This window comes from Bombus pascuorum, chromosome 11 (assembly GCF_905332965.1).
Source record: "Bombus pascuorum chromosome 11, iyBomPasc1.1, whole genome shotgun sequence".
NCBI classification, from domain to species: domain Eukaryota; kingdom Metazoa; phylum Arthropoda; class Insecta; order Hymenoptera; family Apidae; genus Bombus; species Bombus pascuorum.
Genome location: NC_083498.1, coordinates 8,976,917 through 9,221,896, shown reverse-complemented (window position 1 = coordinate 9,221,896; position 244,980 = coordinate 8,976,917). Strand labels below are relative to the sequence as shown.

At 37.9% G+C, this 244,980-nt stretch overlaps 10 protein-coding genes and 1 long non-coding RNA gene across 45 annotated transcripts; 5 read left to right on the top strand and 6 right to left on the bottom strand.

Moving 5' to 3' along the window:
- The first annotated feature begins 5,947 nt into the window (after positions 1-5,947).
- Positions 5,948-19,477, top strand: LOC132912262 (ABC transporter G family member 20). The gene is made up of 13 exons (XM_060969578.1): positions 5,948-6,144; positions 6,283-6,490; positions 13,775-13,985; positions 15,510-15,780; positions 16,344-16,766; positions 17,019-17,105; positions 17,188-17,300; positions 17,423-17,811; positions 17,963-18,078; positions 18,154-18,224; positions 18,326-18,414; positions 18,489-18,665; positions 18,736-19,477. Exons 3-13 carry the CDS (start codon positions 13,777-13,779, stop codon positions 19,035-19,037), a joined length of 2,247 nt encoding a protein of 748 aa, XP_060825561.1. The 5' UTR covers positions 5,948-6,144; positions 6,283-6,490; positions 13,775-13,776; the 3' UTR covers positions 19,038-19,477.
- Positions 19,478-21,051, bottom strand: LOC132912308 (DNA excision repair protein ERCC-1). The gene is made up of 6 exons (XM_060969700.1): positions 20,903-21,051; positions 20,693-20,788; positions 20,506-20,615; positions 20,223-20,417; positions 19,964-20,149; positions 19,478-19,899 (listed from the first exon to the last, which is right to left on the bottom strand). The coding sequence occupies exons 2-6, from the start codon at positions 20,760-20,762 to the stop codon at positions 19,696-19,698; spliced, it is 765 nt and encodes a 254-aa protein (XP_060825683.1). The 5' UTR covers positions 20,763-20,788; positions 20,903-21,051; the 3' UTR covers positions 19,478-19,695.
- A 23-nt stretch (positions 21,052-21,074) lies between these two features.
- On the top strand, positions 21,075-25,056 carry LOC132912290 (STAM-binding protein). Of its 3 annotated transcripts, none has more exons than XM_060969655.1 (9): positions 21,075-21,169; positions 21,370-21,564; positions 21,681-21,779; positions 21,864-22,085; positions 22,534-22,719; positions 22,801-23,098; positions 23,193-23,305; positions 23,383-23,485; positions 23,586-25,056. In XM_060969655.1, the coding sequence occupies exons 2-9, from the start codon at positions 21,419-21,421 to the stop codon at positions 23,649-23,651; spliced, it is 1,233 nt and encodes a 410-aa protein (XP_060825638.1). In that variant the 5' UTR covers positions 21,075-21,169; positions 21,370-21,418; the 3' UTR covers positions 23,652-25,056. The 3 variants fall into 3 exon arrangements, with proteins under 3 accessions (XP_060825638.1, XP_060825637.1, XP_060825636.1); XM_060969654.1 differs by lacking the exon at positions 21,075-21,169 and adding an exon at positions 21,199-21,311; XM_060969653.1 differs by lacking the exon at positions 21,075-21,169 and having other exon boundaries at positions 21,248-21,564.
- A 1,579-nt stretch (positions 25,057-26,635) lies between these two features.
- Positions 26,636-33,733, top strand: LOC132912296 (dentin sialophosphoprotein-like). Of its 10 annotated transcripts, XM_060969671.1 has the most exons (11): positions 27,611-27,867; positions 27,936-28,086; positions 29,135-29,192; positions 29,262-29,472; positions 31,068-31,247; positions 31,531-31,677; positions 31,858-32,271; positions 32,351-32,557; positions 32,707-32,920; positions 33,005-33,077; positions 33,150-33,733. In XM_060969671.1, the coding sequence occupies exons 5-11, from the start codon at positions 31,202-31,204 to the stop codon at positions 33,153-33,155; spliced, it is 1,107 nt and encodes a 368-aa protein (XP_060825654.1). In that variant the 5' UTR covers positions 27,611-27,867; positions 27,936-28,086; positions 29,135-29,192; positions 29,262-29,472; positions 31,068-31,201; the 3' UTR covers positions 33,156-33,733. The 10 variants fall into 10 exon arrangements, with proteins under 10 accessions (XP_060825662.1, XP_060825654.1, XP_060825653.1 ...); XM_060969670.1 differs by lacking the exon at positions 27,936-28,086; XM_060969672.1 differs by lacking the exons at positions 27,611-27,867; positions 27,936-28,086 and adding an exon at positions 28,093-28,497.
- Positions 33,734-33,959: 226 nt separating this feature from the next.
- LOC132912328 (CDGSH iron-sulfur domain-containing protein 2 homolog) lies at positions 33,960-35,312 on the bottom strand. The gene is made up of 4 exons (XM_060969738.1): positions 35,154-35,312; positions 34,887-34,981; positions 34,476-34,592; positions 33,960-34,232 (listed from the first exon to the last, which is right to left on the bottom strand). The coding sequence occupies exons 1-4, from the start codon at positions 35,248-35,250 to the stop codon at positions 34,143-34,145; spliced, it is 399 nt and encodes a 132-aa protein (XP_060825721.1). The 5' UTR covers positions 35,251-35,312; the 3' UTR covers positions 33,960-34,142.
- Positions 35,313-36,062: 750 nt separating this feature from the next.
- On the top strand, positions 36,063-118,640 carry LOC132912255 (PH and SEC7 domain-containing protein). Of its 10 annotated transcripts, none has more exons than XM_060969545.1 (14): positions 36,063-36,749; positions 87,686-87,752; positions 96,247-96,300; positions 106,873-107,242; positions 107,724-108,927; positions 109,464-109,699; positions 110,313-110,506; positions 110,585-110,777; positions 110,852-111,042; positions 111,281-111,497; positions 111,582-111,726; positions 112,069-112,212; positions 112,748-112,923; positions 116,916-118,640. In XM_060969545.1, exons 1-14 carry the CDS (start codon positions 36,615-36,617, stop codon positions 116,935-116,937), a joined length of 3,348 nt encoding a protein of 1,115 aa, XP_060825528.1. In that variant the 5' UTR covers positions 36,063-36,614; the 3' UTR covers positions 116,938-118,640. The 10 variants fall into 10 exon arrangements, with proteins under 10 accessions (XP_060825528.1, XP_060825529.1, XP_060825524.1 ...); XM_060969546.1 differs by lacking the exon at positions 116,916-118,640 and adding an exon at positions 113,019-116,120; XM_060969551.1 differs by lacking the exon at positions 116,916-118,640 and having other exon boundaries at positions 36,064-36,749; positions 107,724-107,828; positions 108,414-108,927; positions 112,748-116,120.
- On the bottom strand, positions 38,109-40,074 carry LOC132912343 (uncharacterized). The gene is made up of 2 exons (XR_009659183.1): positions 38,941-40,074; positions 38,109-38,455 (listed from the first exon to the last, which is right to left on the bottom strand). It is a non-coding gene; the product is annotated as an uncharacterized LOC132912343 (long non-coding RNA).
- LOC132912323 (probable tubulin polyglutamylase TTLL9) lies at positions 61,343-62,498 on the bottom strand. The gene has a single exon (XM_060969733.1). The coding sequence runs from the start codon at positions 61,804-61,806 to the stop codon at positions 61,360-61,362; it is 447 nt and encodes a 148-aa protein (XP_060825716.1). The 5' UTR covers positions 61,807-62,498; the 3' UTR covers positions 61,343-61,359.
- Positions 118,201-146,656, bottom strand: LOC132912253 (histone-lysine N-methyltransferase 2C-like). 13 transcript variants are annotated; one of them, XM_060969530.1, is made up of 36 exons: positions 146,519-146,656; positions 144,872-145,050; positions 144,557-144,764; positions 144,265-144,438; positions 143,966-144,190; positions 143,632-143,875; positions 143,417-143,534; positions 142,358-143,283; positions 140,532-142,272; positions 140,292-140,453; positions 140,080-140,209; positions 139,784-139,998; positions 139,555-139,679; positions 138,622-138,864; positions 136,580-136,715; positions 136,393-136,496; positions 135,641-136,319; positions 135,379-135,558; positions 135,071-135,283; positions 134,710-134,994; positions 134,071-134,616; positions 133,793-133,968; positions 133,098-133,250; positions 132,207-132,351; positions 131,982-132,143; positions 131,706-131,893; positions 125,157-131,610; positions 124,468-124,908; positions 123,276-123,552; positions 122,928-123,187; positions 122,636-122,853; positions 121,820-122,197; positions 121,381-121,731; positions 120,330-121,295; positions 119,974-120,156; positions 118,201-119,887 (listed from the first exon to the last, which is right to left on the bottom strand). In XM_060969530.1, the coding sequence occupies exons 2-36, from the start codon at positions 145,023-145,025 to the stop codon at positions 119,795-119,797; spliced, it is 17,253 nt and encodes a 5,750-aa protein (XP_060825513.1). In that variant the 5' UTR covers positions 145,026-145,050; positions 146,519-146,656; the 3' UTR covers positions 118,201-119,794. The 13 variants fall into 13 exon arrangements, with proteins under 13 accessions (XP_060825513.1, XP_060825514.1, XP_060825506.1 ...); XM_060969531.1 differs by having other exon boundaries at positions 131,982-132,071; XM_060969523.1 differs by having other exon boundaries at positions 131,982-132,351; positions 138,106-138,864; positions 146,166-146,656.
- Positions 146,657-147,022: 366 nt separating this feature from the next.
- Positions 147,023-150,053, bottom strand: LOC132912091 (sperm-associated antigen 1). The gene is given in 10 exon segments (XM_060969199.1): positions 147,023-147,281; positions 147,365-147,535; positions 147,597-147,661; positions 147,750-148,412; positions 148,478-148,581; positions 148,657-148,784; positions 148,853-149,017; positions 149,115-149,310; positions 149,395-149,665; positions 149,818-150,053. Coding segments are annotated over 10 exon segments (1,998 nt in total). The 5' UTR covers positions 149,973-150,053; the 3' UTR covers positions 147,023-147,201.
- Positions 150,054-150,910: 857 nt separating this feature from the next.
- Positions 150,911-237,810, top strand: LOC132912090 (ras-related and estrogen-regulated growth inhibitor-like). Of its 3 annotated transcripts, XM_060969196.1 has the most exons (6): positions 150,914-151,263; positions 152,469-153,637; positions 168,635-168,691; positions 185,206-185,282; positions 217,704-217,885; positions 235,423-237,810. In XM_060969196.1, the coding sequence occupies exons 2-6, from the start codon at positions 153,577-153,579 to the stop codon at positions 235,679-235,681; spliced, it is 636 nt and encodes a 211-aa protein (XP_060825179.1). In that variant the 5' UTR covers positions 150,914-151,263; positions 152,469-153,576; the 3' UTR covers positions 235,682-237,810. The 3 variants fall into 3 exon arrangements, with proteins under 3 accessions (XP_060825181.1, XP_060825179.1, XP_060825180.1); XM_060969198.1 differs by lacking the exon at positions 168,635-168,691 and having other exon boundaries at positions 150,911-151,263; XM_060969197.1 differs by having other exon boundaries at positions 150,914-153,637.
- Positions 237,811-244,980: the final 7,170 nt, after the last annotated feature.

Sequence of the window (244,980 nt, the reverse complement as noted above, 5' to 3'; positions counted from 1 at the left end):
AATCTAACAAGGATTACGTAAGAATCGTCGAGTTCTTTTCGACGCAAACAAACAGATTTCACGAAATTGCCATTTTCCTGCACGCTGAGGAGTCTTCTTGCAGGTCAATCGTGCACGTCTGTCCATTGAACTAAAATTACTCAGACTAAAAACCAAATCTGTTCAGCTCTTGCGATCGGCAGCGTTACAAATCGTAGATTTTGTCGTGCAATTGCCTACACGTGCCGGCGTGATCGCGCGAGTATCACCGAGTTTTGCAATTTCGCGCATCGAGCGAGGCTCATTAAGACGTTAAGAAACTAAGTCGAGTGTTACACGAATGTTTCGATGCAATCGACGTGGAACATAAGTAAATTGCACGTGTCGCAATCAGATTTCCGAGTCTCCTGCCGAAGGACAGCGAGCCGAGCACCCTGAATGACGGTCTATTTATTCCACCAAAAAGACTACGTCTGATGGTCATAAATCATATTCTAACCGCAGCTGCCACGCGAATATGGAAATAGGCGTCTGTTTGGCCCATTGAACGAAGTCAAACTGCTAGTGAAAAGATTTGATCGGTCGTAGTTAGGTCGTTACACGGTAGGATAAATCGTAAAAGAAAGAACAAGAAGAAAGTAGCGCGATTTGCCAAGTCTGTCGGAATGTTCTTATTTTTCGTTCTTTCATGGCGATTGATATCGTTCGGAACGTCGATTTCAAACTTCTCGATCGATCCGATGTTACTGTAACGCGTAAAATCGCAATTACAGAGACGAGTTTACGCGAAACCTACGACCACGAGGAGAGTCCGCGATAGACAGATACATTTGGTTGTAACATTAAAAATAAAGGAACAAATGTTCAATTACACTTGCAGTGGAGGATGACATTGAATGATAATTCCGAAGAATATTAACATTGAATCGGCGATTAAAAAGCGATAAAAGCTGAATGAATAAAACTCGGACAATGTGAAAACATTCTCTGAGACCCATGAACAGCGCGGAACGCACCGTAAGACGAAGGAAAGGTCGTACGATCAATAATTCATTTCCATTGGCGATTTCGTATAACAAACAACGATTATCTACACCCGAGGTGCGACCGATTCAATCCGTTCGTGAGAAACGATTTCGAGGAAGTAAAACGGGTCGACGTGGAAAAATTGCCCGTTCTTTTGCTCCTTCAGGTTTTACGAGCCTACCGTTCCTGACAGTAGAAGGGGGCTAACGCTTGTTAAATTCAACTCGTGTTTCTCGCTTTATCGTCGACCAAGAGACACCAAAAGGTGTCGTGCATTCTCGAAATATATCGTTCAATTGAAAAAGATGTAAAGAAAATAAACGATGAATAGTGGATATTGTTAAATGCAGGTATTAGGTAGCATGGAAATTTGCAAGAGAGAAGATATTTATTACTTTTACGTTTCTACGATACTCGGTTAATAATATCCACTATTTTTATATTTCTGCGCGTTATTAATAGTTATTAACGTTATTGATAGTGATTTGCAAAGCGCCGATTTCAAGAACATTGAAATACGTCGTCAAGATCAACGTTCGGGGCAACTTCTTCCTTACGCGTACGTATAACTGTCGCTCCGCTTTAATTTTCCAGATGTATTAGCAAAAATATATCCCGTACAGGTGTTTTTCTACTATATCGTACTTTGTCTCTGACAAGAGACACACACAAAGTTCTAGTATCGTTTAGCTGCGTATTAGGCAGCATTTCTACCCAGCCTAATCAAAATTAATCGATTGACTTATCTTTTACTAAATTGGTGTTGATTCAAGCTGGATTAAATTGCGGCCGAAACAACGAAACCAGATTTATGATAACATAGCACAATTATTGAGCATCGAATATATTTATAGTGTGTTATCGTTATTAAACGATGTCACAGCTGTGTGATATGCATTGTAGGATATCTCGAACCAATAACATACTCGTTGGAACTAACAATATGCCATACATTACTACTAGTTTCAAGATCGATGTAACTGCTTATTTTCGGTTAAAAATTCTCGCCGGTGGTTTATTTTCCGAGAAATTACTTTTTGTGCAACTGTTGAAACTTTACAATAATTACTGAGATTATATAGAGTATTTTGGCAATAAAACACTTTTTTTTAGAAAATGAAGAGATACGTACCATACGTGGTATATAGTATGGAATATATTTTTGCTAATATTTTGGAAACCAAGGACGAGCGTCGGTTATTTGTACAGGGAGCAGTTGTACAGCATGTTGTCCATGAATGTATCTCGACGTCTGAAGAACCGATGAGGTCATCCGCTTTGTAAATAATTAGCATAGTGTTGACTTTGTTGCACTTCGATAAATAGCAAATATTAAAAAGGCATGGGTATAAAAATACTACCTTTTTCTTTTGCTAAATCGATACATTGGTCGAACAACGGTACTGTAACTACGTAGAATGATTGAGATGCGTAGCGCAAATAGAAAGGAATCTCATAACTTAAGTTCCGAGTCCGCGAACGTGAATATCGAATTTCGAAGGTATTCGAACAAAACATTGGAACTTGCGCTCATGAATCTTGTTTTCGTCGAGGTAATGTCACCTTGGTATTTCTTGAGAATAACTATGATTGCGTATATCGTTACTGCCTAGCAGACACCAAAGTAACCTTCAGTCGAGTTCAAACTGACACCGAGCACCTAGCATCTTCTTTTGCTCATGAATAATAATATGGAAATGTCGTAAATGATTGCAGAGAACAGAAAATAGGTTTTATTTTATATGAATGTCAACTTTTAACGAATGGGAAACATCTATGATTATAATTAATTTCTCTAAGTTGTTCGAAACTTATAATACCAATTTCCGTCTCCCTGCGACGAACGATAGGATTTTCAAAGTTTTAAGAAAACCTGAAGCTAAAAGGAGAAATCGAAGATTAAAGAAATTCTTTGGTGATAAAAAAAGGTCGACTGATTCGACCTGCTGTAACATTAATTTTTCCAAAAGTGTCTAACGTAACAGTTTTTACACCGATAGAAAGGAAGGAATTTAAAACGTGGTTCTTAATGGCTTTCACTTTGTTTCTGCAAGTATGTTGAATGTTGATATTAACGAGCGTTGAGTTAAGAGGCACAATTTGTACCTGCTACGAAACATATATGTATATAATTAGAAATGATTGTGTTATCATAGAGTAATTAAGCTTATTCGGTGCAGGCAAATAAAAATCTGACACGATATGTAAATACCTTGGAGAATTGCAGCGAATATTAGCATTCTCACGCTGTGACTCACGTTCCCTGATTCATCCAATTCACTGTAACGTGTAACATGGTAGGAAAATCTAAAAGATTTCAAAAGAAACTTTCGAAACAAGTTTAGTGCTATATTTAGTAGCTGTGTGTTTCTATTAGCGAAAAGAAATCAAATTTTTAGTGAGAATTCGTGCCGTTTATTACGTATAAAGCTTAAATCTTTAAAACTAAGTTTCGAGACTTCGACCAAACACGTGTAAATGTAACGTGTGAATATATCTAACGCTTAGATTATGAATAAATTATTAAATGTTAAAAAAAAGAAAAAAAAACGATATGTAGACTATGAAACGAATCTCCATCCAGATTTTCATATTCATAAAAATTGATATTTACATTACTAACCGCGGTTTAGCAATACTCGTAGAATAAGTAGAATGAGACTACAAAATTCCTACTGAACGTTTAAATTCAAACGACTTGATCGTAGAAACTTAAAAAAACCGATGTCAAATTAAATTAAATAATGTCTTGGCACTGGTGAAATGAATTCAGGTTGCTCGAATTCGTGTAATCCGACTAACCCAAACGAGTTTTAAGAAACAGAAAAGAAACAGAAAGCTGCAAGTTTGCTAATAATTGGTAAATAGTTGGTAAATCGTTGGCCTGATTTCTATTCCAATTTCACTCAGCTTGTCCCAAACGCTCGGAGTTTCCTTCGCAATGAAATTTCATTTTCGCGAATTCGTGTTCGAACAAGGACACACGAAAATCTCGTTGAACTTCGCGGTGATTTGAACGCCTGTATAGAACAGCTCGATGCACGTGCAGTTACTATTTACACAATCGACGTTCTGACACACACATACACACACTTCGTCGAAAGTAAATAATTCGCGAATTATGTATCGTGGCAATCTTTCGCGATTATGCAAGTTATCGTTACTTTGTTATGGTACGTGTGCGGAAAATGTATGAACCACTTCGATTTCACCGAGTTTTCCAAGGTTCGGTACGAGAATTTTGCAAACCTCGTTATACCGTTACTGGAACATAAATATTATTCTACTTTGCATCCTATTACAAAGGATGTATGTGTATGAATATAAAAGTTGTGATCTTTAGATTGAGATATTCCAGGATTCTAGTATTGCAATCAGTACGTAGATCGTAGGTAATTAAGAGATAAGTTTAAACTGTAATCTTCTGTTTCTTAGTTTGAAATGGAAACATTTTAGCAATTTTTCTTTCGGAAAAATAGCCCCTGGAAAAATTTGCCCTATAAAGAACATTAGAGATCGAACAGAGAATAACATAATAAACTTACATTGCTACGATAGCATCGATAAGGTGATTTATCGAATCCCTTATCTCAACCGGCAACATGAAATACCAGTCTCTTACAATTGAACGCAAACCTACAGAACACCTTCAAACACTTCGAAAAAGCGATACAACTTCAACTGGTTCAGGAAGACCAATCCGGCAATATCTGTGTTAAGACAGTTAAAACCTCTTGAGGGAAGTTCAACGATGAATGCCTAGCAGCACGAAGAACACACCTGAATCTTAATATTCGAGTCGTGAGCGCAGAAATTCGGAGTCTCGGAATCCTGAACCATCAGCTTCAAATACTGAACACTGAACTCCGAAGTGCACTGAACTCTCATTGTTGGATATCAAGCTTTGACTCCTGCACTTTGCACTTTCAGCTTGGAATTCGCTAGACTTTGAACTCCAAGGTCTAGGATTAATTCTAAGGCTACTCCTGCGCTCCTGGAATTTTAATATCTGAAATCTGCTACCTCGACTCTAAACTCTGAATCCCGCATTTCGAAATCGAAATCACGATAGCCTGAAGACTGTAGCCTGAAGCCACATAAAAAGAAAAATAGGGATAAAAACAATACTCTACGAGGAAAACTTAAACGGACTGACTGCAGACACCAGGTGGAGGTACAACATGGCCCTCCCCCAAAAAGACACTAAAGACAAACACAGAAGAAACACAAAAAAATATTGGTGGATTCCAAACCCATAAGAAAATATAAGTGAAAACTACCAATTCGACAAAAAAAAAACCATTCCTACCACCGTGTAACCTAGATGTAAGTACTGTAAATATGTAAATACTATAATCATTGTAAATAATATAATTTAACACCCCCCTCCCCTTCCCACTCATCCCCCCCCAAAATCCCACAACGCATAAAAGTAATACACCGAAGAGTCCTGTTTTGCGGCCAAGTTTCAGGACAAAATACAACACACACAAGAATACACAAAAATCACGCACCAATGCGACTTAAACCCAAAAAAACAAAAAAATAAACGCAAAAACCGAAAACCCACGACACATATTAGACCATGGCTACGTCGTACCGACGCGTATCGGTACTTTTGCCTAATCCACCCTACAACCGAAATTCATTGTTTATTGTGAATAACATACACATGTAATACTCATCTTCTTGGACAATAAACGTTATAAAAAAAAAAAAAAAAAACTGTAGCCTGAAGATTAAACCTCGTTGAGGTCGCGAAAAAAATGTAGCTGTGGGTAAAAACACGGCCATGCAAAAACGGTGGTTCGTTTCTAAAAAAATTCTTCAACCCGCGAATACGTGGTTGGACGCGTGCATTTATAATAATCCGGGACCCGCGATTGCCCCCACTGCAAACTGGTCTGGCCGCTGCCGTGGCGGTGAACACCGCTCCGACGTGTTGCACAAGCATTTGATTCTCTGCTCTGTAGCCAACCGAGTTAGTCCTCAGTGGCACTGCAGCCAGGCCACTCTTCCATCGCGTTACCTGTTTCCTGGTTGCCATTTCTCGACCGGCAACCGCTAGCGCGACTCAAAACTCCTCCGACCAATTTGCAAGGAATTTTCGAGCAAGAAGTGACAGTAAGGAAAATCGTGGTTCGTTCGAGAGTCTTTCTTATTTTGTATGAAGAAACGCTAGGTGAAGGGGAAACCAAGCTTCCGGGAGCATCGTTGGCTCTGGGGGAAACAGCAGAATGTTCTAACGAGAAAAACAATCTATCTGCCTTGTTCCAGCTGATATCTATTTTAATATTGAAAGTGATTGAAAGATATCGTCGCAAGTCAGTGGTGACATTTGCTGGATACGGAAATTTTCGAACACGATGGAGTTGCCAATGAACGATCGAACCGTGCGATGCAATTGAGTCGAGATATCGGTACGGTGCTCGTTGTTCGCTGTTGAGGAAGCCGCTATTCGTCGTTGCCGGAGTACGCGTCGCAGGTTAGTGGTTGCCTGTGAGGCGAACGTATGAAAAGGAAGAACAGGGAAAGGTGATTTGGTCACAGATTACAGGTGCTGGATCATTCGAGCTAGAACAAATATTGTATGGTTATAAATTGTCGATATCATTTGGAATAGTATCGATGATGATATCAACTATTGAAAGTCAAGTTCGTGTGAAAGTCTTATTTTAAATTTTATTCAAAGCGTGACAAGCAACGGAAGGAAGTCTTTTAACAAGCACACGTTTGCGTTTGCTAGGATTGTATAATACGAGAATGTAAAGTGGGGAAATTATATTAAGTTTCGCTTGTGAAATTTCATGCAAAGATTATTTGATTCGTATAAAGAATATTAATTCCATGTACTCCGCGTTGATGTTGCTTCAACGATTAACGAGCTGTTAATTGCGATCATTTGTTTATTAGCTGTTAATTAAACGATAATCCCATTGTTCATATCGAATATCATATTTTTTTTATGCAAACCAGAAGCTGACGAAAACTTGAAGCCTTTAGCTTTTCTTTTCTTCTTTTAGTTTATAATTTGTTATTCAAACTTTTCGAAGCGTATGCCGAAATTCATGTTTTTGTTTATAGATTGCAACAAACATTACACAATTACATCATTCCATGATTGCACAATAAATGATTAACGAAAGCATACGTATATTACCAAAATTAACAGTAACAATGTAATTGAAACTGTTGAAACATAATTATGCTAGAATTATGGTTACTCTAACACAAAAGATGAAATGACGATAACAGATTAAAGCTCATTAAGAAGAAAAATTGTCTAGCCCAGAGAAAAGCAATTTAAAGAAAGTAAAATGAAATACAAAGTCCTTGAAGCATAATCAGAACAGAATCATACAATTAATTAACGTAATTCTATTGCGTCCAAATAAAAAAATATCTGTATATCGTAACACGTGGACTTGAGAGTAATGGAAAGATTTTCGAGTAAACTAATCCAGTCACATCAACTTTGAAAACGTCCTTCTTAAAATTTCGAATACATTACGAACAAAAGAGAATATGAGGAATATGAACACGCAGGATGATATCATTGTTGACACATGTCATGTATAGTAAGAATGACAATTACCATAATGTTGACATTATGTTAATATTACATGTTAGTACAAACCTAATTGCTAATGTGGCGCTAAAAACCTAAATGATAATGAAACCTGAAAATTTCTAAAGAAAATATTAAGTTTCGAATGTTATAATCGATTCGAATTCCTGCAAATTTGATACTATAAAACATCAGCAAAATTGTAACCTTCGACAGAGCTAAAAAAAACAAAGAGTTCTGTACAATATGACGAAATCATAAGAAAACATAACATTTCATAACTGTTTTTAATACACGTTTGGTTTCACGACAATTTAGATTGCAATCAGTTTCGGTTTAATTAAGCCTCGTAATTTAAATTGCATCAGAGGCGTACATAGATTAGCGTTAATTTAACACTAGAAATTACGAACAAACATGATCGTAAATTGAACATTTAAAAGAGATTAGAGTAGAAATGAAAAAAATATAGTACGTCTCTCCAAGTATTTTTTATTCCGGTTAATCTGTTCAGCAAATAAATTATTATCGAATAGTACAATACGTTTCAAAACACGCGTACAATTTTAGAGATAAATCCAATATACAAAAATAGAAAACAGTAGACTCTACAGATATGTTGTGAAATTTCTAAAATATTTATTTCATTTGTATATTTCACTGATGTTGAATTCTATCGTCTCTTCTGTTGTCTTTCTGAATTCAATAATTAGGCTTCCGATAGGATTTCGATAATCATTCTCATATAATCAGAGAATCTGTTTGGACATTTTATTGCATACAATGCAAAGTAGTAAAATCCTTTTTAATTTATCTTACGAGTTTTAATAAATTGAAATTCTCTTAACAATTACTTCGTCACTAGTCGAAATGACCATTTTCATTATTTCAAATTAGCATTTTAATGCTAGTTATCTGTAATTGTACGTTATTAAACTCGCGTATTTAACTTCATCGTAATTTTTGCGTTGGTCGATCGAGTTCTTGGAAAACTTATGATCGTTTACGCACGCACGTTCTGCGTGAAGGTCGTTTTCACTGTCGAATGACATTTAATTATGCGAATAAACCATTTTTTTCTAGAAATAGACCAGAAAAATCATAATTCCATTGACCGTATTCCATTCGTTCTTTTAATCATATTAGACAAACACATATTATACGAAGTATAATGTAGTAGCAAATACATGCTAAACGAAAAAGTAAAGAATTGTTAGTTTTTCCTAATAATTATTTATTCGTAATTTGACAATTACCTCTTGCTAAGAAACCTGCAATTTATTCTACTAACAGTAACGTAAATTCTATCGCAGGACTAGAATAAAAAAGCCAAAGAATGGAATTTTTTCATTTTTCTCAAATTTTCCACATATTCGTGGCATTAAAATCTGCTAAAATATTTCACTGTCTTCCACAATATTTCTTCAGATATCTCTGTTTCTCTACCGACAATATATTGAGAAAGATGCGCTTAACTAAAGTTACGTCTAAACACTTTCCATTTCTTCGGACCTTCGCGTGGACAGCTCTTCTTCAATGAACTTGCACGTCTAGTATGAACTCGAGGATATTTACCGATCTGCTTCACGCTTCTCTTTTTCCACGTCCGATTGTTTACATGTTTGCAACGTGTCCTTGTTAGTTTTCCACGAAATATGAAAAGTTACTTCCTTAAGCTTTTGTTGAATGATTAATCGTCAATATCGTCTTATATTTCACGATTTTCTAACTCTCTTTACACGAAGAAAGGTTCTCAACCGTGAACGAATCGAAGAAGGATAAAATTCTAATTATAAATACTATTGCGCAACGCATTATTGCATAAGTTACAAAAACTGTAGCTCGCATGTAAAGGTATTTCTAAAGCTATGCATATGGAATATTTCGCCAAAAGAGAAATGCACGATTTCACAAAAAAGAAAGACACGTGTCGAACGTTAATCGATCCGATCTATCTACTTCGCAGGTTTATACTTTTAAAAATTCTAACTAAGTATCAACACAATTTATAAATTAACGAAATGAGATTCGCAGAAACCATTATACTACGTGTTTATCACGATATTACGTAGAAATACTTTTACACGGCAACGATCGGCTAGCTTCGACGACTCGACGGATCACAGAAATTGAATATAAAGTAATCGATTGATTTCTCAGATAATGAATCGAATTTAGAATGTCCTTTGGATGAGATCGCTGTTATATTATGTTTCTCGCATTCGTCGCCAACATATTAAAGAGGAACTAACGTATTATAAGAGAAGAAATAATATATCGTAGGACAAAAAGAAAGACACTCGGCTCGTTCCTTTACTGGAAGAATGAACATTTGAAAATTTTCAAATTCTTGGCATAAGGAAGACTATAAGTTAATCAAATACGATAGAAGATACGATATAGTTTGATAAAAGTAGTAGCCCTTTTGCGTAGACGAAGACTCTCACGAATGATTTTATACGTAATCTTCCATTTCGTGCAACTGTTGTTTCATAATATATCGTAGGACAAAAAGAAAGACACTCGGTCGTTCCTTTACTGGAAGAGTAAACATTTGAAAATTTTCAAATTCTTGGCATAAGGAAGACTATAAGTTAATCAAATACGATAGAAGATACGATATAGTTTGATAAAAGTAGTAGCCCTTTTGCGTAGACAAAGACTCTCGCGAGTGATTTTATACGTAATCTTCCATTTCGTGCAACTGTTGTTTCATAATATATCGTAGGACAAAAAGAAAGACACTCGGCTCGTTCCTTTACTGGAAGAGTAAACATTTGAAAATTTTCAAATTCTTGGCATAAGGAAGACTATAAGTTAATCAAATACGATAGAAGATACGATATAGTTTGATAAAAGTAGTAGCCCTTTTGCGTAGACGAAGACTCTCGCGAGTGATTTTATACGTAATCTTCCATTTCGTGCAACTGTTGTTTCATCGACGAAATATCATACGTTTAAATCGAACAAAATTGCGTCATGTTTGTTAATACCAGGTAACTTTATCGAGGTCGGTCTAAATAAATTTCACGGTGGTCGAGTTTCTTCATCGTAGCTTCTTGTAATTTCTGGCCAAGCGTATCCGGCAAATCTTCCAGGCGAAAATACGATGATCAGGCAAAATTGGCCGATTTTGCAAACCGTGTTACGCTGTGCTGTCAGACAGGAGTTTGGTTGCACAGAAAAGAAGAAGAAAGCGAACCAAGCGTCGCTCTTAAGTAGGGTCAAGATGCAAATAAGTTAATAGACAGGTTAATAGGGGAATCGTACGAAAGAACCTGCGTAGAAAAGTCGTGACGATAGCCGAGGCAATGGAGAATCCTCCGTACACAATCGACGCGGTCTTTCGTTTCGTGATTCGTGAGTGATGTAACGCGTGTAACAAACTCGCTCTCGCTTAACTCCGGCTGGTCCAGCCAACCGAAGAAAGTTCAATCCGACTTTCGTTCCCGCGCGTTTTCTTCGATTTTGTCGACGGCCGCGTCTCAACGTCCTCGAGCGTGCGCCCGATCCGATACACGTATCTCTTTCTTTCGTTCTCTTCACGCATTTTACCGTCTTTCTTCTTCCTTTTCGACGATCATCGCGTTGTGCAATTTCGGCTCCGAGAACTGGCCGTTGTCCAGTCGGACGGATCTTTTCAGGGACGCGACACGATTTTAGAGCGATCGAAGCCGAGCTAAGAGGACAGACGTTGAACGCGAGCCGTACGCTGTTTAAGAAAAGTTTAAAAAACTGCATCGTTTTCGAAGCATAAATTTCTACCTTCATAGTTTGTTAATTTCCTGCGGATTTTAGTTTCGAATAATTTGGTAAAATAAAATTTGCCTGTACGAGGCTACATTTTTGAAAACACGCGTTTGGGTAACTTCGCTGCGTATACCGATGACTCAGTAGAATATTTACATACTTGCTAAAAGAATTTTTTCGCAGTATATTGCGCGTGATATTATATCTTGATTTTTTATTAGTCCTGTCACATAAATTCTTTTGTCGAATTCCTGTACGAGATATCATCTTCTGTTTACTTACACGATACTTCCGTCTACACTTTTATGATAATGGAATTTATACAAGCCGATACAAAACTTATTACTTATATAGAAACTTTACGTAGAAACTTTCAGAATTCGTAGAGTTCCATTTCTTCGCGACGATCACGTTGAGATTTGGTTAAGAGGACAGTTGAAGGCACCAACGACCGTCCGCGTAGGTGCAGCAAATGACATCCGAATTCTTCATGGAGTTTATCAAAAATTTACTGTTCAGAACGATTGGCAGACAATGTTACTTCGCAAACATCGCATCTTACATTCTTTATAACAAAGGAAAAAAGTAAAAATGATTTATGTAAAAAAAAATTGTTTGGATTAAAATAGAAATTAAATCATGTTATTTCTCGTGGAATTCTTTAAAATGGTCAATACATAATGGTACACCGCAAATATGACATTTAAAGACCGTTTCTCTTCGAGTACCTTTAGATAAGCATGCAACGCATCGCTTTAGTTTACATTATAAAATCAGAATATTTTTTAAATTTGAATTTGTTACATTTAATTAAGATTGACAGTACTTACTCACAGTGGCGGTTAAAAAGATTTTCACAACAAAAGTAAGAAAATAATAAACTGATATGGGCGAGATGCTGACAAACGGGTCAAACGTGATCTCTCACCTCTGAGGAATATTTAGCGACTGAAATAAAAAGCAGTCGCAGCGCGTGTAATAATCCGCGCTTGGTGATAGAAGAAAGTCGTCCGATTGCGTAATAATCTGCACTTGGTGAGAAAAGACAGTTGCAGCATACGGATTAATCCCAGCTTGGATGCAAATCGGTTAACGATCTCCACAATAAGCGAAGATGTTTTTCAGTTGTCGACTCCGTTGAACGACTTACGTATCGATTTAAAAACTCTGACGATCGTATACGAAGTTGTCGATTTTTAATATGTGAAATTATTTTTTAGGAAAAATGGGTTGGAATAAAATAAATCGAACAATTTTGAAGATGGAAGATAGAGATACATCTACGATATCTTTTTAGCGATATAGCTGTTATTATCGTACTATATTTATCGTGTAATATCCTTCGTATTGTGCGATATTGTCGCTATAGTCATCTGTCCATCTGACTGAAATCAACGCTGTAGATATTGACAATAAGTGGCATGATTTTACTACATTTTAATATCGATGAATTTGTTACGTTAACTTGAAAAATTATACATTTTTCTCTGGTAATTCCCACGTTACTTGAGTCACGCGATATTGTTAAAATCTTGCCTGATGATTCACAGGTAGAAAAAGAGAATACTAATTTTCGTTACGTATCTTTTAATCCATTGTGAAAATTTTGTTACGTTTCTAACGCTCCTAACTGCGACGCTAATCATTCGAATAGATTTTGTTTAGAGGCGTTTGGAACGTTGTAGCGTTGAACAGGTTGCTCTCTACAAACATGGCAGTGCACGTGATACAAAAACAGGTGAAGCTAGATGTAACTGTAATTAATCACTTTTACCTGTTGTTGCCTCTTACTCGGCTGTTATCTCAACTAGGAAACAGCTAAAACCTTCTCAAACTTGTCGAAATAATTCTATTAATCACGCGAAATAATTTAGTCGTAGTATACTTGCTGTTTAACATCGATCCTCGTCATTTTCTAGCATAACCATAGTGTGAGACACGTATTGCTGAAAAAAGTATTAGGAAAAACGCTGAAAATGAATAACAAATTAAAAGTGCAAGTGTACACGCGAATATTTCTTTCCTTGTTTGTTAACGCCATGTACTTAAAACAGTATGCATCATTGAAATTAAATTCGCAAATAGCTGGAATCAGGCGTGTTTTTAGATAAAAGGAATATCAATTTTGCAACGAAGAATCTTCATTCCATATAATCTGTACCAACACCGTTACGAATAAATTGCATCAGTATTTTGCGCGTGCTTTAAAAATTCTCTGATAATACTATTTTCAATTGTAGTCGATTGCTCTTAGAAATAAGAGTGGTTGGAAATTTTTGGCCAATAGCATGCAGTGTCGAATCATTTTCATAGTGACTGCAGCAAAATACGATAGATTTTAAGAGTTCCTTCTAGTCAGCCAACGATCAGAACGTAAACGTGTGGTGCGTGAAATGGTTCATCGATTATGAATCACTTTCACGGAAATACTAACTATTTCCTCTGTCGTAGAAATGGAGGACGCCAACAGTCCGTCAGGTACACTGCCCGCTTCCTTGGAACTGAAAACTCGAAGACCTCCGCTTCAAACGCAATCCTCTACTCTGGATACGAAAAAGAGGCAAGCGGTGTACGTGAGAAGAGCGTACAAAAAGTATGGCTCCAAGAGTAACCCGAATGTTATTTTGGATGGGCTGAATATGACCGTGCCGAAAGGCACGATGTAAGTTTCGTAATTAACTCTTTCTTCTACGACGAACGTTGCCACAGCTATAATTCATATGCAAATCTACTATTTCTCTTCTTATTTTATTTACGTCTTTTTTCTCTTCCACGAGTTAGCGGAACAGGGTTAACGATCTCGTGAATTGATCGACAGAAACAGTACCATTTTTATCGAACGAAAGACGATTTCACCTTATATTTCATTTTCCCGTATATAAAATTCAACGCTAAGTGAATTAACTCTACGCCACTCGAGTATTAATTCTCGCTGTGCCAGACATAACTGCGCATATGGTAAAATATCAGAATATAAAGGTGTGTCTAGCGCTGTGGGCCATTCGACAATATTAGACAAATCAGTGACGTTGAATTTCCTTGTTCTTTATCTTCGCGATGACTGAATGAAAACATCGAATTAGTTGGTTTAGTCGGTCGAGGCGTGATGAGGTAATTCACAATTGAGACAATATAGGAGAGGCTCGAGTCTCGTCTCTTTATATATTTGCTGAACTTTTTCACGAAACTTTAGCGATTGCTTTGTTGGAAACTTGGAAGAGGAAATAGTAGATCGGCAAAGGTGTGCTAATATTTGATCATGAAATATCGTTGTTAAGAAATGTACGAGGTAAGATCTTGTAATAAGTGATTTCTTTTCTTGCCCAGTCTGTTCGTCTACGTGTATTCGCTACTGCTCTTTGATCGTTATTGTCCGAGACGTACAATTTAATTGAGTTATTTTTTACTACAGATCAAATTAGTATTTAAAACACTCTTCACAAGCAATGTTTACGTATAACAAAATTACAGCCAGATATTTTCTTGTCTTCCTGAATAATGAGGCTGTTATTTATGCAGATGACAAGGTTGTTATCGTGTGACCATTAAAACAGTGGCATTAAGACATTAAGATATCGTGGATATATCTTACATAGAAAAATGATCGTCAATTGCTGAAGTCACAAGGAAGTTGACTTTTCCACGTCACAATAATTGTAACCTACTTCGTTTTTTATATGACACTGCCATTATACCTGATGTCACGATATAAAAATCATGTAGCTGATCTTGTAATAGCATTCCTAAATTGAAAACAATGAAAATAGTTTTAGACAATAAAATGGCAATTATCATATAAACTACGTATAATACAGAGATATATTATTTATTCAATAACACGGTAGAAATTGGCAAATATATTATGTCTGATAAAAAAATTTGGACAAGCTCATTAAATGGGTGTTCGCTAAACCACGGATTTTTATGAGAAACTTCAAGATACAGGATGCACGAGATATGAAAAAATATATGAAATATATGGTTAATAAATAATAAATGGTAAAATTAGTGAATCTCCACAAATATTTATAGTCTGCCTATTTATCAGCATTGAAACATTTCAAAATATTTATTACATAATTAATATACAATCACAGGCTACGATAAATCGCTTATTACATAAAAAGACGATTAATATTCAATTAGTAGCGATAAAATGACTAACAACAATTATATTCATTTTCAGATACGGTCTGCTCGGTGCAAGCGGTTGCGGAAAGACCACATTGCTCTCTTGCATCGTGGGTCGAAGGCGTCTGAATTCCGGTGAGATCTGGGTACTCGGTGGTCGACCAGGCTCCAAAGGATCGGGTGTTCCTGGTCCACGAGTGGGTTATATGCCGCAAGAAATCGCATTGTACGGCGAATTCTCTATAAAGGAAACGTTCATATACTTTGGTTGGTGCGCTGGTATGACCACGGAGCAAGTACAGGAGAAGCTACAGTTTCTTATAAAGGCATGATTCGATCGTTTCAATCGAAATAATATTAATTCCGCGCAATGACGTGGACATTTAAGACGAGTAAAAAAAGAGAGGAAGAAAAAAGCCGGATGATTATAAGACAAATATGACGTTGCTCTGTTTTTGCCCAAACAAGACGATTAATCGAGTCGCTGTAACACGCTTGTTTACGTAATAAGCACAACTATTTAACCGTTTAATGCAAATAAATGATTAGTGCATATATTATTTCCATATATTCCGTATCTTATTAGTTAAACTTTTGAAAAAATTTGGCATTCGAAAACGAAGCTTATTTTGATACGTACGATTGGATTTATATATTTACAATTATGATTTATGGTTCCCGTATTATTCTAAAATATTCAAAAGTCTGGTACGACAAACTCACAAAAAGTTTAACCCACCGCTTTATAATTGTCAATATTATTTTTAACAAATGCCTCCTTCTAGAAATTAAAGAACTAAGAGAATCGTATTTTCGTTCAAAATTAAGACACGTCGCAAATAACTTTTCGGACACGAGAAAAAATATTTTACGCGAGTCGTTTGAACAGTTTTTGCAGCTGCCAACAGCAAATCGTTTCGTGAAGAATTTGTCGGGTGGTCAGCAGAGACGAGTCTCCTTCGCCGCGGCCCTTCTTGCTGATCCAGAGTTGATGATCCTGGACGAACCCACAGTGGGCGTAGATCCTGTTTTACGACAGAATATTTGGGACCATCTTGTCGATTTGACAAAGAACAGCAATAAAACCATTATAATCACCACTCATTATATAGAAGAAACCAGACAGGCTGGTATCATTGGTTTGATGAGGAGTGGTAGACTATTGGCTGAAGAATCACCCACGAGACTAATGGAGATGCACAACGTGGACACCCTGGAGGAGGTATTTTTAAAGCTGAGCAGAAGGCAAAATATGGGTCTTCGAAGGAGAAGCAGCATCCTCAGCAGTGTCACTGGTGTTCCTCCTGAAGGTGTACGTTTTTATGTTTGTTTATTAACTCCATCAATCTTATTATCAATTCTTTATGAATTCTGGTTTGTACCTTTTCCTAGCTTCGTTTCGTAAGCTTCGTTTCGAGTAATGCATTATCTGTTTGTATTAAATTTAAAAAAATGAATTTCTCGTAAATTATTAATGAGTTTTTTTAAGTGAATGTTCCGGCAGTTTCTTTTTTTATATACTTTCTAGAATTGATATTTTGTATACGTTTGTGTTCTCTTTTAGAACGTAGATGACGAAATGAGCGGTGAATTTGGCGACAACGTCAGTGTTTCTAGTCGAAGGAAAAGCATCGTCATCGATCATTTCAATGTACGTTCTAAATTCTTGTCTCGGTGATTAAGTATTATATGTCGTTTCTTATTTAACATTAAATAACATTATTGCAATACAGGTGTCAGATTTGCCACCAGAAGATGAGTGTCACGGAAAGTCTAAGGTGGTCAATCCGATGCACATGAAGGCTCTTATATGGAAGAACTTCCTGTGGATGTGGCGAAATGTAGGGTAAGCATTTCTTCTCGAAATTTAGAAAATTACAAAGTTTGAGAGAAAAAGAGGAAATTGCTAATTAAGAAACAGAAACAATGAAATAAAATTTCAATATATTTTATATTTGTTCTTTTCAGCATGATTATGTTTATCATCGGTCTGCCAGTCGTTCAAATCCTTCTGTTCTGTCTCTCCATCGGTAAAGATCCGGAAGGCCTGAAACTGGCAATAGTGAATCACGAATTAAACAGCAGCAACGTGGCACATTGTATGCCATCAGAAGGCTGTAATTGGACTTTGTTAAGTTGCCGATTTTTAGAACAATTAGATAAAAGACAGGTGGACACTGTACTATATGATACTGAAGACGCTGCTAGAGATGCTGTTAAAAGTGGCTATGCCTGGGGTGCCATAATGTTTCCCTCGAATTACACGGATTCCTTGGAAGCGAGAATAAAGTATGGAAAAGATGCCAACGACTGGGATATAGATTACTCCAACATGGAAATCATCATGGATATGTCTAGTGAGTTTACCATCAGAATTTTCAAATAACTTCTAGAATTCTATCTCATCAGTTTTTTTTAAATCTATGACTCTAAAAGATGTAATCAAATAAGCGGTTACTTATGAAGTTTCATAAAAGAAAGAGAATTTATTTTTTCTTTTTCTCTTAGATCAGCAAATTGGGTATCTCCTTCAAAAAAAGATTTATAATTCGTTTCAAGCATTTGCCCAGGAAGCGACAATTGCTTGCAATTACAGCGAAAAACTATCAACTATACCGATTGATGTAAGTTGATAATTTAAAAAAGAAATGGCAAGAAATAGTAAGAATTTATAACAACATACGTTTCTCGATTTGCAGTTTAGAAAACCAATATATGGTCCCATGGATCCAAATTTCACCGACTTTGCAGCACCAGGTGTTATTTTAACGTGAGTGTTTATGATTAAATATTTTCTGTTTGATTAATATCATCTTGAAAACTTTATATTTCCTTAACTTTATTTATTCAATCAAAATTTTCATCTTACAGAATAATCTTCTTCTTGTCAGTTGCATTGACTTCTGGCTCCATGTTGTTAGAAAGAAACGAAGGTCTTCTCGAAAGAAGTTTAGTTTCTGGTAAATAGAATGCTATCAAGTATATACATAACAATAACCTGGGTAAAAATTATAGATGATTTTTCTATCGACAGGTCTCACTGGAACGGAAATTCTTTTCTCACAAGTTATAACTCAGTTCACGATAATGGCAGGCCAAACGATAATGGTTCTAATAGTTTCGTTCGCGATATTTAATATCACGTGTGAAGGTAATGTCGGTTTGATCGGCCTACTGACTGTCCTCACTGGATTGTGTGGAATGTGTTTCGGTATGAATCATTTTAATAATCGTAATAACTATTATTACTATTCATTTATTCAATTAAACTTAATCTTTAGGATTCGTTATTGCATGTTGCTCTGAAAACGAAAGAACCGCGACTTACCTTGCGATGGGTGCTTTTCTACCCATTGTGATGTTATGTGGAATAATCTGGCCTATCGAAGGAATGCATAAACTATTAAAAATTATTAGTTATACGATGCCTCTAACAATGAGCACAGAATCAATGAGAGCCATACTAGCTAGGGGATGGTCAATGTCGCGCTCTACGGTTCACAATGGTTTCATCGCTACGCTTTGTTGGATATGCGTGTTTATGACTCTATCGATATTATTGCTCAAATTCAAGAAAGGATAAGGATTTCTAATTAAGTTATAGATCGAACATTATACTGGATATTGTATGAGTGAATATATCTTACAGTGCAAGATTTACTCTATAAAATATACAGCATTTAATAATTCGTTGGATGATACGAGAAGAATATAAATAAAAGATACATTGAGGATACATACTTTTTGTTGCTCAACACGGTTACATTATATTTATTACATACATATATATAATTCATATGTACTTCAATACTACTACAAAATTGTGATTGTATTGTTTGTACGATGTAATTGTAAGTAGACGTAAAGAAAGCGTGAAATTGTAGTTGTATAGTCTTTTTGTAATATCAGAATCACTGATATATAGAATAACTAACGACCTCTTTTTCTGTAAGTAATAGTAGTACATTTTCTTAATATCGTAGCAAAACAACAACGCGAATTGTAGTTTTTATTTTTATATCATTGTATATCAAAAAATGTATTCGATGATATACAAATGTACATACGATCGTATTAGAAAAATGTTACATGGAAGGTAAACAACGTACAATAAAAAAGTACATAATAAAAGTCAATAAATATCATTTTATAAAAGAATATAAAAGATTTTATTCCGAATAATATTACAAAACATCGGGGTTACACTTATTTACACGTATAAAGTCATGTCCTGTTTATTCTTATTTTACAGACTTTGAAGGACGTAAAAATTGTTCATGCAACGTTTTATGGATTCTTTCTGCTTTTTGTATCCCAATACCAGGACAAAGAGCAAGTATATTTGATGGTGCTTGTACCAGATCACTTAATGTACCAAAGGTTGATAAAAGAGTTGTGGCATCTGTTTTATTGACTGATCGAATTGTTGTCAAAGCATTCATTAACTGAAAAAATACATATATACAGAAAAAATTTTTAATTCCCAAATTAATTATATTATGCATATACCTTTTGATATGGTGCTGTATCACTTCGTTCCATTATTGCATCAGGTGGCTTATTTTCATAAATCTTGTATGTTTCAATAATTTTGCCTGCATCTTCTGCATTCCAAGCCAACATTAGCGTTAAATCTGCCAGAATGCAAATTCTTGTTAAATGTTTCAAAGCATGATGAGGCTCTGCCACATCTACCTGTAATATTTTACCACTACATTTAAAATATAATCATATTCTATTAGATATAATAACAATAATTAAAATGAACCTGTACTAAAAGCACTCTTAGATTATACATGTTTCCTAAGGCCTTCAAGCGTTCATGAATATAGTCAGGATTAAGTTGATGATAACGTATCGATAAGAAAAGAGCACAAGTAGTTTTTCCCATAACATAATCTGGTACAATTTCAGAAAATTCCCAAGGAACATTAGTTATAAATTTCAATAATGGATTTCCTTTCTAAAATTAGATTATATATGTACAAAAATAAGCAATACATTATATTATATAATATTATAAAATACTAAAAAATCTTGTATTATCATACTTGTTTTAAACTGACTAACAGTGTATTAAATTTTGAGGCACTCGTAACTTTAGAAGGACCAGGTAATGGTTCACTGAAAAATTCTGATTTCTTTAATTCGCTAAATGCACCTGTGTACAAAATATTAATATTTTTTATGTAAATATATCAGATTTATATTAAAATAATAGTATACATAGTTACTCACTTTGGAAAGAATCAACCTTAGCTTGTTTAGGTGGAGAAATTTCATCATTGTTTTTATCTTCCTCTTCCATTATATGTATCTATTTATTTACTTCCACTTCAAAAAACAATATTATTCATGAATTAAAAATCCTCTAAAAATATGCTATAATATAATAATTGTATATATATTATAATAAACATGCTTGAAGATACACATACAGGTTATTACCCTAGTAAACAATATGATGATAAAACAACAATAATGGATTGTTTATTGACAATAAACTTTCATTTTATGCAACAACGATATTGATAATCAAATAACATATAGCAATAGATTGATATTATTATTATAGATTATCACTGAAGTAGTTAAACGGCATTCATGCTATAAATGTGTCATGCATATCTACGGTTTAGAAGTTTTCCATTAAAAATCTTTATCTATGTATTAAATTAACAATTGCTACACCATTAACTACCAAAACAAATAATAGTAATTTTTATTTTTCCATTGGTAACACTGGCAATTGATAACATTTGATGACTGATGACATATTAGTTTGACGTATTTTTCTAATCAACTCAATCGCTATTTTGATTATATATTCTTGTTAATGTATTAGAATTAAAATGGGGTAAATGTTTATGTATATTTTAGAACTACGAGGATCCACTGATAGTAAATCTTTTCAGATGTAATAAAGAATTAATATATTGACTAAACGTAACCTAAAATTTTTAAATGAGCAAGGAAACGTCAGAGATCAAAAGTGTCAGTGCCAAACATCCTTGGAAGAATGTTGGCATATCAGATCCACGAGCACGGTTGAAGAATCTTTCGGATTATGCTTCCACAGTAGAAATGGACCGCAACATTCCACCTCAAAGGTATCAGACCCTATTATAATTATTTTTCATATATCATTGTTGCAACCTGTTGAAAAATACATTTTTAAGTTCAATTAAATAATTCTGACACTATTAATCTGTTGAATCCTTTTCAGATATTATCGTTCTGGTGTAGAGATGATTAGGATGGCAGATATGTGCATGAAAGATAATAATCTTGAATATGCATATATTTTATACGTCAAATTCATAACGTAAGCTATGTGATTTTAAATACAATACACAGCTTATGATAATTTAAGGCATTCAATTTATTTTTTAAAAATGTATTATTACAGAATTTTTGTTGAAAAAATAAGAAATCATCCACAATTTGACACAGTATCATTAAAAGATAAGGAGCATAATCAACAAACATTACGTAAAGTACTCCCTAAGGCTGAAGAATTAAAGAAACAATTATTAGAACAATATCAAACAGAATTAAATAAGTATCTGGAAGATGTAAAAGAAAGAGAAAAAATTGAAAAGGAAAGACTGAAACAAGAAGAATTAGAAAAGTACTTTATACTATTTTATAAATTATACAGGGTGAGTCATCTAAGGCTAGAATCAGAAATATTGACCCTTCTCAAACCACGACAAAAATGATGGAGAAGAGATGAATCTGAGAATCAAAAGACATTCTGATATTTCAATATGAAATCTGTTGGTAAGCAAGCACATTGTGAGATTTTTTTTGTAATTTATATGAATTACTTCACAAGCATTCATCTACAGATAGTAGAGAAAAATACCAGATCTAAACTAATGGATTCTTGTGTAAATAATCAAATACTTTTTATAAGGTATGATGACTATATCAAATGCATCAAAAAATATATGATTCATTTTTTAATATAATTAACCGCTTCAAAAATATTTTAACTCCTAGCCTTAGGTGACTCGGCCTATATATTTATATTTATAGATATGTATAATGATTATGTACGTATAATATTTGTCTAGGTTGAGAGAAGAGGAAGAAAGAAAGAACAAATTAGCTGCACTAGCAGCTGTTAAAGCAGCAGAAGCTGCTATGGTTGCAAGTGTAACATCTCCTGAAGATGCCAAGCTTAAAAAAATTTCCAGTATACCATCAAGACCATTAGTAAGTCCATCTAGTGATATAACTGCACAAACATCTAAAGAGAAGTAAGTATAATGTAAAAAGGAATTGAATTTTTATAGTAATTTACAAATAATATTAAATTACATAATTGTATTTTTTAATAGACCCACTATAGATCGCTCAACAAAACCTTCTTTGCTTTGTGACAGTTTTACTTTAAGAGACATAGTACTGCCAACTAAATTAATGCAAAACTTCCTCATGTTGGCATTCTCTAACACCATGAATAATAAAGAAACTTGTGGTATATTAGCAGGCAAATTAGAAAGAAATAAATTAATTGTTACTCATTTATTAATTCCTGAACAAACTGGATCCCCAGATTCCTGTGTAACATATAATGAAGAAGATATATTTGATTATCAGGATCAACATAATTTGATTACTCTTGGTTGGATACATGTATGTAATATTTGAATTTAAAGTAAAATTATCATTGAAAACAACATCTGAACTGGGTGAATTTGCAAATAGAAGAAATAATTGTATTTCACAGACACATCCTACACAGACTGCCTTTCTATCTAGTGTTGATCTTCATACACATTGTGCATATCAACTTATGATGGCTGAAGCCATTGCCATTGTTTGTGCTCCTAAATACGATGAGTAAGTAAAAGAAGAAATATCCGGATGTATAAAAAAAGGAGGTTTTTTAAACTCAAAAATATATTTTTTTACTTTAGAACAGGATTTTTCATTCTAACTCCAGAATATGGTTTAGAATTTATTGCCAATTGCAGAGAAACTGGATTTCATCCGCATCCAACAGATCCTCCACTATACACGGTAATTATTCTAAATGACTGTAATGCAGATTATCATACTGTAATGCAGATTATCATATCATGCAGATCTGTTACACACGTTCAAAAGAATATTTTTTCAGAAAGCAAAACACTGTAAGTTGGATGTAACTGCAGTGATAGAAGTAGTGGACCTAAGAAGAAAATGACATCTTTTAGATGTGTATACACATTTTTGCATATGTATATACTTTAATGTGTACTATTGTATAACAAGTTATGTATTTAACTATCAAATACGTTATACTAAGTGAAAAAAATGAAAAATTGCAGACAGTTTAGCTTAAAGAACATAAGAATTTAGCAGTTGCAAGGCTTTCAATATTTTTATGACAAAGCATTTAATATATTAAAAATCTTTAATATATTTGAAGTAAAATCGTGCATTTAAAATCGGTAGAATAAAATAACGCAATATTTAATTGGTAAATTATAGTAGATTACACGAAGAACTTTATATAATTTAAGAATTTTTAATAATTAACGATTAGAAATTATTTTGACTGAAAATAAGCATTATCGTTAACAGATAGTATTAACAGTTTCATTTTACGAGTATCAAAGAATTTTTAACCTCGTGTAATGAAAATAAGACAAATTTGTTTACGTATAATTTATTTAAAAATAGAATATTTAAGATAGTATGATACAAATGTGCTTCTATTACTCTTTCATAATATTTATATTTATTTACTCAGGTAATACATTGTGTGCCGGAAAATAAATGTATAACAAAAATTTTTATAAACATTAGCAGTGCGCGAAATGTGTGTATAAGTTTACGTGCCTTTCATGGAAAAATAATGGTGTTCATAACCTCATGTTAACCACATGAAGTATGTAACGTTCAATTGTAGATATTGCACGATATCATCGAATAACATTATTTATGATTGGATCATTCAATGAAATCGTATCGTTACGTAAAATCGTAATCGAAAGATCAATAAATTGCATTGACACACTGTGCTAGTCATAACCTAATATATCGAGCTTGTTATGAAATATGTTGGTACACTAAATCGATATATGAACCTTGTGCGATGCTTCACTTTATGTACTCTATAATACAGTACTGTATTTAAAAATTGTATAGTACCAATAGATGCTGTGTTAATTGATATCGGTATAAAATATTTGTACTAGTAGGTACCTGAGATAACTTTTGTGTACTTAAAGGTTTAATTACATGCTTACGTATTGTTTATGAGACTATATATTTCCCTGTCTCATAAACGTGCAATATTTTGTACATACATGTCTCCATCTACTTACTAACAATTTTTTTTAACGACCTGATAATATAACTATCAACTTTTATTATACCGAAAAATATTTTAATTGCCAAATCGTGATTGAACGCGTGCTGCACAGTGAGGGACGTAAATCCTAATTAGCATAAAAGATAATTTAGAACATTAGTCTACGTTCGTACCAAAAAAATTGATGAAGGCTAAATCCGAATGTTATACTTATAAAGTAGTTGAATGTTAGTAAAAAACTGTATATTGCGCAAGACAAGAAATAAATTATAAATTAATATAATAAATCTAATTTTCCGTTGTTTATGATGGTCAGCTTTTGTCTACGAAACGAAAGATTTTCACAAAGAGGACTCGTTTATCTTCTTTGTGATTTTTATGCTCATTGTTCGAGAACATTCATTGTATGCGATTATTTGTCGTCGAGAGAGCATAAAGAAATTATTTACCAGGAAAGAAAGAAAAAAAGGAAGAAGGAGCAGAAGAAAATTATTCACGGCCAGGATACGGAATTCTAAAGAGAACCTATTGTAGGTATACGCGAGTACCTCGTGAGAATGTTTCTCGCCATTCACCTCTCCTCGCGTATATCGAATTACTCGCGTTGAAGGGTTTCGCGCTTTGCGGGGTTTTATCGACGGCAGCAGGGTCAATCTATTTTTACGTGGAAGCTTATGTGTTCTTCGTTTTACCGTTTACAGACTGAGTATAAATCACGTTACGCGTAAGCATTTTCTTTATGCACGCTTCTTTACCCATGGAAATTTCACTTCTCACAGACAACTCCTTAACCATTATTTTCCGTTTACTGACGTATTAACACATCCTGCGCAAGAAATTCATCAACTGTTGCTATTTACAATCTCGATAATTGAATAAGAATTAGTTTATTAGTGAGTATGATTACATCAATATACGAACCAATGGCATGCGACTGTCGCTCTAAACTTTTTGCTTGACCTCGAATTTTATTATCAGTGTTGTAGGAATGAATCCGATATTAATTATGCAAAAATATCAAACATATGTATATATGATTAAAAAAAAAAATGATTTAAAAAACATAAAATAACATATATATGTATGTCTTAACCATTCACTATACCGCAACTACCTGTCGAAGTTTAACGTTTACCACAATACTGGAATGACTATGTTCAGCTAAAAGCGTTTACTTTTATCTTGAATTCTTAATTTTATCCGTCACATATAGTGGGATTAAAAAGGTATCATAGTTCGATACAAGGAATCCTGTTCACGGAATCTTCAACGTTTGCAAATTATATGATTAATTTTAATACGTTTGTGTTTTAGATTCTTCAAATAAAATTATAATACTATAACATTTAATAATATGAAACCACAAAACGATTATCGTCTCTTAAATATTTCTTCTTACTGCTATTCATAAAACAATCATACAATTTACTTATTTACTTCTCGAACACCCTATATATAACGCTGTGGAACTTCCAAGGTAGCAGCTATTTCACAGAACAATGCGGTTGTTTACTATAGATAATTTTTCAACTACACAAAACAGTGTGGAATTGGACTTTAAATTTTGATGATCCTCCTAGAGATAATTCAATATATACCTAACTACTTGAAATTACGTTGAATAGATCTGCAAAATTAAGTTGGGAAAATATTGAATCCAGTAGAAGGAGAATTAATCAGCGTGTGGATAAACAAGGAGAGAACATAAGCAGGTACGTATATAACGGCCTCGTGCCTTTCAAGTTTATTCGATGACGTATAAAATCCTACAGGGTAAAACGTCTGTGACGTACTCATGTATACGCGCTGTGTACGATTTCCTCTACTTAAGCTTGTTGTTACCGGTTTTTACAGTAGAATATCGATCAGATGCACATCGAGCAGCAAGAATTTCAGTATACGTCAATGTATTCTGGGAATATTGCCAGGTAACGTATTGTAACGTGGCTAAAGATCAACCTACCATTATCTTAATAACCAGTATTCATTCAACATTCAGATATTATGTAATGATAATTCTTGTTAATTTAACGTCGCCAGAAATTCGTAACCTCTCGAACGATATATGGAAATATTGCTTTATTTCCAACTTTGGCTGCTTGTTGAACTTAAGTAAGGGACTATGTAGGTCGCTATAACGAAGTCTGTATAACTGTAAGGTGTCTTTAGAATTCTTGAAATTCTTCCCTGGCTACGTGAACTCACTGGTGAATATACTACGTTTGAAGCAAAATTCTGTAATAGTATAATAGAGGCAGATCGAATCACGAAATATAAAACTATTTCGCAAGATGGGGATTGATGTTACTAAATATACCTGATTCTACAGGGTAGTCAAATTGCGTTTAACCGATAGAATTTGATAACTTGCGGTCGTATATAGATTTTGTACGCATTTGCATCATCGATTTCATTAGACAAGTGTTTCGCTCAACTTCAAACAAAATAGTCCGTGTGCGTTGACACTCATATATTTCTCTTATGTTCAAGCTACTTGTTTTAATCCGATTAACGTGCAGAACCGAATACAACTCAAGACGATTTACTCAAAAATGGACTAAAAAAAGAATCGTGAAAGATATCACTATTCTCAATACGAAATTCGTTCTCGAAGATCTCGGCCCGAAAATTTCCTTTGGTAATTTAAAGCGATTACCTTATCTTCTAAGACACTACTATACATTTATACAATTAATGACTTGATTAAATCAACTGATAAGCAGCTGCTAACAAATTACGTTGATGAGTGTTTGTTTCTTCTTGGCTTCGTCTTACACATGCGGCGCGTTATTGTAGATTGTAGCCCTCTCTTTCGCCGTATGTCACTATTATACATATACCTCTCCAGTCGCGTAGAACGTGCAGTATGCTGTTGCTCTTAAGGGAAGGAACAACTCACGGTGCGTGGTTTAACTTGATTCGAGTGGACATTTCAATTTGAAATTGTCTATGCGTCAGACGATATAGAAGTAGAATAGCAACGCGTGGCTCGATCGATGAAACAAGATGATGGAATAATCGAAAGTTCGTATACTACGCGTCTATCCATTAAACATTCGTGTTCTATTATTAAAAACAAGATATAGCTCGAGTACGACTAAAGGTGATTATAGCAAAGATATTTCGATCGTGACCTAGCATAATGAAATTTCATTTGTATTTCATTAATAGTGTAAATATAGTAACTAGTGTAATAGTGTAACTCCTAGTGACGAGTTACTCGACAAACGTCGTTTGTTCTTCGAGTTCGTGAAAGTTTCTGTAACATTATTGGAATACAAATTTTATTTAAATGTGACCATACTCTTCACGTAATAACGAGGTAACGATTGCGTCATTATCGGTAATCAACACGTCAATCGAGCGGTTTCCACTTTTTCGAAAAAAAAACCAACTCGTGTTACGGAAATGCACTCGTGATCGAGATTTTAGAAGTAGCGCGTAAAACGCAGTTGAGAATTGAAAAGTGAACGGCGAGTGAAACAATTTGTGTACACACGAACATTTTCCCCCATCTTACGAGGAACAACGATTAATTGTAATGCAATTACACGCGGAACGTTGTAATTGCGTGGTATATCGGCCGAACCATAAGTTCGTGTGTGACGACAATTTTTCGAGTTTTACTGGCTGCCACTGTTTCCTGGTCTCTCTTCTAAATATATAGCGATTCTTCACCAAACGATTGCAAATAGAGAAAAAGTGGAACATTCTACTTTCACGTTCGACAAAGGTATGCACTTTTAGACCGTGTATTATACACCGAGAAATAGGTTAATTCGTCTATTGATTTTTTTTTATCGACCAGGATCTCGCGCGGATGCTTTCTCTATGATTTATCTTTATTGAAAACGGTGGAATGACTACGACAGTCGTCTCGTTGAAACGTGGCGTATTAAAATGCGCGTTTAGAAGTTCCGTTCTGTGGGTTTATTCACTTAACACATACAGATAAAAAGTGACACGTTCATTAATTAGGCATCGTAATTATCGATATCGTCGTCAAAAAATTCCGTATATAATTATGATAATTTCTTGTCTTCTTTACAATTTCCTATATCGTCTGTGTGAAACGTCCTATATTCTAATTACATTTAAGCAAAAAGTTGGTCGAAGATCAAACAAATAATAAATATTTTCATTCCTCCGAAATTACTTTTCCAAATACTGTTTATCTTTTCTTAATGAATTCCTAATAATTTAAAAAAGATAAATATAACGTTTTCTTGCATATGATTTTGCGGCAACGGTAATAAACATACACACATATATATTATAATCATACGAGTCTCTTCCTAATCGACTAACAAATACTATTTCAAAAGAGGACATAACTAATGAAATATTAATTGTATATTTTCATCTTTCAGAATAGTCAGATACCTGCAAATCATTAGAACAATATTTTCTACTTCCTTTTTGAAGTATGTAAGGCGTATAACAGCACATGAATGTTAGCGACGTCAGAAGAAGAGATTTATGTAACTTTTTTCACAGGCGAATTCGTGAGAATCCGGCACACGGTCATTCTTGGATTTCCATAGCGATTGTGCCCGAAATTAGGAACGATTTCTGTGAAAAAAGTGCCTCTTCACTCTTACCATAATAATATGTACACACCATAAAAGAAAATTCAAAGTGATAAATTCTTGTGTTTTGAATGTTTTCCAACTTCCATGTTTGAATGGCATCGCAAGGATATTTTTATGTACGTAAACAAGTTCTTTATAACAGTTTCTTCTCGCCTTAATATGACAAGTATAAAAAGTAGATCGTACAATACGGAATAATATATGAAAGTAAACTTAACCGGGATTCGTCGACACGCTCACAGCGATGTAAATGATCTGGTGTCGTTTCATAACATTCTAATTCGATTTTCTGAGAATTTGGTTATCTGAGAAATGAAGTACACGAAGATATTCGACTTCTATACGAAACACTTTGAAATTTCATTAACACTGTTATGAGATTCGATTATCATGGTAACATTAGCAAAGCATGAAACAAACCTGAGAATATATACAAAAATTACACAATATTTAGTGCTAGTGTATATTTCGCAGAGATCACAAAAGTATTTAAACAGTCAATTATCCATCATATTAATGAACCTTGATGTTCAATGTAAAACGCAGGGTAATATATATTTAAACAACTTTTACGTTTTAGTTCTAGACTTGAGATCTAATAGGCGATGAATATTGTAAGCTGTAGAGACTATATATTATGTAGCAAATATAGATATAAATACTAATTGATACTTCAATGTATGTATACTTGTGGACAGCATGACGTTTTTAAAACGAAGTTCAAGGAGAAAAAACAATTTAGTTCAAACAGGTTAAATCGCTCAATTGATATAGTAGTTATCTGACAAACGGAAGCTGATACAGTCGAACTCATCTCTATTATATACATACATCTTATTATTCGAATCTTTCCATTTATTCTTTTCAAAAGTGCAATTTCCGTAAATACATGTTTGTCTCTTTCGTATTACTTTGAATTGCGAAATTATACGCAATCAGAGACCATTCAAATTTATAAATGATATTGATTTATAAATATGTAATTAGAATTTCATAGAAAACTGGGTAATAATTTAAATTTCACTCAATTGAGAAAATCATCTTTAGATTCGAAATGTGGTGCAAGAAAATACCATTGATAGACTTTTATTTCGATAAACACTTATACACATTTCTATTATCAGTGGGAACTATCGCGATTCACGAAGCCAAAGACAAATAGAATAACGAATATAAGAATATAAGATAAATATATTATTTTTTATTACACATTAAGAAGTTTTAAGTAAATTTTAGTATTATTATTTGATTATTTTAATAAGGCTTAAAGCCTAATACAGTCTCTGTTATTAACGTACATATTTCATTTAATTATAGTAAAATGTACCAAAATATAATACGATATGTAATACATTATGGAATAACATAACATAATATAATATAGCATAAGCACATTATTATCGAACAGGAAAAAATATCCTGTTATGCGTGTTAGAAATACACATATTTCAAGTGCTTTTGTGCATTCTGTATTTGTTTGTAATGCATTCAATAAAACAATATAAAAGATAATTATTTACCTATCTTCTTAATATAATATATATAAATAAATACCTTTGATCAACACATTAGTGCTATATATAATTGTACTAAAATGGTGATATAATAACAAAAAATGTATTTGTATGCCTAGTTTATCTAAGATAACAGATAAAACGTATAATAGGTAGAGGTGGAGAAAATTGATAATTGCGATCAATCTTGATTTCAGGTTCGATCCCACAACGCGGATTAACGCTCGGGGAACGATAAGCTGTGCCAGAGACGACGAAGTGCGTGCAAAAGTGCAACTTTAGAAGTCTTCGAATTCAAGGCGTAAACACAAATAGACAGAACGGGAAAAAGATGCTTCAATTGCGGGTGATCGTTGTTCTGCTGGTTTCGATGTGCGGTAAGATAAAAGTATAGCGATATTTCTATGTCGAGTGAAATTTTTGTAAATTTTCTTAAACCTGATACTTCAGAATTTCAAACAACCAGGCTAACTATAGATTTGTCAAAATATACAAATTCTCCCTTTACTTCTCAATATATTTTTGAAATTTTACGAAATAGAGGCAGTTCCACGTAAAGTGTTTGCCACTTTATTTACAAGCTGTTAATGTTTTTCGCATTCGTATTATTTGCATCGATAGCGTTAAAAATTGTTGTTTTATAAATAGTTTCGTTGTTAGTTGGCAGAGTCTCTCTACTGAATGCGAGCAGAGAAGAACATCCGAGCAAAGTGGACATCAGAAACCTGAAGGAACCGACCGATATTTCGAGTAATAGCAATAGCAAAGCGACCACCTTATCGATAAAGGCGGCAGAAGATAATACGAGTGGGTAGAATGAATTTTCTTAACGATTGAATTCTTTGTGTTTGCATCATCTCGGTTGAACGCTTAAAATGCATGCGGTCAATATTCTGTCTGCATAATTTAAGCTTAATGATAGCACAAATTATTACCGTGAGAATGTACCGAATGTACAGAATGTCATGTTTTTTTATTTTTTTTTAGGTATAAAAACTGCGAACAAGACCAATGATTCTACACTAATTAATACAGCTAATGCGGATGTAAATATGACGGTAGAAAAAACAATCGACGAGAAGGTGGAAGATAATGAGAAGCTAAATAATAGCAAGCAAAATAATGAGAAGCTAAATAATGACAAGCAGAATAGTGAAAAACTGAATAATGAAGAGCAAAATAGTGAGAAGTTAAATAAAGAACAGGTAAATAACGGAACGCAAAGTAACGAAAAGCAAAATAGTGAAAAACAAAATAGTGAAAAGCAAAATAGTGAAAAACAAAATAGTGAAAAGCAAAATGATAGGAAAGAAAACTATACTTCTACGAAAGAAGCAGAGGATATGCTTCACTATAGTCAGTACCCACGGGATGACGATGGTGATTCGTTAAATGCTACAGGTATATCTTACATAAAATTTGAATGAAAAGAGGAAGTTATATAAAAATGGACTACATTACATCCATATTCCTTTTAAAGAATCTACGGTAAATAACACGACTATTGCGGATAATAAGACTGAATCCACTACACAGTCTCAGGTACCAAAAGTTATTCCTCATGAGAAAGAAAAAGATGACGCGAAAGATGGGGAAATCACTGAAAATATTACGCAGACTACAACTGAAGTACATCACGGTATCGTATCTTCTGACACAAATCACACTATCAATACCAATAATTTCGGTACTAAAATGTATTTTAATATAATTTCTTATACAAATTCAAATTCTATAAAAATAACTCAGTCACGCATTATTACATACTTGAAAGCTTATTGCATGTTTTAAACTCGATGAGTTTTACATAGTATAATAAATGTCATTATATCGTAGATGTTTCGAATTCGACGGATTCAAAAGATACTACTAATACTACTGAAGCATCGTTTAAAGTAAATGAGGTTAAGAGTATAAGTTCTGAAGCTGCGACTTCTACTAATAACAAACATATGTCTCCGGGAATCATAGCACTAGTTACTGCGATCAGTTTTGCTGTAGTAATTGCATTGGTATACATTGGCATGATCGTTTGGAGGCGGTACATCGAGTAAGTATTAAATTTACTATAGTTTTTTTTTTATTTATGTATATGAAGTAATAAACTAATTTATTCGATATTCTTGTATTTTAGATATAGATATGGACACCGGGAGTTACTTGTTAATGAACTAGAATTTGATACTAATGATTTGCGTCATTTTGAGGTGAGCGTATAACTGATTATATTCAAATTAGTATTTAATTAAATCATAATAATTTAATTTTACACATTACAGCTGTGATTTCAACGAAAGTAGTAATTTGCAGGGAAGAAAAACCGAATGATTCACAGCTAAGGCTGATATTATGTAAATATTGAAGATTCATTGATCTGTGATACTAAGGACATGCATTGTGCCTGACAGTCAAGACACCAAATATATTTGGATAATATTATACAGTTCTTGGGATGTAATTGTTTTATATACATTATGTATACAATCCACTTTTTTCAACACGTTGATTGTTTTTTCCTTCTCCTGTAGAAATTAGAAATAGCGTTACTGTGCTATATTCTTGTATATTTTTCTGGTGATAATGCGATGCGCAGATCGTTGAATAAATGACGTAGCATTTTAAGTATCAACTAAATGTTTTACAAACAGTTGAGGGTGCTAGAATATCTGTCAGTTTTCTTTGATATTACTGTAACGATATTCTTTCTTGTTTTGTAGTATTTGGAACCATTGAAAAATGTATACTATAAACAAAATTTTTGTAATGTAGTATTATCTTCGTTTTCCACCTGTTTTTGTAATATGTACGACGAATATGTAAATAATTTTAGTTAAATAAATAAATCGGTGGAATATTTTTTTTACCAATGTATTTTTATTTTTGAAAAAAAGGGTTCAGTTAACACCTTTTCAGGTAATTGCAATAAATCTTCGTAAAAATTATGCACATAAAAAGATAGGACCATTTATAATCTTACATACTCTAATTTACATAGTTAGTGACAAAACGAATTTTGATAACAACACATTTATTTATAAATTCGACAAATCACAATCCCAAAAAATAGTTACAAATGACAATACGTATAATATTTTACATTCTGTACTTGGTGTTGGTTTTTTATTCATTTAAATATTTATCTACACTAATTATTTGTGACATGTTTATATGATTCTATATTATTCGTTACAGGAATCTTTTTGTTTTTGTTTATAATCAGCTTTGTAAAGAACAAGTACATACAGCAATTTTTATGTGCCAATAAGTTTACATTAATCTTTGTTTCTTGTAATTACAAGAGGACCCACATTATCATTCGTTTCCTGATTATGACGCCCATGAGCACCATCACAATATGGCCACTAGAATAGAAAGATTTTTAATGTAAATATCAACATTATTCATATTTGTATGTATTTGTCAATATTAATATCTTTTATGTATATGGTTAGCATACAAACAAATGATATAATTGTATAATATATGTTTATGTGACTCACAAAGTTATTCATAGATACTCTTAATGTATGTCACTTATGAATAGGATCCAGAATCTGAACAGCAAAATGAGAGCAACGAGGTAAATAAAAATACAGAAAACTTACATTCTTAGATCTCCAACAACGGCAAAATGCAGCTTTCTCAGTGATATCTTCTATATCAACCGTGTCTACCACTTTATTTACATCCTTCTTTATATTAGGATTCACAAACCCACATGGCTGTAATTATAATTAATACAAATTACAGATGAGTAGATTGTATAACATGCTAATTAATTGGTACAGTGAGACCTTTAATACATATATTTTATAAACACAAATTTATGAATTCAAATAAAAAATAGTATATAGTACTGATTTTTAGACAGGTTTAGATTAAAGGTATACAATTATAAATATGAAGTAATATCGTTATATAATCAAGAAAGGAAAGGCGAAATATAACGTGACATACTATCTTAATGCCCTTGATGTATTGAAAGATAAATACAATACATTACATAGATTACTTACTGGTACTCTAGCCTTTGGACAGAATGCTTTATATGACATATAACCGATACCCGCTAATAAAGCTGTTGGTGGGACTAAGGAAATCCAATCACGTACTAAATGAAAAAAAAAATTTCATAAATTCATACTATTCGTAGAACTATTGGATAGAATGTGGCACAGTAGTGATTTGCAATGTCACGTTCAAAAACTTTATTTCTGAAAGGTACTTAACATGATTCTGCTAGATCACTAAATATATAGTAAATATGTTATTTAATTTCTTACTTCCAAGTCGAAACCATCCTCCTATAGTATCCGGAATAGGCAATCCAGCTAAATAATTTGGAAGAGATTCTTTGACGAGATGTGCTAGTGGCATCATGATTGCTATCACTACTACGCTAATCAAGCTGCGATTTCAAACGCGAACTAGCTGCGCTGCATATTCGATTATTCTCCCATACCACAAAGTGAAATATATAAGTTAAGACTAACTTTATATATATTTATAACATATAATTTTAAACATGAGAATCAATAGATATATTTTACTCTTCGAACATTTTATACTTGTTATAAATCCGTTACAATGTTAAATAAAATATTACTGCTCATACATTATTTGAATTTGACAATTGAAAACATTTTGGTTTTTAAGTCTTCTAATAAATTATTGCTTGTGTGTATTGTTTAAAAATTTGAAGCCCTATTTCGAGTTGTTATATTAATGGTATCGTTCTAGTTAAGTAAAATAATTTTATTTGATAATCATGACTGAGTAATAGTTTTATTGGATAGGAACGTTCTAATAATAGTTTACTAAATATAATTAACAATTTTTTAAATATATCAATTTTTTTAGTAAAATGACTACACCTATTTCATTTGAATTGCGACATATATGTATATGTATGTGCAGCACACAATGCTCAATACTCTAAATCGCAAATTGTAATATCGTAACGTGCGCAATTTTTCAAACTCCTGAAAATCGTACGATTTATTAAAACTACAATAAAAGATACAAACATATATATTTTCTATGTATAATTTTTAAAGTTGGATATAATATACATATGTAATGTAATTTGCAATTGCATTGTTGCCGGCAGATTTTGACTAACGTAGTGTGAAAGGTGAAGGACCGGTGGGGACTGCAAGATGCCTTGTAGGTGGCGCCATCCAGTCGCGAGGCGTTCGCCGGGCAGGGTGGAGGTGGCTGCGTCGTCCGCAAGGATACGTGGTCGGTTGCCGCGACGCCGCCGCGGTTCGCGCAGGCACAGGTACGAAGTGCGCGCGTTTTCGAGGCGGGTATCAGTGAAAAGCGCAGGAGTGGCGTTTCTACGTGTCCGTTCCAATATCGCTGGCTGCGGTCCATCGTCAACGGTGCATATCGGGTAGTAGGAGGCTCGTGTCATCGGTGACGGAAAGAGAGGAAAGAACCAAGGAGAAGGAAGAGGGAAGGAAAGAGATAGAGAGCGCGGCGCGGTTCTATCGCGCGGTGCAGTGCGAAAAGTGTTCGCGAAGGGGGCCCTTGCTTCCTGGTCCGTGTGTGGGTGTTCGTGCGTGTGCCAAGAGAGCGAGAGCACGTAAGAAACGTTAAACGTAGAGTGACACACGGTGGTTGACAAAGGGAGAGAGGAGAAAGACGAGATAAACACGGGTCGTCGGATAATCCTTGTGTACGGTGTGCGGGTTTCGTGAAGGTGCGTCAAATGACAGTGAGGTGATCAATGTGCTCGAAACATGGCTGAGGAGCTGGTGGTCACCCTGAACCGCGGCGACTCGTCCGGATTCGGGTTCTCGCTCCTCGGTACCGCGGGTTTGCCGCACGTCATCTACGACATCGTTGAGAATTCGCCGGCAGCTAAGAGCGGCAAGGTAAGTACTACTTACTGGCTTCGATCGTATTTTCATATATATCTAACATATTCCTGTGGTATTGCCTGTATTGGTTTGGTACCACATAGTCAAAGAGAGTGAGTGAGAGAGAGATAGAGAGTGTTCGAGGACAGTCAAAGGTGCACGTTACGAGAAAGAGCAACCCCAGTTTCTATACGCGTATAGTGTATATGCATCTAACGCTGTGTATACGTTAAACGCATTCGTCCGAGAATCCTACGAACGCGAAGGGCCTCAAAATAACGCCCGGTGTATATCGACCCGTGTTATTATCGCGAGCACCCTCTGTCGCCCTGTCTGTTTCTTGACCTCTGATTACTTTTTATTCTCACGCTTTTGCGAGTCGTGCTTCCTAGTGCTTCTTCCACTGGTATGTATACAGTAGTGCTTCTTTAACTGGTCACGAACCGGGAGCTTATCCGGTCAGTTATCGAGGAAGGTATATTCTTAGGAAATTTCAACTATCTGTGTTTCCCAATAAGTACTAATGTGATATGGATAGCTGACACATTTGTTTATTTTACATATGCACACTAGTGACGCGTTAATTCACTTGTTCCTTGAAACTTATTTTATGGAGTGTCTCTGACGTCACGTATTTATATAATATAAAATAAACAAATGTTTCAGATATGCATATCTCGATTGTATTCAGAAGAAACGAAGACACTGTAGACTACCTGGAAATATATTTTTTTGAGGAGGTACTTTCCCAAATAAGGTACTGCAAAGTATGGTCAGTTTATGAGGTACCGCTGTAATACCAGAAGTGTCTAGAATAATTTAAAAAGATAGTTGAAAAAATTTATGAGGATGGCAATTGTCAGTTATCGAAGCAAAATCCTGACCAGTTAACAGGGCAATATTGTACACCCGTTTTAACGTCGACGGTACGGGGATGCTGATTGGCTGGGTGGGATCGGTTTAACGGCCACATTCCAGCCTGTCGGTCGGTCCCTCTGTCCGTGTGCTCTCTCTCCTTTCCTTTTTCCCTCTCTCTATATCTGTCTCTCTCTTTCTTTTTCTCTTTCCTGTTTCCTGGGGAACGTATCCCTTCCCGACGATCATACGGATCGGAAAATTTGAATCAAAAGAGACGAGGACCCTTTGTGCGTCCCAACGTTCCTTACGTTTACGTCAGGTCAGTCGCATTTTCTCCATTCCTCGTATCCTCGTTGAAATGTTTTCAACGCAGCCATGTTTATATAGGAGCTAGGAACTATTTTGCTTTATACTAACAGTAGGCCAATTTATGACATTTTGATTTATTATCGATTATGTTGACTTGAGATAACTTCTTTTTAAAAGTTTGAATAAATTTTCAAATACAAACTACAATAATTTTTCATACTTTCATAGTCGAAAGAAGTGTATTTATTTTTTGTAAATTACAAGTACAAGTACAATTGCATAATAAAATAATATATGCTAGATTAATTTTTACGAAGCAAGATATTGTACGCAATGGATCGACTATAGGTCACCGTTCGTTCCATAGTTCACGCAAGCGCGTTGTTACGCGACCGCCAATTTTTTCCATGGTACCTCGTAATTTTGCAAATTGAACTCACTCGCTCTTTCTCTCTCCTTTTCTACTTCCACTTCCCCCGGTGTTTCCCAGTTCTAGCGCAGAATAGATCGATTGCTTTGACGGAACTGGTTTCCGATATCGGCGATACTGGCCACTGTGAAAGATACGAATTTCGTGTAGCAGATGCAAAATAGATTAACCCTCGTCACGTGGACCAGTTTAGATCGAGTTCGTAAAAATCGTAATCCGAGGTGGCGCAAACGAGCTGTTGGAAACCTAACCGTTATTAAGAATGGCGTCTTTTTTCAATTATCCAATAGATTAATATAAAACATTTTTAACGGTTGAATCGTGGAAACGAAGTTTTGCGAGAGTCGCAAAAAATAGGAATTCGTAATAGATATGATTCAATAAGCATTTGCGCAATTGCTATGAATGCAGCACACAATGGTCCTTTATCAAATCTTTTACAACGTAGGTAGTCGATATGTAACATATATGTATGGTATATGAGTCATGAAGAGGCTGATAAGAAGGCTGATTTTTATACATTTATCAGAAATTTGGAAGTGGAAAAATGCACGTAATGGAGAATGATATGTAGAAATATATATGAAACGTCCAAAACAGAGTATTTACCGTAATATCTCGTAGATGAAACAAATTTCTGTTTAAATTCCATTTCTTCAGTTACGCACGTAAAGATATAAAGTACATAGTAAAATATGTATAAAGTATTTAATAGTACGTTCAATAGTCGTTTGCTTAGATATGTTTATAGGTTAGTTTCGTATGGTCATATATATTTCTACGTGTGTTTGAAACGTGCCACATCCAAGCAATCAAAGCGAGTGTCTCAAAAAACTGTGGGATGCGCATGCGCGTGACTTTTTGTATTCTGCATAACTGTCATTCGCGAGAAGAATGCGTGTAACAAAGGAGCGGCCAGTCATTACGCGTGATTGGAATGTGTCATTGTATGCACTGCCCCTTTTTCCCTTCTTTCTCCACTTTTGTTTTTCGAATTCTTAAGGTCCCATTAAACAGAGTGGTGTAATTGGAAATGTATACTAACGTGTTTCCGTATTTGTATGATTACTTTCGTTCTGTGGGGAGATACATAATCTCCAAACATCTCATTCTAACCTACATGCTGTATGATCACTGATATTGGAAATCTTTGTTAGTGGTGTTGAACTATGGTAGTTTGCTTTAAAATTAATGCATAATTGAAGGTAGGTTCCACTTGTTTTCTTTAAATTGACTCAATACTAAAAGAAATCAAAATCTAGTAACAAAATCTAGTAACAAATTGGAAAATTGTACTGTTTCCACATATACTATTGCTCGTAGCCCTTTACAGAGGAATAATATCTTTATGTATTTAAAATGATAGTATATTTTCAATATCGAAAATTTATTTTTCCACTACGTTTTTGAAGATATAATTAAACTAAGTGAGAAAATTATAAAGCTATAGGACTCGTTGATAGAATAGACATTTTCATAGACGTAAACTATTAGCAGCACAAAGTACAGATTACTCGATACGATTTATCGATACAAGACCACTGCGAGATAAAAACTCGATTTATGTTCGTCGTTTTGCAGAATTATCCCTTAACACCCCTTTGTATCGGCATTTTCACAGCGAAGCGTTCGAGATACGCTATCGAGACTGGATTTATTCCGTTGATGGAGGTTAGCGAGAGTGCAAAGACGAAACCCGGCGAACTGGATTATTTCTTTTTAATTAATATGGCAGTGCCGTGGGCCTCGAAAGCAGGTTAGACCACTATATATCGGTAGCCACTCTAGATTCATTGTTCGACCGGTACAAAGAGCTCGTAATACATTTTGCATTGTTGCGCGCTCGGATTTTTCAAATTGTTTTTTTCTTTACCGCGAGGGTGCTGGAATCGGTATCGAAACGAAGTAGAACAGCCGCCGTTTAACGAGTCATTGGGAAATTTCACGCGTAATAAACGCCTTTTGCGTCGGTTATTTTGACTCGTAATTATTCGACGAACATAGGGCTGTATTAAATTTGCTATTTACAAAATATATAAATAGTAAAATAATGAAATCTTAAACGTTAGAACGGTATTGAAGTATCAAATATTTAAAGATTCTTGCATATCGATTATAGAGGGAGTAAATATCTAGCATTAAATAAGTAAGTAAATACGTAGTGAGTAATAAAATAATTAAAGAAACTATATATATACAGTAAAGATTTTAAAATATTGAATATTTAAAAAAATACTTAGGGAATGGTTCTATATGTAAAGAAATAATTGTGATGTAAAATTATAATCATGATTTATAATTGTAAGTATAGATATGAAGAAAAATGTATTAAGATGTAATAATTATTAAGATTTCCTGATTCAATAATACATCTTAATCGATTAATTCTGCCGAAGTTGTAGTTGTGTAACGATTAACTAATATCTTATTGTAGTAAGCTACGAAGGATATGTGAAGCACAAATTGCAGTAATACCTTCCTAAAAGCTCCCATTTAACAAAAAGAGAATATTCACTATGGACTACATAGTAATTCCGTTCAACAGCGTAATTGTTCAAGTATTCGTAACTCTTATCAACCTGTACAAAAACCACATGTATTCACGAAACGCATTAACAAACTTCACGTTATCACAAGCCATTTCCAGGTATCTGTACCGGCATAATTCTTCCCACTGTTTTCGATCCTCGCCCCTGATCAACATTTCCTTTGTTCTGGCTGCGAAATTAATTTCGGCCGATCCGTTCTCGGTAATTAAACAGTGTATAAAAATGTGTGCACAAGATAAGAGACACGCAATGGTATTCTGGAACATTGTTGCAAAGAAACAGATGCGAACCAGCGAGCATGATTACGTGCTTTCATTCGTTTATTCGTGGAACAGTTTCTTTTTCTCTTCGTAGCGATAATTTCTTGATTAGCGAACCTAACCCTTTTAGTAGGGAAACCTTTAGGCGGCGTTGCTTGTGCAGCTATTATACCTGCGGTACGATACATCTCAGCGATAAAGCTGGTATAATATTTTACGAGGACTAGAGAAACACGATAAGTCATATTTTCAGTTTTTCACGGAGCAGGCCTTTTTTGAGATAAAAAGAACAATATTTTACGAGGACGCGCGTTAAGTTATATCTTTCGTTTTTCATAGACGTTATATTTCACAATGTGTTTTTATTTAGTTTTACCGTCAAATATACATCTTTACCATTCTCGTTAAAGGATGATCAAATTTCGAAAGGATTAAACTTGATATTAATCTGGATATACTCCCTCTATCTTTTTAAGTATTTTTCACGTTTTTAGTCGAGCAGATTGACAAAGATTAGAGAAAACGAGAGCTTGCACGTTAACTTTGATTCGTTTCGCGTATGGTCCACTGGTATTTGTACAAATAACAAAATTTCCGTCATTGATATTTGTCGTTTGGATGCAAGACATCGATTATTTATACATTTTTATCCGAATTCCATCTATTGGGTAGAAATTTAAATTAATTTCAAATTAGACGAACTCCAACCGACCGAATGAATTTATCCGAACATGAATTCCTCCCACGTGAATGAAAAACTACAATTAACGGAGTGAATCCATACAAACGTTATATGAACTGTTTACCTTCCGTGAAATTCAGATAAACGAACGTCCGCTTTACACCTACACGGATCTTTCGTGCAGTCGGAAAGGTTGATACGTATAATTTGCTGTCCGAACATTATGCAACGGCGTTGCGTGATGACACGACAGAAGAAGTTGAAGTTTCTTGACGGAGGCGCACGCGAGCTCAACAATTAGCCCGACGCGCGTACACGTCGTCGAATTTCTCGAATTTATCGATCGATCGTCTTGATAGCTGCAAGACGAATGATCCTCTCTCGCTTTCCGTAATTACTGCTCTTGAGACTGATACGATGCCTCTGTAATCTTGTAGATCGGAATAACGATCGATGTTCGGCCAGGCAACTTTTGAATACGTATTGTAGCGTGTGTATGTGGTAATGTGCGGACCACGTTCGATTCTTAGCGGTTAAATGGGAGATGAAATTGTGCTTGGTATAATCTTCGCGTAACTATTAATTCGCAGTTGCGAAATATTTCGGAGTTTATCACGTAAGTATTTTAGAAGTTCGTTTACAGCGAAACAGGTGACGATTAAAGTTACTTAAATCTTTAAATATTTGAAAATCAATTCAGTTCGATATCTGTATGCATAAATCTTGAGATACCCAATTCGATTGTCTTGGAAACATTGAAATTTTTAAATATCGAAAATTCAATTGTCTCGAAATATTGAAATCTGTAAATATTCGATGCACGATTCACCCAGAATAACAAGAGCTTTAAATAATTGAAGCTTGATTTTCTAGATGTTGCAGGATTCAAAGCTATTTTTAATTATCTTAAAAATATCCAATTCCCCAAAGCTCCGATATTGTTCGATCAAAGATACATCTAAAATCACTTGTTAGAAAATCTTGTCTCTTCGTATCGTCTTGTAGCAATAACATTATCGCCAATAACATTATTGATATTATTGCATGATTCGGTAATACGTTGATTTATGGGAAGGAATATGTCGGGTCATGGGTCGAATTCAAACCCTTTCTATTAGATACAGATGTTGCGCCAGACAGCCGGCAAAATCGAATCTGAGACGGCGCGCTATTTATCCGCAGCTTCTGCAATATCGGATCGACGTTACGATCGATACTATCTCACAGCGCGCACCTATCTGACGTATTAATTTCCGCAAAATTTCCACCTGGTAATTCGATCTAAATCGATCACGATCGAAAGTGGAACGTTGCGTGCACCTAGTCGTGTCAAGGTACTACCTTTACGACACCTTGTTTCTATACAGGCCACGATACAGTCAGGTCATAAAAATTCGTCACTAATCAAAGCACATCAAGGAGGAGATTACCAGATTCGCAACAAGATACAGAACAAGAATAGAAACACACCCGAACCAGCTGGCAGCTGAAACGTGCAACACAACAAACATCGCAAGAATACTAAAAAGGAAACACCCAATAAACCTCATAAAAGATATAACTTAGAAAAAACGAAGCTGGCACCCCGCTGGGGGTAGCCGTCCACATGCTATATTATTTTTTATTTATATTTTTTTTTTCTTCACCAACAAGATATAACACTTTACCAAATGTCCGCAAGGACAAATTGTAAAATAACCAAAATAAAATAAAAAAAGAAAAAAAAAATAAACTAATCAAAGCACTATATTTCGTGGAAGAGATATAGTCAGGTTACATGATTACGTAATTGTAGTAGTGAAATAGAAATTCACATTCCTTTCGAAGGTAAACGATCCGTATTTAAGAGTCAACGATGTACGAAATTATTATTCTATGCAATAATATTATTATATATTATACTTGCATTAAATATTTATACAATATTGTACACGTGAGTCGTTCAGAAGCCTCGCTGCTTAATTTTGGAAGTAGAAAAATACAAATAAAACGGGCCAGTCGATTTTGAATATTTGTGGACTTAGATATTTTGGAACAATTAAATCGAATACTTAATATTGAAATATTTTTTAACAATTCAATTCTTACGGTTCTTTTTTTCCTTCTTCAGAAATTCTCATGAAATTCTTATGGAAGTACATAAATCACTCGCTTTTATGAATGAATTAATCGAGAAAATTATAAAATAACGTGTATGAGATTCGATCTCATTATCCTATAACGTTGAACTGAAATTAAGTCCATCATAACGAGATATCGAAGCATCCTGAACGATCGAAAAGCTTTAAACCGATAGCAATACGTACAGTCACGATAATTCGTTCCACGTTTAATATGTTTCGGTGATGAATTGATTATTCCTCGATTAATTCGTATCATGTTAATGGACGTCGATCGATTTTCCATGTTATCCGTTCCAGTACGATTCTTCATCCTTGACATTTGAATACATCGATCCTCTCCTGCGCCAGTGTCATCGTCATTGCTCTAAATCCATTTACTCCAAACGAGATACCAGCGTGCAATCGTGCACTGTGCGATTAATTATGAAACTTAACGAGGAGCCCCGTTATCGCGGAATTAAGAAATCATGGATTTCATTAGTATGCGAGCGCCGTTGGGAGACGCGACTCGAATGGGAAAAGTGGTATTTCCTTTGGGTGAAAACTGCTAATTAACAAACGAAGTTTCACGCTTCATTGATAGTACGATTTATGGATACTATTGATGATATCGCGTTTATATTATATATGTTATATGTATTATAAAATTGCGATACATGAATGTTACTCTTCTATAGGGAAATTATAGAAACTCATGCTATATAGGAAATTTTTGTTTATACGTGGAAAATATCGTGGTATGGAAATGTTAATGCCTTTCGATGCTAGACGTTAGTTGGACAATTTTTCAGATACCGACCAAAATTTCGTTTTCAAGGAATTGATTTGCAACGAAAATTTGCTCACAATTGATCCTGAAATATTCTGCCAATTTTGAACGATCATTTTAACCTTCTCGAAAGATAAAAATACTTGTTCGCTAAATTAAGAAAAGAACATTTAAGAATAGAATATTTTGAACCGAGAATAGAATACGAGCTTCTTACTTACGACTTGTGATTATTGTGGCGCATTAAGATCTTCCACGTGGCTTGTTACTGTACAGGTGAATATAGTGCGGATAACGTTTGGTTTCACGTCATTTCAAAATATACATCGAGCTCGTGTTCTATCGAGTCGATGAAGACGAAGCTAGGAATTTTCGATGCTAGAAGAACTGGTGTTTTACTCGATAAATCTGCCATTCGTCGTCGACGAAAGCTACTTGACTCGATGAAACGTTTTAAAAGTCATTTATTGGAAAAATTTGTATATTCTGGTGTTGACTCGTTTCTCGAGATTTCAGTGAGATGTAAAGGAATCAAGAGTTCGATAGGATTATCTTTTTAAAACATTTGATAATATTTTTTAATGTTGTGTAATTTTATATTACATTTTCCTTGGTCGCCTTTACGCTTGTTTATATAATCTCATTGGTGGATATAGAGTATGGGAGACATATTTTTAGTAGGCTAATTGTTCTCGTTGCTAGTTGAGATTGATTTGTTAAAACAGGGTCTTATCTAACGGTAGTCAGTAACGATAATCAGAGCAATCAGAGTAGTGGAATAGTTCACTTTGGTTAACAACGTATGTTAACCCTCTGCACCTTCAGCTTCGGCATAGATCAACTCGTGAATCACTACTTAAGAATTAATAATTAACAATAATTATATTACTCTGAAAGTATATCGTAATATAGGAGTTAAGTCGTAGGATTTGATCAAAAAACACAAATTATAGCGGTATTCGTTTGATGTTGCGATTACCTTGGAAAACTCTAGCCAGCTCACGATAAATTTTTCATTGAAAATGCACTCTTAGACACAAGCAGGTGTATCTTTGACAGAAGCAATTTTCAAAATTTCAATTTTTAAAATTGACATCTAGAGAAACTTTATTTCTGTGTGTCAAAATAATCAGGACCACAGTGTAACTATACGAGAACTCTTTTCACATCGTAACATCCATTTTCCACTTATTCATAAGCAATATTGAAAAGAGTATTCGCATAGTATCCACTCGCAGCTAAAAACAAACAAAAGAGAAAAAGCGGGGAACGGAAAGAATAAAAGAATCGGCTAGCTTTTACTATCCGAATAATTGAAATTCCAAAGAATAACTTCATATTTCATATACGCGTGGCAATATTCACAGGAACCCAGAAACACACTTTCACGAGAGAAATGGATTCTGGATTGTTTCCTGCGTTAGGAAAAAATGCGATTCCAGCGAGTGTTTCCAAGGGCGTTTCTCGCGCGCTCGCTCTCGATCGCGCGTGCATGCACGCGCGAGAATGCTAGGATTCGCCCGGTGCGTTTTAATTGGTTCTCGTAAGTTGCGTTTCACTGGCACGAATAGTCTACGTGCCACGCGCTCGTTTCTTCTTTTCTCCTCCCCGTCTCGTTAGCTTTTCCCTCTTCGTGACCAAGTTCTCTCCACCGCCACCGTTTCCCGATTCCGTGCTTCCTCTCTCGTGTGTCCGCTTTACGAAAAAAAAACAGGTCAACGACCCGACGCCGCACCAGTATTGTTGCCTCGCGACGCCGCGAAACGGACCGCCAACAAGAACGATTTCGAAATTGTTGCCGCTGCGACGATAACCGTACGATGATTTTAAGGGATGATTTCGGAAGATACGGGTTGGAAACTCTAATATATATAATCTACGTCAGAGTTGGTAATATTTTCATTCAGTTAGAACTGAAAGATGCTCGGAGTGGAATGTGAGCGTTCTAGAAGCTAAACCGATTGACTTTACTTCTTACAAGTATCTTAATTGCGTTATCTATATGCGTGAGTGATAACCAAGTCTCGAGAAACAAATAGATTATACGTTAGATATATAGGTATTTCTATCAGTTCATTTGTATAAGAAGATAGCATAGATGGAATATAAATAGTATTATTATTGAATTTATATCGTTGTATGATTTACTGGAAAGCCCAACTCTTTATGTAGTAAGAATAACAGACTTAACGGTGAACCGAGAGACAGCAAAGTATTATGGCCCATTTTGCGTGCAGTTACTTGCTTAACGATCTAGGGGTGAGTTCAAACCAGTTCACACAGTATTTTAAAGTCAAGACGTCAGAAAGTAATGGCGTGTTTATAAGCAATGAGCAATCAATCGCTATCTCGTACGGTAGTGATAAAATTAATTAACCACAGAAATTTGCTAGATCAATTGTTCGGAACGTGTACTTAATCATGACTTTTATGTTATTTCTGAGATAACATTATTCAATATCGTCATTAAGTAGACAGTAATGTAACAACTGTCATATTATTTTCTATAATAATACGATTTAAACAGTTTCATAATAGTATTACCACTCGAGTCAAGTTTCTAACCTATACGACAAGAAAGAAGCTCGTATCTCAAAATTTAAAATGTCTCTAGCACCTGCTTCCGTTCTATATAGTAAAACTTCTCCCCTATACTCTAATTCTGTCTACGTTTCGTTTGAAAAATAGATAAATTCGAAGTAGCGTCTCTGCCATTTCAATAAATTATCTTTGGAAAGAAACATCTCGTAGGAAGCAGTAAAGGGAACTGTCGGAAGCTATCGTCGCGGATTGTACGATCTCGATGCGCGTTGCGTTGCCTTCGACCTGCGCTTGCACCGTCTCTAAACTGTTTTTTTGCCCCGGAGGCACGACACGAATCTCGAGAAGCGGCTAGAGCGGGAGAAAGGGGAAATAGGAATTTATGCGACAGACAGAGAGGATACAAAACATAGAACGTTCTGTTTCTTACGGTCGTCTTTCCATTCCACCGTGGCCCGCTTGGCACGAGACCGAAGTGAATAGCGAGCACACGACATCTGAAAAACGCAACAGGATGCAACGCTGTGCATTGTGAGTATTTGTGAGATGTGACGAACGGCACAAGGAGCCGATATACACTTCTTTTTTCTACTTTTTTCTCTCTCGAGGTGAAGTATCACTGGCGTAAATATCGTCTTATCTGGGCCGCACGCCGGCGGCAAAACAAAAGCCATTCGAGATATCGCGAACGAGATTCGATAGCGCGCCACCGTACACGGAATTATCGCCGCGTCGCTTTTCAACGATACTAGCGCCACCATGATCTCCCTTTTCGCCGCGAAAACCGTTAATCCCGAGGTCCTTAACCTGTTCTCTAGAAACTGCTCTTTTTAGGGGGAACGTTTGTAATCTAGGGGAATATATCGTGCCGGGAGTTAATTGTGCGCCGAATGCGGTTCGACGGGACTATTCTTCCTCTCGAGATTAGTGTTTCGCGGGTTGCCGAAAAATTTATGGCCCCGAGATTAAGGATCGTGAAGGCGTTTCTTGATACGTATGTGCAGTTTAATCGAGGCGAGGAAATTGGAACGTGGATTTGTGATTTCCGCGTTCGAGCAAAGGTTTGAGCAGTATTTGTAACTTGTTTGTTATCTTCTGCTATTTAGAGTGCGAACGAAGGGTGAGGGAAAAGCAGGAAATGTCTATTTTTAGCACTTTCGTATTATTGTATAATGTATTTCGCTGGCAAGGATGGAAACTAGGAAATTATCGAACCATAAAAGGAGTGTTACAAAGTGAAAATATATAGATACGTGAGAAAGATACCGTTAAAGATGTGTTCTTGTTAAAAATAGTGATTTTTATCCTCTACTGGAATAATATAAGATACATGCCTATTCTTCCTATTGTATTACTATGTCTGATCGGTATATGTTTGCATTACGGTTCAGCGGTAATAATAAAGCTTCATGCATAGTAAATGAGTCAAGAGTAAAGCGTCTGAATGTTAATAAACTGGTTGTATATTCTTTGTTTTGATAATAATAGAAATGAACATTTCCTGTTTTATTCTAGTATTGTATAATATTCAAGTTGACAAGGAATTAATAGTATGTATAAAGAATTATTTATTTCGTTCTATTAGTATTATTAATGGCATTCGTGGAACGTTACCATATGTTTTATCGAAGGATAATAAATTTTATTACCATGTTCATAAAATTGCATAAAGATTAGCGACTTTAATGCAAATGCAGGATTTCGATAGGTCAAATCGATCGCTATCTGGCGCGGGAAGTGGATCCAGATTTACGAGCAAATAACCTCCGTTTCGCAATTATCGTAATTATCGGAAAAACATTTTCGAACGATGTTATCCACTTTTATGCACATGGATGAGGATAAAGTATGCCGCCTCTTCCTTATTAAGCCTTAACTGCTGAAATAGGGCCTCGATACACTTTTTGCTCCCCTAGCATCATCTCTCACGTTATTTATGCTCATTTAAATTCGTAATTAAGTCAGAAACTCTCAATGAATTGAAATAAAGGCAATTTACGTTTCATAATACGTATTTAATACTGAAATAAAAATTACTTTTATTTTTCAATTATTGTGGGTAAAATTTTGAATATATTAAATGTAGTTAAGTGGATTAATTAGTAATTTATTGAACACGTTAAAAATTATAAACGCGTAACATAATACCTTATGTTATATATTAAATTGTAGATCATGGTCTTGAGAACACGAATAAATACATTATTTATCCGGCTAGCTGTAAGTGTTAATTTTGTCGAGGGCTTATATTTCCTTGGGACAACACCATGAACGAGCTCGTCGCGGAAATGGGCGCGGCGATCCTACAGGTATCTACATAAATTATACAAGTTCAGGGCCGTATTTTTCGCTAAGTATTTAGGGTACTGTAGTTAGGTTTTTTAGGGGAGAAGATAGGGAAGTTGGATAGCAAAGTGCAGTTTCATATTAAACGATCCCTAATGTACGGTAAATGTACTTTCCTCCAAATAAATTTTCTTAAATATCCCTATATATAAAAGATGACGTTACTTTTTTTTAAAAATAGAATCATACAATCTTTAACGCAAATCGTTGAAATAATTATGCTATTTACGAGATTACTATACGTGGAACAAGAGCATACAAATTTTGATATAATACAGATTTCATTCATGAAATTCTCAATTTTATCGTTTCAAACATATACTTCAGTGTCTTGATCGTTCTCATATTATCCATAAAGGAAAATATAAATAAGATATTGAATGATAACAATTACGTAGTAAAGGGAATGATGTAATAAATTTAGAAATGATGATAGGTCTAGGAAGATTGAGATACGCCACTGATATCATCTGAATGATCGTGTGTTTGCTGACACGAATGAACAAATACGTATTACACAAACGATATATCTAATAAGTATGTTTGCAATGTTTCATGGTATGTGTGTAGTATACAATGACGGAGAATATTGCTTCAAGGATAATAGCTTTGTCTTAAGAGGATCTTGTTCTTCTCGAATAAACATGAAGAAAACGTGACGAATTGACTTTTGATTCTAACAATCACAATTAAACGATGAATATTTAATAATTATACATCATAATTTACGATATAAGAGGGAATTAAATCATAACGAGAACGATAGAATTTGATATTAAATGAATACCTATAATGGTATTTAAAATGTGTGACGACGAATAGTAGATTTGTATGACAGAAATTAACGTTTATTATTTCATATGAAATTTAACTGAAAATAACTCGTACGCGAAATACGGGAATTTCATAAACAGATATCAGAATTTATGTCGGACAATGTGAACGTATTATGTTCATTCATTTATTCATAATAAATTGGGCAAATCCTTGGACGTAACTAAGGTGGAATATCATACGAATTGTTTGATATAAATACAATTATAGCCGAATATATTCTCGTCGTGGGATAATAAGATATTGACGATAATGAAATTAGATTTAGTATAATTGCTGTTTTATATCCGAAGGTAGCTTAATTTTAACTAATTAACGAGTAACGTAAACAGAAAATGTCCCGTTTCTTTAATGTTTTCCGAGAGATAGTAAAGCCAGTGATCATTTTTATTGCACACAAATTTCTCCTATCGATTGTCAAGTCAAATTCATCATTACTTGTTTGTTGGAAAATTTCTCACCAACTATTTTAAAAATATCTTCACGAAGATGATTCGCTGGCAACCGGATAGAGAATTCTCGAACACAGTGACAAAGGCGCGTATTTCCGAAGAAATAGGGAAAAAGCGACGGAGTCTGAAGCACATAGAGAGAGCATAACAGGCAGGAAAAAGGACGATAAGCCGATCGTTTTCCGGGCGGCGCCAACTGATTCTGAAAAATCGTTCTAGTCGACGCTCACGCTCGGATACTCCTCGAACTCGGTTTCGAAACGAAAGAAGAGGCTTTCCCTGGCAATAGAGGAAAAACGATTGACCTGGCATGCACATAAATTCGAATTTCCAAAGCTTCTTTTCGCGTTATCTCGATGACTGCTCTACGAGGTTGAATCGATTCCAATTTGGGTCGGGATATAACGCCGTTTGCCTACTTCGCGACAAGCTCGTTTGCTCCGGAAAAATCATTTCGCGGAGAGAATCAAGGAAAAAGAAAGAATATTTCTGTTTATACGCCGGTGTGTCGTCTCCAGCGTGAATATTGTTAAAGCAGTGGTGGAATTGTTGACCGAGCATTATTCTGTCCGAGATTCCTGTTCGTTCCGATGCATCTTTCGTTCTGCAGATTATTTTGCGGAATTTAATAAATAGCACGAGTTTATGAATATCGCAATTAAAGTTGTTGATCGGAATTAATTTTTAATTAGGAAAGGTTAGAGGTTCGAGGTTGGTCGAACGATTAAAAACTCATTCTACGCATAAATTTGTTTAATATTACACATGTGTTTTTTTAATTAACTAAATGTTACTTGAAACGGAAATTTTACCTGTTTAACGTTCGTCGATTAAAAACCAGGATTTTCCAGTTCCAAGCATCCCTATTTCGTCGGCTTTAAAACCGTAATACCGAAATAGACATTTGGATTTAGACAGAACGTGTCCCAAGCGTTTTTCAGACCTACTTTCTTCCGACCAGAGGGTTCACAGAATAATCTCGCTTTCAGGTAGCAAGTTGCCCGTCAAGAAAAATGTCCTCTTGCTACCTTATTTTACCTGCTTTTCGAATCTCTCTACGAAAATTTCTGGAAAGTCACACGCGCGTCCGAAACATTTTTCAAATCTATCATCCGTTTGAAAAGTTGGGAGAAACGGAGAAGTTGTCGATTTATCTGCTTTTCGAGAGGAATTCAGAGCCACCGTTGAATTATTCTATGCACTTCGAGACAAACCGTAAAAGGATTTTAGAAAAGCCCCGCGGTTGCAAGCTCTTCACTTTGATGCAACGGGGCTGTCGCTTTATTTTCTTATCCAAAGTAGAGCATCGATTCCGGCCATCGAAGCCGATTTATACTTATATCCGCAGAAGGGCTGGCAAGATGAAGGGTGCTTTGTCACCTGGTGCTGAGGGACATACGACGATAAACGTCTCCTTGGCGTCGTCTAACGTCTTAAAAACCTCGAGCCTTCTCGATACTTATCTGGTAGAATCGACTGTTCCGCAGAGCGTAGCTAATTCCTAATTCCCTTTGGTTGCCTCTGTCCGATGCTTTGCTCGTGGTTTCCTCGAATTGGAGAACTCTTCTTTGTCTCTTTGCTGCCGGAATTGGATTTTTACCAAGCGCAAGAATATTACAGAAAGAGAAGCTGCGAAGAAAGGATATTAAATTTGGATCACGGTGAACGATTGCTTGGATGAAAATTTGATCCACTGAAAATATGAAAAGCGTCGGTTTTTATACCGTCGAAGAAGCTATAGAAATTATTTAGAGAGCATCGGTTGATTGAAATTCACGTGCGAAGATTACTCGTGAATCATTCTTAGATCATCCTTCCCTTATAGAATATGAAATATGGAATACAATCAAGTGGCCTGTATATAATTCAAACTGTGCCAAATACGACCCGACTGAAGCTGTCAACGTGATCCAATTACGCTGCAGTGAAACCTCAACGCTTCAATCATTTCTCTCGATTATGAAACTACCTCGAGTCCGACCAAAATTTGTCAACGATACGATCTATACCATCTCCAACACTCCACTATCGTCAACTCTACCAATCACGTCCGATCATCTGCGAACAATGCGAGACACCCAGCACTCCGACAAAACCTAGCTTCTCCGATCCGCTGGCAAACACTCGACGAAACGCGTTAACTCAGCCGATGACAAATGGTCCGCTCGATTTGCAGCTCGGTCGGTCGAACGTGATAATGAGAAAAGGTATTAATTAAGGATCGCCGGTTGGCGTGCTGCTCTTTATCGAAGCAAGGGGCATCGTTAACGTTCCGCTGCGGTTTAACGAACGACGTTGAAGAGCTGGCTGACTGGAGCAGGCGAGCTCGGATACAGAGACAGAAAAAAGAGAGTAAGAGAAGAAGCTGAAGCGTTATGTTGCGTTAACGTAACGCTGTCGGGAAATGGGTTAAGGACGTTAAGGCCAACCCTCGTCGCCAACCGGTGCAAAGAGTGGGAGCAGATGGAAGAGGGTATACCCTGTGGCGATGCTCTAGCAAAGAGGACTCGGCGGACCGAGCTTTACTCTCCAATTTATCCGTGGTTAGGCTGTTTTTGCGAACCGAAAATTCGCAATCGGCTCACGTTCCTGGTATCGAGAGGATCGTGGCTGCACTTGCTTCGGTGGTCGCTGATAGGAACGAAATTTTGGAGAGAGACGAGATGGTGAAACCAAGAACGAAATCTTATCTTTTATCTCCCTTTTGGTAATTTACGCGTGCGGAGGATGAAGGTGTTTGAAAGAAAGCTTGCCAGATGCGGACGTTGGACACTTTTTACGTCGGATTTACTTGCTTAATGCGTAGATAGATTTGCATACTTTGCCTTATACGTTTAATTATCCGACTAATGCCGGTGACGCAGCTGGCACGTTTTTGCGACGTAAGAGTTTAGAAAAACGAACAAACTGGAGACACGTGTTATGATCAATTAGATGTGCGTGCTAAAACATGCATTATTATTCAAGGTAATTCTCGTAGAAAAGAAACGCAACTGCTGAAGGAGGGTAGTTTCTTATTTTAGATAACTTGTAACAAATTCTAGAGAATATCGACAACTGTTGCAAAGGCTCATTTGCCTTCTCAAGCGAAAGATGCTATTCTTGAAAGCTGCAGAGCTTCTAATGTAATTCTTTTCGTGAAATTTTAAGTACAAATCGGAATAACAGAATAATTGAACATTACACGACACTGTAGAATCTCACATCTGCGAAACGAATGACAATTTCGCTAAATGCTTGCGGAATACGAAACGTGGAATCTTAATCTCGTATGCAGTTGCTCAATTATTTCGAACAGTTGAACATGAATGATACATGAATTCATATTACCAAGAACACCTGTGTCTCTCGATGCAGGATTGCTTAACAAACGTGCCAAACGAAAATTTCACTTGAACGATCCGTTGCAGAAACATTTTTCTTCGATCGAATTCGAACGTTTTATTCAAGAAATTATTACAGTATACCTCGTACATTCATATACATACATAAGAATGGTTACTGGACACGTCGAGTTAACAACCTCATTAAAAAATGCCAAGTGACCTACCTGTTATACCGATCTCGAGTGAAAGTACTTGTACCAATTGCCTCGGTATCAATTACGTCAATCGTTTTAACGTAGCTGCAGTTTCATTTCAGGCGCACGTATCTTTCTTATCGTGGAACGTTGTACGAGGAAAATTACCCGATCGACTTTTTTCTTTTTAATTAAAAATGAGATACATTTGAGAATATTAGCGAGCAAGCAACTGCCGTAGTTGCGTAGCGAAATGTAGTTAATTTAATTAATTCAGCTGCGCTGTTTGCGCGATAAAAGTTTCCGCAATTGTCCAATTTTCAAATGGATTTTATAAATTTTATCGTATCGGGTGTAATCTTCCAGCGACCGATTGTTCAATTCTGTAAAGTCGACTTCGAAATCAGCTTAAACGGAGAACTAAGATCGCACGGCAAAATTCCCCTTTCTTTAATTAGAATTCAGAACGTTAAAATGGAAAAAGTACAAAAATAACGAACATTCGACGGATGGGAAATAATTCTCACGGCTGTGTACGAAATTTCGTTAAACAGCTTGAAAGAGATATTGGAAATTACTCGAGTACCGTCTATAAATTGTATTCCCAGAAAGAGCACGTTTCACTTTTCACCGGTTCAACTCTAATTGTAACTTGGCTGATCTAATCTTTTTTCTGCATCTTTTGATAAAACTTTTACAGTTTTGCAATTAGATAAGCGAATCCATTAAACGGTGGATCGTTTAAGTGGGTCTGAAATTACTGCAGAAGTGTAATACGCGCGCATTGCTGAATTTAGAAAAGAGATAAGAAGAAATGGTTAAAGGTGGTAGTAAATGGTCGCATTACATAAAACTGCTGATACACAAATGGCTGGCTGATCGGACACCTGGCAGCGCGAAGGTTAAATATAAAATTAGCTGTATCTGGTTCGCATTTTCAACGTAAACATAGCCACACTTGTCTCGGTAAATTATAGTTAGGTGGAAATCAACGCGACGGCTGTAATGTAGATTATTTATCGCTGTGGGTAAACACAGAATCGGCGCGAAATGACCATGTCGATCTCGCGTAAAAGTCAGCTTGTTAGGGGTATGCAAGGACACGTAGCTATACTGGGATATGTATACAGAGTGTCGAAAAAGTAACGGGGGCTTGTCCTTGCTTTGTAATATTAAGTCATATTCGTGACAGAGTTTGTTGATCCATCTACAAATAAAAAGACGAGTTTCAGAAGATCTCAATTCGCAGATCGGACGATTCATATTTGAGGAATTTCATTCGTGACGAAGCTTAAATTTAACTTTATCTTTGAGAGGGTTTCTGCGATAAGGAGACAATACCGCTCTCCAGTGATTTAAGCGAAAGAAACAGAAAGCAAAAGATAAATACTTCTTCGAAAAGTGATACAAAGTCATCGTCAGTTGATAATTGTAGCAATAAACTTTTTATACTTTCGGTTATCTTGGTCGATCCGAACCGAACATTTTCCAACGTGGAAGCTTCGAACGAATGGAATCCGCGACGTCCGACAGATCAATGGGAAAACGTTTAATTCTCGTGTCGAAAAATGGCTTCCTTTAAAAATAACGTCACTCGTTGTCCTCGGTAGCGTGTGAAAATGAATCCTCGCGGATGGATGGATCGAACGCGTTCATCCGCGTTTCCAATAACGTAGAGCTGACGTCGCAGCGACTCTAAGAATTTCCGATACTTCGATCCTCCCTGATCTTGTTGTCGATGTATATCGGACGAGGATTTCCTGTTCGAAGGATTCGACAAAACGCGTGGTTAAAGTGCAGAGGAGAAATTGCATTCGCCATGGGATGCTCCGTTTTACGTGCTTCTCTTTTTTTGCTACCGGATGTTTACGACGTTCGTATATTTTTGCCTTGATTTTCTCACGCGTTGTTATCTCTGTTTTTGAATAGGTATATTTTATCTTTATTTCGACTGCACCTTTTTACAAACGGAGTCGAGGAAATTGTGGGAAAAAGTTCATAGAACAAAATGGTAAATTTAATAAATCGCGTTAGAAGCTTTAATTGTAGTTCTTTTTTCAAATGTAAGTTACGTTTGATGCGTGCAAAGCGATAGTTGCAGTTGAACTTACAGGAATTTGTTCTTCTTGCATTTATAAAGCAAATAAAAATTTCGCAATAACTCGACTATTTAGCCAGGAAATATACTCTTTAATTGTACCAGAAAATGAATTTATATCTTCGCCATAAACTTATTCTTTTTTTTAGAAATATATTTTCCATATATTTTAAATCTTGTTCGTCGCGTTTATACCGATAACTCATTACCCATTTACAAGGTCTTTTATCATTTGCAAATCAGAAACGACTAAAATTCCAAACAGAGTGAATGTTCGTGAAAATATTTTCGTCAATGAAAGCAAACTTAGCCCAATGGCTTGGGAACGAATGTCGGCACAAAATGCAGGCGAAAATGAAGTAGAAGGGACGTAGGAAAAACACGGGGTAAATTTGGAGCCGGAGAGGAAACGACAATCGCGAAGTAACATTTTAACGAGTTTACTCGCTCTTACTTGAGAGAGAATCAGGATAATACGAGTGCACTCGCGAGGTTACACGACTCTTTCGCTAAATTTAGTCCGTGGCTGAAAGAGAGGAGAAAACGACGATGGGAAAAGGTCTGTCGCGTAAAAGCCGGAGCACGCCGCCACCTCTTTCGGCATTCTTTCGCTCGCCTCTTTCAATGCGAATTTTGCCGAATCTTGCAAACGTCAACCCATTGAAATCTATCGAGAAATTTCGCCAAAAAACCTTTAATCTTAAATCTCACTAATTACGATTCTCCTAAAGATTTGCAGAGAAAGATAGCATTTCGATACTTTTTCTTGTAATATGAATTTTCATACGTTGTTATTAAGAGATAAGAAAATAGTGGATTTTTAAAACATTTATTCATTCACTGGAAGTAATTTCTATGGTTGAAAAGTTCACGGATTAATATGTAAAATAACAGTAATAATACTTTAATTAACATGGATATTTGTATTTGTTTGCTGATTATAATGCATATTTATTCTATTTACTAATCGAGTAATCAATTTTTTAACGTCGTAATACTTTCATTGCAAACGAGTGGAATATTCTAATTGTCTGCAATTTATATACAACTGGAAAATACATGGTTAAAACAAACACATTTTACGAGGTGCGTCAATTTGTCGCAACGTAGCCGGGGTTCATTTACTCTGGCGCTCTGCTCCGAAAATATTACGTCGGGCAAGTTTTAAATCAATAAAGTAGTGCGGATAAAATAACAGAATTGTACGAGCGAGCAGAATGTTGCATCGGATGACCTCATTCATCCGTGCTTTCATCCCACTGATATTAATTCGTACATTTTGCTTATAATTTTCTAAAATTTCGTCCTATAATAGTAGTATAATGTAACTATAATGTGAATAATATAATAAAAGAATAATATGAATTAGTAAAATAGTGTGGTCTAATAATCAAGCAGTTGATACGATTTAAATATCAAAAAAATCTTTATTTATCTTTTTTCCTTGCTTATATGGAGAAAGACAATGAAATAAATGTTTAATGACCGATACTATCAGAATGGAAAATTCAATGGTAAGTGCTCGCGACTGTAAAGGAATTTTACGCCAGGTAACATCTTTAATTAAGAAAAATGTTTCTTCTATCAAGTCAAGGTAGTATGTGCATCACAGATGCATGATTAATTCTGGTCATAAATGCCAGCTAATTCTTGAGTTACACAGAGCTTAGTAATATCTAATTCTCGCATAGTCAACAAAGTAGTGAATTGTATAATTCTTATCTCCTTGGAGTCTTAACTATGTGCGTACACTGCAAGAACGTATTGTTGTCTGAAAGGATTCTTTCATTTGCATAATGAATTTCTATAAAGTATTTGTAATTCTAGTAGATATTTGATAGGTTACACGAACAAAGTATCAAAGTTCACTTTAAATTTTCCAGTCTTTAAATAAACCCTTTCAAACCCTTAAATTTCCTAAATTTCTTAAATTCGCAAATTTTTAAATATGCAAATTTCATATATCCGGACTTTCAAGTTCCAAAACTTTTTAATTCTCAAGCTTCTAAGTTTAAAAGCTTGTTTTAAACCTAAGTGTTTTAACTCTTTTAAGTTTCCGGCTTTTTACGTCTGTAGGTTTTTAGATATGCAAATAAAATAATAAAACTTCCAAGCTCTTAATTATCCAGATTGCAAATTATTGAATTATCCAACTTTCGAGCCTTCAAACTCTTCAATTCTGAAACCTTAACATATCTTATTCGCTGGAACGTTCGAATTCCCAGAATTTCTAAATTTTGCTTCGCATTATTCGTTCAGTAACGTTAAATCTACGTGACATTCGTGCATTTCACTGTTTCGTTCCTAATAACATAAAATTCCGATTAAATGCGTGTGTTCCGCGCGAATATCAACGCGTAAAACGTGTGGCAAATCGTCGACCCGTGCGTCACGTGACTCGAACGATAATCAAAAAGGCAATAAGTCACCGTCCGATATACGAGTTCCGAATGACGCAACCGAAGATGCAACATTTTCGGCTGAATCCCATGTACAATAGTCAGTCATCGAGCACGATCATATCCGTCATATCTACGGCATATCGAGATTTCGTTTTTTATTCTCCGATACAATTTCATCGTAGCTACGTTGGCAACAGCGACCACCGGGTATGTGGCTGGCTGAAACTAACGAGCGCGAATATGCCCGCCGCATAAGTGTATACATATTCATGGAAACTTTGTACACGCGTGCACCGGCATGTACACGCTCGCGTGTAAGCCATGATCCAAACGTCTGCAATTCGTTCCACTTCCGTGAACCCAATTTTTCCGATGTGTGACGTAAAAGTTTCGTGAAAATCGAGACGTCAGCTAGATGGTTTTTACGAGTGGATAAAAGTGTAAGCTTGGCGATCTTGTGACGTAAGATGGGAAATTCTGGTAATTTTTATTTCTGTTTCTGACTAGACAACATGTCTTGTTACTTTAGAATACGATGAAAAATTTGAATAAAACAGTAGCTTCGTTTTTCGATCGCTGTAGCTTCTATTACAGCGCAACGTGGATTTTGATAAAGTTTGATAACGTTTATATCTTTATTTGATACAAAATTACATACTTTCTTGTGTTGGTGAACGGCAGAGTAGCTTGATTCGATAATAAAGCAAGAACGAAATATTAATATGCTATACGAATGTAAGGAATAACAATATTCTGGTATTAAGATACGAGTCTCGTGAGTGACTATGGGATGTGCTTGTTACGTAATTGATCGATACATAATCGAAATTTTTAAAGCGCTAGTCACATCTGACGTACATAGTTATGAGTGTACAAGTGGAAGATTAGGGTAGCGATATGTAGCATCACGAGTGGTGGCCTTTTCTCTTCATGGGAAAAGAAGTTAGCAAGAGATTAATCAACCCTTTGATTATTATTGACGTCTGTAGGCGCTTGATAATAACACTTATCGTGTATTATGAATCACACTGCTCGTTATGCTTACCATGTATTAAGAAAATATTTAGTGGCAAGTATCGTGTACTCACGTTATTGCCTTTACGAATGTATTGTATAAAAGAGTAAAAGAAAAAAAAAGAATTTATCAATTCGTCAGAAGATGAAGCGCACAGTAAAGCTGCATGCTGCATGTTCGCAATATTAGAACATATAATTTCATACTTGACTGGAGAGTCGCCAAAGGGACTCGCGTAAATTTTTCCGATTTAAGATTTGAAAATTCCAAAATCCTAAAAATTTTGTAAAATCTTTTTTAGAAGCTAAATACGTAAAATTTCGAATTTGCTGAAAATACCAGTCTAATCTAGGATTTCTCGAAAGATTCAAAAGCATCGAAGATGAAATTTAGAATGTTGCTCCGAATACCAAGAAGCTCGAACGTTTAAATCCGAAGAAGTAATTACGGACGAAGCAAGCCAAATGTAGCACAGACTTTTATTACGCGCGAACGCTATTAATAGGTATTAAAATGTGTTATTAACAGGAGCACGAATAGTCGTAATACGTCGGTACTTCAAATGAGATTCGCAGCACTGTGCTAAAACTCTTCTCAGGGTGGAAGAAGTAACTCGAATGAAAGTATTGACCTCGATAAACTTGCACAAGGTGCAGTTATGAATTGCGTGAATTACCGCTGTCATTTGCTATTAAGCTAACAAAGCAGCGAAGTTTCTGTCTGTATCGTAGCTGACAATGCTAAACAAGAATTATTGCTGCTTGCTGCTCCTCTACGAATCTTCGCCAGAACATTCATTTACGAATATATATATATATATTTTTTTTCAAATATGAATATCCTGGAGAAATTTACATTGAAATCGGTATTAATTTGCACTGCTCTACTTGCTACAATGTAAACCGTCGTTAAAGCATGAAGTTTATCTTTAAAACATAACTTCCTACGGAGCGTTTCGCTGAATTTTAACAAATTGCGAATACAAACGTCTCGTGTCATAAAACGGTGAAAATGAAAGATGAAGATGAGCGTAGCCTAAATACATTTCTTTCCTAGAAAATGATATACACATGCAGAAGAACACATCTAGAGGAACAATGACGCAGATGTTCTTTCACGATAGCAGCGATTCATCCGATATTTTAATGTTTGCAAGTAATGTAATTTATATTTAAAAATCCATTATCGGAGACAAAATTGAACATTCGAAACGACTATTAAAAGCGTCTACTCTTTTACTCAAAATTCGCAACAAAATTTAGGACTTTAACAGACTTCGTTACAACCAAAATGTTTAAACCCTAAATTTTGTTTCTATTGTTCCGCTGGAAAACTCGCGGAAGTATAAGCTACGTATAACATTTCAATATCTTCGATACTGTGTTATAAGAAAAAGTAGATATTGAGAAGAGACGTTGAAAATCTCCAATTCGTTCATCATCGACGCACCCCGACACGATCGCTCTGCACCTTGTTCCTCTTCTCTTCCAAACACTGTCTGAGTTGGCGCAGCTGTTCGACTCTATCATTCCGTGCTCCAAGGAAAATATTCAGTTTCTTAAGATCGGTGGGTGGCTCGCCGCAAACAGATGGATTGGGACAGTAAGTCCACACCGGACCATCGTTCCACAGTAGATCGAAACCACCGATTCTGGTCTCTCTGCCGGTGAAACGGCCCTCGAAGTCGAGCACGTTGAGCGTGTCGTCGAGGAGATCGAACTTGAGCCGATAATCCTCGCTGTCCGTGCCGGTCAGCGCTGGCGAGGCGTTCACCTCGAGCAACCACGGCGTCAGATCCTCGTCGAGAAGTATATCGTAACCGTACAGCTCGAACGAGTTCTTTCCCTGCATGATCACCGACTGCACCGCCAGCAAGCTGGCCATTATCACGCCTGTGGGATCGATAAATGGTTTTATGGGGAGAGGCTAATAAATCGAGGAGCGAAACGCTGTTTTCGGGCATTGTAGGCGAGATATTGGTATTGGGCCAGCTTTCGTGTTTTTTTTTTTTCTTTTTTTTTTTTATATTACTCTGCTTGGGGAGCTGGAGGTTGGGGAATATCGATGAGCGGAAGATTGGACGAGGGCGGAGAGATTCGTTTTGAGCGGTTTTCTTTATGGCGTTTTTAGTTGGACTTGCACTTCTCATAGCATTTGATATATCGTTATAGGAATAATAATGCTTTTATCAGTAATGCGAAGTTTGAAGCTACGAGGAAGGAAGGGGAGCAGAAGGGCAGAGTTTGGCCAGAAACTGCTAATGGACTCGTCAGTAAGCCAATCTTTCTTTTTGCGTGGAGCAAGTCTTTACGAACATTGCGCGCCACTCTGTAAGCCACTCTAGGGGGAGGGTTCGGCGTAGCGTTGAATTTATACTAGCTAAAACTTTCACGCTAGTCTACCTCGATTCAATAGGAAGAGTTCCGCAGACTCCAAGGCTATTGGACTCCATTACGGTGCTGCCCCGTTAGTAAACTTAGACATTGGGATAATAGAAAGGAAAAACCGGATATTGCACGTCCATAGGAAAAATGTATGGTAGGACAAGTGCTCGTAAAAGTCATCCTCCTTTAAATTCCTCCGGTAATACCGTTTCTAATAATTTAATAATCGGTGTGGATGTTCGAACTAACCGGCAATTCGTTGGAACAGAGCTTCCACCGCAGCCGCCCCGTGTCTCGCGGTCAAATACTCTCTAACCTTCATCAACGCCCATTTGCACCCTCTTTTCAATTCCCCCTTCTTATCGTCATCATCGTGTATCTTCAGCTGTATCGCCATATTAGTGAGATGCACCCTGCTGTCGTCTATGTTCTCCAGATCGAACAGCTCGCCCGACAGCCGTGCGAAACCCTCTCTAGCCAGCCAAACTTTCAGAGGACAAAATGAGGTTACCAGGGTGTAGATACGTAGATCGAATTTTCTGCCTGAAATCATCGGGACGTTTACAAATACACGGAGGGATGATCGTCTAACTCTCTGGCTGGTATCCACAGCCGTCTTAAGACCATCGAAGAAAGTGCTTTTCAACGGTTCGACATTCAAGCCTCCTCCTTTCGGCGACGCTAGCGAACAAAGGTTCACGGAAAGGTTTCAGCCGCTGGCTGTCTCCGCCACCCCCTTTTCGAATGTACCGAGGTGTTCTCCCCGACAAGAGCCATTCTTCGCTGGCGATAAGCGGCTGAATGCCGAGGAGTATCGTTCTGGAGAACCAACCTGCCAGGAGGTAAGGATTCTCCACGTATTTCTGCACGATGAAAGTCTCCACCGGTGGTATTTCCATTTGCTGGCCGAATTCTTTGCTACGCCACTCCGATAGGTCCTTCAGCTTCCTGAACAGGAAGATACCTGTTAATTTAAACGTGACGGCTCTATAGATTTGTTTCATTCGCTATATCGGTCGTGAATTTACCTGCTGCGCTGATTATGAATAGACTGCGAATGTTTATGAAAACTTATATTATTATAAATATAACTAAAGGAATTGAGATTTTGTTTCATCTATTAAATGTCGCAATAGGTATTCTATTTTGGATATTGTGCATATTCTTACGTACCAGGCGCGTTTTGTACATCTTTGGAAGCTTAGATCTCCCAAAAATGCTCCCAGATATCCACCGTTTAATTGTGAATTTATCCGTAACTATTTCGTTCGGAATGTCCAATAATGTGAGAGTGGTATTTGCTGGATATTTGGTTAGGAACAATTTGTTATTGGATAGGTCGAAATCGTGATCGTGAATTTATCTGTGATTCTTTTATTCTTGATGTCGATTCGTTCCGTTGCAATTTGCTGGATTATTGGGACTTTTAGTTAGAAACGTTGCATAGGGTGGATTTTCTAGAGTTTATGTTGGCAATGTTTCTTTTTAATCTCTTGAAGCTTAAGTTTGAATCGACTGCTTTTAATAAACCATAGGAATATTTATAATAGTCTACAATTTCAATTTTGAGCAAGTTGACGTCACGCGAATACTATTGGATAATAGAGCATAATAAGCATAGGTATCTGTGATACTAAACGTACAAGAAGTATCTCTTTAATTTCTAAAGTCGTCCAGTTGCGTAAGTATAAAATAAAAATCCGCAGTCTATTCATAGCAACATACCTTTGCCCTGCGATCTTCCTGCAGGTTTCACGATCCACGTGGAACCAGGTTGCTTGTGATACTCCTCCGCGAATAGCCTATAATCGTTTGGTAGTTCGAACGTCAGCGGCATACCATCGCAAAGTTCAGCTTCGTCTATCTTATTCGACTTGAGTAACAATTTCTTGTATCGTTTCAAGTTTCTGTATAAGTAATTCTTCCGTGTCAATTCGTAATGATTCCGGAAGTGTGGGATCTTTTGATAAGAAGCGAGCTTCAGGTCCAAAGCCTGGCGAACGTCGATGATCTCGCACCACCAAAGGTGCCAGTTCTGATCGTTGGGCTCTATTACCTTGAAAAGATTAAAGGATTCGCGTGGGAGGCTCACTCGTCGACGTATTAGTGTCAGGAAGTACAATTTATTCGTGGATATGATTACGCGAATTGTGTCGAATAATAAACTGCTTCCTGCTTCTGGGAGCTGTAACGCGAATACTTTTTTCGTATTTTGTCCTCTTGCGTAACTTCGATTTCGTTAATCGCAAATGTTACGCTTTGTTCTGTAATTAGCCGAACATATTCACGCGTGATTTATCCGCATCGCGTGAATTAGGAATTTAATCGGTCGATTATTTTGACCTCGTTACATCGCTAATTTGGTTTGTAAATTCGTATTCGGTTAGATTGTTCATTTGGTTGATAAAGTTTGGATTTATCGATGACGGAATATAGCGAATATTTACACTTACCATTTATTTCAACATTATCGCGATTGAACTGTCTCCATTCGTAACTTTGTTGAAGAAAAAAAGGAAACGTAATTACGTAAAATCTCTCTTCATTTGCATATTTAAGAATTAATAATACTACGACGAAAAAACTAAGTTAAAAAGATACGTGTACATAACGTAGAAGATTAAAACTCTTTTGGTAAGTTTCGATATAGCCGCGTTGCTTTTTAGTTGGAAAATTTCTAAAAGAAACTCCGCAAACTTTGCAGAATTATAAATAATTTAATGGAAAAATTGATATTTATATATTTTCGTTCCAGTTTGTCATCTTAAGCTGTCCCTTGCTAAAAAGAAACTTTTAATTACTTTTCACCAACATTTCAACTACTAAAAGCAAACTTATCAGACCTTTTAAAAGAAACAAGCTCCGAGTTTACTCGCTAGGGACTCCCAACAATTCCAACCCCATAATACGTTTAAATCACAGTTAAATCCGTTTTCCCATACCACAAGTTTCGCGTTGGCAATCTACGAAGGGTGACACGCGATCATTCTGTCGAACAATGAGGATTTTCGCATAATCGTCGCTCTTCAATGTTTTGTCGTTTCGTTTCCTTTTTTCTAAAGTCGTTTCATTTAATCGGCGAAAAGCCCTTAAGGGGATATACGCGGTCGTGATTCGTTCCCACCCTCGGCTCGTTAAGGTCGTTACGCCAACACAGGACATTCCATTACCTGCGTCCATCCTCTGGCCAGCATCACCCTAACCTGCGTCGAAGGGAAGTCGCAGCGGAACCTGATGACCTTGTCGTCCTCGTTCTGCCTCCTTCTCGCGGTCGAATTCCTTTTTTCTCGCGGTGATGCGTTCTCTTCGATCTCGTGGCTTGGTCTTGCGTTCTTGGACATTTCGTGGTCGTGGAACGATTGGTCAAGGAATTTTGCTTGCCAGATAGAAATATACAATTATACAAATATATATTTATATTATTATTTATATCGCATGGCAGATTGCGCGCGCGGTTAGTTGGATTTGAGATTTTATAATTCCGACGGAAATCGTTTTAGTTATATTGGTTAGGGTGAATGGACCTAACCCGTTGCGTAATTTCATTGGAACAAGTTCAGGCCATTGAGTAATACGAAGACGAATGAGATGCAAATACTTTGGACCAGTGGTTTGTTGGGTAGCTTGTAGAATCTATGGCTTTGGATTTAGTGGAATTAACGTCGTTTATAATCTTTGAATTGCCTTGTCCAAATCTGTGAAGAGGAAAAATTGCGATATAGAATTGAAACGAGAAATTATATTTATTAATTCCATACTGTTCTCAACTTTGGTAAAATGTTTAGTAGTAGAAGAACGCTATAAAGAAACACGTGTATACGAAATACGTGTTCCGGAAAATTAAGGATGCGCGTTCTGAATATATAATTGTACGTATGCCTCGATACGAATGCCTGAATTAATATATTCATATTTTAATTCCTACACATTATATTACAATTTTAATAAATTTTATATACTCGTCTGTCCTCTGCGAAATTAATATTTGCAATAAATATCTCGTAACTCCTGTATATCCTTTCAGATTTATTTTAAATCATACAACAAGTATCGTTACGCTTTTGACGAAATATGAAAATGTTTTTCTCTCAGTACCAAGCGTTCAAATATTTTCCTGCATAGAGACACTGCGCATAGTTAGTAACAGGTTGAAATGAACCTGCGACTGCGAACCGCGCGCATTAAATCACCCCTCTGTGGGGAATTAAAATTACCCCTGTATAAACAGCGGAAAATGTAAGTTATCGCTTTTTTCCCCTGCGATCTCTTTATGGTAAGAGGCTATGACATAATGTGATATAATCGCGGTGCTTTGGAAATGAATCCGGAAATTGGCCGCTTGTGACACCCACGGCAGCCTCTACGAGAATAGAAAAGAAGCTTACGACCGTTTCATGCGGTTTCATCCTCGCTTTGTCGTCTCACTTTATCGTTGTGCTATAATGTTGCTGGCGATATTAGCACGAAGAGAGGAAGGAGGCTAGATAAATGGTGTCCGAAATTTTGTGAGCCGTTTTCCGGTGTACCTAACGAGAACACGCTTCGGTCCCAAGCAAATAACAGCCTACGTGCCCCGAATGGGGATGCAGATGGGTGATTGATGATGTATACTCGATGAGGCCAGTGCTTCCCTCGCTTTCCTACCAGCGCAACGTTTCCGGACTAGGTTCAATCAGGGCTGCTGTTCGAGCCATTAACTATCCTGTACTTTCCACGGAATTGTGCAAAATAGGAAAATTGCAAGATACGATTGTGATATATGAAAATGAATTTTGTTATAAGTATTTGTATGTATATTTTAGGGCCTATGGGATTGAAAGTTTATGTGCGTTACGATTTTATCAGGAGGTCATTTTATGGTTTAACGTTCCCCATAATTTGCGTTGGATATTATATGCGATATTAACTGCGCATTTTTATGCATTTATGGAAAATTGTACGACATAATATACAGATAATAGGCGAGAATATAGAAAATATTCAATTATATTTGTAAAAATACGAAATTGCATAAATATTGAGAGTTTAATCATAGATAATTCTTTAGCTTTAATCCGGGTATTATAATATATAAAATTGAAAATTGCGTTTAGAAATTATGGAAAAATATGGCAGAATCGATAATTCGATAATACGATTCTTCTCGAATTTCATATCGCGTCTTCGCTTGGATTTAATATTTCGTTAAAATATTTACTTTCCTCCTTAGGTATCAAACGCGCTAATCTGCTTGAAAGTTGGATATATGTACATACTGTAGCGTGAATATTTTAAGCACGGCGCAATGCTTTCACGATAAACTCGAAACCACGTACGCTTCTTTCCAAGTAGTAAAATATTTAACCTATCATTTTTCCATTCCATATCATATCTCCTCCTTTTTCTTTCTTTTTCTCTAAGATTTTCAATCGCAAAAGAAAATTCGATATGACGGCAAAAAATTCGCATCGAAATACTATACGCGTTTCTTAAATATTTTATCAAGATTTTTAATCGTCAGTTACGTATATCGATATTAAATGACGAACAAATTATTCCACTCTACGATGAGAAAAATTACTTGTTAATCTTCCGCCAAGAAATTAACCCCTTGGTACTCTTAGGTAAAACGATATTCCTTTTTATTTTTAATATGTCAGGATATTCTTCAAAGGAATTTAACGCGGGCCTGAGTCCTTGGAACCTCGTTAATTACCGCTCTTCCATAAGATTCATATTCTGCAATTCGTTTCAAAAAATTCTATGACAATATCTCCATTAAAAAGATCAAGTTCGTGTTTAAATGTCCACTACCTTTGCGCCTATAAAAGATCTGTGCAACATATGCAAATTTCCATAGTAAAAAATTTTCTCACGTCTACGCTCGCACACAAAACACATTCAATCCCTTTCAGATAACTCGTGCGCACCGCAGACGCAGGAATGTTAAACATGAGAACCATACATCCCCAAATTTATCCATTTCTTTAGCCCGTAGCTCTTCCAAACGCATCCTATGTATATTCGCATAAAGAACTAGTTTCTAGCTCGTGAATAAATGCGTCTCGTGTATCCGACATTAGCAATCGCTTGTTCAACCGTCAGTGAGGAAAGAAAGAAAAGGATGGTCAGTTGTACGGTGTTTCCTGGTGGCACGGCTGCTGAAGTTTTGTCGTATCGTTCGTAACGGTAGTGCACGTGCGACGAGCCGGATGCACGTTACCGCAGCTTGCATACACGATGCACAGAAACGGTAATCGACATATTGCCTAGGTACATCGTGGTATTTTTCAGTTGTTTCAGACGTCGAGACGCTCTTCTCGCGCCTGCCGCCTCGAGACACGGTCATCGAGCCGCTTCAGTAACTCGTATTGAAGTGAATTTTTATGTAAATACTATTGCATAATTTATAACGAAGTTTGAAAATATTCTGTAGCTGGAAATATCCTATATTCGTGGCTTACAAGAATATTCATGGGCTCTTTAAATACGCGCTAGTATTTGTAAGTCATTTTGTATATATAAGACACTTATACTGTATTATACTTGTTATAGTATTACGTTAGTTTACTTGGTATTATCTTCAGCAATTATATATTATTTTTACTAGAAATTAATCGAAAAACTCGGAAGTTGCGTGACGATGTTTGATTTACTGTGTTGCTCGCTGAGTTGCTTATATCAACATCGAGTGCTAATAAAAAATAGAAATAAAAAAGAGATAGAAAAATACAATTGCACCGATAGTGGTAACTAGTATTATTTTCTTGCTAAAAATTCTCAGCGTCCTTCATCTCCGGTATTTTCCTCTCATACCATTTGTTACGTCCGGTGACTCTTTATGTAAGCCAGGTCCATCCCTCGGTCGAGGCGACCACTAGTTGTACAATTAGAATTAGTCGGACCTGAATAATCCTCAGGAAGATTTTACCGTCAAGGGCGTTAAATAGTATAAAATACCTTCAAGTTAAGATGTTCCTTACGGTTATTGCTCCACCAGGTAAAAAGTGGGGAAACGTAGGTTTTCCCAGTTTTCCAGGGATTTCTATCCCCAAGCGACCAGTGCTGGGGCGACCATCATCCAGCAAGAGTTTTCCTCTTTTTTTCCTGACGACAGCATCGTCACCGAACTTCACTGATTCATCAACTACAGATCTGTCATTGGGTTTACATCTTTGACTCAGCACTGGCAACATCTCTGCTCTAGTTATTGCAATAAAGTGTAAATTATAACCTGTTATCTCAACGTTAGAATAAATTCAACCACCTCTATTATTCCAAACGAAGCTGGCACCCCGCTGGGGGTAGCCGCCCACATGCTATATTTATTTTTTATTTTTATTTTTTTTTTTTCTTCACCAACAAGATATAACACTTTACCAAATGTCCATAAGGACAAATTGTAAAATAACCAAAATAAAATAAAAAAAAAAAAAAAAAAAAAAGGAGATCGATCATTTCGTGGTGTCGATTGTATAATCGTAACAGGAATTTACTGACGCCCTTCCTCCGCGAACGGTCGAACACCATTCTCTCTCTCTCTCTCTCTCTCTTCTTTTAATAAATACTTATCATTGTACCAAGAAACATCTGCGACGATAAAAATGAACAAAAGTCTACTATTCTCAGAAAACGAACATGCAATATCGAATACAATCTTGTAGCACTCAGATTTTTATAGTAGACGCGTCTCTCGCGAGATCAAAGCAACGATCTTCCAAAAGATCAAACAAACGAACGAGAATCCCACGAATGCCAGGATCAAACTCTCCACTCCTTGAATCAAATTTGACCAAACTAATTGCCGCTGCAGGAACAGTGTTACAAAACTCTCGATCCGCCGTGGAAATCCAATTTGCCATGGGAAATGCGAATGACGCCAAGCGAAAAGCAATGGGAACGTGCGTTTCAGTTCGACGAGCGGCACGACCACACGCGATAATTGATACCGATTGCAGCCACGTGACACATTTGTCGGAGGGTTTGGCCGAGCGCACGCGAAGCGATCGACGCGTGATCCATGATCCATCGCCATCGAACGCACCCTCGAACGCGTCGCAACGGACGATCGTCACGCTACGTAAAGCCACGTGGCTGGAAAATAATAGCTATTTATACGACGCTGTTATCGGCCGGCGTATGCTTCCGCTTGACGCCTGCCGCGTTGATGACGCCTCTCGTTTATGATCGTTTGCCTTTCTTCCGTTTTGGATCTCGATGTTTGCCGGCGTCTCTGTTTTATTCCGCCATAAGTTGCGCGATGCACTTTTTTCGATATCTTCCATTGCAAGGCAGTTGGCGTAATCGTGGCGATTTACGAACGTGCGTGACGAGTAATTTATCGTGCGTTAACAAGGAGAAAGGCTTAGAGAAAAAAAAGTCTTGGGTCGTGTGTTTCTCTGTATCTTCCTTGCGTGTTTTTCAATCGTGCCTTTCCATTTTAACAAAGTTAGAAGCCTCGTAGATTTGAGAATAGTAATTACAACGGAATATGAAGCGTTGTACAGTTCCATGAAGTTTGAATTAATTTCTAGTATCTGAAAGAAATATTTATAAAAGAATTCCTAACAATTTGTTCAAACAATGTTAAGTACTAAGAGACACGAACACTATGACGACTGTGGCTAGTTTCCAGTGCTACTTTCTCTTTCATTAATTAACGAAATACGTTGTTTGAAAGTAAAGGGCTAAGCGTGGTAAATAATTAAAGAAGTATATGATTATATAAATAAACACTTATGTAAATCGCGTGTTAATAGTTAACGTCGCGTCATCGACCGTCATAGCGTTAGTAGTCAACGCATTCTTGCGGCAATTGGATGATTGTGTCATTTAATCCTACAAACTTTCAGGATTACTGTTCAGTTCATAATATTCGTAATAATTTGGAATTTCTCGAATGTGTTGGAAATTCAGGAAAACTTTAGCATAAGATAGAAACGATAAATCAAGCTGAATGACATGCGTGTGTCACGGTCTCGTAATACGACGGAAAACGTTGAAAACTTTCTGCGCAACATAATAAAATATGTCTTCGTTTTCCTGGTCGAGCGAGAGGCAAGTACATCTGACGGAGGTGACAAACGAAGACATGTCTTTTCACGGTAATGCAAGACGTTGCTTCATTTGCGGTTGTTCTATTTGCATCTGCGGTTCAGCGGTGGAAACGGATAACGCCGTGTGCATGTAATTGTCTCATTTGTGGTTTCAGGTCAAAGCACAATTTGTCCTCGCGGAAACTCAGGTTTTCTACGGTTCTCAGATTTTACACAGGAAGACGCGTGCAATACGAACAAACAATATTATTCTCGGAATCAACGTTTGCGGTAGCTTGTCCCATAGTATGTCTGTTTTACCTCAGACCAAAATTGGATTGTTGGAATTCAATTCGTTTTCACGAAACCATGACAGTTGTGAGAGCGAACATTGTTACGCGAGTTTTATCTATTTACAATACAACGTATATAAAATTCGTGATGAAAAAAGAGGAAAAGAAAAAAAAGAAGAGAAAAGGAAACTCGGATCAAAATCCAAATTATTCGTTACTTTACTCGAAACTCTGTTTTATCCTAATCTACTTGTAAAGTAAAAATACCAAACTCAAAAACGGTTCATTTCCAACTAATATAAGAAAGGAAAATAAAATTTCCCTGTATCTGATTTATGCGTCTTTCAATTTTCAATTTTAGTTCGAAACTGCAAAGTTTATTTTTAGATTCGCAGACAATTACTCTTAACTTCAGCAAGATCCTCTTCGATCAAAACTCGCGAAACGATCGCCCTATCCGTAATTGCTTGCCGAAAAACTGAAGAGCCGTAACACTCTGAACAATTGGCTCAGGGGAAAATAATTGGCGTGACGGGAGTTGCGTGTAGGCAAAACGAATCACGAATTCCAGTCGTCGTCCTGACTGCTACTCCTTGTCGGCTGACAATGAGTCACACAGAGCTACCATGTTGATTCGTCATCTACGAAACGAAATAGGCTTCTACGAGTCGTGAGCGGTATGCACGCGAAATTAATTCCAGCCCTGCCCCCGGTGCGCCTGGCCGACGTCGAATTTACATTTATTTCTTGCCACACAGGCCATCCAGTCTGGCCCGGGCCGAATTTCCATATTTCCAGCGCCGACGTCTCCATATCGATCCGATAGTCTCCGGTATAAACGTATCCGACGAAGCGAGCGAAATGCTCGGCTAGACGACGACGACGAAGAACGCTTTGAGCGGCGAAACGACCAGCACAGGAAGCCCTCTTGCCTTCGTAAAAATGAATCTCAGCCGCGAATCGTAATAAAGGGGGAGGAAGGAGGCAAACAGTTCGTTATGCTGCTTTCTTGCCCTTTCTTTCAGCCTGCCTTTTCCTTCTTCTTCTTTTTACTCGTAGTCTTTGTTCGTTGCTGCTTCGTCTTTCGGCCTCTTTCTTTGAGTTAAAGACCGGAGGAAGATGGCGATGACGATGGTAAAGATGGATATTAAGTGGAGCTTTGAGACAGTGTGCCGGCTGTTTTCTCGTTATCAGCCTAGAGAGATTCTAAATGTTTGGCTTCCTCTCTGAAGTTCATCTCTCGATTGTTTTCCTTAGATTATTTACGAGGTGGATTGGAGCAGACGGAGAGTCCTTTATCGCTTGGGTTTAGAGCGTAATTGTAGAGTAAAGAGACATCGAGTAGCTTTATTAATTTACTCGTTTAGGCTGCTGTAACTTATTCGTATTCCACTGTCAACGCCAAAGGAAAACATTTCCGATCAGTGACATTCTTCTATTATAGAATTTTGCTGCATCTTTTAAGACAGATACTTTTCGATCCTTCGACGAGAAAAGATGAAGTCGAATGTCGCGAAGATTGGAACGCACAGGGTGACCTATTTCGAGCTATAAATGGATTTTACGATCGGAAGCTGCGTCGAATCGCACAAAATCGAACGCGCCAAGTGGTACGAGGGTCTCGTTAGAATTTCGCGAAAGAAATCTACTGACGGTGTTGTCGATATTTCTGCCGGGTCGCTTGTAATTTTTTCGTCCATCCTTTTATCCATTTCTTCCTATTATTATTATTATTTTGAACCCGTTGGGCACATCTTTAATCTCGACAAGACTCGTCAACACGAACGTACTTTCACGCATTCTTCAGAAGCTGCAAATTCTTTTCCATTAACGATAAATCGAAGAATTTGTGTAACGATATTACGTTTGTTTTGGCACACCGGTTATTGATTTATCGAAAGGGTTAATAGGTTAAGGTTACGTATAAATATAGCCTTGATAATCTTGATCTGTTTACTTTGCTAATGCCTTCTCGGCGATATTTAAATTCCTTTTTATTGTTTTCGATATAAATCCTGGGATTAGTCTATTTTTACATCGGAATCGGACACCTTGCGCGTATATATCGTTTGTTGATGCCAAGCTCGAGGCAAGATTTAGGACGTACTATTTGGATAGAAATTTCAGGGTCCTCGGCGAAAATGAAAGTGAACATCTGTACGAAGCCTTGAGAGCGTACCCGCGACGTTTTATTGCGTCACGTTTTATTTCGGTTTCCATCGGTCGTTCTACGGCCATAAACGCCTTTCAGAAACCTGTCGAAACTCAGATTTATTCCTAGATCGTATTTCTTTCCCCCCTTTTTTCTTTTTTTTTTTTTTTTTTTTTTTGTTTTTACGAGTAATATATTTTTCAGACGCAAGAATTTGTACACAGAACGAAACAAATGTGAGTTTAGGACGGACTCGTCGTTGATATTTTTGCAGGCTAGTTTTTTGGCAAAATTTCGAACATCTATCGGTGCGTGTAATATATGTATGTAAATGCAGTCGTGTCCAAAATTTAAAGATGTGAATGACATCGGATTTCGTATTCGAGAAATAACTGGCGCCTCGTTGTTTCTCACGTCTAACTAATAACAGTTGCGCGTTTCGTATTTGTTACAGTATTATGAAATAATTAGAACTCGAAACGATCGTTCAGATCTGTAACTTTAGATATCATGCAGTCTGTTTAGGAAATTTTTCCCAGCAATCCCAATTACGCTTTGGGATCTTGAGTTTCTCACGTTTATCGGTATAAAAAGATTCGTAATTTCAAGGTAGTCCCCGATCGCGTGTTTCTTCTCCTTTCTTCAACTACGTATCTCACTTCTCCTTCTGAGAAAGGAAATAGCGTGCATTTTATCCCTACGAAACGAGGGAAAATTATTATTATATAACGCATTGTTGCGCTGCAGTGTTGCGCTCGTACTCGACCTCGATTTTTCTTCTCTCTCGAAGGCGAAATAAAACGGAAGAGAAAGAATTTCTCATTTCTTAAACGAAATTAACCGATAAGAAGGGAAAGTAGAGAACCTAATGATTTCAGAGGAAAGGCGAATCTTGGAAACGTTTGTTACCGTGTCTCGATTCATTTCGATCGATCGCAGTCAAATTTTGAGAAATTTATTCGCTAGCAGGATTGGAAGTATGCGAGGTACGCAAAGTAGCTCAATGTTACCATTCCATTGGATCCTCTCGGTCAGAATCGAGATCGTCATTTAAATTCAGTGCGTCGTGGCCGATGCATTCCCGGGGCCTACTCTCCGGAGAGGATGATGGATGACCTTGAACAGCCAGTGGGAGATCGTGGTACGGTTATTCAATAGTCGGAAATGGTTCGTCAATGGCGGTTAACCTAACGGCTCTTATTACGCAAAACAGTCGACGTTTACGGTTGCTGTGTTACGCACGAAAATGTGCTGCTCCTTTCAGCAACTATTTATATACCGGCGACCGACATCGCGTATATATGTGCACGCTTATGTGAACAGCGTTACGACAGTCAATTACGTTTCATTGTAACGACATTATAGATACGTTTGCCCGCCTAATGAAATTTCAACGGGTCCATTGTATTTTCTCGATGGCGATGACGATGGCTCTCGGTTCATTCGTTTTTCAACGCCACGTACAGTATTCGAATCGCGTATACGCTGGCTCACAAAGGCATTCGAACGCTTACCATAGTTAGGGGAACTTTTACCTACACGTCGTATGTGTTTTTACGAAAAATTTTGAGGTTTCATAAGTTCCACAATAAAACACGACTGTCACGTTCGCATTGGTCGAATTTGAAACCGCACTGCAAAGAAGCATGTAGAAGTTACACGATATTTTTATCGCGAACGTATACGTATTTGATAAAGAAGATTAGTACGCTATGCTACGAATAAAAGTAGTATGTTAAGCATACGATAAGTGCTGGTTATGGTGTCGCCGAATATCGAGGTTTGTTAATGTAAAGGATAATTGATCGTTCATATATTTCTATGAAACAAGTGTAGCCAGTACATAATGTGATAACTATATGCAATAATTCAGAAAAATGTTCGCACACTCTATAAGACGATTATGTTTATTTAAACGTAATGAGTCATGATTATATCGGCCAAATTTGAAACCACTCTGAGAATGTATGTAACAGTGCACGAGATACTTTTATTGCAAACATATATGTATTTGATAAAAGAAATTGGTATGCTGTGCTATGAATAAAATTAGTATCTTAAGCATACAATAAGCGTACGATATCTAGGTTTATTAATATAAAGGATAATTGATTGTTTATATACTTTTGCGAAACATATGCAGCCAATACATAATATAACTATATTCGACAATTCAGAAAAATTATAGTACATTCTGTAAGAGGACTATCTTTATTTAAATGAAACGTCATATGTATTTGATAAAAGAAATTGGTATGCTGTGCTATGAATAAAATTAGTATCTTAAGCATACAATAAGCGTACGATATCTAGGTTTATTAATATAAAGGATAATTGATTGTTTATATACTTTTGCGAAACATATGCAGCCAATACATAATATAACTATATTCGACAATTCAGAAAAATTATAGTACATTCTGTAAGAGGACTATCTTTATTTAAATGAAACGTCATATTTGTTTATCGACATATGAAAGAACAGTAATTGATGAGCGCTATTCTACGGAAACGTTGGTACAGACGAGAAAAACGTTCGTCACGCAAACAATAAATTATTCATATTTTGTCGAAATCTTTGCGATAGCCAGCAATCATGCAATTCAAATTCAGATTTTGGCTGTACATAAGTTGCCATCATTCGTCCAATACCATGTACGTATACATCGTACGTAAATTATAAACATCAGATGGCAAAAAAGGTGAACATTTACAACGTGCTGTAATTAGCAAACATATCGAACAATATTTAATATGGATATGTCGAAGCAATTGATTTTTGTTCCCGATCGACGCGAAATATTTTGCCATCGAGTTGAATCTCTTCGATAACGCGCCATAGGGACGTCGATTCGTTTTTGCTCGAGACGATGGCAAAAAGCGATTTTAATTAAAGCTGATTGCCAGACGCCAATTAACGCCGCTATTGCACCCCCTCGCTCAAAGACACTAATGTCCTGTACATATCACTTTTCCACGCTGGTCGTTGGAAAATCCGGTTTTCATCGAGCGATTGGACATCGATACGCGCCGCGCCAAATTTCTCTGCGGCGTTTTATCGGACGGGCAAAAGAATGAAAAAAGGGAAAAGGAGGAGGAGAAACTGCTGAAAAAATGTCGGTACACGGTGTACACGGTGGCACGATCGAACGCGTGAAAGCTTCTCGTTAACGGAAGTAGAGAAGAAGACTCGTCGACGCGATTGGCTCTAGCTTCGGTTCTCCAGTTTCCAGGGATTCGAAATACGGAAATCGATGGTATATGGGGTCGTGGAGTAGAGAATACTCGAGTTCTGTGGTAGAATATTGGATGATTAATGGTGTTTTTAAATAGCGCTGGTGGGTTTGGCTTTCGAATTATTAATTGGATCTATTTTCTTCGCGATTGAAGAATTGGTTGGAGCAATTTGGTCATTTTAAAGATTTAGGTCAAAACTTGAATTGTACTCGGTGTATGAGTACAAATTACAATGATACGAATGTGACCGAAAGCCTGATTTATAAATGGGATTGTAATCGATCGACGATATGGTTTCTTCAGGGAAGATATTGGAGAATGTTCGAGGAAGAAGTACGAAGGTTCTTTTAGGTGAAAATAGAGCGAGACGTATCGATGTTTTTCTTACATAAGACACGCAAATGAGTAGTTATCATGTGATGTAGGACTCGATGTAGGACGTTGTTTCGATCAGTTTTAACTCGATTATATTTTTCTCACGTTAAAACGTATCTTGCGTTTGGACAAAATACGATAAAGTCTTGACTCGTTTCGTTTTTCTGAGACCTTCTTGAAACATATCGCAAATTCCTTTTGCTTGCCACAATGGCAAGATTGAAATATATAAAATTCGAGGCTCGTAGCAGGGTTAATAAGAGCCAACATTAAATTTCGTCAAAAGCTTCTGCTTTTTTCTTTATATTTTTGCTAGCCACCAAACCAAAAATCTGAGATCTACTATTTCAGGAATTCTGATGGCGCTAAAGTTAAAGAGACTCGATTCCTCAAACTCCTCACGCTCTCAACATCCATCGATGCAACCTCCGTCAAACGCATGCAGCGACTACTCTTTCTCTCTCTCTCCCTCTTTGTCTTTCTTTACTAGACCTATTCTCTCTACAATTAAATTCCTACTAATTCTTCGTCGTACCTTTACCATTGCTAAATCAACTCCAATTCTTTGGGAACTATCCAACGGTCGCTTGAAATGTCATTTCACCCAAATGTCGCAACCTGAAGGTGTCGTATCGACATTGGTTCACATTGTTGGTCGATCATCGTCGTACGCAGTTCTTTAGCATCGTGGTGCGTTATTCTGTGGCTAGTTGGACGCTGTCCCGAGGAAAGTCAATGTCACGGCAGACAAAAATACTGTTCGGCTGGCATCGGCTGACGCCGCGCCGTTTGAATTCTGATCCGTGACCGAGATTCTCGATCAGTCGGCGTTTCGCGGAGCCACGTAGTTGTGGTGTTGTTGTTATTGTTGTTCCTGCCTCGGGTGCGTCGCATAGCGAGGGACGTGCCTTCCGCCAAATGCCCTGTTTTACGTACTGCCTGTGGTGTTGCTGCCGTCCCCTAGATCGATACTTGTCGAGGCGTGGGGACAGGTTCGATTACGTCGAGTATATACCTCTGTATCAGGTGAACACGCTTTGTCAAGTGGCATCTGTCGTGTGATAAACGTCGGTAATTAGCTAGTCACCAGTCGGACGATTTTCTTTTATCCTTCTTTTTCTCGACCCCCTTTAGATATCTCCTTTAATCTTTTGAGTACTCTGAACGCTTTTAGCCAGTGTTGTTCTAAGTTACGAATGCATATATATCGTGTATATTCTTGGTGCGAAAGTGGCACGAAAGAGTCGATAAATGTGTGGCCAAACGAGTTTCCTTAGCTTTTTTCCCTTAATATTCTGCTTATGAAAGAGAATTCATATTTCTTCTTCCACGGTTTGTTGAAGTTTGAAAAAAATTCGGATGTCGTATAGCATCGTGAGATAAACTATCCTTTCTTTAGACCGTGGAAAATATTCCTTTTATTTTTAATATACATAGTTCTGTAAAGTGTCTCTATCGTTCTACAATCGTACCATGTCAAGACGATATATACGAGTTTGTTGATAATGATGCGTTTATGTAACTTTTATATAATATTTCACACAGGTAGATATCGTCGTGATCTTTAATGGGTCAGAATTATCCTGTACGCCATGCAAAATATTATAGTAGCCACAACAAATACAACTCTTTTTTTTTTTTTTTTATTTTTTTAAAAGGAACGTCGATGTCCACGGTATTTAATACTCAGAGGGTTAATTTTCTTTTACTTTACGCTTGTTTGGAAGAGTAAGCACGTACCACGAAGTCGATGAGGGGATTGGATACCTTTGTTCTTTCTTGTAATTGTCAGCATGATTCGCCTTCATTGTGCATTGTCTCGTTTGGTTTTAATAGCTTGAAGAGGCGTGGCGATGAATTTACAATTGTTGCGTGCAGTTTGATCGAGTATTATTTTGTGCAATGTTTAACTTATTCGCGCAGAATGGGAAATTGTTATAACCAATGAACTTTTTAGGAGCAAAAGCTGGGCCATTACGAGCGTGTCTGACTTTCATCTGGCCGCTGTCCAATTAGTTAAACGCGCGTAAGAATATTGGACTTTAATGTACTTACGTGCTGACAAGATGTTTATACACCGTGTATCGTTCATCAAAAACTTCAGATACATGTATCTTTACAGTTTTTCAATAATTTTTATAGTTTCTGAAATGATTACATTAATGAAAGACAAACGAACTTACCACTCAACCCAATATCAATTACTCAAGACCTGTGACAAACTATCACTGATAATATTAGTTGATATGTACAAAACGACCCAGATATATCCTTTTATTACTATCCAGAACAATCCCTCCCCCCAAAAAAAGAAAAAAAATCGCACGATCAATGCCAATCAAAATTTTATCTGGAATTTTATATGCAAAATTTATAAAATACCAAAAGTGGTAGAGAAGATACGCGTAATATGCAAAAGTGAACAAAATATCCAAAGTACAGCGCTCGTTATAATATTTGATAGGAGAAACAAAATTCTGTTTAGGTTTCATCATTTTCGGTTATAACCACAAAAATTCGCATAAATATGCACGGTTTGATTATAATATTTGGCGAATGAAACGAATCGTTGCCTAAACTCTGTCTCTTTAATCACGTTCGTAAAAACTTGAATTTGCATAAAGAAGCAGCTCCGATATTTAAAACGTATTTATCGAAAGAGACTCTACATGGAAGAACGCAAACATCTCTTACTACGAATATCAGTATCGACTATTAAACCGAGCCCATCCGCACTCTATTTACGTGTTACGAAACCTCTTGGTTGCGAGCTTTTGGAAGAGACGTGTTCCATACGAACTCGTAAATTCGGTGAAGCGCAGAATTACAGGGACTGCGTGTAATCGCACAGCTGCCCACACAGAAATCGGGGCATCAAACTGGGATGGAGCCGGTCGGTCGAGGGCGAACTTCTCCCACGAAATTGTTTCGCAACACCGGCGGTTCGCTCGACTTGAGAACTTTCACGGGACGTGGCTGAACTTTCTACGCCTTCTGCCGACGATGTTATCGGATCTGAAGATTTATCAGAACGAACGGCCGCTCGAGCGTCACTTAATGAGGTCGAGATGAATTAAGCTGATGATGCGGGCTTTTTCGGAAACAATGGAGCGGTAACGCGAGTACTTTAAGTAATAAGCCTTTCTGTTAGACTTGGAGAAAGTCCGAAGATGCGAACCTAGCCCCAAATTGTATTGTCGGAGGATCCCGTTCGATTACGTTTTTTTAGCTACTTCGTTAACTGTCGAAACTTTTGGTAAATGAATTATATGTATAACAGCTGATACGAAAAGGAAGATTGCGAGGGTTGATAGAAACGAAGGGACGAAGAGAAAGTCGTTGATATTTTATATTTTCTAGGAATATCTACAAAGTTCACGCATCGATATCCCGAAGTGAAAAAGCAGTCTCGCAACTTCTAGATTCGAGTTGTAATTTGAATGGATTTTGTAATCGCAGGTAATCGATCAAGACTGTACTGTAATTTAGAACGCGGCAGAAATGTAGAATATAGGTATGTCTATAAAATATAAATACGCTATATACAGTATAAAACAACGAATAAATTATTGACACGAATTATCGACAAGGCAAACAGTGCACGCAAATACGAAATATAGATGGTAAGTTACACGTGCGTTTAAAGTACGAAAAAAAACTACTAATAAAAATTGTAAAGAAAATTAACAACGTAAAATATGCAATTACTGCGGATATTTATGCGTTTATACGAAACGTAACGTACAAAAATCTATCGCATCACTCAGGAACAGTACTCGGCTGGCATTTAAGAAAATCAAACGAATCTTCGTAGGAACCTCAGTTTCTTTTATTGCGTTCGCCAAACGTACGAATTTGCATAAAGCTCCGCAGCCAAGTAATAATAGAAATTGTAGGAAAGTCACTAAATGTCACGAGAGGGGTAAAACTACACGTGGTGGAAGACGTGTGTATAATAGGGCATATGTATATATATATATAGGTTCTGACGCTGTTACAACGCGATTTCGCACATCGATCAGTGGCGTCAGGACACGAAGGTCGAGCAGGCCGACAAGCCTTCGTTCGTAAATCAATTTCGAGGGTGCACTCGTGTGCGCGTCGATGCATTCCGTAATAGATTTCGACTAAACAGGTCAGAGAGATCCGGCTGTCCTGAAATTTCGGTGTAAACATGCCTGTCCCGTTCACGGCGCACAAAGCGTCTCAGGAAGATGCAACATCCATTTATGAATGCGGACCTAGTAATTGGACGATGCTCCTCCATGGAGAGATTGAGGGTTGTCGATCTTGCTGTTCAAAGCGACTGTCATCCACCGAACGCAAGAGTTCATTTAGTAAACCAGCTTCTCAAATCGTGTACAGAATGCATAATGGAAGAGTAAGAGGGAAAAAGTGAAGGAATGTCGCGAAGTAGACAGCTTCGTCGAGAGAGTTCAGTTTCAATATGTTGATCCGTTAGAGGAGGAACAACGTTCCACGTATTTAACTGTTTTATGGTTTACAAAACGAAGTTGTCGAAGGAAAAGTAAGAACGATTAATAAAGTATTAATTATTTTTATCTGTGTCTTGTTCCTGTACTGGCTGGACATTCCCTGTTTCGAACCATTACACTAAATTTTTGAGCAAGATATTTTGCGTATTATAATTATTGATTCGCGATAGTTGTGCAGTCCCAGTTCTTGGAAATAAAATGTGCTTTGAGACGGGAAATCACGAAAAACGATCGTTCCTCGTTTTTTACCCTCCACCTATCGATTCCTGCTTCTTTTAAATTTTATATCTCGCTTCCTTGTATTTTGGATGTTTAATACTAACTTTTGGGAATCGAACGATATTTCGCAATGGAGTGGATCGAAGTAATCGCGTCGTGAATTTTAATCTTCAATATGGAATCGTAAGAATTATTTGATCGTACAGATGGTAATTCAAATCCATATTGAGCGTGTTAATTTTTAATTGTGGAGGATATAGGACATTAGAATTTGTGAAGTTTAGCGTACACTGTATTAGTCAAATTGCTATATAATTTTTTAATAAACCCAAGTTTCCCTTATATTTGTATTTATCAGTATTAAAAAGATCTTTTTTGCATTATTTATTTTATTCTTTAATACTCGATAGAAGGAAATGATATTTTTCCTTCTATGCACGATATGTATGAGATTGCTTTCTTTTCGATCGTGTAGCATTTGCTATGCATCAGTCTGTGCAACACGTATGAAAAAGATTCGAGTGAAACCTCTGGCGCACATCGAAAATGGAGAAGGCATCGTTCCAGCCAAGACTTTTCTCATTACGGATGTTGAATATATAATCTTTCATCCTATATGCACCATAGTCAGTCCATACCTCGCTATTATTCAGACAGATCAGCTTACTCTTTATTCTTTCATTACTTATTATTCACTGTTCGTTCTACATAATGCAGTTTTCCATTTGTTATGAAAAACACACGAGCAACATTTATCTTTGTTCCACACGATAACGATTTATGGTAATCGCGTATGTAACAATTAGAAATTTCAAAATTCGTTCGCGTATCGCAAAACGTATGTAAATAAAATTACATGAATTTATAATCATAGTTGACTTAAAATAAAGAAGCTCTGTTAAGGCTGTGCGGAAAGTTTTGGGATATCGATATTTTTCAACTTTTTACTTCTATTTCTCACTAAAATTATAGTGTGGAGAATAGAATTATTTTATATTTCTCTTCTATAACATATCGAACATAAATATTTTGTATAAAATTATTTCTATTATTCCTGGATTTTCAGTATAAATATCTCGTACAAAACTACAAAGTATCTTTCTGAAATTAAATAATTTTATCTAAGCTTCGAATTGCTTGACCCAAGTCCAACGACGCCAGTACTAAATCAAACGAGCGTTGAATTAAAAATTGCGCAATCTCTCGGTGAAATTTATCGTATAGTTTATTACCATAGAGTTTAAAATTGTAGCCCGATACTTGATCCGATATGTTTATTCATTACGGATAGTTATGACACCTTTGAAATAGTAATATCAGTATCCATACGTATGATAATAATCCGTGATTAGGACACACGTAACCCGTTCGTTCGTTGTAAGCGGTAAATATACTGTGAACGTTGAAATACGATGAACGTCACTGGGCAATTGCAATTAAATTACCAAGGAAATTAGCCTGCACTGTGGATAATGCATTCGTGAACATAGATAGTCGCGTTGCACGGACAAACTGACCCACTCTCAGCGTGTACAGGGTGTTCCTGCGTTAAATATCGAATTAGGAATTAGTTAGACTTTCGTAACTAGATTAATTCTCTTTATACTTGGACATTAGATTAGGTTTCGGGCATTTTACACAAACTTTGGTATTTGCTTCTTGCGGCTTGTTTCTCCGTTCAAGTATATGTAGCAAATATTTGTTAAATATTTTTGCTTGAAAGAAAGAAAAAGAATATTTTTAACGATCCTGTTCTCCTCGTTTCTTCCTCGCATGTTTGCATCTCTTCGATATCTTCATTTTTCGAACGCTTTACTCATAAAAAGCGTGGAATACCGGAAAGGTAGTAAAATTACATGGGATACTAAAACGAGATATTTCAAACTATGCATATTTTAATAATATCTATTCGAATATAATATCCATTTTGTTTTATACGGAGACCAACAGGATTAAGACCTAAAGAGCCCACTTTCAGTTCGTTCTATTATAAAAAAAACAAATCCATCAGATTCAAATCTAAATTGCAGTGTACTCGTCTTCGGAAGACGAATTATCACGCGTAAAATATAAAAAATCCATTTGCGATCTATCTTCTCATCAAACAATTTCCGTACATAATTTTACACCTGTTAAGTTCAATTTTCACTTCCAATTTGTACATTTAATTTAATTTTCACTTTCGAAATGAAGATCCCAACGTTTAATTAAAACTTAACAGCTCTATTTTCAGCCTCACTTACTATTAAAAAAAAAAAAAAAAAGAAAAAAATTCTCGTTTAAATGGAAATTACAATTTCCCACTTTGCAAGAAGAATCGCCACGTAGAGGAAGAAATATTCCCGAGCTTCCTGGCTGCGCGGAAATTTTTCACGCCGTCGAACAGCAATAAAGCGGAACGACGTGGTCCGCGCTGAACACACGGTATATTCGAAAGATTTACATTTTCCGTCCAGCGGCGGACAATGTTTCACGGGGGGAGGTATGATGGGGCTAAGCGGCCGTGCATCGAAACAATAGCGCGAGACGGTCGCATTTGCGCGGGATGCACACGTATCGCTGCTGCAGTTTCTCGTTATTGTTAGCGCAAGGCACGATACATAAGTGCATGCGACGTTCAAGTTACGTGAAAGCTCTGTCTGGCCTCGTGTTTCCAGTCAGACGGTGCACCTTCCGCGATACAGCCACGAGATTGCATGTTTCGTTGTCTTTCTTGCCTGTGATCGACGCGGCTCGCCTGTTAAACGTCAGTCATTTACCACCACACCTTGTAATTTCTCCTTTGGATCGTTTCTCCTTCTGGGTTAATCTACTTGTTCGTTAAGTGGAAGTTGCTGCAGCGGCGATGCACGAAATTCGACGAAATTAAAACTCGCTGGATTTCTTTACCGTCGCTATGATGACTGACTCGAGAGACTCTGTCGAATAATTGAATCTGTTATTGATCGTTACGGGCATTCGCGACGGATTAGCGAGGTTTTTGGTTGACTAATCGAAAATTAGAGTTGGCAGATTTAAAGCGATCGAAAGTCAATGGCGGAATTTTTTAGTATCGTAACAAATGAATTTGTTTTTGACGAACGATTTAATGTATCTCTTGACGGAGGGTTGCGCGCGGTTAAGGAGGTTTTCATTACAACTAATTGTATACCAGGGTTGAGAGATTTAAAGGAAGTAAAAATATTTTGAGAATAATTTCACTTGGACGAATAATTTAATGTATAGCTTGACGGAGATTCGTAAGGGATTGGGTAAATTTTGCTGATAAAATGACCAGTTATCTGGACATTTAGAGTTACGTAATTTGCTTTTGTTTGGCTTCATAGGACTTATCTAAGAGGTTGTAAAAAGCGGTGAAGAATTATTACTGGCAATTTAGCTTCACAGTCTCTATTTAGAGTCGATTGGATATCGTGAAATTTGTAAGAGGGAAGGGGCATTTCATCGAGTGGAGAGTTTGTATGGATTTTATAGTTTTCCAGTATTTTGAATTATTGGACATTAAAGCGAATTATATCGAGACGTTTGTTCGCTAGAAGCGATCAATTCGACTTTTATTTCATTTTCAGTTAATAGACCTCGCAAACAATTTTCCCTTCGTCTATTTTGTAAAACATACCTTCCCCACTTTCGTTGTATACATCTCATCCTAACATAAATACATTTTAATCGATTAAAAAAAAATTTAATCATATTCGCGGATAAATCGAAGAAAAATTTATGGATTATGATGTTAATCCACGATGTGTTACAATGAAGTTAGTAAAGCGTGGCGTGGCAACTTGGATCTCTTTGTACGCTTCAGCTGCTCCTTTATTTGTCCAAGAAGAAGGATTTGCCCGTGTTAACAGAGCTTCTACCTGGTAGCGTCTTATCTGTCTTCGCGCTCATGACGGGTAGCTTCTTGTAAACAATTTCGTTTCCTGTTCCTCGTGCACCGTGGAACGCTATTTCCCCGGAGGCAAGCCGCAGGAAATCGAAGAGACAGCGACGGAAGAAATAGGGGACAATTTTTCAGAGAAGTTCAGAGCCGCGAAGTAACGCCGTGGAACTATACGGAAAGTCGTATATACAGACGTTCGAGGGTTGAAATACGTTCCTTCGCTTTCCTCGTACCTCTCACTCCCTCTTTCTATTCAATAACTTGCAAAATGACTTATTACGTTTGAGCGTATGGGATGTCATTTCCATCGAGTTCCAATTTGCCGAACAAATACCAACCAATTTGTCCATATTCTACTGAACTATGGAGAAAAGCAATAATTGAGAACAAGTATCAAACGGTGTTCTTTGTATCTTTGAATATTTAGCCGAATTTATATTGTTCACGTTGGAGTTTCACTGCTGATTAAAAGGACGTTTTTCGCGATGAAACGTGCACGGTGAAACAATGGAAATGCGGCTTTACTCGCTGCTCGACCAAACTACCGGCCGTGTTTGAACCTGCCTTTATCTTCGACCGCTGTTTGTACTTTAAATATTCCAAGACTTGTTGGTTGATTCATCGTCCGTATCAATACGTTTTGCATAATTTTGTACGAAGTAAGTTAGGAAACAATATCTGCTGGATTCGTCGGGCAGATATTGCGAGTTACCAGCGTAAGTTATGTAAAATACGTTCGTTTCCTCGGTCGTTCCATTCAACCGATGATGTGAAAATTGCATAGCGTTACGTAAGCGTGGGAATAGTATAGCGAGATGGATTTTAGCAGCGATGGGAATACTACGGCTCTTTGATTTACTTGTTCCGCCGGATTGCCACGATTGTTGTATAACCAGCGAAATATCGTAGGAAGCTTTATTTCGTTACCAAGTTAATCACATTGACCTCTATTCCCATACTTTCTCGATCAATGATAAGTCATTATAAATTCTAATATCGATAGCGAGCAATTAAAATCCTATTGTGTTTCAATATTATAGTGGGCTTACGTTTGTTTGGACGATGTTGTGTTATTTTTTCAAGAATTCCTCCCATCAAACCACTTTTACGTGCCTTCTACTTGCTATTTTTATTATATATATTTAATACTAAAATCACGTAAGAAGAGGAACTTTGGTAATATAAAACTAACGAAGAATATATTATTAAACTCCTCCTCTATGAAGCATGAAAAATGTGACTTGCTACGCGTCAGTTTTCTGTGATCTTCGCATAATCTTATTACACTAAAAATAATCTAACGATCGTTGCAGTTAAGATGGAAATAATTCGAGTAACATCTACATCAAAGGAACAACGCTTTACTATAACCGTTTTATTTTAATTATCAACGCGTACCAAATTCACCCCTGTTACTATCAAAAATTCAAAAACGATAAAGGCACGTAAGATGGTTTCATCACAGAATGTGTAAAGAGAGGACGAATGGAATATGTAATAATAGAGAGGCACATTTGCATAATGACGGTTCGCTATTCACCCCGTTGGTCGGTTGGCCAGGGGACTGCAGCGAATTGTGTCGTCGAATTGCCAAAAGCCGGTGGAGCAAGTAGACGCCCTCCTAACGGTGCATGGCAATTCGTCGTACCTGACCAATTGATCCTTCTGCAGAATGCGTTTTCATAGAAACGGTGTCTGTTGCTTTTGCAGGTCGAGGCCGGTGACGTCATACTCAGGGTGAACGAAGTCGATGTCAACCGATTCAGTACTAAAGAAGGTAAGAAGACCGACCTGCTTTAGCTCCTCTCTCTCTCTCTCTCTCTCTCTCTCTATCTCTCTTTCTCTCGCGCTCGCGATATAATGCACATTCGCCCAAGTGCACTCGTTCTCTCTTCTCTCCCTTTTCCTCCCCTCTTTCATGGTTCCTCCTCTTTTAGCCCTGTTTGAAAGGTACAACCTTTTTGTCCGCGATATAACGTATCGAATGCTCGCAGGATTTGTATTCTCGCGTTCTGTGGTCGAGATTTGGCAATCGACGAAGATTAATGTTGCGTTTAACGACCAGAACTATCGTCGAATAAAGGGCAGCAGGACTGCGTTTTCAGTGACTCGTATCGATAGTCAAATTGAAGCGAGATATATGTTTCATCAGCTACGATATTCGTATTGTGTTAAAAAGACGAGCAACGTCGCTTAATTATACATTTTGAGCAAATATATTGTGCTATGCATACCCCATGGTGTTCGAATATCGACGCGAGTCATTGGTACATGAACTTCATTTATCTATCCCAAATTATAGTCGATGCCGGAGACAATGTCGCAGACAATGCAAGGTAGGAAAGAATCTTTCGTTCATACATTTTCTAAAAATCATTGGGATCTTGGAATATGCACCGCTATAAGTTTGTAAAACTTTTATGTGGAAGATTTTGATCGCTCTGGTAGTTGGATTGGCAAGAATCGAGAAACTTGATCTACACAGTGATGATTCTTTGGCGAAATTAATAAGTAGTTTATCCATCTCATCCATAAATTCGCAAGGAACTCGATTACTCGCTCAAACTGAACCAATCATTTATCCGAGTTCTCGTCGAAATAAAATCTGTCGGTAGAGAAAACGAAAACTTGGAAGATCGACGTGATCAACTTTCTCGTAATTGCGATACAATTCTCGAACGTCCAGAGAGTTACGATGGAAAATAAAAAAGAAAAAGGGAAAAAGCGAGAAAGAACGTAGATCGATCGAGTGAAAGTCGGCTCGCGCTTTATCCCACGATTGTTCTTGCAGGGAAGGTCAATGAAACTCGCGCTCGGGCGTGAAAAAATCGCGGACGTTCGGCTTTTCGACCGTAAAACAACAGGAAAACGCAATTGTTCCAACCTGAAGATTCACGATTCGACGTTTCGCCGCGCGTTTCACGCGGAGATGGCAATAATTCGCGAGGGACGACCGTTTTATCGGCATCTATTGGGAATATGTACCGACCGGCTGGATTTTCCATAAAACACCTGAGAATGCCTGGGAAATTTATATCGTGATTTCCGGCGGAAGTCGCCTGACGCAAGATTTCACGGTATCTGCTCGAGTGTAAAGAAATCGAAAGTTCAGCGATAACAAGAGCAAACAGGCGATCTCGCACGAACAATCGTTTAATTGTTAAATTACTTTTTTGTACTGAAAACAATGAGAATACTTCTACGAAGATTAGAATTCCCATAATACCTATATATTGTCGTTGCAATGCAACAAAGACATAACTAGAAATTTGGAAATTTTTTAGATAAACGTGTTGCTAGTCTCAGACACGTCTAATCTTTCCTCTATAAAAGTTACATAATTTTTAAAATGGTCACTAAATGGCAGTTTATTGAAATATTCGTTGTTGGTTGTTGCATTTCGTAGGAAGTTAGTTTTTAGTTGCAGTTAGTCGCAGACGTACTTAAAAGTAAGTAGAGAATGCAAACAGTGTTGTTTATCCCAACATCATAAAACATTCCCTTCGTTATTTAATTACAAGTTTAGTCGTTAAATGAAATTGATCTTTTTGGTCTCCTGAGAAATCACCTTTTTCCAGCTGCGCCATTGATACACTGGGACGGTGATACATTGTACGTAATTAAAACGATCACATCTGACAATCTATTATTTGGAAAATAAAGCAAACCGGAGTTTTGTCATTTAGTCCGTATAATACAATTTCATCTGAAAGATAAAAGGCACGGGGAACTTCGGATATTTCAACGTATCTTGCAAAAAGGAAAAATTACAGTTGGAATGTTTTAACTAAGTACAACAGTATATTATTTAACACACGTACGATTCTTTATCAATTAATAAAATCAATACGGTTATTCATTATTCCACATAAGAATCTTATATTCAGATATTCAAGCAAACCACGGAAACTATAATAATTATGAATGGTTTCCAAATGCAGTAAAAATTCACTATGTGTACGTATATGTTGAATATTTCCAGTCCATACAGGATATAAATATTATCTTGGAGGAACACTTGCAAAGCTTGCAGCAGAAATCGAATTGAAGTCATCATTTTCCATGAATATTTACCATTTATGTACATTGAACGTCTTCCAAGAATAATATCAGTGGCACATGCAAGGAGATCACGATTAAACGAGAAGACTCTGCGAGATATTCTATATTTAAATTATATTCAAGAATTCGATGAAATATCACGATGTTCGTTTCGTTCTGTTTGCGTTTTGTCCCGTCAATATGGTTTCGATCTATTCGTCCGATTTGCGCGGTATCAAATAAAATTCATACGGAGTCTAACACGCGATGGCTATAGAAATAGAACTGGATAACACGAAGGAGAATCGTATACGTAAGTTTACCTCATTCAGATTAGAAATAAATGAGACACTGTTTTTGCTTGACCCTAGCTTAACCTTTCGATCTGTCAAGTGCCCCATTCGTCACGCAGAAATTATTTATTCATAGAAAGAATCGAGATGCGAGTAATAATCATCGACGAGACGCGATAGAAGTTACAAGGAACAGAATTAAATAAAATTTTATTCGTTTATACTTGGCAGTTTTATCGATAGATCTTGAGACGGTTGGATATCCTATGGATTACGTTTTGGTTAATTTTGTTCAATATTTGTAACATTGTTTTAAAAAATGGTTAAAGCAATATGGTATAGAAGTTGCACATTTTTGTTGGCGATTTACCACTGTTGTATATTTTATGATTCGTATCTCTTCATAGTCTCTATCTCATGCATTTTTGACGCGTCATTTATCCTCTGCTCTAGCTTGGCTATCTTGTTTCTCTTTCCCCATAATTTAAATTTCTAATTGAATAATACATATGCATGAGGGGAATGTCTTGAAAACTATAAATTTCTAAGATTCTCAAAGAAATATCACGAGCATTAGACGAAAATTTGTGTCTAATGGAGCACCGAGAACCATAGTGATTTAAGTCAGTCCACTACTCACTTTTACAAAATAACGTCCTATGTTTACGACTATATAAAATTCATTACGTTTTTTAAAATCGATAAAGACGTGTCGCAGCAGATATTATTAGATTACGAATTTTCATGCAAATTCCCGACCACAAAAAGAAGATAGGACTTAGATAAATATTTGATTTACCTTCTAATAACGAGGATTTATTTCGAGTACTTTGTATATTTCCTTACGTGTATCCTGGCTATTTCTACAAATTCCAATTTCCTGAAAATGCATAATGAACAAAACTAAATAATACGTTTAAAAGTTGAAATACATAACTAAGTATAAATTCTCAGATTCTCAGATGTATACAGCGCTACCATTTTCAATTCACTAATTCTAGACATTCGTAAAAATAATAACAATAATAATAAACGAAGGAAGAGAAAACTAGGGAAAAAGCAAGAAAACAAAACGTTGGGGCAATCGGTTCGCGATGTCCAATGACGAGGAGAAAGCAAAGTTAAACGAGATTCGAGAAAGAAATTTCATTCAGGCGACCCTTCCACCATGAGACGGCGAACAGTCAAACGAAATTACAAACGAACTGGACTCGAACTCACGAGTAATTCGAAGCAAAAATCGAGTTAAGATGGTCGTTGGATTACGTTAGACCAGAGGAACGAAAGAAGGCTGAAGTTTTCTTTAGAAGCAACGAAGTTTATCAAAGTTTCTATTCTTTACAGACGTCCATCTCTCGACGAATTTCTCGCGCTTGTTAGGACCGCGTTGGTAATTTCGTACACGGGGGTGAAACGTCGACCATGCAGGTCATTAGCGAGAATTTTACGATGACACGACGCTAAATTTGCGCCGTGCACGCGAAATGGGACACTTGATTGACTGTATTACCGGTTGCTCGCGAATGCTGTCCGCTGCATCAAACCAAACGATCCTTGCTCAATTTTATATCGACGATACAGTTACCCTTTTGGCCGTCTACTATCCATTTTGCAATTCTGTCAGAATTTTCTTTCTTTCTGTTAAACGTCGATGATCGAATATAACGTCAGTCTAGTTGGTGGATTTTTTAATCCGAAAATTGTAGCTTGTTAATTGGAAGAGATCGATCAATTCGTCGTTCTGAACGTCAATGTGTCTGGGTCATAATTATTTCTTAGTTCACGAGTTTTCTATACTTTTACATGTCGACTATAAAATTCGTTCTATAAAATTGAATTTCATAATTCATTGTCTAATCTCATAATTGTAAACGTTTCTCCTTAGGAGACGGTTCAAGGGATGTAGGAAATGATTCTGTTCTTTGCATCTATTAATTTATTAATATACTACATTTTTAACTTAAGAGACACGTCTGAAATTAACGTAAAACACATGTTTTCTTTTAAACTGAAGTTGTAAATCATCGAAATGGTGGATTTCTTTAAGTTCCTAATATTAATAAAATAATATTCCAAATAAGGCGTGAATATAAAATTGCGAGAAGCAAGCTCAACAATTCTTCCTCCCATACCATGAATGAACATTAAAATAGACCACTTGGTTACTAAAATAAAATAGATAGAAATATTGGGTTGTTTACTACAATAAAAATAGATACTAGCTTCTTTGTTAAAATAGAAATAGAGGTCAAGTTGACGAATAGTTACCCTCTGACCGATTTCGATGGCCCTGAAATGTGATGTGAAGATCGTCATTCTGGGCAACATTTTCCTAAACATGTAACGGGTGGTCGGTTTTAGTTTTTTTACGAGTCATACACCAAAGTACGTTTGGTATTGCACGTGTGTATTCCGTGTGAATCTGTCGATGAGTTAGCTCCTTATAAATTCTAACGGGATATTTTTAATATCTTCATAGTGACGTAATAATAATAAATAATTCCAGTCACAGAATTACAAGTGGAAAAGAATTGGCGAGGTTGAGCTATCTAAATGATGTCAGCCGGTGTGGCCAATACCGATAATCATAATGGTGCGACTAAATCAACGCAGTTATAATTTGGACACGCACGTGAATATCCGAGCAAAAACTATAATATACAAATATTAACCTCTAATGCACAATTTTTTGTACGCTACTTTTGCGTATAATTGAAAAATTAAAACCAAGCACCCTATATACGTATAGGAAGAAGTTTTTCGAAATGGTGAGCTCGACAATATATTTCAAGGGAGGTAATTGTTCGACACCTTCGCCGAAATAAATACTTTAAACAAATGATTGGCTATTAGCGGCTATTTATATTATAAAATTTCTATTGTCATTTATATATATATATTATTTATAATTTAAATTATAAAATACAAGACTGAAAGGATGAATACAATTCGCAATACAAAGAATCGGAGCAAAGTCCACAAAGTAAGGAAGCGAAAGAATGAATCGAACGTAGCGGCGAGGAAATTAAAATTCCGGAAGTGGCACGAACCAGCTGCAATGCCCGTTTCGCGGAGGCTGGCACAAGAAACAACAGCGATATCGTGTAACCGAGCGTAAAGCGGCCCAAGCATCGCAATATCGGCCAGCCTCGTGTTTCCTCTGGTTCCCCGTTTAATTTGACAAGCTGACATCGCAGACAAACACGAAGCGATATTTCAGTTCCGTGAACCGTGAACTCACGTTTGTTCGATTCGGCTCGGCGCGTTTGCGTTTCGCGGATATAATTGGTAAACTTGGCCGGGCTGTTGTTCGGAAATGGAAGACGCTGGAGGTGCCTCTTCCTATGGGACGCCCGCTTCACGGGGTTGAAGGACGGTGAAAGTTTATCGAAAGCCTTTGCAACCGGGTAAATTTGTTCTTCGAGGGTTTCGGAGGCCTTTTTCCGAGTTCTTTTCAAACATCGACAAGATTTAGACGTCTTTGAAGCTCTTTCTTGCTCCATTGTTTTCCTTCTGTTTGTAGAAATTGCAGTTTTCGTGGAAAACGTTTTGATCCGAAGATTAAGATCTGATCTTTCTTCCTCTTAGATTCGAAAGCCTCTTAACACTCGTCTTTCCTTTCTTTTTCTTTAAAGCCCTTCCCCCTTTTTGTTTCTCCGGTGTTCTACAAATATTTGCAAACTTTGATTCATTTGCACGATCGGAAACATAGAAACAGATAATATTTGTGTCGTAGCGAGAGATACACAGTTTATGTGTATATTATAGGAAACATTTTGAAATCTCGTTAGCAATTAGATAGGAGTATCGTGACTATATCGGTGCAATTTGAAAGGGATGTGAAAATGTATATAAAAGTTTCATAGTACTTATTGTTACCATGATTGCGTAGCAAAGGTCAGTAAAATATTTGAATTAGTACATTTAATACGATTAATACATACGTTGTATACTATTACTGTAGTATAATAATTATGTATATACTAATACGCCACAATATGTAGCGAGACCATCTCTATCACTAATTCTATGTTTAAGACAACTGTTCAAACTGTATACTAATCTTTATCAATGTCGTGTAACTTCCTGTCTGTACATATTTCTAGATTGCTTTCAAATTTTACTACTGCAATCGCTGCAGTCTCGTTGCAGAGTCAACGGAATTTCAAAAAATTTGGTACAATGCGTGTAATATGTTGATAAAAAAATTCTGTAGCAAGGATTCCAATATTTTGGCAAGTCACTGTAAACCATTTCACTCAACGGTACACAGAATGTTTTCTACTTCCATAGACAGTTTGAAGGTAAAAGAAAGAGCCAAAGCTACAGAATTTCTTTTAGCAGATGTTTCCTAGCATTTCCACAATCTCCAGTAGTTGGGATATTTCAGGTAGGTAGAGGTTTTACACAAATTCAAGGTTTAATTAAACCGACCTGTCTGGGCATACCGTCTTGTCCGTCCGAAGCGTATATTCTTGTCATCTCTTTCGTCTGAACCCATCCTCGTGCTATCCCGTTAACGCGTCATGCTAAATTTTCCATTTTGCTGGCGTTAAAACCGAGTTCCATGCGGAACGGTTTAACCATCGTGCAAAATTGCGACCCAGAGCCATCCTTTTCGTCAGGAGAAGGTCGTTTCTCTCGTTAATCTCAAGCAGGAAGGCAGCCAGCCTCTCCGAAAACAGCATAACGGACAACGTTCTCGTAAATTCCGTTTGCAAACAACTCGGTTTAACCGTAGTTTTTATCCCTCTTTCTCTTTTACCGTCGAGGACAAATACAAGTAGACAGGACGTAGAAGTAGATACCAATCAAGTTTAACGGTTGATTTCAATTATTTACTGTACTATTTACTATAATAATATAATTATTTACTATATATAATCCGTGCACCGTACGGACGTATAATAAATAAAGTGGAGATACAGTAGCGGACAAGATTTTGCAAAACAATGGATAAATATAATATATACTGCAGAATAGGGAAACTTTGCACATTCTTCCGTCCGCTACTGAATATAACACTAGTGTCTACAATACTAGTTCGATTAACCCCTTTGTTCATGATTCATGATTCACGATACGCTTTGGACGAGATATCTTTCCACGCAATGTGGTTCATGCGATGCTTCGAAGGAAACATCGCGCGATCCCGTCTTTCAACGTTTACGACTGAAAGTTGCTCATCGGTCGTTGTAACGTACATATCCTTTTACCATGCTTTGAATTATTTCATGCGATATTTTCTTCATTCAACATTCCTAACCCCTTTCACATTCACAAACGCAGTGTCTCGCAAACTGATTTTTATGCGAATCGTTGGACGAGATATCTCGTATGTCTTTCCATTATCTTGCATCGCATGAACGACATTGCGTTGCAAGATATCTCTCCCAAAGCGCGTCATGAATCATCAACAACACTGTCTGGCAAGATATGTACATATTTCGTATTCTAATGCGAGGTGGTTAATCGAACTGGTGCTACCGTTATATCCAGTAGCGGATAAAAGAAAATTCTAAGCTTGCCAAACAATTTACTCGTGCGTACGCACGTATCAGCAAATTCCTTATTAAATATGTTTCATCGTATCGTTAACAGTCAGCTATTATGCAGGATAAATAATATTTATTTGTTTCTCTTTTCAAATTTAATCTGTGTTTGTCAAATTTTGTCCGCTACTGTACTTCAATTTCGTCTATTGTGTATCCTCTCGTAGTATATAAATTACTTCGTAAATGATTGAACTCAATATTTACATCCTTACGTAAACAAGTCGTATTTCCGCTATGTCGTGTTTATTCCTATTTTCACTAACTATGTCTATTCCATTTATTTCTCTCCGCGACTGTATTCCTTCTGTTCTACGTTTCCCATCCTTTTACTCTTTGGCCAACGTCTTTCCTGACTGGTGTGTTTCGTCGTTTTCTGTTTCAGTGCTGAAATGTCTGCGGCTCTCGTCGGATCCCGTCACCCTGAAACTGCGAAGGGGTAAGTCAAGTGCGTCTACGAATTCTTTTATTTGCGCGAACAACGGTGTCGAGTTGGCTGTAAGTTCGGTTATTGAGTTGCGACGAGGTATAGCAAACGAGTTTCAGCTTGGGTGGTTTTCGAAATTCTGATCGGCCAATATCGAAACGTTGGCCATGGTTATTGGCTTAAGTGGTTATTAGTTCGTGAGGATCATCGATGATTCAGGTGGTTAATCGAGAGGCTTGATCAACGCATTAATCGAATTTTTCCGATTATCAGCCGCGTTAGAGATTGTATCGTGGTTTACCCATTGATTCGTGTTATTTTCTTAAACCTGTGACAGATATTATTTACACGGATTTACTAATTGGATTTATTGACTTGGATTGTAACGTTAAATTAATTCCGAATTAATTTTGATGTTGGAATTATTGGCAAAATTCTGATTTAAATGGAACACAAACTGTAATGAAATTTACATTTGAATTTCAGTACCGATTCAAATTGGGATTGAATATTTTATACCGTAATATGGAAGAATTTCTGGAATTTAATGCCTTTTAAGATTACATCGATCTTCAATCAATTTATGAAACCACTTGACACATATGCTATTAAGTGAAACTAATGGTGATTCATTTGGAGTATCGAAATTTTGTTCGTGAGAAATGTCTTGAACTGTACAATAATAACGCTTTCTTACATTATCTGTTGTTTCGCGAATCTTTACGAATCACTCTGTCGAAAACTATAGAGTTTAAAATACAATAATTGCGTTATTCAAATGTTTTACTCGATGCGACAGGCATCAGCAACAATGTAGTAATTTTAAACAAACGATAGTTGCTAAAACTAGAGAAGAATGATTAATGGTAATGATAATCAAGAGGAATTATGCATGGAAGGCAGACATAGCTCAGCTCGACGTTGAACGTAGCAAGATTAGTCTGTCTTTGAAGCTCATTGTCACCGTTCTAGACATAGTCTGAAATAAGATTTTCCTCGTTATAATACCGGCACGTGATTAATCCTCTCTGCAGATGTACGAGTTCCCAGTTGTGAATATCAAATATTCTTTAGCTGCTGAATAGCAAATTATTTTGACGTTAAGTTCGTTATTTTATAGATGAGATTGCGAGTTTTGAAGTAGCGCTTTAACGAAAAAAGGATGTCAATGGGACGAATATTTTTATTCTAGGATTTATACAATGATAAGGATTCTTTCAGAGATTGCCATAGAATAATAAGATAGCGATAACTCGTTGTTAAAGCTTATTCGCGTTATCGTTAAAAATCTCAGGTTGAAATCATTTTATTGTTATATTTATAGCACTGTATAAGGGTGAGACTTTAATATCGGGGCTTAGGAAACTAATTATTTTAGTTTGGAAAATTATTGCTTTGAGATAAAACTCGTATGATTTTACGATTAACGAACACTTTTATACTAGTAGATCTTTTCTTATTAATTACGGAATTTCTTAAAAACCTTCTATCTTATCGTTTAATGTTTCAGTCGCAAAATATACATCGTTAATCACGTATCATAATAGTTCCCCAACATGAACAAATTCAGTATTTCTCGCATTTTAATTTCTCGAAGTACTTCATTTTCGACCACACTACCCTAACGACTATTTTACACGTTCTTCATGTTGATGTTAAGGGGTCCTGATCTGTAAAAAAGGAAGATATACAATTCTGTCTAAAGAGATCGTACTACTACATGCCGCATAGAATTCGAACCATTCGATACAATTTCCCACTATTCTTCATTGGTTCTCTGGATTTTCTTGCAACCTAACGAAGCTCGAAAAGAAGAATAAGATTTCTTCAAGAGGCTACGAAGATTTCTATAAAATCTGCAACAACAAATATTTCTCAAGAATAATATCAGACCTACAGTTCCATAGAAATTGGATTAATAAAGTTGTTCCAACGAGAAGAAAACTTATAACGTATTTTATTAGCGATTCTCAGATTCACCGATCTCCGATCGTTGGTACATGATTACGTTCGCCATTCGCAAGATCCGCTTTCGTCGGTGAAAGTATAGAGGAGTAGGGAGAAACCGAAAGAAATATCGGGTGGACCGCGTTCTCGACGGTGCACGCGTTCCATCGATAAGCGTAATCGGCGGTGTGTGTGGGCGGCGAACTTCTTGGCCGGTTTTCCGATCGTCTGGAATCCAAAGCGCGTATTCCTGCAACGCGCACGAGCCAACTCGCGCATTCCTCTCGGGTGGATCCTCGCGGTCGAAAGTACGCCCGGAATGCGAAGGAAGTTCACGTGTTTCGGCTGCTGGCAAGTTCCGCTTTCTCGTCCATGTATGACTGGAATTTTCTAGTTAAACGTACTTTTCGCAACATTCGAATCAACCCTTTGTAATTGGATAGTCTCTTTGATTGGCGAGGGAAACAAATTGAAGATAACAGGTGAGAAACGTGATATATTGCAGCTTCGTTTATCCGTCGAGATGCGACGAAACTAAATTGTAGACTAGGAAACATATTCGCAAACTCATCTGCTGTGTGAATGGTGAAAATATATAGAGTCAGTGAATAAGGCATTGGCATAGGCTTTAAAACGGAATAACTGTTTTAAAAACGGGTGCAAAGGATTTGAGATTGTTGGAGAAGCTAGAAAAATTGCTTCGTTAAATAACGTGTATAGGAAATTTTGGGAAAATTAAAATTGGTAAAAACGAAGAGAAAGATTTCTCTTACATTAAGTGAACCAATCCCTTTAGTTTCTCAATAAAGCTGGAGCCGTTCGGTCGAATCTTAAAAAAAGTTATGTTGCTTCAAATATAACTACGAATAATATACTTTTGTGACTGACTGTAAGTAAGATATAGGTATAGTACTCAGCTATATATATTTCTCACGTCGTATTCATATTGAACTGAAGTTGAAAATGCATCGATTACTATGGAGAAAGTGCCTTTCGTAAACGTTACTCCACTTCCTTAATAAACGTGATTCATAAATCAAAGTAATATTCGACGATTAAACTGCGTCTGGAATTACACGCGCTACTGCATTTTCCTTTAACGGAAACCGTTATCCAAATAAAAATATTATAAATACACGTATGATGCACATTGTACGTAGACAACCTTTCACAATTTTCATTTTCTCCAGTTTCTTTTAATCGGCATATCCGATTTATAAATTAAATTGATATTTATCAACGAAATTACTTTTGAAAGTACACGTTGTAATATATTTTTCAGTGGAAATCGTTATCAGAATTGAAATACTACAGGCACATGCGATGCATTTTCTCTTTCTTCATCACGAAGCTATCCTTAGTAATTTACCATTTTATCCTACTTCCTTTAATCAACGTGTTTCATAAATTAAATTAAATTAATATCGTCGACGTTACATTGGAAATTAACACCTTTAACACCTTTTTAAAATGAAAATTATAATCGAGACACGTGTGTATGTATATTAATCTTATTTTCGCAATTTTACTTCCTTCTCAGTAATCAACGAAATTGGTATATTCGATCAATGTTTAGAAAGAAAGCGGCACTCGAAATTATACTTTACATGTCTTTCTGAACAAATTATACGAACCCAACATTTTCTCGACTTTCTAAATCAAAGCAGACGTTTACTGTTTCCACGTTGTTTGCCTTAGCATTGTTCAATTTACTTATTATTAGACAAAATAAACTACGAATTAATAATATTAATAATATCGATACGTCAATAGACAAAGTAGAATACGATCATACGTTATTACACGGATAAATCGTGTAAGATAAATACGGGAAAGTTAAATATATTAAAAATGTGCAAAAGATTTGAAATAAAGTTCGACTATCTAGAAACCTAGGCGACGAAAGGAATTTCTATTTACTGATATTCGTCACTTACAAATCTGAATTTTTCCAAACACGTGCAATCCACTGATTGTTGCACGTAGAAAGCCAATTGACCTGGGACATTATCAATGTGTTAAAATCCGGTAAATACACGGACATGCGATACAGGCGGACAGTTGGCCACGTTGCGTGAGTAGAATCATTGTGTAAACTTGCCAGGGGACCAGATACGATGTTACCTCACAGAACCCTCGTGTTTAGCCGATTTACACCGGATTATCGTTATCAGTGCATGCGCACCTTGAATTCATTCGATGTTAGAGGTAGGTTCTAGCCGCTCTGCTGTCCCGACTAATGAAGTCCGCGTTGAACAACCTGATGGCCCTGTTGAATCATTGCTCCCTTCATTCAGTGTACGATAGGAATAGCCCCTTTGATAAGCTAATCCAGATACGGTAAGGAACGATGGAATGGAATGGATCAGAATCGTAGAATCTCAGCGAGATGAATTTATCTCGCATTGAATTGTAGATTCAGATTGAACGCAGTTGTACTTCTAGGAATTTCTATGGTTAAGAGATTTAGCTTGTAATCCTTTATGCAGTTCTTAGTTTAAACGTGTAGCAATCTCGTTGGAGATGGGATCCATTGGATTAGGTTAATGTTTTCCATTGTTAGCGGTAATTTCGTCGTACCATTGTTCATTATTTCTAGCGCCAGAATTTATTAAGTCTTTTATTTTCATTTATACGTAATGAATACAATCATTGATTTAGATTAATGTATAAGTCTAATTGAAACGAAAATATTCGTCGCTAAAAGGTACGACTGTTGACTTTTGGAATTATCGTGCCACCTTCATCAGAGATATCGCTATTTTAATAATAATTTCTGTTTCGGCATTCTTGCTATGACTTTTTGAAATTAAACAGTGTAATTTTAATAAAATTCCATTTATTACGATCACGTATGACTTAATCACGGTCGAGAAACAACAAATAATTTCCGTCACAGTTAATAGCATAATACCGTTTTTAATGATTTCACCGGCATAATTAACCAGCCTTTGCACCTTTACGCACGCGATAACCCATTTTAACATCGACTGTGTTTCTCTGCTCATTACGAATGTTATTAAGTAATTTTTCCGATTACTGTAATTCCACGGCCGACTGACTGATAATTTTCAACGAGAGCAGTTTTCTATTGATCGACTAATTTACAGCCTACGATTACGCGCGTTATCTATCTCCATTATACGTGCGTCTCTTACGGAACAAACGGTAACGATCGTTTCTACCTTTTCTCTCGTTAATTTTTACTTCCGGCTAAATTAGCTGATATGAGTTCGTTCGCATTTAATGTTGCTTTTAAATCGATATGCAGCTTTCCCCGACACGCTGCGCTGCCGCGAATGGCTTTCGTATACAAGTGAGAAAAGCCAATTAACCGACGTTCGGCCAGTGAACGCTGCCAAAGGGAAGCCGATTAACAAACAGCCAATAATATGTTAACTACGCCAGCCAGTGATATTGCCAGTATTGCACATCCATTTTTCAAAGATCCGATTGCTTCTGGCTGTTGCTTCGAATTAAGTCTAGTTTTGTGTACGATCATCCGTATGATATTGTACATCAGATCGAGTAATAAGTTCATTCGCACAGCATCGCGGAACTTTATCTACTTATTGATATAATATATCATATTTGTCATATTATGCTTGTAGTCACCGTTTGTGAATGTATCATGTGTGTTATACGAAACATTTTGAATTGAGATAAATCTAAACAATCGGATTATCTATTTAGAGAATGTTTCACGTGTCTCATATATTTTAGGCTTTTATCTGGTGTCTGCAACAAATTGCAACGTGTTTTAGCGATATAGTTTGAAACGAAAATGACGAAGAACGGCGCGATTTGTAATAATCTACGTAACTTTGTTACATTGTAACTCAATTGCATATAAAATTCACCGCAAGCAATTAAGCATCAAATTATTAAATGCCTGTAGCATTTCGAGTTTCAGTCCGAAGTTTAAATCAGTAAAAAAAAAAAAGATATACCTTTGTAAACTTCGTATTCCCCTGTACTAATTAATGTACCACTCAATTATATTCCGTAATATTAACATAATACCTAATTAATGCTACCAATATATTACTGCGTAATTTTCAAACTATGTAGAAACACAATTACTTGGTGGAGCAAAATTGCGAAATAATTAATGAGGCTCATCGATATTTATTATTCTTGGTTTAAAATATACAATAAACTCTCTTAAGATCGATAATAGTTTGAAAAGCCGCATCTTTAAAGAATTTCCAACCTTCAAAGGATTTTCTTCAGCCGGAAATTCATTCTGAAAACACACGAAAGGAGTTTAGCATGGCTGTAATCTACGAACTTTATTCCTTGCTTTTAAAAGGCAGGCTAATTGCAGCGTGTCGCGATGTTGATTAATGACCTACCGTAACTTACCACAATCTAACGACGAAATGTCAGATTCGTCTTGGTTCTTTCTTTTTTCTTTCTTCCCCGATTCTCTACAACTACCCCGGGCTCGTCTTTGTCATAAAGTACGGGTTCCCCGAACACGCTAATCGTGCGGGTTATCTCGTGACAGTTTAATCCTCCCCGAGGAAATTGAACGATGTCGCAAAGCACAAAGAAAATTTGCTGAAGCTTTCGGATCAACCGCCGTTTCTATATGCGATTACATCGTCGTTGGAACTATCTTTGATTTTTTAATCAGACGATATCATTTGATAAATGTGTAACACGATTATTTACGCTACGTGTGATGTCAAAGTTGCTCTTTTTAGTATTTCTCTTCGGAACAAACGAAACTAGAGACTAGTTTTTTGTAACTTAAGAGGGATCGTCAAAGAGAATATTTCAAACGAAATACGAGAAAAGAAGATACGTTTATCTTTCCGCAGACAATCGTAATTATGAAATAGTGAAAATAATAATTTCTATTCGTTAACGACTGAATTGTTCATTAATAAATAAACGAACATTGAGTCGAAGCTTCAGAGCAACGTCTATTCTAAATATAATAAGAAATTTCATAAAATAAATTAAATGGATTATTAAAAAGATTCATATATGTTTCTCGACAGATAACTAGTGGTTTCCCTTTCTTCTCATTATTAGTATTTTCATTGTCATGCCGCAAATCGTCCCAAATATTAATCTACTAATTAACGTAGACGATGAACATCTCATTCATGGAGACATAATTGATTTAGGATATGTTTACGTCATCAGGTTGAGCTGGGATTTGCTGAATACAGTACATTGTTCGAGTCTACGTCTTAGTAGATATCTCCAGGTCTATTATGCAAATTATTACAATCGCAAATTTCCAATCGAATAAACGAGAATAGACGAGCATATTTTCGTTTCACAATAATTTCAATAGTTTCTGAAAATTATTGTTCTATATTAGATTTACGGTATCATTTATCGTTTAATTTAATTGGTATTTAAAATAATAATAAATTATGTTTATAATACGAAACCTCCTAAGAGCATTACTCTTAAAATTTGTTTCACTAAATTTATAGTACCATTTATCGCTCAGTTTAATTACCATTTGAAATATTAACAAATTCCTGATGCCACTTATCGCTTAATTTAATTATCATCCGAACCAATAACAAATTATGTAGCTAATCTTCTTAGAAATCGACTCTTCTCAAAACTTGTTCTTCTCCTATTATTTATCGCTTAATTTAAATAGCATTTAAAATAGTAACAAATTTCGCTTCTAGAAATTGTAGTCTTCCAAAGCTTGCGCTTCGAAATCGATAGTGAATTTATAGTATCGTGAGATATATCCTTTCCCGTCGTGCTCCACAAATTTAGACGATCACCACGTCCATGAACCGAGAACACGTAGACCGGTTGTACGTCAGCTGGTGAGTGAACTCCGACGATCTAATGATAGAACTCGGTGCACGCGCATATAGTCGCTCTTGAACCTGATCGTAATAATAGAATTGCGCGATAATAACCGATAGGAAAACGCGATCGTGCGTCTGCCCTGGGACTCCTTGTAACGTTCGATGACGCTTTTACCCGAGGCTGGTGTCTGCACGCTTAGGCGACGCCAGCTGTTCGTCGTTCACGCGTGTTCCACGCGACAAGGGAAAAGGAAGAGAATGAAGGGGAAGAAAAAACGAGGAAAAAAAAGAGAGAATGTCGAGGGCAGGTAATTAAGCGCACGAGCCAACGATCAAACGACGCGTTCGGATAACAAACGATTTTCTATCAGAGCGACTCATTGATTAGTCACGGTCTGCGGGAAGACGATGCACGGAAAACTCGCCTCCAACGAGGAAAATAGTAGCTATCCACGTTGTTGGGCATTGCGGGAAGTTTGTTGGGAATTTTAAGGAAATTTTACGACCGGTGTATTTTTAGCGGATTGTCGGTTCGTTAATAGAACGAGGATTTTTATAAAAATAATTATTTTTAGCGAAAATTGGTAATGGAGTTTGTTTTGTCTTTAAACGGGATATCTCGTCTGCTTTTATTTATACACCTGACGAACGTTGATTTACTTGTGCGTGCATATTATTCACGTATTATGTCTTTCATATTTTACGTGCGAAAATCACACGAGAAAAATATGATAATCGCATTTTTGTCGACTTCCGATTTCGTTATTACTTGGTGGCTACAGAGGTTGACAAATGGAACAAACTGATTTATAAAACTTTGAAAAAGCGATGACAAATCTACGAAACTTCATGGAGATCTGAGAACATAAGTAACGCAGTGAAAGCATATTTTCAATTGCAAAACCAATAGGAAGAAGTCTAACAATCACGCAAAACACGATTTATCATAACGTCCTCCTATACTTCTCGTACTTTGCGTGAACATTCTGTTTATCCAACTATGTACAGTGGAAATTCGTACGTCTATTCGTACGCTTGTCTTCTTTTATCTTTTATGAACATATTACGTGTATCGTATGGAACATTTCGAGTATTCAGTGCGGCATTTTGCACGCTTATTATATGCTTGACGCGACTATTCATATCGTATACTAATTTTTTACTGAATATAAGAATACAATAAAAAATATCTTTCAACTTGTATATATATTTCCAGATTGGATCCAAATTCTGCCAATATAATTTCGGTAGTCGTCGTGTCTTATTATATCTCTAACAAAATATCTGAATTACATTATATTCTATTATATGTTAATGGAGGTATAAGACGCACACTATACACACGTAAAGATGATCTGTGCTAAGCGTACGAATTCTTTTGCGAGCCACTGTACATTGCCTAATAACAACAGAAACTCCGACAGCTCGAAAACCCAAACGACCTCGATCTCCGTTTCCGTTCCTCCTCCATTTCCCGTTTAATCCACTTGTACCCCCAAAAACGGGCTAACAACCCCTTTTTCCAGCGACGAAACGCCAAGTTAACAAACAACCTACCCTAGAAACATCCATTAAAGTCCTTTGGAAGGAAACGCAGGCCCTCGAGGCAGACAGACTCTCCGCAGCTTGGATATTGCGCTTCTCGGCGGCGGATCATAAACTCGCTCTGGTGAACGCTCGTTTTCGTTGCGAAACAAAGTAAACGCGAAACGACATCAGCCAGCGGTGCCGTCGCCGACGTCGTCGTCGTTGTCGTCGAACAACGTAGGCGTATAGCTGCATTATTTAAGGGCGAGTTCTGCCGCTCGTAAATCGCGCTCCAGACCAAGCCGCCCCCGCGGGAATCGAAGTTGCTCCGGCGTGTTTCCAGCCGGATGGCACGTCGACGCGACGCTCGCTGAGTTTTCTTTGGCGTCGACCGGGGGACGCGTTGCCCGCGGACGCTTTGAAGCGCTGCACGCGTCGACGATAAATTTCTCCGGATGAAGAGAAGCTCCTCCGCTTCGTATAGCAGTGGTTATGGCAACTTTTTCACCCTTTCACACTACTACGCGTATCACTTATCAGTTTTCTTCGTTTGAGATTTGAAAATGAGAGAGTCGGAACACGCATTGGAAGATTTGGAATATTGCTTCAGTTGTGGAAAGTTTGTTATTGATCGAGGTCCTTTGATCGACGAGAAATTTTTGTGGATAAACAGAAACAGCTTCTCTGTTCTGCGTAATAGTAGTTGTGGCGATTTCTTGATTAATTCCTTGACGTCTGGCGTCTTGCCTTATATATCGATACCGACTACTTGTCTGATTCGTTCTTTCGATGAAACATAGAGAATTCGACGATTGATATATTAAAGAATTTCCAATCGCAAACTTCAACACAATTCTTTTGCGATAATGTAAAGTCGCCTAGGGATTATTCAGTCGAAACATCAGCAAATTTGAAGCACCGACATACTTCTCACGATAGTTTCACAATCTTTATCCATTAGATATCTATGTTAAATCGATGAAACACGCACAACATGTAATCCTTCCCTTTAATTCTGATCTGAAACAACTTCCTGATATCACCGACGCTTTCGTCAAACCAAAAAACCCAACAGACAAGTCATAACAGAACGAGAAACTCACAACTCGACCGACAATCCGCAGCGACTTAGGAAAATTTTGAAACTTTCTGAAAATTAATGAAATTTATTGTTTCAATGACAAATCCAATCTTTATCTATAAATCTATATCTTTAATCAGAAGATGAGTAATCTTCTCGTCTCAGAACAGTCGCTGAACAGAATAATCGCGATTATCAAAGCCAGCGGATAAGATAGCAACGTAATTTCCTCAGATCCTGCAATAAAAGCTCACGTGCGTCGGCTGTTGTCACCTGGACAGCCGGCATGCGACGAGACGGATTCGACCAAAATCCCTCACGAGGCGATGACCTTCGTGAATAACCCCAGGCCAGTGTCATCGGGTAACGGCGAAGATATGGAACCAAGAAAGCCAGGAACACCGGAACTTCCGGGTGGCTCGCCACAGGAACCGACTGCAGCGAAGCAGTATGCGACGAGAAGCAACGGATCCTACAGTGACGCTTCCGGATCCTCTGAACTAGAGGCGCTACTTCCGCCAGTGGATAGTTTCAAGGAGGAAGAACGTGCCCAATGGGAGCCTCTCTCCGGCGACAAGTTCTCCAGGCAGAAGAACACGCCTAGGTAGGGAATTCCTCTTTCATGGAATTCTTTTTCTCAAAAGAGAAAGCTTCTGAACGGTATTACGCGATTTTTAAACATTTTCTTCTCTTTCTCTTACGATGTTTTCGTGGTATTCGTAATATGTATCTCGGAGAAGCGTCGAACCTTTCACCAAATGAAATTTATTCCGTTTTCGTGAATGAATATAGGGAATGAATACGAAAGATTGCTTTTTACGAAGGAAAACGAAGAACGAATCATCGAATGATAGATTTTGTCGTTTGTACGGATTATCTTGCTCGTCAATTTTCCTTCTCAACTCGATTACTCGTATCACCAGACAGAAGGAACTCATGATCGAAGACTTGATCACTTCTGTCGCTTCTCCGTCTTATCGATTTGCTTTTTTCAGTAGAATCAATCGTATAATCAGACAAAAGCTAGATGAAACCTGACCGATATACAAGCTTAAGATAACTAACGAATAACGCGATGAATGCAGGTTCGAAGCGTACATGATGACCGGCGATCTAATGCTGAACCTGTCGCGCACGCAGCAGAGCAGCGGCCTGCTCCCGAAGCACCAGAAGAAGGTCGACTCGCTGAGGTACAACAATCATCATACCCACCATCACCATAATCACCACAATCACCACCATCATAACTCGGTACCGACCAGTCCTAACGAGATGCTGGGCCATCACCGTGCTTACAAGTGTACCGGTTCGAATTCGGCCAGCACCTCACCGGTCGGGATCAGCAAACGTGAGAGCGGCCAGTGTCCAGGCCAGAGCGATACTAACAAACAAAATGCCGCGAGTTTCGGTTATTCGAGCGGCTTCGTTCGCACCTCGCGCTCCGAGGACCACTTGCAATTCCAAAAGGATCCGTCAATGAGCGCGGTGGACATTGACATTGACGACGACGTCACGTCCAGCTTGAACACCCTGTTGGACACTCGACCTGACAGCGGCCAGGGTTTGTCCAGCGATCGAATCGTCTGGACGTACAACGCGCCAGTTAGCTCGCCGTCCGCCTCGGAGCGCACCTCCTGCTGTCAGAACGGCAGCTCCTCGCAATCTTCGTCGAGTAGCTCCTCGACGGAGGGAACTAGTCCCCAAAGATCCTTATCGCCAACCTCCCCTACCTCGGTCTCATCCTCCGTCATGTCCTCCAATTCTGGATCCCGTAGGTTCCCACCGCCGGTACCCACGGGCACCAGCGCCTCAGCCCTGGGCCCCTCCGGCGACGGGACCACCTCCTCGGCCTCCGGCCTTCATCCCACCAACGGTGATCTCAGCCAGTCCGAGGCTATCAGCAACATGTCCAGTCCCGACTACAACGACGAGGAAACTATGGACATACTCAGTGCACGCGATATCATGATGGTCAGTGATCCGAGTGACAGTGACTCGACGATACTCGCCAGCGAGCCACCGCAGAGGAGGTTGAAGGCGACAGCGGCGGCTGCTTCTGTACCACCGGCGTCGAACGCGTATACACCGGCGCAGGAGAATACCGAGCATAGGATAGTGATACAGGTGAAGGGGCCGGACAAGGACGCCACCGCGGCGAGGAACACCAGTCCCAGGCAGAATAGGCGACGGGGCAATCTCAGCAATCCGGAACTCGTGCCCACGTCTACCGCGCAGAACACCGTGCAACGGCCGACTGGCAATACCACGCCTGAGTTCGTCGGGTATCAGGTACGACATTCGTTTCTTCGGTTTTACAATCTTTACGGTTCTCGGGAATATCGATTCGTGAGGTGAAGCTTGCGAGAGAAGATCTTGGATAAGAGACAAGTGCGAGTCCTTTTCCCTTTGTCAATCGTCATTGCGAAATCTCTATCAACGTGTCTGTTACTCGCGTCTATCCGTTTCTTTCTTAAAGCATGCAACTTTACTACTTATCGTATTCACTCGTAAGAAGAAAACAATGTTATAAATATGTAGACTTGTTCGAAGTTCGTAAAATCGCAAAATCTAAAACAGTAGCGAAGAGAAAGATCCTTAGAATTCTCCTTCGCGACATAGCGCGAGATTTCTCTGATGTAACGTAAATAAATTTATAAAATTACACGCTTACTTCGATGTTTCTGCTCGCGTACAATATATTTCCTGGAAGTGGTCGTCATCCCTGTTAGAGTCGTATCGGTGTCAAAACGCGACCGCAAGATGGGTGTTACTTTACGTACCCATTTTGTTCTTTATCTCTTTCATCTTATATTTCCTCTCTGTAGGAGCTGAAGGAGAGCGAGGACGAGAACGAAGCTCTGAACATCGGCAACTACGAGGACAAGCACGGAGGTGCATCACCGCCGCAGTCTGCGGACGAAGAGAGCGACATCGAAAGTTTGCACAGCTTCCATTACAGTCCGAAAGCGGTGGACCTACCATCGGCAGTTCGATTGGCCAAGAGGCTATACTCCTTGGACGGCTTCAAAAAGTCTGACGTCTCTAGACACCTTAGCAAAAAGTACGTACACACTTTACGGACTAAAGAAACGACCTGAAATTTTTATAAGATTTTTCAGAATAATCTCGGTCGACTCTAGGTTTATTATTCCTTTATCGTTCCGAATTTTCAAACCGGAGAACAATATTGCAATTACTTCCTTAAGAAGATAATAGGACATAAATATTAGGATATCCGATTATAATAAAAATTGAATGCTCCTTGCTGTTTTCATTTTCTAACTATTTCATTGTAGATGTATCATTTGATTCGCATACATATCTTACGATGTAAAATACTTATTACAGTAAAATTTATCAGAGCTTTTCGACAAATGTAAGCCGAGAATGTAAGAAAGATTGTAAAACGCCTAATTCTATTTTACAACTTCTCAGCGCAGTTCGCATCGAACGAAATCTAAGTCACTTCTGGAAGAATGATTTTAAAAAATCACCTACCAATAATCAACTGACTCGTTTTTTATTTCAATTTCGAGTCTAAATAATATCAGTTTAACAAATATTCCCAGAAGGTTCAAGCATGTTTGAGCGGAATACCAAGGTTTACCTAGCGAATTCATGTTTGAAACTGTTTTGGAGATGTTATAAGATGTTGTCTCGTTTGGGCATTGCAGCAACGACTTTAGTAGAGCGGTAGCCGAAGAATACTTGAGATACTTCAGCTTCGAACGGGACACGCTGGACGTGGCTCTCAGAAAGTTCCTTGCCCAGTTCTCTTTGACTGGGGAGACCCAGGAAAGAGAGAGGGTTCTTGTACATTTCTCCAAGAGATTTCTCGATTGTAATCCGGGTGCATTTAATTCTCAGGGTAAACATTCACTTCTGTTGCATCCTTGTACACGCCGATGCCTTATATTTATTTATTGGGTCGTTTCGTTTATTTCAGACGCTGTTCATACCTTAACCTGCGCCATAATGCTGCTCAATACCGACCTACACGGTCAGAATATCGGTAGAAAGATGTCGTGTAACGAATTTATCGAGAACCTCTCGGAACTGAACGACGGCGATAACTTCCCCAGAGAGGTGCTGAAACAGCTTTACAATGCCATCAAATCGTTCCCCTTGGAATGGGCCTTGTGAGTTTCATCGAATCTTTAAATATAAAATTTTCCTATTATTGTAAGATACTTGTGGAGATACTATAGTATAGTGGGGCTTATTGGCTGTTCAGAGACGAGGAAGGGGACGAAACTGCGAATCAGGCGATTCAACAGGGTGACGGTCCAGCGATATCTGGTACCGGAAATCCGTTTCTCGACGTGCCAAATGTTACGGGTGCTACGGAGTTTAAGAAGGGATACGTTATGCGGAAATGTTGCTTCGATTCCAACGGAAAGAAAAGTAATACATTTTATATGATCTCCGATACATCTTCTTTCTCAAATAATTTCAAATACACGCCATGATTTAAGAAATAAGAATCTCGCTGACGCGACTCGACAATTATTAGCCATGTCGATTAATCTCATCTGCATCTAGTAATTATTTGAAATTCAAATATCGTCCATTGATATTTCTAATGTATATCCCGTATATTTTACAATGCAACGAAATACAAATGTTATTTAACTGGTTTTAGCACCGTTTGGCAAACGCGGCTGGAAGATGTATTATTGTACATTGAGGGAACTTGTATTATATTTGCACAAAGACGAGCATGGCTTCCGTAACGATAGTTTGCACAACGCGATACGCATTCATCACGCGTTAGCCACCAAAGCGTCCGATTACACGAAGAAGGAACACGTCTTCAGGTTACAGACTGCTGATCAAGCAGAGTATCTCTTCCAAACGAGGTAATTATCTTTTACCAAATTAAATCTTTGTAACGTAATTAATAACGCGAATCGGTATGACGAGTTGAAATTGAATATTTTCAGTGATTCCAAAGAACTGCAGTCGTGGATAGACACGATCAACTTCGTGTGCGCCAGTTTTTCTTGCCAGCCACTAGCAGGAGCGGTGGGTTCTCAGCGAAAATTTCAACGGCCTTTGCTTCCGTGTAGCCACACGAAATTATCTCCTGTGAGTAGTGTTCGTAAGATCGAAGAGATTAAGAAAAGTGGTTTCTTCTGCTCGGCCACGCAAACGAATATAATCTTGTCTTCGTTGTTTCTTTATTTGCAAGCCTTCCTCTACTATCCCCGAAGCGAACTCCGTTCTCTAAGTTCTCGTACTCGAGATTCGGACAGCAGAATTAGAATCGTCGTACAGAGTGTAGTGTAAAAAACGTATTAAATTAATACCAGTCTTAAAGGAACAAAAAGAAAAAAAAAGTAGAAAGATAGATTCTATTTCGTGATTCTTCTTCCATCGTGGGTTGCGCGTTAAATGACGGTTTGTTGGATTTTTTTGACGTGTTGTCAGAGAGAACAGTTACGGGACCATGAGGAGAGGGTGAGCAAATTGGAGGCTGAACTGGAGGAGCACAGACGACATCCGCCTGAGAGAGGAGCTAAGGCTCTCACTGTACAGAATTATAAGGAAAAAGATGCCTACTTACATCACGAGGTAATTTATAGTATCCGCTATCAACCTTTTTCTTAAAAAGAAATTTGATGTTTATAATTTATAGTACCATTTAAATATATTCTCCTTATGTATATTAAAAATTCTTTAAGTATCACTGATTACATTAATAGATGTTTCCGTAGGCGTAGCGTAGAGATTTCTAGAAATTCTTAGAACGCGATAGAATTGATTTTCATTGGCTGCATCTCGTAGAATATTTTATCGAATCGAAGCTGGAATTAATGAGAAAAAGAAAATTCGCGGTACTTTCACCGCGTTATATTTTATGTTCCCTCATTCTGAACCAGTTACATAACTTTAATATCAGTGTGCTGTTCTCGTATTCCAGTTCCCGTCGACCTCTTTTCACTTCTACGTTAATCAACGGCTACTTACACAAGAAGAATTTATCCCTAATATTGTATGGTTTTAATAAGCATCCCAGATTAATAAGATTTATCGTTTAACTATTAAGACAATTTTTAATGATACTCATACGTGACATCTCTAAATTTTCGCATGTTTATCATTGCAGCTGAAGAGGTATAAAACATACGCGTACCTGTTACGATCCAGGTTGGCGTTCACGGAGGTGGAACCGTCGTTGGTGGAGAGCAGTATCGGCGAGGTGGATGAGGGAAGCGGGGCCTTGCTGAACTCCGAAGTGGCACTGATACCGCCGCCTGTTCCCGATCGGCCAGCCATAAATAGGTACAGTTACAGGGCTGCCATTTACAACCGTAATCTGCTAAACGGTCAGGACTACGGCGGGGACATTGGTTGACGTGTGATGGGTGTCTTTTCAGCATGTGTGGTCTAATCTGACCTGCACACGCAGGCAGAAACAACAGCTGAAATTCAGAAGAGAATATTAACGAAAAAATACCTAACGATGTATTCGACGCATCACTTGTTAAGTACTGTACTTTACTGCGCGCGAGCGCGCGCGTATCGTGTACTCACCATTCTCTTTTACTATATTTAATCGTAAACTTATCAGCGGCCATTAAAAGAAAACAAACCGGTAGTGCTAGTATTCGTTTGGCGTTCTACTACAGCAGCCACTTCGATCTTCCTCGTTAAATCGTTTATTTTTCCCTGTTGTCGTAATATTATTTGATGTCCGTTTACTTTCTTGCTTTCGTGTTTCCAAATTTTAACGAATATGTCGTTGTTGAAACTTCATATTCATTATACAGGAAGCTGCTGTTCTAAGCGCCCATGCGAGAGACCGGCTAACAAACTGGTGATTGGGTCAGGGTTCGCACCTAACGCAGTAATAGTGTAAATGGTTCACTAATTATACCCGAGTAGTTTGTTAAAGCGTTGACAAAGACTTGGCAAGGCCCGATTCAAGACTCGTGCCTTGACTGAAGATAAGACCAGTTACGTATAGAACAATAATCCATTGGCCGGAACGATATTCATAAACTGTGACCATCGTTTAATTCATCCGAACGTAAATCTACCTGTACAGAGGACAAACAGCTGCATCTACGAATTTTAAATGTATCGTAAAACTCGATCGAACTTTTCTGTATTAAGAATGACATAATATTGTACAGAAGTGACGCAAACGAAATTGTAAAATCACGCCATCAAAAAGCAGAAGAAAGAAAAAAAGAAAGAAGACAATTGCACGGTATTTTGTTGCTATACCAAACTGTGTCTATCTTCGTACGTAAAAATGGAAGAAACCAGTATCTTACACGAGCATTTCCTCATGCTTTCCGCTTTCAGTTCGCTGCTAACAATTTTATAACAAATATTTAACTAGTTATGTCGGGTAACAGGTGGCGTGAAGTAATATGTCCTCTTCTCTTGCTATTTCGAGAAAGTTTCACCAAGGGTAACACATTATCTGGGTGCATTTGCTTTTATCTTTTTATGTTTACATATTTCCCTTTTTTCTTTTTATTCTTTTTTATTTTTGTGTGCTACTCACAGTAGAATGTAACGACAGACTGTTATCGATGTATCTCCATGATCAATCGCGACTTCCATTCTCCTTTTTGTTTACCGTCTAAGGACCTAGACCTTTTTATCAGCCGAAGAGTCTCGCGTAAAGCATTTTTATAGATCATTAATGTCAAGGATGGAAGCGATATACCGCGAAATTTCAAGGTATTGTGCACGTGTTGTTGACTATTTATTTAAAGGTTGAATAGATGTATTTATTTTCTAATAAACGAGACTAATCGAAATAAGTAGTGAAAGGTACATACGTTTCGTTGGAAACGAGAGGAGAGAAATGAAAGGCAGTTGAGAAGGGCGTGTTGTTTTGCCGTAGTTTCCAGTTTTCATTTGTTGGTTTCAACAAAGGCGATTTGATAGGCTGGATGATATGTTAAAAATACGGCGATGTATTATGAAATTAAAGACTGGATATAAATCTAACTAGGCGCGTATTCCCGGCTCGAAGCTGTTCAGTTGCGACGAAAATTCTGTATCAGCCATTTTACACGCGTAAATGTACGATATATTTTTGTATTTGGTATATTTGCCGCGAATACGTTTCGCGTCTTTGTATTCCAATTCATCCGCATCCACCGATTTTTCCATGTGTTTTGCGTGATCGATTTATGCGTGTGCTCGATCCTCGCGATCGAGGAAAGCCAGTGAATCATCGTGCACGTGTTTTTTCTGTGATCGCGCGCTGTTGCTTTTTGCGGTTTTTTGGTAAATTGGTTGATACGAAAGGAACAACGTTATTCCGGTAGTTTTAGTCGACAACGACGAATATAATAAAACGGGGAGTAAAGACGTAAAAGTGGAAGAAAATATCACGAGAGAAATCGAGTCCTTCGTTTCTCGGCATAAAAATATCGCAGATAAGGACTACCGTAGGGCCTCACCTTATTCTAATCACTGTTCCGACTTTACGTTTAGGTGCATAACAAGTAGCAAGTTATCGAAATTATTCTAGCCTTTTTAAATGAAAATTATCCAGTAACGTATATATATATATACATGTACGTATATGTATACCGTGTACATATATACGAATATATGTATATGTATACACACGATTGTTCTTGCATAAAAAGTATTACGTAACTGACTTGGTGCTTCTTTCAGTGTTTTAATGATTTTTAGAAAAATAATAGGTTTTTATTGATATATAAAAATAATATTTATATGTTATATATCGTGCAAGATGTAATTCTTTGATAATACTTATGATTAATATGTTATAGTACTTGAACAATTGGTACTTTTCTTTTAAACTGATTACATATCGTTGATATTACTTATATAGTTACTAGTTATACACATAATTTATTTTATGGTAGAAAAGGCACTCTTGCAAGTGTTACGTAATTATTTTATGCCTGTATTCTGAATTTAATCAAGCGATACTCTTCTATACTCTTGGAAAAAGCAGTATTAGGACTTACTAATTTCTTACCATTCAGTTAGAGAGAGAAAGAAATCAAAATACATGGTTTTGTGCGATTATGTTGAACAAAGTTTAGCTATTTTAAACAAAGTTTAGCAGATTTTTAGTATAACGTTTGTATTAATCAATTGCAAGCATTCCAATTTCTCTCTTAGAGAACACCAAAACAAATCTGTTCATTGACTAGTCGAATTAGCGTTTTTAGATATGGTTCCTGTAAATCATGTTGCTGCTCAGTACGAATACATTAATTCTTAAGCATAAATCAGTAAAAACTCTATTTCGTTACTTTTGTATTTTGATTGTAGGTAGTCGCTTTGATATTATCTGTTTACTATTTATTAAACACCATTCTTTTGTATCGTTCTCGAGAAGTCGTTCACTACATCTAATCATAGTGTACACTAGACCCCTTGTACATAAAACTGTATTATATGTGGATAATATAACGATTATTATAAACTATATAAAGCTAATGGCAATAAAGATAAACAGTCTCCAAATTAAATAGATTCGCAAATTTCATACATAATCCCACAGTTTTAAATACCAGTAGGCACTTTACTAATACACTGTGTGTACATGCTACATATTTTTTTATTGATATCGCACAGTATCTTGCCTTATTTTGCACATTACAATATTTTCTGCATGCACAAAATTAATGGTACTTTTGATATCTGGTATTGCATTAATATTATATGTTTAACTTTCTTATTTGTATATCATTTATGAAAGAAATGGGAGCACTGTATGTACTATTAATGTTGTGATAGTATATGGATTAATGACATTACTATGAACAACATTATACAAAGTGAAATCAACGATATTATTACCAGTAATTATTTCAATTGCATGAACTATGCACTCTATATAATTAATTTGCTTTGTAATACTTTTCTTTAATACTTCTCATATATCTTCAGTTGTAGAGTTGCACTGGTAAGCATGAAAGGAATAAAATTGCAACTATTTATATACAAACTTTATGTAATTTATATTGGGAAAGAAATTCATTTGAAACTAATATTTTCTTTTATATATGTAATATATTTACGATATATAAAGTATCCAGAAGATTTTGCTACTAGGTAATATTAATACAAATTCAATTCAATTATTTTTGAAAATTTAGAGATGAGTCTAATTATATTGTTCACAGATTTCGTGTTAAAGTACAAAATTTGACTTCATTTTTCTTCAATTTCTTTCTTTAAATATATATGTTAGAACTTCACTTGTACTGTATGTATTATTTTATATTTGTTTAATGATTTTATTAATTTATTGCATGCAACAGGATTGAGCCAGTGTCATCGTGAATGAAGACAGCAGACCATCACCAAAACTGTTTCAACGTGCACAGAAGTAACGTTAAAATTTTTTTCTTTTTTTAAATGAAAATTTATCAATGCTGGAATTCATTGTTTCTAGTTGTTACATTAGTAGAAGAGAATCTTTATTTTGCACCAAAAGAATTGTCAACTAAATCTGTTGTCAGATGTGAAACAAAGTAATATTGAAAAGTATTGTGGAAATGCTAGGAAATTTCTCAAGATCATTTTCCACTATTACCGAACTGATTAAAGAATGAAATTTTAATCATAGAATACTTTTGTTTTAATCGCGATGGAGGATAAGATATTTGATTGAAATGAAACTCCCCGAAGAAACAAAGTTACACCATCAGATTATCATCAAACAAATTTATTACAACTTAATTCTTAAAATTATGACATGCCTCAAGATTTAATTACAAACTGGTACTAACGTCACCTCGATTAAGTCTTACCTAATAAAGATTTTCTAATTGATCTTGTTGCGAAAGATCAAAGGTTGGAAAGGAAAGATGTTGTGAAAAAAAAGAAAAGAAATCTAAGTGATCAATTACACTCTCGAGAATCGCTCCTTACATCGATCAAGGAAACTTAATGTTACGTTAAGGAATTATCGAGTACGACGTTTTTACACAAATATACAACTATCAGCTACGAAATTTAATAAACACATGAAGTTCAGGACAAGTTGCATAGATTGCCATTACAATTGTACTATATTAAAAGCAAAAGATATCGTTCAACGTGATAAAGCTTTTCCTTATATATATTTCTCGTTCATTCTTCTTATTCTTTTGTTAGATAAAATACTCGAAAAATTCTCGCTCGATTAATCATTGTGTTAGAAAGAATATACAATATACAATTAGAATATAGGTTTTACCGCGCAGTATACCAATCGAGTATGAATTTATAAAATCTGCGAAAAGCCGACTTTGTTTTTCATACATATAACGAACTTCATAAACGCAATATTGCTGTCTAATCGTCGATAATAATCTACACAAGTGATTTTCTTTTTTATAAGCGTCGTACCTTGTCTTCAAACTTACTTTTACGTTTAAGGTGATAGTTACTTTTTTTTAAAATTGTACATAGATCACACGGTGTTGTAACGTTTAGACCGCCTTACAATCGTATCGTGCATAAATGCCAAAGAATCGCATTTAAAAATACATTTTTTCTTACAATGTATTTCTTCTTCGCATTTACGTTCGTATATATTTCGCCGATTACGTCACTACTCGCTTTTATTTTCTTTCTTTTTTTTTTTTTTTTGTTTTGTATATTATTGCATATTTTTGCATACTGCGTAATTGTATTGCTCTCTTTCTGTCTGATTTATCTCCCGAGTGTTCATACAGTTGCTACGTTTACAAATACGAAAAGTTTATCGAAGATTTTGTTAGTTTTTTTTCTTTCTCTCCCTTTTTATATTCAATTGCACAATTAAATCTCTCAAAGTTATCGTCAGACATAATTTGTTCTGTATAAACTAATCATGACACATCCTTACAGTTAAATACTCATTGTACATATTATTTTAGTTTTGTTGTATCTCTTTTTCTTATACTAACCGAAACTTGAAGACGACTGTGTACTTCACGTACATGAAATATATATTATATATATTTCTTTGTAAATATTATTTTACAGTTACGAAAATAAAATTGTGAACGTGATCTGTTCTCGTTTTCTGTTTCTTTTCTTTATTCCTCTCTCCTTAAACTACTTTCTCCTTATACATCCTTTTGTTACAAATTAAACGAATTAAATGCAATGTACAATTTCATAAATATTTCTCTTGTTACCTGATAAATAATACGTTAAAGTCGAAACTTCAATATTTTGTTATAAAATTATTTCGTGAAAATTGATTTCTACATAATTTGCTCTGTGTAAATTTGGCTCTTTTACATTATGTCACTGCATTACACTGTAGTGTTACGTACTTTAAAATCTCTATAGATTCAGTAAAGATATATACAGGATTTGCATATGAATTCGCAATTTATATATAAACTGCTTATGCAAAAAGACATTATTTGACAATGGAAGAAATATTTTCTCTGATGTAATTTGTAGATCTAAATTGGATTTAGAAGTCTTTCGAATTGTTACGATTCATTAAAATGCATAAATACTTTGCGACTTTGAAGCTAATATTTATCATGGTAAAAGACTTGAAATAGAACGACGATTATATAATTTATCTACTAAACGCTAATAGATCGAATTACACACAAAAAAAAAAGGTATTTACAAAAACGAAATAGATCAGTAGATTTTGTACGGATTTATTATCATATGATGAAATATATATATATATATAGTCATAATCGTATATAATTCTAAATTAGATACTGTTACTTTACATAATTCATCTGGTGATTCAAAATAACATGGACCTCTACTTATTTACAGATACAGTGCAATGTGTATGCAATAATAATTAATAAACGATTTATATTACAATATCGGTCAACTAAACGTTGACTCTACTCAACATACAAAGATACAAACTTCCTGTATACATACACACGACCCATAAAATTTATTTTTTTTTTGCAATTACTTCGTGTCGCGATCTTAAAGAGTGTCCGTATTATACAAGCGATCAATGTTTCTATGTTTTGTAAAGTAAAACTAATATTGTACAACTTTGGAGGAATGTTGTGATGGCATAGCACCAACTTCACTATGAATCAATTAGTCAAACTGCAATGGCACTTTACAAATTAAATAATGTGTCTATTATATATATAATATATATATATAATTTTTTCTTCATGTAAAACCTACCCAATAACGTAGTAACAATAACAACGGTGGATCGAGCTTCTTAGTTCATCCACTTACGGCAGTTAGGCGCGCCACACGCGCATGCTATCTTGTGCTGGTCATCTTCGATGTCGAATTTGTAATCATATGCCAGCTGCAAGGAACAATGTTATATAAATCTCTTTCTTTTTTAAGTTAATTATGACAAGATTACCTAGCGTGAATCAAAAGATAACGTACCTCCTCGCCACGTGAGATTCTCCGTTTTGCAAAGATTATGATTCTAAGATCACGTTCAACCTCAACGATTTCAGCGACACAATTCGGGTTACAAGAGTGATTGATGTACCTTGCGAGACCACCACACAACGTGGCATCGACCACTCTCTCTTCATCCAAGCGAAACATATAAATACCACGATTCTGTAATAAATATATTTCTAAAATTCCTTTCAACTAAATCCTTAATTCCCTTCTTTCTTCGCCCTCTTAAGCAAGTACGTATCGCATGTATAAAATCAAAAGTGTATCGTACACCTTATATTATTTATAACATCATTCTCTGATACACGTTAGTGAACTAAAGAGAAACGTACCCTTGCTTCATACTGCTTCTCCCTAGTCTCGGCCAATTCAGTACGAATGATTTCCCCGATGTATTCAATGACCATTGTGTGTTTCTCCAGATCGCGTGCGGCATAGAGTCCCAGACCTTGGATCTTGGAGCGCGCCAGATATACGTTGTTCCGCCACTCTTGCTTCATCTTTTTGTACTGAGAACTCTTCGAATGCACAAATTGTTTGGAGTAGGGGCACGCCACTTCGCCTGCGACTGTCGCGGTTGGAACAAAGGCTGCTCGGGCCGATGAGCCTGTGCGCTGCGTGTGAGGCCTCTTCCAAGGGAGCTGATTGCGAAGACGAGCTTCCGTTCTTGCGCTGCCGGTGGGATTGATCGCTAACGGTAATTCTAATAAGGGATTTCGACCGTATTTAAACCTGTAATCGGTCAGAGTTTCAATGCCTGGAAGACTTTCGAGAACACGGACGACCGCTGGTTCGGTAAGTCCAAACAGATCCTCGCCGGAAACGTAACGCGGAAACAGTTGGACGCTGTGCGTTGATCTTCGTAGCTCAGCGAGAGGTTCGAGTATTCTGCTCCAAACAGCGCGAGGAGTAGCGTCGCGAAGTTCAACATCCTCTTGTAAAGGTTCTTGCACCAGGACGCGAAATTCGGGTCGACCGGAAACGTCATGGATAGAACAGACGTAACGGCAGCGTTTGTTTGGCCGTCTCATGCTCCAATAAAATCTAACGATCTTGTATCCGACGGGGTATATGTAATTTGGGGTATGGAAGTTGGCAAGCTGGTGTGGAAGCAGTTGTCCGACGCTTAAAAATATCAGACTTCCGACTCTCAGCAGGTGATTGTGTTCCGAATGATGCATTACTGCTGCGACTTGTCTATTCTCGTCACGATTCACGTACACTCTTCTGTACACGGAAAGAGTGGTTAATTCGTTATCTTTTTCGTTCTTTTGTACATGCTGAGAGCAATAGGTACTCTGAAAATTATATTAAATACCGATGAGTTTTATATTTCTTCACGGTTCGTACTAAGTTTATGATATCGTTAAGGTAGGTACTCACCTTATTCTTATAAAAAACACAGCCATCTTTAACAGCGCAGCCAAGGTGGTACACGTTGGTGCAGCGCATTTTAAAACATTTTACTGTAGCTCCCGGTTTCTCGCAAACAATACAATTTAATACAAGACTATGTTGCAAAGCGGTATCGAGATTCATCAAGGCACCATTTACGGTTTCATATACATTTTCCGACCAAAGGGCACAATTCAAATGCACCCATTTGTCAACGTCAAAATTAAGAAGTCTAGCGGGACCATCGGCTGTACCATCACCTTGACTGTGACAAAACATGCATCGTCGACTGTCTTCCGCTTTGGCAGGTACCACGGTTACCGCCATTCGGAAAAGCATCTAAAAAAAACAAAAGAATTATATTTTACACTTATGTTACGCTAAGTCGCAAATTTAAATCTTTATTTTAAGATATCCATGTACGTACTTCTGTAATTTCTTTATCGGTTGGTTTTTTGTACTTGGTTGGAGGTTGCATCAAGCCAACAGACCACGTCTTATATCGTAGACCTCTCCATACTTTTACAGGTGGTTGTATCTCTGTCGGTTCAGTTATAGACTCTTCCGCAGCCAAATGTTTCCTTGGCCGTTTCTCTTCCGTGATTTCCTCTTTCGTCTCGATGACATCCTGCTCTTCTTTCTCCATTTTTATCCTCACTTCGGTTTCCTTCTCTGTCTGATCAATTTCCATATTTTCAACATGTTCCACAGGTTGTTTGACCACATACTTTTTCCCTTTCTTGAAATCGTCATCCAATATCTTAGTATCTACTTTATGACATAGATGGTCCACTATCGTTGCAGCCTAATGAACGAAAAAATATGTTAGATCGCTATTCATCAAATTATTCATAACGTTAGTGATATAATATAAATTTGAATATATATACACTCGTCTCTTAATTTACGCGGCACTTTTTTTTTACGCGGTAAATTATAAGACAATTCACGCGGCCAGAAAATCTATCTATAAAAATTTTCCTAGAAGTCTCAAAAGTAACAAGTGGATGCAGTAACTTATTTGCCGATGTTGAAACAGTGCTGTATGAGATAAGAATAAAAGTACATTACGTTGTGCTAGTCGTCATACGTGTATATATTTTTTCTTTTGTACTGCTAGACTTCGTTTACGCGATTGAAAATCGCATAAAACAAATCCACGTGGAACGGATACTCCGCGTAAATTGAGACACGGATGTACATATATCCTTTATCATAGTATTATAACATACAAGATGGTTACCTTATCTTGCGTGTTGGAAGGTGTTCTATGCATAAGGGCAAATTGCATGTAACAGGCTGCTGAACAGAAACATAATTCATCACCGGGTTCAGCCTCTTCCTTACTTAAAAATGGTAAATCAGATACTTTCTTTCTTATTAAGCTATTCAATATCACAACATCGCAATGACGACAGAATTTGGCGGCGCCGTTCAAAATACTTTGTATATCAATTGGAGCTGAAAATTCACACGTATATTATGATATCATTTGCTTGTTTAATAATAAAGAGATAAATAAAAATTATAAAAACCTTTGTTAGTAATTTGTATTGCATTGAAATACACACCTCCCTCTTTACCATCTTTTCCCTTGATTCTATAAAGACCTAATTTCTGACTAGGGGGAGTGGTAGTACGTTCTACGATCTGGTAACCAGTGGGAGGAGCTATATTTAAGATATTAGCCAAATCTTTAAGTACTCCCATAATGTCGTCTGCAGCCTGACTATTTAACGTTAATGTAACTGTTACGTTTCCATCCCTCAAAGGTATTGGAGGTGATTTTCCGAGCCTATATAAATTATTAATACCAACAAACATCTTCTCAAACGAATAATGTATACATACATGATACGTAAAATAATGTACTGCTTACATACCGTGGTATTCCTAAATTCTCTTTATCTTGTTTTGCGATGTCTTTACCAACGTACGTCGGTTTCAATCGAATTGGTATCGGTGAGATTAAAGGTATCACAGGTGACACTCGTTTCAGCCAATCTGATTCCTCATCCGACTCCTCTTCGATCAACCTCAAACCAGGGAATCGATGTATAAATTCCGGAATGACACATTCGGGCGAAGATGAACTGACTATTGTGTCGGGAGAATCGACATCACGGTTCATTGATAAGGAATTTTCTTTCTTATCGTCAGCTAAAAATTCAATATTATTAGTTTCTCTTATATAAGAGGAACTACAGAAATGAAAGAAAAGATGGACTTGGTTGATAGTGTTCATAGCAATAATATTTGCATTAACGATCCTAAACTTTAACTAAACAATCTTAAAACTTCAGACGCACGAGTAAAAAATTTCTTAGACCGTGAATATACAAAGAGCGGTAATTGTTTGATCGCAAAATTGTCATCGACTGTGTCATCTTGTTTTCCTATTTACCGTTTACCGCTCCGTATGTTTACAGTTTTTGTTATTGTTAAATAGTTGACATACGAGTATTAATTCTTTTTTTCTTTTTTTTCAATACGGTACCTTTAGCCACTGATTGAAGTTCAGTAAAAGTAAATTCAAAATAGATACAATAGAAAACTAAGAAAGACCGTTTAAATAGAGTAGTACTAAATAGAGACATATATATTAAATAAATAATATTTAACCGTTTGAGTCCCAAGCAGCGCGATCGCGTTGTTTAAATTTTGTGTCGAAAAATCTTAGTACATTTGAACGCTACGAACGACTGACGGTATTTTGTATTTCATTGTTATTTTATCAATAATTTTTATTGAACGAAACTTGAAATATTTATAAACTAACAGTACGCATATATAATAATATAGATATATTTCATAAAGTAACGAATATGACGAGTGCTATTGTGCCGCTTGCTTCTCTTCGCAATCGATTAAGACAAGCGCTATCACGCTGTACGAGATTTTTCGACTCTGTTTTTTCAATGGCCTCTGGAACTCAAACGGTTAAATTTGTATGAATAATGCGAATAGATATACTGAGAATTAATGGCGAACTTAAATAGAATCTACTTTAAGGTATTTAATACCAAAAGATTCTTCAAGTCCATTTTCTCCTTCCATTTTCATCTAAATGCTTACAATCATCCAATTTAAGAGGTGGAAATTCTTGATCGTAAAATCCTCTCTGAGTAGAAGCAGGCTGTTGAGGTGGTAAGGGTTCCAATTCACCGAATGGTTGAGTGTTATAGTGATCAGATACACCCGGCAATGTAGCAGATCCGTATGAACCAACTAAATCTCCTGTTCTGGTGTTGTAATCTTTCTGACTGCCGATTTTCGTCAGATCTCCCGACCCAAAGATAGGACAAACGCCATAATTTCTGCCTAGAAGTGGTTCTAATACTGCCATTGGCTGAAGTTGCCGCAATTGTGCCATTAAATTGTCAATGAACGTGTCATAATCCTCGTCTAAGCGGGACACTTTTCTAGCACGCTTTTTCTGAGGTGCTGCCGTCGCATCCTTCCCCTGGCTTTGCTTCCTTTTCTGTTGATACTGTCGCCTTTTCAACTTCTTGAGATCTACGAGATTATACACGTGTAAACACGATCTTATCTTCATATAGAAATAAAACCTAATGGAGTATATGTATTTGTTGTTACAGTATTGATTGCAATTTTCATGAAAATATATGTGTTTTGAGATTTATTTAAGCAAAGATACTAACATTAAAATTATATCACATACAAGTTTCAAATTTCTAATTACTTATGCGTATGTACTCTTGGTGGGGCAGATATAATAAGGTGATAAATTATACATTACATACCAGTTTTGTCGTCAATTGATCCATCGATAAGCTCCTCTTTGGCAGTAAGAAAGTCTTTGGTATCGGTTAATTGGGTAGGTGTACCACTAGATAGAACTTCATCAAGAACTTCCTTTTTGACTTCCACTAAAGGCACTGTGTGTTGTGCATTTGCACCCTGTGACGCCTGGGCATGGTGGCCCACCGTGTGAGACACCGTATGAGGCACTGATGGCGGTATTGTGTTTACGTGTGGGGGTTGTTGCTGGGTCGAAACAATGGGTTTCGGGGTAACTGGTATCTGGGATTGAGTCTGTGTTTGTGTCTGTGGTGGTTGCTGCACAGTCGTAACCGTCGTCAATGCTTGCTGTGTGGCTTGGACAGTACTCGATACCTGCGTCGTGGACTGGATACTCTTGCCAACCATTGTTGTAATCACTGGTTTTGTATGTGATACTACTCGTGACACGGTTATTGGAGTTGATACAACACACTGTTGTGGAATTGTAACAGTGTTATTAACGATAACATCGCTCGTTTGTTTAGGTGGTGGCTGGGTAATACTAGGTGGTTCTTGTTTTATGGGAGTTGTTTCCGAGGCCTTTGTAAGTGGTGGTGGTGCCACTTGCTTGGTTACTGTCATTGCTGGTTGCTGGTTTGCTTGAGTTAAAACAGGAGTGGTCTTCGTAGGCTGAGTGGTTATCTGTTGCTTTGGAAATGAGTCAGCCACGCGCTGCTGAGGCAAGACTGGTGCAGAAGTTGTCAGCGGCGGAGGTGGTTTCGGTGTTTCCTCTTTGGTCGGTGGACTTTGCACTTTCAAAGGTGTAACTGATTGTGACAAGAACGACGTCTCCCTGTTTAAAACTTGTTTATTACTAGTAGTTTTAGGTGCCGGTACCTCCTTCAATAAAGGTGGTAACACGGAGAACGGAGTTGGCGGCACGGGCCTCGCTAATTGCGCCTCCAAAGATGGTACTAATGGCAAACTAGGGCCTTGCGAGGAACCAGAACACAAAGTAGTCGTTGCACACGCGGTGTTCTGTAGCAGTTGCTTCAACAATACATTTTGGGACTCCTCGATTCTGTGAGAACCAGCAGAGCTTTTGGTTATCTCCAATTCGGATCTAGTAGCTGGCGGTTTTTCAAGAGCCGATTGCGGTTTGCAGTTGGATTCTTCTGGCTCCTTCTTTGATGGTGTACTCTGCGCCAGTCTCTCAAGATCAGTGCTTTTAGTGTGCTCTAAATGGGTGGTTGTTTTGTACTGGCTCTGGCCAGAAGTGAGCTGAGAATGCAAAAGAGTCGGTGTTTGAGACAGGGTAGACTGGAGTATACTGGTGGTAACGTTAATATTGTTGGTGCTTGCAGTGACTATAGGAGGTACGATAGTTCTGACGCATTGCATGGATGTTGTAACTGTCGTTGATGTGGCATTCACAACCACGCGAGAAGATGCCGAGGAACAGCCTGAACTTACTTGCAGGATCGCTTGGAGATTCTGGGTCCGTTGTACAGAAGTTGCCATCACCGAGCTCAATAGGTTACTTGCTTGCGTAGGAGCTGTATTCGTTCGATGACCAGCCATAGAAGATTTCGCTGAATTTGTACCAGCTAACATTGCGTTTAACATTGCGTTTGACGTAATCGAAATACCTGAATTGGTCGGTGGCCTAGGGGTGATCACGGACGACGTTTGTAGAGACAGACTACCACTAGTTTGCGACTGTACTCCGCTGGATGTAATTCGTAAAAATGGTTCCGAGGAAGTAACCTTAGATAAAGTAGAAACAACGCTTACTGAAGAATTTGTACTTTCCTTTGTATGCGGGGTGTAATTGGTCGTCGTGGTTTCTAGTTCAGCTTTGCTCGTGTTAGTTGAATGAGACGTGGTCATTGAGGTCTGTAGTCGCGCGTTCGTGCTGCTGTGTAGATTATTTACAGAGTTTGGCGTGGATGTGGTCGTAGATAGTATGTTCCCTACTTTTGGTCCTGAGATCGCTGAGGATACCATTGTCACGATGGCGGTTTGATTTACGGTCGAACAATTTTGCGAATGATTCGTCTGTAGAGAAGAAAGCAACGTTCTCAGTTGGTGCGACACATTGGCGACGTTTGACGTCAGTTCTGTGGGTTTTGACAGAGGAGAAAGATGCGGTACTGTCGTTGTAGATTTCTGTAATTGCGCTATGGTACTCGCTACTAAGGGAATACTCTGGTGTGGGATTGGCGAGCTCTTCTTAGGGGCAGGTTCTATAGGAGGTGGACTGGCTTTCTGTACCTTTGGTCCTTTGTTCTCGTTTGACAAGAGGTGTTCATTGTCGGAGTGTTCTTGTTCTAGTTCCATTAAAGGGTCTTGAAGGATGTTCAGAGGCAGGGTATCTAAAGGTGTTGGTAATTCGTACATCATACTAGACTTTCTGGATCTGTCTTCCTGAAGCATTTCGCTGTTAGCCATTTCTGGCTTAGAGGATATGATGTTATGCAACATGTCCAATATATCTTCGGATGATTCTTCCATTATACTCTTCTCTTCATTGAGGCAATGCTGTACATAAGGTTTACTGGTGTCAATTTCTGTACACGATTCATTATGTTTTTTTTCTTTCTGAGGGACACTCATATTAGTATTTTCTGCAATGCTGGTTTCGATTCCTTTGGATTTAATACTCATTCTTTGAGCTTCAGAAGTTGTCACACTTTCCTCTTTATTTTCATTTTCAACTGGTTCCGAATCATTCTCCAAAATATTTACCAATGATAAATCATCTGTGACTGGTGATATCCTTTTCAATGAAGAAGCAGTATCTGTTTTGTTTTCTGTATGAGAATTCTCCCTGTTTATGGTGTTTTCAGCAGGGTTATGGATAGCCTCAAGCATACTTTCCAATTCATCAGTAGTATTCAAAGGATCATTTTTCTTATCATCAGAAATAGCTAACTCTTGACTAACAGTTACACTTGTAGGTATGCTTATACTCAAAGTATCTACACTTGATTCTTCTGAATTTTTTGCCGAATGATCAGGTTCATCTTTATCATTTTTTACTTTCACGCTTTTATCCAATATTTCCAATTTATTCTCCTTCGACACAGTAACAGAGTTATTTCCATTTTCTTTCTTAGGAAGATCTGGTATGGACATTTTTGGTGTCGATAGCGTGACAGACGTCGGTTGCACGCTCAAAACCAACTTCGTAGGATTGCTTGATCCGTCCATTGCACTTGTGGCAATACTTTGCACGAAACTAGTGAAATCATTCTGTACATTGGCCACTGATGACATAGTTCTTTCCGTACTTGTAATCTGAGGCCTAAGAATCTCCGTATTTTGTGAACTAATTCGAGTTAAGGCATCGGTCTTGACAATATTTTGCTGTGAGCTAACCACGATATTCTCCAAAGCTGTCTGACTAAGTTTAGCAGCAATTTTGGCATCTGCCACGATGCTCGCCATCGTTGATGGCAATTGTTTTTGATTATTAAAAGAAGGAGACACTACTTCTTTCGTTATGCTTAAGGTTGTAAATATCGGAGTTGATTTAATAGTTGTATCTGTCGCTATCAGTACACTCGTGGATGTAGTGACAGCGTTCGTATTTTCGGTACTAACACTTATATTCGAAGAGGCTGAAAAAGAAACTATAGATCTACATGTAGATGATACGCCAATGTTAGCATGATGTATACTCGATGGTGGGATTTGATTGTAAAGAACTTTGTCAGAGAACACAAACGATGTAGGACTCCTATTTGGTTTTGATTCTTTTTGTGTTTTTGATTGATCTTCAGCAGCATTTTCTGCAATAGCATTTTCCTTTGATGTTTCAGAAACACTAGTGGTATCAACTTTGTCTATTTCCTCTGCACATGATTCTTTGGATAAATTATCCTCGGGTGATTTTGTACTGGGATCGATAATTACTACCTCGGATTCACTAACGAAAGACACCATGAGGTCTTGTTCAGGCGATTGGTCCATATAAGATCCAGGTGACGGGTCTACGCGAAGTTCTTCCTGATCAGGCGATTCTGGAGTATCTGTGACTGCTACCAATCTTTTTCCAGATTGTAAAGTTCTTACTATATCAAGTCTCAGACCTTTCTTGTTTCTCGTATGAGAGGGTACTAAATCTTCGTCACTCAACATCGGTTCATCTGTCTGAGATTCGGGATTTTCTATCTCTAATATTTGCACTAAGTCGTGTCCTTGACTACCTTCGTTAACCAATGCGTGACAAAGAGAATCATTGCTATCTGCTGATAAGTCTACGACCATTCCTGGCTCGAAAAGCACATATTCCTCCTGCATATCACCTTCCAACGTTCCTGATATTACGTCTACGAGTTCCGAGTCTCCAAATTGATCTATAACAGTAATATCGTCGCTGTCTCGTTGGGCTGTCGAGCTCAAGGTCACTTCTGTATTTACGATAGTTTTGTCGTCGTCATAATCAGTAGTGTCAGGTATCGGCTCCATCTTGCTGCTCGGACTACCCAATGTTAGAGGTCCATTGTCAGATAACGAAGTGGTTTGTTTGATTTCTAAACTTGTTGGTGGAGTTTGAGGTGGCGTATGCGAGTCATCATCAAAGTCATTATAATCAGCGCATACCAATGAATTAATTTTTGATTGCGGTATGCCGGTTTTCCTGTGAACAACCACAGATGTGTTCGGCTTCTCATCCATATTTAAAAGATGCGATTCAGAAGTCTTCCCTTTACTACTCTCCGGTTTAGTAGACCACATAGGAGAACCACCTCTCAACCCAAGCTTAATATATCCAAATCGTCCAAAAGGCAACGGATTCAGTGGATTATGTGGATTTCCTCCGCCCCTATTCGTGTGATCCGTTGCAGACGGCTGCTCTTGTTGAATAGATTGCTGTTGGTGCTGATGTTGTAATTGTTGCTGTTGATCACTTGGTACTGTGTGGTTATTTGAAGTTTGAGCCGTGTAAGAGCCATGTGGTGTGTGTGGAGTGTGCGGTGTTCTTGGTGTTCCTGGATTTTCTACGCTTTGTGGTCGATCTGGCATCGCTGGACTATTTCCAGTAGATTGTCTTCTTTGCATTTGCATGGGTGAGCCACCGACCATAGGACTACGTGGCATAGGAGAACTAGGAGGCTGAGACGTTGGAGGATGATGAGTGTTGTTTAACTGGTGTTGGAGCATGGGAGATGTTGACGGATGGTTACGCGACATCGGACTTGGTGGTTGATACTGGGATATCATTGGCGAATTAGGTGGGTGTGGATGAATCCTTGTGTTCATAGGACTGGGTGGTTGTGAAGTTTGACTCAGTTGCTGTTGCAGCATAGGTGAGCCCATAGTTTGCTGAACCATAGGACTACGAGGCATGGGAGAACTTGGAGGTTGTCCATAGTTCTGTTGCATTTGTTGATGGAGCTGAGGACTTGGAGAATTAGCAGGTTGAGACACCATTGGAGAATTTGGAGGTTTCTGCATCGTATGTTGTTGCTGTTGCTGTTGTTGCATTTGCAGAAATTGTTGCCTCTGTTGTTGAGCTATTTGTTGCTGTTGTTGTTGTTGCAGCAATTGTTGTCTCTGTTGTGCTATTTGCAGCGTACGCTGAGTCATTGCATTTTGTCCATCTTGAAGAATCGAAGTAGTCTCATGTTGCTGTTGAATAATTTGCTGTCTTTGGAGCATTTGTTGTTGTTGATTCATTAGAGATTGTTGGTTAGGTTGTGGACTTCCAAGAGGGGAACGTTGTCCGTATACGATCCCTCCTTGCAACGGCATCCTGGGCCTTTGTCCAGGTTCTCCAACGGCGGGTGGACGCACAAAACGTTGAGAGAGACCGTGAACTCTGACTCCTTGTTCACCGATGATTTGTTGCGTATTTCGCGTATCAGGAGTGAAAGCACCTGGACTAGTTGCAAGTCTTCCACTGATAATCGCACGATGCTGCGGAGATGTCATCCGAGTTGCCGAAGGACCACACATTCCTGGCGACGGCATGGCGCCAGGACTAAAGGGGCTTTCTTCGTTCTGTGAGTGTGGAGTACTAATTCTAGGAGATTGTTGCATATTATGTGGCGACATTGTTCCTGGATTTCCAGACTGTGGATTACCAGGACTGTGTTGCAACAAAGGTGTATTAGGACTATGTTGGATGATAGGAGTTGCCGGTGAATGTTGTATCATACTTGTTGAAACGTTTCCAGGGCCTGGGCTTTGAGAAACGAGAGCAGCAGGACTATGCATCGGTGAATGTTGAGAAGGCGACATTAGTGGTGAACATGGTTCATTGGTTTGTTGCTGAGGTTGTCTCTGTTGTTGTTTACTGTGATATTCCTGTATCAGCATGCCATGTTGACGGGTTTGCTTGCGACTCGCGTCTAAATGCTTTTGTAATATCGCTTGCTCACTGGAAATACGTTGTAGCTCGGCCGCATCATTCTCCGTTAACTCGTTGCCAGATTTCCGTAACTGTCGCTGTTTGCTATTGAGAGACTGTAAAATCAAGATAGTTTAACTGTAGCATATCTGTATCGTTTAGAGGGCTACAAAAACGAAAACGCCGCAACATAAAAACATTCTATCCTTACTTTTCGTATTTTACGCAGCTTTTGTACCTCAGTTTCGTAATACTTCAACTGCTGTAACAACACTTGATGCTGATGGTTTAGCCATTGCTCGTACTGCAGTTGTATTTGACGGTCCTGTTCGTTCACGATATTTTCCGGTGGTGTAGGTGGAGCAGGAATTTGAGAGATATTAAACGTGGCAACCCTCGCTATAACAAATAAAAGTCTTACAATTTTATTCAACATTATAACATTATTTAAATAGTACACTTCACAAAAAGTATTCATGATACTAACGTTCCGGTGGAGTCTGTGTTGCAATCGGTTGTCTAGGGACCTGTGCTGCTACTTTCGTTGCATCCGGTACTGCTTGTTGCCAACTGGTACCTGGAGCGGATGATGGGCTTGATGTACAAGGTGGCCTAATTACAGGAACTCCTCCAGGTACTGATGTAATTCCTTGTGGAGGAGAAGCAAGGGGTGCAGAACCCAAAACATCTGCTTTAAATTGTTCTAACTCACTGTCACTTAGAAGTGGTCCTCCAGGAGTTGTATTGTCGCTTTGCTGCTGCTGCTGCTGTTGCTGCTGCTGTTGTTGCTTTTCTTGTTCTCGTTTCTCTTGCTCCAACAACTCCTCCAACAATAATGGTTGTTCCTGTGAACACCACTACTGACAGCTTATCGAATCTCCAGCTAGTCAATGGGTTATTATAGAACTATGTATGTGGCTCAATGAATTAAAACAGTGATATATAATTAGATACTAAATTCGTATGTCATATAATATTATGTAGTGAGTAATTACATATTGAAACAAGGCACACTGATCATCCCAATAAATAAAAAAAAAAAAAAAAAAAAAAATACGAACATGCGAAATTTTACTCCTACAACAATTATTAACATAAATATTATTTAGACAAACTTATGGTATAAGAATATAAACATAAAATTATAATTATCATAAAGCAAAATAATATACATAATCTGATGAAGCCTAGTGTCTTTTTATTCAAAACATACATGCACACAAAAAGATGCAACATATTTTATTAACAGTATATATTATATGTAAGAATTATTGTATAAAATCTATAATCCTTTTAATCACTATTTTATAATCAGATATAAATTTCTATCTTCATAAAAATTTTACTTGTAGGGTGATGTAAACTTATACATATGTTACTATTTTCAATACAATACACACAGAACAAATTTTGGTGATACTAATATATTCTTTTCTCTGATTAAATTTATTAAATAATTTTTAATAAGAACAATGTATAAGGTAGGAAATAAAAATGGTGCAGAAATACTAAAAATAATCTAGAGGGTAGAATCTTTGAATTTTGATATCATTGCAGGTGATACATTGTGCTTAATGCTGAAAAGTCCCCAAGTCTTGCTCACCTGCAGAAGCAAGGGTCTTCGGTGAGGGTGAGGTGTCATTGCGGGCGTACCAGTATGTACCACAGGGGCCATTGGTGGACCCGCCACCGGTACTGAATGCCCTATATGGACTGGGGGCCGCGTCATACCCCGCCCACCTGGGCACAGCCCCATCTAGACATGCACCAACACCAATGCATTGCAAACACCCAGGCGATAACACCATTTTACCACAGCCAATACTTTTATATTAAATAAATTACTTGCCTACGTCCTACGTTCATAACAAATTCGAGACCTCCTGCTCTCACTCGTTATATTCAAAAAAACTCGATACTTCATATTACACAATTACATTAAAATTCAAAATGCTACAAAATTACAATTATTTGACATTGAAAATACAACATCCGCGCGTATACGTCAACAAATGTTTCGTAATGGATGTATCGTGTATAGAAATCTAGAGATAGAATAGAATTTATATGTAAGAAACTAAGATTGTTATATTTAATTTTCATTAGGAAAGTAAAGAACGATTTTAATAATACGTGTTATGTTTTTCATGAAGCGATCATTGCTTATCAAATTGCGAGATATTTAGTATTCTCGTGGTTAGAAGAAAGTGTTATTAGATATAATTGCATAAAAAATACTCAAGATTAAAGCGATGCAAAAACATCAGAACATCGAGAAGACGTGTAAAATGTACAAACCTGTATGGGTCCGGGATAAGGGGGCGGTGGTCCAGGATACGGAGGTGGAGGTGGCGGCGGCGGTGGTGCAAGGGGCATACGTGGGCCGATCATATGATTTACAGCAACTACCCTGTTGGTAACATTTGGTACAGCTACTCTCATCCCAGCTACAACACGCTGTTGTTGTTGAGGTACTGCAATAATAAAATTTAATTAGAACCAATATTTTTAAAGTAACTTTTTACAAATTTTGTACCATTACGCAATCATGTGAATATATTTCAAGAATCGCTTACCTTGGATATGTGTTTGTGGTATTCTCTGAGGATGTCCAGGAAATGTGGACGGATAACTGACCGTAACGGTGTTAGTTGATGTAACAACGCCAACTGCTCCATCAGGCGAAAGCAAGCGAGTTCCTGGAGGCATAGGTCTGCCCATTGCCGCAGCTTGCTGCACGTGCTGATGCATTTGTTGTTGTACAACAACAGCTTGAGCATGTGATTGAGGCATAATCGTGGACGGTTGCTGTGGTGTTTGTGATGTTGCGGTAATAGGTGTTACTGTTTGTGCTTGTGTTGGAGCATTAGACGTTTCTGTCGGCGTTTGAACAGTAGCTGTCGTACACGTGTCACTTATGTCAGTGTGCACCGCACTCGTTGCGCCTAATTCCGTCGATTTTCGCTCCTCGTCCTTAATCTCTTTCTTTTGTTTTTCGTCCTTCGTCTCTACCTCAACAGGTTCTAAATCTAAATCAAGTATATTTGTTTTCTCACCACCGGTTATGTTGCCTAATTCGGGATCTGCGTATTCCAAAATATTAAAATCTGCTCCCATTTCAGCTGTAATGAAATAGAAAATTCAAGTTTATACTTATACTTTGTGTTACACAATTAATGACAATACATGAATTATAGTCTAAATATTTTTCTTACCAAGCAGTTCATCATCATCATCGCCTAGGTCTCCTAATATTGCACTCACGCCCTCGACCTCAACCATCGGTGCTCCCTCTTGTTCTAATTTTTCAAGCTCTGCAGTGACGTTGTCAGGAATTTCTGATGGTTCAGAAGGACTAACAGTAGTTTCACTAACTGTTGCTGGTATCAGAGGTGCTCTTATACCAACTCCTTGCTGACCTAACATTCTAATTCCCTGATTTAGATTATCCTGGGATGTTCGTACTATCCGTTGCGTTATATTTTGCCCTTGATTGGGATCTGTAAATATGATATTTATTATAAAAAATAATAATACATATAAGAATAATATGTATAATATAGGATGTACATTTACCTGGAAATCTTTGTTGTTGTAAAACGTCATAAGGTTCTGTAATAGTATTTCTTGCAGCTGGCATTCGTGTTTGCAAAGCTTGGTTTCCTTGAAAATGTTGTTGAGTTATAGTTGCAGCTACTTGTGGTCTTTGCAGAATCATTCTAGTTCGTGGATCTATATTCTGTATCCTGGCATCTATATTTCCCGCTACAGGATGTCTTGTATTTATTCCTAAATACATGTTAAATATTATCAATAAAATAAGACATATAGAATATATTTCATAGCCATATTATAGTAACAAGATAAAAAATGCAGAATGTTACCAATTTGATTTCTTATCAAAACATTTGATTGGATGGGCATCCTAGGTCTAACAATACCAGGTGGTAGAGGATGCCTGAAAGTGCCTTCGCCAGTATTATTTGTCGCTTGAGAATGTTGTGGAAGTTGTACATGACCTGCATCAAATTGTTGTTGATTGTTTTCTGTATTACTTTGACCATCTAGAAATCAATATAAATATACATATAACTGATGTTTTAATAAAAAAGAAATACTTTTTTTAACTTCTACTATATAACATACCTTGATTCCATGTAGTGCTCACAGGCTCTATTTTTTTATTAAACTGTTGTCTTTGCAACAGATCTCGTAATTGCCTGTTTACTTCTGGTTGTTGATTGAACACTTCAGGCTGTTGCGAATCTTGTCGAGGTTCTGGTCTTGGTGAGGAATAATTTGAAGCGGGAGAAGGAGTGGGAGGCTGGCTACTATAAGGATCAGGTGTACGAGATGGAGCATATACATGAGTAGAAGGACGAGTAGTAGGAGCATTAAACATAGGCCGCGGCGTACCTGGCGGTTGAGAAAAGACATCGCTTCTTGGGGACGTGGAATAGTTTGGTGTGCCACCGATTTGTGACCTAGATGTTTGAGAACCTTGAGAGTAAGCTTCGGTATTGTCAAAACGTTGAAAATGGTCCTGGGATTGTGATGAAGCTGGAGACTGTGGAAAATCGTGAGGAGACTGTGGTGCTTGCGGAGAAAATGGAGAGGGCGGTTGTGTAAAGTTATTTGGCATCCCTGGTCTAACCACAGTTCCAACTGGACGTGTCATGGTTGTACAGGGTTGATTAGGTAAACGTGGCATACCCTGATGAGGGCTTTGAGGTGCTAAACCTCGTGTAACTTTTACGGGAGGAGTCGCAAACGTATTACGTGAACCAGGGGACTGTGTAGCTAGTGGTCCCATATGATTTCCATCCTACAAAATAATTTGTACATATTTATAAAAATTTATTATAATTTTTGTTTGTAACTATAAATTAAAATTATACCTGTGATGTGGAGACTTGTAATTGTGTCGTTAATCCAGTAGTATTGTCAGTATTTATTTGAGTTGTATTATCTTCACTTATTTGTCTATGGACTCTGTTGATAGCTATTGAGAAAATATTTGAAAGTTAAAAGTAAAATCTAATGTTTATTGCAGTATATAAATATATATAAATGAATATTATATACCATGTATACGTTGGTCATGAATAACTTGTTGCTGCATATGTGCTTGCTGTTGACGTAGTGCTTGCAATTGTTTCCACTGACGTTCTTGTTCAGCTTCTCTACTGGAACGATCTCTATTGGAAAGTCTCTCTTGTTCCTGTTAAACACAATTTTGTTAGATCTAAAGAATTAACTATAACAGAAGATCATTATATCCTTACAGTGCTTGTTTTTAACATGTTATAATACGAATTATCTAATAGCTATAACATACTTTTATTTCAAAGATGTTCGATTATTTGATTAATAAAATAATTGAAGAATATAATGATCTGTTTTTCTTTTAAAGCAATATAAAATATACAATAAGGCAAATTGACAATCAGCCAAAGTGTACTTCAAATTTAACATTCAAATAAAGTAATGACATATTACTAAATTAATATAATTAGCAAAATCTTAATATTTCCGTATGTGCAACATAATTATAATAACCAGCCACCATCTAAAATAAATATTATTTAATCAAAAGTTTGTATAAAAAACTCTTCTTTACCACACAGAACACCCATAAACATTTATCTTAGATTAATTTATAGTAGTTTCCATGCACTGCATCACTGAATATAGAAAATTATGTTTTATACTATTAAAGAAAGAAGATTGCTTTTTTTATGCATATCAAATAAAAGAAGGAAAGTATATGCTATATTTATAATAAAAATCATTTACACACGATTGAGAACATAATTAATTATACTTTAAGTATACTGTTAGTGAATAAAAATTTAGATTAGTTATCAAATATCAATAAATAATAATAATTAATTATACAATTATAATATTGTATAAAAACAGTAAGTACAACAGCTTGTACTACTAAAGGTATAAGCGTCTGAAAATGTAAAAAGCAGCAGACGTTAGTAAAACTAATTATAATATTGTTGTACATGGGATATAATATACTACATTGCAACAAATATCTACCAATAACTTGTAATACAATTCATAAAAAGCAATATACTTATATGGATAGATAGGAAGGAAGATATATTTATATACTATATCTGTGGAATAACAAGGAACAGGAAAGAAATAAAAATGTGCTACCAGTTGTCTTCAACATGCCATATACAATGTACCGAGGTATGCAAAATAAAATATTTACAGTACTGCAATCTAGCATAATATATATTCAATAAAAAATTGTATATATAATGAAAAATGTCTGATCAATCAAACTAAATAATACCCAATAAATGTAGTACACCTTGATAGATGCAAAGGCAACAGAAGATTGCATGATTCATTGCATCAAACCAATGTTCTAAAACACTATTTATCATATCAGTACAATACATTAATGGTACAGGGTACTCTAGATTTTGAGTGTTTCAGATCCTTGGTAGGAATAACTAAAGTGTCACTGTTGCATAACACAACAAGAATTCTAATGTCTCTGATCTAAAGACGGATAAAGGACGCTAAATGTCGATCAGACATGTGGCACAAGGCAAGACACTAGAGGCACAGAATAGGTGGCTCACCATAGCCGGGGACTGTACAGGTACAGTGTGAATAATTGCAGTGGGTGGCGGATCGTAGTGCTCCTGGCTGAGGGAAGGAAGGGTGCGCATGATTTCAGATGGGGTGAGCACTCTAATCTGGTGGTCTACCGAGGATAATTGGCGAACAGGACCTACTCCCACCATAACGTTGGTAGTGGGGGATGCCTGAGAAATGCTCAGACTGTTAGCGATAGTACTGGTACTGATCGTAATGTGAGCAGGTGTAGGACGTTGCTGGGATGGTGATGTTTGATGCTGCCCTTCACCGGCGCCCGTGTTGCAGTAAGAAGAAGCAGTTGCTGATGTGCAAGGCGTGGCTGGCGACTGAGCTACTCTAGCCTGGCTACCGGATATCTCTTGGTGCGCCAGGCTGTTAATGGAATTAATAGAATTCACAGAACTGGGCCTGGGTGAAGAAGAAGGGGTTGTGGATGTTGGAGAAGGACTTGGGGAAGTAGATGTTAGCTGCTTCGGCGGTCCCTGCACCGCACACACCTCCGCATGATGATTACTGCTAACTGTTGATACTGTCACTCCTGTTGTCGACACAGTCATTCCATTCTTTTCCTGTGTCTTTTCACTGCCCACTGAGGTCAAAAGCCCAATCTGCCTTTGGTTGGAGGCCATAGCTACTACTGGAGAAACTTGAGCTGATGTCATAGTTGTTACAGGTTTGGTGATGATGGTAGGTGCACTTGTTGCAGTGACTGGGGTGGTGCTTGGTATATCCTTGGATATCTGTCGGTTCAAGGGGTGCCTCGTTCACACACTTACATTATAGTATTCATGGCTTATATATTTCGAAAATACATCATACAAAGGCAATAGTGTAAAATTCAATTCTTCGGAGGATTCTAAGGAACATGAGGGAACGCTATCGGGGAAAAGCTAGATTTAAATCAGTATTCCTAAAGTAACAAAAATGGGCATCTACGCTTCTAATGGAACATGATCTGACTGAAGATATGGATATTGTACGAAAAATGGCGGTTCAAATTTAGAATGTAAGTAAAGAATATGTTTCGACATGTGTATAATTAGGTAATAACATTCATGATGATGACTAACATAGAGGTAAAGCAATCACATATTATATCCAATATAAATGAGTAAGTAGACTTTAATATAGCATATAATAAGTCAAGGAGATACATTATAAGTTAATGTAAATGTTCATGAATCTTTTATATTGCGTTTGGTTATATGTCTATGTTTATACATTAACAGATTCCTTCTTTAAACAGATCATGTAAATGAAACCTCAATAGTTGTAAGTACAGGTATTGGACACAAAGGACAAGCTGTTAGTTTGACCTGTGTGTTAGCACAAGACATCTTTGAAGATGAAAATGGATACGTATCACATAAAGATTCACGCCTTTCTAGCACTTATGTTATCATTACGAGTATCTTAGAAATTACTCCTACCTGTTGAGTTTTTTTCATACGAATTGCGGCTCTATTATCTCGTGCCAGTGTTAGGTACGGAGCTTTTTTATCGTTAGGTAACGCACGCCATTTCTTCAGTATTTGTTTACACCTTTCTGACCAAGCTTAAATAATACAGGTAATACAATTAATATAATCTTTAAATTGAACTTACGTTGGAAATAAAATTATATTAATTCAGAATAACAATAATAAAACGAATATATACCCGGATATTCTGTTTTCCACTCTGGGTGATTAAGATTTGCATAAAGAACAGAAGATATAGTTGCTCCCGAACCTAGAGCTTCATCGGCTTCCATTTTAAGATTACTTCTTTGGTTGTATGAAATTGTAGTATTGCCTGCTGATGAGGCACCCTCATCATCATGATTGACCCATGGACTCGGTGGTTCAGAAAAAGCTGGACTAAATTGTGGGCTACTACATGGAGAAAAATAAAAAGAAATAATTAAAATTTTATTTCATTTCTTAATTTTATTTTATATGTAAGTATCAACGTACTTGCTGTATTCCGAATGATAAGGAGACGGCGGTGGAAAACTCATTGGAGAATTCAAATTAGACTGACCAACAGGAGGCAATGTACCAGGTACTTGAGGTCTTTGAGGTATAGGCATTGTAGTTTGTATACCTAAATTATGTTTGCAATGAAATAGAAAGTATGTATTTTAAATAGTAATTTCTTATTAAAAAGTATGGTTAAATCAATTTACCAGGATGTGGTGAAGGAGATACAAGTGGTGTGGTAGAAGGTGCAGGGTGTGGAGGTTGAGCTTGAACAGGAAAAACTGATGATTCTTGAGATTCTTGAGATTCATCAGTTAAAACTCCTTTGAATATTTCTTCAATATCTTTACTGTCCATGTTAGGTAGCCCTAATAAAGACATAATTAATTTGATTCATGTTATTATGGTAAAATCTTAGAAAAAAAGAAAAAAAAAAAAAAACTTACCTGTATCTCGGACCATTGATTCCAAATTGAAATGTGGACTAAGAATATCAGTCAGTTCATCTTTAGTCGCCCCTGGTGTATCATCTAACTCATCTAACGCTTCGCTAGCTTTAGCTAAGTCTTCATCTGGTTCATTCATTATAGTATTAACAAGATCACTATCAAGTAAGTCACCTGAAATAGGCAAAATGTCACCAAGGGCTTCGGTATCACTACCTTCGTCATCCACGATTTCTTCACGTTTTATGGGTGGTTCTGAAGGTACTTTCTCTTCTTCTTTCTCTTGTTTAGCTTTGACTTGTTCCATTGCTTTTAGTTCATCTTGAGATAACTGAATGGTATCTGCATTCCCGGATACATTTCGTTCGCTATCCGATTCACTGCTGCTTTCCAATTCCTTTTCTTTGGTTGTATCCATAAGATCTTTACCAAAGAACGCCTCTTGCATGTAGAGAGGAAAACATTCAGAAAGTTTTGTCTTTGGTTTTCTTCTCTGTGGTTTTCTGCGTGGTTTGTCATCGTTCACGCCGACCACGGAATCTGATGGTTTTTCTGGATCCCCATCTTCTTCTTTATCCTTGCGAGTACCCCTTATTCTAACAATAAAACCTCCAATGCCTAATTTTTGCAAGTTACGTTGTCGTTTTCGTCTTAAAATTGGTATGCCATTTTCAGTTGTATAAATACTAAAACCTTCTGGTGGTGGTTGATCACCACGTGGTGTCCATACCATGCCTTCTTTGAGTACCTCTGTAGGTTCATCTTTAACATCTGTTAAATCTATTTTTCCTCCATTTTCTTCTAAAGAATTGTCTAAACTCCCACCAGCAACTACAGATTCTATAGTAGCCATTATATCTGCTTCTTTGTCAATTAAGGGATGCATTTTTCTTCTTTTCTTTCTTGTTTGTTGATGTTCTGATGTTAATGATTTTATATGATTCATACCAGCTTCAGATAAATAAACGCCATCAACCAAGTATTGTTGAGGGGAAGGTTTGTACAGTTCAGGACTGCGTGATGCTGGTGGCGGGGAGCGAGGATATTTATTTGGTTGTGGTTTAGGTTGGTTACATAAAAGGTGGGGTGGTGGAACATCTCTTGGACGACAAAGTACACAAATATAGCCTTCCTCTGCACATTTCTCCGCTTCTGCTTCGCTTTTAATCGAGTCACACGCGCAATGTAACCATCTTTCGCACTGAATGCACTGTATTATTAGATCTCCTTCAGTATATGTTTCTTGACATGATATGCAGGCAGTGTGAGACGCACAGGGACCACACTGTGTATAATTTTTCTGCCAGCTACTATTAAATCCTGGATCATTTGAACCACATGTTTGGCAGTGTGCACACCATTTACACTTCCATGTACCATGTGGCACATAATCCAGTGGTGGATCCATGCAATAAATATGATAACTGATATCACAATCATCACATAAAATCAAACGACCTTCGTCGTTTCTTTCACCACAACCTTCACATACTGTACAATCAAGGCACCGCCAACCCTTTTGTAATATTACTTTAGTAACTTTGACATTAGCGCAATAAGGGTGATAACATTGACCACATTGTGCACAAGCAATTAAACACCCCTCTTGGTCAGTACCAATTGCACCACACATTACACAAATATCTTGGGTTAATACAAATTTATCTTTTGCAGAACATAATACGAGTCTATTTTCAATCCCTGGTTCATCCTCTTTTGAAAATGAGTCTGACATTGGTCTCTGAAATAATTGATAGATGATTAAATTAACAATCACATCAATACATTTTTGTAAAAGAGAAAAGAAATAGTGCAAAGAACCATACCTGCAATCCTACACCAGGTACACCAAAGATACCTCTCATTTTTGCTTTGGGCCCTCTTTTCCTCCCAAATTCTGTCATTTTTTGTCGCTTTTGATATCCAAGTTTACCAATTCCTTTCGGGCGGCCAATTATTCCACCTCCGAGTCCTAAGCGCTTCTTCGCAATTTTAGTCGCACAGAATGGTTTTCCTTTTCCAAGACCTATAGAATACAGTGCTTCCTCTGATCCTCCCTGATAATCAAATTCTGACGAATCTCCATCACCATACAGACTTTCTTGTGACGCACTTAAACTCAAATCTCCACCATAATCATCAATATTATCTTTTCTTTTCACAAGTGCCATATTTTTGCAGTGTAGACAAACATATTCATAATCAGGTTTAACGTCTTTACGATGTTGGTGAGTTAATGGATCAGCCTCAGGGTCACAGGTACCATGAACAAATTTTTTACATGCACTACATTGAACCATTTCCCTATATGCGGCAGCTCGATATGCCTTTCTACAAAGAGGACACGAAAAACCTTTGTTCCTTTGTTGGTAACATGAATCACATACAGTGTAATGGGAATGCCACCGTGATGAAAGACCAGCGCCTGGTGTACGTGAACCACAGTCTGTACATACACGGCAGCACTTACACTTCCAACCATATTTAGGTATAGATGTAACAATTGGTCGTAAACAACTAGGATGGTATGCTTTTTCACAACGTTCACACAACATTACTTTTGAAACATCTTCTGGTTGACGACACACTTGACATACTCTGCAAGATACACATTGCCAGCCAGCTCGTACATCAGATAGTAGTGCTAAACCGACACAACTACCATGGTAATGTTGGGTGCAGATGGAACACATTACTAGGTTGGAAACATCTCCCATCCCACAGCAATGCACACAAGTAATGTCACCGTTCACTAAAAAATAGAATATATAAATATGTGCATCTAATATATATAAATATTCTACACAAATACCATACATATTGTACACAAATACCATACATATTGTACACAAGCTGTATCAAAGAAACTACCATATAGCACTTACACAAAAGTGGAACTTGTCCCAAGTGTTGACTACAAAAGAGGGACAAACTCTTTGTATCCTGGAAACAACTTGAAGCTGCAGCACACGGAAAATGAAAATAACGATTGCACGATGCCACCTTTTTAAAAAAAAAGTATGTTATGATCTAATATGGAATTAATTATATTTATATAATGAAAATCTGCAAAAAATTGTAAAAAAGGAGAAACACTGACTTTGCAAGAAATTCCAGCTCCATAACGAGAACAACAAGCGCAACGTCTTGATGAAGCTTGTACTACCGCTGGGCTTAATATTTCTGTTGTTAGTTCTTGAGTGTTGCTTGACCATACTGCACAAGATTGATGAACATAGTAGTGCCCAGTTGACTCAAATAACGTTCCTATTTCCGGTTCTTCCGCATATCCTACTATGGATAATTCTTCCACTGGTTCCGAAAAATTTGTTAGACTAGTATTTCTATAAAAAATAGTTTTTTTTATAAACAACTTAGACAACACTAAAGCAACTTGATAACATATATAATTATTCATTATAATTTTCAGATACCTGCACTTAGCTAGACTCTTTTGCCTACGACAAGTCACAGCACCAGGACCTGCTGTTCTCGGACTTTTGTCTCCAGTAGATATATCAACAAGGTGATCGGTTGTTTCGTCACGATTAGTTGACTTTTCAGGGGTAAAACCTTCAGGACAGGTAAATCTTAACAACTCACCCTGACCTAATTGACTTCTTTCACCCAAATTACATAAAGCGCATACTTTCCCTGGCCTAGAAATTAAAATAATTATTAACTTAGTTTCAGTTAATATAGAAATAAAAACTGAAACATTAAATATTTTTACCATTGTTCTGGAAAGTATGGTGGCTCTTCTGGTGCTGGCATGCATCTCTCAGTGTTAGATGTCTCTCCATCAGGAGTAGCATCTTCACTAAGACGAAGAGGACTTGGGGATTCTGAATGTGTATCATCATCTTTACTTTTAGTACGACGTGGTACACCTCTTGCATATCCAAGACTAAATAAATAAAATAATAAATATAATAACATAAAAAACATAAATATTCATATATTATGTACAAAACAACTAATAGAGAAAGTTATATTTATGCATTTCAGTCTAATAAAATACTAACCCTTTTCCTCTAGTAGTTCCTCTTCCAAAAGGTCTACGAGTACTTCCACCACGTGTAATTCCAGGTGGTCGTTCTTTTCTAGGTCTACCTGGACCCCGCCTAATATTTAAAGGTTTACCTCCAGGGAGTGGAAATTTCTGGTACCGTAAAGGATCATGAAAAGCTTCATCTGGGGTTACTGCAAGAGAAACAAACGTTTGTGCTTCCTCTGAAATGACATATAATTTTTATAATGATATTATGTATTGAAATGTTATGGTGTGTAAACCATTAATATTATAAATTTATCAAAATATAGTAAAAACATATACTCACTATTACCAGGAGTTGTTGGTATAGGGCCAAGTAATTGATCTGAATTTGCTGGTGATACAGGAATCCCTGTTGTTTCTTCATCTTCATCTTCACCATCAGAGGCTTCATCTAGTTCCATTTCTTCCTCACCCTCAAGACGCTCCTCATCATCCATGGCACCTCTACGTTGCTATGTAGTCCTAAGTAAGTAAAACATATATCAAAAGACGATTATTTATGTTTTAAATGTATATCTATGTCATAATCACATTGAAGAATTATATTATAATTTTTGAAACTATTTTCCTATGAAAGTTAGTACAATATCTCCTCAAATTATTCATATGTTAGTCTATTGAATATTAAAACAAATATGGTAACAATCTTTGATTACATATGTTAATTACATAAATTAAATTCTTTTATTGTATTCAAAAGTACTATAACTCATAAATTATCTTCAAGAAACATTTTGTATGTATATATGTATGTATGTATGTATGTATGTATGTATATATACACATCTTTATATAGTAGTGATAATAGATGGATAAGTTCATAATGATATATTATGAATATAGTAATTATAATGACATTTAGGAGAATTCATTAGGAAAAAAACTGAAGTAAATGTCATATTACATATAATAGATAGATTAACTTCGACCTTGACTATATCCCCAACTTCAAATTTCATATTTCTATACTTATTGAAATAAAACATCATATATCATTGCAGATATGCACTTTGAAATATTAAAAATCATTAATTAAATGTAAGATACATAGTCCCATGATCAAAAATTTATATTTTCCTTGACATTAAATATATCTTACTGAATATGACACAAACAAACCTCTAAAATAATAAAAACTAACAGGAAACAGAAATTTACCCATAACCTTTTGATTAATATTCGATCATATTTTAAACCATTTTTATAAATATTTTTACTATAGATACCAAACATTTTGTGAAAGAATATATTTTACACGAAGATGTCCTGAGCACAATCACATAACATTCATAAAATTCGAATGATTATTTAATCTGCCATCCATTTTTCACTCATCAAGACTCCGAAAAATAATTTATAAGTGAAAACTTTCAAGTCTGTTGGAGTGTTACCGATAATTCATGTACGAGTGTGGTGCAAAACACATCAATCATTTTTCTTACGTGTCAATTGTTATCCCTATAGCCGTATCATAGATTACTATGGTAATATTCTTTTTCATAGAAAAATATCGGTCTCGCTTAAAACTGTATTTCACTGTTAATAAAAACATTGACTCGTCTTTGGTTCGAACTCACATAGTTTTTAATCTCTTTACGGTATAGACCTCAGTCAGCTACAGCAGGATGGCGTGCCGCTCGACAATCGGCGGTCATTACACAGTGGGGAAAACCGAGGCACTATAATCACCGAAAAACGCCACTTTTCATCACCAAAAATCACAAACTGTTCTTGTCACTAACAACGGTACCATCACATACGAAACATTGTTTTGCTGTTGGTTTCCCGCGTGCACACTTAACTTAGACTAAATAAGGCAGGGTAGAATTTTGTTGGCACGGCCTTTACGGCGACAGTACGCCATTGCTATGTCAGAGTTTGCAGGCTATAAACATACCCGGGCCGCCCGTAACCACGCCGGATCACGTACCTTCCAGTTACTGTTGTCTCCTTAGCAGTTTCATGGTGGCTTTGCACGCGGAATTATCGGGATCCTCGTCGAAATTCGCACGGCTCATCCAAGTAAACATCTTGTAGTAACAGAAAAAAATGTCATAAGCTGCTTAAACGGAAGAGTACGCAACTGACGAAGCGCTAAAGTCACGGAGTCCGGATGTCGGAATAAAACCAGAGTGCGCACTCGCTTAGGTGCTCACATGTGCCGCCACCATTGTCTGATACCCGAAAACGTGTCGGAACCATTGATACAGAGGATGTAAGAAGGGATACACCAATAGAATTTTACTAACATAATAAGCGTATTAGTAATATTTGATTTTATTTTGATTTTGTATTTACAGAAAACGAAGTAGATCTCTGCGTATCAGGAATATCTCGCAACTTGTAGAAATAATTAGTAACTTGTTTTAGTAAAAATATTTTTTATTTTGATACACACAAAATAGGATACAAATTTATTAATAATTTTGACAGTTTAGATAATGTTATATTTAATTGCGAAATATAATTAATTATGTCTAATTATTGATAAAATTAAAAGTATCATAGTATATTTTCTTATGTATTATTACTAGAACGTATAAGTTGGTAGTTATTGTAGAAATATCACTGTAAAATTCAAAATATCTTATACTGCATATACACGTAATATTCTTAGATGCAATAAATATCTCTCAGTGACGAAACTCCTGATGTTCCGTGTCCTTGTAGGAAATTGAATATGTATTTCATAACTGTAAAACAAAAGTAAATGTCATAATAATGATATAAATATTATGTCTTCGTATACAATATTAAATTTTCATTGCGAATATACCTCGTCTATCTTCCCTGGTCGCGAACATATTTACAATTTTGAAACGGTTGATTTGGCAAAATGATTTCAAAAAATTATTTAGCAGCTCCACGTTATTGGAAGTACAATAGTAACGTTCCAAACAACGTACGATAATACTGAACATGTTTCCATCCAATTCATTGCCTAAAACTAAAATATTTTTTATAGCAAAAAATTGTACAAACTTGGTATATTTTATTAGGATACGAACCTGGATTTAATTTATTGACGTCTAATGATCTAAGTAATTCAGCGTATATTTCTAAGTCAGTGTCACTTTCCAATGACCGCCATAAGCTTATAAATTCGTATCCATTTACAACATTTTCAGAATCCTGAAAATAAATTTACGTTAACTATAAGCTTTTTTTTTCGTTATTAATTTTATACCTTCGGAATATATTTTTCCGGTTTACTAGTTTTATTTTTATATTTATCCGCCACTTTTACCTTTTCAGGTGATGTCGCGTTGCATTTGTTGTTCAAATTACTACTTCGTTCGCTATTTTTATTCAAATATTTAGCATTCGACACTTCTACTTGTCTATCAGCGTTCGTTTGACTGTTGTTTGTGACTTTTGTATTCTTATTTGCAAACGTTTTGCTCGATTTAATTCTAACATTCGCGTTATTGTCACTAGGCTCATTAGGTAATTCCTCAATAATAACTGAATTAGTTTGTGCAGGAGGTCTTGTGACAGAAAAAATTGATTTTTGTTTTGTGCCTAAAACAGGATTACTCTTCTCTTTAGGCACAGTGTTCAAATTAATCACTTTTTGAGCACTATCAGATTTCTTTGAAGTTTTAATTGTTCCTATGTCATTGTACTCTATGCAATATTCGTCTTTAATATGTGGTAATGGTGTTAAACAATGCGACGGACCCGGCCCCCTGTCGCAAAGACATATGTCATCCCGTAAACCGAATATCGAGCTAAACTGCGAAAATAAATTTCTACTTTCTTCGACTTCATTTGATTGCGAGCTTTTATTTGTGTCTTCTGTTTGTTCTTCATTGATAGTCATTCTAAAAAATATCAGAATTAAATAGATTTTTGGGCTCTCATAATTAAATATGTTTCTTTATCTTACCTTACTGTTTTAGATTGACATGGTTTCCTCAATTTTTTTACGCCGGCAATCGCTGTTTTATCGTTTGGTGCTAATTTCAAAACAGCTTCGTAATCTGCCAATGCCTAATAATTATACATATTTTTATTTAATACAAGCTTTTATAATCAAGGAAAAAATTAGTGGATATATTTAAATACCTGAGGTAAATTTCCAAGATGTTCTAAACTTACAGCTCGACGAAGAAGAGCTTTAATATTCGTATGTTCTGTGCTAAGTACTATGTTACAGTCATCAAAAGCATCTTTGTACCGTTGAAGTTTAATATCTGAAAAAAATATAATCGTATTGACTGAAATTTTTTCTTAACGAAATGAATGAAATAAATTTTCTTACAGGTCATTGCGCGATTGTTGTAGTACGTCGTTATGTTCGAATTAATTTTTATGCTAATATTGTAATGCTCCAACGCTTCCTCGTAATCTCCAGTTCTGTAAGCCTCGTTACCCTTTTCCTTTTCCTGTTCTGCCATCACGTCCAATTCGGTTTCTGTAAATGTAGCTAATAATATCACATTTTATCATTTTATTCTTTCAATACAATATTTTAAATAATTAGAGGATTATTTTATATAAGATAAGTAGTTTCGTGAACATACTTTTATTAATAGCAGTACGGCTTTTCGTTTTCTTTTTTTGTTTCTTCTGTAATCTTTTCGCTTCAACCTTTTCTTGCTCATCTTGTATATCTATTTTTTTCAATTCGGTATCAACATCAAAATTATTCCAAGCAGCGTAATCACACGAAGTATTTCGTTTGCTTACAGCACCTCTACAGTTTCTTACGGAATTTTTCTAATTGAATTAAAAAAACAGGATGGAAATATTTTTAAATGAAATTACGCGTTGATCTTAGTACAAATAATTAAATATACATACCTTTACAGATTGCTCTTTAGATTGTCGGATATCCGGCGTGAAGAGATCTGATATTGTAGTTTTCCCTTCTTCTAATTCCCTTTCACGGATCCGCATTTCAGACATCCAATCATTCATATTTTTATCAATTTCCTTACATTCGTTCGATTCTAACATACTGCGTTTAAGAATAGGTTCAGACTTTCTTAATATTATACTAGTTGGTTTAATAATGTTCAAGCGTTTCTCCGCATGCTTCAGTAAATCTGGATAGTATCCTTCTTCACCGGAACTATCAATAAAACATAAAAAAACTTCTTTGTTACCAATATTTATACATAAAAACGTATTTGAAATTAAAAACATTGAAAATTAAGTATACAGATAAAAGTTTATTAAGGAAACGATTTTTGAAAATGCCGCCGATTTATAATTTCTACTTACCGCAGTATAGTTACTATGCGCTCCAACTTTTTTGGGCTCCCACATTTGGAAATATATTCATACGAAAGATGCTCGACCGGTATATCATATCTTTCGAGCAAAGGTCTTTGTGTAGATTTCGCATTGCGAGTAACGTCCGCATAACTCTGAACCATGATACCAGAATACTGTTCATTGGAAAAAATATATTTCTGTTAGAACCTAATTAGTTGCGTTACCATGGATACACACATACTAAATTCTTAGTTTCATATAGATGTATAGTTTATCTACTAGGTATGTTCATATATTAAGCTCAATCGATAAGACAGGAAATCTTTATGATGCGTTTCCAACGAAAGATCACCGATGAATTAGATGAATGCATGTACAGCAACGTATGCATGCATTCATTCAATCATTCGGTACCTATTTATCATTAGGTACCATTTGGTACCCGATGCTCCATTAGTTTAAAAATCTAATACAAGTAGTTTAATAGACAGATAGTAAACTATTCAGTATCATCTAGTCTTAGAACTTTTATCCACGTGAAATACATTTTTGTTCAATTCAAAACGATTTAAGTACACGAAACTTTTATAATGGATTATATAGGTTACAGAGAAACATTCTCAATTACTAGCAATTTGAAGGTACATCTTGAAAGTTAGTTACTGCAAAAAATACTTGCACATAACCTTATTTTTCAATGAAGCATTTTTTTTTTCACGCTCTACGTTTTATTTCTATAATATCAAACTTTTGGAGTGGAACTACTAAATAATACGAAATTTAATATATTTGGACCAAATTAGTATGTAAATACTATAATAAATGCAATTGTGTACGTGCAGGTATATTTTGTACATATTCACTGTACATATTCTGATAATATACTTTACCCTAAAATAGTAGCGATAATAACGCGAATTCTATTTCAGACTATTTTCGATAAGAAGTCGCTTTCATCCAAATTGATAACGTGAGCGTGATAATTGGGAGCAAAAAATTTGCTGTAGTTATACGAGCGAGCGCCTGCGTAGTTACCTGCACTGGCGGACACGCGCTTGCATACTAGCGCTCGCGCATCGGTCTCCGGCAGTCCGCTCCGCTTACCTGTTAACACGGCAGTCATCTTGTAGCGTGGAGCGGTACGCCATGCCGCGGCCGCGGCGTGCAGTGGGCACACTGGAGAGTGCATATTAGACAGTGCGAAGCGCTCAGATTCGAGCATTCGCCGGCGAGCGCTCGGTGAGTTTGGTGCAGAGGTGTTTATGCGTATCGCGTGGTCGCTCGCTCTCGTTCGCGTATACATATTCTCATCAGTGAATTTCGCCTCGTTTCGTCGCGTATCATTACGGTAAACAGTATCAAACGTACACGAGCAACGGTAGACCACATAACGGCCAATCAAATCGTGAAATTATTCATCAAGTGAATTTATTGTCACAAGTGGAATACCAGGTATTTATTCATGCGAATATTCCTACGTTTCGTATCTTCTTACGTAGAATCGTATCGAATGGTATTATCGAAAGCAGGCAAACACGAGTAACATCTGTTCGCTGTTTAATATTTACATATCGTGCTCGGCCTTCTGGAGGTCGCGTCGATAGGGAATTTAATGGGAGTCCATTACGCTTGATTTATGGTCTGAAAATGTAATTCAAGATAGCGCTTTCGTTTGAATACAAACCTCTTCTCGCTTGGATTACGCCTGCAGCGTGTAAGACTGTGCGCATCTGTCATCGGACGGGCACCATATAGTAGCTATCAGCGATAAAATATTTAACCTGCAAATGAGCTCGGTCGGTGTACGGGTTATCTGTAAAGGATACGCCGAGAAGTGAAACCACGCACGATTTCCCGGTCGTCAATAAATAAATATCAAAGTACAGTACATTCACGCGTAATATTCCCGAATATTTGAATTTCATTTCGCGACAAGATTATATGCCGTAAAGAACAATATGTTATTTCATTTTCGCGATCGTATGATGTACGACGGATGCTAGAGTGTGTTATCTAATCTACGTGACTTAAACCGGCAAAGAAACGAAACATAAATTGATACACGACACCATTTACGGGACCGACACGAAATCTCGTAACTCTCGTGAAAATATAATTCGACGATCGTGCGATATGTCTCTCGTGGTCTGAAAATACGCGAGTATTCGCGCCGGATTCTCATGCGCGCCAGGTTTCGTAAAATTCTAACACGACTTTTACCAGTGTTCGCGTGCGAAACGGTGATTTGTCAGCGGTTTCGTTCGATATAGAAAAAGTAAAAAGCGGAAGACTGAAAAAGAAAGAGAAAGAAAGACGCGTACCGGAAAAATTCGATGAAAGAAAAAAAAAAGAAAAAGAAATTCGAGCGGCGCGACGCAGGAATTGCAGGAGAGCACGTGGGCGGTGCTTGAAGTCTAGTTCTGCGCGCCTCTCGCTTCCAGTATTCGTCTGCCCGTCCGAGGGAGCGCGAGTGTTACTCCGTTGTAGCAGTGGCGCGCGCGCGCGCGCCTTCTAGCCTTTTTTCGTAATCCGGACGAGAGGCCGACGTTGGCGGCGCCAAGCGAGAAGAGAAGATGAGGAGGGAGGCCGTCGACCCGTTATAAATGGAACTAGCAAGACAGCATTTCTTGAATCGTTTCTTCTGTTATTATTCGCAGCGTGTCGGCGCACTAGCCCGCATGTTTGTCCGCGGCGTGACCAGAACCTGCACATCCGCCGATATTATTATCGCCGTGGTCCAAAGGATGCAGTCGAATCGTGGCGACCGTGGAAAGTGAAGTTTTCGAAAGGAAAAAAGAGAAATCGAAGGAGCGAGAAATCGACGGACAGAAAGTGGCATTTTTTGATGACCAAGCGACCAGTGTGAAACTCTCGACGGGCACGAATTATAGTGGCGCCTTTTTAGTGAGCGCGAAAGAGAAGAAATTTCAAAATTCGAGATATGCCCGTGGCGACATACGGTGTACAATTTTGGAAGTTCACAAACGGTGATAAGTGGACAAAGTTCGAAGATCGTGTTTTACCTGTTGTTCGGTCGATAATATACGGCGAGTCTCGGTTTCGCAGTTGCACGCTCGTTTAAATTGCCTGTCACAATTCGAGACGCTCGGTGCCGACTTGTTCGCGAGAAGATTGCGACGGTCGAGCCAGTGAATCACATCTGAGAGCGACATTTCGAAAGATCGATGTGTCGTCGGGTCTAAAAAGGTGGCTCTTACTCAACGCCGTTTATCGCGCCATTGGGGAGCGCGTGCTTGGAATGAATGCCGCGTTTTCAACCGCTATGTGAAGTTGTCCCTACAGTTTGAACGTGATTAGTGGATGCGCTACAAGAGACCGAGTGTCACCGGTTGCTTTGCAATGTGAGTAAATAGAAACTTCGTGTAGAGACAGAAGAACCGAGGAACAAATCAAACAACCACTCTTTAGAGGTTTTGTTGTCGTTTGAATATCGTTGACCCGATGTGAATGTATTCGAAGGAAATATTCGCGTCATTTCTATAAAGGTTAGTTACGATATTTTTGTCTGTGAACGTTTACATTTTTCGACAAAATATATTTCTCGAGAATCGTTTAGTGCCGGGGTTCGTATATGTAAACGTTTATTCGCGATTCTTCTCTCGTGTATGTGTGTGATGTGAATGGACTTTAATACGGTCGAAACGAAAGAAACTGTAGGTCGAGTGAAAAGTAACACGAACAGTGTTAATCGGACAGCATATGATGTGCAAGCGCGGCTCGAACGACACCTAACATCCACGTCTGATGACAAACGTGAACAGGATCAGGGTGGTCGTCCTCGGCGGCCCCAGAGTCGGGAAATCAGGTAACCTAAAAACTTTTTACCTCAATTCTTTAGTTCGTCGCGCGCAACACGAACTTTAGCGGCGCTGTCAATCATAACGTAGGAAGTAACTGTATGAAGCGAGCTGATTAACATCAGGATTCAATTAGCAAAATACGATTAGTTTCTTTTAACCCTTTGTATTCGAGAACTTTTTCGGTCGGGCGTAGCAGCTACACCGGATGATTTAGCGTTTACGTGACGCGTGTCCTACGGCTAGCGTATATGTACGTATATGTAGCGTATATGTATATTAATTTGTATATAAAAATGATTTTATATACAAATTAACTTACAAAAACATATTCTAATAATTTATCTATATTTACATCTTTGAAAATATGATATTGTAATATTAATTTCTGTATTTCTTTTTTGTATGCTAATTTATAAAACGTTTAATTATCGTTAATACGTTTATCGTGTAATTTAACGAGGACGATGAACTTGATATCGAGCGTTAAAATAAATCCTGCGATTATATAATCGATTGTAGAATTTTATGGAATTATCTGAATTGTAATGAATTTTGGGAAAATCGTGAGAATCAATTCTTTTCTACTTAGTTCAATGTAAAGGATAGATAGATAGATATAAAAATATCGTGTAATTTAACGAGGACGATGAACTTGATATCGAGCGTTAAAATAAATCCTGCGATTATATAATCGATCGTAGAATTTTATGGAATTATCTGAATTGTAATGAATTTTGGGAAAATCGTGAGAATCAATTCTTTTCTACTTAGTTCAATGTAAAGCATAGATAGATAGATATAAAAATATCGTGTAATTTAACGAGGACGATGAACTTGATATCGAGCGTTAAAATAAATCCTGCGATTATATAATCGATCGTAGAATTTTATGGAATTATCTGAATTGTAATGAATTTTGGGAAAATCGTGAGAATCAATTCTTTTCTACTTAGTTCAATGTAAAGGATAGATAGATAGATATAAAAATATACATTCACCAAGATGCATTCTTGAATATAATTGATCACATTTTTCTACAGTTCAAAATCAAGTTCATCGTCATTTGAGTTAATTTCACTTCCAAAAACTATTTTTTTAGGATTTCTAAATTATAATACTTTTGCTATGATCGTCGAATCTAAACTAACGTTGGAAACGTCATCAAAACTATATTTTCGGAGGCATATGAAACTAAGTATTTTATCACTATTTTAAAGTCTATCATTTTACACTTCCTAACAAAGAACATAAACAGCTAAAGAATCAATTTACGAACCAATATTGCACTTTCATCAATTAGAAATGTCGAAATGTCGCTACTGGAGTTGCAGCACGGAACGCCGTTGTGATTAAGTTGCTTCTCGTGTGCAAGCAATTAAATATATATGATTTCAAATAGAAATATAGAATAAAAGAAAATATAAATATATAGAAATCACTCTCTAGTTAGCGATCTTTATAGAGTTATTTATCACGATTTAAACAGCAAACGGTGGTTATATAACGTGAACTTAATACAGTAATGTGATATAATAACAAAATTTAGACAACTAAATTGATAATTCGCAACTTAATTCACAACTTAATTCACAACTTAATTCACAACTCGACAAGAACTCACAACTTACACAACTTAAAAATTATAACTTAGTACTCACAGTTCACACTTCAGTAACAAATAATCCACAACTGTTCAGGAACTTCCTTGCTTCTGCAGCTCGTCGTACCTCACTGGCAACTAAATAACAACTACTCTTCGTACCACGATTTTCCTGCTTACATCCTAAAACTGAGTATGACCCATCGTCAGGTACATTCTTTTCAAATACCCAATGTTGTAAAGGACCTCAGGTATGACCATACGGACCTCCTTTGTTTCCTTGGCTCGTTAGCACTTTTATTGCTTCTTACCTGTAGCTCATTAAAATTTTCTCTAATAGTATAAATGTATTTACATATGTACAGTTAACGTATCTTATTTAGGTATATATTGGAACAATGCTTTAATAAGATTTCATCAGGTCAAAGTTCTTTTTCATCCAAGTACGGATAATCCCTGCTTTTCTTCTAAATATTATTTCTTCCTCTTTTGTTTCGTAAATCTTTTTATTACACAATTGTTCTCATAGTTTAGATGTCATTTAGGTGTCATAAACTTGTTTTATTTATATAGTCGGCTTAATGTAAAAGTAGGAAATCGTAAAATTAGGAAACATTAGCTTTGTCTAAATTATAAAAATAGCATTCGATCAAATGTGTATCATTAACGACTAAATTATCATTGTACTATTAGAATAGCCTCGAGTATCTCTACGATCTGTTATTTTATTATTATCCATAGTATCAATCGAATTCTTGATTAAATCATTCAATCTTGCCGAACTTGAAGGCAAGGAAAGACATGTATCATTGTGCTATGATTATGGGAAAGTGCTTACGTGACAGACTATACGGATATAAGCGTATCGAAGAGGTATTAATTATAGTGGGCAGTACTAATATTGTGTCGTGTAAAGCGTGTAATTTCTGCACGTCTATCTAATACCGCGGCGACGGATTGAATGAAAGTGCCGTTAAGATGAATACGTATAGTCTTCGGTATAATACGATGCATTAGTTAGCTGGACAGTCGTACGATGCGTACAAAGCGATCAAACGAAGGCAATAAGGGTAGTTCACCGACCCCTGGAATTAATCCTATTAATAAGCGACAGAATCGATATCGTGATCGAGATGCGTATAATTTGAATAAAGTTGAATTAAACAATGAACGATAGGGTAATATAAACGAGGAGACACGAACCTTCAACTATAGTCACTCAGACGAATCTGAATTTTTATTTCATTCGTTTAAAATTAAAACAGACCGATCAAGTTGCGATTAAGTTTAATAGTAACTAGGATTTTCTGTTCTTTGTATAAAAAAATTCTGTCGACTGTATCTTTAACTATATTTTTTAACATTTCTTCGGTAATTTGATTGTTGGGTTGAATAATCACTTCCTTTAATTCTAAAGTGTTTAAGAACCGGCAATTATATATGTATATGTATTGATCCGTTAGATCAATTTTCATAATTGGTGGTTTAACAAATAGTACATCAGTACACGTTCATGGCAATGATAAAAGTATAGTCGTCTGACAAACAGGAACAGATAATTCACAATGAAGAACAAAGTAGCATTTCTTAGTCGCACGACTGGTATCGGCTGGTTTTTCGTTAATGAGGTCGCGATTAATTATATATCATCAAGTCTTGATTACATGCTATGCAACACTTTTAGTCGTTTAAAAGAAAGCTTGTTAAACGATTGAAAAAAGAGGCGTATACGAGTTTATCGTGTAATTTAACGAGGACGATGAACTTGATATCGAGCGTTAAAATAAATTCTGCGATTATATAATCGATCGTGGAATTTTATGGAATTATCTGAATTGTAATGAATTTTGGGAAAATCGTAAGAATTAATTTTTTTCTACTTAGTTCAATGTAAAGGATAGATAGACCAACTTACCAAATTTTGCCGGAAACCTTGAATAATAGGCTTATTTTCTAGGGTTTCTTAGGATTCTAAAATCCCTTTTCATTATCCTCTGTTTATGATGTTTATGGCATTATGTTATGTCTATTAGACTCTTTTGTTTTCCTAAACCTTTTGTTATACCTTCATACTTTATATTCTATTCTCGTCTCAAAATTACACTCGATACGGTATATACCTTGTTCGTTCCCCTCCCCTTCCCACTCATCCCCCCCCCCCCAAAATCACACAACGCATAAAAGTAATACACCGAGGAGTCCTGTTTTGCGGCCAAGTTTCAGGACAAAATACAACACACACAAGAATACACAAAAATCACGCACCAATGCGACTTAAACCCAAAAAAAACAAAAAAATAAACGCAAAAACCGAAAACTCACGACACATATTAGACCATGGCTACGTCGTACCGACGCGTATCGGTACTTTTGCCTAATCCACCCTACAACCGAAATTCATTGTTTATTGTGAATAACATACACATGTAATACTCATCTTCTTGGACAATAAACGTTATAAAAAAAAAAAAAAAAAAAAAAAAAATACCTTGTTCGTTTCTCTTCGACGTACTCTCGTGGCCAAACGAACGTTTGATCAGAAAGCGGATATTCCCGGGTCCGGGAGAGAATCCGTAAAAGTCGTGAGAAGGAGAGGCTGTGTCCTGCTGGGTATAATAAGGACCTCCGTGGACGTTATCGGATATCAAGTGAGGAGAGTGGTCAGCGGGTCGTTGCGAGCCACGAAAAATCCTGCGCGGCAGCAGGTTGAGAGATCTGGACATCCGATACATCCGTTATGTTACCGAGCCACGCTCTATACCCGCCTTGTTCGACCCTGGATGCCAACTTTACGCACTGAACGTGCTTTTTCCTCCCTTATCGGCTTCCGGCGAGCCTACGTTTCCATACCATCCACGCAAGGTACAACGAATCGCGTCATGGATCGAATCGGTTGTGTTCCTTCGTCAGGTGGCGACCAATTCTTCCGTTCCACCTTGTTAGGCCACTGGATAATGTTTTTATTTCGCTAGCGTTCGAAGATTGTTTCACGCACAAGGACTGGGAGCGAAGTTAATTGGATTTCATATAATTGAGTAACAGCCAGTTAGGTTTGCTTGGTTTTGAGATTCCACACGATGAATCTTTCCGTAACAGTGAATTTATTGAGCGAGTTATGTTTTAACTTTGCTGTGACCCTCGAGTTTTGATATTTCAATGTTGCTTTCGTCTTGGCAAATAAAGAAGATGTCCAGTGTTTTAGAAAGATGTTTAATAAAGAATAGAAATGAAAAGTCACGCGTAACGATAATAATTTTGTCATAGTTTGCTCAAGGTTAGAAAGATATACGTAATTGGGTAGAGAATTTTTTTTTTTTTATTTTATTTTGATTATTTTACAATTTGTCCTTATGGACATTTGGTAAAGTGTTATATCTTGTTGGTGAAGAAAAAATAAAATAAACATAAATATAGCATGTGGGTGGCTACCCCCAGCGGGGTGCCAGCTTCGTTTTTTCTAAGTTATATCTTTTATGTTTGGGTCGAGAATGAGCGAAAGAGCGCAGCGGAGTTAATCAGAAATTCCTGTAATCATGAAATTGAAAGTTACAGAGGACAGATCAATTTCAGATTGATCGATTTTCGTTCCTCCAAATATAAATATGACGTAGTCTAAATTATTATGTCCAAGAGATTGAGAATATGAGTCACAAGTTAAATTATCTTCCTTGCACGCTAATGTTCGATTCTTTTTATTTGAAAGTATGAAATGATGGTCTTCCTTTCGAACTGATTAATATACTGCTGATATATATGCATCTGTGGGAAATTTTGAGGCGCAAAAGCAGAAAATACGTAAAATGTACAAAGTAGAATCTCCGTGCTAATACTTTATATTTATTCGTATTTATTCTAGATAACGTAAACTTAGTTATTTCATTTCTATTAAGCCAGGTGGAACCTGAGATGGATACAATGACGCTTTCACTTTATGGAAATAACGCTTGATTGATCATGAATGGAAGGTGTAGTATCGATTGAGAAAATATATATATCTGATCGATATCTAATCAAATAATTTTTGTTCAACGTGTACAGTACGTGTTAGATTATACAGTTCTTTAAATCACGAAATCCTTACAAATTCAAATAAACCAAAATATTTAAGACTCGCCAGACAAACTAAAAATAGATTCGCATTTAGCAAAAGATTGACGACATATTTTAAATCCTATTTCCGTAAGACAATCGCTTTTGCGTATTTATAGGATCAATAAATTGCGGCAGTGACCAGGCAACAAGGGTGGCTAAGAGTTTTGCGGTAAATCGGCAATGATACGATTTTATAGAATACATTAATAGAAAAGCTGGTGGAAGCCACGAAGAACGTCGATGATTGCGGTTGGGGGCCATTTATCTGCGTTAACGCCTATTGAAGTGGCAATTGGAAGCCGGTGCACATTTCCATGTCGCGTGAAGTATACATAAATTCATTTCGGCTGAATGGCTCACTTTATTACCAGCTCGTTAAAAAGTATGGGCCAGACGGGAGTTGAAAAAACGTCACGCGTCGCCTTTCTTGTCCTTTACGTTACGTCGTAATCGTTATTTTATTCCGCTTATCCGACTCTGTCGTATTTTATCTTGTTTAACAGCAGATACTGCCTTTCGATATTCTTCAGTTTTATATAGGGACATTTAATAACCCCTAGTTTTACAATATGGAATTTAATATTCTCCATTTCCCATGACGGGGCTGCTAATATTTTGTAACTCTACAAATCGGATAGTTTAGTGCTCGTACAGCGAACGATTTAATGTTTTTTCAATTTTACATCGTGACGTTCGATGTTTTTCGTCCTCATATTAGGATATTTAATATTTCGTAATGTTACATTACAGTACATTACAGTTATGTTTGTTAGTTCTCTGATAGAACACTCGATATTTTTTAATTTTACATCAGAGCGTTTGATGTTCTTCATTTATGCATTAGGGTATTTTAGTATCTTCCGATTCTACGTTATAGCGTTGTATACATTTTCTACATGCGTGATACATATAGCGTTTAATAGTTTCTCGTTTTATATGGATATGGTTAATGTTCTTCGCTTCTGTGAACGCATGAAGCTTCTAACTATATCACTATAATCGTTCTATATCTTCCTAGATACAAAATAATAATAAATTTCGCCTTTGGATTTTTATTTTTTTTTCATTTAAAAGGATTTAATATATATATAATAAGAACGATCGTATAATGTAGTATAGATATTGATAAATAATATGAGACCTTTTTAGATTTTTTAAAAGTAGAGTAATAGAAGAGGATAAACTTAGATCTACGAATGATCTACTTTGTCCACGAAGAATTGGATCGTTTGACAGTCTCTTCTGCGTTCGTGCATTTGAAATCTTCTACTTGTATATATATTGGAGCGTTCAATTATACCAAGGAATATAAATAGTTTATGTACTCCAATTTTATACTAGAACATCCGATACCTATAAATAATACATAATCTTATGCTTTAGACTATTTGAAATCTTCCACTTCCTCGTTAGAGTGTTCTTCACTTTTACGTAAGAATATTAATAACCTCCGGAGGTTATTAACAAAATTTGTACATTCGATAAATTTTCTCTTCTACGTGCGTTCCAACAAATCCGAAATTTTCCATTTCTATAAAGTATTTAACGTTTCTTGCTTGTACGTGGAGGCATTCATCTCTTCCAAGTTTATATTAGAACGTTCGATACTCTACTCTCCTAGCATCTGAAATTTTCCATGCCTAGATTAAACTGTTCCATAATTTCTACTCCTTCGTGGAAAAACCAATATTGCTCAAACTAAATCACCTTAATACTCTCGTCTTGTATACTTGACGTTAAAAGTTCTGCATTTTTTCACTTGCCCAAATTTAATTTAAACTTACCAAACCTATCAACGTTAAAGGCGTATAGAACTTAAAACTATGCAGAAGTCTCGGACCATCCGTTAGACGTAAATCTTCTACGAACGGATGTAACGACATTTGTTTCAAAAGTATTTAACATATATAATATTGTGAGTAAAAAAAGCCGAGGATGCGCTCGAAATTAGCTATTAATACTAACGAACAACGCACTTACGTTCCATCTCGATTTAGCTGGCGGAAAGACAAAAGATCTCTGTCCCCTGCCATTGAATCGATTCCAACAATTAAAAATCTTTCCGACCCCGTCTCGCCAATGAATTCTTCGTTCGTGCAGCCGCATTATCGAAGGAAGAATGGTCGTAAATATTCAGCCAGTTGTTTCAATATTTTACAAACGGATGCACGAGGGTTCAGCAACCGTGGATTTTTGTTTGCCACGGCAAGAAACAAATTTTACCACACGCACACACGCGTGTCTATTTCGAGAAACGTGGTCAAACGAGCGAACGCGCGCGCGCATAAATGAGCATATAAAGAGTGAATCAGCGATTCGCGACGATTTATTATCGTAGATGAATTCACGGCCTGAAGCCTCGTTCGTGCATCTTGATTCATATGACTGGGTCGAACCCTGAAGTAACAAATATGAATAACCAAACAGGATGATAGAGCGAGCGAATAAAACGCGCGCGCCAGCCATATTGTGTATGCAGGTCTTTGTACGATGATGAGGAGGAAAAAGAAATCGACGCTCCACGTGAGCCGCGTTAATGAGAGTTCCATGTGGAATATAATTGTTTGCTCGTTCTTTCGGACGTTTATTTGATCATTATATGTTCTTTAGAACTTTTTACTGGTATAAACGAATCATAATAGCATTTCTTATAGTAATTTTTAGAGATATGTAGGTTTCTTTACTTGTTTCATTTCTTTGAATCATCGGAGGATAGATTTTTATTACTATGAAAGGAGAAAGAAGAAGAGGAAGAGAGAGAAAGAGATGTAGGTCAATATCTAATATTTGTGCCATTCGCAGGTCAAAGTGGTTAACTCCACTTTTTGAGATCTTTGAAATTTTAGTGCCAAAGTACTTGATCAATGCTCATCCGATACAATTTCATCAATTTTCTTTATTTCTTGTTTCGCGGAGCTAACCGACTTGGCCAATAAACCTTCCGCTTAATAAAATCGATATTCTTTTCCACATTCAGCAATCTTTTGTTATTTAAGCTTTGAGTCGTTTGCAAAAAATCTCGAAATCTCCGTGTCGCAATTTCTGCGCCAACAGAAGCGAGCTGAAAGCGTTGTTATTCGCTGTCGAAATTTTCTCAAGGTCTATTATGCTTCAGAAATTCAATAATAATGCGAATAAAATCTCGGTAATAATTTCAACGTATATTCACATATTATTGACATTCCTGCACGTTGGAGTTTTTCAGAAATGGACAAACATTTGCATTCTGTGCATAATTAAAATCTCTCGGCTCAGCCAGCAGCCTTGATCGTCTATATTTCAAGGGTTCAATTAAATCACCCTCTATATCATTAAACATCCAATATAACTTACAAATGTAATTTTCACGCAATGTCCGACCAATTAACGCGCTGCGATAACGAACTGATTGATTGCACAATGCTCGGGGCGCAAGAACGAAAGAAAGAGGGCAGAGAAACGATTAAGTCACTCCGGAGGGAACATCACGCGGATAAAGCACGGTTTACAGACGCAGAAGCGAAGTGGCGATGGCATCCGCCTGTCGGTGCAGTGTACACCGATCTATAGATAGATTCACGGTAGATAAAAGCCGGCGCACGTAAGAAAATAGTAATTACGAGCACGATTGCCACGTATAAAGGGGGCAAGGTAAAAAAGAGCGATTCACGGCACGGTAAGAGCAGCGGAGCGCATCCTCTGCTCCCGTCTCAGGCGTACTGGCCACGTTTTGCTCCGTACCCTCGTCATTGCTCCAATAAACGCGCGTGTAAGGCTGCAGATATTTATTCGCGAGAAAATTGTCCGTTTGGTCGAGGGAAGAGGATAGATGGTGAGATTTTTTATCTTTGCTATGTAAAACTTATCACGGTTGAAGATAAAGTTAATTAATTACAAAATAGAATTAACGAAGAAAGTAAAGGGACGATGTTTTTGAAGGTTGGAACATGTGATTTGAATTCGAACTGTCAAGACCATGGCTTAGACCAACATGATTTTCAGTCTGACAATCGTGAAATACATGGAAGTGATACAAAAGTTGTATACACCACTGTGGCCGAAGGAGTAAAACCAAACTACTGACTCGTTCGTGCCGTAAAACACGCCTCTACGAGCGAAGTGGCACACGGTGCGCGGCTCTAGCCGGGGAACCCTGGTGGCTGGAGCTGACATTTGCGAGCCGTTCGCAATTTGTACCTTTGTGTCGAACGAAAATACGTGTTAAACTCTCTAGCCGTCGACGAAAGTTCAGAGCCGAGGGAAACCCGAGACACAAGTGGTATCAAGATACGAAGAAGTTCACCGCCGTGAACGGGAAATTTATGGCGCCTGTACATCCCAGTATCCGTGTACAGTGTACACGCGCGAGAGTGCAAAACGCGCGTGGCTGGCCTCTCCTCCCCTCGTGTCGCATTGTTGCGGGACTGTGTCGCCGAGGGGACAGAGGTGAATATGGTTGGCATCGTTCGCGTGCACACCGGCTGAATTGAACGCGTCAACGGGGCCTTTATCGAAGTTAAATCGCAGACGCGCTCGTAAATAAGGCGTTATGCGCTGCACGGTGCACGATAATGCATATCGTTAAACAAATTCACTGAAACGCCAGACAACTGAAGATCGCAACAAAGAAGCATATCCATCTTTCTTGATTCTCTGAACTTTATGTCGCTCGATAACTCAAGAGTATTTTCACGTGAAATACATTCGTAATTATACGCTTTTTGAAAGAAGATCAAATTGCGTAAATATCTGCAGTATAGTCAAGTATTAGTATTTTTTAAATGTTTGAACAGCTGACGAAAGTATATATTTAATTCCAAAATCGGACGGAAAAAGAATTTCGATGTATAATTAGCCGATAAGATGATAGAGAACCTTGAAATTGCTCTCTTATGAAAGACGAGAAATGTGGTTTGTTATGTTCTTCACGTGTGGCCTTGAATCGTAGTACTCGAGAATTTGGACACTGCGTACGTTTTGGATTTTCGGATTGGTCACGTAATCCTACGTTGTGCGTGTAGTATCTAAATCGAATACCTATGCGAATTAAAAGTCGCGCAATTTTGGAGAACTTTTGCGAAATTTCTACCAGACACGTAGGTAAGAAAATGATGTATCACCGATACGTGTAATTTCGTGTTTCGGTTCTATGACATAAATGCTGGCCATATACTGCATACCTATGATTTTCGCAACGAAAGGGTTAATTGCAGATTAACGAGAAGCGATAACTCCTAAACGAGAAGAAGGTCACTTGTACGTATATGTACTTCGCGGTTAAGAGAGAATTTACAGAGTGGTGAAACCAAAGGGAGGAAGTTGGTTTCGTTTCCCTGTGTTTTACACTGGTCTCCAGTGAAACTGGAAAAACTCGCGTTAAACACGTAATAACGATAATTAATGGTCGCGGGATGTACAGGAAACGTCATTAAATTCTATGCTCGTACAATCGTCCACCAAGTTATAAACGTAGAAATATATGTATCTGTACGAATGTATGCGTGTAAGTTGGAGGATACGTACTTCGTTTCATAAATTTCTTCGTTACTTCGCAAAACGTACGAGGGAACTTTAACATGTCGTCGACGTGCCTATCCTCTCGGTTCGACCCTCGAAGACTTATTGAGTACATAGATCGGTGCAGGCTCCGTGCTCTCGTCGAGTTCTCGTATATACACCGTTTATAAATCTGTCGCTGTGGTTGCTCGCGGACTCGAGGAAGAGAGTCCCTGGAGCACCGCGAACATCGTGTTCCGTTGATTCGCGAAGTCGAACCAACTGGTTCGCTTCGCCTTGCTGTACTCCCTTTGCCAACTGGTTTCGCAAAGTTGATAAGACCTGTAAAGCTTGGGAACGAGTGGAGAACCTTCGGGTAAGAACAAAGAGATTTTATTTTCACTCTGCTGTTCACGGAACTACGTTTCTTATTGAAAATTATGTTTCAATAGACTATATTGAAATATAAATAATTTTTAAATACAATGGAACTGCATTTATCCGAACTGACGTCATCACAATGCCAGATTTATCGAATATGGTTCTGGACATTTATTAACCGATCCCAGGCTAAGCGACGACCAATACGCGCTTATGCGAATAAAGATTCTTGCCTTATTTACAAATTTCAGCTTAGGAAAATCCAGTTATATGGAGATTAACTCCGATTATGCGAATGATAAGCAGCAAAGGGAGGAAGAACTAACAGACTCTTATTATCCGACATTATCAGACTGGTCCAGTTATCCGAAGCGTCTTATCCGCCGACCGTGTCGGATAGTTTTATTGCATTTTGTTTTTGTAATTGTATTGCTTTTTGCATGTACCATCGTTCGTCATGGATAAAGTATCTCAAAATTTGGAAGAAAGTTAGCTGAATAAGAAGCGAGGGGAACAGGTTTAAGATATTATTTAAGAAGATTAAATGTGAATTTAGTTGTTGAAAGTTGTAATTTGCAATACTAGAGATTTTCTGTGGTATGGAAAGCTTGTAATTCAGGATTCCACATTGTCCATCGTTATCATGTATCATGGTTAGCGACATGATATAGTAGGCGATTAGTTACACGTATTTACGTATTAATCGCTGCAAGACATTTGATACATATATTAATTTTTTACCTTATTTCGCTACCTTGTACTTCAGCTACAAACTGGTCCCATGAAGTTGATGAAGTATGTAATGGAAGAGAAGGACTCGAAGATACTTTCGTTAGAGCAGAATAATTTCCAACATAAGTTCACTATCTTTAATGGTACAAGTTCACTGTCGTTAACGGTACCATCCGGAATGGTGTTAAATATTGCAAATCTCTCGACATATCCAAGTTTTATGCATCTCGCTTTTAATTCGAGTTTCGTGAAATTGATGACATCCATAATGGTAGAAGTTGAATGGAGAACACGTAGATTAAAAACAGGAGCGTCTCATACGATAGAATTCCATTTATCGAGACGGAAATTCACTTACTGTCCGATCAACTGAATCTTTATCGACTGGATCCACGTATCGGAACACGAGCTTCTATTATGTAAACGAAAAATAATAACTAGCGAGGAACGTGACTGAGCTCGAGTTATATAAACTGTCTCCCAACAAGTTCAGATAAACGCAGTTCTACCGTGTTTATCGAATCTTAGAGCCACCATTCTTCACTGGTTTGATCCACGCGAACATCAGAAGCCATTTTCTTGATACGAATCCAGAGCTCGAGAATAACGACCGCTAATGCTCACGAAGCTTCGTTATTTTCGCAAAATCGTACGCGTTGGAAAATAAACCGCCTCGAAATAGAGCGCTGCGGGGGTTGGAAATTTTTCTACCAACTTCAGCCAAAATTACCAAGTGGATCTTCTCGCCCTCGTTATACCTGTTCGATCTTTGGCCGGCTGGCTTATTTTTCGAGGTGCTAGGTCGTTATGGCCGTGTAATTACGGATCGATAGGATGGCGCGCGATCCTTGGTCCGCGCGAAATTGCAGGGTTCCAACGGAAAGGTACACGAGGAACGACTCGGCGGGTTTCTCCGCGTCTCTCGGCGAGCTGTCGACAGGAGGTGTGGTGGCTTGGCTTAAGAGAATACTTTTATCGCGGCTAATGACGTACGATCCTCGTTCTACGCCGTCTGTTTTCTGACTCTTCGAACGCCCCCGCACACACTCGCGGAGGATCCGCAAAAATTCAATTAAGCCACCAAGCGTGAATATACCGATCCTCCCCCGAGTCTTACCAATTTAATTTGCCTCCACTTTGAAGGCGTTCGAGGCGACGAGCGAATTATTATTTACTATCTCTGTCGGTATAAATATAGTTGCGGTTATTGCTTGTTTCGCAGCATCGCTTTGATAGGGATGAGGGGAATCGAATCGATAGGGCGTGAGTGAAACAACGTGATTATGAAGGGACAGCGGCCGAAGAATGAATAGTATCGATTTATGTGTATTTTTATCAAGTGGTTTCTCATCAAATGGTATCAAACTATCAAACGGTTGAGTCACAAGCGATTACAACGCTCTAAGGTTTAAATTACGTTCAGATTAGAATTATCGATGACTAAAGCGTGGGACTTGTATTATAACGCAAGGAAAATAAAAATGAACTCTTATCTGAAATTAAAAAGTTTGCAAGAAACAATTGAATGAATTATATTTTAGTAATGTGAACTTAGAGAGTTTCTGTAATTTCCTTTAATAGCGAGTATGATGGTCGGTGTACGTGTTAACAGGTAACTTTCTAACGACTGTGATACACTTGTCAAATTTATCGACGTCAATTAACTTGTTTAGACAGGAAAAGTGCGTTAATTATTGACGTAAATATATGTAACAGATATTTTTCGACCACGTCCTGGTAAAGTATATCGATGCAGACGTTAAGACTAAGTTTCTTGTACATTCTTATCTCTAATTTGCAAGTTTTTAGGTAAATTTATCAAACAAGGTAATTACGTAAAACCGTATATAGATTTAATGTCGAGGTATCGTATTTAGTGTCATTAAAGGAGAATTTTATCGATCATGAGAGTTTTATTCTATTTCGCGTGATATAAGTAGCAGACCGAAAGATCTATTATTTAGAATTTAGTGCCTTGGAAACTACACTGTTTCGTTTTTATAATACAAGATCGAAATGCTTCAGAAAAAATGCGTAAAGATACGATATGGTCAAACAGAGAAGTTAATTAGTCGCTTTTCACTTATATAAACCAGTTCCTGTTAAAACTAAGAAACGAACGACTGACACTTTCATTCAGCCTGATACCGACGACAACTTTGATTAAAATATATTTAAATTACTATGAAATCGCGTCACCTCTGATTTTATCAAATCGAATAAACGTAACAAAAAGCTGATTGAAAACTGAAGCTAGCAATTTTAGAATATTTTAATTTTCTCATTTTCTCATTATAAGTTAATTTGAATATTCAACAACACGTGACAACCATTAAATAGATTGTGATAGTTTAAATCACGTGCCATTCTTTATTATCAAATTATTTAAAATTACATAACAATTAACCTATATATACATATTTCTACCGAAGCAATCAAAATAACAAACGTTTCTCCAAATGTTCTCAATATAAAGAGAAAAGAGATATCTTACTTACTTAACAAAAGATCCCAGAAAAGTTCAGGAAACGCTGCGCTAAAATGAAACTTTCTATCACACTTAGTATCATTAATTAATTACTATAAATAGTAAGAAATTTCTATATATTACGAGCTACTTCTATTTAAGATAAACGATACAGCGTGTCCATCGTTTTGATTGCTTTGGTATTTTCCCGGTGAAAAATGTTTCGCACGTTTAACATCTCGTTTTTCCTTTCAGCCGTAGTAGTGCGGTATTTGACGAGGCGATACATCGGCGAGTACAGCTCAACCAGCGGTAAGTCGCTCTTTTTTCCCTTTCTTCTTCGCTCTTTGCTCATCTTTCGTAACCGTCTTCTCGTTCTTGCCACGCGTTGTTCGAAAATCGAGCCATCGCCGGCTTTTCTCTCGTTACTTTCAACTCGACCGCACTTTGTAATATTCTCCATCGCGGTTCAAGCATATGCAGGGATAACAGCTTGCCCGCACAGCTTTTTGCTCTTTCTTGGATCGGATGATTACTTTATTACACGTACTAACGTTACTTTGTATTTCTGCTTTGCCAGACTACAGTCCGTCAATGCTCCGCTTTTTGTCGTGGTAATACGAGATTACGTTTTAATGGCACGGAACGTGTATCGTCTCCATCGGGAAAGATCACTGTAGACGGTCGGATCTTTGCAATTGTACCGTCGATTCGAAGGAAGGTATATTGGAAGCATTTTTCCCGATATTTTAATCATACAATGTAACATCTTGATGATGGAATTTTAATGAAATTTGGAGAATACGGTTCGTAAATAAAATTAAGATAAAATGTCGAGTTTTATTGGTAATTTTCAATCATATTTTCGATCATGGTAGGATAGTTTTCGAATGGAGAGAGTTAATTGAATATTTGGTAATATTTTTTATTTCTTTCTATTCTTATTGATTTCGTGTAATTTCTTGTAATTTCCTGTACTAAAAATCTTCAAATCGATTAATAGCACTTTCTTATCATGTTCGAGTTGTCATCGATTTCGTCGAACTTTTCACACGTATCAACTCTCACTTAGCGGATGTTAGGTAATTTTGATTCGTAACTGGTCATAGGATCGCTTTCTATCGCCCTAACATTGATAGTAATATCAAGCAATTATACACTCCAAAACAATTCACTACGCTTGTCAACTATTAATTAATATTTATAATACTCAATTTCTAAAAAACTTTTGTGCCATATTTTTCTCTAATTCTAATTCTCTAAATTTTAATTCTCATCCTTAAATGTATGGCTTTTAGCAAAGTCTATCTCAGACAATCGTACGACCGATATTAAAAAATCTTCTCGTTGTAAACTCCAACTCTTCCAAGAATTCGTAACAAAGTGGAATCTGAATCGTATGATCGAGAGATGGCGAGATTATACCTGCTTCTTTTTCACAGCTCGGTTCAGAGAGCGATCATTGCTGGCCGTGAGTACAAATTGAACGATCGTGAAAACGGCTCCGGATAGCATGGAACAACTTCTTCCCCGTAGTAGAGTATCGAATTCTCGGAATGCGGACCGTCGTATAAACGTGATTATCTTAGACTCCTTACTGCGAGTTCCAGTTCCCCTTTAAGCTATGCATACCGAGAGTCGTGCCGGGACAACGACAAGATTTTCAACAAGATTCGTTCCCTTGCATTTTTACTCTCGTGCATACCTTCTCGTTTTTTCATCCAAGTAGTTTTTAAATCCCTCAGAATAAGAGATTTCAGACGTGTTATGGGAGTACAAGAGATCCGTAAGGTCGTACCTTATTTCGTTCAACGTGTACCTTGATTTTAATGATTAAACCCTAACGTGTTTCTGTTTAACATTTTGAAAGTGATTCATTTACAATAAAAAATCGAAATTACGAAGGATTTCTACATGGCATGTGTTCATTTCTTAGGAGTTACTAAGCAGTTACTAATTTAGGGATTAATGTTGCCGAATGATTGTGATTCTGATTGTGAGGTTGAATGGATTTGTAATGATGAGAGAAACATATGTAATTTCATTGAAGCTGCTACGTGATGTATAAAGTAGATGTAATTTTCTTAGTGGACGAGTTGTGCAGAGATAGGACAGACGACAAGGATAAATTGGGATTACGTTCTTGAGCTTGCGATAACTATGAACACAGCTTATAAAACAAGTAGGTAATTTTACACAGGATGAGTACCATAAGTTACACAGTACTAGTTCCTCAGTAGATACTCCACGAACCTACGTTTTTTTATCAAAAAATAGCGCAATATTCTGAAAAAGTTCAAATCTACGGAGAGAACTAAAAGCATGATCAGTCTATATTAATTTTTTCAAATCTACTTTCCGTACGCGTACAATATAATGCAAATCGAAATTTAAGCTGAACCTTCATTAAGTTACAACCTTTCGTTTACGATTTTCCAAATCCTTTCTCGGAAACCGATAGAACATAATCCAAATAAAAAACTACACGATTACTTTTAACTAAATACTTCTCGAGGTTACTCAATATGCGAGGGTTAATTTAATACTTGTCCGATGTTTTCGATATTCTGTGATCTCTTGCACTGGCGAACGAATTATCGCGGGCAATAAGTTCACAAAATCAGAATCATTCACCTGCGATCTTTGAATCCTAGGCCCATGAACCCATAGTAAATCGCCCATAGCCATGAATGTTATCCGTAGCGTGTATTATTTCAATCAGTGGCCGGCGAATCTCGCCGGTGTGCGGTAGAGAATTTAATTTCCCCGTGGCGGTGCGCCGTGTCATTCACATCTCCGGACAGCACAATGGCCCATTTAATAGATCGCTTTTGTTAATCGCGCTACTAGAGGCGCGCCGCCATTCGCGTCCCTCGAAAACAACTTGCATGGGGTTACGTGAGGCTTTTCGTATTGCGTAGCTGCAATCTACGTAGTGATACACGTTCAACAACCACTTTCATCATTCGTACACGAATCGTCTCGCGGACCGTGAGAATCGAGAAAACGAAAAGCGCAGCCCTGTAATCTCGGTACATTCGATTATAACCCTGTGCTCGATGAATTCGCGCTAGCAGTTACGTACAGAAATTTCGAAAACAACGCATTCCAACGTGTAACGTAACGTCAATCTTTTCGGCTGCCTCGCGTTACCGCTGCCGTAAGTAGAAGTTTTCTATAAGCGTGAGACACACTGCTGGCTGCAAGTATCAGGACTATTGTTGTAATGTTTAGCTATTTCGTTACGAATCAGTTACTTTATAATATACGTGACTTATAGCGTCAAATATCAAGTAAAGTAGAAATTTGCTATTGTTTTACTGTTATTTTGTCTCCATCCATCACTTCGTATCTCTCATATGCGTCTTATATCATAAAGTATCAAGTAAAGTAAAATTTGATGGAGTCTTCCGATAAATGTAACGAGTTAATGTCCTAATACTTATGATCTTACGGTGTACTCAGTATGGTGTCTTCAGTTGGACGCAGCGTTCACACGCAAGGATTCCCATATCTGTATCAGACACTTGTATCGCGATATACACGAAGAAGCGCGCTCTAAAACAATTATCAGCTGTCGTATTCGCGTCAGCCGGTTATAGGGAATCCCACGTTCACTTGGTGATGACCGATGCACGCGTTTGCGCGTATAATAGGCCATGATTTACAATGGTTGGTGAAACAGAAAGAGAGAAAGACATCCAAGACTTAGTCTCGGTTTTCACTTGGCTAAATAATAGAGATCGCTCGATTTCACCTTCTTGCTTTCTGACGAATGTATTACGTTAAGTCTTGCCTACCTGTTCGCCGGCACAATCAATTTACGATTCTCCCGCCGCGACGTAGATCTCGCGTATACATATATATATATACAGAGAAGCCTCTCATGCAGCTTTCCTCAGAGGTTGTTTAAGCTAATTTCCTCGACTCTCGCGACCGCCTTTGACGAACCGTTTCCTGTTCGTGTTTTCGATTCTCCTCGGAGATCTGGCAGCGTCGTTAATGGCGTCGCGTGATCGTTTCGTTTAATTGAATTTTGTCGGAGTTGTTTCCATCGAAGATTTCATGAAACGCTTCTTCGCAATTTAAGATTAGGAGATATCCTCGTGGCCTGTTCGATTCGAATATATTTCTTCCCTTTTTTCTTCCTTTTTTTGGGAGATTTAACTACGAGTATGGAAAAAACGTAGAACACCAATGTAAGGCGTTAATTAAAGGATAAATTTAATTCACGATTCTAAAGCATAATTATGGAAGATATAGAAAGGATCTTAGTAATAGCGATGCAGTAACGTGCTCTAATTATACGTGAGAAACTTGCGAACGTGGAACAAAGGAAACTTGTCCAATTTGTCAAAATAGCAATTAGATAATATCTCACATGTATATTCCATCGTAACTTTACGAAAAATGATCGAAATGGAACTCGAACGATTGGACTCTTTTCCTTCTTAAATATAATCTCAACGACAAGAGCACATCCCAGAAATACGATGGCGCCTAGCTACGATAGCGAGTCGATCTCTCGAGGGCGTATTCCAGCGTCGGTTACAGAAATACGCGCAACGAGAAGGAAAGACAAGACGTGGACGCGGCAGGAGTGGAGGGCGGAGATTTAAGCACTCGATATGAAATAGAGCCTATGGGGAGGATCGAGAAGAGAATGCAGATCTCTCTCATAACTCATGCAGGCTATCTTGCTATAATAATTGCCGTGCAGCAGTGTGCGAGAGACGCCACGGATATCCGCCCGCGGAAAAATCCAAGCAGGTGTGTCCCATCGTCGCGATAGCTTTTCCTTGCCCTAGAGATCCGGATAAAGCTACTTTAATTAATGTGGCGCGTTTGTCTGGCTGACCATTTGGACTAGATCGTCGACGATCGTAAAACAGCGTGAAATTTTTCTACGCGTCGAGGCTATTTCGAGTAATAGCTGTAACCGTTAGACGAATTGCGGAAATATATGCTACGTTGGTCCATTGCATTCAGAACAGCAACTGTTAATGATACGTGTGTTACCTTAACAGACGAATGCTGTTCAGAGAGGATTCAAGATCGAATAATATAATTTTGAATATTAATTATTAACTTTAGCTCGAGTGTCAACAAATTCGTTCTTTGCATAGCGAATCTAATTAATTGTTGCAAATGGATCAAGACCTTCCCCTGGAATCTTTGAACCGCAGTTCAAGTTCAATGGTGCTCGATTATTTTTGCTCGACGTTTTGCTTCTTCCTCTTCTTTCTTTGCTTCTCTTAACCAGAATTTCACGTTAAACGACGTTACGTGGAAAATGGCGAAGTCAGCGTGTCCGCGCTAAGCAGGCGCCCTTTTCGGGCATTGCACGTAGATTTCGTTGGAACTTGGCTGAGTTACGTGGGCGGTAGATGTTTGGAGGAGGAAGAGTTGATTCGGTACGAGTCTGTTGAGGAAACAGCTTGTTCCGGTGAATGGAGTGTACGTGCTTGGAGCAAGGTCTGCCGGATTTCGATTTGTTTTCCTTTTTTTCATGAACGTATACGGGTGGTAGAAAATGGAGAAATATTTATGTGGACGGTGAATGATTTATGAAATAGTAATAAAGATCGTGTTCCCTTTGCCGATGATTTAATAGCTGCGAGTGTGTGGTTATGCAACGTGGTTATCTAACTCCTAGGTTTCGAGGGGCGATTCCTTCTTTTTTCTACATGAGATGCAGTATTATCGTGCGAAACGTAATTAATAGGCGGTGTGATAAGGAAATATACGTGGAAGGTAAGATACAATGACCTTTTCGCCATGGAAAAATACATAAATAAATTCCATATAAAATATAGTATAAAATGTTGTAAGTGGTAAAACAATTTATTTTAACATTTCGGACTTTCTATCGAAACGTAGATTATATCTCAAATTATAACCATAAGTGCCAATTATACAATAGTTAAAAAAGATAGGCTTCTAGCGCGCATTTTTTTACCATTCACTGTTTTACATTTATAAAGATTCCAAACGCTGAAAGACCAGCTCAAATCGTAAGTAATATAAATTCCAAAATTAATAGAAACGTGTCTTCCGTTTATTGAGAATCTTCGCTTTCTCCGTTGCAAATATCCGTGTAAAATTTTTACGAAAATTTAAAGGCAGATTCTATGATCTATGCATTCTTTATTCCTGAATAAGATCGTACAAAAATTACTATACACGAAAGTTCGCATCAATACGTAATATACCTTCTCGTAAAATCTCCAACGATCCATTTAAAAATCGTCGACAGGAAGCACGAACGTAGTGCTCGACTTCCGCTTCGCGATTTTCTTTGTGGCAGGTGATTACGATCGCAACGTTAACTTTTACGAACTTTTATCACGGAGGAAATCTCGAGCGAACCTCGCGGACGATTGAGATATAACGACATCCTGCAGGTCTCTTGGCTAACTACACGCGTCCTGGCTTTTCTCCTCTCGTTCTATGGGCGCGTGGTCTCTAACAATACGAAACGCGGTTGCAAGAGCGGCATGTTTCTTCCGAACAATGTTACGAGCGTCGGTTCTCGTTCGTTTTTCACGGAACGGAAGGCCGCGAACGGGCGTAGATAGTGTTTAACGCCGTTCTCGGTCAATGTTCAAGAGCTGTAATTAGAAGGCTTGATGGATGGTGTTAGACAAGAAAGTGGATGAAAGTCCTGTCCCGTCGACGATCTATGCGTTCTTGAATACCAGTCGAAACAGTTATCTCCGCGAATCTAGCTTCGGGAACAATATTCGATAAATCTTGCAAAGATTTCAAAGGAAGTGGAGTGCGTTAATAGCTGAGTAGTTCGATGTTGACGATTTTTCCATACTTTCTTTTCATTTTTCACGATGGTTTCTAGCAGTTGCACAGGGTGGTTCGTTAGAGATATATGCTGTCTTAACTCTGTAAGTTTTAGATCATATCGTAGTTGTTGTTCCTTGTAACAGTTTCTAGTTCGGATACTTGAAAATTCCTCGTACAACACTGTTCTAAGTATAAGTACGTATAATATTATTATAAGATTAAATGATATAATACAGTATGATATAGTGTTAATATGTTAATCATTTTCTTCGTATAAAAATGCGTGTTGGTAAAAGTTCATGTCATAGCACTTTTTAAAAATAAAATATACATAAAACAGTAGAGTATTGGAGTTTGAAAGTCAGTCAAAATTATTTTCTTCGTTTTATTCGAGCAAAATGTATTCAGAAATTATATGAAGCGATTACCGTAAGATAATTATACAGAAAGATATAAAGGAACCAAATATTTGATTCATAAATCGTCATAGCGCTAATTTCTCAGTCTGATTCTTCGACATGTTTCTTTCTCTATTCCTATCTTCGTTCGTTTCACATTTCTGAATAATCAGTAACAGGCACTACGTATGCTCGAACATTATTCAGCTTTAATTCAAAGAATCAGGTTAAGGAAGTATCGGTGTTATTTATTTTTCGCGTAATAAGACGTGTACGGAAAAAGGCCAGATTTACGCAGTCCGCCCTATCTTCCTCGATGCTTCAGCAGTCGATAAATCTTTGAAATTCTTTCACGATCGAACCGTATTTCAAGCGTCGACATAACCGCGGATTATATACCGTAAGGATCTCAGGAAGAGATCAAACGAGTCGCTAGGCTCGATCGAAAAGCGCCAACAGTTTATAAAACCGAAATTTACGATTCCGCGTTACTCGTTAATCGGGCCAGAATTATTCCGTCCAGCTGGAAGATATATCGCTGGAAAAACACCGCGTTCCTAACCGATTAACTACATATATCACGAAATTACTCTGCTGGAACTGATTGATCAACCGGATTAGAGAAACTCGAGTGTCGCCGTAGGCCTCTATGTCGCGTGTCCCATGACACCGTTCCGGACCCTCGTTTAGAACCACCCAACCACCTCTTTTACGTCTATAATGTCCAGTTTTCTCATCCCTTCTTCGTGATACGGTCACTGACAATGTGAATCGATCGATTTACGATATTCAGTGAACTGTACCGTAGATAATACACGTGATGACGTCGATTAGCGAGAGAGAAGAAACTTCATTGACTCGTGATTACGGGTATTTACCCTTTCGTTTCTACGAACGCTTCAACGAGTTAAGAAAAATTCTGTTTTCTTGGCTTATAAAGGCACAAGGTTGCGAGCGAAAGTATCGCGCGAACGGGTAGAAGTTGACTTTCCACGTAAAAATACATTAAAATCTAGAACAAGATTAAAACATTTTCCACCCAATGTATACATATTATTTATGTACTTTTTGAATCGTTAAAGATACAACTGAAGTCCGTATCTAATTGATTCGATGGTAAAAATAGAATAGAATAAGCTTGAAGCTGCGATAGTCGAACTGTCAATGCACACGATATATTTCACCGTTTATCACGCCGATAATATCGACTTGAATAATCTACTTCGAATGTGGGTCGCTTAAGAGTGGTTCGTAATAGAATTTAGCGAATTACGAGAAAAATTGTTTACGAGGAGAGTGCAAAATTCTCGAGTTACTTATTTATGAACACGGTCATAGCTGGTTAACTTGATGCAAAGAATTCTAGCCTTACCTTATCTAAATTTTGTAGGAGATTCTAACATATAGATGCGTCAGGTACGTTATCAATATCGATATGCATTAAAGTATAAAAACTAATTTACATAAAAAGAGTGAAAATTTAATAAATTTCACGGTGGAAAGACGGGTAATCGGTGTTAAATGAAACCAGGAAGCGGATAATCCGACGCGTACCGATCCAGGGAGGGATAATCGCTTAATCGACCCTTAAAGCCGAGTACGGATGACGTTGTCAGCGACGAGCCAATGCCCCGTGTATGGTCGATAGATGAAAAACTGGAACGAAACCAGGGACGGTATACAGGGCAATTATTCCATGCTCCAGATAGAGCGCGACCATGAGAGGGTCGTAGCTGTAAACCGGACAGGAAATGTTTATGGTGCGATTTAACCTGTAATGTAACTACAGGTTAGCTACGAACCCAATAGTAGTGTTTATTTGTTTCAAAATGTATTTTTATGGTGGTAATTAAATTTTTTGAATATTGCAGGAAAGAATAGTAACTAAATAGGCAGCTATATTTTTTATTTTGTCTACAGTTCGTCCAGTTCTGTTTTACAGTAAATATATATCTACGTGACAATAAATTTTCGTCTTCCTTGTCAAATAAAACAGTGTTAGTTTTACGAGCATTCACTTCGAACTTCTTTTGGTAGAATATTGAACTTAGGACAATCTTCTGATAATAATTTTTACGTTCAAGGACACGAACGAATCTTTTCTTCCATCGAAATCTTCGTCAGCCTCTATTACAAAGATATTCGTCAAATTCTACCAATTAAAAACGAAGCTGGCACCCCGCTGGGGATAGCCACCCACATGCTATATTTATTTTTATTTTATTTTTTTTTTCACCAATAAGATATAACACTTTACCAAATGTCCTTCAGGACAAATTGTAAAAAAAACCAAAATAAAATAAAAAAAAATTCTACCAATTGGCAAGTGAAAGAATAGCAACAAATCGAACGAATGTTACGTAATTACACATCCCACGGAAGTTATATAAAATGCCCAATAATTACGTATGTCACTGCTGCAAAGAAAACTTGCCTACTTGCCCGAGGAAAATTCGCTCCTTGCAATAGCTAATGAAATAGAAAGCCGAGTTTTCTCCTCTCCTGCAGAAATCCCGCGAATTTTTCGATCGATCGCGCGAGGTCGAGCTTTATCCGGATTGCACTCGCGATTGATTACCCGTTCTCCGACAGAACAATCTGCATGGATAGAAAGTAATGGTCAATCGAATATACAGGCACGAATTAAATTCGATTCCTCGTCGAAGAGTAGGAACGAGGTCGACGATTCTTATTGGCAATAAGTTCGATAGGTAATGACAAGAGATATCGTTTCTTCATGATCACGAGCAATAATCGATACTTTTCGTCTGTAGCTGCGAGGGAGCCGCGTGTACGCTACGTGATCGTTTCGATTTTTCGATTAACAATGCAAATCCGTTTCACCGACGCTCATATTGCGTGGAATAATTCTGGATGATGAATTAGAAAGTCAGCCACGGCAAGTGTACCGTGTGTCGTCGTCTAGGTTTCGTAGATGGGAATGTTTCGTTCGTGGTCCAAGAATTGGACTCGGCAAAGATTAGATCGTGCATCCCGAACGATCCATAGATCATTCGTGTTCGATCGATGGGTCACGTAGTATCGTACGTAAGCAGATATGGATTTCGAGAAAAATTATTCTTTCGTTTTATTAGGTCGATTGCTCGATATTTAATTTGTTTTGATTAATGAAATATATTTATTTAAAGTTTCTTTCTTTCATTTAGTATGTATCTGTATACAGTGAGTTTATTTCAATATGTGTAGTCTCTATAGAACGAGTTTTCCGAAAGGAATTTTCCAAAATAGTGAAATGATATAAAATTGTTCTGTAGAAAATACACTGCAATGCTTATACATAATGTGTCGTAATGTATAAGCGATGTATTGAAACTTCTATGTACTCGAAATTCATTCCTCGTATCATTCATACATAATTCATTACTACATCGTTGAATATTCATCACAGTCAAACCCAAACAAATCTAACCTGCATTTATTACCTCGATACGAAAGACTCTCATGTAATAGATAGAAAAATGATAGATAAATATCTGTGGCTATTAAACAATTTAGAAATTAATGACCTACCTTATTGTCAGGCCGCCTAAGGCCTACCCATCATCACAGTGACCCGTATTAGGCCCAAGGAACCCCCTTAAACCACATCTTTTTGATCGGTGGGGGGAGTATGTTACTAGGCGAACCATGCGACGTCCCTTTCGGTCTGGCCGCCGTGACCGACCCCTCGTTAAACTGACCTGCAGGAACTTAAGGAACCACCATAAACCGAATCTTTTCAGCTTAATTTCGATTCATACAAATATTTTCGGTTTATGAATGGTAATGTGAACAGTCATTAGGTTAATTCCATACTCTTGCTAATTACGGGGAAAACATATGTGCCCTGCTAAACAGCTGGTTTTTCCCCAGAACAAGGACACCCATGAGCCATATCTGCAGGAGACTTTATGCTGTTTTGTTCATTGTTTATTAATATTGGCCAAAACCAATGGGCATAGCGGATCGTTACCCTCACTATTCTACCAAAAAGTGTTTTTTTTTTTTATTTTATTTTGGTTATTTTACAATTTGTCCTTATGGACATTTGGTAAAGTGTTATATCTTGTTGGTGAAGAAAAAAAAATATATAAATAAAAAATAAATATAGCATGTGGGCGGCTACCCCCAGCGGGGTGCCAGCTTCGTTTTTTCTAAGTTATATCTTTTATGAGGTCTATTGGGTGTTTCCTTTTTAGTCTTCTTGCGATATTTGTTGTGTTGCACGTTTCAGCTGCCAGCTGGTTCGGGTGTGTTTCTATTCTTGCTCTGTATCTTGTTGCGAATCTGGTAATCTCTTCCTTGACTTACCGAAAAGTGTGAACAACGAATCCGGTTCCTTGGTTCAGCAAGGGTATACCCACACCGAGCTTTCCTCCTAAATAGGACGAGATGGGTCACTCACTGTTCATACACTACGCAGACAGTCAAGTACACTGCTCTTATACTCCGGGGACAGTCAACATACTTCGGACGGTTCTTTCGCTCATCGGGCAGTCACGTTTACTAATTTAAGCCAGAATCTCGGGCTATAACGCGCTAACACCTCAACCCTCGGGTAAGACATCAAAATAATATCTGTACGTTCCACGTGTTGTAAACGGGAATAAATTCAATATATTAGATAGCTGTAGACTACAGCTATTTCACCTCAACCACCCCTATTATCGTAACTGAAATCAGGGGATCGCCCTGCTCGCGGTGTCGATTCGTATATCGTAACGGGAATTTACGACTCCCGTTGACGCGCCTAACGGAGACGCGTCTCCCCGCGACTGGACGAACTTAACAAATGTATATGAGATAAATTTAGAAATATAATGTTTTACATTATTCGAATTTCTATTGAATTTTGTTCCAAGAAGACGAATACCCTACAAACTTTTCTTACAAAATTATATAATTTAATTGACCATTTAATGAAACTTATTACGATCTGTACGAAACCTATTTCGTACGAACTTTTGTAAAGTTTCGTAAAATTAGAAATTATCACACGTAAGAAATACTGAACTTAAAATTATAACCAAAAGATCACAGACTATAACTATTACACGTCTCGGATAAATTTTTCAAATTATTAGATCCAACTTACAAAGATAATCTCTTATATCACCACAAATATTCCTCTTATTTCTCTCCTCGTACAGAAACAATTTTACTATCTAACGAGCCTAACAAGCACGTAATTCTCCACGCAAAGACCAGCTGGAACACCTTCTCGAGCAACAATGAAACGGCTAAAGAGAAGTCTGATAAGCCTCGACTCCGGTGAAACTGATAATACGCACCGTCTAGTGCCGCAATTCGCCACGTATCACCCGATAGACGCGGAAGACGCGATTGGCAGACGCGAAATTAAGTTTCTATTAAAGCCTGGCGATTTTTTTTTCGTCGCGTCATCACCCACACGCGGCGCCCTCGAGGAAATAATCGACTGACCCACGCGCTGCTTTCACCGTTCGAGGGCGTTTCTTCGGAAAAGTGATCCTCCAGCGTGTAGGAACGAAAGTGCACGCGAAAGGGACCGCGGGAATCACCAGGCGTATTTTCGATTCGTCTCACGCGTGACGCGCGCCCGCGCCAGGAGAAAATCTACGATCGCACGCGACTACCGATCCGATCGCCGAATGCGATTTTTCCGCGGATAAAAGAATCTTTGTACGTTATCCAATCGATCGTGAGATTTTTGTAGCGACTAAAGTATGCAGATCTAGATTTTTATGAGCGAGCCATGGGTATTTTTATTCATATTCATCATTCTATTCGTTTACGTATTTATTATTTTTATCCATATCTTTATGAAGATAAATAAAAATGGAATTTAGATAGGAGATGGTTTCACCTATTATATATTAAATACTATAACAAGCGTTATACTTGGAATATCTTTGATGTCTTTACATGCATTTTTGAGGTTGCAAAAATTGTTTATAACATTTATACAGATTGTAACAGAACAGGCGTGACTCACTCTGGGTCTGAGCCGATTGTGCAATTTAAAAATAATGGGAGAAGTACATGCAGATACATATTCTATCCGTCTTCGTTTATGAGATATAATGTCCTGTTTTGATTTTGTCTTATCTAATTACCTGCACGGAAGATGCTAAAAATGATCACTTGTGTCATTCTGGATGACTCCAGATATTTAACAAATTTGTCGAAAAGCTTGTTCGATTGTAAACCTTAATATTTCAACATTTTCGATAGAATTTCTTCCGTGTAAAAATTGTATATGTAGAACATATATTTTATACGAATTTTTTTCATCGTTTCTAAACGTACAATCAACTCTCGAAGTGGGCCTCGCATGTTCTGTTACAACCTGTATATACGAATTAATTAGTTAAGATACAGGTATATTAAATTTCAAATCATTTGGCACCTTCGTATGTTTACACTAGAGTTTTGTTTTTGCGAACATGCTCGACGAGCTCCAATAATAATAGCTATCCCCACCAACTGCTCCTATTAATTCCGATAATAGGAACCGACGGTCGAACACCTGAGGTCGAACAACAATTTCGGTCCAAACACTCAGTTGCTTATCGAACGCGTACGAGTTCGGAATAGGCGTTCGTATAACAGTACAAATGAAAGTATGCTGAAACGTAGTTTGGCTAACAGAAACGCAGTAGTGAGTTGACATAACTGAATAATATCTCGTTCGTCTATTTTGGCACATGCTAAATAATTTAAGTTGTTCGTATAAACGTGGCATGGATAAACGAAGTTTTTCTGTACAAGAATTTGATGCTATCAAAATGAAATGTGGCACCTGATAAGAAACGTTTCATTGCAGAGTAATGGTACGTACAAATACCTTTTTTAACCAATTTATCTGCACGTCTAGGTGTTCTAAATATACTCGACTCATGTTAACATTCTAATACGAATGATACGCTTGAATATACCATCAGGGCATAAAAAAGGTTACGATTAAAAAGATTAAAAACAGATTTCATCTTCCCAATAATATCCATTTATAATGTTTCAACATTTCTTCTCTATTATCGTTTGATCTAACGTTGCAGCAATTGACGTCTAGTAACCGTGTATTAGAAAGAAAATTTATCCGATTCATCGATACGCGAATGGTGTTTAAGCGAGCGAGGCAATCGAACGAATCTCTAAGTGATATCGTTTTAAAGAGTTTCGATTACTGAAATTCTTCGATCTGGCATCCCGTGAACATTTTTCTGCGCGATGGCAATAAATTTTCCACCGCTCCACTTGGTCAAATCGCTTCCCTATCGGCATTGTCCGGCAATAAAACTTTCTCGAGCGTAACGGCCGCTAATGCAACGAGCATCCTTATTTGCTTGTTTCCGCGCGTTCAATGTTTCGACATCGTTCTCAACGAGGTGTTTATGAGTTCGTTTATCGTTTATTTATTGTATCCGCCTTGCCAGAGCTACTGTGCTCGGTGCAGTTTCGCGTTTCTTTCGCGATCAAATACACGTTTCCTTCTCTCGTAGCGAATATTAATTTATTAATTTCGTTTAAAGGTTCTAGAAGATTTCCTGATGAAGTTGAAGCTTCCTCTTCTTTTTTTTTTGTAGAAATAAGAGGAAGTTCGCTCGTATAGTTTGATGCTTAGTAGAACTGCTTGTCATATTTTAGCTGGTAGAATTATAAATTACGATGCATAAAGATTATGAAAATTAAAATTACGATCAAGTATTATTAAATCTTATCTGAATTCGTGAAACTAAAAATTATTTTAACATTCAAGTTACTTACGATGGTATCTTACAACTAGTGATTTTCGAAAGCAAATAATTGAAATTAACAATGTTAACCGTGAAACAAATCGTAAGACCAGAGATTGTCGATACACTTTACATTGAATTTTTGTTTTTTACACAAAAATTTAAACCCGAGAAAGGACTCGAGACAATCCACGATAATATTAGAATAATATCACAAAGAAGCTAGTTATAGTTTATAAATAATTATAAATAAGACAGAAACCGTAATTATCAGTTAATTAACTATTCACTCGAATCATTGAAGAATCTTCTCGTACACATAGATTCTGCTTAACGAGTGTCACGATTTGAAAATGGATTTTTCGAAGGATGTTAAGGACTTGCATCGTGACTCGATGGCGAAAGTCAACGCGTCATTGTCAGTGAGCGGCGTAATGACAGAGCGGCGCGACGCCCGGCGTCAGCGCGTCAAATCGGAATTGTCGTTAGTAACTGGTCCGAGACTTTCGCGCATTAGCCGCGTTTTCTATTCGCGGGAAAATCTCTGTTCGATATTCACAGTTGCTGCATGTAAGAACAACGTAGTTTGGCTAACGAGCGCGTGGGATTCTTCTACCTAAAGTCGAGTTTCTTATCTTGCTTTGAATTAATCATCAATTCCGATTTTCTCTATTTGTGTAGTTAGAATAACATCTGTAGAGATGCGAACAGATACCTCGAAGACAGAAGAAATGAGCTAAAATATAGAAGAAACGTGGACAAAATATTAAACAGATCGTCTTCGAATTCTCTTTCTCAATCGCAATCATAACGATGTTTTAGAATGTTTCATAAATTTCGTCGTTCTTTTTCGTCAAACTTTCACATGGAATCACATTTAGATATTAACTGTTCTATTGGTAATTTATAAGATTTCTGTAATCTCTAGAACTTGATGAAAACTTTTTACGAGGGTTGTTATACGAATTTGATTTATATATTTTATTGATGTGAATATTTCATTAAGCTGTGATTATCTTAAAATCCTGTCTGATAATACCTATTAAACGCGTACTAATAGCATCATATAATGAAAGACATTAAGCTCTTGTGTTTCTAATGGAACAACAGTGTACTGCACAAGTGCGTTAACGGTTTCTTAAACTACTTATTTTACGTTCAAATAGCTCCAAACTACTAAACCACTCGCGCAGACCAACATAAAACTCCCAATTACCAAACTACTTACCCTACATTCCGACAGTCGTAGTATCAAAAATTTTAAGTTCAAAGTTTTAACGAAGTCCATCGTTCCAGATATCCTCGCGGTCGATCTCGAAACGCTTGCCTGCGTGTCTCACCTGGTTTTTTACCTGTCCTTGATTAATCGCGATTTTCAATTTCCTCCATTTGGTCGATCAGTTTGCTAGAAAGTTCTGTCTATGGCGCTTGAGGACAGCGAACAAATAACAGACGTAAATCACCACCTGGCTCAGCCGCAGAACGAGGATCGAAGATGAAACAGGAACGATTTCAAGAATTAACAGGGATTTAGTCCGGCAGCTTCTCGGTTCTCGCTAGCATTAATACCAGGGTCTAGTGCCACTCAAGATCGATCTCTCTTTCTCCTGGTGTTCAGTTTCATTTATCGTTTCATAGATCAACCGACCAAGGACGCTAGGCTAGATCCGACGATTACTCGTTCGCTAACCAGCGTAAAGTCTCTTCCTCTCTCTCTCTTTCTCTCTTTCGATCCTCGAAGAGGACTGACGGATCGATTTCATTATTCGTGGCGAACGAGCTCGTACGTCTTCCCTGGCTTTAGAATCCTCTCGCTAACCCTGTAGACGAAACGCGGCGATAGGGATATTCAGGAACGCCCCGGTACTATCATTCATCAAGGCGAGTCAGCGTAATCTCGTTCTCTCTGTTACAGATTTCCTGTACCGGCACAGCGTTACCATCGATAACGTTAGTACCGAGGTGGAGATACTGGACACTTCCAGGTGCGAGGTAAGTTCTTTGTCGTTTTTAAACGTTCGTTCCACTTTCAGAGCAATTGGACGAATTTTTGCTTGTTCGAGGAGCTTGTGTTTAGTATAGCGTAGGATTCTGTGAATGAAGTTCCATATGACAATAGATGTAACTTGCGTAAATGTAAAATATCGAAATAATTTTACATTTTCATGGAAGCTTCGTTATTGTGATTTAAATGAATCGTCATTACGTATTAATGTTTGGGTTATAAATAATATATTTTTACTGGAATTTAATGCGAACTGTAACTTTGCAATACGCGAATGAGGTTCGCTAAACACAAATTATGTACAATAGTTCAATATTTTACATCAAACTGAGCGAATAGCTAGTGTTTATTTAAGTCTTCAAACAAGATTACACTGCTATTCTAAATAAATATTCAGCTCTCTCTTCCTCTCTCATATACACACACATAACAATGCAAAATTTAAAACTTCCCCAAGAAGCTATTCCATGCCTAGCAAAATTCTTGGGGTTAATTTCAAAACCGAAGTAAAAGCTACGTATTCTGTCTTTACAACGATTACAAATTTTCCGTTCCAAATTCTACAATTCAATTCACTTAACTCGTTAACGTTTTCACTAATCACGAAAAAAGCAGGAAATCAACACGCAGCGATCAATTTCTCTAACATGGGAAACGAGAGAGAGGGAGAGAAAAAGCTCGTATTTCGATATCTCGGAAGGTGGACATAGAGCTTAACGAACGTACCTGGTCGATCGCAAATTATCGCGAGGATTTTTTTTCGTTTGCGATCGACAGCGGAAAAAGTCAGCGCCTAATGATCCCGCGGGATTATTGATGGATACACGACATAGATTGGCGTTAAAATCTCACTCGGACGCGAGCGCGGTGAAAATGTACATTTACGGCCGTACGTTTATTTGACAGACTGATTTGCCCGCGTGAGTTATGCCCAGTCTCGTGGCCGGTTGTAAATTATCCACGGTTACAACGGGATCGTCGGTCTTTGATTTCTGTTTTATGTTGCTGTCTCGCCAGCGTCGCGGTTTTTGTCAAATTCCACCGTGAATTTGCTAACATTTTTTAGACACTCTCGTTCTAGTTAAAGGGTGTTTAGTAAAAAATGACATAGGTTTGAAAGAAATTGTATTCGATAGGTTTGAAGGGTTTGAAGATGGGGAAGAAGGGTTATGAATAAATCGGAATAAATACGCGAGTTCGTATTCAATTTTTTGTTTTATTTATACATTGTATGTTATCGAACGTCTTGTATATTTTTCAAACTTTTATATTATATATTACGCAAGTTATAAATATTAGAGCGTAATACTTACAGGAAGTTTAAATTAATCAACGTATAATACGATACATAAACATCCGTAGTTCGCGAGAAAGGATTAATTTGTTTGAATTAATATAACACATGAAGTACGAGCTCTGTATATACAGCGTGATCTTCTTATTTGACTCAAATACGATATAGATCGTGTCGTTTTAGTTATCGTTTAACCTATACGTACATACGCATATATCCACTTCAACTCTGATACGTGATCAATATTGACTTCTGATAAAAACAGACACGTAACGACATCGTGTTATCGTCGGATACAACGAGACCGCCACTCGACTCTTAACTTTTTTAATCCCAAATAACATTCCAAATTCCAAGGTTAATCACCCCGAACCCCAATTTACTCGCCATCCTCCGAAGAAGCACGAAAAGAACGAAACACATGGACGCGGTTGTCGAAGTCGTCTAGGTTAGTAGTCATCGACACCGATGACCGAACATCGTTGTCGATCAGCGTCGAGGACCAACGACGACCAACAGAAGTCCACATTCTGTTCGAAAGTCTGTTTCGTCTTGCATAGAAACATCTCGCAACGGTTAGGGTAAACGCGTTCCCCGTGCTTGCGTTTCCTTTTGCATTTTTTCGCGACGGCGCATGGCATCGGCGCCTTTTATATTTATCTTCCGTCGACGCCTGTAAACATCGACTATTTCAGCACCGCGAGACGTTCGCGGGCCAAAGCGCGCAGAACACGCTTTTTCTTCCTTCGTCCTCCTCGCTCCTTCTTTCCTTTCTCCCCTTGGCTGGTCTCGCGTCGCGTTCATTGTGAAAGTCACGATGAATCATTTGCTTGCTGGACAAACTCCGTGTCTCGCGATACGCTGCTTTTCATTTAGCCTAGCTTTCTGCTCGTACGTTCCTCGTCCTGGAATTCGCCGACACAAACAGAGCACCTCTGTTCTTGATGAAGTCGTTGCTGATTCTATCGCGAACGTTTCTCCCCGGGGAAACTCGAGTTCATTGTTCAACAGAGAAGTCATCGATCGATTACCGCGATTTTCAAGCGATTAGAGGTTGCAATGGGACGATCACGACGATCGGTCTCTGGGTTTTTGCTCGCCGTTTCACGCTCTTTGTTGGGATTAAGTTTGACGTATTTCACTCTGCTGTTCTCTCCTCGAGTCTTCCTCGCGTTTGTATCTCTTTGGATAGATTGATAGAAAAGTAACAGCTACAGCGGAGAGGATCAATTTATAGTCGTCCACAGAAATTTCGAATATTTACAACGATATATTCTTGGCAATCCGATTGCTCTTTGTAAAATATACAGAGAAGTTTGTTTTATCTTCTTGCATTATATATGTTCCCACTTAAATACTGAATACAGAAATACTGTCCTTTATAATTGTTCGTAATGTTTGAAAAGGCCTCGATATTCAGGCTCTAATCTGTAGAATTTAAAAAGCAAATTCTCCTCGCTCTATCCCAACCGATATGCCGGCGCATCGCATACCGAATTCCCGCACAGATTTCCCAGAATTTCCTCGCCATAACTAAAATTCCATCTGGAGTACACCCAATTCCGAAATTCCTTCTCCGGTTACACGAATCTGCCCCATTTGCTCCGCTGAAACCCTACACCGATATTATCCATATAATGGGCCAAGCACTAAACAACGACGGTCCCAGCCTCACCTTCTAATAGCAGGATGATTTATGCATGGTTTTTAAAGCTCTGCCTCGATTCGCGACCGGTGGCAATAATTTACGATGTCGAGAACAATGGTCCCTCTCTCGGCTCTTCTATAACAGAAAAAGACCGCATGGCGGAATCCCAATGAGGATTCCGCTCTACCAGCGACAGGTGAACACGCCGTTCCGCGAACGTGGCTTAGCCACTCGGCTTCTCCTACGTCGGTACACGTAACCGTGTGTACATGAAAGTCACAAGGCGCACGCGCGAGCTCGTAGCCACGGTCGCCTAGATTCGAATTTAAAGGCGATCGTTATTCAATTCAAATACCACGGATAACGGGCCTTGTCGTAGGATTTCCGCTTCGACGTGTTTCGCGTGCGGGTTCGTTACCGTATTCTAGAAGAATCGGGTTAAGGGAGGTCAGGTCTGGGGGGACGATCGACCTGAAACCGGCCGATTCCGCGGAGATTTGGGTTAAGTAAGGTCAGGCCGGTTCAAACGAGCGACGACGCATCGATTGCGTCGTCGATCCTCCGGAGTCGATGACACCGCGCCTGCCTCTGCCAGCCGCCCCTTTTTCGGATGTCGTGCGCCTTTCGGAATGTCCGTTCCGATGTTTCAAAGGTGTTGGCGATGGTCTTTCACTCTTCGTCTTCCTTCTCTCTGTTTTTTTCTTTTTTTTTTTTTGTTTTCGTTCCTTCTTTTTTCTTCACGGTTGTTTTTATAGCGAAGATTTGGAGACGGAACGGAGACGGGTACCGTTAGTGGGTTTCGATCGATCTCGTTGATCGGTCGTTTCGCTCGGTCGTTGAACTCCTTTCGTTGTATTTTGGGGAATTCGTGCGAGACGGTTCGAGAAAGTTCGCAGATCGTTATCTTGATGAATGAAATAATTTCTCACGGTTTTATCCTTTTTATCTTTGAAATAATATGTTACGTAAGCTTAAACTTTCTTCGTTTTTTTGGGAATCGGTATGCGAGAGTTTGAGAAGGTTTGTTCTTAGATTGTGATTCTCGTAATACGATCTATTTTTCTATGGATTCCGCGGATATTTTCTGTCGGATATATTCCTAATAATTTGGAGCAATTTCCCAAGATATTTCGCTGTATTTTAAATAATATATTAGATTTCTTATTGTATGGTTACAAAAATGAGAAGGTTTTGCTGTTTCTCTATAGGTCTGAAGGATAACGATACCAGAGGAATACAGTAGAATTATCGAAGCTTCAAGTTAGTAACTTTTTAATCTTGCGTTTGCTAATAGTATATTTGTGTTAAGATACAAACTCGAAGTAATAACACTTACAATGACTCCTTTAACGAAATAGTCCGCTTTATAATATCCATCGTAGCGTAAACTCTACGATACATTGCTTTCGATGGTATAACTTTATCAAAGCTTATTTAATCTCGCTTATTTATTTATCAAATAAATAATATCTACTTGACTGGAAATTATCTAACTTCGACATAGAAAAACTACGAAAGTCTACAAGGTAGTAGTCGTCTCTTCGAACGCGTTCTCATTCCACTTTACAAAAATGAAAATCATACGCGAGCCCGTGAAATCTGGTGAATGCGTCCGTTCAGCCGATTAAAAGAAAAAGAAAAGATTAAGAGGAAAAAGGAAAGAAACGAGAAAAAGGGGTGGAAAAAGAGAGGAACGAGCGTGGAGGAGCGCGGGTATATATTTTCTAGACTGCAAAAGGAATCCAACATATTCCTTATACGATGCTCGTACGCACGGTACACTGACTCGTCCCGGCTTATTCGGTAGCCCCGCAACAAGACACGATCGAGAGGCCAGGTTGTTTTTAGCAAACTGGTTTTTCTACCCGGGGCTTACAATTACTGGCTTCCTTTTTTGCGCTGCCCCCCAAATGTTTGCACCTGTCGCTTAAAAGGCTGCGAACCGTGGGCCAAGATGGCATACCTGACCGTTCGGGATTAGTCCTTGGATTCGTAGCTAAGAATATTTGGAGCACCGGCCAGCTTAACCCACCGACGAAGAACACTCCCTCCTGATATTTCGTGATCCATTCATGGAATTTCGAACATCCATTCACGCTACTTCCTTGACTTTCTTTTTCTTCGAGTCTTCCAGTCTTGTTGGTTTTCATGCATTGAGAGATTTTTGAGGTTTCTTCAGGTCCTGTTGCAACATACGCGTCCACCCCCGCTCGAGTTTTCAGACGGTTATTACACTTGCTGTAACAGTAGAGAAAGTTAAATAACGATTGAGAGGTTGTTAACGTTTTAGAGCAGTTTTAATTAATCCGCATCAAGCGTTAAACATTAAAAGAGTTTCAAGTGTTGGAAGATCTTTAAGAGATGCGCGAGTTTGTCAAAAGCCAAACTGGTCAACTCCGCTCTCCAAGAATGTCCTAATTTTGCTACACGAGTCACGCGATTGATATTCAGCTCTGGAGAACAATCGATTCACTTCCACAGATTCGCTGTTTGCAAGATGACGTAAATGATAGTTAATTCCAAGGTAAATTTAATAAATCATCCATCTTTGGTATTTTCCAATTTACGAAATTGGTCCATGTGGTTTCTGAACGACCCACACATCGAAACCTCAGAATCCTAAAATCTATCAACATTGAAGATTTAAGCTTGTTAAATATTTGAAATTGACGAGAAAAGAAACAAAATTTATACGAATATGTAACTGAAATTTTCTTCAGTTTCGAAATAGTAGATAGAACATTCTAACTAAGATAGCAAGGTACTCGAGGGATTAACTGTAGGAACATTTCTAGACGACTTTCCTCCTAAGAGACAAACAGCGAAACTTAATAACCTGAAAACTCATCAAGTTCAAGATTGAAGATCGTTAAGTGTCTTTGATTGAACGAGAAAAGAAATAAAAATGGTGCGAATATGAAACTCCAGTAATATACAATCTTCGTAAGATTAATTTTCAGTTACCATTAGACGTTGCACCGCTGGTAGCTGCTGCAAACACCAAAGCGTGTCTTCACATTCTGATCTTCCTAAATAGCTGCAATTTGCAACTATCTAGAAGCAAGCACAAAAGAAAAGAGCATGATCTCGTCGTATACTTTCGCAGTTGAATATTCATCTTTCTTTTCCAACTGTATTACTTTGTAATATTATGTCATTATTTTTCCAATACAAAGAAAGACACGGTGCTCGAAGGATTAACATCAGGAATGCTTCTGAAGAATTCTCCTGCAAAGAGGCAAACACCGATGCGCTGGTCGTTTCGTAACGCGAATCTATTTGCGTTGTACAGCGTTTCGCGCATTGGTGGGACGGCGTTTCGACTCGGTGCAGCTGATGCAACGCGACGCGGTGTAAACAATGGCAGAGAACGTTGCACCAGGGGAACACGCGCGAGGACGCATGCACCGTTACCGCATAGATTCGATAAATAATACGATACAGGAAGCCGTGCCACCGATTTGTATGTACGCGCTTACCAGCCGGTCTCGTGCTGCTGCCGATCGATCTGTTCGACCGCCACTTTATCGTCCGCTCCGATCTGACGATCATTATCGATCGGTCGCACGATTTATTGGCGATGACGCGTCCTCCGCTCGTCGTGAAAATTTGATCACTTTCTACGATAGCGTGCCGCTCGATTCTACCGCCGATCGTATAAGCATCGCTGTGAGACTCGCTGCGTTCCATTGGATCGGATGGTCTTATAACGTGAAACGCGATAAATAGACTGCGTATGTTTATGTATTTAACTGTTTTAACTGTTTTAGTACCCAACAACGATATATCGTCGATATATAGTAAATATAATTTGAATGTAACATATTAGATCGCTATGGATGATACGGAATTATTGACTCGATATTTTTCGCTCAGGTCCAAATCTTGGAAATGTATAAAATATTCATAGCAGGGCGCTCGTTATATAATAGGTGGAATATATTTAATAGATAGAACGACTCTCAGTTTAAGTTCCGGTATGTTTATAAACACACGAGACTGCGTAAAAATCCACAGTCTAGCGATGAGTTCGTTTGGAGGCACTTTGTGGAGAATGTAAATCGGATTTGTTGGAGAAGTATAGTTTTGGGAATGTAATAAATTAGGATTTCCTATGTTTAGCCTGTTTTAAGCAAGGAGAATTTTTGCATACTGGTTGCCTTATGTATCTCCAAGTAATATAATTTGTAATTCAATGATATAATTAAGAGAAAGTATCTCTTAAATAATATAATATATTCTACGTTATAAATCTTCTTCAGTTCAGACGAGAACAGCGACAGATCTTTAAAAGTAGTTAGCATAAAATTGATCGATGTTTGTATTTACGTAACGAACGCTAATCAAAAGATACTCGATCATTGTGCCATTCTATATCTTTCCTCGATATAAATTTTACATTACATTTACACGTTGAAAGTTGTATTAAACACACGCGGAAATTAGTAGCTGTAAAAGCTACGCCAAAATTGCACGTATCATAGTATTTACATATTAATTAATCGGACCCAACCGTACTAAATTCCTTGCCATTTCGTAGGAGTTCGTTTTTCGTAGACACTACACGTAAGCAGTTTTAGATTGCGCCATTTCCTAACAAAAGTATCGGTACACTCGATCAAAAAGCGTTGTACGGGTTGTTGATTATTGGCACGGCCCAAAACCCACTAACAAGAACCAGCACGCACGCAATTTTATTTACTAGCTGGTCAATAAATTCTCTCCTATCCACTTACGAAATTTCTTCTGAGATATATACACTTTGTCTCCATTGTATCTTGTTGCAACTAACGAAGAAAATTTATTCGACGCAAGCAACGTGGAAAAAAAAACTGGCTGACAAAATCCGTAGCTTGGTCCAGCTTAATGAGCCCCTATACAAAAGGAAAATACGAGTAAGATTAGACCAAGCTGCGTATTATACACAATGGGATTTTCTAACCAGCGCGATATATCGGCGCGAACGAGCTAAAGTATAGCTGTCGGATAGCGGATTTAACGATCTGTCCCGTGTACAGTCGCGAGCTGATCGCGCACCACTGCCACACTGATCCACATCGATATCGATCTCCGTAGATCCTGTTCTTACGGACGCTGGTCGTTGCACCGCCAGTGGAAGTCCGATTTGGTCTTCGACGTCCACTTTGTACGTGATCCAATGCATCATTTCAGATTGTTCATAATTTTCAAGGATATTTATGGATGATTGTTCGTCGAGTAAATATACTTTGCATAATACGGTATAATACTTAGGTATTATCGATCTTTGAATTGGAATTGTATTTAGCGTATGACACTTGATGGGCAGTGGATAATTTTCAGGGATATTTATGGATGATTGTTTGTCAAATATAGTTTGTATAATATTCGTTAGTATCTATTTCTTAGTCTTGTAACGCGGAAGTAAAAGATATTCGTGCGGTTTGATGCGAGTTCACTCTTTGAACGCAGTGTCGTTTACGACTTAATGTATTGTCAGTTGAAAGGATTATGGAAATATCGTGGAGATATTGGAATTATTAAACTAGTATAATAGGAAATCTTTGTGCAAAGATATGTTGAAGTATTTATCAATTTTGTGTCACTTCGCTACTGTATTTCCAAGTTTAAATTCAACTTGCTTTTATTTTTAGCTTTTCGCTTGTTGTCTTGGAATATCGAATTATATTTATCCGTTTCTTGCTTTGATCCATTAAAAACACGTTGCGTTAACCCTTTTGACTCGATATCATTAAAACTTCTTCGTAAACTCAAGAAGTTCCGTTACAATTTACAACCCTACTTGTCAGGTTTCAGATTACCTTTAATTGCCACTATGTCCACTACGAACTTTACCGATAACAAACGCTTAATTTGAAAACTAATTTCAAAGCACGCGCTGTTTCCTACTCGGAATCAGTGCATGCTCAGATTGTAGCTACGTTTAACCTTTGCAACGCGGCTACTAAATATCCCTTTAGAGTTTAGACAATAAACGCGAGGCTACGCTTTAGCACTAACAGCACTTAACAGAAATGTCAGAACACAACCAACGTGGTCAATTATCTCCATATCGAACAACGCTTCGCGTCAACAAATTAAACCGCATCGAGCATTCTCTTCGTCCTATGGAATCTCGAAATGGGGAGAAAAATTCACGATTACGCCACACTTGGTGTAACGTTTCGGTAGGCCTATCTGCTAGTAGCTTTTTAACTGCGACTCGTTGAAGATAGCGACCCCAGGCCGCCAGCATGAAGCCCAGTTCACGCTTAAAAAAACGTGTGCAGACGAAAGACGAGAAATATAGAATAAAAATGAAACATAATGGTTCTATTCATCCTTCTTCTTCGATGTATTCTAATTATTTAAACAACGTCAATAATCAATGGTCGGTTTTTGAGTAATTTCAACTTAAAACGCGTACACTTTCTACCCATTGATACCCATGAATGAAGTAGTATCGTTTGGTCATAAACGACTATAATAAATAAATAAATAATTGTGATAGTCTAGAAATAAAATGAAATGAAATTAAAACTACCGATATTAAACAATCTAAACCTAAACTGGGTTATTTTATAGTTCCTAGTGATTCAATGTTGATTAATTAGTAAATTAGTTGACCAATTAAAGGTCAACGACAATTTCCTTAAGTTAAAAATTCTTTCAATAAGGAAACTCTCGGTCGCATGACAGAAATTAAGTAAGATACGAAAAGTTTATTCTGTACAAACCAATTCTCATTTTCACAGAGTTGCTTAAATATCGACGTGCAACTGATGAAGTGCGAATCGGGCTTAAAAGACGCTAGTGGCGCGCGCGCTAGAGTGTATCGCTACGAGCCGCGGTATAATCTTTCCAATTATCCGGCTGCAACGCAACGCGTCCATTCATTGCTGGCTGTAGATACAGCCACGGATAGCCAGCTAGCTTTTCTAGTATCTGGCGCGTAAAATCCAACAGTGGAAGAACAGGATCGGTGTTTTCCGTTGGGAACTTTACGGGTGAAGTTAACAAAACATAAGCGGTTAAAGCGCGCATATGCTGTTCACCAAACGCGCTCTAATCTTCCAAATTGTCTGTTTTCGACCTATGGAGAGTTGGCTAGCGAATATCGATTTAACGATCTAGATGGGAGTGTCGAGCGGAGCGAAGCGTGTTCCAGCGTATTTAGTATTTACCTGATATCGAGCGGCGAAGGCCAGATAAAGCGTCATGGGGTCCATTAATTTACAATTTGGTCAATGACCTTAACGCGATTCTGTGTTCCGAGAACAGGGGTGGTCGAATGTTTCTTAGTCCTCCTGATGGAATTTAAATACGCTTTGCGTGGGTTAGATCGTGCATCGACAAAATCTGTTTGTTCTAAGAATCGATATGGACTATCGAGGTATGATAAGAGATTATGGTTAATATTTGATAGATTAGAGCGAAAGAGTAGTTGGATAAGGCTTCTGTTCGGTTAGCGTCGAATGTTAAATTCCTGTAAAGTACAATAGAAGTTTCGAGCTTGATGAAACTTTGGGATTATGCGCATGCAGTTTAGAATGGGACAGAGAATATGCTGATATTTTTTAATTTCGTCGTTCCTTGGAAATGCTCCTATAACATGTACTTTTTAACTACAACATATCTAAACAATGAAACGTTTGCTTCGGAAAAAGCACATTGATTTTACAATAAATTTTTGAGCAATGTGTACGTTAAATTCGAGGTGGATATATCGTGATAGGTGCGGAAGAAACACTCGAGTATAGTTAACAATATATGTTTATTAACAGATACTCTATATGTACACTTTGCGTAGAAGTCGCGATTACAAGTTCGACTTCTAAGCAATGCGTTACGATGCACGATACAAGTTCGGATGCTGATTGCTTAAGATGTCGAGGAAGTCGGGTCAACTATTACTGCTAACTACCAACTATAGACTCTGACTGACGTCTAACGACTGACTTTCCGTCACGATGCTGCTGCAAAGGAAAGCTATGATGGTGTGTCTAAGGATACGAGATGGTTGGATTTGTCGAGGGAAGCCTTTGTTAGGAAAGTGAGGAAAATGGGTGTTGCTGGTAATTGTTTAATTTCTACGTTGGTGGTTGAAGAAGGATGCCAACCAACCTCGAGAGAAAGTTGCCGGTGGGGAGCATTGTATGTGAGAAAAGCAGATTTTCCGTACCTTTCCGTGGTAGATAATAGGTTTTGGGATTGTTAAGACAAAGACTATTTGTTCCTTTGAAGAACCTTAGGTAGTGAAATCCTAAGATTTACAGCAGGTCCTTAGGCTAGTTGAAAATATACCATGAAGACTCTTCGACATCTGACAATCATCTTATCCGAAGAATAGGGCTTTGTGTAGCGAGCCACGGGTCAAAAACCGTTAGAAAGTTTACTGTCGAGTGCCGCTACAAATTTTTGACTAACTCGACGACTTTGACTAAGCAAAACATGCAATGAGTTATAACCACTCGATGATTCGTTAACTTGCTTAGAAAAATAGAAAATGTTCTCTTCGTGGCATTTAATAAATTGGCGAAAAGAATTCATTGATTTCAATTAAAACTTAAGACTCAAAATTACGAAATACGAATTACGTATACTATTTCGGTATTATATTCACGATGCTTTAACGATGAACGAGCAATGCTCGTTTAGTCAATAAAGAAATAGCTAAGTAGCTAACTTTAGTACCACCGAAGGAATCATAAGGCGAAGGGGTTAATGACGATACTTGCGCCTTTGATCACCTTTGACCGTCTCGTACGTTCAACAACGAATACGGTTTTAACATGGTGGGCAGTTTCGATTTAGTATGCACACCTTCGCGGTCCACAGACGGCCATCTTGAAACCACGACCCTGTTTTCCCTGCAGGAGTTGAACGGATCCTAACCGCGTGGAGGTGATCGCGGTTTCTCCTCCGTGACTTCTGCATCGACTGCAATAACAAGACGTAAACCGTTTTCACGTCGCACTTTCTTTTCGCGACGATTTTAATGCCTGCAAGTGTGTCAAAATTTTAAAATATTTCACTCACTTTGCACAGAGTATTTCTTTTATTGTTATATTCAATCTACGACGTTCGATATTCGATATCTTTCCCCGACTTTTACTTCCGAAGTATTTCTCCAATTTTTTTATATTCTTAATATGGTAATCATGTTAGAAATTCAGTTGATATCGAAATAATGAAACAGCTTACGAAAGTGTATCCGTATTTTATATTACACGGTACACATAGATGTTAAATATCGAAGAGGCGCAATGGAAAACAAGACCAGAATTCAAATCCAGATTCTTAACTACCTGGACGCCTTTACACATTAATAACGATTTACTTTCTTAAGCCTAATACCCCAGGCGATATCTTAATATCCTAATCCAGGTTTTACTCGTACCTTGAATCAAGCTATCAGAGACTTTTCTCTTACCGAGTTTAATATTCGAACCGGTATTTTAATATCCTAATCCAGACTTAATTTACGCTCGTGCCCTGGTTACAAATCAAGCACGTAAATGTATTTAACCTTTAATACCTACTATTTTCTCCTACAATTTTATTTTCATACGATATATCGATCCAATTGCCAAGACAAGGGTCAACTTCGCTATCAATATCAAATTTTATCCACATCTTCCAAGCAACATTCTGTTGGTATACCGCGGGATAGATAAACGTCCGACTGATATACCTGGTAGACTTTATTTCTGTCCGTGTTCAACTCGAGAACTCTTAGTTTGCACGCAATGGTCGCGTTGCAACGCAATACGATTATAAAGCAATCATCGAGCTTCTGGAAAAATAGCTTAGTAGGTGCGAGTGCTAACTCGTCAAAAATGGTCCGAAGGGTAAGGTAAAGGGTAAAAGTTCTCCAACCACGGTTTGGATAAGGGTTGAAGAAGCAAGATCACCGGCTTCACAGCTAAAGTGTAAATGAAGGACAGGATAAAGGGTAAATGCCATTTTAATGAATTTTTAGCTTAACATTGTCGCAGCTAAGAGGAAGATCTTCACCCAGCACATCCATCATCGCGAAGTAAATCTCGCCGAAGGTATCTCGGCACCTTCTTTTTATTTATCGCCGAGTTACTCCAGCGAGTGCTGGATCGCGCGATCCGGCAAAAAAGCGCGTGCGGAATACGCCGGAGAAAAGCTGTCGGGCCGTTGGGCACGCGCGGCGGATGCCCCAAGCTGCCAAGGAGGAACGAAAGGAGAACAACGACGACGGACGCGTCTCTTTTTGTAACCGTTGAGGCCGGTCCGTGGTGCAAGCAGCGTGCAAGCACGAGGAACACACCGCGATCGTGATGTCAATCACCAATGAAGACAGTTACCGTGCCGACTGTCACCGTGAAGATGGTCGCGGTGACAGCAGCACGCGCCTTAAGGCGCATTCACAAGACACGAGGGCCCAATCCTCGAGGCAATAAATTCTCTCTCCTTCCCTGTCTGTCTTTCTCTCTGCCCATCTGGGATGCTTGTTGCATGTTTCTTGTAAGTGAGGCTAACTGATGTAAATGCCTGCTTCGTCCGTGCTGGAACTTAATTAATCTTCTTCCCTGTATCTTCTTCGCCCTTCCACGCCCCGTTCTCGGCGAGCACTCGATCGACCGATCATTAATCATCGATTGTTCCGCGAACAATCCTGAATAACACGGAATAGGTGCACCAGGGGATGGCTTTCAGACTCGATTAAGCGTTTAATAGGTGGATTTTGTGGTTCGAGTCTGGGATGCTTTTGACAGGGACCTTGGGGTTTTGATTTCTGGATATTAGGCGTCGAGGGAAGATTAGACTGATAGCGAAGAGATTGACAGAAATTTAGTTTCGCAGAAATCGCAATTTTTACGAAGTAAATGCATCGTACATGGGTATACCATAAAAGATATAACTTAGGAAAAAACGCTGGGGGTAGCCACCCACATGCTATATTTATTTTTATTTTATTTTTTTTTTCTTCGCCAATAAGATATAACACTTTACCAAATGTCCATAAGGACAAATTGTAAAATAACCAAAATAAAATAAAAAAAAAAGATGGGTATACAATATATAGGGTATACAGTAGCGGACAAAAGATTAAGACGAAATGGAAAAAATAAATAATTGATTTACTTTCCATAAAAAATATAAATACAGTGTTCTACATTTGGTATTAACTAATTAGGCATTTGTTTATACACTTACAAAAAAAATTTCATTTTGATATTTTGCTCAGTAGCGAAGTTACAAAAAAAGGAACGAAATCTGTATAATATTTTGTCGGTCAAAAGTTTAAGACTACACAAAAAATATTAAGTTTTGGTAAAAAAATATGCACAATTTTTGTTTAAATTCAATATTTTGTCCAATATCCGTTATTTCTTATCACTTCGGTACATCTTCTTGGCATTGAATCTATTAATTTTTTACATTGATCTACCGTAATATTACTCCAAGCTGTTTCAATTGTAGAGTAAAGTTCATTCAAATTTTTCGGTTTATAACCTTGTACTGTCTTTTTTATGATGCTCCACAAGTTCTCGATTGGATTAATATCTGGTGATTGGGACGGCCACGGCAGCACGGTGATATTTTCTTCTTGAAAAAACTGTTTCACAACCCGAGCCGTGTGCTTCGGATCATTATCATTTTGAAAAATAAAATCATCACTCATATTGTTGCGTGCAAAAGGTAACATTGTGTTCTTGAGTATGTCCTTGTATTGAAAACGGTCCATAATTCCATTGATACGACATATCGGACCAGGGCCGCTTCGAGAAAAACACGCCCACACCATAACGTTGCCACCACCATGTTTAAGAGTTTTTAAAACGCACTGTGTTTTCAAACTTTCGCCAATTAGACGTCTAACGTACCGTATCCCGTCAGAACAGACGCGATTGAATTTCGATTCGTCAGAAAACAATACCTTTTGCCAATCTTCACTTGTCCAATGCTTATGAGCTTTAGCAAATGCAAGTCGTCTTTTTCGATTCCTAGAACTCAGCAGTGGTTTCTTTTGGGGTTTTCGTCCTCTTAAGTTAAAGTCTTCTAATCTTCTCCTAACAGTTCTAGCACTAATTTGTGTATCGTTTTCATAGTTTATCTCCGCAGCAATATTATTTGCACTACGAAAACGATCCTTTTCGCTCAATCGATGAATCCGGCGATCCATTTTCGGTGTTGTTTTCCGTGGTCTTCCGTTTTTCGGTTGATCGCAATACATGCCTGTCTTTAAACATTTATACCAAGCTTGTTTACAAGCTGTTTCTGACCTGTTCACTATATTTGCTATTTCGGTGAAGGTTTTACTTTGCTTTCGCAGCCTTACGATTTGTTCCCTTTCGTTTTCAAGTAAATTCTTTGATTTACCCATAGTCTGTTCCTACCTAAATGAATTTTAAGCAATAAAAGGTACACTAAACAATGATTTTGACATTCCAGAATCAAAATGTTCAAAAACTGTACTCGTACTCACGTTTTACACAGATCGTCTTAAACTAATGTCCACTGTTTCCAAGTGCTAGGCGGTAACTAACTGTTGTAACTCCTACATTGTATGTATTTAACAACTGACTGTCTGAGGTTACGAAGGTCAAACATACAGCTACGTTATTCCAAAGAGACAAACCGAATAGAAGAACAATATGCGTATAAGATGTTTGTAATCCGGTTTACAAATCATCGTCTTAAACTTTTGTCCGCTACTGTACATACGTAACGATATATTGTTCGTCAATGATCAAACAATATAATTTCCGAAGTGGCAATTTAAAAACACTCTTGTAATCGTGGTACGTTTCAAGTGTAGTTCTATGTTTCGAAAATACGTATACGAATTTGAAGAATAGGGAATGCCCTCCACCTTCTCAAATTAAAGTTTCCGAACGTACATTCATGTAAGGAAATCACACAAATATTTTGATCGTTCGTCGATAACGAGATTCTACTATCTTCGTCACGAAAGAACACAGTATTTGCACAAGTCTTCCTAAACAACGAACGTAAGTAGCAACCTGATCGAACTTCTTCTGCAGTGTAATCGATAGCGAACCACAGCACCGATTCAAATTGAAACTTGGATCAGACAATATTTCGTACGTCGTAACCTAACATTTTAATCATTGCCAATCATTTCGCAAGCACTTACGTTCGCGAGATCGCGATATCATAATGCGATCACGTAGCACGGCGACACGGCATCTACTTGATAAGCCGTACGTGCCACCATTAGGCGCACACGATAATTTTATTTGCCGGCCACTCTCGGCTTGCCCCTTCCTCTATGCGTGTACGGTACCTGGCGTGTATTTGGCTGTGCGCCGGGACGCCGAGATAAATGATGTGAACGCACTCTTAACGTTCATTTGCATCCCAACAGAGAACCACCACTACAACTTCCATCATCGCCATCGTAACCGACAAACATATACGTATGCATAAATATATACGTATATACGGATACGTATATATAGCAAGAACTATGTGGCTGTCGCGACTTCAGAATGATTTATTCCGACTTTAATCCGCGACGACGTTGAAACCTCGATGCCGATGCTCTCCGTGAGATACACGTTGACAGCTGGCCTCTGCTAATGATATTTATGAAAGTCAACTCAATTTTCAAGTAACGTCTGATGTAACGCGGAAGCGAAAGTCCTCGCTGTCGTTAGGAGGAGGTTTTCTCTTGGAACGTAGCGCAAAACGTTCCAAAGAAATCGTTGTCTCACCGTCTGCTTCGTCGTCGTGTGTGAACAGTCCACGGTACGCGATTCATATACAGGGTGAGGCAGCTAAGCTAGCATTTCGACAGCTTTCTTGGATTTAATGTAGGCGAACGTGAGAAAATAAGTTTAGGCGAGCAACGTGAGCGCTTGGTCTTCTAATTTAACGCTCTCGAGGGTGTCACAAACACACAGAATAGATATTCTTCGTAGAATCGGTGTCATTCGCAGGAGATTTGAAACAGAAGTTATAAAACTACCTTACGTCGACAAACTTTTGATATTTGTAGTATTAAAGGTTCATGAACGTCCTGTGGTTAGAAATGGATCGTAGAAACGATAACGGACCGATAATTCTGAATGGAAGTTTATAGTAACTGGAAGCTCCCTTGTTAAAGTCTTCTATTAATCTTCTCAACGACGTATCACGCCTCTCCTATGAATTTATTGTTAGAGAAGAGATTAAGAGTATCATTGAAATTTCGAAACACACGAGTACTAGGAGAAGAAGTTGAACGACGCATCTTGTCTTCTTGAATCATCGCCCGAACCAACTTTTCACTTAAGCTATTAACGAATCTTATCGAGAGATTTATCGATCGAAGAGACGTTCTATCAACGTAGAGTAGAAATGCCATACTTGAGGATTTCCCAAAAATATATTCATATCCACAGCCTTATCTTCGTAACATCGTTACCTTCGGGATTATCAAAATAATTGGTCTCACCCTGTATAGAAAGGTGAATATCGTCCGGGAGGTGGTGAGACAGGAAACACGCTAACTCTTTGGAATCTTTCTCTTTCTCTGGCTAAAGCACACGTCGGTTCTGTGCTACGCCCTGCTTCTGAGAGGTTCCACCAAGGAACTCTGGTTCGTTCGCGGTCCCCTGGTGCACGATCGATCACGAGGATCTCGGTAGGTGTTCCAGCGGGTATAATAATAACCGGCTAACAAGGGCAGCCAGAGTTCAGGTAGGTGCACTCCTGAGAGGCACACACCGTGCACGTAGGAAGTCGAGCAACAAATGGCTAGGTGGCTGCTGCCTGGGTCCCGACCCCGTCCCGCCACGATTAATATTTCCATCGTGCATTGTTCCTCGTCACGTAAATCTCTAGCTGGTGAGATAAGCGCTTTGGAAACCGTTTATAAGGTCGATTTGTATCGTATACACGCGGTCTATCGTGCAAGGGGAACAGATTCGCACAGTACCTCCTTTCCTCTACATCGATTCCACGAGTATCCTAGTGGAGAACCTCGATCGGATGTTTTTTAGTTTCTCTCGGAAGTTATGCAAGTTCGGTTATTTCTATCTGTTCTGTTCGTTCCGCGTTTCCTTCTATTTTTTGGGCATTTCAGAAATGACTCTGGAAACATAAGGCTTCTGTTCAACAGGATATTTTCAACCATGATTTTCTAATTACGTACAACGAACGCGAGAAACGTTTGAAGTTTACGAAGTTCGATAACAGACACCCGTGTTAGAAACAATTGCGCGATATCCAATTTCGTCGAAGCGCAGCAAGGAGAAATACACATGGGAGGCTCATTTTCTACGATCTTTCGCAACAACCGTTGCGAACATAGACGCGATATATGATAAATTACGTTTGCCATAGATATATTGAAATTCCTACGTACATGCTCGGTTTGGTCTCAAATTTGAATGATATAATCGCGACAACCGTGTCTCGTTACAGAACTAATTTACATAACACGCGTGATACGTACATCGAAGCTTCCTACGTTAAATATTCGAGTCTTTCGCGAGTCGGTGTGTCCTTACGTAAGTTTGACACCGGATAGTGACTCTTAAATACTTTTCTAATCATTCCTAAGAATAGCTCCGCCTTTTGCAAGTGTCCCGATACTTGTGAGCGGAGGTGTAGCACGTTGAAATCGACCAGGTGTGTTCCTTGGAACAGCGACACGATGGACGACGAGTATGCTTCGCGTGGCACACTTCCCCAATTCTCTCATTGTTCTGGCGCGCGAACCGTTCGAAATAAACGATTCCCCTTGGGAAGAAGGGAAGCGGAACGGAGCGCTGGCGAGGATCGCGATCGTCCTGGCAGCGTGGGAGGGCCGTGGTTAATTGATAATTAAGCGCGACCGGTCTACCGACCGCGCCAGCGGCCAGCGCCGAATTTAACGACGCTGTTTCTGCGCGGCATTAATCATCCGATAAATCATCGTAACGGATTTGCCTGGCTTGTATCCCGGCTGCGGCGAACGGCTAGCGGATTCGTCCCAGGAACCGTGCTGCGATGTTGATTTGCTGCGCACACTCACAATATCTTGCGAGAAATGCAAAGTTACAGAAGATCATTTTGTCTTTCAGCAATTTATTCGTGGAATTTATCGTTTTGTTTATTTGTTGCGAGTACGCTACAGGCTCGATAGGCTGTGTGACGATACGAAGGTAAAACGTGTTATGAATTTAAGGAGCGTTCAGACGATCGATATCATTGTCCATATTTAAGTTTATATTTATTATTATTTTTCAACACGATGTCGAGGACTTCAAATATTGAAGAGTAATACTGATCGTCCGAATGATACTTTAAAAACTTCTTGAGATTCTTGTATCGGGATTGTGGGCTGGCTACAAATCTCTATGCTCGCGGTTGTGAATGATACGCGGTGAAAAATGGAGCAAACGTATACGATATCAGTAGCGGAGATTTGCCGTGATAAGAGCACGCAGCGATTGGTTTGATTTAGATTATAGTATCGTAATATAGTAGTGTGATATTTAAGCAAGTATTGCGTTCATTCGCCAAACACGCGAATCTACGTTTCTTAGTATCCATCTTTGTAGAATGTATTTTCACCAACAGAATGACGAAATCTACCGGTGTTGGAAGATAAGTCGACGTGGTTGTATGGTTAAGACGCGATATGAATTCAGAAACGTCTTCACATTCTTGAGCAACGTTATCGATTTCGTATGTAGATGGATTCGTTCACGTGGTTTGAGTCTTATCGTTAATGCGTCGTTTTTGTTATAGGCTGTCTTCGCGAACGGATTGACAAAATCTACCAATGGTCGCAATTTAGCCAGACGAAAATCCGGTTTCCTCGGGAAATCAAACTTTTACGATTTAATCTAAACTACTTGGTATATTTACTCCAATTTATTTTTTTACGCTCTTAGAGTTTAGAAATTTCTCCAAGATAGTTACGTAGATATGAGAAACGATCCTGATCATTGATCCCTATGGAAGATTAGCAGAAGGCCTTGGAAAAAATCAGCCTCGTTGTACGTAAGCTCGAAACGCGACAAGCTGGAGGTAAAAACGGTAACGAGCTTATTTCTGGTTCCGAGAATGTCGGGTGATAACATCCTTGGACGATCGTTAGATCCATAAGATACGATCGACTCGAGAACTTTTGTCAATTATTGTTCGTTTTTATTCGCGTGACTTTTTCCGCTCCACACCATCGCCGAGCTTTAGGGGAACATAATGTTCGCCTTTTTACAACGCACGCGAAAATAACTCGCTTTCACGACGAAGGGAAACAAAGGACAAGCGATACTTTGTTTCTTTTTAGTGATTTAAGGTGTGGTAGTTAAAAAAAAAAAAGATATTACAGTGGTGGGTGGCTGGAAAGCGTCGATGGCCTTTAAAATTCCATTCGTCCACACGGGATGCCTGGGGATTTTACGAATTTTGGTAATATGCATTTAAAAATGAATGCAAGGGACATTTTAATAGCGAGGAAAATATCCGTATGCTTAATATGGTATGACATATCGGTACTTGCAATTTTATTTATTATTGGTACAGTATAAGAAATTGTAATTTATGTATGTTGGTAATATCGTAGAAATTATTCACGTCATTCCAATAGTACCTCAAATGGAATTAAGAAGCTTACGTATTGCAAATTGTATTAAAGCATACGTGTCAGGGTATATCGCAAGGTATCTTCCACCAATATTAATCTTAAAATCGTACATCCTCCAAATCCAAAAAATTGTACATCACTCGCTGTTTGAAAAATTAAATATCTATCATGTATAACGCTGTGTAATTCGAAACAACTCAAACCTACATAAATGATATATTTTTTAAATACGCTTTTTAAATCTTACTTCATTCACCGTTAATCTTCCCAGTATTAAAATCAAAAGATTCTTTTATAATAATTATGAACTCCTAGATCCCCGAGTAGTAAATTGAAAAATTCGAAACACCTTCGCAAGCGTTCATAAAAGATATAATCTAGCAAACACGATGATGGCACCCCGCTGGGGGTAGTCACCCACATGCTATATTTTATTTTTATTTTTTTTCCCAATAACTAAGATATAATACTTTACCAAATGTCCTTCAGGACAAATTGTAAAAACCAAAATAAACTATAAAAAAAAACCTTCGCAAGCGAAGAAAATTGTCTTTGTGGAAGGTTAAAGATCGCGAACGACGCTTTCTTCTCGCCAGACGACCGTCACTGAAATTCTGCTAATCGTCGAATTCCCACGTGTGCAAATAAACCGCGGAAACGCGTCAAAGCACCGATGCAATTTTTAAAAACGTTCGACGCGGTAGCCTCTCCGAAAATAGCTATGGCTGTGGCCAGGAACAAAGAGGCGACCGTCGGAAGGGCCATTTTTCATCGGCGCAGCCCGACGCTAAAGGACTCGAGCCAGCATTAATTATTTCCCTTCGGCAGATACTTGTAACAGCCTCGTGACCGGTTGGTAATTAAGGTCAGGCGAAACGAGAAAAGCTGCGCGTACCATTTTATGCAACCGCGTGTCGTCCACCCCTTTTAACCCTTTTGCAGCGATACTCCGTTTACCGGCATTGTCCGGCTTAATGAACGGGGATAATAAGCAGACTCGGGATATTTACGTAAACGCGTGTCTCTACTGAAAACAGCTAAAGAAACGGAGACTAAAAATTTGTTTTGTCGCGAGTAGATTGGCGATATGCGGCAAAAGATGCGAGACTTAAGCAACAAGCGTCGTTGATTGAATATCGCGGCGAGTACCACATACTTGGGATATTTTACATGCTTTATATATTTTCGTACATTTTATATATTTTTACATAAACACCCATAGAGCGGAATTAGCAGAGTGTCTTGACAATTCGCTGTTTATTTTGCATTCTGTGTATGATTTATGTTGAGCCATCTCTCAAGTAACATGGTCACTTTGGTAGCCAAGTTTGAAACAAGTTTGAAGTTGCTACTAGTGGAGTTTCAGAAAAATTGGCACAGGAAACTTAACAGGGAGAGACGACGAACTACGAATGCACTGGAAAATTCATCACCGATGTACCGCTAACATTTTTTATTCTCTTCTAGCATACGAAAAGCAACGACTAAATTACTTACGGGATGACCTAATACTGTTCCCATGTATAAGAACGTATTTTTATTAAATATACGTAAACAAACGGTATGGTGAATATTTTATCGAGCCAGCCTTCGCGATCCGAGGATTAAACATCCCTTAAAGGATAAAGATGGCATTATATTAGAAACGTCAACAGAGATTCGATCGGTTATGCAGGCCCATTGACCAGTTTCGTTGGCTCGTGAGGCGAGTTCAATGGAATCGAGATATTCCACCTTTCCCTTGTGTATCGCGTTACAACGCCGCTTTCATTCGACTTCGTCAGGTAGTATGCGAACCGAAACTGTCTTAAACTCGCGCCAAGCCACCCACGCGCGACCTGATACTCTATCTTTCAGCTGATACGACTAGGTGGACGTCTATATAAAGAATAACAGTACATTTCGCGAGTAGAGACAGCCTGTGCGACCGGATAGAATACCTGGCAGCGAACGTCATACGATAGAACGAGTCCAAGAGGAAAATTAAGTAATATAACAGATCAGTGTCATTCTTTCATTCGTCGTTCGATTTTTCGCCCTTTGCTTCGTCTTTTTGTATCGAATGTCTGGATAAGGCTAAAATCGGCGAAGATGTAGGTTATTTTAACCGTTTATAGTCCACTGATAGCGCCAGACACACGTTGATAGCGTGGAAATTGTATTGTAATTTGTCGATGGTATCATAAATAAGGAAAGTAAAGGACAAGGAAGTTCGTCGTCCAAGCAATACATTTATGAACATTTTTGGACTTTTCGTGATAGAGCTGTCGATTTCAATGTGCGGAAATTGTTGAACGATTTTGTCACAAAAATTGTCAGAAAATAACTTTACGATTCGTTGTACTAGTAGTAAATCTTTTCAACGTAGAATCCGTAATTATAGAAGACCTCCTTGGTGTATCGAATTTTTAATTACAAATCTTAATATCGGATGCTGGTATACGTGTAACTTAGGACGATCTTCTTCTTCTTTAACCCATTTGAAATTATTCTCCGTGGCTAAGAATTTCGTTCGTCTGCAGAGATTTATCCTGTTAACAGCCTACGGACTTTACTTACACTTTTATGCATTTACGATAAACTTGAAGATGCGAAGAGCCACAGAATGCATATAATATACAAAGGACACAGAACATTCAAAGTGAAATGCTCGTTGTAATGTTCTGTAGACGAAACGGATTACTACGTAGATTTTTCTAATTCTCTTCGTAAAATTATGAAATTGCATAAATCAATCTTCGTGCTGCAACTAAAAAAGTCACTTTGTTGAAAAACAAAATATGGAAGAAATGAAACGTCCGAAGTATATAGTAGCTGCTGATTTTAAAATCAGATAAAATATGAATATCTGAACTTTATACGCGTCAACCTAACGTAATACCTTCTTCCTCTTCGTACAGAAGACAAGCGAGTGGTAGCGTAATCCTCTTGGAAGAGGAATCGAATCGTAATTAAGACACGACAGAGGAATCGTCTGTGAAACGAACGACACACGGTGGGCGGAGATGGCTGTTGGAAATTCGATTTTAATACCCTGGAGGGGGATCGAGTCGTAAACGTCGCCGATTTTATGAAGTCATTCAGCTTTTCCCTCCCGCGGCAATAAAACGTGTTTCCTCTGCGTGAAGTATTAACCAGAAAGGATCGACCTGTCGTAAATCTTATGGCATTGCGTGTCTTTTGTACGCCCATTTAGGAAGTCACGTCTATGAAAGATCGATCGCTTAAGATCGTGGTTACCGTTGCGAAAAGGAATTAAGAAAAGAGAATGGTTTGAGTCAACACAGGTGAAACGAAACTGTGATAAAATGTCATTGATCGTTGCTGGTTATTTCGAGAAAATTAATTGGTGTTACTGATGCAAGATTACGGGTGATTAATCTTTTCACGCAATCATTTCTTTCTATATTGCGTAAAGCATTAAATTATCCTTTATGCGACCAACCGAAGGGTATAAGTAAGTTAAGTGTTTAAAACTTTTGCATAGATTTAAGTAAAAATATCCAAAGAATAGAGATCTGGAGGACTCTTGAGAAATATGGAACTAGGGTTGATTTTAAAATCCGTTCTTATTATTTTCTATCCAATTACGATTTTTTTTTTTTTTTTTTAATAAAATAAAATGTACGAAAATTGTTTCAATTTTGTATTGAATATCTTCTTAACCCATTATAATCGATTACTAAAATTTCCGGTCGAATTACGTGTTGCTTCTACCTTAAAAAGTACCTCAAGTTTGAAGGACACGTGCAAAAATTATTATTGGCACGTATGATGTGTCTTCTCGATTTTTTGTCGAATATCTTCTTAAATCACTACGATCGATTACCGAAATTAGACGGAGCTTGAAATATAAAAATTTGTGGCTCCCAGCAAGGCGAAATAAATCACTTTTCGTGATCACCGAATGTCCACGAATTCTCAGCTAATGGATTAATCACATCTTCTTTCTCCCCTCGACATATCCTCAAACAATCGTCAACGTCATCGTACACCTGTGCTCTCATCGTTCGACGTTTAACGCAGCGCCGACAAGAAAAACTTCACTTACTCCCCTGACTATTCTCTCCTTTCCCTTCTAATTACGATCTTGCCGTGGAACAGGACACGTGACTGGTGTTCGTAAGCGAGCCCTTGAAAAGGGGCATTGTTTCGTTGCGGAAGAAGCGTTCAGGGACACGATAGAAGCAGAAAAGATATTGCCAGGCCGCGTCATGCCGTGTCGTGGACAGTTCCACTCTTCTGCGAGCCTCTTATGCAAGTGCATGTGCGATGTAACCAAGTGCACGCGTTTAATAGGAAAGCATAGGCGTGCAATAGGTAAAATATGTATGTTGGTTGGTATAATCAACGCGACGAACTGTTTGACGCTGCATGAAATTCCAAGAATCAGACCTCGCAAGGATGCAGACTCGTATAATTACTAAATTGCGGGTTTCCATGCAAATTCATATTTTTGAGAATACAATTAAAATAGTAGAGCCTCGGTAGAAAATTGTTTTATCTATCGCGTATTATAGAAAGCACTGTAATTTGCATATTTTATACGTATTGTTTTCTTTTTGTTTTACATATATTACGCGCATTCTCTGCAATTTTACACTTTCAAATACAAACGTATAAAAATGCACGATCTAATAATTACAGTATTTCGATTGCCTATATGAGGTCTGTCAAAAGTAAAATTTAACAATCCTTCGTTCAAAATCCTACGAGGTGCATAATTATTTAAAGAGGAAGATTGCCTCGAGTAAGAAATAAAACTTCTTTGCGCAAGCGAGTTTCAAAGGTTTTGCGCCATTCAAAATGATACACCGGTGAAGTACAGTCAAACAGACGTCTTAAAAGCACCATAAAATTGAAGTCCACCTTACTGTCTAACGATCGCGTTACTTCTGTTTGTCGTTGCTTCGAGAAAATTACGCGCATACTTGCTTAGCAAATAATGATACACCGGAATGACAGAGGCGATCTTTATGCCTGCTATTCAACATCGTCTTGCAGCCTCCATCGAGGACTCGTTAAATGTCTGAAATAAATCTTAAAGAAGTTTTTACGCGTCTAACGTTAAATTGCAGAATGAAAAGTTCATGGGAAAAATTGGAAAAAAAAAGAGAAAAGGTTGGAGTTATTTTATCGAATAATGTACGAATCGTTTCTTTCGACCAATGTTTCCATAAATAACACATTCCACTTCCGTTTATCCAAATAGAACTTCCATCTGTCTGGGAGATGGAAACCTTGCGTGAAACCTTGAAGTTGCTTTTTCGCTGTACTCCTCGTATTTGGTAATACTACTCGAATTTATGAAGTTACCCAATCGATAGCTTTCGAATATCAAAGAATGCCCATTGAATCTGAAACGAACATGTCATTTGACTACATACCTTAGCTAATTAAAGCGATCACCTGGAAGACGGTTTGTATCCTGATTTGGTAATCTAATTAACTTTCTTTCTGTTCGCTGATTAGGCTTCGAGTCGTCGAATCTTTTAAGTGAAAGCTATTCTCTTAAATTACATAGCTGCATATTCAGCTTCTACGAGATGTAGAATATTTCGTAGAAAATATTCTTTTGCATGTGGAAGAGGATCAAATGTAGTAATACTGAATCGGTAGAGCTTAAGGTTAGGAATCTTTCAATTCGAAAGTTACTTTCAGTGAAAGAGCGATACGATACTTTTTATTTCTCTATCGTTGACAAATTTCTTAAATTCGTAGGAGGCATGAAAGGATCGTCAGTGATACGCATGATTTTTTTTTTTAATCTTAAAGCATTAGAGATCTTTCTGCTCGTTAAAACGAGAATAAGATTATCGTCGCGAAAATTGTGAACAGGAGAAAACCACAGGGTTAATACACATAAAAATTCATTTCCTAATGGAATTTCAAAATGTTTTGTATAGCACACACAATACAGGAAGGTCCGTAACTGATGATACAAATGTGTACGGGGTGATTGTACGAGAAAAGATAAAGCGAAGATGCAAAATAAAATTGTTCCACGGGTTTCGTTTTCGAAAAAAACAAGTTCGAAAATTAAACTTGTCTAATTTTGCAACGAACAAGAGTAAATAATCGACAGCAGGTTAAGCTCCGCGTGAAAATAAGTAAAAAATGTGGAATAAAATATTTTCACAAGACGCTTTGTTCCCGAGAGACAAGAATTTGTACAATACCATGCACAAATGTACCATTTTTAATTGAACATGTTCTTCGAAAACGAGGGCTTAAGCGAAGGAATTCTATCTCACGATCTTGATTTATTTTCGTACGTACAACAACCTTCTGCTGATTGTTTGCTCATACGCAAAGTGATGTGCGCTAAGCCAAGTTCAAGTACACTCGATAAATTTTCAAACTCGATTTCCTCACGAACGAAGCGTCGTATTAAGAAATCTTACCCCTTACTTTCCACTTGCTTTTTCACGTAGAATCACCACCACCGTGGCCGCTTCTACCACCCCAGTCACGGGCCACCCTGTGCATTCGCAGAACGTGTCCTCAAACGTTGCAATATACTTTGCATTTTGAACCTGCGCGCAAAAAGGCGACTCGCCACAGGATACCGGAATCGAAGCGTGTTTACGGAACTGTTACGGAGAGAAGGACCCTCGCAGAGAGGTCGCAAAGCGGAGTGCTGTAATCGAGGGCCGCGTTATTAGCAGACAATATCGGTATCTGGTCCCGCGAATAGTTGCGGATCGTTATCTACGCGATGGTACACGCAGCGGAGACATAACTTGTTCCGGACGATCGTCGCTTATCCCGCGGGATCGCGTGGGCGTTAAAGCGCGCGCGGTTCTCTCGCCCACCTGAATCGATTTCAAATGGACAACACAACCGTCGTCTGTCGCTCGTTTCGTTCTATCCGAGTGTCCTGTTAACGGTCGACGCAGTTAAAAACCGACACCGATCGCGTTTAGCCACGGGATCCTTTTACGACTTTCCGTGTTTCTCGTCACGAAGCCGTGGGATTTGTTAAGCTTCGTCGTTTCGGTAATTGTTGGCGGGTCGTTAGGAATAGCAGCCGTGTTTTACGAACAGTATGAGCCTGTGATGGTCTTTTCAGAGGATTGAGCGATAAGCTAAACGAGTCTCCTGTCGCGAAATGGAATATATTGGCAGGAGATTATCAAAGGATATAACAGATAGCGTAAATTGAAACGTTGTAAGATTTTTGTCATAGTTTTCCTTAAATATTAGTAGGAATATTAATTATATTAACGTTGTTAGATCGGGTCTGTTGTTGGTTCATTATCGGTATAGAAGTGCGTGATATTTATTTTTGGTATATTTAATCTAAATTATTCAATAACTAATAACATAATCTTAAAGCGCATTATTTTCAAAAATACCAGGCAAAAATGCAGTCCTGTTATTAACTATAATTTGTAAAGAAAATTTCTCGCAGTTCTAAGAATATACTCATTCCTGAAGCAGTTAATTCCAACATATGTTAATCACGTTCCATCTCGATCTTCTCTATCCACAGCGAGTTAAATCCACAAGATTTCGTGTCGGTTTAAGCTATTTTTCGAACTGCCAAATATTATTCGAAACAATGTTTGAAACGCAAAATATTATATGGGAGAGAGTTTAATTTTCGGAACATTCATACCGATCTCATTCACAACAATTAAAAAGCAAATATTTGGCTGGCTACGTTCTTCGATGTGAATTCCAATCGAAATGTTTAAAACTTCCGAAATTGTCGGTGAAACAATGTCAAACGAAAGCATTCCCGTTAACTCGCCCGAAATTCTTGCGAAATCCGCTCTATTTCCAAAACAACGAGCAACGAAACCGGCCAATCGATCGTCCCTACTGTCGCGACATCGACGAATCGTTTCGTCAGTAAAATTAATTGCATGTCCGTTCCTGGAATTGTTGTGAATCATATCGAGTGTTTATCGAGTGCAGCGATACGCGTTGCCACATGGACAAACACCATGCGAAACGATTTCACAACGAACGACTCGTGAGCCCCTGCGTTGCGTAATTCGACGTGTTATCCTGAACCACGCTTCGATTACCATCGATCGTTAAATATGTATGAGAGATTTAACCCTCTGTGGGCAAACTGGGTCGTCGTTGGCGAAATTTCGTCCTTGAATTTCGCCCGGAAAGAATTTTGATTTCTTCTGGAGAACGCTCGAAAAATTTGAATCGAATGGACGCGTAAATGTTATCGGCGTGCACACGCGTCTTCTTGACGAATGATCGTTCAATTTTCGACTCGATGCATTTTAATAGAGAAATTTAGAAAGACAAAGACAGCAGTAAGGGATGAGATTAAAATAAATTAGTTAAATTAAGATTATATTATTATAAGTAGAAAAGACATACAGCTTCTAGGAAAGGATATTTCATTATCTATTTTATCACTAAAATTAATAAGCTTGTAATAGTAGAGAAATGGAGTTTTAGAAAGATTGCTAGGTAAGGGACAGCAGTAAGGTAAGGGACAGCAGTAAGGGATGAGATTAAAATAAATTAGTTAAATTAAGATTATATTATTATAAGTAGAAAAGACATACAGCTTCTAGGAAAGGATATTTCATTATCTATTTTATCACTAAAATTAATAAGCTTGTAATAGTAGAGAAATGGAGTTTTAGAAAGATTGTTCTAGGTTGTAATTTTCTAATTTCAGTGGCATTTATTGAGACGTAGAATCGAGGATATTACAGAATAAGTGCAGTTATAAATCCCATTTAAGAAATTATACCCAGTGTTTTTTTCATATTTCAGTATGTTATAGCCTGTATCATTAAATTATTACGTTTGTTATTGGTAATTAAAAGTCTTCGAAATAAACGATACAATTAATTTTGACATGTTAAACGCGACTCGTGCAAAAAGTGGGACGTCTGAAGGAAAATACAACGTTCTCCTCGACCGTAAAGGGTTAGAAAGCATACATGAACATCGGATAATGGAGGATGGAAGTGGGTAGTAAATCATGGAATAGACCATGTCAAAACGTCCTTCAATATATCATTGTAGGAACGTGCTTAAGGAAATGTCGTAGGTGTGAGAAAATTCTTGGAACATCAGGTAGGTATGATTGAGATGTTTGAAAAACAAGAATTCGAAGATTGACTACGTCTAAAAGTCATTTTCTTGGTACTAAGAGAGTTATTTATAGATGTACAAAATTTACATTCGAGCTAGGTGCCATAGCTTCCAAGTACGTATAACGTTACGACATGCAGGAAACTATTAAAACAGTGAATTTTTTAATCATTAGCCTACGCCACAAGATATTTCCAAACTGCCTTTGACTTTCCCATAATCTCGTTCTTAAAACTGTCGATCATCTCCAAGTTTCTACTTTCTTTGAATAAACTCAAGTTTTGCTTGCAAGCGTTCAATTCTTAGGATCGTTAGTACACACAGTAAGTGATCTTTACCACAATTTCACAATGGTGTAATAATTTCCTAATCTTTCAAAGAAATCTTCCAACATCCTCTCAAGAATAATTTTCAAATATTTTCGATAGTTTCCCAATTTTCTAAACATCCTATTTCGCTGCAACAGATTCGTCCATGCAAAGCAAACTTCCAAATTTTACACCAAAATACGATAGCGACGTTTCACTCTCTGAAAACTACCAACTTCTCCCTTCAAATTTCAACACTGGCGCATTCAACCAAATCCTCTACCTATCCTAACCTTGAAAAGACTTCTCCACAGAGTCATCACAGCCTCGATCACTATCATCTTCGAATCGGCAGAAACAGCACTTCCATCTCGTTTCCCGTATCAATCAACCAAGCGAACATCGTATTCTTCACCGGCCTGCCAGGTGTTTGTTTCCGCGTCCTTCGAAAAATCCCTCTTCCTCCGTTGTGACAGACGTCCTCGAGATCGTGCCAATTATAGTGACCAGATGCCAGGCTTGGCGATTTAGCAGATGGAAAAGGTTCACGGCCACGACGATCACCTTGGTCGATCCCGCGAGACTAATGCGCTTAGACCCTTCCTTCCTATACACACCGATCGTCGATGATCACGATCTCGTCGATCCTGTTCCCGGGTAATAATTACCGGCTGGCTGTCAGTGCCAGGTCAATGGGAAAGCATTGGAACGGCTACGAGAATCGACAGCTTCCGCGGGTCGTTAAACCTGAAACGCTTCTCGCTGCCGTGCGCCACCAGGATACGTGGCTCCGCGACTCTTTTCGTCGTGATCGATGCATTAGCAATTAGAACGCGGAATTGGGTCTTTCTCTCTCTCTCTCTGTCGATGATTCTCTTCCTTTCAATTGGAAATCGATCGAGTCGTTGTGTAAGACGAAGCTGGTTAGAGATGTAGAGCTACAAGTGGCGATTAGGTAGTAGCAGGTTTCTAATTGCTTTAGCAACGATTTAAACAATTTTGGAAGAATTTTGAGGAATTTAGAGAATCGAAGCATTGCGCGTTGGAGGATGCTTTGCTTGATCGTTTGGCGGGAGATACAGCTTGGGTTGCTAAGTGATTTGATTTGTGTGCTTTGTACAATAGAAGCAGCACGAGGAATAGCTTAGGTTGCGTAGGATTCTTCGGGGGAAAAGATTTTGGAAATTCGATACAGAATAATAATATTAGGATCTAGGGATCGTACATAATAGCCTAGATGAAATGATTTTGTAAATTTTTCTGTAGAATAGGATATACAAACGCGTGGAATATTTAGAGCAAAGATTCGAGGAATCTGGTTTTACTCTGTAAGCAAAGTCAAATAAAACTGATTAGCAAGTTTCGATTAAAGAAGTAACGCAAAGATTACGAGTCAAAGTAGACTAGCATAGACGAATCTTTAACTAGCGTACTACATAAAGCGAAAGCTCGTTTCCACGAAACGACACGATTCTCGAAACGTCTGAAAGAATCGTAAAGGAAGTGACTACGATCTTCTTCTCGTGGTGCAGCAGGTCGGAAGTGTTTCGAGCATCGACGATCGGTCGGAAGGTCAGAGGTGAGGCCTCGAGCGTGCCTCGAAAATAGAACGTGGTCACGTGGTGGGTACCGGTTTAGGCCGTTTCTATTTCAATTATCGCGCGACCGGGCAATTTGCTGGCGTTTAATCGCCGCCGAATCGCCGGCTAGCTTCGGGCTCGATTATAATTCTCTTCTCCACGTGTGTATACGTGGGGTTAGAGCAAAGTGAAACGGCGCGCGTGCGCGACCATCCGAGATCTAGATCGGGACTTTCCAGCCGCTCGTTCAGGAATGTTGATTAACGTGTTAATTAAGCGGCGCCGTTCATGCAAAAATTCGAACTGGTAGAAATGAGAAGAAAATTATTTCTCGCCGTGTATCTCGTTTTTCGTTTACGGTGGTTCAATGAAATTCACCTCTTTTCCCGAAGGGATAAGATAATGTTCGGGTCGAAAGTGAAATCGAAATTTTCTTTTCTCTCTCTGCCTCTCTGTGTCTCTCTCTCTCTCTCTCTCTGTTTGTTTTTAAAGTTATTCCGCGGGAGGAAAACTGGAAGTTACATGGACCCAGTTTCGTCTGTGGCTTACGTAAGAGAAAAGTTGCCACGATTATCCCGCCATTTTTTCCCCAACTTTCTAAAATTTCTAAGTGTTACGTTACGTCCAGTGGAATGGTTCGATCAAGTTCGAGAAGTTGAGCAGAATTTAACGCCAGATTCCTTCTTTTAGTTACGATTTTCAGTCTCTTGGATGTTTCTCATATCGAGTAAAATAGTACGACAGAGACGAGTTTATGCAAATTTCAGTCTCTGTAGGACGATCTTTAATCGATCGAAACAGGTTCATTTTTTCATACTTGATTCGTTTCATTTACATTCTGTGCCATTTAATAGCAACTTCGTCATTGTTTGTTCGATCGCTATTTAATTCTGCTTTTTATCTCGCTTTCTATTCGATAGTCGTACTAATCTTTTTTCTTTCGTTTGTCTTTTTTTTTCAGGAAAATGGTTGTCTTTACTCTCACATACGATGGGGCGAGGCTTTCGTGGTCGTTTACAGCGTGACGTGCAAACGAAGTTTTCAGGAAGCTCGCGGATTGCTGAAGCAACTGGCTGACTTACGTCTGCCATCCTACTTCACTGCTCTGTTGCTCGGCAACAAGAGAGATCTGGATCATGCTCGGTGAGTGTTAGATCCAACTATACGCGTTAAGATTAGCGAATTAAAGGTCACAGCCGCTGCGGAGATTAATTCGGTATTCTAGTACGGTAACATGCTCGCATAAACGATAATATCTCGACGATACTATACCGAAAATTTTTTGGCATTCTAATAATTTTCCTTCGGTTAAGTTCTATTAATCGTCGTGAATATCGAAATATCTAACCGAGCTACACGATATTAGATCGATGTGAAAATATCAGTCCGCGATGCTACATATACTGTTGCTTTATACAGAATACTAAGTCCCGTTAGCGCTGTAACAGAGAACTATAAAAGAGATTTTCAGTTTAGAGAACCGATTGACGTAATCTTATTACCACTACAAACGTAAATGGCTTAGTAAGGTTTCAGAAAGTTATCTGAAAATACAAATATCAAGTCCATAATAATTCTACATAATTTTATTAACATAACTGCTTGCAACAAGAATATTTTGGTATTTTGTATCTAAAAGTTATCGGGAAGCATAAATATCGAGTCTAAAAGTTTGGAAAGTTGTTTGATATAATGTTATTAACTGAACGAGTCACCTCGACCACTTCAATGTCTCTCGTGTTTGTATGAAAAAGCTATCAGGAAACATAAATATCAAAGAACCTATAATCTTGTAGAATTAAAATCCAAAAAATTATCAGAAAATCCGAGTCTAAAGTAAAGCGCAGGTCCAAACGAGATCCAAGTCTAAGTACCAAGCGTAAAAGTTTAGAAAGTTGCTCGACATAATTTTATTAACTTAACAGCTTCAAACAAAAATACTCTCGTCTTTTATATCCAAAAATTATCAGGAAATATAAATATCAGGTCTAAGAGTTCAGAGGATTGCTCGACATGGTTTTATTAACAAACCGAATCACCTCGACCACTTTAGTGCCTCGGTCTTTTGTATCAAAAAATGATCAGGAAACATAAATACTAAAGAACCTATAATCTTCTAGAATTAGAAACCAAAAAATCAGAGAATATAAATACCAAGTGTAAAAGTTTAGAAAGTTGCTCGACATAATTTTATTGACGCAACAACTTCAAACAAAAATATCCTGCTCTTTCATGTCCAAAAATTATCAGCAACTATAAACACCAAGCCTGAGAGTTTAGAGAATCAGCCGACATAATTTTATTAACAGAACGAATCATCTCGACCACTTCAATGCGTCGATCTTTTGTATCAAAAAATTTCTATCAGGAAACATAAATATCAGAGAACCTGTCATCTTCTAGTTCGAGTCCCAAATACATTATGCATATTACGTTACAGGATTTTCCATGGTTGAAAAGTTAATATTTTTTAAACTGAATAGCGAAGAAGAAAAAAGAAAAGGAGTCGATCCGTTACACTGGAACCACTCGTAAGAAAGACAGGGATCCGACGATCGAATGGAAGGCACGGCCATTCGAATTTTCCAAGCGACTAGCACCGACGATACAAAGGAAAAGCTTGGAAGTGGCGATCGACGTGGCCGATCGAAATCGCGTCGACTAATCGGATCGAGCGATTCTCGACGCGCTCGGGCCCGCGTCAATCGCCTCGTTACAAAACCGTTAAACATAATAAACACGGTGGACGGTGCAGTGGTCTGACCCGTTTCTCGCGCGGCCCCCGAGTCTTCGACACACTTTTCCCCTGGTTTGATTGTCATCTAATTGCTGGTCCTTGTCCATGGTACGGAAAGAATCGCGATATCATTGGCCGACTGCTGATCGCCGAATACTCGCTGACTTCACGATCACGCCCCTGGCGATTTCACGCTGTCTTGCGTGTATAAATATGTACTTATGCTCGTACAGCTTCGTGCAAAAGTTTGATTCTTCTAAACAGAGTAAGAAGCAAGATGTGCTCCTGCTGTTATTTTGATCGTTTGACCCTGTTGCGATCTTCCAATTCTTATATCCTGATCTTATTCTTATTATTAAAAGTAATATTAAAAAGAAAAAAATGTTTATATCTCGAAATTGAAGCAGATAAGTTGCTTTTTTAAAGTTAAGAAATTTTTTAACGACAGACGAACAACGTCAAACGATGTTAACTCGAAGATGACCCAGAGAACGCGCTAGCTCTTTAGACTCAGACCTGACTCTTTATTCGTCTAATTATATTTTTATTTATTTAAACTTTCAATGTTAGATTAATAATAATTTTTTATTTAAACTTTCAATGTTAGATTAATACAAAAAAATAGAATTATATGAATAAAGAATCAGGTCTGAGTCTAAAGAGCTAGCGCGTTCTCTGGGTCATCTTCGAGTTAACATCGTTCGACGTTGTTCGTCTGTCGTTAAAAAATTTCTAATCTAACATTGAAAGTTATATATAAACTCGTATCGACGTTTTATAAATTTCATTTTGCGCCAATCAATCGCGACAGTAATACTTTCCTGTTAACAAGATGATTCATGTAATTATGGTTATAGAGAATCAAGTGATTCTTAATGTTTAGAATACCCAATATAATTATTCATACTTGTCACACTTGGGACTTTGTTCCGAATAATGTATACAAGCCTGATTGATTAAGAGAAAGAACGATAGTGGTGTTTTATTTGGAAGAAAGTGACGGGCGTGTCTGTTGCCGATTGAACTGCGGTTTTGATTAGTTTCGACTTTGCATTGATTGGATTTTGTATGACGAGTTGAAGATGAGTTCCGTGAATTGTCAGAGTTGGCGTCTTCATCGAGCGTACAAGAGTATTCGTTGGCTCTAAAAATAAGAAAAGAACGTAAAACAGTATTCTTTTTTTAATTGCTTGACTCATTGTTTAAGCTGGACAGATGTAAAATTAGATCGGAATGTCGAGAATTTGGCACGATCTATTTTCCAACGATTGATCATTCCATGGGACAACTTGTAATTAATCGTCTTTGTAAACAACTACGGTTCTACAACTACTTGATATAAACGATATATATATGTTGTAACGATATATAACAGCGTCGTGTCTGTATTTTACATTTTCAACTATTCCTACTCATTCTCAATTGTTTCTATAGAAGGAACAAAGATTCCTTTTCGTTAAATATGGCGCAAGGATGTCAAAGAATTGGCACATTTATCTCGTGGCGAAAGTTTCGAGCTCTGATTTTTCCTTTGTGCCCTATTCATCGCGGACACTTAAACGTTACACGAAATACCTAACGGTATTGATGATAGTAATACGTCTATACGTCTACCAATCGATTACTCGAGAGCTCCAGTTCTTAATGTAGGCGAAAAACTGTACCAACCTTTTTCGATTCTTCGATCAACACGCATATTCCCACGAAGAAATTTGACAAGTCAAATTAGTCGCGTACAAAGAAATTGCAGCTGAAAGGAAATTTTCTATTTAATTTTTCCTCCTTGTTCCTACCTATAGACACTCGAACGTTGCATGGAATACCTAACGGTATGGATCATAGCGGATTACGTGTAGCGACACAGTGCTCAAGAGTCCTAGTTTGCGATCCAGGTGACAAATTACACTGAGAGGTCTTTAAAAACTTAATGAGTCTGAAATTGCTGTTTCTTCCTTATCTTTGCGTATAATAACGAGACAGATGTAGCAGATTATCGTAGCTTGGTACATATTATTATTATCGATCGTTTGTTCTGTTAACAAGATTGTTGTTTTATCAGAATATCGCAATCGTCTTTTTCTCAAATTCATATTCGTTAGACGATCCAGTCTGATAACAACTGTGAGTCATTGTTTATTATTTTATTTAATAAAGAATACTTGATTCACTATGTTACTTCAATTGGAGAATTTTTATCTCAGAAACGTGTTTTACAGACAGAACATATCTTAAGTAGATACAGACGATCATATAAGTCTACTGTTAAGTACGATAATATTTCGCTACATAGGTCTGCTGTTAAGTAGATACAGACAATCGTACCTTGTCGTATAATTATAGATAACGTCTACGATAATTGCGTAATACGATGATTATAAGAAAGTTAATAAGCGTTGCTTCTAATTATTACCACATCGTTAATTTCTATGGTTCGATCAAATCCACATAACGTTACCACGAGTCGATCAAAGTGTCCGTGGCTGCTTATGAGCGATAACGTACCTGTTCGTCCTATTAATCTCGAGCAGTTCACTTTCCCGATACATGGAGCCCGTGTAGTACTCGCGTACACGCGTGCGTAGACGGTTGCTCGCGCGTGTGCGCTCCGCGATCCGGTAACAGGATCTTCGCGAAACGTTTCCTAGACGAGGCGAGATTTCGCTTGGCGCACGCGATTCGCCAGCTACCGCTTCGCGTCCCTGTTTTTTTCCTGTCACCTACTCTCTCATCCGAAGCTCTCTCGTGATCCACACGCGGTGTCTCTCGACCGCGCGCCGCCTCGCCGCGTGTCTTGGATCGGTGCCTGGTGGCGTGAAACGCGAAACGAGGCGCCACACCGACCGCACTCCGACACCAGAGACCGTTTCGAGCACGACACCCGGTAGTGGTCGCGACTGCTCGCTCATCTAGAAACCGTTCACGCGATCTTCGCTCCGACAGCGATCTGTTTACGCGCGCGAGCGAGCGCGAGTCATCCAACGGCCCAACACTGGCCGACTTGGATACGCCTCTGTCTACTGGCTATCCTGGTCGACGCATCTCTAGATCGATTCAGGCCGTGTCTGTCCGTCGAACGTCGTTCTACGGACGATGCTAAATGGAGGTTATCAGCTTTCCTTTCTTTTTTCTTTTTTGTAGAATTATAGAGCTTATTGTCTCTGCCGCTTCGTACCACTTTTCCATTGCTGCTTCAACAACTCTCTATCATTTCTCGTTGCTTGCAATGGCTTCCTTCGGTGTTTTAGTACACTCGCTGGGTAGATTATTTTAGCGAAAATTCTATTATTATATTTAATATATAGATTATTATTGTTAATATACCAATTATTGTCGTTATATTTAATATATCAGCTGTTATCGTTTCGTATAATATTAAGTATATGAAAATGTTTGTTTCTTATTATATATCAAAATCTTTCTCGTATTCATGTATCGCGCAATGTTCCCAAGTTGCTTTTATACTTGTCTTATCGAGGCTAAAAACGCCCTACTTCTCGGTGGCGATTCGAGTTTACGTTTTCGAGATATTGGAAGGATTTCTTGTAACAGATAAGTGGGACTGAAAGTTTCTGGCTTTGCGATAGTAATTAATAACGTACTATGTAGTTTCATACAAGTTAATTGACGCTGATGGATAGCGATATGATAAATGAGTCGAGTCAGAAGATTTCTTCTCAACAACTAGACTGCGGATTTTTACGCGTTTATAGGAAATTTGAAAGCGCAGAATCGCGCACAATGTACGTACGAAAAATATATCAAATATTCGAAACGTAGTGCTTTCTATAACTCTTTGTAGGTGAAACACCTTTCTACCAAGGTTTCGTTTTTTCAATTATTTTCTTAGATATGAATTTTCAGACAAATTTTCTTTTCCTTCTAGAGCGTATAAAGATTTCCGATTGACCGGTGTACGTACGTTTGATTGTAAATCGCGAAGTAAGATCTTTCATCTTCTGTGAATTTCTCCAAGCCCTGATAACGGAGAGCAATCGTCCGAACCGATTTTCTCTCTTCGTACAAAACGCGAAACGAAGGTGTGGTTAACATTTTGAACCGACTCGCGACGTTGTGCATTTTACGCAATCCTCGTATTAATACGAACTTAAAGTGCATCATCGAGCGTTGCGTGATTCGGACGGGAGAAAGCTAGGAAATCGAACCAGTCGCCAATTTTTCACATATCCCCTGAAAGTTTGTGATAAAGATTGGCCTACGAACAGCCGCTTATTAACCTTGTCAAAACGAGCACTGGCTTCTGAATAATAACTAGAGATAGTTAATGGAAATGAGTTTCGATTCGATAAGCTGAGCTACATAGCACACATATGGTTTATATCTGCTTATTGAAAAGGGTGTAAGTAGATTAGTTAGGCTTTTGTACGTGTGATTATTTATTACGAGGAAGCGTTCAATTATATATAATAATTTATTTTTAAAAAAGTGATTTTTAGAAAAGTGCCATTGGTGTTTTATATATCGTGATTCGAACGTGTGAAGAAGAGAGAGTGAGAGTAGGAGGGAGGGCTTGTGCACGTAACAAATTGACAATTGGGGAAAGTGGGAGAATAATTGTAATCTTTTTCAGAAACGAGATAAACGTACAGAGAATGGTACACGATCATGGTATTTGTCTGGTGGATTTTCCGATGAGTAGCTTACGAACTTTTATGCTTTTATAGGAAATTTAAGAGAGACAGAACAATGCACAGAATGCGCGTAACACGCAGAAATATATGAAATGTGCAAGGTTCAGCAGCTATTATGATACTTGAGCTAGATAAAAACAAACTTCTGCTTAGATTACATTCTTTTCTTTGCCTTTATAAAAATATGAATTTGCATAAATACTCGGAGTCTAATTATGAGTATCCGAGATTTTTCTTTATCTGTAAAATATCTCATATTCTTAGAGAATATTCTACCAAATATATCAAATATATATATTTCATAAAATATCCTAATATTCTACGTTCTATAAAAGCGCACAGAGATATGGAATCTATTTAAAAATTATAAAAATATTTCACAAAATGCTATAATAAATAAAAAGTGGAACTGTGCGTCGTTAATACTAAAGGCGTAACATACTTTCCAATATTTCTCAATATTTTTTCTTTTACCAAGAAATATTTCAAAATCTCGGAAGAAATTCTCGAAACGAACGACGAATGCAACTTTTGAAGAAGATCTCTTAAGGTGGAGATCGATGAAAAATTTAACGGGATAAGATACATGATTTCGCTTTCGTGGCTCGCAAGATCGTACGAAGGAGGGAAACTCAATTACTTTTCGCCTCGGCTTCATTCGTCATTCGAACTGTACGTCCGACTGAATTGACTATTTAGAAACTTTTTGAACAATCCCAGCCTTTCGAGCTCGTTTCATATGCAAATCCTCGGCGATTTTTCGCATCTTTTGAGTAGTCAGTGTCTGAAGGTACTCAAGAGTGAATCACAGCTTCGCGTGTTTTGTGTCGGGCCGAGAGAAAGCTGGCAAACGGTAGTCTTTATCGTCGTAACTTGCGATAACCTTCCATTTCCAGTTTACCGATGCTTCCCTTAAAAATAATCGTGTTCGTGATTGATGGACCGTTGAACGGTCTTTGATTGCTCTTGAGTGGAAAATCACCGTGCCAAGAGAATTCTCGTTTCGAGTATCTTGAATGAAAATTTCTAAAGCGATTGGGACATTACCGGGAATTTCGATGCTTGCACGGTACTTTACTGAATTGCTGCAAGCTGATGCAAATTTATTTAGCAATCGAGTTAATTACTAATGGCTGAATAATTGCATTTCTTTTTTACTAAATTTAACTTTTTATTCTTTGGCGCAGAAATGTCTTTTCCACTACCAAACACGATATAAAATTTTCTCAAGAAATCTCCATTTTTACTTGCGATATCAAGCCTGTTTCGTTTGAAAATTCCAATATATTTGTTTGCGTTTATGCGAAACTTGAAATTACGAAAATCTACAAAATGCATACAGTATATGAAAATACGTAAAATATAGAAAAGCAGAATGCTCGTATAATTGTTGACACGTGAAACGAATCTCTGTTTAAGTTGTACTTGCTTGTTGTGTCTATAGAATGTATAAATTCGCATAAAAATTCGCACAAAACCAATAACGATGTGGAGTAATTAAATCGTTAAAATACACCAGAACCAAGTTAATTAAGCTTTCATACTGGAGACAAATTCTGTCTTTTTATCTGTATCATGGCTCCCCGTATCTGACGATAAATCTACATTTTTACCGTACCAAGGGAAATTAAAACGATCTGATTCGCGCGTTTTAAGATCGTTTCGATGGGGCGCAAGGCAACGAAGATGCAGTTCCGCGTGAAATTGAATTTGACACGAATGCTTTCGCTTCATCCTCGGGCAGAAAAGCCAGTGACACGTAGGTGAACCGGATATCGATATCCCTTATAGGCTACAGCCCTGGAACAGGAATTTCCTGGGCGATCCCCGTAGGAATGCGGATCGTCGTTAGCGAAGACACGTTTCCCACTTTTTTACTCGTCGCTCGCGTTCCTGTATTCATTTACAAACCTCTCTGCATACCGGCCAGCATCCGATGGATTATCTAACAGTCACGATCAGTATCATCGCCACGATCTTTCCATGTTTCTTCGTCAATTCTCTACGATTTAAGCTATTATTTTTAATCTTAATTCGAAAATTTCTTTCTTAATAATTTCTGGCCAAGATTGTTTCGGGAAATGCAACACTTCTTAAGAAATTATGCAACAGCAATATGACTATCAATTTTTGTAACGATGTTTGTGAAAAGATACTTTGGAAATTAGCTTTTGCTAATTGAAAAGAAATTGGCGGAGATGAACTTTTATCGAGAAACATTTTTAGACGTAGTTGTTGATAATCGTTAATAGGTATTAAAAAGTACCATCCTTACCATTGGTAAGTAAAGGTGTGGCTTTTAAATATTTCGTAATTTAATTGTTGCAAATCCAAAAGGGAATTTATAGAATCTTTTAGAATTTATGAGGTGTGTAATGATGGGAGATGTTATCGCTGCATTACGTCTTCGTACATCGATCGGTGTCTTATCGAGTTTCCTATCTCACTTAAATCTCATTTTCTATCGCTATCTTCCTAACGATACGACGCAAGTGAATTTCTCAATCACAGTTGTCTGAATCGATGCGTAAGACAAAAGATACGTGTCTGAAAGTACCGAAATCAGTGCAAGAGATGATTAAAATCTTTCGTGATACATGAGAAAAATTGACGACGAGGGAAATTCATTTCTACTATCGATGTTCTTCTTTCCTTCGTTATTAGTAATATTGTCGTTCATTTTTATAAAATCGATATGATCGATTCGAATCAAATACGCGACAAATTATACTAATGGACAAGATGAAAAAGCTAGGAAATTGAATAAATATCCCTGTTGAGATATGTATAATTTTCTGTGCTGGACTGGGTTAGATGCGTATTAGAGATACTTGTATATGAATATCAGTGTGTGGATGAATGTGTAAGCGTCAGAGGACGTTCAGGCCTTAGTTGGGACAAAAGACGATTGGCAGTAGTTTAGAAGCATCTGGAAGAGTCGGTTTAACAGTCGGGTATACAAGAAAGTGCTGAGACGCGTGCAGGTGTGTATCGATGAATATATGAGATATCGTCCATGAAATAAATAAATTATTATTTTAATATTAATCCTCAGTATATATTCAGTGTTCCTGTAACATTATTTCGGCTTCAAAGATCCACAACTTTCAACAATCCCACATTTATTCTCTGATATATCTAAACATCAGTCTCCTTACTATTAACGAGCTAGGAAATTTAATAAACATTCCACGTTTCTGTTACTCTTATACCGTCAGTATTAATTTCGTTATTATTAATGCTTTACTTTTGGAAACAAGTCTCTTTTGCAAATTGACAGGAAAAACGGCACGTATCGAAAAAATTGTGAACGAAGGAATTTGCTAAATAGTCCCACGCGAGTTATACTATAACTCAGGGACAAATTTGCCCAAGCCTAAGCGATATTTGATGCGATAAAAACGCAGTAGACGAATATGAAACGGCATTCCTCGTGATCCCGACGTTAATCTAGCTAGCGGATTAACCGCAGACAAAAGGTTGTACAGTGACGAAAGATAATTCTTGCTGATTGATGACGTACCTCGTCGAGCCTAGGAAAAGGTGGAAGGTTGCAGGATCTGCCAACTTCCTGAAACTGTTTCTCACGAGGCGTATCGGGCAACGATTCGAATCACCATCGAAACACCAAAGATATCGTGGCAAGGAATTTCCATACAGATAATATAAGAATTTTTCTTAGCTGTGACGTCTTAAGAAAATAATATAATATGGAATATCGGAATTCAATAATTGGAAGAAACTATCGAGGGAGGAGAGCGAAGAATATTAACTCTGTATTGAATTTTCGTAGCGTAAAAGGGAATTAAGCGATAAAGTGTAACTATTAGGTGATAGCAGAATATTTTTGAAGAAACTGCGGTTGGTACCTGCAATTAGTACATTTAGAGTGCACTACTTAAATTAAAGTAGAATCTTATCGCGGAGAGCCAACAAATGCAACTTTTACGTAATTATACCAATATTAATTTCCTGATAATTAGACGCATTTTACCTTGAATTAGCCTAGCAAATTGCTACTTCGTAGATAGAACTGTTACAGAAGCTACGTATATCTATATTACCATAGATATCAATATCACTATTAATTTTGGTCCAACGTTCCGGACAAATTTATCAGAAATCTTATGATTCTTAATTATAAAGCGACGAAATGAATTGGAAGCACAAGAACACTATTCCAAGACTTTCAAATATTACTTGTTTTGACAATTAAGTGTACCGTTTGCTACACCCAACAGGTTCTTTGCATTTTTAACTATCTTACATTAAAGTATTACTCTTTGGTCATCAAGTGACCCTAAATGAAAAAAATCAACAAAGTCACGTTTTTCCTGCGATTTTCATCCGTAATATATTCAGTCAACCAGTCTGACAATAGTAAAATTACGATTCGAGCGAAACAAGTACACAAGCAGTACGGCCTGCCTCTGTTAAATTTAACCTGAATCCTCAGCGCGAGTGCCAATCGGAATTGCAAGGTGGAGGATTAAACGAACGCAAGAAGAAAAAGAAAATGCCTGGAAAAAGACACAATAATATACTTTTTAGCGTCTAGTAACATTATCGTTTAAATACGATTCGTAATGTATCGGAAAGACGGCCATCATTTCTGCGCCAACTGATTAAATTTACGGCAAGACAAACGGCCGATTTTTCAAGCAGATGATGGGCGGAATCGCGAGAAAAGAGAGTCCTCTGATGGTCGGATGGTAGAAGCCGTGAGAGGCAGCGTCGTTGCGACCGGTAGCCGGCACGGCCGTCTTAATGGAGTTCATAAAGATTAGAAGGAAGACTGGGTTGGCCGCGGGGCTGGTGAAACCACTCTCCCGGCGAACGAGTTATCGCCGCTTTAGATACATCCGAGGCGACGTCCGGCCGCGAATATCGTCCATCGATAAACTTATCGCGAAATATCAGCTGGCGAATCCCTCGAAGCCACGCTCGCCGCTCGGCTGACAAACTGGTTCGTCGGCTGAAAACCGCGACCAACCTGGAAAGCCGCGTTTCGAGCGGATCGAAAAACGAACGACACGTCTCTTCCTCGTTCCACTGGATAGCTTGGACGTTGGCTGTACATGTATCGGGAGATGGAGGACGCTGGGGGATATGGAAATCGACGTGGGATATTTTTGGCAGATGTTGGTCAGGGTTTGGCAACGACGGTATACACGGTGTCTTGCAAAGATACGCATAGGATGTGGAAGAGAGTCGATGTATTAATTGGCGAATAATTTGGTGGATTAATGGAATGGTAAGTAAGAATAGGTAAACGCTGTGATAAACAAATAGATAAATTGCAGTGTAGTGATAGTAAGAAATTGAAAGGTTTGCAGCAGAAGTCATTAGCATCGTGCGTTTGAATTGAGGATATTTGGCGTGTTGCAAAGACACTGGTACGTTAATGGAAATTAACGCGTGGATCGGTAAATGAATAAACGGAGTAACATTGTAGTAAATAAATATACTGGTAGCAGATAGTAGACTTGAAACGTGTAGAGGAGAAACGATGTAGCGTATTCTAAATCGAGATTAACGTTTTACTATCGTAGTAAGCTGACACTAACTAATAAAAGTAGTGCGATACATTTCAAATTGGAAAGATAGAGGTCGTGATTTTATTCCGAATTGAAAAATGAAATACATGTGAGATTATAAAGGAGAAAAGTATACGTTATGTGGACACTGTAGAATGCACAATATATTTATACGTGGTTAAATAAGTCAGAAGTCTCTACAAGTGGTTAATATAGAGTGCGTCGCGGAATCTAAATCCAACTTTCTCGGTTGTAAACGCATTGAGAAATGCGAGGGCCTTTGAGAGCGTATAGTTTATGTGGCCTAACGGTGACAAACGTACTGTATGGTTATTATACTCTAAGCTAGGACTCGTACCAGATCTCGCTGCGTTGAATAAACCGCGATACCACGTAACGCTATTCTCCAACAATAAGCCTTCGATTTATGTATTCTCCGTTTGTTACTGGAAAAATTGCGCTTAAAGAGCAACTAATTAGATTAGCTGTTAAATTATGGCACCGTAACGTTGATAGCTACGCACGTGGAATTTCTTTTTCGTTTGTTTTGTCGTCCATTCGTCATCCGGTTCGTACAGACCAATGATACGTTTCTTTTCGTCTGTTACCTTCTGAATTATTTTCACGATGCTCTTTTTCGAATGGCTTTGGTTCGCGTTGGAAATGCGACGCGTTCGACGGTGCTGGCGCCAAGTAGAAAGCACGTGTCTCGCGCAAATGGAGGAACAAGTCGAGCTGCGAGATATGTAGGTGAACAATGTTTTGATACCGGCCTTTGAGGGTTTTCAAATCGGTTACGGTTTCTGAAGTCTCGCAGCGAGTCGATATATCAGGCTGTCCTAAAAGATTCTTTACTTTTACAAGCAAATAATAGATGCACCACATTTTCTGTTTCCTATTATTTTATCGAATTACGTATGATCCATTTTCTTCTATCGCAATTATAAAGCAAGAAATGTTATTCATCCGTTGTTTCCTTATAAAACTAAAGGAACCTTTGGGACAACCAAATAGATTCGAAGATGTTTAAGAATATTCCGTAAGTAGGAATGTTGGATTTAGTACGAGCGTCTAACGGTAATTATTTGATAGGAATCGAAATAAATTAAAACTGTGTTACCTTCAATTTGTTATATACGGAATATCTTATAATCTACAGCGTATAGAGTTTTATATAAGACAGACGTTCAGTGGTACCCATGGTGTCTCTCGAGATTTACAAAACTTCTAAAAGACCTCTGGGGCTTATCGAAATTTTAAAAGCTTACAAAATACGCTTATTAGCGTATAAAAAGGCAAAGCTTTAAGAATCAAATTTTCACAGTATCGGGAACTTTCGAAACCGACCAACAGCCAACCGCTCGTTATCTGCCAGTTCCTGAGAATTCCTAATGTCTGGCTACAAATTCGTCTTTGTCTCGTACTACTTGCCCAGCTGCTAAGCAACTCTCTCCTTTCCAAGATTTATCGAAACTTTGAAAACCAGAGAAATGACGCTTATCAAGGGTTCCAAGTGTTTCGAGCATCGAATTCTCGCGATATTGAAATCTTTCGAAATTGACGTTCGAACGTCCATCGCCTGTTCCAAGGAATTGATAGCGTCTGACTACCAATTAACCTTTGTCCCCACTCCTCCACCTACTACTATCATAATTCTTCCCTTTCTTCACCCAGTATCTCAGTCATTCTGCACTTCAGGCTATCTCCATAAAGACTCTGTATCTCCTGTGGCTTGTCGAGGCGAGAGCCAGGGAAAATCCCCTTAGCGTGCTTTCGAGCGCCGGTTAATCGTCGGATCATGCAAGTTTCCAGTCGTCGAGTCAGCGCGAGGAATCTCCGGCAATTTGTTCGGATCTCGGTGTAATCCGGTCGTCGCGCCACGGTTCTTGTTCATCGCGGCTGTCTAAAGGTCGCGACGTTGTTTCGCCAGCCAGCGAAATGTCGAGCCTCTCCCCTGGCCCAGTCATCATTCCTATAGTTACGTCCAACGAGTCGAGCCTCACAATCGCGATTTCACGAAATATTCGCGAGTAAAACGTTGGATGGATTTAGTTTACGCTATTGGCCCACAGATGTTGCTCAACCGTTGATATGCAGAAAGAAATTTACGCGGAAACATCAAACTCTAAAGCCGTTTCACGTGTTTTTTTAACACCTTGTATATAAGATAGTTGCAAGAAACGTTCGCGCGTACCTTTAGCGTCTCAAGACAACAACTTCTGATTATCTGTTCTCCAGTTAAAATATTTGATATTGTCTGCTGTTTTCTTGTTGTGAATTAACTTTGAGTTGTTTGAATTAAGGTAAATTTAAAAGGCGATGTTCGTAATTAAAGAAACTAAGTAGAAATTTATTTCATGCATCGAATATTGTACCGTACTCCCCACATTTTCTACATTTCCGTACGCACCGCGTGTACTTGTGCATTTTTGCAATTTAAAATTGCCGCGTAAAAATGCGCAGCCTAATCGTCGCTTTTCCGTACTTTCCAATTTACCAACTCGATCAGCGCGGCTTCCATGCGCCTGGAATATCATAAACCGCCGTCTATCGTTTCCCATAGAAATTCCATGTTTAGACTAAACCGAGAACCGCTTACTCGTTTACTTTCTCGCCGCGTGTCCCTTTATTCGATCTAATCGCGCCTTTTCCAGCTAAAATATCCGATATTGCCGGCGCGTTGCTCTTCCTCGAAAAAAGAAGAGGAAGCCAGGCGAATGAGCTGAGATCCGGCGGCGAGAGAGCGCGGGAAACGACACATAGACAGGCTCTCGAATCTAACACCGTTCCTCGTAAAGCAACGGATCGCCTCGTATAAAATAAAAGGGGACAGATTAACGGCCGTGAACGTGGGGGCCTGCTCTCTCGCGTGTGCATGCATTAGACGTGTGCACGACCCTCCCACGCGCCACCGCCTCTTTCTCTTTCCCTCGATTTCTTTTCTCCCTCTTTCTTCCTGTTCGACGCTCCGAGAGTATCACGTGTTCCCGCGAATTTAATTGCCTCCATAAATATCGCGGGCCTTCCATGGCCGAGCAACGTTAAAATACGACGGAGGATCGAGGTCCTAACCCCTTCTTCTTCTCACTCTGTCTATCTATCTGTCTTTCGAGGAACTCATCCCGCTGGGGATTCGCGATGGAAGAGAAAAAGTGGATCGTTCCGAATGGTAGACGATGATGATGGCGAGCAAGGTGGCTTTTGATTGGGAATGTACAACGTTGCGAGGCTTCCAGAGGATTGTAAGGGGCTGCGCGTTGTGTGGTTGAATTTTTGTTAATGGATGGTGATGGGCTCTGTTAGACACTCGCGAGCGTCCTTTTTTTTTCTTTTTTGGAGAACGTCTTTCTTTTATATTGGACGCACACTGAGCCTCGTAACTATAAAACATACTCTGCAGTGTTTTATTCTTATCCGGATACGGGATGTACAAGGTACAACACGACCAAACGTGAACAGAAATTTACTAAGTTAAACTTAGAGTCGAACTTTGTGGAAACCAGGAGCCACCAAACGAGGGTCCGTTTATTCGAGTTATCGTCACGATCTCGGTTTATTTCGTGTGCCGAGTTCGATTTCTGTCGCGATAAGATACTCTGTTTTACTGATTCTAAACTAATTTTCCAACATTTGGTAAATCTTTCGCGAAGCTGAGTAGATACCTAGAAGAACATGATACATCCGAGTTTGTTCGCAAGGATACAACGAGAATCGTCGATTTGTGTATGTATCGTTGGAGATCAAATATATACAAGGTGTCGCAGTTTTTTCCGGCTGAACATTGTCGGTATATTCTATAGGTCAACGTGAGGAATAAATGTCATATGGATATACGTATGCGGTTGGAAGCATTGTCAAAGAGTTGTAACGAAGAAACGACATACAGAATGAACAGTAACGAACTGCGTTACTACGGTTTAAAGTATGAATGGGTCGAGAATATTTGCATCTAGTAGCAGTCAGAGGGTATTGTGATACTTGTACAATTCCAACCACAACTCCGTTCTAAAATGTTCGCCATTTCCCTGTCGATACAAGATTGGCAGCGGGAAAAATTGAATTTATTTATTACTCGTTGAAGTTGGAGATGTAGATTACGATACTTTCTGGCTATCACTAGCTGTACACACATTTGGATCTATTCGTATTTTGCGGCGTATCGACTCGCGTTCGTCATCACTCATTTTGCACATTGTTCTCTTCTTTTGTTACAACTCGTCAACGATGCTTCCAACGAAACATATGTTTCCACGACATTTTCGTCTTACCTTCGCCTATGGCATATACTGACAGCGTTTGACAGGAAAAGACTGCTACACGTCGCGTGTATCGTTTGAATAAGGAAGAAATATCTGGAACCACGCATACGTGGATCCTCTGATCCGATGTTATTCCAAAGCAATCGAAATTAAACTCAGGACGATTATAAATACGACAACCAAGCCTGGCGAAATTCCAGCGAATCGCGTTCTTTATCCCGCGGACTTTACGTTCACTCACCTTCCTCCGCTTCCGTTTGTCCGGAACACGATGTTTGCCAAGAAATCGTGACCAGTTCTCTCGTTTCAATTTCCGTTTCGCGGAACCTTGACAGCTTCCGTTCATCCGTGACGGCCGGAAACTTCAGAAATTTACCGGCTCCGCGTGTTTCCAACGAATCTCCAACTTCTCTTCTGTCTTCCTCTTCTATTTGCCTTGTGAAATTTCGAAATTTCCGCTTGCTTCCAGCGTCCAGAAGTTTAATTAAAAAATTCGACCAATAACTTTGCCAAAGGTTATTGGCTGTTGGTCCAAACTCGCAGATAGCAGGAAGATCTCGGAACAAGATGAATCATCGATCGAGCAATTTGTGGAAATATTTAGCAAATTTTTAGGTAACGCGCTAAAAATGATCAATAGCGTCATTCTTGGAAAGACTTGGAAAATTTGTCCACGATACACTGTGTCTGTAATACGATGTTAAAAGATCTATGAAATTTCTTAAGAGGTTGAGGTTTGTAAATGGGCAAGAGTTTGGTGGTTACGTAGCGAGAAGCAAGTTTGTAAGTAAAACCAACTAGCTGTTGAAACCTCTGTGAAAAGCGTGTACCTAACATGTGTCGTAAAAAGTAAGCGACGACGAGTATACTTGTGAAACACAGTTATAATATAGAATTACGTTGCGACGAAACGGCTGTTCTATTTTTTAATCGTATTACTACAATCTACTTCAATTGCTAAATCGTAATTTAAACAGCAAACCGTAACCACGTTTTACGCGTAACATGTACACTCGTGAAAAACAGCTATCTAGTTAAAAGACGAGAGAGCTACAACGAAATGGAAAAATAATATACAAAATTACATAGATACGAGTACTTACTTTGTCTCTAAGTGTTGAGCTTGTTAGATGTATGTGAACGAAGGAACGGGTGGATAAATTGTAAGGTAGAAAATATATTTTTTAAATACCGAAGCGTAAATGCAAATCGGAATATAATTGAGCTGATCCAGATCCGCACGCTAGCAGTGTTACCCTATGACTATCTTCGACCCAGTCTTTTGTCTATCGATGGTTTCAGTGCCTGGGAAAACTAAAAGACCAGATGTAGAGTTTTCATAGAAGTGGTGGCCACTTCGACACTAAGTAATAAATATCTCACGAAACTTAATTTAATTAAACTCTAACGATCTAACAGCAGACTTACAGACAGAAAATAATAGAAAGATAAAAGTGTGAAATTCCCTAAAACGTTGGAAACGATCGTTCTGTTACAGAGAGGTATGCGTGGACGAGGGGCAACAGTTGTCGCTGGCGCACGGATGTCAATTCTACGAGGTCAGCGCGGCGGAGAGTCCTGCCGGCGCGGCTCTCGCGTTCCAGGCGCTGCTCCGAGAGGCGAGGTCGGTGCAGCTGCTACGAGCGCTTCCGATCCGCCGGAAGTTGGGCGTTCACTCGGTCTCAAGGGTACTCGGCACGATCTTCGGCAAGAACACGACGAAAGATCGGAAAAAGAGGCCCTCGTTGAGCATATGACGCCTCCTCTGCGCCCTCCTCCTCGGAGGTCGTGACGAACCCGACAGGAGAACCGACGTGGTCGTTCTCACCAGCAACGTCTACTCCAATCGCTGACGAGGACATCGTTAAGAAATCGTCTGACCAACGTGAATCAGTCACGGTGACTCAAATTTTCCTCTCGAAGGACACGTTTAAGAAGATGAAAAAGAGAAGAGGAAGAATATGTTTGGTGTTCTCTGGACGCGACACAGTTCCTGGCGTCTTGATTCGTCTTCAAGAATGTTCCTGAGGAACGCTGGGACGTTGCCTGGCGGACAGGTAAAAACGCATCTACGGTAGAACCTCGATTGGCGTAGAATTACGAAAACGCAAGGGACTGAAAGTGCACAGGTGTCGAGATTCGTGCGAACGAGGTAACCGATCGGACAGTTTACTATACTTTTGTTGTGGCGATCGTGACGAGACTAGGGCTACGGTTGCAGCGGATGTACGCTTTGACGAATTGTCCTTCTGATCCATGAAACGTACGCTTATAAGTAGAACGCAGATTCTTGTGCAAATTTATATCTCGCAGAGTATCGTTCGAGAAATAGTGGAATTTTACGTAAATGTATGAAAGCCCGCGGTATACTCAGAACATAGATGTATCCATATTCGATTGGCCCGACGTATTCGTCAGAACACGCATCCACCTTAACCACGGTGCAATTATATCAGTTGCGATTGGATTTCTCATATCGCCGCTCTTGGTCCGTTTGTTCGTAACCGATTACGAGATGCTATCCTCACAATGCGTTGCGGAATACAACGAGCGATGTACTTGCGCGGACGATCGAGATCGTAACGATCGAGGTTCTACCGTGTATCATCTCCCAGAAGAAGCTTCGTGACGTAAAAAGGAAAGATAATTGTACTTTCTGAGCGGACGAATGCGATCATTTCGTTGACTGTTCGTCGTTGGGTAGAGGGAGGCAGAGGGCGCAGGAGGCGCGTATCCGAACACCAGCTTCGTTTCATGTGCATGGAGTTTCGGGAGTTCGATCGAAAAACGAGAAAATCGTCCACCGGAGAAAATAGCTGTTTCCCTAGGGGAACTAAATCCAGGCGTTCTTGCCTCAGGTTCTCGTGTATTTACAGACGTTTTCATTTAACGTTCGATGGAAACACTGGTGAAAATGGACAGTGAATCGAAGAGGAGGAGGAGGAGGACAGTGTGAGAGATTGTGACGAGCGTGGAAAACGACGAATCGCAAGAAATTGATAGCGAGTAAGGTGGTCTTTGTTCGTCGAGTGCTTCGTGTTCGTTTTCCTTTTATTTTTCTCCCTTCTTTTCCCTTTCTACGTTCTTGTCGGTGTTGGAGTGGTCGAATCGTATCTCCTTCGAGATGGATGGAGAATCGGCGATACGCGCGTGCGACTGCTGTTCCTGAAGGGTTGTAGCTTTAAGCGTGACCGGGAGTCGAGGTGATTCTCTCATCAGGGTGCATCGATACCGATTCGTGTGACTTTTGTCGAGAATCCTGAGAAACGTCTCGCTCACTTGAGATCGTTTCGGTGTATTTATTTGTTTCGAGTAATGCGAGGTAACTGAGTGCATTCGCTGCTGTTAAGTAACTGAAAAGATGGTCAAATCGGATTTTTAGATGGGAAGCTACAGGATCGTTAGAAATAATTTCGACGTACGTTTTGTTGGAAACAAAGTGAAATAAAAAGAAGAAGGAACGAAATATTTTCTCGACGTTGTATCTGGCTAGAAGATATTATTTCTTATGAATTTATTTATTTTTCTAGTTGAGTCCTACTTCTCTCTACTTTCTTTTTCATACATATATACATGACATATATTTTCTATAAATATTGTAATTTTGGTCAATGAGATATCGCTAGAATTATGTAGATTTAATTTTATTAAGTATATCGAACGTACGGTAGAAATTGAAAGAGAAATAAGATACACGGTCGAGAAATATTCCGTTCACTGATTTCGTGTCGTGTGCAGACATTGAAATCACCAGATTCCCTCGTCTTTGCAACGCTCGTGTAGCTTCTCGAATAAACTCTTGAAATTTCGCTTAATCTTTCGCTAATCTTGTCTCCTAACGATGAAAGGCGATGGTACAGGCTTAATAAATATAAAGGACATAAAACCGGTAATTACCAAAGACAAGTTGTACGTAATTTACCATTTTTCAATGTGACGCACGGATAACATAGCCATTAATGAAAATCGTAAAACGACGGATTAATGTCTTCTGATGCAAAGGTAGACGTTCATGTAGAATTATGATTTCCAATTCTCATACACATTTCGATTATACCAATGCAATTAGGAAGCATCTTAGAAGATATTTTATTTCCATAGACGTACGAGTGGAAATAATTGGAAAATGAATTACGCAATGAACTATGTACTGTGTATGTACGTATTACGCATTTATTACCAACGTTATTTCACTTCGTGCTCAAAAGTTTCGCCATTTCAATATTTCTTTAAATATTTTCTTAATTTTTGTAATTTAATTTTCTTTATTTTTTAATTTAATTTTCTCAAATATCTCTTTAAATATCATTTAATATTTCAATAAATATTTCAATCGCCACCCTTGTCGACGTTTTTCCAGATACTGCGATCTTGGTTCTTCAGAAATCTCGAATCAAACGTTTTTTAATATTCTTCAAGTCTACGTTTCCTCGAATATTCCAAACTTCGACCGACATCAACGAAACGCGTTGTTCATCTTTTAAAGAAATTAACTGCGAAGATTCGCGAATAGGATTTTTCTACGACCTTTGAACGTTGCTCGACCAGTTTCACGAAATATCGATCGAAAGATTAAGCGAGATCTCGAGCTTTCGAAGCGTGACAGACACCCGATGAGAGGATTCCGCGTTTCACGCGCCACGTTATCGTCCTACGCGACAAGCTTCACCGATTCTGCGCTCGTTTCTCGGTCGCGGGACCGGAAACGCGCCGTGAGCGCGGGGACTGGCGCCGCGTTCCAAACGAAACCCGATAGTCTTTCAAATAATTTTTCAAATTTCGCAGCTGTGGTCGAGCGAAGGACATTCGATGGCGACAACGCTGCAAAATCTCGACTCGATCGCGCTCTGTCTTCTAAAGAATGTTAATTCTAAAGAATGGAAGATTTGTGTCGTATCTTGAGCGATTTGGTCACGTGTACGTGGAATCGTTGAACAATTGAGAAACGAGGAGAAGCACTCGAGAAATTATAATAAATCGTTCGATCGTGAATAAGAAATTGACAGTAAATCGACTCGTAAGTATTTGTCTAGTATCGCATTTGAGAGTTTAGTTTGCCTCGCGAACGCGGTCACGCTGTTTCGCACCTAATTTTTCGCGAAAGAAGCTGTAGTTTTGGCGACTACCTAGTTCTTGATCGAACGAACGAAAGGATTTCAAGGATACAGAGACTGTCGCCAAAGGATTGAGAATCAGCGAACACTTTCGAACGTTGGAGAAGAAAGAACGTTGAAACTAAAATTATTAAAAATAAATCCACGTTCTTATCTACTTTCACGGCTCTCCTGGTTTCCGACTGTCAGGATTCCAACGCAGGGATGTGATACCTTTGAATGGAAAAGAGACGTGGGTCTCCGTTCTCGAGATCGAACTTCCGGCTTCCGAGTAATCGATTCGACAACCTTAATGTTCCTACTGAAAGTAGCCTAAGTGTACATAGCGCACATACATTCGCCGAGCGTGAAACTCCCGAGAAGAAGCTCGAGGGTTCGATCGATGCATAGATTCGTAAGGTGAAACGAGAATGAGAAACATAAGAGAATGGTCCAGCGTGACGGACTATTAGGAAGCTCTTAAGGCTAACCATACGTCGAACTCAGAGTAAACTTTTCGATTACATTGTTGCGTCATTTTCTTGAACACTCGAATTTGGCAGACTTTCGCAGTCAAAATGTTTCTCGCGTTGTTGTACTTGTATCATTGCGATAGACGCGGACCATTCCGCATTCGCGACAAATTTAACGATATAAAAATAATACGAAGAAATATATCTCTGGTGGAGGGGCAAAAGGAGTATCGATCAGAATTACAAATGATCACAGTTATGAAACTCTCGTAAATTGTTAGGAACTCTTGTAAACTCGTAAGATTAAAATATTTGTGATATGGTATTTAAGATGCGACGTAGGATGAGGTGTTAGATTTTCGTTATGCTACTGGAATCTCAGGTGAAGGAAGAAAGAAGTGAAATTGATTTGTATTATTGGAAGCATAAGCGGAACACAGCAACGTGGAAAGTATTAAGGTATTTATTTTACGTTTAGTAATCTGTCGAGCGAAAGACTTGTATTGTCTCATCGGCCCACCAGAGATATAAAGTAAAGTATTATCCGCTGCGTTCAAGTCGATGTCGCGTGCATATCGTAGAAACACGCGTCGAATCGAATGCGAGATACGCGCGGATCACGCCTGTCTTTTGTCACTCTGAGTTCAATATGAAACTAGGTCGAAGGAATTTATCATTGTGGAGCTAGTGAACGTTTTCATTGACTAGATGATAAATGAAACCGACAATTCGTATTCTCATTGCGAATTCGTGTTATTGTTCGTTTTTCTCTCGGCGACGAAACGACCGCCATTACAGGTTGGAGCATTTTTTTTTTTTTTTTTTTTTTTTGTAAAAAAGTAAAACTGGAAAAAAAGGATCGTTCTTTTTTCTACGGTTATAGCAAACGCGACTTGGATCGTGTTTTTAAGGTTCTTAAGTGTAAGTCATGTTGTACGTATAGTTCTTTCAGTGCCTTTTATATTGTCTCCAGTGTTGGGTGTACGAGAGTTCATTTGGCCTCGCCGATATACCTTCTCTCGGTCTTTTCTTTCCTTTATTTTCTACTTTGCAACTTGATACGATACACAGGGCAAATTATACCGCGTACAAATTATTAGACAGCTCTGCGTGTAATTGTTTCTGTAATTCGTTTTCCGTATTTCTGTAATCTCGTGGGAGCGTCGTTCGATCTATTTATGGCGAAAGGAACTCAACGCAGATGGAACGATGAATATTTGTGAGTAAAGTTGCGTTAACGACGAAAGAGAGCGAAGAGGAAGCGTTAGCTGAGAAACAGGCGAAGAGAAAAGGTTTATCCGCGAGCCGTGTAATCGAGGGATGAAAGTATGTGCTTCCAGAGCGTGCCTAAAAAAAAAAAAAAAAATCGATACATTCCAAAACGTGTGAAATCTACGTGGTAAATCCATAAAACGGGCGTGAGTGTGTCATGCGATTTTCCGAATTCTGGCCGATATCGATCGCTGTATTTTAAGTGCTAGTCACTTGTTATCGTAAATTGAGAAAGAATAAAATTCTTTTGTTAAACCTTCAGAGAATTTGATTTGCCATGGTCAGCATCCATTCTCTCCTGTCTTCGTGTCCGCTCTGTTCACCCCATCTTCCATCCAATGGCAATCTTTTCGCTCCAAATTGTATAAAACTTTCCGATAATCGATTCTTTTGCCTACGATTTTCTACAGGTCCTTCTTCTTCCACCTTCTCCTCGAGCCTCTGCGATTTCCACTCGCAGTGGCTATTTTTCAATTCCAAATTATGTGAAGTTCCCTATATCTCATTGTTCCTATATTTTTCTACCGTAAGCGTTTTTCCATAGGTTGATAGGTAGGTTTTAGAAAGGCAGGATAAGCGACGATAAACATAAGATCACTTTGCACCGCACGGTTCGATAATTCATCAGCGTCATCTGATAGCACATTGGTTTTCTTACGTAGCTTAATTTACGCTACGTATATTTCTATACTGTCTCTTCGTGTTAATATCTGACGTGATTGTCACCGTTGTAACCGTTTCGATGCGAACTTATCATACACATCAAAGTGGAGATATTTAAATTGCAAAACACTCGTAAAAACATTGAAAAACACGATAACTCAAACGAGACTCGGCAGACTTTCATCTCTCTACAACCTCCGTCTCCACAGTGCGTGAATTCTTAAAAAAGGATACACCCTGACGGCTCCGCCACGGCAAAATTAGACGATCCGCTTGGAAAGTCGCGGATGACGAGGCAGGCGAATCAGCAACGATGGGGCTGACCGAATAACTAGCGATTCGGGCCAAGGTTTCGGGTGCAACACGTGTTTGTCAGCCGTGATACAGAAATAAAATACGGCGCGGTGTTCACCACGCGTGCACACGCCCTCGACGATGTCGATAACTCGTCGTGGGTAATATCGTTCGTCAATGATGGCGAGAAAAGGACAGGAGAACGAAGCTGGCCGACTGGGTGGAGAAAGATCGTGCAGAAATAAAGAAACCCATCGAACACTGGCGGTAGATTAGTTAAGAGGAGAGAAAATCTGTTCAATAAACAAATTGTTAAGGTTATTCGATGTATGTGTAATTAAAGAAACGCGTGGGTAAATTGCAAGGTATTGTAAGTATATATATATATTGTGAATATTAAAGTACAAAGTGTGGAATACAATGTAAGCTGGTCCAGATCCGCACGCTAGTGTCACGGCTGAAATTCGAGCAGCTATATTGCTACGTCGCGTGAGATGGTCCGCGGGACATCCCTCATGGTCAGGCCACCTAGGCCTGCCCATCGTCACGGTGGGCCGTATTAGGCCCAAGGAACCCCCATAAACCGCATCTGTTAAACATTAAGGTACAGTCATATAGACATCGCCGGTTTATGAAGGTTCCCAAAAATCCGTTGGTCTGTTGCACATCCTCGCTAATTGCGAAGAAAGCATATGTACCCTGCGAAACTGCTGGGTTTTCCCCAAGAACAAGGACACCCATGAGCCAAATTTGCAGGAGACTTTCTCCTCGTATTGTATTTATTAACATTGGCCATAACCAATGGGCATCGCGGATCGTTACCCTCACTATTCTACCCAAAAGAGTAAACAGCGAATCCGCGTCCTTAGTTCAGAAGGAAACACCCTCACCGAGTTTTCCTCAGTAAGAGCAGTAGAGCAGTCAGAGAGTCTTGAACAGTCACGCCTAGAGTTCGGAAGTGTATTGGAAACATAAGAATAAAATAAAAGTTTCTTTACTCCTTAAATTTATTATTATTTTACGTGACACTCGCAATGTTACCCTGAGTCTAAAAGAACCCTGAAGCTAACGTCGCACGTGTACCGCTTATGGTCTGTCATCGACGCATTCTTTTGTCTATGCGGTATCGATGACCTCGGCGCTTGAGAAAACCGAAGACCAGATGTAGAGTTTTCCTAGAAGTGGCGATCACTTCAACACAAATAGTTTTCGTTGGAGCTTCACGAGTGACCGGATGGAGGAAAAGCGCGCAGACACGGAAGAAGTGGTGGCGCGGTGAGAAACTTGTTCGGAGGAGAAAGAAATCGCTTGCGCGAATTTGAAGAGGCTCTGAACGAATTCTTCGCGTTACAGGATGATCATCGACCGGATGGAAGAAATACACGCAACAATGAAAGAACCGACGTGACGACTCAGAAGAGAAAAAGTGATTTTTACGAAAGCGAAGTAAACGATGGAAGTTAGAGAGTAGGTAGAAGACCTACGATTTCGATTAGGATCCTTCAAGTAAGTTTTAGGGTGGCTGAGAAGTTTAAAGAACGAAAAATTTGAGAGCGATCCTCGTCGAAATCATTCTGTCGCTGAATTTCGTTCGATTTAGACAAATTTCAGAAAGAGAAACTCGTGAGTGTCGCATACTGCGTTTAGTTACTATAGTCCACGATATAACCCGCGGGAATTAATAGAATTGCACGACGAAAAGTATCACAACCACGAACTTTCATTTGCAAGAGACAACAAGCGCGAGTGTCTAAATAGCCTAGCGATTGGATCGGTGATTTTTGAAGTAAAGGGGGGCTCGTTGCAAGTATCTCGACGTTACGAAGTGACAGATACAAGGCCTGAAAACGTGATCGGGTTTAGGATTTCCAGGGGTGGTGAACTCGTTCTAGTGGCAGCTAGAAAATTCTTGGCGGGCCGTGGCCGGTCATATTACCGCCGCCGTCCGCCGTTTTATCGTGGACAAGACAAACGACCAGAGAACATCGATAAAACGATGCCCTCGCTCGATTTATCGTCACGAAACGAGGGCCGTTTTCGCCGAGAAGACACGACGTCACCTCCAACTCTGACCAGTACTCTAATTAGCGTATTTCATTCGCTGAAATTGCAACTATTTCGACGTTGATCACGTTACTTGTTAATGGTTGTATTAATTTAATTTGTTTAAATTTTGTTTGTCGTATCGTTACGAGCATTTCATAGCCACAGTATGGAGCATCAAGGCCTAAATAAATTAATTCCTGAATAAAAAAGAAGCCTGATCGTGCAACAATATGTGTATTCTCTTGTGCAGGATCATCCTCTCGGTCGTATGGCCTGTGTAATATTCCACATGTTTTGATCTGAATATTCTACGTGAAGAATGCATTTATCTTCTAGATCATCCTGTAATGTATTTATATCTTGCATATCCTATAGTCCTTTGATATTTATTCTCTCATCAACGCAGTCACTAACCCAGTTTAAAGAAACAATTTCAGTTAAATGCACTGAAATCGAGCTCTTTCTACGATGAACCAAAGGTGTTTCTCTTTACCAAATTGGAGCACCCTCGATGATATTCTACGTATTCCATAATATTCCACAATATACTGTAACGTTTCAATCATAATCCATATCAAAGAGATTCAAACGCATCAAGGCCAATCTCTTCGTAATGAGAAGCAAAAATGTTCACCTGCTTGAAACTAGAGCACTCTATGTAGTATTCTATGTAGTCCATGATATTCTAAAGCATATTACAATATTCGAATTATCAACATAATGATAGTGATTCCAGTCAAATAAACTAAAAAGATTCGAATGCACTGGAAACGATCTCTTTCTAGAAACAAGCGAAGATGCCCCCCTTTTTTAAATTGGAGCGCCCTGTATGGCATTCTGTAATATTCCATTTTATATTTAATACCGCAAACGCCTACATAATGATCATAATTTCAGTGAAATAAACTACAAAGATTGAGAGAAAGAGAAGGGAGAATAAGATAAAGATTTAAATGCATCGAGAACGATCAGTTCCTAGGAAGAAAGCAAACATGTCCCTCCTTTTGAAATTGGAACACCCTGTATCCTACATATATTCCATAATATTCTACGATATATCATAATACTGCAATCAGCAACATAATGATTATAATTTCAGTGGAATAGACCAAAGAGATAGAGATGCCCTGAAACCGATCTCTTCCCACAGAGAGCAGCGTATCCCTCTTCCTGAAACGTTTGCCCATGTTCTCCCTCTATTCCCGGCTAATTAAT

Excerpts from the sequence above, each read along its gene's own strand:
- LOC132912262 (XM_060969578.1), top strand. The coding sequence starts at position 13,777 with ATGGAGGACGCCAACAGTCCGTCAGGTACACTGCCCGCTTCCTTGGAA. Across the intron at positions 17,812-17,962 it reads AATCATCATGGATATGTCTA|ATCAGCAAATTGGGTATCTC; the intron begins GTGAGTTTACCA and ends TTTTTCTCTTAG. Across the intron at positions 18,225-18,325 it reads GCACCAGGTGTTATTTTAAC|AATAATCTTCTTCTTGTCAG; the intron begins GTGAGTGTTTAT and ends TTCATCTTACAG.
- LOC132912308 (XM_060969700.1), bottom strand. The coding sequence starts at position 20,762 with ATGGAAGAGGAAGATAAAAACAATGATGAAATTTCTCCACCTAAACAA. Across the intron at positions 20,616-20,692 it reads TAAGGTTGATTCTTTCCAAA|GTGCATTTAGCGAATTAAAG; the intron begins GTGAGTAACTAT and ends TTTTGTACACAG. Across the intron at positions 20,418-20,505 it reads TGTTAGTCAGTTTAAAACAA|AAAGGAAATCCATTATTGAA; the intron begins GTATGATAATAC and ends ATCTAATTTTAG.
- LOC132912323 (XM_060969733.1), bottom strand. The coding sequence starts at position 61,806 with ATGGCCAGCTTGCTGGCGGTGCAGTCGGTGATCATGCAGGGAAAGAAC.
- LOC132912290 (XM_060969655.1), top strand. The coding sequence starts at position 21,419 with ATGAGCAAGGAAACGTCAGAGATCAAAAGTGTCAGTGCCAAACATCCT. Across the intron at positions 21,565-21,680 it reads CGCAACATTCCACCTCAAAG|ATATTATCGTTCTGGTGTAG; the intron begins GTATCAGACCCT and ends AATCCTTTTCAG. Across the intron at positions 22,720-22,800 it reads GCACAAACATCTAAAGAGAA|ACCCACTATAGATCGCTCAA; the intron begins GTAAGTATAATG and ends ATTTTTTAATAG.
- LOC132912253 (XM_060969523.1), bottom strand. The coding sequence starts at position 145,025 with ATGGATGATGAGGAGCGTCTTGAGGGTGAGGAAGAAATGGAACTAGAT. Across the intron at positions 143,876-143,965 it reads AAGAGTCTAGCTAAGTGCAG|AAATACTAGTCTAACAAATT; the intron begins GTATCTGAAAAT and ends TATTTTTTATAG. Across the intron at positions 142,273-142,357 it reads TACCTGGTGTAGGATTGCAG|AGACCAATGTCAGACTCATT; the intron begins GTATGGTTCTTT and ends CAATTATTTCAG.
- LOC132912328 (XM_060969738.1), bottom strand. The coding sequence starts at position 35,250 with ATGATGCCACTAGCACATCTCGTCAAAGAATCTCTTCCAAATTATTTA. Across the intron at positions 34,982-35,153 it reads AGGATGGTTTCGACTTGGAA|TACGTGATTGGATTTCCTTA; the intron begins GTAAGAAATTAA and ends TTTTTCATTTAG. Across the intron at positions 34,233-34,475 it reads GTTGTTGGAGATCTAAGAAT|TGGCCATATTGTGATGGTGC; the intron begins GTAAGTTTTCTG and ends TTTCTATTCTAG.
- LOC132912296 (XM_060969679.1), top strand. The coding sequence starts at position 31,202 with ATGCTTCAATTGCGGGTGATCGTTGTTCTGCTGGTTTCGATGTGCG. Across the intron at positions 31,248-31,530 it reads TCTGCTGGTTTCGATGTGCG|TTGGCAGAGTCTCTCTACTG; the intron begins GTAAGATAAAAG and ends TTTCGTTGTTAG. Across the intron at positions 31,678-31,857 it reads GGCGGCAGAAGATAATACGA|GTATAAAAACTGCGAACAAG; the intron begins GTGGGTAGAATG and ends ATTTTTTTTTAG.
- LOC132912255 (XM_060969541.1), top strand. The coding sequence starts at position 36,615 with ATGGCTGAGGAGCTGGTGGTCACCCTGAACCGCGGCGACTCGTCCGGA. Across the intron at positions 109,700-110,312 it reads TCTAGACACCTTAGCAAAAA|CAACGACTTTAGTAGAGCGG; the intron begins GTACGTACACAC and ends TGGGCATTGCAG. Across the intron at positions 111,498-111,581 it reads GAGTATCTCTTCCAAACGAG|TGATTCCAAAGAACTGCAGT; the intron begins GTAATTATCTTT and ends GAATATTTTCAG.
- LOC132912090 (XM_060969196.1), top strand. The coding sequence starts at position 153,577 with ATGACAAACGTGAACAGGATCAGGGTGGTCGTCCTCGGCGGCCCCAGA. Across the intron at positions 185,283-217,703 it reads TGGACACTTCCAGGTGCGAG|GAAAATGGTTGTCTTTACTC; the intron begins GTAAGTTCTTTG and ends TTTTTTTTTCAG. Across the intron at positions 217,886-235,422 it reads AGAGATCTGGATCATGCTCG|AGAGGTATGCGTGGACGAGG; the intron begins GTGAGTGTTAGA and ends GTTCTGTTACAG.